The following is a 288,358-nucleotide window of genomic DNA, read 5'->3' as shown; positions in this document are numbered from 1 at the left end:
AAATTGGTTTAAAACTGTGCTTGGTGAATAGACAGTTACATTTAGTAGTTTCTGAAACTGTCAGGAAATACTTAGAACCTAGACACACTGGCTTTTTCCAAATAGGATAGCTGATAGATGAGAAAAACAAACATTTGGACGACTGAATTTTCCTACTTTTCTTCCTGATATGTGGCAGTGTGTAAACTGATCATTTTAATAGATGCTCACAAATTCTGGAACTCAACCAATCAAGTTCCAGCAAGAGTATTCTTTCTTTCTCCTTTTAAAAAATAGTGACTTTGCTGTCCTAATAATCAATTAACTGGAGTCCACTAAAACATTGCTAGCTCAAACGTCATTACAATTTTCAAATTCTAATCAAATACCTTTTATTGAGATATTCACTGTGGACATCTTTATACTCAAACACTTCCAATTTTATAACCATTGGTAAACTACAACAGTTGGTTGACTTAAACATAATGGAAAAGACATTTTGTTTGTGTTTTCACAACAGCAAAACAGATCAAATGGGCTATTTTAAAGTTGTGTCTTCACAAGCAAGCAGGTGAGTCATTTGGACTGTGACCAATTAAGTTACTGAGTATGATATCTCTTAGTCACCACTATCCGAATTTTCAATAATGTCTGAAATCTTTAGAAAATGGGATTTTCCCCGGGGAATGTGATTGCTGTAGTCTGATACTGTGTTTAAGTCAAGACATTAGGATCTTGCTTCAGAATGGTTACATTCCAAGAAAGTTCCCATGAACATTTCATATTGTTCACATCAGTCCAGTGCCATGTAGTGCCATATTGAAGCCTGAGGCAAAAGGAAAAATCAGTAATACTGATCCTGTCTTTATTTAAAACTCTGATGTTTTGTTCAAAGTGGATTTTTTGCATTAATTTTGATTTTTAAAAACACTACATTAAAATATTATTTATCTTGATTACTTAGTTTTTGGCACTCCCTTAAATTTTGTGCCAGAAGCAATTGCCTCATTCACCTGACCCTAGTCCTGGCCCTGCACCAGTCAATATAAATTTGAATCCCTAACCTGAGGCTGTCTGGACTCCGGAATACCTTTGGGGTATATGAACGCAGTTTGATTTGCAACCACTAGATGGAGACCTTTTCATTAGGTAACACAGACCCCCCCCCTCCCTTAATCTACAGAAGATGGCAGTTGTCAAAGAACACTCAGATTAAACAGAACTAAATTCTTGGTTAATTTTTTTTTAAATGTGTTAGGGAAAAAAATAGCAAGTAAGAAAGAAAGCTGGTATCGTCACTGGCAGAGTCTGAGATGACAAGTCCTGAGTATGACTCCAAATCTGCTGTGTTTAATACCAGCTGTGTAGCCTCTCTGAGTCTTAGTTTCCTTACCTGTAAAATACAAATAAGGTCCCAACTTTGTGAGGTTGCTTTACATGCATATGAAATCTCTTAAAAAAAATGACTGTTCATCAATAAATATGTTTCCTTTCTCCTTTGCTTCTCTGACAGAATATTTGAAATAGAAAAACAGTCTACTAGCACCAAAGGAACTGCACTCAACATCATGCCCCTTTCTGGTTACTGCTATTGTAAACCAGGTGTAGAGGGACACAGCTTCAGAAATCCCATGAAAGCTTAAAATCTGTATAACCTCAGTCCCAAGACCAGCTTCTATTCTTTTTCTAAGTCAACCTACTTGCTATGAAAATTGACAAGTTCATTTCCATCGAACAAATCCTTATTGAGCACCATCTAAATGCCCAGGACTCTGCCAGGTGTTGAGGCTATGAAAATAGTACAACACTGTTACTAGGAGCTCACGGTATCTAAATTAGGTGTGAGGTTAAATAATGTAGGCTTTACAAATTATGATTCAATTTTACAAATAAATGTTGAAATCGTACAGTATGCAAGCACCATATTGGGCACTGACATGGATGCCAATACCCAGCAAGTCAGAAAAACACAGCCCTGGTAGAGGTAGAGAGACTAGCAATCAAATCTACTTCTTCCTGGCTATGTGAGCATTTGCAAGCCCCCAACTCTTCTGAGCTTCATTTACTTTTATCAGTCAGTTTGAGTCACATGTGATCATTGTGAGGATAACATGATATACTGCATACTGCATAGGACAAGCTATGGCCCATGGTAAGAACTAAAACAGTATCACTCATTATTATTAGTACTAATAGAAATGTTGGAATACACGAATAAACTGTGTACTGTGAGGCTTCCCGTGTAGAGGAATTACTTTTTTTTTTAAAGATTTTATTTATTTATTTGACAAAGAGAGACACAGCGAGAGAGGGAACACAAGCGAGGGCAGTGGGAGAGGGAGAAGCAGGCTTCCCGCTGAGCAGGGAGCCCGATGCGGGGCTCGATCCCAGGACCCTGGGATCATGACCTGAGCTGAAGGCAGACGCTTAACGACTGAGCCACCCAGGCGCCCCTAGAGGAATTACTTTTATCTCATTTCCTCTTCTCCTGGCTCTTGGGAGAAATGAGATGAGATTGTTTTTTCTGATAAGCTTGTAGAAGATCCTCTAATGAGGAAGACTCCCAGGACAATTTTCTTCACAAGTGAGTATGCAGAAAGGAGTGGCATAGGAGTAAATAGGTTGAAGGCAGGTAGGTGGTAGTGGCGGCGGTGCCATTTTGTAGCCTTTGTGGATTTCTCTGCTGGATGTAAATACTACCACCATAGCAGATTCCAAGCTACCAGAGGTTTAATAACCAGTTTGCACAATTTTTGAAAATTCAATAATCAGTTCTCTTGCACCACTTTGAGCAAGTTCCAGCACATCACTGACAGAAAGCTATGGATACCAGTGGACGTGTTTAAGGCATTGAGGACTTCAGAAACATAAGCCTGAGAGTTTTTTCAGATTTATTATTAATTTTTTTATTACAGATTTTATTTTTAAGTAATCTCTATACCCGACGTGGGGCTCAAACCCACAACCCCCAGATCAAGAGTCACACACTCTACTGACTGAGCCATCCAGGTGCCCTATTTGTAATTTTTAAATAAAGATTCTGAATCTTATTACAGGACTTCCTGATACAAGGGCCTCTGTCCCTTGTATTTTAATACTGATACTAACACTATGCAATTTTCTCAGATGATTGTATGTTGAATAACGGATCCTGAACCCTTCGCTTGGAATAGTGTTTACCGCCTCCATATCTAGCTTGTTTGTGTAGTGAAAATGGTCTACATTCTTACTAAACCACCATCAGTAAAAAAGAGCAGGGATGGCACCATGTTGTTTTCCAAATTCCCCTAATCTCTCCAGTTCAGAAGCAAGCTCAAGTCTGGATGGTCCTTGCACTTAAAGCCTGGGGGGGTGCTGTAGTTGTGGAGGCAGCGGGGGCGGGGGGGGGGGGGGTAGCTACATTTTCAGAGGCAGGAAAGTGCAGCATCTGAATTTCTAATGCTGCTTCCCAAGTGCATAGGGGACTTTGGAATCAAATTTCTTACAATATGATTGAACAATTCTCCACAATTGAGGTATAAACACATGAGAAATTAGTTTGATGACTGTTACATTTATCATCATGCTGGCTTTTGCCAATAAATAATTAAAGGTAGAAAACAGTCCATTATGGACCTAATGAATACTACCATTTAGTCAAAGCCATATAGTGACTATTATCAGGTAATTATATATATATATATATATATATATATATATATATAATTTCATTTAACCCTGACACAACTCCACATGCTTTACAGAAATTCCTATCACCATTTTACACATAAGGAAAAGGAAATAGAGGTACAGAGGAACAAAATTACCAACAGAGGTCTTGCCACTAGGAAATAAAAATCAGGATGCAAATCCAGTCCATGTTCTCTGAAGTCAGGGTACTTTGCAAGGCTTTGAGTATATAAAGATAAAAAAGCCTTAAGCAGCTTACAGTCCAGCAGATCTTTATAAACACATCTTATATGCCCAGGACAACCAGGCATCTGTCAGCCAAACCACTAGCAACATCGTCTAGAAAAATGGTCCGAAATCACCACACCATAGCAGCCCCACCTGCACATTATCAATGCATCTGCCTTCCTCACAGATTCGAAAGATTCGAGTTTCTTAGGCTCAGTGCATGGGGGCAAGAGAAGGGCAGTTAGGAAATCAGCTGAACACTTTGGGGACTAATCCTCATAAATTGAGCCATCTCACATATGTACTTTTTGCAAATTAATGAGAAATTAAGTGAAGAATCCATACTGGCCATGACGCCAGGACTCTCAACCTAAAGGTCTAGAAACATAAGTGAACCAGACTGAAATGCCTCAAGTAGGGTTCTCACATTAAATACAGGACACTCAGTAAAATCTGAAATTATAATAAACAATGAGTATTTTAGGATGAATATGGTATATCTCAAATATTGCATGAGATACACTTAATGTTGAATATACTTATTTACATTTAGTACTTAGGCTAAAAAATTACCCATTTATCTGAAATTTAAATTTAACCGGGCATCTTGTACTTTTAAGTAGCTAAATCTGGCAACCCCAGACTCAAGGGAAAAATGGGTTGATAATTATACAACTGTATATTGCTCCCATCCTAATCTTTGCCCTTTGAATAGCCTCATCTACTGTATATGGAGCTACTGAGACACACATAAAAGCTAGCCACTGGCATCCCCCACGCAGAAAAAAATTAACATTTTCCCAGGATACCCTTTCACTTACCATTGACTTTACCTCTGTCCCTTTCAACCAGACCACCTTAATACCTGGTATGCCCCAGGAATGCTTACTTTTTAAAGTTGCATCTCGTAGCATACAAAACATATTTAAACGTATCCCCATTAACATCTTTGTCTCTATGTATAGGAGTTGAGTTCACTTGCAGGTGACTAGCTGACCCAATGTTAAGTAGTCATTTAATGAAGCACTTATTCATTTCAATTTAAAAAATTTTTACCCTAATTTGGAACCAATATTTTTTCCAAGTCTCAACCATTTTCATAGTCACATGCAAAACACCTAAGTCCTAGGTCCCATACATTGTGTACCAAATGGATAAAATGGGGTCTTCCTCATCTCCCTCCATCTGCAAGGGATGGCAAGGGCACAGGCAATTCAGAAATACATGATTTTATGCCTCTAAGTGCTCCTGGAAAAGACATTTTTTCAACTGAATCCTTGCCAAATGCACTGGCCAAGGAAGCATGACCCTCAACTAGGAGAAAGTGATGGACTCCCCCCTTGTCCTGGCTTAGTCATTTATGAAACCAATGACCCAGAGCCCTCCCTGAGCCTCGTACATAGAAAAAAAGAAAACAGATCTCACCCTGCTTCCTCACACAACTCCTATAAGGATCAAAGGAGATCAGGTTGGAGAAAGTGTTTGGGAAACTCTAAAGTGCCTAAAGATAGTTGCTAACCACCCTCTGGATCCTTATCAACAGACTTCTGGGGTGATTTGTGCAAACGGTCCTTCCGTAATAAAAAATATTCAAAACACAGACACCCCGGTTTGCTGAGCTATGAATCTGTATTTTTACACCAGGTTTCCTTAAAGCAAGATTTCTCTGTTTCCAACTACCGTAACAAAAAAGGGAAGGCTCTCTTAATCAGAAAAAACTGTCATTGTCACTATGTGGGTATCTATGTCAATTACTAGGGCACTTTGGTAGATTAGACTCATTTTGAAAGTTGTTTGTGAAATGTATTTAATTGGTTTGTCTGTTTTGATTTTGAGTGTGAGTCTCTGTAGCTGTCCATGTAATTATGGCAGTTTTGCAACACACCACAGAAAAAAAACAGTTGTTCCGTCTGAAGGCAAGACAGAGATTCTGTGTGTACATTGTATATAAAGCCTTCTGGCGGTGAGTATTAAATTCTGGTATAATGAAGACCTTGTATTTCTTGTACATGAGGCCAGAACTCTTCTTATAATGCCAGGGATCCGGCATCCTCTAAAGACTGGGAGTAGCTGCTGCCAAAAATGACTGAGTATCATGAAAGCCCTTGTACTGTACAGTATGATTGTGGAGGGGGTCCATAGGAAAGACCTGATTTTGTAAATAAAATATTTACAGTCCGAGTTAACTGAGTAGCTCCTATCAGCTGGATGTGTGTGTGTGTGTGTGTGTGTGTGCACGCACGTGCATGCTCATTTTGATACTGTGTAGATTCCAAATCCAACTGAAATGCAATAGTTGTACAATATATACTGATCAATTCCATGAGGAAATTGGGATGAGTAAAAGCTTTGAAGGCCTTGCTGCCTGAAAATAGTGTATGCTATTTTTTTAAGGATACTGTTTTATTTCAAATACACATCATTTGGCTGTTCATTTTCTGCTCTCTTGTGTCTTTAGGTTTTCAGGTAACTACTTAGAAAACATTCATGGCTTTAAATTTCCCCCCTCACTGAATGTAATTTTTCTTTGATTTTTTTCTCCCTAAGGATTCATATGCCATCTTGATTTTGCCAAATGAGATATTAAAAAAGGTATACTAAGGTTCCAGCTATGGTAAGACTAGTCACAGGGATGAAAGGTATAACACAGGGAATACAGTCAATGGCATTGTAATAGCATTGTATGGTAACAGATGGGAGCCACACTTGTGGTGAACACAGCATAATGTACAGAGTTGTCAAATCACTAAGTTGTACACCTGAAACTAATGTAACATCGTGTGTCACCTATACTCAAAAAAAGGTATACTAACGTATTGAATATTTACCACGTTGTAAGTAATTATACCCTAAGTGCCTTTTACGCACACTAGTTATATCCATCCAGGAGCATGTGAGGCAAAGACAATCAGTACTCTCAATTTACAGGTGACAAACTGAGACTCTGGTGCCAAAACAGGTGATTAGACATTCTTCATTATTAAGTAATTCATTTTTTAATTTTTGCTTTTTTAGAAAAATTACTCTTTTCCTCTCTTCTCATACCAGATGATGTTCTTATCCTTAAAAGCCATTATATTTTTGAAGGCATTATTAAAAGAAACTTTGAAAAAATGCCTTCTCTTGCAGTCTCCCAAATCAGCATACAGGCTCCTCGTTTAGTACAGATTTAAGTATGGCCCAACCAAAGACCAGAGAATGGATAAAATGTCATCCTTGGCAGACTTACAGTCCCTTCTCCAGACCACTGAGCCACCTGCATTCTTCAGCTCTGGCTTGCTCACTCCCTCACTCAGCACTAAGTATTTGCTGAGCTTGTTGTCTATGGAATTACTCTGGAGACACAAAGGAGAGTATGTAAAGAGCAGACAGACCTGCTTTCCTCATCTGTAAATGAGGCTACTGCTGCCCACTTCATAAGGTAGTTGTAATATCTAATTAGAAAACATATCTGAAATTATTAGTCTTATAAGTGTTGAAAAAATAAGAAAGGAAAGTCACTCATTTCAACCAGGCAGCTGTTTATTCAAAATGACCTATCTAACGGCCTCATCTTGACACTTTTTTTTTTTTTTTTAATGCCTCTGTTTTTTAAACAAATCTAAGATCTGGCTGACTTCTTATGGTAAATGTTGAAAATAACACCTTCATAATGAAGCAAAAGTAGATTTTATTCAGTTAAGCAGTTATTTACATTGATAGAGTACTCACTATGTGCCAAGTACTATTCTAAAAACTCTCTATTCATTATTTCACTTAATCCTCAAAACAACTTGCTAGGCACTGATTATTACCCTCATTTTCCAGATGAAAAGGAGGAGGTTTAGAGTAAGGTATTTTAGGCAAAAGTCACTCCACCAGTAGGTAGCAAATAGACCTAAATCCTATTCTATAAGATTCCAGAACCCATCAATTAACTACTAGACTACACTATTTTAGACTCACTTAAATTGATGAGCGGGCTCACCCATAATTTATAGCCCTTAAGTATCAAGTCCCTCACCTCTCAGGCAAGTCTTTGCTTTTGTCTATAAATTGAAGTAGAGGGGTTTACTAAAAATCAAATAAAATAACTTCTTTCCAGATATTTGTGGAAGAAATAAACTGAAGAGGCATGAATCCTTAATCAAGACAGTATGGAGGATATGTAGCCCATGGCAGAGATGCTGCTGAGGGAGATATGGGGTCCGTGGGAATACATGGCCCAAAAGAGAATATGTGGCCTGTGGGGGATATGTGGCCCAAGTGCCAAGAGCCAATCCAACCCCATGTCCATGGCTAACATTCTACTGTGAGCGTGAAATTTTTAACACTGAATCTGGACTTAACCTCAAAATCCTCCTAAACATAGTGTCACAAGTCAGAGCTATTGCTCATTTATTTACACATTACACCTAGGACTACCAAGTATAGAGCTCTCTCCTCAGAGTCAGCATGTGAGATAAACTGTTTGCCCATCCCTTACCAAAAAGATGGAAGTGGACAAGAGCAGGGTACCCATTTCTAATTTACAATGTTTTATTCCAGAGTTCTAAGGAAACTTGTACTTGATCCATGGAGATAGAACTGAAACATCTTTTAAAGGAGAAAGTGAATTTGTTCCTTTAAGTAATACTTGTTCCTAAGTTCTTGCTATCTCGCACAAAGCAAAGAATACATCTGTTTGATCAGTTTGGTCTCTAGATTTTGTCCCTTTTGGACATTGAAAACCCGCTTGTCAACAGTAGGTACATGTCTCTACTTCTGTAAGGGATTTGTGAGGTTTAAGAGGTAACTTCCTTGATGAAAGCTAAGCCCATAACAGTTCTACAGATGATATTGGAGGTGTGGTCCATAAATGTTCCAAAATTATGTTAAAATTTCTAAGGAGAGGCCCCATAGCTTCACCAAGAGCCGTGTAAGTTTTCTGGTTCAATCCCAAATGAAGCCCAACAATATTTGCTGAGTAGATATTGAATAATAGGCACCATAGCCGAATCCAGCTACAAAGATGACTACAAAACAACTGCCAGCGCAATGGAGTTCACAGATGTCCAACTCTCTGTGCTGCAGAATCTAATGTCCCACTAGCCATCAGTTGTTGAATGTAAGAGTATCCTGGAGTCATGTGGAGTCCCCTAGCCTAACTTCCTAGCCAGACATTCTGCTGAGAGCCACTCTACTGTATCTCTCTTTGAAATACACAGCCCTGGCTGCTTCACCTGGGAAATGGAAAAATGCCTTTCATCTCTTCCTGATGAGTTGCAGAAGGGGAAAACAAAGCACTAGGTAATTTCTCAATAGGTCACCCTGCTATATGAAATTCTCAATAAATCATGCTGTTACATTTATAAAGATCACAGTTTGAAAAATAGTTTGGAACAAGGAGAGATTTGAAGCACACAGACCAGTTAATACGCTATTGTAGTAATCCAGGGAAGAGATTATGAGGGCCCGAAATAGAGGAGTGGCACCAGGGACAGAGAGAAATAGAGGGATTCTAAGAGCTATTTTCGAAGGTAGAAAAGACAGGAGCTGTGAGAAATGAAGCTCAAGATGTAGGCCTGAAAGAGCATATAAAGGACTTTGGACACCACATTAAGGGAATCAGATATGATCCTAGAGGATAGAAGTTACAAAATGGTGATCTACAGTCCCACTAGCCTGCAGACCTATGTTGTTTTCCCCATCCTCAAAGGATTAAGATAATGAATTAGTTGCCAACATTTAAAAATCAAGAGATGTAACATAAAAATCTGGATTTATAATTTCTCTTGAGGAGAAAAACAAAGGAGATCAGGCAAAAGAGACCCACAATTCTGCATGACAACACCAGGCTGCAGCTAATCGACTAATAGGTTTCAGACTTTTCCTTGGGCTAGCTTCACTCATTTCTATTGTCTTTCTAGACAACTGATATTGTTCCTTTTGCTGTAGGTAATGAAAAGTTCCCTGAAATGTTTAAACTGGGAAGCTGAATTCATGAGCATTTTTAAGATAGAGCACACCGGTGACACCATTGAGTATGAACTGGAAAGAGACAAGATCAAAGACAATGAAGGGGTCCAGGACAGCGCTGCCCCCTCCCCCCCGGAATGAGTCACCTTGGCATTTGGATTATTTTGAGCTCGGGACACTTGAGACCCTGGGGGATCAAGAGAAACTTTTGTTCCTCCCTTAGCCACACAGAAGAATCTAAATTAGGGGTCTTTCCCAGAATAAGGGTTATTAAGCAGAGATAAATTTTATTGGAGTGACCCATCTGTATGGTAGGGCAAACATCTAATTACCAAACATCTACTCATCTTATTGCCCTGTGAAATGCATTCCTTTTCTCTGAAATCCCAGTCCCAGTCTCCTTAATTCAGAATGACTTATATACCTCATTTTGCCTGATTGTCTTTGGAATTTCCACATCTATGTGGATTCCCCATACGTACGCCCTATTAAATTTTATTTTCAGGGCACCTGCGTGGCTCAGTCGGTTAAGCGGCTGCCTTCAGCTCAGGTCATGATCCCAGGGTCCTGGGATCAAGCCCTGCATTGGGCTCCCTGCTCAGCGGGGAGTCTGCTTCTCTCTCCCTTTGCCGTTCCCCCTGCTTGTGCTCTCTCTCTCTCAAATCAATAATCTTAAAAAAATAAATTTTATTTTCTCCTGTTCATCTGTCTCATGTCCATTTGATTCTTAGTCCAGCTAGAAGGACCTTTGAGGGGGCAGGAATTCTTGCTCCCCAAGAACAGGAAGGCCAGTTCAGAGACTGTGGCAGTATTACATGTAAGAGAGGAGGAGACCTGAGCTAAGACTACGTTGGGTAATCCCAGTGGAAAGGAGAGGGCAGCTTCCAGATCTATTCCAGGAGCTGAACCAACAGGACTTAATGATTGACTGGGAGCAGGAGTGGCATGCAGAGGATGGGGTAGAGGTCAGGATGACTGACTCTCAGGGTTTCTGGCTATGAGTATCTGAGTTTAGGTTAAAACTACAGAAGAAAAAGCTAATTGCAAAATACAAATTCTTATCCTAAATTTCCATATATTCATTATTTTCTGAGGGAAAATGAAGAGCTGTTCAATGAGTCATGGACTATATGGAAAACCCAAGATGCTACTTGCCATTCCAGAAAATAAATGTCAGAAAACGAAAATTGACTTCAGGTACAATTGGATGCATAATCAATCCCTTCTCCTTATATGGCCATAAAATCCGCCCTACTGTGGCCAAGATGAACATATGGACTTCAAAAGCAAAGTGAAGGAGAACAAGATGAACAAGCATAAAGTGAGAACACAAATCCATCCCATTACTCCCATTATTCATAGTTCACTAAAGAAGCATCTCTATACTATCTATATGATGCCTGCGGAGGTTTATTAAAAGATTATTACAAAGACTTGACACATAAACTTAATTCCATTTTCTTCTATATTAGCTAAGTCTGCCAGTGATAATAAATGTTGTCCTGAGGGGAAGAGGAGAGATTAAGGCAAATGAAATTACCATTAAGCCATTTCTTCTTTTCACACACACAATAATATATAGTTCACTGAAAATGAGCATTCACAATGATTACAGAAATGTAACTATTTACCAATATAGCAATTTAAATGTTCTCAAATTAGATGTAAATAAAGAGCCTTCAATTCTCTATCAAAAGAAGATAACTCCTGATTTGCATTTTCATGGTTATTTACTATCAATTGTAAAGCTACTGTCAGGGGGAAAAGCATCCGTCTAAAACTGGGAGATTTTGCAAAGCTGACTTAAAGTAGAATAAAATACCCTCTTTATCATGACCTATTTTTCCCTTTTATTCACCTCTCAGAGGAGGAGATGAATGGAGGTAGACTTGAAAGAAATTAAACAGATGAAGACAACTTGTAGGCAAGTTGCTGACATCAACCCTTGATCATTTATATTAAAAACTAACACTTATCAAATTCTCTTTCCAAGTCAAATAAGCAACCAGAAAGAGGCATTGCTAATTTGTCAAGGATACTTCAGACTGAATTATGGTATGTAGCATGAACTGAGAATCTTATTATGGTAAATTTGCAACTCATGTCTCCAAATCAAATTTGCTTCTTTTCTACTAGAAATGATGTATTTTTATTTAATAGCTCTTTTTCCATATTATCTATGTCTAGATGCTATTCTTTCATTTATATGCTGTGTTGCATGTCAACAGCTTACATTCCCAGAAATCTAGCCCTTAATATCACCACCATGATCAACATGATTGTACTAATTATATTGCTGTTAGACTCCATGGCATCAGACTGAGGTGATGTAATTATGGCTTCCAAGCAATGACTTATATTTATAGTTTCCTTCTTCCTATATAGTGTATTTCAAAACAATATGCCCAAGTAAAATTAGACCTCACTACTAACCCTAATTTCACAGAGGGTCATTTAACTCCAACAAATTAAATATTCTCTGTGAATGTGCCATGACTGATTACATTATTTTCCAAAGTTAACTGACTTTGATCCACTTGTATGTGCTTGGAGCCCCCATACTATCCCTTAGTCCTCTTAACTAGAACGTTATCAAATGGTCCCACTTTAACTACAGTTTCACCTTTTGACAGCGCTACAAACCAATCTGCTAATGTTTTTTTGAATCATAACTGAAGTGCACCGATGTCCTCGTAGTTTTCCTGAATTTCAGATCTAACCCTAACGACAAACAAGATAGAATCAGTGTAATGAGGTTATGTGAACATAAATACACATGAAAATTTAGTTAGTTTTTTTTTTCTCTTGTTGCATTCGATACCACCCATCAAACCATCGCCAAAGTCTAAATAAATGTGGTTTGAGACATCTGGGGAAACTGTTCTATTGATGGTTTTCATTTTATCTGAAACAAACATATTTATCTTCTCCCAGGACGAGAGGAATCTGCTGGATGTCATTTAAAAGTTCAGCAAGTTGGATTATTTCTCTCTGACCAACACTTGTCCCTTGTTTCTAATTTATGAAGAACATTCCAAGGAGCTTTTCTCCATAAAGAGAACAGTTATATATAGATAGACTCAATGAATGCTTTTTTTTTTTTTCTTGGCGTTCCATTTACTAAGGACAACAGATGGACATTCTAAACCATTAATAAATGCAGACGAAAGATGATATGCTGGCTGGCTGGCTGGTATGTTAGCAGAGTTTTCCCAAGAAGAAACAATGACTTAAGCTAAGATGAATGCTCCCCAGTTGTTTAAATAGATGGTTCAACACTTGTTTTACTAGGTAGTAAACACATGCAGTGTTAACTGGCAATTTACAAGCATTTAATAATCATATAAATGTATCATACATTGATTTGAACATTGGACAGTTTATTGTTATCCTCAATAAAGGGTTTTGGAGGCAGAACACATAATTATTTTGTAATTCCATTTAAAAGGGTAGAGAGCTAATCAAGCATGTTGCTAATAAGAAACAATCAGATGAAGAGACCACACAGCTGCTAATTTCCATAATCTATACTGCATATTCCTGCTCAAATCCTAGACCACAACTCTATTCCGAAATCCTATATCACAGTGGTTTCACACAATCTTCCATTTTGGTCACCATTTCCCCAAAATATTGTTAAGGCAAAAATAGAATATACATACAGACATAGCCTTGGACCAATATGGATCATATAAAAAGAGTGACTGTCTAATCAAAGTCTATATAAGGTTAACAAATTTAGGCATGCCTACAGTCACTGGGTACTTGAATGCCAAATTAATGTAGCCATTTTCAAATAAACTTGAGAATTAGAATCTGAAGTGTTTGACAGTGCCTAATGAGCCATCATCATAAGCAATAGAGTGTTAAAATGGAAAGAGGAAAATACTGTTTGAGATGCAGTTTTCCTGATTATTTTTAGATTTTCCACAGTATTATTTCCCTAATGCAAATGGCATGGGAATGACTACTTCTTCCTGATTTAGATCTAAAACTGATGCACTGTGACCAAATAACCAGACATCACTTTTTATCCAAATTCCTTAATCCCAAATACACATAAGAATTTTAATACTTGTCTATATTTAATGGGACTGATCATCTGGCATGCATAAAGGCCATCCCAAGAAGCCCTATGGCCCTCTTATTTCGTACACGTAGGTAAATGCTGCAAGTTATGTGAAAGAGGTCTTTTCATGGAAGCTGATAGCAGTTATGAAGAATTTCACTGATACTTTTGCTCTGACCTGAATTATTCAAAATAATCCAAAAGAGTCTTTGCAGTCAAGAGCAGGATCTGGGAGGGGGGCTCAGTCTAGGCAAGGCTGCTGCAGTTGGAATTAGAACTTGCATCAGATGCCAAGGGCCTCACCCCAGAGACATGGTCACTGACTTACTGCCCTGCTGGAGGAGCCACTTCAGAGGCCTCCAAGGAAATCAGAAGCTGAGACTGTATCAGTACAGCCTGGCCTGGTAGAATAGGCAGTCCACAGTGAGGCAGGGTTATGGTCTCCACTTGGCTTGGCTTGGTATTTCCTGCAATAAGCTATGTCTTGGTGCTCTCCCCTTTTGCTCCTTGTTCCTAGAAATAGCCACTTCTCTGTCAGACTGGATTTCATGATATCTTTGTTTGTTTATTTGTTTGTTTGTTTGAAGCCATTTTCTTAGTCCCTAAAGACCATCAGTGTAAAAGACTATGTGACAGAGCTGCCCCAACATTAACTATATAAGGGATAATGCTGTCAGGTTCAGTAGCCTCAGACTTCTGACTTCTGCTGTTCTATTGTTTGGCCATCATACTTTTGCTCTCCCTCCTCCCCAAGACTGGCAGAATTCAACTTTGATTAGAATTCATTTTCTCTTGCACGTTCTTTCCCTTTTCTCTTTTCCTGTAAAAGACACTACTCTTCCCAGAGTTTTTAAAATGTCTGTTCACTTGATACTTTATTTTCTCTTTCCTTAGAACCCTGACAACATCTGCTTTGCCTCAAAATCACAATGGACTGGTTAGCAGGGTATTCTAAACCAAACAGGCTTCGGTTAGGTGAATATCCCATAGATAAACAAAATGTATTTTCCATGTTAATTCTTTTTGAATCCAACAAGAGAATACTCTGCAGAAGCATGTCAATCAATTAAAAAGGCAAATATCAGAGAACTACACAATGTCAGAGCTGGAAAGGGCACTTGGAGGTCATCTAAAACAACCCCCTCATTTTTTCATATGAAGAAACCAAGGCCCAGTGAGGGTGAGATGCCACAAGTTTCAATGAATTAAAAACAGAGCTGTATGTGAACTATGTAGCAGAAAGTGTAATGATGCCTGTAACTTAGTATGAAATGCACCCCAAAATAAGATGGATTGAGAAACAGATAGAGGGATAGATATGTTAAGTCAAGTGCAGTAAAATATTAATGATAGGATCTAGGTGGAAGGTTCATGATTGTTTGCTATAAGTACTTTCACCTCTTCTGAATATGCTTGAAAACTTTCATAATAAAATACTGGGCATTTGAGCATTGCAAAAGCCTTATGCAGCTAGTAAGTCACCAAGACTAGGGATAGATGCTTCATGACAGGTTTGACGTATGCCTGAGTGAATGCTGGTATCCACAGTCATGGCAGATAACCTAATGTAGACTCTTACTTAGAGAAGACACTTCTTTAAGATGAATTAGAGGGATTCAAAGAGTTAAAATAGTTTTGATTTAGTCAGGACTCCTGCAATTTCAGGTGAAAGAAAATCACCTCAGACTGGCTTAGTAAATAAAGGGACCATAGTCCTTTCCATAAATGAAAAGTCTAGGGGTAAACCTGGCTTAACCCCTCATCTCCTGGCTCTGCTTCCTTTTGCATCGGCTCCATACTCATTCAGGCTTTCCCTTCCTAGTTGCAAAAGTCTGTATACTCCCTGTTGATATCCTCATAGGCCCAAACTCAGAAAAAAAAATGAGAGCATGTCTCTTTCAACAGGAGACGCAAAAGTCTAAAGAGTGCATTTCATTTGCTCTGCCCGAATTATATGCCCATCCCTAAACCAAAAACTACTTGCCAGGACACTGCAATACTCTGACCGGACATGTCTAAACTGGCATGTGCATAGAGACTGTGAGGAAGGGAGGCTGATGTCCTAAAGGAAGTTCCAATTTGTGTTCCCAAAAGTCTAGGGATAGGTAACAAACCATTACAATGAAATGTCATACCATAGGTTTTCTGTCAGAATTATCTCTTAGATTGCTGAGGAAATCATCTTAAGGTCTATGATGGCAGCAAGGAGTAAAGGTCCTAGATATGATCCACCTTCCAGTAGATTCCATAGTATGTTTCTAATCTGAGGAATCTCTCCCCAAAGTATCACAAATGCAAAGAGCGCAAGTGGCCCATTTCAAGAATGCACACAACTGGGGGTGCCTGGCTGCACAGTCAGAAGAGCGTGAGACTCTTGATCTCGGGGTTGTGAGTTCAAGCCCCACATTGGGTGTAGAGATTACTTAAATAACAAATTAATAAACTTAAAAAAAAAAAAGAATGCACACAACTTCCTTTGGGACCATAAGAGTTCCTTGGAGAACATCTAGGAGTTGGCGAAAAAGGAGCTTGAACTCTTGGTATACATGGATTCCAGACACATGGGAGAAATGATCAATTTTAGGACCCTTAAGGACCCTCAGAGATACTCTTGAAGCCACATTCTCAGGAATCTTAGCTTTTTTGTAAGTCAAATTGGAAGGAAATCCAGTGACAGTTCTTATCGCTAATTTAAGTTAATTTCCAAATAAACTTAAGAGTAGTTGTGAAAAATTTCATTAAATTAGGTTACATTAACTGGGCTAGTTATTCTGATTTGGTGATTATATCAAATATACTGTTCAATCAAGACCATTTTTATCTTCATAATCATGAATTAAATTAAATAGAATTATAAATGCTCTAAAGTTAACCAGAGCTGTCTCTCCATGCCCCTTCCCAGGGTGGAACTGCTGGACCGACTAGTGTTGGTCAACAGCGCCAGGCTGCCACGAGCCGGAAAGAGTGTTGCCTACAGGTGGCATGCATGGAGCCAGAGGGCAGTGACCAACAGCCCCAGGCGAGCCTTCCCAGATTACCCCCGGGGGAATATGTCCCTAATGGGTCATGAGAACAAGCAAAGCTGAAAGCCAAAGTCAGAACCACAGTACGGAGCCAAAGGTTTTAGATAATCCAAGAAGATTAAAGCAAGAGACTGTGAGTCATGACTGGCAAAGGAAGATGCCCTGGACAAATCCTAGAGATAAGACTGCTAGCAATAGATTGAGTAAACTGGTTAAAATATCCAGGGTGGGGAAACATACTGACCAGTTCCCAGTAATGTCTGGCAGTGTGCTCACAAATCTAATTTGATCCATATAAAAATAACCTTCCAGTTCCAGGCTGACCTAGGCAGTTCTTTCTAAACGGAGAGTGCTACCTAGAAAATGCCTTGAAGAAATATTTAACGTGCACAATTAGGATTCTAAAAGGGTTTTGATCCAGATATTTTCACCTCCACAATATCTTTGTATAAATTGTGAAATTTGCTTTTCTCTACATTTTTTTTCGGCTATCAGGAATGCAGGGCCCATCTTTCATTCCAACATGACCACCAGGTTGACAGACATGGTAAATGCATAAATTGTAAAAAAAAAAAAAAAAGTATTTCATTCATTCAATAATTTTTTTATAGAGTATCTACTACATGCTAAGCCTCATGCTAGGCAGTGGGAATGCAATGATAAGTAAAAACAGACATAATGAAGAGAAATGTCTGGAGGTGGTGCTGACAGGTTAGCAAGGGCCAGAGCACCTAGGGCTTCATGGGTTACATTAAAGAATTTGGCCTTTATTCTAAGAGCAATAGAAAGCCTTTGGAAGATCTGGAATTGGGAAGGGAGTTGTTGTGATGACACCAAAGATCACTCTGGCTGCTGAGTGCAGGGTAACTAGAGGAGACAAGTGGGGACGCAGGAAGATCAACTAGAAAGGAGGTAGTCCAGGGAAGATAGGATGATGGTTTAAACGAAGGTGGTGACTGTGGAAAATGAAATAAGATTTTAGAGACAGAATTTGCAGGATTTCCTGATTAATTAGACATCAGGGTGTTGGTGAAGAAGAATATGGCGATAAGGACAGCATGCATGGAGTAATCTAGAACTTGACTTAACAGCAAATTCACTCCCTCTGTAGGGGATCCTGTATCAGACAAACAGAGCAGCCCAATATCAGTTTCCCCCACCTCTTACAGACTAGTTATATATTATGTGTTCTCATCACTTTATAGACCATTCAGCTTTAAAAGAAGGCCTTTTCATTTTGCAAGGACCAGAAAGGACATTCTGTACCGACCTAAGAGAAATAACAAATATGATATTGAAGAAGGTGTAGTACTTTCTTGACGTCATATTCAAAGGTTCTAATTAAAATGCAAGGAGCTCTAAGTTCTCCTTCATTAACCATTATGGATTAATTTAATCTCAATGCCTGTTAAACCTATTTCAGAAACCACAAAGCAGGGAATAAGAACTGCAGGATATTGGAACTCATGCAACATCTTCCCAGAGAGAAGTATTTCATTTTAGTTATTTAGGCATGGGGAAGGCAGCATGGTGTAGAGGAACAGCAATGTTAGAGTCAGGTAAAGCTAAGTGAAAATCTTGGTTCTGCCACCTAGTGGGCGTGTGACCTTGAAGCACATTATTTCTGCAAGTATTTTCTTTTGTTTAAAATTCATTTAGAAATCTTTGACTCACAGATTGGTCTAAGATGAATTAGATAACTAAACATGGTTTTCTCAAACACCCATAATGAGTACAATGGTACCTACCCTTCAGGAACATTGCTGGGTTGAAAGATAAAGTAACAGATGTAAAATGTATGGTACACAGAAGACAATAAATGAGAGCTATTAAGAGGAAGCGAAACCCTAGGCCCGTTCTACATAACAAAATAGGAAAAATATCATTGAGAAAAATTATTCATCTCATTATTGCCTCTCATTATTTAAATAAAGCTGATATGAAACTACTTACAGCCCCTTTGAGGAAATTCTATTCTTTTCAAACCAATATTGTGTGTAGTTTTAAAAATAATTTATTTTGGGGGGCACCTGGGTGGCTCCGTCGTTGGGCATCTGCCTTCGGCTCAGGTCATGGTCCCAGGGTCCTGGGATCGAGCCCCGCATCGGGCTCCCAGCTCAGTGGGGAGTCTGCTTTTCCCTCTCCCACTCCCCTTGCTTGTGTTCCCTCTCTCGCTGTCTCTCTCTCTGTCAAATAAATAAATAAAATCTTTAAAAAATAATAAAAATAAAAATAATTTATTTTTAAAATACATTTTAACTTATGATGCAGTCACCTGAAAAAAAAACAAAAACATTATTCTGGACTACATTAACGCCATGATGTAAAATTCTCAAATTTACCTTACTTCAAATGGTACTTTATCAGAGAGATCTTCTCAGATTATCCTACATAAACTAGTACCCTTTCCTCCATCCAACTCACAGACAATTCCATTACTGTGGTTCTTCTCACCCGCCTCTATGCTTTACTGCTCTCCATAAGCACCTATCACCAACATCTGACATACTGGGTAATTACAGACAGCCCCCAACTTATAATGGTTCCACTTAGGATTTTTTGACTTTACGATGGTACAGAAGTGATATGCATTCAAGAGAAACCACAGATGGAATTTTGGATTTTGATCCTTTCCTGGGCTAGTCATATGTGGTCGGATCCTCTCTTGTGAATGCTGGGCAGCAATGAGTGGCAGCTTCTGGTCAGCCACACAATCACAAGGGTAAACAACTATTCTGTACCTATATAGCCATTCTGCTTTTCACTTTCATTACAGTATTCAGTGTGAGAGAGCCAACACTTTATTATAAAGCAGGCTTTGTGTTAGCTGATTTTGCCCAAGTGTAGGCTCATGTAAGTGTTCTGAGCACCTTTAAGGTAGGTCAGGTGTATTAAGGGCATTTTCAATTTACAAAAATTTCAACTTACAATGGGTTTATCGGAACACAACCCCATAAGGCGAGGAGGATCTGCGCTCGTTTACTTGTTTATGTTAACTATCTTTCTCCACTAGAATGCAAGTTGAAGGGGAGTAGGACTGTTTTGTTGTGTTTTGTTCACTGATTCAGCCTTGGTACCTAGAACTACACCTGGCACATAGTGGGCACCAATAAATATGTGTTTTTAAATGAATAATCATATTTCCATACACTTATCAAATAAAGATACATCTACTAATATGAAATACTATAATAACGAAGCTTTTATGCATTCTACATGTACTTTACAGTTTAACCTTTTTTCAGCTCACATTTCCTGTAAGGAGTTAGAGAAGGCTTTAACTCTACTTCGCTGCCTGGCACCACATTGCTAATGCATGATTCCGTCAGTGAAGGCCAATTCTAGAAAAAGCAAGTACAGCTGCAGTGTCATAAATGCAGAAATCACTTTGAATATGCAAAATAACAGTGTTCAGTTTGTATCTGTCATTTAATGAATTGCTTACTTTCTAGTTGAATTTCAAGTTTCTTGTATTAATGAAAGTATGCAAATCGTGACTTTTTCCTCACCCTGAATTACAAAGGTTAAGGGTAAAGAATGAACACCTGCTGCGTGATATTGCTTTTGTACAGATAAAGCAAAGATTTGAAGCTCGATTTATAAACACCTGCATGATCAACAACAACAAAAAGCCTGGCTTCCTCCTGACAGAGAGTAACAGCAGCATACTATGTTTGATAGAGATCTGTATTTTCCCCTTCGCCACAAAAAATGTGCTTTGCTAATACAATGATTTGAGATGATTTCTGGCCTGGTTTTAATACAACGTGTGGCACATTGTATTTTCAAAGGATTATCACAGCTATCTCTCCAATGCCACATGCTCTTCTTCCTATGCAACTTTGACATGTTTAGAATGTAGAGGTGGGGTATATGTGCCCCCCTCCTTGAACTTGGGTCTTGGTGACTGCTTTTCCCACTAGAGATGCTATAGGACTTTCAAATCTAAGTCCTGAAAATGCCATGCAGTTCTGCCTAATTTGTGGGGGACACTCCTTCTAGAGGATGCCAGCCACCATGTAACAGCAGAACTGCCCTGAGGCTGCCATACTGTGAGGAAGCCCAAACTAGCCCATGTGGAGAGAACAAACATAGGGAGAGGCCCTAAGACTACATGATAAACGTTAAGTCAGAATGGCCCAGCTAAGCCCCTCCCAAATTCTGGAAGCTCAAAAACAGTGAGAAATAGTAAGATGGTTGTTCTTTTAAGCCACTAAGTTTTGGAGTGGTTTGTTATACAGTTTTAGATAAGAGATTCACTATGCCAGGTTTTATTGTGATTTATTACATGGAAAGATCTTTTATTATATCTTACTGTATGTGATTTGATACAATTATCTCATGAAAATAGATATTATCATCTCTTTTATGGCTAAGGAAATGGAAGATCTGAGAAGTTAAGTGATCTTCCAGAGGTCACACAGCAGAGAGCACTGGCAGAGCAGGTATGCAAACACAGATCCTCCAATTTCAAGCTAAAAAGCTGGTCTCTCCCTATCAACCATCTAAGAGTAAAGGACTTTGAGAACAATGATATCAAAACCGCTGATGATGCAGCTTTTTCTTGGCTTCACCAAACTCTTTATAAATAGAGATCGTATAGGCAGATGTGATTTACCTCAAATTTTGCCTGGTGTTTGACTGATGGATTTCCATAGTTTGTACCATAATTATGAGTTAGTGTTGTTTTTAACTACTTAAAATGAAAAACTGAAGCATGTTCAATATTTACATTTCATTTTAGTAGATCTTAGTCATTTTATTGTTATTCAATTTCATTGTAGTTTTATGATTTCTCACTTGCATGAATATTAATCGGAATGGGAAATGTACTCAGTGATTTAAACCCATGTTTTTAAAAAGTATTTTGGGGAAAAAATCTAATTAGGGCAATATGTCCTGAAAAAATAATCTTTCTACAACAGTGAAAATTACTGCCATGTCATTGTGTTCTCTAAAAATGCACAGTGAACAAAGATAGCCAATTAAAAAGCATGATAATTGCTCTCTTGAAATTCCTACAGGTAATTAAAAATGTCATGTTTTTATTTCATCGTGTATATTTTCAACATACAAATGCCTCTCTTTTCCTCCTGATAATTCTGACTACTGTTTGTTTCTGATTGGTCATGGTGACTGAAGGCTGTCTAAAGAGCACTGTGAAGTGAGCATCAAGAATCATCTCTCTTCCATACATTACCCTGTGTCATGAGCATTCTCTATGGTTCCAGACTGCAGTGCTTCAAGGTGAATGGAGCATGGAACCAAGGACTTCGTTTGGTTTCCCCTCCTAAAAGAGCCCCAATTCAGAATTCTATTACTCTGGTATCATGGATTTCTCTTCTTCAGTGATCATTGACAAAGAAATGTTTTTGAGGATAATATCAGTTGAGATTTTGATTTTATGGCTATTTTTAAAAATCTTTGACACGTCACTTCCTGTAAGTCAGATCAACATCACCAGCTTGCCTAGGATTATAGAATATCAGAGCCAATGGAGCCCCATGAGTTCATTTGGTCCAAACTCCTTGACAAATAGGCTAACCGAGGATCTAAGACAGGAAAGACCTTGTTCACAGTCAAACAGTAAACTGGTGGCTGCCTTCTCCTCTATCGAGAGCCCTCTTCTGCTGGATTTTCTTTGCTCAGTGGGCCCCCTCTGTCAACTTTTGCCACTGGGAAAGCTTTGCCCCTGTCGTCCCACCTCACTATATCATATATCAACATGACAAGAACCAAATATATGATCCCTGTTTCTTTCCCACAGTCCTTCAAACCCTTCACTAGCCACATTGCAACAAGCATCATAGGGCAGACAGCCATAAGACTCTGTGGAATTTACAGAGTGAACTCCTGGGTGATTGAACTCAAAGATGCGCTAGTCCTTCCTTATGCAAACACCTACTCACCCTCTGAAAACTCCTTGACCACATTGTGACAAGGCTGTGAGTACTATAATAAACTATTTTCTTCTAAGACTGAATGCATAAGAATGTCCCCAGACTCTGCCCCACCCTAGATAGCCCCACACTCAAGCAGATTCCTTTCCTATTTGCCCCTCAGGCTGTTCTCAGTTGAAAACCAAGAAGGAATGTCCATTTTCCCACTTCTGGGCTAATATTTCCTTTGATCTTTCTCTCCGGTTTCTGACCAGCCTCTTTTGTTTCTAAAGAACATCTAAATGGGAGAATTTCCTTGGCTCAACATACACTGTTGTGAGTGACCAGACCCACTCAGAAATGAGTGAGAATCCCAGGATCCTACTTGCTAGGGAAGGAAGTTTGGACACTTCTAAACAGAAGGAAAAAAGAATCAGTGTTTTATTTATTTTTTTAAAAGATTTTATTTATTTGAGACAGAGAGAGAGAGAGCATACACAGAGGGAGAGGCGGGGAGAAGCAGACTCCCCGCCGAGCAGAGAGACTGATGTGGGACTCGATCCCAGGATCCTGGGACCATGACCTGAGCCATAAGGCAGACGCTTAACTGACTGAGCCACCCAAGTGCCCCCAGTGTTTTATTTTTAATTAAAGCTATTAGCTTGATTTTTAAAAATATTTTAACATTAAAAATATAAATGAGTTATTCTCATACAAGTCAGCCTCACCTTTAGTATTATCTATATGGGACAGATGAATTTTGAAAAAGGAAATTAGGTAATTCAGGAAGCACAACTTTGATCTGGGAAGAAACAAATTTTTGTGGAGGCCTGAATTAGCCACATTTCCCCTCTGTCTAAACCAAATTTAGTAAATAGGCCTCATTTCTTCAATGTGCTTCAGAGTCATTATCCCAGGCCAAATGGAGTTTGCTCCATTCAGCAAAAGCATTAATGTGGCTCCAAGTGAGGTGTCAAGTTTCCCACCATGAACTCTAACACTGAGATAAACTGTCACAGCTGCAAGGGTAAGCGATGGTCCCAGGCCAGTCATCAGTGTAGACATGGCCACAAAGTGGGTATAAAGTGCCCTTGTAAAATGGAAAACACTTAATTAAGCAAACAATGAACCCCAGAGCTTTTCCCACAACACAGAAAAGTCCTCCAATGCAAAAACAACCCTATTATAAGTTTTTCCATGTGCCTGCCACATAATAGACACAATATATTTACATTGTGTTAAAAGCACAGAGAAAAGAAATAATCTTCTCAATTTGGCAATTAATATATTTCAGTTTTAATGAATACTCCATATTTAAGATTTGCACAAAAATTTTATAAATCAGTGTTCTCAAACTTTAAGGTATGCACGCAGGAATCACCTGGGAAGCTTGTAAAAATGCAGACTGAGATTCAGTGGGCCAGGAATTCCGCATTAGAAAAGAAGCTCCCAGGTGATGCCTATGCTTCTAGTCCATACACCATACTTTTAAGTAGCAAAGCTCTAGTCTAGAACTTCCCAACCAGTGTGATGCAGTATTACACTGACAACTGACATCCACATCCCTTGGGGCAGCTGGGCAGGATCTGAACCAGAGCCTTGGGCAGTGAAGTTTATCCTGGGTGTGGTGCAAATATTATCATTTCCTATGTGTACCATGGTAGAGGAAAGGTTTGGAGGCATATCTCTAAGCAATAATGGAGGTTTACCATAATTCCCATTAGGAAAAAATTATTCTTAAGAATACTCATAACAGTAATAATAATTGTCATTTATTACACCTTTATCATGTGCCAGGAACTGTGCCAAGTATTCTACATGGCTTACTCATATAATTCTTATAACAATCCTAAAAGATACCTGCTGTTATTAGCCCCTAGGTGACTTCAACTATTCCCATGACTTTGCACTTTAAATATTATCTATATATTGATGATTCTCAAATTTATAGCGACAGCTCTTGACTTGTCCCCTGCACTCCAAGGATGTTATACAACTGCTTACCTGATTTCTCCACTTGCTCCTCTCCCAAGCTGTTTCTATCCAATTGCTCCAGCTAAAAAGCGAAGGGTCATTTTTTTTTTTTTTTAAGTTCTCTTTCCCTCACCCTACGTACACACGTAATCCATTAGGAAATACTGTCAGCTTAACTTTCAAATGAAAATCTGAGTCAGTCTACTTCTCTCTATCTCCTTTGGCACCATCAGCTCTGGCTTGGATCACTGCAACAGCCCTCTGGCTCTATTCTGTCTCTCTGCTCTTCTCTGTGAGCACCTTCGGTTGTCTGGAGGGAGGTGCCATGTTTGCAAAGTGGCAGCTGGTGAGGCCAGACTAGTAGAGTAAGAGCCAGATAATAGCAAACACGTACACTGCACTATGTTCTAGACAACTTTTGAAGTACCTTGCACAGAATAGTATATTTAATATTCACAATAACTCCATGAATCATGTTCTATTATTATCCCCACTTTACAGATGAGGATACTAATGGATAGAGAAGCCAAGTAATTTGCCCAAGGACGCCCAGCTAGTGAACAATGGAACCAGGATTCAAACCAGGGCAGACTAACTCTAAAGTAAGTGATCTGAACTCCTCTGCTCTATTTTCTCTATGAAAGGTTTTGTGTGTCACACTAAGGAGTATGCAATGTGACCTGAAGGCCAGGAGAAGGAGTATTAAAATTGGCAAATCCAGGGTGCCCGGGTGGCTCAGTCAGTTAAGTGTCCGACTCTGGATTTCAGCTCAGGTCATGATCTCAGGTTCATGAGATTGAGCCCTCCACGGTCAGTGGGAAGTCTGTCTGAGACTCTCTCTCCCTTTCCCTCTTCCCCTCCCCCAGCCCACATGTGTTAGCTCTCTCTCTCTCAAATAAATAAATAAATCTTTAAAAAAACCTGGCAAATCCACTAAGTCAATTATGAGGTCTACAGACAAGTAAACAAAGTCAAACAAATGATTACTTTTTAACTGAATTGATAATGTGAGTGAATCGAATCAAAATAGTCAAGCTGCTTAAGCAAACAGGCAGCTTCCCTTGGAAGTTGTGTATATTGCTAAAACTACCAGTCTACTATATCCTTATGAAAGCGTCCTTAAGGAACCCCAATTGCTTTAGACAAAGAACATTTGTCTGATGCTTCCATACACTTAGATAAGTATATATTTTTATACTTTTTCTCAATGTATAATTCTAGTTTGAATAAGAAGTAGAAGAGTATGAATACCAATCTCTTTCATGACTGTAACAATACCTTGCCTATTCTGAAAAGTACCTCTCAAGAGACCTGGCTTATACTTAACTCACCTCTTAGAAAATAAAACCTGGAATGTCATTCAGTACATCTCTGGCAGCAATAAGTCAATGCTCTATGCTAATAAAAAATATCTATTCATGTCTATCACTTGTCTCTATGGGTTTGAGAAGAAAGCCACATAGTAGAGTAGGCACATATTCCCATGGTATCCTGTGCATGTGACTCTTTAAGCACTGACCACACTGCATCACCATGGTCTGCTTACTTGGCCATCTCCCCCCCTGGACTATAAGCTCCTCCAGGGCAAGAACCATATTTTGTTCAGCTTTGGATCCCAAGCACCTAGCACAATGCTTAGAAAAGAGTGAGCCCCAGGTAAATGATTATTGGATAAAGGAAGTGACATTTCACACAGCTGATTACTCCTTCCTTGTTAAATACCTTTCCAACTTGATATCTGGAGGCTACTCTCTTCTGGCTTCTCTCCTACATTTCCTGGCTATTCCTTTTTAGTCTTCCTAGGTTCTACACTCACCACTTTGTTGAATTTCCTGTCTCATGACTTTAAATGCCATCTATAAGTTGATGATTCAAATCTTTATCTTTACCCAGATCATTCACCCAAACTCTAAATTCATGTAGTCAACTGCCTAGTCCACATTTCCACTGAGGTGTCTAAACACAAACCTAATATATCCAACACCTAATCCTCGATTTCTATTTCTTAACCTTCTAATCTTACAGTCTTCCCCATCTTAGTAAGTGGCAACATCACTTTTCTAATAGCTCAAGGCAAGAAAGTAGAGTTTTACAGCAATGTCCAATCTGTCAAGCAAGTCCGGTTGTCTCTCCTTTCATACTCTATCACTAATTCAACCATTTTTCACAGCTCCATTGCAACCATCCTAGTTCAAGCCTGCAATATTGCAATTTATAGGAAATATATATTTGGTCATTCAGATGACCAAAATATCTCTCATATATATTTGGTCTTTTCCACGGTTCCTGGCTCACAGCTCCCCAAACCCATGGAATATTCTGAACAATAAGAGCAATGAGAGCATCTTTTCTTATATTTGTTGTCTTGTCCCTGTTCCCAAAAAGCGCTTCAGAGCCATAAAGTTGAAATGGGTGTAACCCAACTGGGTTTATGTTAATGAGGTGACTTTTAGAAAGCACCTAAGGATGGGGGCTGGTTGCCAGGGGCACCAACCATGATTAGAGGGTTGGGGTTTTCCGTTCCACCCCCTGATTTCCGGGGAGGGCTGGAGGTTGAATCGATCACCAATGGCCAATGATTTAATCAATTGTGCCTATGTAATGAAACCTCTACAAAAACCCAAAAGGAGGGAATTTTGAGAGTTTCCAGGTTAGGGAATCAGAATAGTTCCATGTGCTGCAGTGCCATGCTCCAAACTCTACGAGGACAGAACCTCCTTTACTCAAGACCTTACCCTATGTGTCTTCATCTAGCTGTTTGGTTCATATCCTCTAATATCCTTTGTGATGCACTGGCAATCTAGTGAGTAAATGGGTTTCCTAAGTTATGTGAGACACTCTAAAAAATTAATTGAACCCAAAGAAGGCGTTGTGGGAACTCCAATTAATTACCAGTCATTCAGAAGCATAGTTAACAACCTGGGCTTGCTATTGGCATCTGAAGTGGTGGGGGGGCAGTCTTGTGGGACTGAGCACTTAATTTGTGGAATATGATGCAGTCTCCGGGTGGTGTCAGAATTGAATTGAATCGTAGGACACCCAGCTGGTGTCTGGAGCATTGGTCTTTGGCAGGGAAGGAAATCCCACTCTACAAGTTGGAATTGGGTGCAAAACCCAAACAGGCCACCATCGATCTCTTGCCTCAATTATTGCAAACACCTCCCAACTGGTCTCCCTGTTTCAACCCTTGCCCTGCTACAACCATTCTCAACAGAGTATCTAGGGAAATCCCTTCAAAACCTAAAGCAGATCATATGACTTCTCTGCTCAAAAGCATCCAGTGGTTTCCAAGCATACTTTCAGAATAAAATCCAATTTCTGTACGATCCCTTACGGGCCCTTCATGGCCTGCCTGTTTCCACCCTTCTGACTTCCTCTCCAAAAACCACTCACTCTGCCCCTTGTTCTCTCTGTTGCACCTGCACTGGTCTCTCTGCTGTTTGGGGGGAATATACCAACCACATTTTTGTTGGTTAGAATGCTCTTACTTCATCTCACATTCCTTCAGGTCTCTTCTCAGGCGAAGCTTTCCCTGACCACCCAATAGAAAGTAGCCCACATGTCATCCCCATTAAGTTCTATCCCTGTTTACTCTAAATTATTTTATTTTCATAGTACTTATCACTATCTGACATGTGTATATGTGTGTGCTTTTTCTTACTGTCCTGCCTCTAGGCTGTAAGCACCATGAGGGCAGGGACTACTTGTATTTCCAGTCCTTAGAATAGCACCTGGAACAGAGTGGGAACCAAATGAATTTTTCTCGGAAAAAAAAAATGGATGGAAGAAAATCACAGATTCTAAAGAGCAAAAAAAAAAAAAAAAAAAAAAACCAAATTGTAATTATACTGTAGATGGTGAAACCAATTCCAAATCCCCAGAATCTGTGAGTTCAAATTACACTCCTCATCTAACTTTGTGTCAGCTAGACCACTGACTCTGTCTTCCACCACTTTGTATTTCTAATGCCTAACATAGACCATGGGACATGTAAGGTACTCAATAAAAGCTGAATGAATGAACATATTTTACCGTTAGAAAGAAAGCCTAGCTATTTCAGCTTGTGCCCCCAGGTTGATATTAGACAGGCTTGTTAAAGATGATTGTAAAATACTTTACAATTGTCGGGCACCAGGAGCATGCATGATAGCAGTTGGAATTTTATTTGAATGGGGAAGCCATTAGCACTGTGGTTAATTCAGTGATCTGATTTGTCCACAAGGGCCCCTTCATATAGCTCTAACAGTCCTTCTCTTATGAGGGAATTAACCTGCTTGCCTTTGCAGAAGAGGAAGATAGGGGCATTACAGATGAAATCACAGCACTGCTTAAGAGTTAAGTCCTGTAAAGCTTTATATTTACACCCAACTAGAATCATCTGGGAATGACCCAGAATCATGAAGCCTATTCTAAAAAAAAAAAAAGAAATTATGGCTGAGTATCAGGGAAATTCAGTTAACACACAAAAATGCCTATTTTAAAAAATTATTCATCAACATTGGAAAGTCTGTGCTTTTAAAGAGTACATAATACTCATTTATTAGATTTGTTTATTGCAATTTGTTTTTAATTCCTTGAATATCATTTTCTTAAACTTCAACATTTCCTCTATATAACAGTGACAATAAAATGTGATATTCAAACCGGAGCACTTTGAGAGTGAAAGGGGGCCCTAATAATAATTTTCATTTACCATAGGATCAAAATGAGACTGCCTCAGGCCACCTGCAACATGGGGTCTCTCTGTCCAAATGTATGTGGATAAGCTCTTCTGTAGATAAATTTCATTTAAAGAAATCCAGATTTCTGGTTGTGTGCCTTATGTTCAGGTTGTTAAAAAAAAAAAAAAGGACATAGCCGATACAATTAATCCAATAACCCATATCATATATATTTCAGGTTCTTTTTCTCCATGTCATTTCATTTACAACTCAGGAACACTTGCTTATCATTTTTGACTGAGGAGGAAACCTAGAATATGCAGCCAGCTCAAGGCCCCTGCTGCACAGTCAAGAGAACTAGGATTCAAACCCAAGGATCTGGACTCCCAGGGTTAAGATTAAAATACATATATGTCTTCCGAGTCCATGCTCTTTTCAACCCAGCCCACAGCAACTTTTACTAATCCTTTTTAAGTAGGTGGGGCATAGATAAAATAATGTTGTTCATGAGTTGATAAATATTGAAGCTGGGCAATGGGTAAGTGGAGGTTCATGGTACCATTCTCTGTAAATTTTATATTTGTCATTTTCCATAATAAGAAGTATGTTTTAAATCCCCTTTCTTCCTTATACTCCACTAACTCCAACTTTCCTTGAAAGCTAGGTTTAAGAGTTAGAGTACATACATTGCTGTTTCTTTAACTTTTTAGGATGACAAAATTAATACATGTTCATTTAAAAGATTCCTAAAGTAAAAAATTATAAAGCAGAAAATAAAATTTACAAACGACTCACTTCAAAATGAATATTTTCATGTACTGATGGCTCACTTTCTACTGTATCAGTGAGAACTAAACAAGCTAAATGGATGCAAGTGCTTAGACTCGTGCTTGTACTCAATAAACATTAAAAATTATTGTTTAGATCCGTAAAGGTATTGCTGTCTCTGACAACTTGATATTGGAATATCAAGTTCAGTCAATATTGTTCAGTCAATATTGAAAGAAACATAATTTCTGACTGAACTGACTAGATGTTTTCACATCAAAGAGTCAGTCATGCTCTCACTTTGTCAGCTATGTAAATACTTTCAATGTCCTAAATTACTCTAGTGAATATAAGACATCTGCTTTAAAATGGAAAACACTTCAGACAATCATCTGGTCTGCTTTTCCTAAGTCCCCTAACCATTCTTAGGGGCCCAACACTTGAAGGCCCTTATATGAATTTACCTAATGTGTAAGTTTGCAGAAGTTGAGAACTTCAGTCCTAGGCCTCTCGATCAACCCCAACCACCCTGCCTTTTGAGAAAGATGGAGAATTTTCATCTAGTTTCACAAAATAATGGTAAAGTCCCAAACTGTTCTGAAAATATCCAAAACAAAGCTTCAGAATTGCTCCTGGCAGTGTCTTCTTGTGAAAGCAACACACCACCAACCATACTTAAAATACAGTGATCATGGGGCACCTGGCTGGTTCAGTCAGAAGAGCATGCAACTGTTGATTCCGGGGTTGTGAGTTCAAGCCCCATGTTGGGTGTAGAGATTACTTAAACTTTAAAAAAATAAAATATAATGATCATATTTAAAAGTGGTAACACAAATGTATCCATACTCTGGTGATGGCAATGTAAAGTCATGGCATAATCTTTAAGAAAATAATCTGCAGTTTTTGTAAGCATCATCAAAAGGCTTTATTAATTGAGGTTTTACTGACCACTCCCTTTTTATCTTACCTCATACTGGGCACACATATCCTCTGAATCCAAAAGAGATTTATGATTGGCTTATATATAATAGTAAATGATACCTTTGCTCACCAATAGAAAAAGAGTTAAATAATTTATCTACCTAAGGGACTAGTATAAAACAATGAAAAATGCTTTCTATGGAGATTTTAGCAGCCTGAAAAAATGATTGTGGTATAATGGTAGGTGGCAAAAGTACTATGCAAACTATCTAAGCAATGTTTTCACTATGTAAAAAGGCACACATATTTTCAACAACTGGTGGTAGGTACAGAAGAGGGAAACAACTGATCTAGGTGATAGGAATGTAGATATATTTATTCCTATTGATTCTCATTAATAATTGCTGTGACACAGAAGCAGAATATATCATGCAAGCATATATCATGTCATGCAAGCATATCACAAAAGGGATTCCTACTTGTCAGCTTTTTCTTCTAAGCATATTTGTGTTTCCTACTTCTAATCTACAATGCCACCATTGAGTTTCAGAGATATTGAGTAAAATTAAAACTGAGCTACAAAGACCTGGCTACTTTATCCCTCCACTAGCAGAGTTCTCCCCATGATAAGGCTGTATACCGATGCACAGCTTCAATTCCCCTCTCTGGCCCACTGGATTATGACTACATAGCTTCTCTAACCTAGCATAGGAGGACTTCCATATTCAAGAATATCAGAATATTGCATAAAATTGTCTCCTGGCCTGTCAGCTTTTTTACACACATCTCAACTTTACTGTCACCCTGTGACAGAGGGAGGAATGCATTCAACCATGGTAGGGCATCCATTTCTCTAAGCTTTTCTTTCTCTCAAGGCTGTTTTTCAAAAGCATTTGCTCTGCTCTGTCTTCCATTCACACTTCCTTTGTTCTTCCAAATTCCCAGATCATTTTCTTATGACTCCCTGTATACATCCTTGTAAGCCATCATAACTCCGCAATGAACTCCAAGAGGAGTGTTTCTCAGTGACGTGATACAACTTGCAAAGCCATCCCATCCCTTCAGCAGTGCCAACCAGGTTATGTGCTTTGGTGGTCCTGAAAGGCTTGAGAAATTGTCAGCCCCTATGTCAGGTGCTCTAGAAGTTTGGTATAAGATGCACAGTTACAAGTTTTCACGTAATTACTACTCTGAGAAGGGCAATGTTATTGCTTACCTTGGTACAGAAAAAAAAAAAAGATGCTGACAGCCTCTCCCCTGCTGTCCTACCTGCTGCTCCCTTGTGATGTATTCAAGAAACTTCTATCTCCTTTAAAGAAAAAAAAACAAACAAATCAGGGGTGCCTGGGTGGCTCAGTCAGTTAAGCATCTGACTTGATTTCAGCTCAGGTCATGATCTCAGGGTTGTGGGATCCAGCCCTGCATGGAACTCTGTGCCCAGTGCAGAGTCGGCTTGTCCCTCTCTCTGCTCCTCCTCCTCCTCATACTCTCTCTCTCGCAAATAAATAAATTCTTTTAAAAAAATACACTTTAGGGGCATGGGGAGGAGCAAGATGGCGGAGGAGTAGGAGACCTGGATTTTGTCTGGTCCCAGGAATTCAGCTGGAGAGGGATCAAACCATTCTGAACACCTACGAACTCAACAGGAGATCGAAGATAAGAATAGCAGCAACTCTCTGAACAGAAAAGCGACCACTTTCTGGAAGGTAGGACGTGCGGAGAAGTGAATCCGAGGCGATATTTGGGAGGATAGACGGCGGGGGAGGGGGCCTCCTCGCGGGACAGTGTGGTCTCAGGACCCTCGGGGTCACAGAAAGACCGGGGGTGCCTGAGTGCGGCAGAGCTCCCAGGTATCGGAGCCGGGAAGCCGGCTGCAGAGACGGAACCAAGGCGCGGGCTCTCAGCTCGGGGTGGCCATAAACTGTGATCCGCGGCCCAGTCGGGCCACTGCTCCTCCAGCAGGGACCCAACAAGCGGCAGAGCCGGGGAGACTCCCCTTCCTCCCCCGGGAGGAGCGGCGCGGGAGCGCACTGCAGGGATCTGCTGGGTTTGGAGACTCCACACGGGGTCGGGAGCCAGAGATAGCAACGCTCGGTCACAGGCCGGGTGAGCACGCAGTGCGGCTGGAGACCGGGGAGACGGGAGTGACTGCTTTTCTCTGGGGGCCCACCGAGGAGCGGGGCCCGGAGTTCTCAGCTCCTCCGGGGCGGAGATTGGGAGGCCATCATTTTCACTCTCATCCTCCAAAGCTGTACGGAAAGCTTGGAGGGAACAAAAGCTCCCGAGAGCAAACCCGAGCAGATGACTTAGCCCAGACCGGCAAGGGCGGGGCAATTCCGCCTCCAGCAAAGACATTTGGGAACCACAGCAACAGGCCCCTCCCCCAGAAGATCAGCGAGAACCACCAGCCAAGACCAAGTTTACGGATCAATGAGAACAGCAGAACTCCAGCGCTAGGGGAATACTGCACATAGAATTCATGCCTTTTTTACCATGATTCTTTAGTTTTTCAAAGTTAATTTTTTTAATTTTCTTTTTCTTTTTTTTGAATTTTTCTTTTTCCCCTTTTAACCAACTTCTTATCAATCCCTTTTTTAAAAAATCTTTTTTATTTTTCATTTTTAAAGTCATATTCTATCCCTTCATAGTACTTAACCTTATTTTTGGTATATATATATATATATGTATATATATATATATATAACTTGTACTCTCTTTAAAATTTTGGGATACAGTTTCTTCTAACAGACCAAAATATACCCTAAATCTCTAGTGTATGACTTTGTTCTAGTCTCCTGCCTGATCACATTCTCTCACTTTTTTTTAAAATTCCTCTTCTTTCTTTTTTCAACCAACTTCTTATCAATTCCTTTTATAAAACCTTTTATAATTTTCATCTTTACAGTCATATTCCATCCCTTCATCGTATCTACCCTTATTTTTGTACATATATAAGCTTTTCTTTCTTTAAAATTTTGGGAGGCACTTTCTTCTAACAGACCAAAATACGCCCAAAATCTAGTGTGTGGCACTGATCTATGCACCAGCCTGATCATATTTGATCACATCATTTTCTTTTCTTTTTCTTTTTTCTTTCTTTCCCTTTATTTTCCCCCCGGTTTCAGGTCTTTTCTGATTTGTTTAGTGTATATTTCCTGGGGACGTTGTTACCCTATTAGCATTTTGTTCTCTCATTCATCTATTCTCTGGACAAAATGACAAATTGGAAAAAATCACCTCAACACAAAGAACAAGAGGCAGTACCGACTGCCAGGGACCTAATCAATACGGACATTAGTATGATGTCGGAACTAGAGTTCAGAGTGACGATTTTAAAGATACTAGCTGGGCTTGAAGAAAGCATGGGAGTTATTAGAGAAACCCTTTCTGGAGAAATAAAAGAACTAAAATCTAACCAAGTCAAAATCAAAAAGGCTATTAATGAGGTGCAATCAAAAATGGAGGCTCTAACTGCTAGGATAAATGAGACAGAAGAGAGAATTAGTGATATAGAAGACCAAATGATGGAAAATAAAGAAGCTGAGAAAAAGAGAGATAAACACGACTGGATCACGAGGGCAGACTTCGAGAGATAAGTGATACCATAAGACGAAACAACATTAGAATAATTGGGATCCCAGAAGAAGAAGAAAGAGAGACAGGGGCAGAAGATATACTGGAGCAAATTATAGCAGAGAACTTCCCTAATGTGGGCAAGGAAACAGGCATCAAAATCCAAGAGGCACAGAGAACCCCTCTCAAAATCAATAAAAATAGGTCAACACCCCGACATCTAATAGTAAAATGTACGAGTCTCACAGACAAAGAGAAAATCCTGAAAGCAGCTTGGGACAAGAGATCTGTAACATACAATGCTAGAAACATTAGAATGGCAACAGACCAATCCACAGAGACCTGGCAGGCCAGAAAGGACTGGCATGATATATTCAGAGCACTAAATGAGAAAAATATGCAGCCAAGAAGACTATATCCAGCTAGGCTGTCATTGAAAATTGAAGGAGAGATAAAAAGCTTCCAGGACAAACAAAAACTAAAGGAATTTGCAAACACGAAACCAGCCCTACAAGAAATCTTGAAAGGGGTCCTCTAAGCAAAGAGAGAGCCTAAAAGCAACATGCACCAGAAAGGAACACAGACAATATACAGTAATAGTCACCTTACAGGCAATACAATGGCACTAAATTCATATCTTTCAATAGTTACCCTGAATGTCAGTGGGCTAAATGCCCCAATCAAAAGACACAGGCTATTAGATTGGATAAAAAGACAAGACCCATCCATATGCTGTCTGCAAGAGACTCATTTTAGACCCAAAGACACCTCCAGATTGAAAGTGAGGGGGTGGAAAACCATTTACCATACTAATGGACACCAAAATAAAGCTGGGGTGGCAATCCTTCTATCAGACAAATTAGATTTTAAACCAAAGACTATACTAAGAGATGAGGAAGGACACTATATCCTACTTAAAGGGTCGATCCAACAAGAAGATCTAACAATTGTAAATATCTATGCCCCTAACATGGGAGCAGCCACTTATATAAGCCAATTAATAACAAAAGCAAAGAAACACATCAACAACAACACAATAATAGTGGGGGACTTTAACAGCCCCCTCACTGAAATGGACAGATCATCTAAGCAGAAGATCAACAAGGAAATAAAGACTTTATATGACACACTGGACCAAATGGACTTCACAGATATATTCAGAACATTCCATTCCAAAGAACAGAATACACATTCTTCTCTAGTGCCCATGGAACATTCTCCAGAATAGATCACATCCTAGGTCACAAATCAGGTCTCAACCGGTACCAAAAGATTGGGATCATTCCCTGTGTATTTTTGGACCACAATGCTTTGAAACTAGAACTCAATCACAAGAGGAAAGTCAGAAAGAACTCAAATACATGGAGGCTAAAAAGCATCCTACAAAAGAATGAATGGGTCAACCAGGAAATTAAAGAAGAATTTAAAAAATTCATGGAAACAAATGAAAATGAAAACACAACTGTTCAAAATCTCTGGGATGCAGCAAAGGCAGTCCTGAGAGGAAAGTATATAGCAATACAAGGCTTTCTCAAGAAACAAGAAAGGTCTCAAACACACAACCTAACCCTACACCTAAAGGAGCTGGAGAAAGAACAGCAACTAAAGCCTAAACCCAGCAGGAGAAGAGAAATAACAAAGATAGGAGCAGAAATCAATGAAATAGAAACCAAAAGAACAGTAGAACAGATCAACGAAACTAGGAACTGGTTTTTGAAAGAATTAACCAGATTGATAAACCCCTGGCCAGACTTATCAAAAAGAAAAGAGAAATGACCCAAATAAATAAAATCATGAATGAAGGAGCAGAGATCACAACCAACACCAAAGAAATACAAACAATTATAAAAACATAATATGAGTAACTATATGCCAGCAAACTAGATAATCTGGAAGAAATGGATGCATTCCTAGAGATGTATCAACTACCAAAACTGACCCAGGAAGAAAGAGAAAACCTGAACAGACCTAGAACCACTAAGGACATTGAAGCAGTCATCAAAAATCTCCCAACAAACAAAAGCCCAGGGCCAGATGGCTTTTCTACCAATTCTACCAAATTCTACCAAACATTTCAAGAAGAATTAATACCTATTCTTCTGAAAGTGTTCCAAAAATAGAAATGGAAGGAGAACTTCCAAACTCGTTTTATGAGGCCCCCATTACCTTGATCCCAAAAACAGACAAAGACCCCATCAAAAAGGAGAATTACAGACCCATATCCTTGATGAACATGGATGCAAAAATTCTCACCAAAATACTAGCCCATAGGATCCAACAGTACATTAAAAGGATTATCCACCACGACCAAGCAGGATTTATCCCTGGGCTGCAAGGTTGGTTGAACATCCGCAAATCAATCAATGTGATACAATAAATTAATAAAAGAAAGAACAAGAACCATATGATCCTCTCAATAGATGCAGAAAAAGCATTTGACAAAGTACAGCATCCTTTCTTGATCAAAACTCTTCAGAGTATAGGGATAGAGGGTACATACCTCAAGATCATAAAAGCCATCTATGAAAAACCCACAGCAAATATCGTTCTCAATGGGGAAAAACTGGGAGCTTTCCCCCTAAGGTCAGAAACATGGCAGGGATGTCCACTATCACCACTGCTATTCAACATTGTATTAGAAGTCCTAGTCACAGCAATCAGACAACAAAAATAAATAAAAGGTATCCGAATTGGCAAATAAGTCAAACTCTCACTCTTTGCAGATGATATGATACTTTATGTGGAAAACCCAAAAGACGCCACCCCAAAATGGCTTAAACTCATATAGGAATTCAGTAAAGTGGCAGAATATAAAAACAATGCACAGAAATCAGTGGCATTCCTATACACCCACAACAAGACAGAAGAAAGAGAAATTAAAGAGTCAATCGCATTTACAATCGCACCCAAAACCGGAAGATACCTAGGAATAAATCTAACCAAAGAGGCAAAGAATCTGTACTCAGAAAACTATAAAATATTCATGAAAGAAATTGAGGAAGATACAAAGAAATGGAAAAACGTTCCATGCTCATGGATTAGAAGAGCAAATATTGTGAAGATGTCAATGCTACCTAGAGCAATATACACATTCAATGCAATCCCCATCAAAATACCATCCACTTTTTTCAAAGACATGGAACAAATAATTCTAAAATTTGTTTGGAACCAGAAAAGACCCTGAATAGCCAGAGGAATGTTGAAAAAGAAAAGCAAAGCTGGCGGCATCACAATTCTGGACTTCCAGCTCTATTACAAAGCTGTCATCATCAAGACAGTATGGTAGTGGCACAAAAACAGACACATAGATCAATGGAACAGAATAGAGAGCCCAGAAATGGACCCTCAACTTTATGGTCAACTCATCTTCGACAAAGCAAGAAAGAATGTCCAATGGAAAAAAGAAAGTCTGTTCAACAAATGGTATTGGGAAAATTGGACAGCCACATGCAGAAGAATGAAACTGGACCATTTCCTTACACCACACACAAAAATAGACTCCAAATGGTTGGAAGACCTAAATGTGAGACGGGAGTCCATCAAAATCCTAAAGGAGAACACAGGCAGCAACCTCTTCAACCTCAGCCACAGCAACTTCTTCCTAGAAACATCGCCAAAGGCAAGGGAAGCAAGGACAAAATGAACTATTGGGACCTCATCAAGATAAAAAGCTTTTGCACAGCAAAAGAAACAGTCCACAAAACCAAAAGACAACTGACAGAATGGGAGAAGATATTTGCAAATGACATATCAGATAAAGGGCTAGTATCCAAAATCTATAACGAACTTATCAAACTCAACACCCAAAGAACAAATGATCCAATCAAGAAATGGCCAGAAGAAATGAAGAGACATTTTTCCAAAGAAGACATCCAAATGGCCAATAGACACATGAAAAAGTGCTCAACATCGCTCGGCATCAGGGAAAACCCAAATCAAAACCTGAATGAGATATCACCTCACACCAGTCAGAATGGCTAAAATTAACAAGTCAGGAAACGACAGATGTTGGCGGGGATGCGGAGAAAGGGGAACCCTCCTACACTGTTGGTGGGAATGCAAGCTGGTGCAGCCACTCTGGAAAATAGTATGGAGGTTCCTCAAAAAGTTGAATATAGAGCTACCATACGATCCAGCAATTGCACTACTGGGTATTTACCCTAAAGATACAAATGTAGGGATCTGTAGGGGTACAGGCACCCTGATGTTTATAGCAGCAATGTCCAAAATAGCCAAACTATGGAAAGAGCCAAGATGTCCAACGACAGATGAATGGATAAAGAAGAAGTGGTATATATATACAATGGAATATTATGCAACCATCAAAAGGAATGAAATCTTGCCATTTGCAATGACATGGATGGAACTGGAGGGTATTATGCTGAGCGAAATAAGTCAATCAGAGAAAGGCATGTATCATATGACCTCACTGATATGAGGAATTCTTAATCTCAGGAAACAAACTGAGGGTTGCTGGAGTGGTGGGGGGTGGGAGGGATGGGGTGCCTGGGTGATAGACAGTGGGGAGGGTATGTGCTATGGTGAGCGCTGTGAATTGTGTAAGACTGCTGAATCACAGACCTGTACCTCTGAAACAAATAATACATTATATGTTAAAAAAAGAAGAAGAAGAAGAAGAAGATAGCAGGAGGGGAAGAATGAAGGGGGGGAAATCGGAGGGGGAGACGAACCATGAGAGAGACTATGGACTCTGAAAAACAAACTGAGGGTTCTAGAGGGGAGGGGGGTTGGGGGATGGGTTAGCCTGGTGATGGGTATTAAGGTGGGTATGTTCTGCATGGAGCACTGGGTGTTATACGCAAACAATGAATCATGGAACACTACATCAAAAACTAATGATGTATGGTGATTAACATAACATAATAATAAAAAAAATACACTTTACATCAATGCTACTAAATATTTTCCAATTAATGCAATTTCCTTGAAACAACTTCATAAAAGTAACAAAGTTGCCCAAGGAAGAGAAAAGCAATGACTGTCCCATCTAATACAATTAAGATATGTATCAACATGACATGGCAATGCTATTTTCCCCCTACAATAGCACCTCATACAACAAACAAAGTCTTCGGCCAGTATATAAGTTCAAAACGAACTTATTTTCTTATTTGTTCCATAGTATAGTGATAGAAGGTGAAAGCTCAGGATTCAAGCTGGGTTGAAATAGCTTCACCAGGACAAATTACTTCCCTTTTCTCATCTGTAAAATGGGAAGAGTAATAGTGCGGAACTCAGGGTTGTTGTGAAAATTAAATGAAATAATGTGAAGTGCTTAGCATAATGCCTAGACTGTAGCAGATGTCCAATAAAGGCTGGTATTGTTAATATTAGTCCACACCTTTGTTGAAACTACTTAGTTGTAATGGATAGAATATGGCTTCCACGATTCAACATACAGAAAATAGGACAAGTAAAGGCTCAAACTTTTTTAAAAAAGAGAATACAATCTTATGAGAGAATAAAGAATTGATGATATAACACACCTGAAATAAGATAATTACAAGTAAATATTGATGTTAGCTCTAGTTTTTTGTTTGTTTGTTTGTTTGTTTGTGCCAAGGAAAGTATAAATATCATCACCTTGGTTTTCATAGTCTATGTTGTCTGATTGAACAACACATACACTCTTACCTTTAGAAGCTAAATTTTACAGGGCTGCCTGGGTGGCTCAGTCGGTTAAGTGTCCGACTCCTGGTTTCAGCTCAGGTCATGATCTCAGGGTTCTGAGATCAAGCCCCACGTTGGGCTCCCCACTCAGTGCTCACTGTGGAATCTGCTTGAGTTCCCCTCTCCCTCTCCCCCTCTTCCCCTCCCCCTGCTTGTGTGTGCACTCTGTCGCAAATAAATAAATAAATAAAATCTTTTTTAAAAAAGAAGCTAAATTTTACAGGACTAACCTCAATGAAGAATGTATGATATTAATATTTATACAGTGTCTTCAGTGTGGCACTTGCAACATACATGTATATGCAGTAAAGATAGTTTAGGCACTCTTCTTCCTGGTGATCTTACTTTCAAGAAAGCATTAAGGAGAATATCCCAACTTTCTTCATAGTTACAATTAAGATCAGAAGTTTTGAAAGTCATAATAAATAAAAGAGGAAATACTTTTTCTCAGAATGTAGGATTTTCATTTCCAGGGCTGCTATTAAAAAAAAAAAAAAAAAGAAAGGATATAGGACAGTTACCAGACCAAGACTCTAGAAAAATAAGGATGTTATCCCCCTAACCCAGGAGCTCCAATCTCAAATTACATTTTTCTGGAAGTGAATATTTGACCAAATATATTCCTCTGAAAACTGAAAGAAAAAGTTTATAGGAAAAAGGAAGCATGGCTGACTGTATTTTTCAAAGATGGCCAAACCAACATATCTATTTCATCTCACATGCCCTACTTACCAGTGTGAATGACCCCCCTCCCAGTGAGGCAGGCTCAATACTCCCTCCTGTTGTCTCTGAGTGGAAACTTGTGACTGCCCAAACAATAGTATGGCAGAAGAGATGCCATAACTCTGACACTAGGTTTCATATGCATGAAGCTTCTACTTGGCTCTCTCTCTGGGGACATGCACCCTGGGAACATAGCCACAGTGTTACCAGCAATCCTGGGTTACATGAAGAAACCACATGTAAGTGTTCTGGCAACAATTCCTGCAAAGATCTAAGCCTGCATGCAGCATCAATTGTCAGACAAGTGTGTGAGCGAGCTTTCAGATGATTCCAGTCTCTGTGTGAGCCTTCCAGCTGAGTGAGGGTCCAGACATGCAGCAGAGACAAGCTGTACCCACTGAGCCCTGTCTGAATTCCTGAACTGCAGATACTGTGAATATAACAAATGGTTGCTTTTCACCACTGAGTTTGGGGATAGTTTGTTATACAGCCATAGTATTGCAATAGGAAGATAAAGTAGGTTGCTGTGAAAAACTCGCGAATTATTTGATTACCCTCCTTTAAGTATATACCACCTATTGAAAGGTGCTCTTTTATTTTTTAAAGATTTTTTAAAAATTTATTTACTTGAGAGAGAGAGAGCAAGGGAGAGAAAGAGCACGAGTTGGGGGGAGGGGCAGAGGGAAAGGGAGAAGCAGACTCCCTGCTGAGCAAGGAGTCCAACGGCGGGACTCGATCTCAGGACCCTGGGATCATGACCTGAGCCGAAGGCAGACACTGCTTAACCAACTTAGCCACCCAGTTGCCCTGGAAGTGGCTCTTTTTAACAGCATATAAGCTGGACAAAGATTGGCTCAGAACACCGACAAGTAGCCTTCCTGACTCAAGAAGAGTTTTCCAGAAGAGTAAACTTGAAACTAACAGGCAAGGGAAGCACAACAAATATAAAAATAGGTTTTGATTCTCCTATAAACAACAATGTCAAAGTCCACTACCATGATCATTCCCAAAGCAGTACTATACAGATTTTTTTGTTAGGGACAAAATAGTTGAAAACAGATTTGGAGACCATCACTACCTCATGTTATATAGCAATGTTCATCTTCTCTTCAACATACTTAATCTCTCTTCATAACCCTCCATCCCACTCCTGGGCCCTTGATTGCTTGCTTAATTTCCCTGCCTCCATAATGAGGTTAAATTCATTTATACTGATGTATAAATTTGGCTGATAACTAAAAAATTGGTGCTTCTCGGCTATGGCTTGCCACCCAGATCGCCCTTCCAGAACCAACGCATTTCTTTCCCCCATTGCCACAGAGCTGGCTGCTGAGTTCAGAACTGAGTCCACCGTGAAGATTACTTTTCAAAGTCCAAGGTCACAACTCTTGCCTGCAAGTAGCCTAAATACAGTGACTGTTTCATGTGAGGATACAAAGCCTTTGCCTCATTTCAGGGAGATAGCAGCTCAGCTCCAGAGCTCTCACAGTTCAACTTCTCCTTCTGTCCAATCCTTCTTCCCTCCCTCCCTTATACATGTCATTCCTGAGAACACTCCCCATAAGACCTCCTGCACACAAATATGTCTTAGTCTGTTTTCTGGAAACCCAGCCTGCAACCCATCCCCAGTGGAATTTTTAACAAAGGTCAAAGACCGAAGCAAAAAGAGTGAAGCTTTAATCATGCAGTGTCAGGTATTAGCTAGCAGGTGAAGTGGGATTGAGGGTGAATATTGGGAAAGGCTGTCCTAGCAGAGAAGTTTCTTCCTCTTTTTTTGATAGTGACTTTCTGGAGTACTGTACTGAGAAGGATTTGAGGCAGTGCTTGGAGAAGGAAATATCCTGTGATCGGCCAATTATTGTGTACCTTGGACAAGAGATGGGGTGAGACATCACACATGCCAGGCAATTACCAATTTAGTGGTAATTATTCAATAAATAATATTTTTAAATGAATAATTTTGTTGCATCTCTTTTCTTATTCTTAGGGTAAAATTCACATAACATAAAATGAATTACTAACCTTTTAAAAGTAGGGCGCCTGGGTGGCTCAGTTGGTTAAGCGACTGCCTTCGGCTCAGGTCATGATCCTGGAGTCCTGGGATCGAGTCCCACATCGGGCTCCCTGCTCAGCAGGGAGTCTGCTTCTCCCTCTGACCCTCTTCCCTCTCGTGCTCTCTAGCTCTCATTCTCTCTCTCTCAAATAAATAAATAAAATCTTTAAAAAAGAAAAAAGAAAAAAGAAATTATTTAACCTTTTAAAAGTATAAAATTTGGTATAATGAAGTACATTTAGAATGTTCAACTATAACTTCTATCTAGTTCTAAGACATTTTGCCACTCTAAAAGGTAACTCAAAGGCATTAAACAGTCACTCCCAATCCCTTCCCCTGCCAGCTCCTGGCAACCACTAATCTGCTTTCTATCTCTATGGATTTGCTATGTCTTCTTGGATAACTGACCCTGTTATCATTAATACCTCTTTATCAGATAATTACTTTTGTTCTAAAGTCTGCTTTGTCTGAAATTAACTTACCTACTCCCAGCTTTCTTTTAACTAGTGTTAGCATGGTATATGTTTCTTCAGCCCTTCAGTCTTAATCTATACGTTGCTATATTTAAAGTGAGTTCTTGGTCAACAACATATAACTGGGTCTTATTTTTGATCCACTCCAGCAGTCTCTGTCTCTTGGTGTATTTAGACAATTAAGATTTAAGTGGTTATTGATAACGTTGGATTAATAACTACCATATTTGTTCCTATTTTCTATTCATTGCACTTGTTTCTATTTTTGGTCTTTCACTATTTTATGCCTCCTGTGGTTTTAACTGAGCATTTTATGTGATGCCATTTAGCTTATCAATTACACTTTTAAAAAACTTTTTTTTAGGGGTGCCTGGGTGGAGCAGTTAAGCGTCCAACTCTTGATTTCAGCTCAGGTCATGATCTCGGGGTCCTGGGATCAAGCCCTGCATCAGGCTCCTCACTTAGCAGGGAGTCGGCTAAAGATTCTCTCTCTCTGTCTCCCACTCCGCTGTCCCTGATCTCTCTCTCTCTCTCAGATAAATAAATAAAATAACTCTTTTATTAGCAGTTGTCTTAAGTTTTGCAATATACATTCATAGCTAACCCAAGCCCATTTTCAAATAATTCTGTACTGCTTTGTGAGTAAAGCAATCACTTTAAAGTATTCTTAATTCATCCTTCCTGCTCCTTGTATCCCTGTCATTCATTTCGCTTAGCCATAAACTGTAACAATCGAATTCATTGTTGCTATTATTTTAAATAAACTGCTATTAGATCAATTAAGAATACAAATAAAAGTTCTTTTGCCTTCATTTTCTCTTTTTTTATAATCCTCTTTCTGTTTTATGTAGGTCTGAGTTTCTGACCGATGTAATTTTCCTTCTCTTTGAAGAACTTGTTTCAACATTTCTTACAAGGTGGGTCTATTGGCAGCAAATTCCCTCAATTTTTGTTTATCTAAGAAAGTACTTCTTCACTTTTGAAGGATAATTTCACTGGACACAGAAGTCTAGACTGGTGGGTTTTTTTCTATCAACACTAAATATTTCACTTCACTCTCTTCTTTGCATGGTTTCTCAGGAGAACTCAAATGTAATTCTTATCTTTGCTCTTCTACAGGTAAGCTGTTTTTTCCCCCTCTGGCTTCTTTCAAGATTTTTTCTTTATCTTTGATTTTTGGCAGCTTTAATATGATATGCCTAGATGTAGTTTTTTTTGTTTGCTTGGTTTGGTTTGCTTTTTTTGTTTGTTTGTTTGTTTAGCTTTTATCTTCTTTGGTGTTCTCTGAGCTCCCTGGATCTGTGGTTTGGTGTGTCTGACATAAATTCAAGGAAATTCTTAGTCATTACTGCTCTAAATATTTCTTCTCCTTTCTCTCTTCAACTTCTGGTATTCCCATTATCCATATGGTACACCTTTTGTAGTTGCCCCATAGTTCTTGGATATTCTGTTCATTGCTTTTGCAATCTTTTTTTCTCTTTGTTTTTCACTTGTGGAAGTTTCTGTTGACATATCCTCAAACTCACTGATTCCTTCCCCAGCTATGTCCATTCTACTAATCAGCCCATCAAAGGCATTCTTCATTTGTTAGTGTTTTTGATTTCTAGAATTTCTTCTTTATTCTTTCTTAGAATTTCTATCTCCCTGATTACATTACGCATCTGTTCTTGCATGCTGTCTATTTTTCTACTAGAGCTCTTAACATATTTAGTTATTTTAAATCCCTCATCTGATAATTCCGGCATTGCTGCCATATATGTATCTGGTCCTGATGTTTGCTCTTCCTTTTCAAATTGTGTTTTTAAATTTCCCTTTAGTATGCCTTGTAATTTTTTGTTAAAAGCTGGACATGATGTATGGGATAAAAGGAACTGTGGTAAATAGGCCTTTAGTGGTGTGGTGGAGTGGGGGACGGTAAGCATTCTATAGCTCTATAATTAGGTCTCAGTCTTTAAGCCTGTCTCCTTACGCTGTGAACTTTAGAAGAGCTTCTCAGTCTCACACCCTTTAGGAAAGCTAAAAAAGGCTGAAGGGGAATGGAGATGGATATTTCCCATCCCCTGGGCCAGTTACACTTTCATAAAATTCCAGTATCTTAGACGCAGGTAAAACAATATTTTGAGGGCAGGCCTTGTTGACAAGAACGGAGTGCTCAGAGCATATTTCAAAATGGCTACTCCCCTTTCCCCGACCCACCCCACAGCCCAAAGCCGGAGATCTTTCTCCAGTCTTCCCTGAGAGAACCTCGTAGAGCTCCTGGAGGTAAAATTCACACAAAAAAGCCCTTTTCAACATTGTGCATGGCCAGAGTCTTTTTTACTCTCATACTTGTCCACACGGAGCCTCCAGGAATTCCTTAACTACAGTTTAGGCTTTCCTACCCTGGGGAAGAGATGCGTATTTTTATGGGCATTTATTCTTTTTTTTAAAAGATTTTACTTATTTATTTGAGATAGAGAGAGCTAGAGCAGGAGCAAGACAGAGAGAGCACAAGCAGGCGGAGTGGCATAGGGAGAGGGAGAAGCAGACTCCCCACTGAGCAGGGAAGCCCAATGCTGGCTTGATCCCAGGCCCCCAGGATCATGACCTAAGTGGCCAAAGGCAAACGCTTCACCAACTGAGCCACCCAGGTGTCCCTGTGGGCATTTATTCTTGCCCTTTGGTTTTGTGGGTGGGTAACTGTGGCTGGTATGAAATTCTTTATTGTCAGGAAAGTTAACTAGGGAGAGGTGGCTCCCCTCTCTAGCCATGAGTACCTCTGGGGGAAGGTCTTTAAATTTGTAGCAAGTGCCCCTGATTCCCTCGGTTGTAATTTCCTAAAGTGTCCTTTGCCCACAATAATTATTAATAGGACCCTGAACAACTTCCATTCTTCTTTGCAAAATTGATGTGCAAGAAAGAACCTCCTAGGGGCACCTGGCTGGCTAGTCAGTGGAGTGTGGGACTCGTGATCTTGGGGTTGTGGGTTTGAGCCCCATGTTGGCATAGTTTACTAAAAAAATAAGTAAATAAAAATAAAGAACCTCCTAGCCATTCCTGGCATACCAATTGTCACACATTAATCTAGGAGACTGACATATTCTCACTTAATCCTCGGGGAAGTGAAGACAATAAGTAGTAGCCCCATTTTACAGGTAAGAACACCAAGTCTCAGAGAGGTGAAATTATTTGCCCAAAGTCATGACCCCAGGTGTGCCAGGCTCCAAAACTTTAGTTGGCAAATAATGCACTATACTGTATGTAATATACAATGCAAAAAAAATTTACTTACTAAAGAGAATATTGTGGGATAAAAGAAACTTAAAGAAGAAGGCAACGTTCTTATGATTTTTCAGCATCCTTTCCTCTGTATGTGTCTGAAACCCAAAGGTTAGATAGGCTCCTCTGTGTCTAATTTGGTCTGCCTTGTGTTTTCTACTAACTTTATATAGTGGTAATACATTTGAGCCCTAAAATGTTATCACAGGTCATTAAAAATAAAACGATGAAATTTTACTATGATTATTATCATTATAAATTAAGAAATATCTGATTTGGGGGCACCTGGGTGGCTCAGTCAGTTAAGCATCTACCTTCGGCCCAGGTCGTGATTCCAGGGTCCTGGGATTAAGCCCCAAGTTGGGCTCCCCGCTCAGCGGGGAGCCTGCTTCTCCCTCTCCACCCTGCTCATGCTCTCTCTCGCCATCTCTCTCTCAAATAAATAAAATCTTTAAAAAAATCTGATTTAATACTAGTCCTTCAGATGTTAAAAGAGTGCTGACTGAATTCACTATTTTGCTTTCCTTCTGCTGGCTGGTTATTAGGATTGTGGAAAGCAAAAGAAAAATAGTATGATATAGAACAAAGGCCTAGGGGGCGGAGCAAGATGGCGGAGGAGTAGGAGACCTAGATTTTGTCTGGTCTCAGGAATTCAGCTGAATAGGGATCAAACCATTCTGAACACCTACGAACTCAACAGGAGATCGAACAGGAGAGTAGCAACAACTCTGTGAACAGACAAGCGACCACTTACTGGAAGGTAGGACGTGCGGAGAAGTGAATCCGAGGCGATATTCGGGAGGATAGACGGCGGGGGAGGGGCCTCCGCCGGCCGCTTCTGGCAAGTGCTAGAGCCGCGGAGCACAAAATCGGACCTTTTAAAAGTTGGCTCGGCGGAGGGACGTCGCTGCAGTGGCTAAGCGGGGGGTGGAATCCTTCCGGGACAGTGTGGTCTCAGGACCCTTGGGGTCACAGAGAGACCGGGGGTGCCTGAGTGCAGCAGAGCTCCCAGGTATCAGAGCAGGGAAGCCGGCTACAGAGACGGAGCAGAGTCGCGGGCTCTCAGCTCTGGGTTGCCACAAACTGTGATCTGCGGCCCAGTCAGGGCACGGCTCCCCCAGCAGGGACCCAACAAGCAGCAGATCCGGGGAGACTCCCCTTCCTTCCCGGGGAGGAGCGGTGCGGGAACGCACTGCAGGGATCTGCTGGGTTTGGAGACTCCGAGCGGGGTCAGGTGCCAGAGATAGCAACGCTCGATCACAGGCCGGGTGAGCACGGAGTGCGGCCGGAGACCGGGGACACGGGAGTGACTGCTTTTCTCTGGGGGCGCACTGAGGAGTGGGGCCCCGAGTTCTCGGCTCCTCCGGGCGGAGACTGGGAGGCCGCCATTTTCGCCCTGGGCCTCCAAAGCTGTACCGAGAGCTTGCAGGGAACAAAAGCTCCTGAGAGCAAACTGGAGCAGCTTCCTTAGCCCGGACCGACAAGGGCGGGGCAATTCCGCCTCCGGCAAAGACATTTGGAAACCACAGCAACAGGCCCCTCCCCCAGAAGATCAGCACAAACAGCCAGCAAGCCAAGACCAAGTTGATCGATCAAGGAGAATAGGAGAACTCCAGCGCTAGGGGAATACTGCACATAGATTCATGGCTTCTTTTTTTTTTTTTTTTTTTTTTACCATGATTCATTATTTCATCAAAGTTAATTTTTGTTGACTTTTTTTTATTTTTCTTTTTCCCTTTTTCAACCAACATCTTATAAATCCCTTTTTTTAAAAAAAAAAACATTTTTTATTTATTTATTTTTTTTTTCATTTTTAGAGTCATATTTTATCCCTTCATAGTAGTTATCCTTGTTTTTGGCATATATATATATAAGTTGTTCTCTCTTTAAAATTTTGAGGTACAGTTTCTTCTAACAGATCAAAATATACCCTAAACCACTAGTGTATGGCTTTGTTCTAGTCTCCTGCCTGATCACATTCTCTCCCTTTTTCCTTTTTTTTTTTTTTCCTTAAATCTTCTTTCTTTTTTCAAACAACTTATCTTACCAAGTCCTTTTATAAAATCTTTTATAATTTTCATCTTTACAGTCATCTTCCATCCCTTCATTGTATCAACCCTTATTTTGTACATATGTCTTTCTTCCTTTAAAATTTTAGGAGGCACTTTTTTCTAACAGACCAAAATACGCCCAAAATCTAGTGTGTGGCACTGATCTATGCACTAGCCTGATCATATTTGATCATATTCTGCCTTTTCTGAATTGTTTTGTTTTTGTTTTTATCTTTTTTTTTTTCTTTTTTTTTTTTTTTCTTTTTCTCTTTCTTTTTTCTTTCTTTCCCTTTCTTTTCCCCTGGTTTCAGGTCTTTTCTGATTTGTATACAGTATATTTGCTGGGGACGTTGTAAACCTGTTAGCCTTTTGTTCTCTCATTCATCTATTCTCCTCTGGACAAAATGACAAGACGAAAGAAATCACCTCAGCAAAAAGAACAAGAGGTAGTACCATCAGCCAGGGACCTACTCAATACGGACATTAGTACGATGTCGGGCTTAGAGTTCAGAATCATGACTTTAAAGATACTAGCTGGGCTTGAAAAAAGCGTGGAAGTTATTAGAGAAACCCTTTCTGGAGAAATAAAAGAACTAAAATCTAACCAAATCGAAATCAAAAAGGCTATTGATGAGGTGCAATCAAAAATGGGGGCACTAAATGCTAGGATAAATGAGGCAGAAGAGAGAATCAGCGATATAGAAGACAAAATGATGGAAAATAAAGAGGCTGAGAAAAAGAGAGAGAAACAACTACAGGATCACGAGGGCAGAATTCGAGAGATAAGTGATACGATAAGACGAAACAACATTAGAATAATTGGGATCCCAGAAGAAGAAGAGAGAGAGAGAGGGGCAGAAGGTATATTGGAGCAAATTATAGCAGAGAACTTCCCTAATGTGAGGAAGGAAACAGGCATTAAAATCCAGGAGGCACAGAGAACCCCTCTCAAAATCAATAAAAATAGGTCAACACCCCGACATCTAATAGTAAAACTTACGAGTCTCAGAGACAAAGAGAAAATCCTGAAAGCAGCTCGGGAGAAGAGATATGTAACCTACAATGGTAGAAACATTAGATTGGCAACAGACCTATCCACAGAGACCTGGCAGGCCAGAAAGGACTGGCAAGATATCTTCAGAGCACTAAACGAGAAAAATATGCAGCCAAGAATACTATATCCAGCTAGGCTATCATTGAAAATAGAAGGAGAGATAAAAAGCTTCCAGAACAAACAAAAACTAAAGGAATTTGCAAACACGAAACCAGCCCTCCAAGAAATATTGAGAGGGGTCCTCTAAGCAAAGAGAGAACCTAAAAACAGCAAAGAGCAGAAACGAACACAGACAACAGACAGTTAACAGTCACCTTACAGGTAATACAATGGCACTAAATTCATACCTTTCAATAGTTACCCTGAATGTAAATGGGCTAAATGCCCCAATCAAAAGACACAGGCTATCAGATTGGATTAAAAAACAAGACCCATCAATATGCTGTCTGCAAGAGACTCATTTTACACCCAAAGACACCCCCAGATTGAAAGTGAGGGGGTGGAAAACCATTTACCATGCTAATGGACACCAAAAGAAAGCTGGGGTGGCAATCCTTATATCAGACAAACTAGATTTTAAAACAAAGACTGTAATAAGAGATGAGGAAGGACACTATATCCTACTTAAAGGGTCTATCCAACAAGAAGATCTAACAATTGTAAATATCTATGCCCCGAACATGGGAGCAGCCAATTATATAAGGCAATTAATAACAAAAGCAAAGAAACACATTGACAACAATACAATAATAGTGGGGGACTTTAACACCCCCCTGACTGAAATGGACAGATCATCTAAGCAAAAGATCAACAAGGAAATAAAGACTTTAAATGACACACTGGACCAAATGGACTTCACAGACATATTCAGAACATTCCATCCCAAAGCAACAGAATACACATTCTTCTCTAGTGCCCATGGAACATTCTCCAGAATTGATCACATCCTAGGTCACAAATCAGGTCTCAATCGGTACCAAAAGATTGGGATCATTCCCTGCATATTTTCAGACCACAATGCTTTGAAACTAGAACTCAACCACAAGAGGAAAGTCGGAAAGAACTCAAATACATGGAGGCTAAAGAGCATCCTACTAAAGAATGAATGGGTCAACCAAGAAATTAAAGAAGAATTAAAAAAATTCATGGAAACCAATGAAAATGAAAACACAACTGTTCAAAATCTTTGGGATACAGCAAAGGCAGTCCTGAGAGGAAAGTATATAGCAATACAAGCCTTTCTCAAGAAACAAGAAAGGTCTCAAATACACAACCTAACCCTACACCTAAAGGAGCTGGAGAAAGAACAGCAAAGAAAGCCTAAACCCAGCAGGAGAAGAGAAATCATAAAGATCAGAGCAGAAATCAATGAACTAGAAACCAAAAGAACAGTAGAACAGATCAATGAAACTAGGAGCTGGTTCTTTGAAAGAATTAACAAGATCGATAAACCCCTGGCCAGACTGATCAAAAAGAAAAGAGAAATGACCCAAATCAACAAAATCATGAATGAAAGAGGAGAGATCACAAGCAACACCAAAGAAATACAAACAATTATAAGAACATATTATGAGCAACTCTATGCCAACAAATTAGATAACCTGGAAGAAATGGGTGCATTCCTAGAGATGTATCAACTACCAAAATTGAACCAGGAAGAAATAGAAAACCTGAACAGACCTATAACCACTAAGGAAATTGAAACAGTCATCAAAAATCTCCCAAGAAACAAAAGCCCAGGGCCAGATGGCTTCCCAGGGGAATTCTATCAGACATTTCAAGAAGAATTAATACCTATTCTCCTGAAACTGTTCCAAAAAATAGAAATGGAAGGGAAACTTCCAAACTCATTTTATGAGGCCAGCATTACCTTGATCCCAAAACCAGACAAAGACCCCATCAAAAAAGAGAATTACAGACCAATATCCTTGATGAACATGGATGCAAAAATTCTCACCAAAATACTAGCCAATAGGATCCAACAGTACATTAAAAGGATTATTCACCACGACCAAGTGGGATTTATTCCTGGGCTGCAAGGCTGGTTCAACATCCGCAAATCAATCAACGTGATACAATACATTAACAAAAGAAAGAACAAGAATCATATGATCCTCTCAATAGATGCAGAAAAAGCATTTGACAAAGTACAACATCCTTTCTTGATCAAAACTCTTCAGAGTATAGGGATAGAGGGTACATACCTCAATATCATAAAAGCCATCTATGAAAAACCTACAGCGAATATCATTCTCAATGGGGAAAGGCTGAGAGCTTTTCCCCTAAGGTCAGGAACGCGGCAGGGATGTCCACTCTCACCACTGCTATTCAACATAGTATTAGAAGTCCTAGCCACAGCAATCAGACAACAAAAAGAAATCAAAGGCATCCAAATCGGCAAAGAGGAAGTCAAACTCTCACTCTTTGCAGATGATATGATACTGTATGTGGAAAACCCAAAAGACTCCACCCCAAAACTGCTAGAACTCATACAGGAATTCAGTAAAGTAGCGGGATATAAAATCAATGCACAGAAATCAGTGGCATTCCTATACACCAACAACAAGACAGAAGAGAGACAAATCAAGGAGTCTATCCCATTTACAATTGCACCCAAAACCATTAGATACCTAGGAATAAATCTAACCAAAGAGGCAAAGGATCTGTACTCAGAAAACTATAAAATACTCAGGAAAGAAATTGAAGAAGACACAAAGAAGTGGAAAAACGTTCCATGCTCATGGATTGGGAGAATCAACATTGTGAAGATGTCAATGCTACCTAGAGCAATCTACACATTCAATGCAATCCCCATCAAAATACCATCCACTTTTTTCAAAGAAATGGAACAAATAATCCTAAAATTTGTATGGAACCAGAAGAGACCCAGAATAGCCAGAGGAATACTGAAAAAGAAAAGCAAAGCTGGCGGCATCACAATTCCGGACTTCCAGCTCTATTACAAAGCTGTCATCATCAAGACAGTATGGTACTGGCACAAAAACAGACACATAGATCAATGGAACAGAATCGAGAGCCCAGAAATGGACCCTCAACTCTATGGTCAACTTATTTTTGACAAAGCAGGAAAGAATGTCCAATGGCAAAAAGACAGTCTCTTCAACAAATGGTGTTGGGAAAATTGGACAGCCACATGCAGAAGAATGAAACTGGACCATTTCCTTACACCACACACAAAAATAGACTCCAAATGGTTGAAAGACCTAAACGTGAGACAGGAGTCCATCCAAATCCTAAAGGAGAACACAGGTAGCAACCTTTTTGACCTTAGCCGCAGCAACTTCTTCCTAGAAACATCGCCAAAGGCACGGGAAGCCAGGGCAAAAATGAACTATTGGGATTTCATCAAGATAAAAAGCTTCTGCACAGCAAAAGAAACAGTCCACAAAACCAAAAGAAAACCGACAGAATGGGAGAAAATATTCGCAAATGACATATCAGATAAAGGGCTAGTATCCAAAATCTATAAAGAACTTATCAAACTCAACACCCAAAGAACAAATAATCCAATCAAGAAATGGGCAGAAGACATGAACAGACATTTCTCCAAAGAAGACATCCAAATGGCCAACAGGCACATGAAAAAGTGCTCAACATCGCTTGGCATCAGGGAAATCCAAATCAAAACCTCAATGAGATACCACCTCACACCCGTCAGAATGGCTAAAATTAACAAGTCAGGGAACGACAGATGTTGGCGGGGATGTGGAGAAAGGGGAACCCTCCTACACTGTTGGTGGGAATGCAAGCTGGTGCAACCCCTCTGGAAAACAGTATGGAGATTCCTCAAACAGTTGAAATTAGAGCTACCGTTCGATCCAGCAATTGCACTACTGGGTATTTACCACAAAGATACAAATGTAGGGACCCGAAGGGGTACGTGTACCCCAATGTTTATAGCAGCAATGTCCACCATAGCCAAACTGTGGAAAGAGCCAAGATGCCCATCGACAGATGAATGGATAAAGAAGATGTGGTATATATACACAATGGAATATTATGCAGCCATCAAAAGGAATGAGATCTTGCCATTTGCAACGACGTGGATGGAACTGGAGGGTGTTATGCTGAGTGAAATAAGTCAATCAGAGAAAGACATGTATCACATGACCTCACTGATATGAGGAATTCTTAATCTCAGGAAAGAAACTGAGTGTTACTGGAGTGGTTGGGGGTGTGAGGGATGGGGTGGCTGGGTGATAGATATTGGGGAGGGTATGTGCTATGGTGAGCGCTGTGAATTGTGCAAGACTGTTGAATCACAGATCTGTACTTCGGAAACAAATAACGCAACATATTTTAAGAAAAAAGAAAAAGAAGAAGATAACAGGAGAGGAAGAAAAGGGGAGTATGTCAGAGGGGGAGACGAACCATGAGAGATGATGGACTCTGAAAAACAAACTGAGGGTTCTAGAGGGGAGGGGGGTAGGGGGATGGGTTAGCCTGGTGATGGGTATTGAGGAGGGCACGTTCTGCATGGAGCACTGGGTGTTATGAACAAACAATGAATCATGGAACACTGCACCAAAAACTAATGATGTAATATATGGTGATTAACATAACAATAAAAAATTAAAAAAAAAATCATGAAAAAAAAAAAAATGAAAGATCAACTATAAAAAAAAAAAAAAAAAAAAAAGAACAAAGGCCTAACTGAAAGTGGGTCCTACAAAACTCCACAATTTCCAAGTGCATAGAACAAGTGTGAGATTCCTTAAAAGAATCCCTTTTTCAGAGCAACAATCAGGAAGAGAGGAGTCCCACGTTTGAGACCACACAGGTTGGAAGACAGGCCCTGCGATGAATTAAGCACCTTGTAGGACATCATAAATTAGAGAGCATGCCACACGCTCACACAGGTACACACTGTTAGTTGACAGAGCTGGTGATAACTAGTTTAAATTTATTTCCATTGGTTCATGGTAATTGTTCTAATTTAACCCAGCTGCTGTGTTCTGAAAAAGAATTTTCCAAATGCACGTTTTTTTTTTCTTTTTAAAAGATTTTATTTATTTGAGAGGGAGAGAGAGAGCAAGAGCAGGGGGAGGGGCAGAGAGAAGCAGACTCCCCACTGAGCAGGGAGTCTTACCCGTGGCTCAATCCCAGGACCCTGAGATCATGACCTGAGCTGAAGTCAGACGCTCAGCTGAGGCACCCAGGCACCCCCATATGTTTTTTCTAAGTGATATCTGAAATGCATGAACTTAAGTGTGTTTAGATGTCAGTGCCATAAAAGGGAAAATTCCATAATGCAATCTCTAAAATGAAGTATGCAATCATAATATCTTTGAATTTGTATTGCAGAAAATATGCATGTTTTACCCTTATGTATCTGATGAAAAGTCAAGTGATGCTAATATTTATAATAAGTAGATAAAGAATTCAGACTCTTAAAACTGCCTGGGTTTGAATCACCATTTCACTCACATACCATTTGGCCTGTTCCTCATTTCCCAAGGATGGTGACAGCAATAATACTAGTCTCATAAGTTGGCCATAAGGGTTAAATTACATTATACATATGAAGTGCTTGATATTTAATAAGTGCTAAGCAATGCTGGACATACAGATATAATTATTTGAAAATGTTAGATGTTATTAGTATAAGTGTTCTTCACTGTTAGTGAAGCATTTCAATCCAAAGGAATTATTCTTAGTTTAAATGTGCATCGGTTTACAGTTCAATAAAGTGAAATAATTATTTGGGGTCTTTTTAATATTAAGCTGGCCTTATATAAAAACAATCTAAAATAAATTTAGTATATCTACTGTCTGTACCTAGAACTTTTCTTTGGGTACAGATCAGCCTCTCTGTTTACTGAAACCTAAGCTAAAGGGACTCAATCTATTATCTTGAATATTTCTGAACCCAGATTAATAAGCCACATAGTAGGGGCTAAAGACCCCAACTCTTACTGACTAAATCTACATTCAAAGAAATAGATGTCTGGAAACTACCTTCAAGGGAATTTATATAACTAGCCCAAGACTCTATATTTATAGAGTTATAACTAGAGCTGGGACTAGAACCACATATAACACGAGTAACTATCATCTTTCTCTACATTACTCTGCTATCCTCACTTCCCACGTCTGTACCATTTTTCAGCAAATATTTACTGGCTGTCTCTTGTGTCAGGCTCCATGCTAAGGTCCTGATGATGGCATAGCAAAAAAGACTGAGGAAATTGGTGGTCAAGCCACCCCACATCCTTGCTACTGTTCAGGTTTCTACATTTAGTAACTCTTCTTTTTCAAGTAATACCAAGTTTAAAAACACAACTTCATGTTTTCTGCCAGGGGAAATACAGTTGCAGTTGTTGGAGATTTTGGTGTAGAGAATGATTGGCATGGTAAGACATTTTAGCCCAAAAGAAAGAGCAAAATGTCCCTAAATTACAATTGAACATTTTGTAAATACCTTCCCAGGGCAAACTTATCCAGATCAACTGCCTGAGGGAGTTTATGTAACTCCCCCCTAAGTTCCTTACTGTGATACTACTCATCAGGGTGATGACACTCAGCAAGTCCAAGTCCAAGTCCAATCCTGACCCCACGTCAGAAAGCTGAAGAAAGATACTATTGGCTTCTCTGAGTTCAGTGTTCTTAGTATATCCTCCATTTGCACTGCCAGATCCATTTTCCACTCTTCCCTACCCTGCCCTGTGTGAATCACGGACTATATTAATGGGCTCTCTTGTCTCCTGACTTCTGCTTGTTTTTATCAATGGGAAACCCCTGAAGATGACTGGAAGGGAAGGAGGAGAATGAAGTCAGAGTACTTATTCCCCTGGCTCCTTCTGTGCAGGGTTTTCCTAGTCTTGTTTCATCCCTTTACGTAGACCATCACATTTGTTTCTGACAGTTCTTTCCACAGAGTTCTCTCATTATCCAGGTTCCAGTAACTATCTCCTCCTTCTCCCTATCTGATCTAGGGTTAGTAGCACTCACCCTGTTTCTAGCTCCAGCTTATGTCACTACTTCTTGTGGTTTCCCTACACTCTTTCCTTCCTTCGTAATCAAGGCTTCGTGAAACTCTTCTCTCATCATCCTATTTCAATTTGAGTTTAATCTATTTCCCATAAGGACCCTGCCTGCTATAGTTCCTTTCATTATTTGTCCTTCAAACAATTTCAAATCCCAACAGCATCTGCCTTGCTTTCCTCTAGTCACTATTTAATTCACCTCTCTTCTTCTTAAAAGTATGAGGCCCACAACTGGAAATAGTTCTCAAAGTGTGGTCTTATCAATACGGGAGAATGTCACCTCTTGCTTTAGGTGCTACATTTCCATGGAACTTAGTCAAAGTTACCAGTTGCATTTTGGCAGCCTTTTCACACCCTTGGCTCAGTTTATACTTACTGTCAATTGAAATCTCTAGGCTGACTTTTTTTTTTAAGATTTTATTTATTTGCAAGAGAGAGAATGAGAGACAGAGAGCATGAGAGGGAGGAGGGTCAGAGGGAGAAGCAGACTCCCCGCTGAGCCAGGAACCTGACGCGGGACTCGATCCCGGGACTCCAGGATCATGACCCTAGCCGAAGGCAGTCGCCTAACCAACTGAGCCACCCAGGCACCCCTCTAGGCTGACTTTTTAATACTACTGTTAAACCAAATGTTTCCTATCCTATTCACAAGATATTATGTTTGGGACACCAAGATGTGAACTTGTCATTTTTCCCTAGTAAATTTTCCTTGTTTGATTACTGTCATCATTCTAGTGGTCCCGAGTCTAGCCTACTGAAACCCTTATTGGATTTAGATTCTGTTATGAAACAAATCTTCCAATCCTTGTGTTATTTTCAGACTTGATCCATATATTGTCTATATCTTTGCTCTAAGCCATCATCATGCACCTCTCCAAAAAAGAGGGCTAAGAATATACAGACGGCAATTAAGCACATGAAAAGATCTCATAATTAGCTGTCAGGGACAAGTAAATTAAGACCACAGTAAGATATCATACATACCTATCAGAAAGGCTAAAATAAAAAATAGTGATAAAACCAAATGCTAGTGAGTATGTGGAAAAAATTAAACCTTATGTTCACATGAAATCTTGTATGTGAATGGTTATAGCAGCTTCTTAATAGCCAAACACTGGAAATAGCCCAGATGTCCTTCAACAGGTAGAATGATGAAACAAACTGTGTTCCATCTTATTTATGCCATGGAATACTATGCTAGGGATAAAAAGGAATGAATTATTGATACATGCAGCAAACTGAGGTGAATCCCCAGAGATTTATGTTGAGTGAAAAGAAGCTAATCCCAAAAGGTTACATAGTAAATGATTCTATTTATATAATACTCTTAAAATGACAAATTATAGAGGTAGATAATAGTGGCTGCTAGGAGTTATGAACTTGGGGTTTGGGGGGGAGGGATTAAAGGGCAACATGAGGGGCTGCTGTGTTGATGAAGGTCTTCTCTATCTTTACTGTGGTGATTGTCACAGTAATTTCCACATGGGATAAAACTGCATAAATACATACACATACACATGCAAATGAGCATGTATAAAACCGTTGAAATTTGAATAAGGTAGATGGATTACATCAATGTCAATTTTCTGGTTGTGATATTGTACAATGACATCAAAATGAAAAGTTTAATTTAAAATATCAGTCACAATTCTATATACCAACAAAGACCATGTGGAAACCAAAATTTAACACACAATATTGTTTACAAGTCACTTCAAAAAAAATGAAACACTGAGGTATAAATTAAACAAAACATGTACCAAGGGGTAGGTGCAAATATAAAAAATCTAAATATCTTTCTAAAATTTATAAAATTAAGAATTTATCTGACATATGCATTTACAAGGGATCAACAGACTAGACATACTCGTAGGAACACGGATGCTCTTAAAAACAGGGCTCAGTGAAACGTCCAGAAACGAAGTATAATATAAAAAAAAGAGAGATGTAACTTAAAAGCAAATGCCCAGGAAACAATAATACACATTTCATTAACACTAAAGAAAAGTATACACATCAAGGGGTGCATGGGTGGTACAGCTGGTTAGGCAGGCAACTCTTAGTTTCGGCTCAGATCACGATCCTAGGGCCGTGAGATTAAGTCCCCTGTGGGGCTCTGTGCTCAGTGGGGAGTCTGCTTGAGACTCTCCCTCCCTCTCCCTCTGCTCCCTCCCCCCCAACGTGCACTCGCTCGATCTCTCTCTCTCAAATAAATCTTAAAAAAAAGAGAGAAAAGTATACACATCAATGCATTGGACCAACTACCTATGAAAAAGGAAATAGGACTGGACGGTAGCAATAAGAGGAATGAATGAGTAAACAGAAGAGAGTCCTGAACAAGTCACTCAAGGAATGTAATTAATTCAACCTTTACATTTGATATCAAAACCACTCCATTATTACACACACACACACACACACACACACACAATTTTTTTTTTTTTCGGGGGAAGGCTACTTAATTACTGACATTGGACGTACTGAAGTATGCTGGTGATAACATAAAGATCAGCTTTTACTCAATTTTATTCTTGTATTAAAATTTTCTGTAGACAATGCTCCCCTTTATTGCCTGTGGGAATGGGGATAACCTCTCCCATGGTCCCACCCTTGGTAAGCCACTGCTCCACCCCAAGCTTCTTAACAAGAAAGTGCACGAATTAGTGTTGATATTGTGGCTTCCAAATATCATTGTTTTAGTGTGTGGGGGTGCTATCAGTGACTTTCTGGAGGTAAGTTTTTGAACCTGGGGGCTTCAGATCCTTATAGCCTAAGGTGGGTTACAAGTACATCACTACAAGGTAGGTGGCCTGAAGGCAATTTTGTTGTCTGCCTTTTTGTGAGAGTGCCAGTTACTCCGTATCCATTACAACTCTTCCCATCTATTGTCCCCCCCCAACCCCGACACACACACTTGAAGAAATACCAAGTCCTTTTACTCCTCACCTGTGAGATAAAATGTTAAGATGTAAATCTGTCTTCAGTTCTCAGTCCTGACTCAGTCTTTATTCCTGATGTCTGTCTAACTGATATTCTGGTCTCCCAACACTCCAGGGCCTGCCTCACCTCTTCCCTTCTCCAACACCTTCCTCTTCCCTTCCTTCCCTCCCCACCATCACAAAACTCACAGAAACACACATCTCTTGTTGATAACTTGATTTTACTGTCATCATCACCACCATTTTTCAGATGTGGTCTCTGTGTAGTGGCTATTTCTCCATTGCACCCTCATGAGACACAGGAGATAGGCCCAGATCTCTGGCCCCTGCCACTCACAGGCCATTACTTGGATTGTCAGAGCTCTCTGGGGTCTCTTGTTTATACTCCAGCTGATTCTGAGGGATTTTCTTGTTCGTGCTGTAGTAACAGACTAATATTGTTGGTTTTTTTGCTTTCTTCATTTTTTTCAAATTCTGTTGATGGCCTAACGTTACATTCATGATTGCCTTTTCCACCTGGTAGAAAAAGAGGATGAAGCCAGAAGGACATAAGTTTGGAGGAAGAGAATGGAGGGTGGATGGCTGAAAGGCTTTAAGAGAAGGGGTGCAAGTTGGGGAAAGGGTTTTTGCTAGACAAGGGCAGTGTAGGGGTTGTGGGATGGGAATCTAAAGAGGAGAAACATGAATAGAGACATGTTACCTTGTCATTTTTTTGTTGTTGGAGTGACAAGAAATCTTCTTCCTTCCTTTGTGCGTGGGGTTGGCCATTTCATTCTCATACTTGGTTGTTCTACATTTATGCTAGGCTCTTCTGGTGTGCAGATCCTATCACCATATTAAAGCTTTCCAGTGATCTATCTCAGGGCTCCAGACCTCAGTGTGTGTATATATACATACCCTCCCTTAGGCAATGAGGGGCCACACCCTTTGGCTTTGGTCATCAAGGCGCTGTTCCAGCCAATGGTAGCCCTGGGTGGCTTCAACATCACAAAGCACTACTTCTGACAACTCTGTGGGTGGGAGGATATAGGTTTAATGCTGTGGTTGTTTCCTTCACACCCCTAAAGATAGGTCCCAAAATGACCTGTCATGCTTCTTTATCTCCCATGTACAATTCTGATGGCAAACACAACATAAAGGAGTTTCTTCCATCCATGCTCCAGGGACACCCCTATTCCATGGTTTATTCCATTCTTTTCAACTCTTCACCATTGCCTAGTATTTTTAATCTCTTACCTAAAATTTCTCCAAACTAATGGGGCCATATTTAAGTCAATGAAGAGATTTGTTTTTTTTGATTTTTACTTTAATCACCTGGTGCTCATCACAACAAGTGCACTCCTAAATCCCCATCACCTATTTCACCCATCCCCCCACCCACCTCCCTTCTGGTAACCAGCAGTTTGTTCTCTATAGTTAAGAGTCTGTTTCTTGGTTTATCCATCTGTCTGTCTTTCTTTTTGCCTTTGCAGTCTCTGAGGAAATCTGAATCATCCCATTTCCCCACTACAAATCCCTCCTATGTACTTTGAAGACCAGTTACTTCTTGGCTACTGCCAGGCAACTTTACTTATTTTTTTTTAAAGATTTTATTTTATTTTTTTATTTATTTGAGAGAGAGAGAGAGAGAGAATGAACAAGCAGGAGGAGGAGCAGAAGGGGAGGGAGAGGGAGGAGAAAGACTCTCAAGCACATTCCATGCTAGGCGCACAGCCTGATACAGGGCTCCACCTCACAACCCTGAGATGATGACCTGAACCAAAACCAGGAGTCAGACACTTAACCAACTGAGCCACCCAGGCTCCCCAGTCCAGGCAACTTTTCTATCCACCTCCTTTTCCCTAACGTCCATGTATATTTCTTCAGTTTTTGGTTTCTAGTCTGAAATCACTGCCTTCAAGCTGTTAAGACTTCAGTGACTTTCTCTACTGGGTATCTTCATCTTGTTTTAAATCTGGAATGCATGTTCATGTTAGTAGATGTAGTATCCTGACATGGGTTTTACCAGTATAGAGGGAAAGGGGCAGGTATTCAAATTTTTTTAAAATACTTTTTTTATTTATTTGACAGAGAGAGAGCACAAGCTGGGTGAGGGGTGGAGGGAGAAGCAGACTCCCCGCTGAGCAGGAAGCCCAATGTGGGGCTCGATCCGGGGACTCCGAGATCATGACCTGAGCCCAAGATGGACACTTAACTGACTGAGCAACCCAGTGGCCCAAGGGGCAGGTATTCATGGGACAAAAGGTGTTCTGAGTGTTTAAATGCAAAACCCTATAAGCTAAAACTGACTTGTGCACCCAGAGTAGGGGTTACCCGACTTTATACTGGAGGTTCTTGTACTGCAACAAGAGAAGATATTCAGATTGGGAAAGGAGAAGTAAAAATGTCCTTCAAAGACTATGACAGTTTATGTACTAAATTCTATCAATGTGAAAAAAAGCTTCTACAACTAACAACTAAATTTATCGAGGTTGCAGGATACAGGATCAATACACAAAAATCAATTGTATGTTTACGTATTAATAATGAACAATTAGAACTGTTAATTAATAAGCAATTAGAATAGTTTATTAATAAATAAAATTTAAAACTTTAATTTAAAATATCACTAGAAAATATTAAATACTCAGGGATAAATTTGAGAAAAGGTATAAAAGACATACACACTAAAAGGTAGAAAACATTGTGGAGATAAATGAATGACATAATGAAATAAACAGAGATACATACTTTGTTTATGGGTAGGAAAACACAATATTATAAGATGTAAATTCTTCCCCAATTCATCAACCCGATACCAATCAAAATTCCAGAAAGGCTTTTTTTTTTTAAGATTTATTGATTTATGTTAGAGAGAGAAAGTGGATTGGGGCAGGGGGAGGACAGAGGGAGAGGAGAGAGTCCCAAGCGGACTCCATGCTGAGCGCAGAGCCTGATGTGGGGCTCGATCCCACAACCCTGAGACCATGACCTGAGCCGAAACCAAGAGTTGGATGCTTAACTGACTGCATCACCCAGGTGCCCCCCAGAAAATCTTTTTAACAGAAATTGTTAAAGTTATTCCAACAGTCACATAAAAATGCAAAAGACCTAGAATAGCCAAAACAACTTCTAAAATGTGATGAATTCTGAATAAACTCTGTGGATTCAATCAATGTTAATGTTCTAATTTTAATAATATACTGTGATTATGCAAGATATTATCACTGAGGGAGGCTAGGTTATACACAGGCCTCCCTTGTATGTAACTTTGAAACTTCTTTTTAATCTATAATTATTTCAAAATTAAAAATTAAAAAAATTAAAGAGAGCAAGAGAGAGCCAAGGGTAGAAACAGCATGCCCCTACAGTCCTCTAACAGGAATTCACACAACTTCATAATGAGAAAATAACTGGACTAGAGCCTTGATTCTTGATCCAGTTTTCATCCAGCACATACATCTTCATCTCATACACCAGAACATCAAGAAAGACCTAGCAAAATGCCCTGCTGACTTCCAGACACAACAAATTTATAGCATTCCCATGACCACAGACTAAATACTACTAAACAAAGAGAATGCTGTTACTAAGGTATACCATTTTCTTAGTGAACTCCAGATCATGTCTAGTGATTACCACTTCCATTTATTAAATGCACACAAGCCAATTTTTAAAGTTTTTCTTTAACTCTTGTCTGTAATTAATACTGAGAATACCACCCTGTCATGTGATGAGATATATATATATATATATATATATCCCATATAGAAGTCAAAATGATCAAAATTGTTGAAAATAACATCCTTCCATTTTCTTAACTGTTTTCTAAATTTGCTTACCAAATATATCTTGAAGGGTGTACTGCTACCCAATGAAAACTCATCAAAGCATTAGGAACATATTCAGTCCATACTTGGTACTGAAATATTGTGATTGACTTTATAAAATAATCCCTGTTGGGCTCTTTAGTGGTTCTCTTTTAAATGTTCCACCTAAATGAATGAGAAAAAAATTAAAGGCCATCAGTGTACACTAAGTTCATTTTTATTGAAACTTTCCATCTCTGATGTGTTCAGTTTTCAAGAATATTCTTCATCATACCGGGTTGAGGAACACATTTAAAGTGACTCTCCCATGTCACACTGCAAGTCAGAGACAGATCCAGGCCCCAAACCAGAGACTCTTATTTCCCTTTTTGCTTCTTGTTTTCTGGGCTTTTGTACAAGTGGTATTGTAGACTGACACTGATTTCACTATAATAATAACCTTCAACTACATTTGCAATTACTTTCTTTACACTGTTGTATTTTTTAACTACAGAAGTCAGGTTTAAAAACTACACAGAGCACCAGACAAGGGATGGAATCTGCTTGAGAGTGTGCTTCATTCTGGCCACAAAGGGCAAGGTGTCAGAAGCCAACCATCCATTTTCCTCTCCAGCATGGGCAGTTAAAGAGTAATAGATAGGGAAGAGTTGAGGGCAATGGAAGGGGAGTACTTCCTACAAGCTTTGCATGTGATTTGCTTTGGAAAATACCAACATCATCACCTGCATGACAACCCCTCCTATCACTTATGACATTACTACTACTATTAATAGCAACAGATTCCATGCACCAAGAACCTACTACATGACAAGCTCTGTTCTCAGCATATAGTATCAGTCATAGGCCAAACAGAAAACAGTGCACACAAATTGGAATAATTTGACAAAGAGGAGGGTACAGGGAGACCATCAGGGAGACTGCAATCACAGCAGCTGCCCTGTTACTACCTCAGACCTAAGGAAATAAGAAGAGGGAGTGGTTCCTGGAACCTGGAAAGGTCAATGATCATGAGAAATGAAGCCATCTTGAAAAGAGTCAGTGACCTCTATCAAGAGACTCAGCCAGCCCAAGGTGACGAGCAGAGAGGAAGACAGGAGATTAAGCACCCTGCCCTCACTGTTCTCCTTACCTCACATCACCTTGGGACACCCCAGTAGCCAAACCCAGTGGACTCCTGAGGGTCCAGGAATGATAGAATCCGTAGGAAACAGCTTCCCTGGACAGAGAGCAGGGTCAAGGAGAGTGGAGAGTGGATCTGGAAGGGCAAAGGGACCTTGTCCGGCAGCGATGCAAGATGCACAGCAATGCCAGGACGTCGGCACCCGTTATCATTCAGAAGGGCAGACGAGGGAAGGGAGGCCCCCGAGAATAATTTGTACAACATCGTGAAAGAGGATTTCTAACTCCCGTTCTTTAGGCCCCAAGTCACGCATGCTTTCTGGGGCTCTGGGTGAATTGTACATCCTCCCTCGTCTGCAATGCCCCATCTACAAAATGAGGAAATTGGAATAACTGACGCTAACTTTTAAAAATATGCTATCATTCCATAATTCTCACTTTCAATCATATTAGAATTCCTTTAAGCTTTTAATCCTATTAGGGTTCCAGTCAACCCGCTTACAACCCCAAAGTATAAAACTCTGTGTGGGGCTACCCTGGCTTGAACTACCCTCCAGCTCTTTCTGATTCGGTCATCACTGGAAGGGCAATGGACCCATGCGGGCACCTAAGAACAAAGCCCTTGGTTCAATCTGGAGGATTAGTCCAACAACGGGGTGCTTTAGACAGAAGGAAACCATAGAACAAAGACCACGAACTCACTCAATCACCCTTGAAGAAGCACATGCTCTGTGTTGAGCGCCGCACTAAGCACCGGGATATAGAAACTGATTAAGACAGGGTCCCCGTCACGCACTTTTTGAAAATTTCTACCCCATGCCTTCCCAATGTAGACTTCTGTATCTGGCAGAGTGAAAAGTCATTTCCATCCTATCAGAACATAAACCTCGACCCTTACAATCAAGCATTCCGAATTTTCATTTTCTACAATGCTCAACATTTTCAGGTTTTTTCCCTCTCAGATGCCTAAGGCTAAGGAGTGTGATCTTTATTACTATGCCAAATATGAAAAATGCTTTAATGCCACACGATAAATGGAAATATTAGTTTGCAATAAGAAATACCTTCAATTGTACACATCAAGGAAAGAGAAAAAAAGCATTGGGATATTTTTCTTTTTCTTTTTCTTTTTTTTTTTTTACCGCACAGCCTAACAACTTGAAAGAACAAAATTTTATTCCATAAAGGCTATTTGGGGAACCTTTTCCAGGAAACAATGCCAGGTATTGAGGTATTCTGAGGGAGAAAAGAAAACTGTGCTATTAAAAGTTTGCTGTGTGTCAACTATATTTCAATAAACATTATTCTAAGCACAGCAGTTTTTTGTCTGTATATAGTTAGCATATTTTACCTCTATTTTAATTTTGTCATGTTATCAGTGACAATGTAGAACCTAACATAGGATAAATTAGAAATCACTAGAATATAATTTGCCCCTACATTTTTCCTTACCCCCACACCCATCCTGATGAGAAGAGCTTCCTGTTTTACCCATGTTTTAGATTCAATTATGTTTCCCAGGTCTTCTGAACTCTAAATGGAAAGACACCATTCGAAGGTCAGTTCAAAGATAGAGAAACTGAGGCACACTGTCCACACTTTCTGTCCAGGGTGAACTCCTGAGGTGTCTTGTCCCTCGCACTGATGTGTATCCAACCAAACAAGTTTTTCTTTTTAACTATAAAGATCAAACTGTTTGACATTTAAAAAGTCATTCTATCAATTTCTCTAGCCTTAATTAAATTGTAAATTTCAGGGAATTATAATACCAAGCAGAAATGTCATAAAGCCAATAACGGCCAGGCTGGCATAAAAGATGATCCCCACCACTCCTCGCGTACCCCACATCGCTCTTGCGCTGTCCATCTTGAGCTTGAAAAACAGCTCTTCATACTGACTGTGGTTTACTTTCCTCCGCCCAACTAATGGCTATTTTGAATAGGTGTGCTTTGCAGATGTCAACACATTTGTCAGACATACTTAAAGACTGTTGAATTCACTACCTCAGTAACATTTTAAGATGCATCAGAAATTTTGCTTTAGAACTGCCTTTCCAATCATGACACAATATGCAGCTTTTTCCTGCTATTTGCTGACACATAAATATCATATTTTATTTTGTACAGTGCTTTCTATTTAGAGACCATTCGCACTTTATAAAGCATACCTTTCTAACACAGGCATATATAAGGATAGGAAGAACGAGGGTGGCGGTCTCTCTCACGTGGCCATTCAGCACAACGCCGTGCTGCACCGTGCAGCTGGGTGAACATACACAGACCTCCATTTCTAACAGAGCCGTTTTGTTCCTTCCACGGACGACACAATCCATCTTTCACGTGGGACTCACACACTCCCTCTGAAGCCCTTTCAGTTCGATCAATATCAAGAGTTCAGTCACTATCAAGAGCTATTGTGAAAGCTGCCAGGATGTCATACAGGGGAACGTGGATACCACATGCTCTGCTGGGGGCACTCCAGAAGAAGGAGGAAAGTCAAGGCAGAGAGAGTTCCAGATTTCCAAAAACTGGGCGTACAATCAGCAAAGTTCTCACCTGGCTAAGCTCAGCTCTGGGATGAACGACAATTAACCACTGGCGATGATAGTGGAAGATGTGATTTTCACGAATAATGACTTGTTTGAACAAAAGCCTGCAGTTAATTTATTCTGTCTTCCCATGAGAAGATGCTTACATTTTGCCAGGATCAACATGATCATCCGAAAAATTGTAGGTGAGGGGCGACTGGGTGGCTCAGTCAGTTAAGCGTCCAACTCTTGGTTTCAGCTCAGGTCGTGATCTCAGGGTCGTGAGATCAAACCCCACGTCGGACTCCAGAGTCAGGGCAGAGTCTGCTTGAGATTCTCTCCCTCTCCCTGCCCCGCCAGCTTATGCGCTTGCTCTCCCCTCTCTCTCGAATAAATAAATAAATCCTTTTTAAAAAAGTATTTAGAAAAATTGTGGGTGTATTTCCAAACAAGAACTAGGATTACAAATGGCAACAGCATCCCATGAGGTCAACACCAGAAGCAACTAATTTGAGTCATGAAGACATCTGTAACCCCATTACTGACTCCCATTACTGGCAACAAGAATTCACTCTAGCCCTAGCCAGCCCTGCACTGAATGCCCTCACCAGAGAACCTTATGGCAACGGCAGAGTCCGTTTCACAACCCTTTCCCAGTAGAAATCCCTGATTGTTTACTGAGCTCCTGTCCCGGGCCAGGCACTGAGCTGTGAGAGACACACCAATGGATCAGACATGGCGCCTGCATGGAAAATATGGTATACTATGGCATGAGCAAGGGAGAGCTGAGAGAGACAGGGATGGTGCGTCATAGAGGCTCAAAGAGAACCGATCACAGGGGCGCCTGGGTGGCTCAGTCAGTTAATCCTCTGACTCTTGATCTCAGCTCAGGTCTTGACCTCAGGGTCATGAGTCCAAGCCCGATGTTGGAGCCCAGCGTGGAGCCTACTTAAAAAAAAAAAAAAAAGAACAGATCATAGAACATAGATAGGGCCAATGAAAGAGATGGAAATTGGAAGGGCTTTTTAAGAAAGTATTCTATTTATTTGAGAGAGTGTGGGGGGGGGTTGGTGGGGCAGAGGGGGAGGGAGAGGGACAGGCAGACTCTGAGCTCAGCACAGAGCACCATCTCAGGACCCTGAGACCATGACCTGAGCAGAAAGCAAGAGTCGGACGCTCAACGGACTGAGCCACCAGGGCACCCCCCTGGAAAGGACTTTTGTGGGTGGAGGAGATATGCTTTAATGGGGAAGAATGAAGCCACTCAAGAAAGGGCAGCTTAGGGGAAGGAGGATACGGGTCCGGTTGACTCTCTCCCACACCGTCACAGCACTGCATGTTTTTTCACTTTTCACCCCCCTGTATCATCGTCCACTTGCTGGTCAGTCTCCCTCACAAGGCCGGGAATCCATGAGAATCGGGACACCATGTGTTCTTCGCCCCATCTCCATCTCCAGCATAAAGCAGCCTGTGGCAACTGTACGCAAGGTATTCACCAGTATTTGCTCCACCGATAGTTACACAGGTCAAGAAATGAAACCCCAAGAGATAAAGGGAGGTAAGAGATAAAGTAACAAGGAACTCACAGATACAGATAACAAATTGGTGGTTGCCTATGGTGGGGGGCAAAATGGGTGAAGGGTACAAAACTTCCAGTTTTGTACAAAAGGTACAAACTTCCAGTTATAAAATAAAGAAGTCATGGGGGCGCCATGCTACAAGAGTTAATAACACTATTATAGATTTGAAAGTTGCTAAGAGCATCATTCTTCAAAGTGCTCATCCCAAGAAAACAAACTTGTAGCTACGTGTGGTGACAGATGTTAACTAGACTTACTGCGGTGACCTCTCACTTTGCATTATATACAAAGAGCGAATGGTTACGTTGTCTACCCGAAACTAATACAATGTTACACATCAGTGATAGCGCAATAAAAAATTTGCACATTAAAAAAACCCAAGCCGGCCCTCCCGTCATCTGGTGCCCCAGCACAGAGGCACTCAGGAAATGCTGGGTGAACTGCACGCAGCTGAATGAGCCAGCTCTTCACCCAAACCCGAGCCTCGGCAGCACCCCGACTCCTTCGTCTCTCAGCCCCGTCTCTAACCAGTCAGGAGATGCAGTCACTTGTGCCAGAAAGCTATCTTTGGATTCTTGTGAGCCTTTTCGTTTTCATTGCTACAGCAGCCTTGTTCGAGGCTCTCACCGCTCACGTTTTCCCCCTGCCCTGGGTCGGCAGCACAGACGTAAGGAAATCTGAAATCCCCGGCACGACACTCGAAAGGGCTCCGCACTGGAGCTCCACGCTGTTTCCGGGGCGACTTCTCACCACTCCCCTCACACCCCATCCAGTCGGGGCTCCAGGCACAGGAGCCAGCCACTTCCTTTCTTGGAAACCTCACACATACTCATACTGCTTTTGCTCCCGCTGCTAACTCAACCTTCAACAGCCTCTGCACCTCCTCAACCCCGCCTCATCCCTCGCCAATCAAAGCCTCCTCAACCAACTGAGACCTTCTCTGGCCCCCGGGGAAAGGATTCATCAATTCCTCCTCCAAACTGCCGTAACGCTTTAATTTAATTTTATTTTTTTTCTCATGACATTACGAGGTAGTATACTTTGGGAGAGAAAGTGGTGGCGGGTAGGTTTTGTTTAAAATCCTACATTTACTACTTTTTAGGAGTCTGACTTTGGGCATGTCATCTAACCTCTCTGTGCCTTAATTTCCTTAGAACAAAAGGGACTGGTGTGATCTAAGTACTTAAAGATTATTTCCCTTGTTCATTCCTGGCATGTCCCACGTGCCAGTGTGCATGCACGCGCTCTCTCTCTACACACACACACACACACACACACACACACACACACACACACACGTGCATATATATTTTATATATATATTTATTGAGAACCTGTATTGTACCTATGTATTATATACCTATAATATAAATATTATATTATATTATATATGTATATATTTATTGTATCTATTATATATATTATATATGTGTATATATGTATAATATTATTAAATTACATATGTATATATATTTAATGAGTACCTGTACAGGAACTCAATAAATATTTGTGGGACAAATAGAAAATTAGTATATTCTTAATGACGGCTTCTCACTTGAACTGACGAGTTCCATTAGACCGTTGTACTCTGCTCCCAGGATGCAGCAAAGGTGTAGCAGTGAAAGACATGTAACCAGCTCTCACTTGCAGTCCAGCACTCACCAACTTGATCACTGTCATCATGGCCATCATTTTCTTCTTACTGCACTCTCCTTCCTATGCAACCTTGACTCCAAAGAGATGAAAGCACCTAATTACCCTTACAATCGTTCCATCTTATAATTAATCAAAACCAGCTGGGAAAGCAAGTGGAAAATTCCAATTTTTTCAGTTAAATTCCTTTCCTAAAATTGTCTGTGGAATGACTTCAGAAGAGGATCTATCATACTGAAGATGCAGATCCCTGACTCTAGAGATCAGAGCTGCCTGACTGAGGGGCTGATGGCTATGGACACTCAAGGATGAGGCCCATACTCTGTAAATGCTCAATATTATGAGAAAGAGTAAATAATACACAAGAGCCCATAGTTGATTCAATTCTGATGTTCCTCATGCAACACATATGTCAAATAATTAGCAGCCAAAGGCATCTTTACCTTTGCAAAATAATTGTATATTTCTTGGTTAATGTAAACAATCGCATGAAATAAAAACCAGAGCAGCACTTCATGAGTCACTGAAAAGCACATAACCTTTTTCTAAGTAATATGAATTCTCAGAATTTATTCTCACAAAATCATTTCAAAACTAAAAAAAAAGCCAACATTCACAGAAATATTTACCAAAATTTTTTTTAAATAATAGCGAACATAGGGGAACAATTCAAATGTCCAACAATAGGGAAATTTTTAAAGGATAAGTTATATTGCCTCTCTAGGTCTCAGTTTCCTTATCTATAAATTAGAAACAATATTTACTTAATTGTTTTAGGGGATTAAGTTAATTAATATAGGATTAAGAATGCACATACTAATTCTAAATTGGGTTCCATGTGCATTCTAAATGGGGTTCCATGAGATTCCCCTTATTAATAAATCCCCTTTTCACTTTGGTTCTTTTGAAAGGTTTCTGTTTCTTGTTCCTTGCAATCAAGTGATTCCCCAATTCAGATGCGGAAGAGTGGAAGACTGGGAGAGAGAAAGACACAGAGAAACACTGCCCTCTCTGTACCCTCCATGTAGTGTACGGAAAAATACAATGAATGTTTAATTATAGGTGACATAATTTACCAGATATAACACCTATAAAAATTTCATTCCAATATTATTTTTTACACAGAGATGCATGCTGACAATGGGCCACCCACTGTTAAGCACCATATGTGCAAGATCTCATTAAATACTTATTTCTATCATCTTAAAGATAAGGAAACTGAGGCTCAGAAAATTTATATATTGTTAGTTGAAAAGCTATAGAAGGCTTTATTTAGGACTGCAATCTCCTGCATGAGTATGTAAGTGTGTGTCTGTGTGTGTGTGTGTGTGTGTGTGTGTGTGTGAGAGAGAGAGAGAGAGAGAGAGAGAGAGAGAGAACACAAAAGTGAACAAGCAGAGTGTGGGAGTTGGCTAGGACTGACTTGTTTTGAAGCTAAATTTACCTAGAAGACTACTGTTTTTACCCAGTGGTTTTTTGTTTGGTTTTGGTTTTTAAATTTTTTTTTGCATTGTTTGTAGAAGTTACTCAAGATCAGAGTACTGGTCTTAAAGCTTCATTTGTATCCCATGGAATTCGTCTTTATTAATGCTTAGGTATGTGTTCCTTTGGGAGTAGGTTGTGTGAAGTACAGAGCTGTTGAACTATCACACCTGGAAGGCTGAAGTTCTTACAAATCTCTCTTCTCTCTGGCTCCCCCACTGATTAAAATCTAGTCCAGAATCACACAGATCTGCCAGACCCCAAAACCAGAATAATTAACCACAAAGGTGACCTCCCAGTAGACTTTACAGGGGCAATAATATCTGCTTTTAAATCTTACATTATTTAAGTATTGTGCAGTTCATAAAGAAATTTCTGATCTGTGATCTTATTTAAGTGTGACCCAACTTGCCAAGAAACAACACTCCTATTTTAATGAGACGGACTTAAAGATACCTTAACATAACACAGATATCCCAGACCTCACCAATCTGAAATGTTATTTTTATTTTTCATGACCAAAGCATGGAGCTTAAGCCTCCACCAAACTGGTTGCTGGAAATCCAACCTCTATTTCAAAAATGTTCCCTCTGTATATCTTGGGGTACTTTCCAAGGCCCCTCACAAGACTTTCAGTTGCAGGCATCACATAGAGTCTGCTTTGTACTTCTTTGCTTTATCTCTCCCGGGTGGCTGCCCTCCAAGCCAGTGGGAAAAGGCTTCACAATTATCACTACCCATCTTGCAAGACCCAAGGTCCACACCAAGGCTGCTATATGTAGGTGCTTTTCCAAGTTCCCATTAGAGCACTGCTGTAAGAAAAGCCTCCATGAACTTCAGTTCAGGGTCTCAACATGGCCCTGAAGCAGCGCAGCCTGCAGTCAGTCTCAATGCACACAACGAGTTTTGAAGACTTTGGCTGGAACCTCACTCCTTGCTTGCCCAGAATCTCATCGATTATCTCATAAAAATGCAATTCTAGGGGAGCCTGGGTGGCTCAGTCATTAGGTGTCTGCCTTTGGCTCAGACCCTGATTCCAGGGTCCTGGGATGGAGCAGGGAGTCCAAAGGCCTGCTTCTCCCTCTCCCGCTCCCCCTGCTTGTGTTCCCTCTCTCACTGTCTCTCTCTGTCAAATAAATAAATAAATAAATGCAATTCTATAGATTTCTGGTGCCCAAACTCTTTTAACCAGAGGAGCTCAAACCCATCCAAAGGGCCAGATGGCAGACTGTCTTTGAGTGGTTCTCTGGAAACAGATTCTGAGATAGAGAGTTGCTTACTGGAGGCTGACTGGGGAAAGCTCCTGAAAGTGACAGTGTTGAACTTTACCTGAGCCCTAGGTTCCCAGAAGGCAATGGCAGTTAGGAACCTGACCACTACCACCACCACTCTTTTTTTGCTCCTTTGCGGTCACCTCAGCCTGGCCTATTTGCATATACCCAGATGAAGCCGTCTCTACACTTCCTCTCAGCCTCTATAATACTCCTATATAAAGCAAATGATTCCCTTGTCTCCTGCCTTTATAAAACTCCAGTCCTTTCTTTTTCTTTGTTTCTCATTAATGAATATTCTACCTATTGTAATAGCCAGAATGAAGGCATCTCCTTAACTGCCATGTGTATTTTCTTTTTTTTTTAAGTGTGTGATTCCATTTATGTGAAATGTCCACAACAACCAAATCCACAGAGACAGAAAGAGAGGTTATGGTTGCCAGGGACTTGGGGAGGGGGCTGGAAAGTGACTATAATGGGGACAGAGCTTCTTTTTGGTGTGATGGAATGTTCTGGAATTAGATGGTGGTGATGGTTGCACAAGGAATGCACTTAATAGCACTGAGTTGTAAACCTTAAAATAGTTAAAATGGTTAAGGTTTATGTTACGTGCATTTTGCCACAATAGAAAAAAAAAAGAAATTTAACCACAAGAAGACTCAGAGAATGGTTGTCACTTACAGCTGTTGAACTTGGGGCTGTTCATCAGGTTTGGTGCCATGCTCATGAAGCCTGGGTTGTTCAGCAGGCTGGTGCTGTCAAAGCCGCCGACACCTCCCATGGGACTCGCTCTAAGCTTCAGCTCTGCCATCTTGAAGTTCAACTTGTGGGGTCCGTTGTGGGGATCCAGCTCCAAAGCCTACCTGTCCTAGGGGCTTGGCTGTGCTCTTTTGAACTGGAGAGCGCTAGGCCCGTCCCCCGCAGGCTTTGCTGTAGAACGGGTCTATGCAGTAGGCCCACTCACTGTCCTGCCCCGCCCCCGCGTAGCTCCTGGGTTTGCTGGAGGCCATGGCTCTGTTACAGAAACAGATGGCATTGGCTCGGTTCAGCTCAAAGGCTTTCCCGTAGAAGTGCACGGCAGCCTCAACGTTTTCTAAGTTTCCTTCGGTTTGGGGGCACTGTGTCTCAGCCTAGCATTCCTCTGAAGGCGGAGTTTGTTCCGGGGCACTTCACGTCCTGCAGCATCTCCTTGCGGGTGGCGGTAGCTTCAAATATCTCCGGAAGAGTCCGAGGGAGTGCGAGGCCCCTGCCATACACCGTCAGCCCCGAGGGAGTCTCCAGGCACTGGATTGCAACTTCCAAACTCTCCTGGGCATCAGTGGGAGTCCCCCAGGTCCCACAGCTGGCTGTGCAGGAACCTGACGTAGAGAGGTATAGGTCAAGCGCTTCCCGTTACCCACTTTGACACAGGAAGAGACCATGCCTAAGAGTTTTCGACATCTCTCAGGGCCCTGAAGCTGACCCACCCACGCGGCTGCGCCTGCGCACTGCGGTGCTGCCCCCTGCCCCCCCCCCCGCCCGCGCCCTGCCTTCCCAGCGCGCCCCCATGCCTGCATAGAAGGAGCCTTGCATTCTGTCTTTGACAGGTGGTAGGCCTGTGAGGAGGTGAGGGAGGTAGAGTTGAGCAGTGGAAGATGCCAACCTGCAATGTGGTTGTAAGTGGGGCCTCGGGTGATTCTATGAGGGCTCCAGAGTCGGGGTGGCCCTTTCAGAATTGTCCTGAATTCAGGCAAGGCTGTCCAGTTTTTGTATCCCTAATTAGCCAGTTACTCAGCCCCCAGGAGCGGGTATAACCCAGGGCAACTTCCAATGGGAAGAAGCAACTGCGAGCTTCCAGCAGCCTAACTCCAAGTATCTGAAGATGGTGCCTGCACAGGGGATCTGAGTCAAAGTATCCACTGCATTGATGGGAAACTAGCCATTGATTCTCCACGTCTCTGTAGACTCCCAGACACCAAGGAGAATGCCTCCCTCCTCAACTTAAAAATCAAAAGCCGCTATGAATATCAGTAAATGAAAAGGATGCAAACAAATCTGGGATGGAGCTAAGATACAAATGATAGTAAGGAACAACTGGAGAAAACGGATGGGCATGCCCTCTACATACATTTTAGAGCTCTCGAGGAGTGTTTCTCAAGCTGTGGTTCACAGATTTTCCTGGGCTAGTACCTTAATGCATTAAACTTGTGTTCAAAAAACAAAATTCAACTGAGTAATTGAAGATCTAATTCGCTTTACTCCACGACTAATGAATCGGGCAGCATCCCATCTAGCAAGTAGAAAGGAATTCCAAGGAGCTGTACAAAACGGAAGGATTTTATAGACAGATACAGGGTGGGAGAAGGAGAAGAGATTATTAGCAGAAGAAAAGAAAATTGTTTTGGGCAAGTTCACCTTCCCTTAAGGGGCACGGCATGGGGGTCTTACCTTGCCAATTACTTCACTAGTGCTGATCAGGAAATTCCAGATTGATTGGTTTGAAATTTCACTCTTGGGAGAGGCTGATACTGCAATTAGATTAGGTATTAAGTCTTGGTGGGGCTTAGGAAAGTGGCTCCATTTTAGGCCTTTTGCTCTTTTTAACACTTGATAAACCAGTCTATAGTTTTGTTTCTGAAATGAATTAGCAATATACTCATGAGTATTTAATGAAAATAAAATTTAAAAATTAAGTGACATCATTTGTTGCTACTTAATCAATGTCAGCCCAAGTTTCTCCATTCTTTCTAAGGAGAGGTTTTTCTTACTGAATTGCATATGAATTTGTACCAGCTTGAGCTCAAGACAAAAATATTATAAGTAACTCTTTTGTCATCACGAGCCTAATTCTTTGTACATCTTTTTTCCTTCTTCCCAGAAGCATTTACTGAGCTCTGTTCTGTGTCAGGTATTATTCTATACCCTGTGGAGGAGACAAAATCTTTTTTCTGTATTTTTCTCCTCTTGATTACTGCCACCATAAGGCACAGATGACTTTGTTAGGGCAATGTCAGTGGTAAGGGAGAAGCAAAATACAGTCCACAGTTAACTGAGGAGCTGATGCTAATGAAGACAACTTTGTGCAAACTGCTCTTTCTAAATTCTGCAAATCTGGAACCTAGAAACATTGCTGTTCTACGTTGGTAGCTCAGTGGAGATGCAGGGTGGTGGGAACATGTGTTTCATTCTCTTGTTTCACATTTTGTTCTATAGTGGGAGAAATGGAGCATGTTTAAATGCTGATGAGAAGGAACAAGGAAGCCAGTAGACTAGATTGAAGATATAGGAGATAGGATCATTTACCTGAAGAGGAGTAAGAAATGGGATTTGCCTCGTACTCAAGGAAAAGTACCTCTTCAGCTGTGACTGGGGAAGGGAGAGGTTAGAGCAGGAGGCCAGCCAGTTAAAGACAGTTGGACTGATGCAGGGTTATGGTTTTTTCCAGATACACAGGACAGTGAAGAATTAAAGGAGTTGGCCAGTGACTAATTGAGAAGATAGATCTAGCATCTAGATTAAAGTAGAAGAGGGGGGTGAAAACCAAAGAAAACTGGGAGAAAATGGAAGGGTCTGAAATTGGGAGATATCAAAAAAAATTTTTTTTTAAGATTTTATTTTTTATGGGACACCTGGGTGGCTCAGTTGGTTAAGCGTCTGCCTTTGGCTCAGGTCATGATCCCAGGGTCCTGGAATCGAGTCCCACATCGGGCTCCCTGCTCAGCAGGTAGTCTGCTTCTCCCCTCCCCATGCTGGTACTTGTGCTTGTGCTCTCTCTCTCTCAAATAAATAAGATCTTTTTTTTTTTTAAGATTTCATTTATTTATTTTTGAGAGAGAGAGAGCATGAGCACGAGCAGGGGGGAGGAGCAGAGGGAGAGGGAGAAACAGACTCCCCCGCTGAGCAGGGAGCCCAGTGCAGGGCTTGATCCCAGAACCCTGGGATCATGACCTGAGCTGAAGGCAGACGCTTAACTGACTTAACTGACTCAGCCACCTAGGCGCCCTCAAATAGGTTTTAAAAAGGAGGAAGAGAGAAGAAAAATTGTAGCAAGAGCTAGCATTTACTATATGCCAGGCATCATTCTAAGCAATCAATTCAAAAATAACCCCAAGAGGCATATTCTATTTCTTCCCATGTTTATATAAGAGGAAACTGAGGCAGTAAGGTTAAATCATGTGTGCAAGGTCACATAAGAAGTGGTACAGCTCTGGTCAGTCTGGTTTTTGGTTTTGGTCTGTGCTTTTCTCTGCTTCCCAACCAGAGAGGAGAGTACGACTTTGTGATTTCAAGTTGCCTTTTGGGTCATGATGAGCTCCAGTATGTGGTCTAGGGTGTGGCCTAGCAATGTGCTACTGAACTAGAACAGATGCTGGACCTAGACCCCAACAGCCCTCCTGCTCTCTCCTTCTGCTATGCAGACAGGACTGCAGCATCCCAAGGACCTTCTGCTCGTCACTGTAATTGCAGCCTCACTGGCCTCTGTGACCAGCTGGGCTGTGACTGGGTATGCAACAGAGAAGGTGACTGTGAAGCCAACCCAAGAGGAACTGCACCGAGGAAGTTCAAATTGAAAGATCCATCCATATTCAAGATATAAGAGAGCATGCCAAAATACATGGGTAAAGCATAGCTCTGACCTGTGCCACATTTGCAAAATCTTCACTGTGAGTTTTCTTTTGCTAAGTGTTCTCTGTGATTCCAGCTAAATGTTTGGCATTGCTCCAAGAATGTCAGTTTGGGGCACACAAAAAAAGCATCCCTGCATTATAGTTGCATCATTAGTGGAAACCTAAAAAGTCTTAGTCATCCTAGCAAATGTGTAGTGCCCTGGGTTCAAAGCCCCAGACTTGAAATACAGCTATTTGAGTTAGAAGGTTGCTTTATTATCTGTTTTATCTTCAGAGCCCTAGTGCTAAGAAAACTAAGTACACAGTATCTCCTCATCTGCAGAAGCTGTTAAAGAAATGCCTTGGAGCTTTCTAGCATTTCATTATGCTAGCATGGGGGTATGAAAAGAAATTGCAGTTTGTATGCCAGTTATGCCTCCTACTAACTGTAACCCTGCCCATGTTCCATAAGCCTCTTGAGACTCACCTTTCTTATCTGTAAGATGGAGATAGTAATCGTGTAAATGAGATCATCTCTGAGGAGTGCTTAATTGAGCCTGGCTCATAACAACACCACATTCACTATTTTCTGTCCCTGCCACTCCACTGAAAAAGTTCCCATCAAAGTCATTAACATCATCCCTCATGCTAAAGCTAATAAATACCTTGCAGTTCATATCCAACACGGCCTCTTGCCAGAGGTCCCAGAGCTAGTGAGTGATGGCCCCGAGATTCAGATTCAGACTCAGTGTTCCTCACATTACTGTCCTAGACCCTCTTCTCATCTCACGTTACACACTTGACCTGTGGAATCTTATCCATTTTCCTGACTTCAAAGGCCATTCTTAAGTGTTTATGATGTGCCAAGTAGCAAGTCTTATGTTAAACATATATGTGATGGATGGATGGATGGATGGATGGATTTTTTTAAAATCTCAGCAATAGCCTTATGAGATAGATATTATGATTCTATCGTTTTCTACATTTACATGGAGAAACTGAGGCTCAGAAAGATTAGTTACAAGGTCACCCTGCTAGTAAGTGACAGAGTCATGATTTGAACCCAAGCCTATCTAATTCTAAAACAACTGCTCTTGGCCATTACATGTGGTATGTATACTACAGCAGAGTTCCCAAAAAGTGCCCCCTCCAACTTCATGTAAGATTAAAATAAACCAGTCCTGAAGGGAACTCAGATATAAAGTTTCCTGAAATATCAAGGTATTCAGGTACACCTTTGCAAGAGTGGAGCTGGATATGCAGAACTGCTAGCCTCAAATGCTGGCTCTGAAATAATGAAGGCCATCCCCCAGCATCCTTCATGACTATAAGCCTCTTAAAGCCCAGGCGGAAACACCAAGGCTTCAACTGTGAGAGCTAGGGGCAGGCAGAAAACTGGGGGTTTGGCATTCATGCTGCAAATAAAATAAACTCTGGCCTCAGCTCTCTGGACATCAGGATACCCAATCATCTACTTCCTTCAGAAGGAGTGAGGAATGGGCCCTCCTCACCCGCTGTGTGGCCATAACTGTACCTACCACCCCCATATATCTACCGAGGCAGAAGTTAGGACCATGCAAGGGAATTTGGCAGTGATTGCTACTGCCATAAGTAATAGCTACCATTTTATGATTCAGCATTTCTCTCTGCATGATTCTTCTAAAGAGTATAAATAATTCACACTAAATTATAGTTAGTAGAAGGATATTTTAAGCCTAAAGTTGACGTTTATACAATTAGTGTCTAAAACCACCTTGAAGGGAGAAAGCAAACATTTTGACTATCTAAATAACACTTTATAAGGCTTTTAGGTAGCTTACTTAACATTCCTTAAATTAATAGTGATTTCTACATGAAAGTGAAATATGTATAATTTTTACATTAAAATGAAATATTATAAAATATAATTAAGAGGCTTATCAGCATTCTCACATTTTTGGGGTAGAATGCAAAAGGTATGAATTCAGAAGCTTATTAAGCTGGATGACTGATTACTATATTTGTTTCTTTATTATGAAATATGTATACCCCTGATGTCATAGACCATGCAGTATTTATGCCAGATGTGCAATGAAATCTATATTCAATATTTAGGCAATTTGACAGGGGAAAGAACCTATCCCCTAAATTGATTCTAAAATTATCTTCAATTTAAGGCATTATCTCAGAATTGCAGATAAAGCTCTAAATTCAAGAGAAAGTAAGATCATTTTTACTTGAATTACTATAGAATTTGCTTCAGGTCTTTAGTCACTTTGTCAATAGAGATAGCCAGAGTTTTATTAAGCACTTCTCCATCTGAATGATAATATTGCTATAGACCCTTTCCCATCCCTACCCCCACATGCCTATTTTTAGAAAGAAATCCATGTGTCTTTAAACATTAAAATACAACTGACTCTTTCATCACCAAGGTCAGGTTTGGAGGTCCTCCAACAGAGAACAGATTATAAACACGTGAAAAGACAGCTTTCTATAAGGAGCTTTGTTTCCTTTTAAGCATATAGGTGAAAATCAAGTGAAGTCCTAAGGCAGAGAGTTCTCAAACTATATCCTGCATAGAATTATCCACAAATTCTTTGACTCAACCTCCAGGTGCTAACTCAGGGAGTAGGTGCATGTTGGGACCAGGGAATCTGCATTTCAATGAGCTCCTTCCAATGTTTCTGATGTAAATTGTCCCTGGATTTCACTTAGTATAATTTTCCCTAAGGATTCTTCCCCTGACACTCAGGGATTATATATTTATATGACCCACAGGTCATGTATAAAAGAAAGAGTTTGGGTACTGGGGCAGATGGCCTGGGCTTAACTATAGATTTTGCCATTTACCAGCTCTATGGCTTTGGGCAAATCACTTCATCTCTCAGATTCTGTTCTCTCATCTCTAAACAGAATATTAATCCTTGTCATGTACCTTCCAGAGTTCTTAGGGGGATCAAATTAGATAATGGCCATGTGTGGCAGAGATGATGTGTTCATTAAATTCTTTTCACTTCCCTTGTGAGCACACAGCTAGACTGCTTTTCCTAGCCTCCCAGCAGCAGTTAGTGGGGCCCTGTAGTTGTGTTCTGGCCAGTGGAAGATGATGTATGTTACTTTGCTCCAGACTCTTCAACCACTGCCACCATCTTTTTCTTCTCACCATCTAGATGTCAATTCTCAGAACAATCTTGAGAGCCATGTGTGGAACATGGTTGGCCTTGGACTTGAAAGAATGCTTGGAGCTGAGCCTCCTCTCTGTATACCTGCATTGTACTGAAAGGTGCACAAGAAACACACTTTATTAGGTAAACCCACTGGACATTTTTGAGTCATTTGTTACTGCAGCTAATCTACTCTGTGAAACATAGTCATATATAGATAGAAGACATTAAGTCAAAGGACAAGAACTGGGGCAGTGAAGAAGGAGAACTGATAGGCCAGGTTGGCTTTTTTAGAGTAGGCATTGGATCTGAGGTAGACCTTCTGCCCACAAATGGCCTCTTCACTACATGTTCACATGTTCCATTGGGCCTTTTGCTGACAGTGGATCAGAGAGAAAGAATAGGAAGCAGGATGGGAGAACAAAGACATTGGCAGCAGTGAAAAATAGGGACCAGGTATGGGAGCATAGGTGCTTAGAGGGAGGGTGGCAGACAGGCTAGCACAGAAGCCTGAGATCCTCGAAGAGCACCTTGGACTCAGGAGTCAGGCAAACATCTAGGCATCAGGCAGCACACAGGTAATGAGTGTCAAGAAAGGGAACAAAGCAGAAATTAGGCACTTTGTCCTAAGCCAACAAATGTGCAGAAGTGAGTGGTCAATATAAGCTATGGGATTGGAGAGGACAGGTTCAAAGACCAAGAAGAAGAGTGTTCTTCCACACTACTTGAAATTCTAGCCATTCTTCAGAACTCACTTCAAATCCCACCTCTTTTATATAGACATTTTATTTTTACTACCTCTTTTATAAAAGCCTCCAGCTAAATCAGGAGTTTTTAATCTGGAGTCCTTAGACCCAAGGAATATAAAAATGAACTTTCCAAAGGTTCTTGAATCCTCTGAACTTGAATGTAAAATTGTGTGCTCATATTTTGGAGGGCAGAATCCTTACTTTGATAAGCTTATGAAGCAAAAACTAAGAATCACTTCACTGGTTTTGTGAACACAGAAATGCAGACGTTTGTTTTTATCCATCTCTTTACCCTCATGCTGAGCACAAAGTAGGTGCTCAGTAAATGATCACTGAAGGGATACATGTGTCTTTCTCTGATTCTCCAAGTTGAAATTGCTCTCTTGGTCTTTGTGTTTCCCAAACCACTTGGTTTGTAATTCCCTTGTGGCGTTCTTCACAGCCTGCATTGCATCTAAGTTCATTGTTTACTTGCTGTTTTTCCCAACCTATAATTACTTTAAAGGTAAGCAGAGTAAAATTCATCTTCATTTTCTCAAACATTGTCTAAGACAACAAATAGCATAATTCAAGATACCCATGACATCATTTGATTTTTATAGCAATCATGAAACATATGTAGTATCATTGTCCCCATTTTACAGATGGAAAACTGAAGCTTAGAAAGGTGAATAGGCTCATTTAAAGTCTATAAGATAGTAAGTTGAGAGCCCAGAGTCAAACTTTTGTCTATCTGATTCTAAAGCCTTGTACTCTGTTTATATTATATTATACTTTACTATATTACAATATGCTGCTGTAGCTGTCCCTCAAGATTGTTGGATTAAACTGAACTTGAAATAAATTTTATGGACATGAAATAGGGACGGACTCTGAGACAATCAGAAACTCTCAATCTAGTCCAGTCATCTCATTTTACAGGTGGGGAAATGGAAATTTAGAATAAGAGAGTGACCCAAAGTCAGGCAGCAAATAAGTGGTCAAGCTGAGTATCTTGCCTGGTGAATCAATGCTCTTTCTTCCATTATGTTCTGCTCCTCCCTTGTTTCCTTGGTTCATGCTGCTCTGGAGTGAGATCAAAGGGTCAAATCCAGGTAAATTTCTAATAAAAAGGTATGACATGTCTTTGTAGCTTAATTTATCTCATTAAATATTTTAAGATATCCTTTGACAGCTGGTAATGATCATGGTTCTTGATTAGACAATGCATTTTCATGCATCTAATTTTCTCCATTTTTTCTTTCAGATATTCTTTTTAAAATGGAAGCAGAAATGTGCCAGATCTTATGATAAATGCAGTCTACTTAATTCATAGCAATTGCAGTCCCTCATTAGTAATAAATTAAATATTGAAAAGACCAGATCATTTCAATGTGTCAAAAAGAGCCTTGTCACTTGGCATAATTTAAGAGGTCAAAGTGTGCATTTTATAATGATCATCCATATCCAGTATTTCTGATTCAACTCACGCAGCTTCTATGACTCATGGGACTTACCCAAGACACTTGTTGAGTTACAAACAGAGCCAAATATAAGGAGCAAAATAAAACCATAATTTGTGTCTAGGAATCATTGGACAGATATTCAGAATTGATGCACATCGTTGAACTAAGAGTTTCACCAGGAGAAACTGCATTTAATTTTTTCTATATGACTTCAACACATCTCTTCATATTAGACAATTTTAAAAAATCAAATTATTTTGGTACTGATTTTACCAAAAACAATTCCATTGAAAAGCAAATAAATATCTTCAAATCTTAAAATACCAATTCAAAGTATTAGCTTATTTTTTGTTTATTTTTTACCTAAATGCTTGATAATAGTACCATTTTTGTCACCCTTAACTAAGGTCAACCAACTGCAAAGCTAGTTCAACCAGTAGTGAAATCAGTCATAAAGGATGAGCTTTGATAAAGAGAAACAGTGAATTAGGGATCAAACATATATTGCTTTAGTTTAAACATCCCTCACATAATAAAAGACTCTGGATCACTGAGAAATTTACTAAATGCTTTTTTGATAATTTTGTTACCAAATTTAGAAAAGTAAGGAGTACTAAGCAGTTCTTTAGCAGAAAAGCTGGTAGGCTTAACTATTATAGTAGCATCTTTTAAATGATGAAACCATATCATCAAAGGGAAAGGGTGTGATAGAAATGCAATATAAGTAAAAATGTCTGTATATAAAATTCATTCATTCAATAAGCATTGATTGAGTGCCTTGCAACTGAGTGCAAGCTAACAGGCCCAGTGGTGCATAGGCTGGAGAATGGACTAAGGCAAGAGTCCTGCCCTCCCGGAGCTATCACCCAGTAGTGGTGTAGTAGTGGTGACAGCAGTGAAGAACTAACTATAATAAAAGTAAAAGAACTAAGGCAAGAGATAGATGAAACATAGTAGGAGTTCAGGGAAGGATGGCAGCAATTTCAGCAGGGGAAATATTTGAAACCACCTAGTAAGTATCTAGAGCTAACACTCCAGTGAAAAGCCAGCTTATCTCCTGGACATACTATTCTCTCTAATGCAGTATGATCATGTTATACTGGTGGTCTAAACGGAGTATTTACAGGAGCACAAGGAGGTCTGGGAAAGATCTCGAAGAAAGTCACATGTGAGCTGGGCTTAGAGAACAACAGAATAGGGGCACCTGGGTGGCTCAGTCGGTTAAGCATCTGACTCTTGATTTCAGCTCAGGTCATGATCTCAGGATTGTGAGATGGAGCCTCGCATTCAGCCCTGCCACGTTCAGCTCTGCTTTGAGCCCCATGATGGGCTCCATGCTGGCGCTGGGCATGGAGTTTGTTTAAGATTCTCTCAATCTCTTCCTCTGTATCACCCCCTAAGGAAAAAAAAAAAAAAGGAACAACAGAACATAAAGATGGAGAGGTCAGTGGAGACTTGATCATTTAAGGTCTTAAAGACCATATTAAGGTATCTGAATTTTGTCCTGTGGCCAATGGAGAGCCATCAAAGGATTTTTTTTTTTTAAAAAGATTTTATGTATTTGTCAGAAAGAGAGAGCACAAACACAAGCAGGGGGAGAAGCAGGTTCCCTGCTGAGCAAGGAGCCCCATGCAGGACTTGATCCCAGGACCCTGGGATCATGACCTGAGCCAAAGGGAGATGCTTAACCAACTGAGCCACCCAGGCATCCCCCATAAAAGATTTTAAGCAGAGGAGTGATGTGGTCCTATTTGCACTTGAGAAAGATCTCTTTGGCTACAATGTAGAAAATAGATTGGAGGGGAAGGGAGCAAGTGAGAAGGCAGGAAAATTCATTGAATTAGTTTTTAAGTTAAAGATGATGAGGACCTAAGAAGGTAGTAGTGGTGAGGCTGGAGGAAGTGAATATTATTTGACTGTAAAAATGGAACAGAAATGATAAATCTTAAAGATACTTAGGTAGAATTGACGAAACATGGTAAAGTGATTGGGTTTGGGGGTATAGGAAAAAAGGAAGAGTCAAAACTACTCCTCAGTTTTTACCTTGGCTGACTATATAGTGAATAATAACATTCTATTAAGATACAAAACACAGAAGGAACACATTTCAATAGGAGGGGTGGCAGGGGTGTAAAACTGGGAAAAAGAAAGTAGGATACTGATCAAACTCCAAGAAAGCTTGAATCACTTTATTTTTCGTCATTGTAGCCCCAGTATCTGGCTTAACAAATACTAGAATGAATGAGTGAATGAATGAATGAAATGAATTATTGCATTTGAAGTATCAATGAAAGTATTTCAATCTGTAGAGTAAAAAGAAAGCTCATTTCACTCATTGACCTAATAGTTACTGAGCACCTACTATATGCCAGGTAGAATTTTATGTACTGGGGATATATCGGTGAGCAGAACAGTGGTGGACCTGTTTTCATAAACTTATATTTTAGTTTAGATATAACAAACAAATAAATATATAATTTTTCAGTCGGTGATAAGCACTATGAAGAAAAATGAATCAGCATAATGGGGTTAGAGAGTGGCTGCATGCTTTACAATAAAGTGGCCTGGGGTAGTCTTTCTTAGAAGGTGATATTTGAACAGAGAATGGAACAAAATGGAGTAGGAAATGTGGCTATCTGGGAAAAGAATATTCCAGGCAGAGGGAATAGCAAGTGAAAAAATCCTAAGGAAGGAGCATGACTAACAATGTTCATATTCAAAGAATAGCAAGAAAGCAAGAGTGACTTGGGGAAAGTGAGCAGGAGGGAGAGGGGTAGAAGATGAGGTCGGAGAAACTAAGGATTGGATTATGAAGAGCTTTAAAAGCCGGTGTAAGGACTTTGGCTTTTTCTCTGAATGGTATGAGCTCCAGTGGATGATTTTTAGCAGAGAAGTGACATGGCCTGACATGTTTTGACAGGATCACTCTGCTGTGGAAAGAATAGTCTGTAGAGAGGCAAGAGTAGATAGAAGCCAGCAGACTGGCTAAGAGACTCTTGAAGCCATCTAAGCAAGAGATCATAATGGTTGGCACAAAAGTGAAAGCAATGGAAAAGGCATGGTAAGAAGGGGCTGGGTTCTGTTTTTGTTTAGATTTTGTTTGATTTTTATCTATTTTTTAAAAGGTAAAACTGGCAGGATTTACTAGAGTAAAAAAGGAGGCAAAGTGGATTCCAAAGCATTTGGTTTAGACAACTGAACAACAATAATATTGCCATTTACTGAAATGGTAAAGACTATAGGTGGAGCAAGTTTTAGGCTGGGGTATCAGTAGTTTGGTATTGCATGTGTTAAGTTTGAAATGCCTATTAGTGCAGATGTACAGTTGGCAGTTATGCATACAAATCTGTAGTTCAGGTAAGAATTCTGGGCAGGAGATAAAAACCAGGGAGTCATCAGTATATAGATGGTATATATAGCCACAGGACAGGATTGGATTGGATCACCTAGGAAATGAATATAAATAGAGAAAAATATAGATCCAAGACTAATCCTTAGGACATTTCAATGTTTAGTTGGCAGCAGGATGGGAAAGATCTAAGCAAAGAGCAAAAGAGATCAGTAAGTTAAAAGAAAAAATGAGAAATATCGGTGTCCTAGAATCAGATGAATTAGTATTTTACAAAGGAGAGGGCAATCAACTTTCCAAATATTGTGGACAGATCACGTAAGGGGAGGATTGAACACTGATCTTTATATTTGGCTGCTAGGAAGTCACTTGTAACCTTGACAACAGCTGTTCAGTGGAGTAGTGTGGTTTGGATGTAAACATGATTATCGTGAGTTCAAGAGAAAATGGGAAGAAAAAAAGTGGAGAAAATAAGTGGTAATTAATATTTCAAAGAGTACAGAGGTAAAGGGGAGGACAGAAATCGGCCACCTGGTCAGAAAGGGAGTGGGGGTACAAATCATGTAGGATCTTGTAGGCCAGAATTAGTACTTCAGGTTTTACTCTTAGATGGGGAACCATCATACTAGAACAGAATGCTGAGGAATCCAAATATTTAGAGGTCTAGGAGAGAAGAAGGAAACAGCATAGGAGACTGAGAAGCTGTTAATGAAGTAAGAAGGAAAACCAAGAAAGTATTTATGTAGAAGCCAAGACAGGAGAGGACAGAGTGGTCAACTATGTCAAACGCTGCTTTGCAGGCAAGTAGGATGAAGTCAGTCCATTGGGCTTGGAAAGATGGAAACTGTTGCTTTCCTTGCCAGAGGTGTTTCTATTGCTTCAGTGGAATAGGGGGGGATGATAATGATTTTATAGTGGGTTGAGGAAAGTTGAGAAGATCCAAGAATAACAGTAATCAGGCACATTGATCTAGGAAAGAGGAGATCTGCTCCAATGACATATACAGAAGGGGGAAAGTGTGTGCGTGTGTGCGTGCGTGCATGTGTGTGTGTGCGTGTGTGTGTGTGTGTTTGTACCATAAAATGCATAATAGTTCCTTTAAAAAAACTGCCACCAGGAATTGAGGATTTAAAGACTTAACACTGGAGGGCTCCTCAGTGTCGCAGTCAATTAAGCATCAGACTCTTGATTTGGTCTGGGCTCAGGTCTGATCTCAGGGTCATGAGATTGAGCCCCACCCCGGGCTCTGTGCTCAGTGGGGGGCATCTGCTTGGGATTCGCTCTTTCCCTCCCCCATTCCCTTCGCCTCTCTCAAATAAATAAATAAATCTTTGAAGACTTAAGCACTGGGCTTTAGAGAACTAAGGATGCTAACCATTAAAGAAGATTTGAACGAATGGCCAGTATAATTCTAAGTCTTATAAAGGTGTGAGATTGGTGATTAAAACCAGGAATGAAATGGCTGAACTTGAAAAGTAAGTGGAATTCAGATTTTAATGACTTCAAAGCTAAAATTAGTGCATATTAACAATAATTATATCTTCCCCTTTTCCTGGTACAATTATCTCCCCCATCTCTCTTTAGTTTTGAACTCTTCCTGATATTTATTTAAGTCACCCCTTGTGAATGTACTTTGAGTTTCTTCATAGTAAATCTCTTTTGGAAATATGCAACTACAAATAATACATACCTTAGGAACCAGTGCTGAGGTAGAAATCTTGAAGAGGAAGTAATTCTAACCCGTGTCTCTCCTATATAAGAATGTTTCTCAGAAACTCTTATAGAGAAGTATTTGGTAAATGGGGAGCTGGCCAGAAGGTCAATTAGTGCTGAAGAATTGTAACAGTATACTTCAACTTTGACAGATTATTGTGTTAGGGGCTGGCCTGTTAAGGAGAGAATTTTTGTGGACGCTGATCAAAGCAACCATTTACAAGGTAACTGGATAAATATAGAACATTACTGTTTTCAATTCTCCCCCTACTCCCCCCCCCCCACACACCGCCCCATTGAATTTCATACAGACTCTAGCCCTACTGTTAACATGTTTACTTCTGATTACAATTTAACTACTGCTTATTGAGCAATTACTCTGACTTAGGTATTGGTTAAGCTAAAATAATAGCTTATGCTTAGTGGAATGCTCACCGGAAGTACTTCAAGGCCATCTGATGCTCACAACAAACCTCTTTGGTAGGTACTATTATCCTTTCATTTTACAAATGAGAAAACAGAGGAAAAGTATGTTGAAATCACTTGCTCAACATCACACACATAGGTAGCTGTGGAGCCATGATTCAAACCCAGGTGGTGGGGTTCCAGCACCTATGCCCTTAACCACCAAGTTCTCCTGCCTTCCTAGGGCTAGCGTACCTTGCTTCACTCAACATTTGAATCTCCAAATCAAGGCTCAGAGCAAAGAATCAGTAAAGTGTTCAGGGTAACACAAGTAGAAAACAGAAAGAATTTCCATGTAAATCCTGTTACTCTTTCCTCACTCACAAAACACTTGATAGATATATTTAGAGCTTACTTTTTCCTTTAACTCAGTAATTGCCAAAATGAGTTCCATGGTCTGTTTCAATGGGCATTGTTAAAAAAAAAAAAAAAGGTTCCATTAGCAAATACTTTGGAGAATGCTGGGTTAAGCAAAACTAAAGAGGTATTTCTTTCCACAGGTCTTTTCAATACCTTTGATGTGGTAATGTACCTTTTGAAGCTTTGGGGGGTGGGTATTTAGCAACTTAAACGTGTAATTTTTTTAGTCAGAGCATCTCACTAGCAAGTGCATAGAACATACTTAGTCTAACTGCATAACTACATTCCTGAGCACACATATCTCTGATGACTTTAATTAGATTGAAAGGCAATCTGGTTTCTGGTTTCTGTATTCAATTAAGAGACACTGATCTTCATGGCTGAGATGCAGGATGTAGCTTTTTCTCAACAATACCAAATTTACATGCCATTCATTATCGTGAGTTATTTTGAAGATGTCCAATCGATATTTGTTGTTTTAGAGAGTGGTATTTTCAGATTTGGTCCCAAAGTTCTAGGGGGAAGTATTTTTTGCAGGCATTCCATGCCCTACATACTGACAACCATCTTTGAGGGTGCTGACAATAATTTGTGATATAATTTTGTGGTTTCTGTTTATGTAAAGCTAAGTGAATGCAATCCATTCACTTCTTCCAGAAGTGTCTCTGCAGTTGAATGAGTTACATGAGTAGTAACCAAGATAAGAAATAAGAATATTTAAAACGTGGGAGGATAAGAATCTGAGAAATATATGTATTGGTTTTCATCACATTTTAGTTCCAATAAAGTGACACCTAAAATATCTTCTTCAGTGACGACATAGAAGTGATGATAGTGATGAGGTTTCAAGGCAGAAACTATTCCACATCCCTATTATGACATCAAACAAAGAAGTGGTACTTTGGGATAGCACTACCCTTGGAGAATCTACAGGAAGGCGCAACCCCCCAAATTATAAATAAATGTAAAAATGCATTATGTGCCAGAAAAGAAAAAGCTAAAATGCAAATGCTTTTTTTCCTCAAGGAAGTCATTAGGAATAAAACCCAATAGTCAGGTCATTGTGACATGTTGCCAAATTTCATAGCTGTTTGGGAAAGAAGCAGAACCTCTGTTTTCCTAAAAGGTCCAATTGAGATGGGGTTGAGCAAGGTCCATATAAAGTAGATATATCTTAGGGCTAGAAAGAAAGAAAAGGGAAAATACACACACACACACACACACACACACACACACACACCACACACACACACACACACACACACACGTGCATGCGCGTGGGCGCGCACGTTAGTTTTGCCCTTGGATTCTTACAGCTTGTCACAGAATCAGGCAATCATGGAATACCAGAGGTGGAAGAGACCATTCACCTATCTGACTTATCAATCCCATCTATAATAGCTCCCACAAGTGATTATCAAATATTTGCTTGAATGAACTAATGAGATACTCTTTTTCATTGCTGTAGAACTTATACTGGCCATCTGGGAGGACTTCTATTACAAAAAAGAACACAGATTTTAGAAGTAGAATAGACTAGGTTCAACTCTGACTCTTCTACTTATAGTTGTATCAGCCAGGATGGGCTAAGTTATGTTACAGTAATAAAAAACTCCAAAGTCCCAGTGACAAAAAGGAATTTATACAACAGAACACCTACAGCTTAGACCAAGATCATAGAATAAGGATATAGCAGCCTTCTCTTGGGTCTTCATGGCCAGAAAGAAATGTTTATTTCTTACTTATGTTATATATCCAGTCCATATTGGCAGTCCCTCCCCTCTGACCTTGTTCCAGTTTGTCTCTGCTTCCTCTTAGAGTGATGGTCATATCTGAGCACAGCATCCTATCCAGTTCTCATCTCATCAACATGGCACCAAATTGAGATTATAACAGGCCTCATCCTGGACACCATGTTTCTCTTCATGTAGTAAGGACATGTCACATTCATAAAGTCAAAGGCTATCATTGCTGGTTAGAAGTCATTTAAACCAGTGGTCCCTAAGAACGCAGCAACATTAGATTCGTTTGTAGAATGTTTCATAACGAGATATTCACAAGCCCCACTCCTTTGGTTTCCAAGGTTTTGGGTAGAACTCTTGAAACTGGTACACGGACAAGCTTGATAACTTCTCTGTAGCATCCCCACAGCCTCTCTTCAGTATCTTAGGCTCTTTCCAAATGTTCACCATGGACCAAATATATACTTCAGACCAATTGGAGCACTTGTTAAAAATAGTTTCTACAGCCTTCCCCCAAAATATAGAACCAAAATTTCTGGGAATTAGGTCCAGAAATTTACATTTATAACAAATACCTTAGTTGAATCTGATGTGCAGTTAGATTTGGGAAACTGTGATCCATTTCAATCTTCTAGCTAATGTTTGAACTACCCATAATCCTGCCAAAAATTTTACAGAAAATATCACCTTGAGCTCAGGGAAGAATTTATACAGTACAACACTTAAAGATTAATTCAGCTAAGAACATAGGATAAGGATGCATATACATAGCAGCCTTCCCTTGGGTCTTCATGGCCACTAACAGAATCATGGGATCATACATATATTTGGAGTTAAAAAGGAACTTGAGATTCCAATTAGTCAAGATTTCCCAAAGTGTGTTCCATGGCACATGAGACCTTTAAAAAGGGAATCGCAAGTTAAGTTAGACTGGGAAACACAGAACACTCCATCACGTGTCTTGGAGTGTTAAAATGCACATTACTCCGAGAAGTACTGCAGCAAATAAACCTGTTTAACTTTAATAAAATCAACATTTTCCAAAACTATTTGATCATAGAACCTATTTTTAAAAAATGACCCCTTAACCTGAAGAATCAGTGTTCTACGGAACAATTTTGAAAAATAGTGATCTAGGGCATTATCTGATGCATGAATGTTCTATCCAACCCTCTAGCAGGAACTCACTAAAATTGGAGGCTAATAATTCCATTTCTGACATCTCTAATTGTTCACACATGGATCAACATCTTGTCTTCTATCTCTCTTATAACCTAACTTCAGGCCATATGTTTTATATCTGGAGACAACATAACACAATGAAACGCATGTGAAGTTTACTGTCAGAAGTCCTGGGCTTCAATCTTGGCTCTATTGACTACTGATTATTTGACCTCGGGTACTCTTTAGACTTCTTGAACATAATTTTTCTCATATACAAAATGATATTCATCTCACAGGGTGTGAGAATTAAATGAGATATGCCTGTGAAAAGCTTAGCACGGTGCCTAGAACACGGTAAGCACTCCAATAATAGCAGTATTCCTTCTACTTACAGATGAGAATGCAAAGTGCTTAGTCCCAATACTGAAGGAAGGAAATTGTCTTGTTCTCACCCCTATGCACCCTGCTCCATATACAAATCTCCTTTCCTCAGTGCTTTCCCTCCAGATTTACTTGACCTGTACAGATTCATATCAGTCTGAAATTAACATCCCAATAAATACCTTTTTAATAAAAACAATTCCATTGACCCTATTATTCCCTAATATGTTATTTTCAGAACACCAAGAAACGAAATACAATGTGAGCATATTAATCTCCCAAGAAGACATGATAGATGAAGAAACACTGAAACAAAATAAACTTTGTGGGACTAGTGGGGAGGTGCTGGAGGTGCTATTCTAAGAACCAGTGTGTTCTGTGAAAAGGCTTTTCTTAATATTTAGTGGTGACTGCAGTGGGATTACTTACTCATCAACACTACATGTTTATGGGAAAGCCAAGTCAATAGGACATTCCACATACTGAAGCATATGGTTGCCTTACAGTGAAGCAAAGAGTGTGGTAGGGAGACAATTATGGTTGTACTTATATATTAGCAAAGCAAAGATGAAAAGTGGTATTGTTTAAAAAGCAGTGCAGCTGCTCCCATTAGAAAAAAAAAGAAAAACAAGGAGGTGTTAAAATTCCAGCTCTGTCATTACCTAGCTCTAATATTATGTGCGTAATTTAAGTTCTTTGAGACTTGGTTTCCTCTGTAAAATGGGTAATGCAAGAGGTTTTTTTTTTTTAATTTGGCATCAAAATTCTAGAAACTTCCAAACAACAGGATTGATTTAAGATAATTTTTTAAATGGTAATCAGCTTTAAAAACCACTCAATTGTCAAGAACATAAACAGGCAGTTAATATAAAATGAAGTATAAATAGCTTATAAACATAGGAAAAGATGCTTAACTTTAATCATAATTAAAGATATACAAATTAAAACAGTAATGAGATACTATTTTTCACATATTGGAATGGTAAATATATGAGACAAAATTAATAGTTCATAAAGTTTTTGTTGGTGTGGGGAAACACTCTCATACAGTGTTGGTGGGAGAATAAATTGGTATAGCTTATTGGAAGTCAATTAGGCATTACAGATCAACATTTTAAGAGTATATCCACTTAAACCTAGCAATTCCTCTTCTCAAAAATTATCCTTACAATACATTCACATGTGTGCAAATGTAGTATGTGCAAAGAATTTCCCTGCCGTGATGTTTTTAACAGCAAAAACCTGGAAACTACCTCAGTGTTCATCAATAGATGACTGGTTATATAAATTTTCGTTCAAATAAATTTTGGTTCAAATAATATAAGGGCATTATAAAGAATGGTGGTAGATAGGGAAGCTGTTCATGGCACAAGATGCTCTATATACATTAGATGCAAAGAAATAAAGGAGGGGTAGACTAACTCGCATTTAATGATTACTTACTGAATGACTGGAACTGGCCCTTTTTTTTATTAATTCACTTAGTCTTTACATCAAACCCTATGAGGAAGGCTCTTTTATCACCCCAATATTACAGATAAGGAACTGGAGATACACAGAAGGTTAAGTGGCGTGGCCATGTTTGAACAGCTGGCATATGACAGAACCCTGCTGTAAACCCAGGTAAGTCTGGCTTCCCAAGACTACAATATATTAAGTGCTATGATTTTCTGCCTCTTCCTATATAGAGGCCTCTGTGTTCTTCCACTGGAAGAAAACATAAAAGAAAATATGTACATATGCCTGGATATGACTAAAAAAGTCTGGGAAAGAGATCCAAGAACCTGCTAGCGGCAGTTGACTGTGGGGTGGGGGGTGGGGGGTGAGGCTCTGGGTGGCAGGAAGAGTTGCTCTGGGTCATATATATCTCTTTGGTTTTGTTTGTCTTGTTTTGTCTTTGTTGCCTGAATTGCTTTTCATTGATTGATAACTACAAAAGCAACTGGCTTTTTAGGGTAAAAATAAAAGAAACTAATACCCTCATTAGAGGCTGAGAATGAAAAGGGCGACAGGACCCACTGAGTTCAAGGGGGTAATTAATAGATGAGTAAGAACCACAACCAAGTCAAAAAATGGGCAGAAGACATGAACAGACACTTCTCCGAAGAAGACATACAAATGGCTAACAGACACATGAAAAACTGTTCATCATCTTTAGCCATCAGGGAAATTCAAATCAAAACCACACTGAGATACCACCTTACACCAGTTAGAATGCAAAAATGGACAAAGCAAGAAACAACAAATGTTGGAGAGGTTGTGGAGAAAGGGGAACCCTCTTACACTGTTGGTGGGAATGCAAGTGGTACAGCCACTTTGGAAAATAGTGTGGAGTTCCCTCAAAAAGTTAAAAATAGAGCTACCCTATGACCCAGCAATTGCAGTCCTGGGTATTTACTCCAAAGACACAGATGTAGTGAAAAGAAGGGCCATATGCACCCCAGTGTTCATAGCAGCAATGTCCACAATAGACAAACTGTGGAAAGAGCTGAGATGCCCTTCAACAGATGAATGGATAAAGAAGATGTGGTCCATATCTACAATGGAATATTACTCAGCCATCAGAAAGGATGAATACCCAACTTTTACATCCACATGGATGGGACTGGAGGAGACGATGCTCAGTGAAATAAGTCAAGCAGAGAAAGTCAATTATCATACGGTTTCACTTATTTGTGGAACATGAGGAACAGCATGGAGGGCATTAGGAGAAGGAAGGGAAAAATGAAGGGGGTAATCAGAGGGAGAGAGGAACCATGAGAGACTGTGGACTCTGAGAAACAAACTGAGGGTTCCAGAGGGGAGGGGGGTGGGGGGATGGGTTAGCCCGGTGATGGGTATTAAGGAGGGCATGTACTGCATGGAGCACTGGGTGTTATACGCAAACAATGAATCATGGAACACTACATCAAAAACTAATGATGTATTGTATGGTGATTAACATAACATAATAAAATTAAATTAAATTAAAAAAAGAAAAAAACAAAAATAAAATTAAAAAAACAAAGAACCACAATCCTCATCTGTTTCTTTCAGCTTTCTCAGCCCTCTTATCCCTGACCCTCGGAGACTCTGTGGGTCAGAGATAAGAGAGAGACTTCAGTTTCATTGTTCATCTTTTTTTATATTTATTTTTTATTTTTTAAAAGATTTTTTATTTATTTGAGAGAGACAGAGAGAGAGAAAGAGAGGAGAGTGAGCACACGAGTTGGGGAGAGAGGCAGAGGGAGAAGAAGAAACAGGCTCCCTGCCCATGCGGGGCTTGATCCCAACACCCTGGGATCATGACCTGAGCCAAAGGCAGACACTTAACCAACGGAGCCACCCAGGCGCCCCTCATCTCTGTTTTTTTAAAAAGATTTATTTATTTATTTGAGAGAGGGGGCGCCTGGGTGGCCCAGTTGGTTAAGCAACTGCCTTCGGCTCAGGTCATGATCCTGAGGTCCCGGGATCGAGTCCCACATCGGGCTCCCTCCCTCTGACCCTCTTCCCTCTCATGCTCTCTATCTCTCACTCTCTCTCTCTCTCAAATAAATAAATAAAATCTTTAAAAAAACGATTTATTATTTATTTGAGAGAGAAAGAGAGAGAGAATGCATGTGCATGCTTGAGTGGGGGGAGGGGCAAAGGGAGAGGGAGAGAGAGACTCTCCAGCAGATTCCTTGCTGACTGCTGAACCAGATGACACGGGGCTGGATCCCATGACCCTGAGATGATGACCTGAGCTGAAACCAAGAGTTGGATGCTCAACTGATTGAGCCATCCAGGCATCCCTCATTCTTAATCTTTAATTTTTATAAACATTGTATATTTTTTAAATTAAACACTTTCTTTAAAATTCCTTTGTTGGCGGATGCCTGGGTGGCTCAGTTGGTTAAGCGGCTGCCTTCGGCTCAGGTCATGATCCCAGGGTCCTGGGATCGAGTCCCACATCGGGGGGGGGGGTCCCTGCTCAGCAGGGAGCCTGCTTCTCCCTCTGCCCGCCGCTCTCCCTGCTTGTGCTTTGTCTCTCTCTCTGACAAATAAATAAATAAAATCTTTAAAAAAAATAAAAAATATAATAAAATTCCTTTGTTGGGGCGTCTGGGTGGCTCAGTCAGTTAAGTGACTGCCTTCGGCTCAGGTCATGATCCCAGGGTCCTGGGATTGAGCCCTGCGTCAGGCTCCCCCCTCGGCAGGAAGCCTGCTTCTCCCTCTCCCACTCCCCCTGCTTGTGTTCCTGCTCTCACTATCTCTCTCTCTGTCAAATAAATAAATAAAAATCTTTAATAAAAACTCCTTTGTTAATACTAGCAAACTGAATTCAACAGCATGTTAAAAGGATCATATACACCGTGACCAAGTGGAATTTATTCCAAGGATGCAAAGATGGCTCAAAATATGAGAATCAATTAATGTGATAAACCACATTAAAAGAATGAAGGATAAAAAATCACATGATCATCTCAATAGACTGGAAAAAGCACTCAATTAAATTTAACAAACTTCCATGATAAAAACTCTCAGTAAAGTAGGAATAGAAGGAAATCACTTCAACATAATAAAACCATATATGACAGGTCCACAGCTAGTATCATATCCAATAGTGAAAAGCTGAAATTTCTCCACTAAGCTCAGGAACAAGGAAAGTATGCCCTCTTGTACTATGGCCACTTCCATTCTACATAGTACTGGACGTCCTAGCCAGAACAACTAAAAAAAAATAAAAGGCATCCAAATAGGAAAGGAAGAAGGAAAATTGTCTCTGTTTGCAGATTATATGATCTTATATATAGAAAACCCTTAAGACTCCACCAAAAAATGTTAGAACTAATCAACAAATTCAGTGTTTGCAGGATACAAAATCAACACACAAAAATCTGCATTTCTATATATTAATGATGAACTATTTGAAAAGGAAATTAGGAAAACAATCCCATCTATAATAGCATCAAAAAGAATAAAACACTTAGGAGTAAACTTAGCCAAGAAGATAAAAAGACTTAAATAAAAAAGAAGAAGAAGAAGATAAAAAGACTTGTATGATGAAAATGACAAAACACTGATGAAAAATTTTAAAAGACACAAAGAAATGGAAAGATATCTTGTGTTCATTGATCGGGAGAATTAATATTTTAAAACTGTCCATGCTATTCAGAGCAATCTACGAATTTAATGCAATCCCTGTCAAAATCTCAGTGGCATTTTCTACAGAAATAGAAAAACCAATCCTAAAATTCATATAGCACCACAAAGCACTCCAAATGCCAAAACAATCTTGAGAAAGGAGAACAAAGCTGGAAGCATCACAATTCCTTCTTCAAAATATATTCCAAAGCTACAACAATTAAAACAGTATGGTACTGGCATAAAGACAGACAGTTAGACAGAGCAGTGTCACTGAGTTTCTAGAATCCTTGGTGCCAGAGCTATATATGCTTTGCAGAGTATCCCAATAGACCAGACTTTTCTAAAGTTGCTGATATTTTTTTCCACCTTGAACCAGCAGTGCTGATAAAATTGTTTATTTTGCTCACACATGGGAACTTGCCAAGAAGTTATTAGCCTCTTTGATATGCTGGGATTCCCTTGAGTTGGACAGTTTAATACACTTAATCACTTGTTTTTAGCAGCACTCCTATGGAGAGACAGCAAGAAGGAAAAACAAAAACAAAAACAGATACATCACCAGATGGAGAAAAGCATTAGCCACACTTGACCTTTTGAGTGTTCTGTCATTGTCTTCTAGGCCCACATTTGGGGAGATCTCTGTTGGGCAGATGATTGGAGCCAGACTGCATGTGTTCAACAGTGAAACCTAAAAGAAAACTGAAACAAACAAGCAATGGTGTCTGAACATATTAGGTCACAAAGAAAAGCCTGAAGTGTTGTTGAGTGTATTTATATGGGAAGTTGAGGGCAGAAGTGGGGAAAGTGAGATGACAAAAAGTCCAGTGCCATTTTGTGAATGAAAACATAACACAGGAAAAGTCCTCTTTTAAAATTTTTATTCAACTTTTCCAGGATGATGAGTCCTTTGACTCTGTTTAATTCAATTCATTTATAGTCAGTCTCTTTCCAAATTAATTTTGCTCCTCTTTTCTGACCTTTCCCCTGTGAGGAAAAACCAAATTCAGTGCCCTGTAAAATGTCTCTATTTTTGCTGTGCAAGTGGGTAATGATGTTTAAGGCTGGAAAATGCTATTAGGTTTCATCTTTCTACCTGCTCCGAAAAGTTTGCAGCCCTATCTCGATTCTTGCCATTAGTGGCAGGCAAATGTACATCCCCAAGGAAGTTAAGAAGGGAGGACAGGCCTGGCTGACCATAACATGACACATGATGAGATCAAACTTAGACCTTCAGAAGAATGAAACCATGGAGATTCAACAAATTTATCCAGAGCCTCCTCCCCCCTTTGTCATTATAGTCTGAGATCCTCCTCTTGTGTTCAAGACTGGGGTTCCTGCCTTTCTTTGCTGTATCCCCGTGGAGTAAGGAATCATCTGTAGAGACTTCTCCCCAAATCCACTTCCCAGGGGACACAATCAACCACCCCTATGAACAGAAGCACCATGGGAAGAAGGGTGGGGTAGATAGTGAGTTTTCCTTAATAAGAATGGTTTGGGGCTTTTTTTTTTTCTTCCAGTTTTATTTTGGTACCATGGAGGCCGAAATGGAAACTCAGTTTCAAGTTAGAGAATAGGCTCCTTCTCTTCACTCTGTTAATATTTCATCCACAGGGTTCTAATTATTGAGAGCCAAGTGCAACTGACTAGACCACCCAGCCTGTTGTTTTATTTCTAAGATGAACAACAGAGGCACACTCCAAGTATGAGCTCTGTTCACAGAAAGGTGACAGCTCACCAAGACCCTCTTTCCTCAAATGCAGAGCAGACGCACACACAAAAGAAAATGAAAATGGACTCTTCCTTAGAGAGAAAGAGGAAAAACAGGAAAGGGAGGCAAAGAGAAAAATGAAATGACACCCTCTCTATCGCCTGAAAGCAGCGGTGAGGGCAAACTGGAAAACATAAAGACCTCATGTGGAAATTGCTAGGAGGGTGCAGAGACTTTGTCTGGAATGGAATAGTTGCAAGCTGGTTTTTTTTTTTTTTTTTTTAATCTGCAGTATTCAATTCTTTCATCCCTGAGATGCCTGAAAAGAATTACAACAACACAAGTCCCGGCAACAAAAGCTTCGTTTGAGCTCAGCAGCGTACACCCACCAATAGAAGTAGGAGTAATGCAACTGCCTGCCCAGCTTTCAAGGTTTCCAAAACAATAACCCCAAACTTCCTCAAGGGTTTTGCTGAGCTAGAAGGAAGTACAAACTCTTGTACTTGATTGAGAAAACACCTTAACTTCAGTCCTTTCTAATTCAGATTGGAGATAAACAGCCGGACATACAGGCCAGTGCATGGCAGAGTCTAATTCTGTGGTATCACTACAAACCGAGATCTTTGCCCAAACAACGCCAAACTTCTGTGTTAAGGGAAACGTTGCTGGAATGAACCGAGCTGCAAGATCTTTGGGGGAAGGAGGAGGTCTTGTTCTCCCTTGTCTTTCCAAGCAGATGCCTCAGCACCTGGCATGTAGTATTTGCTCATTCTTATGTTCATTTATTGGAGAATTGGGGGGAAATAATTATGGCATGTGGGGGGAAAAGGAGTAACTGCAATAAAGAGAGGGGAGCCTTTGCAAGAGAGAGAAGGCAAAGAGTAAACAAAGCTAGAAAGAAGTAGGTATGGGGAAGTGGTATGAGCAAGGGTGGCAGGTCAGCAGTTAGAGATAGCCCTCAGGAACCATCCAGTACCTTGAGAACATCAGGCTCTCCTGTCCCTCTCTGCCTTTACACAAACTGTGCTCTCAGCTGGGACTTCCCTCTCCATCTATCAAAATCCAATCCATCATCCAAAGGCAAGGTCAAATGATACCTTCTTTGCTCCTCATGGTTGAACACCTGTTCATGCACAGCATGTTGTCTTTATATTACAGCAGCGAGGATGTGGGGTTCTCGTCATTTTCACATCTGCCTCCTCTACTAGGGCTGTGGTCCCAGTGGGGGCTGGGACGGGGTCCCCCTATTCCACACCCTTCCGGCACAACCCAGGGAAGACACAGAGTAGGGACTCAGTGGAAGTGCATTAACTTGAATGTAAAGAATACACTGTACTGAGGAAATGCTGCCCTGGTGCGGGGGTTGGGGTGGAGTTTTCCTGCCCCAATTTGCTCCAGGTCAAAGCCCACAGCAAATAGCTGAAGGGCTAAGATTCCCCTATTTGTTCCTCATCCTTGGTGGGCAGCACCACTGGGCATAAAGTCTCTCAGAAATGCTGGGGTTTGGTGACCCTCCACGACCTTCCATGACAGCCCACCCCTGATCCCCTCTGGGGCTGACTCTAGGTACGCACTTTGACCTCCTGCCCTGAATGGGACCTGGCTGCTGGCCTTGTGGTTTCCATACACCTTTCCTCTGGAATCCTGAAGTCTTCTCTGCACTGATCTTTTGCTACCACTTCACCCAGTCTTCTGGTCCTGATTCTTGTCTCATTTCTCAGACCATCTCCATCTGTGGATTCTGTGTTCTGTTAGGGCATGGAGTCCCACAGCTGTTCTGACATCTGTCTTGGATGCAGTCCGAGTGGGACCGGTACCAGACAATACTGGTGGGATAGCACCGATGTCTCTCAGCAACACTGGACATGGTCAGTCACCCCTTCCTTCTTGAAACGTTCTTCTCTTTGCTCCCAGGCCCCCAGAGCCTCCTGGTTTTCCCTCTAGCTGTCTGGTCCCAATTTCTTTCTCCTGCAGGTGCTTTCTCTTCCAAGTTACTTCAACAGCAGAGATTCTCACAATTTAAGGTAAAGAAGAATAGCCTGGAAAGCTTAAAATGTACATTATTGGGCTCTGCCCACAGGTATTCTGGTTCAGAAGGGGTCTGAGGGTCTGAAGTTTAACAAGCACCTCAGGTGCTTTCGATACTGTTGATGCACTGAAAACCGAAGCTCGAACCAGCTGCAATCATTGGAGGGCCTTGTGTTTTCATTCTGTAACCTCCTTCTGTGACCTTCAGTGTCAGTTCTGTGTTTGGCCTTAGCTGCTCCTCAGAGCTCCTGTTCTGGACAAAGGCACCCACCTATCAGACAACTTGAAGGCTTCCAGCCATTTCCAACTCCCCTAGAGGTCCCGATCTCAGTGAGTGGCATTTTCTTCAACCCAGTTGCTCAGGGCAGAGGACTCTGAGAATTTTCCTTGGCTCCCCTGTCACCCTTGACTCACATAGCCAGTCTACGGGCAAGGCCCGCAGAGTCTTCATTCACAATAGTTCAGCCTCAATAAAGCAACCAGTGGTAGTCTGTCCTAGGTAAACCTAATCATGTCACCTCAGTGCTTTATAAACCTCCATTTACTTCCCAAAGCACCTGATAGACTCCTCCCAGGCCTTTCATAATTTACCCTGGGGGTTGGCACCCGTGGCTTGTGGGCCAATCCACCCACACCACCTGTTTCCTCAGTGAAATTTCACTGAGACACAGCCCCACCCGTTTGGTTTGTTTACTTATTATCTACAGCTACTTCTGTGCTACAACTGCAGAGTTGACTTGTTATAGCAAAGACCACGTGGCCCACAAAGCCTTTAGTATCTGCTATCTGGCCCTCTGCCCAATAAGTCAGCCAACCCCTGGTCTAGTCTCTGCCTACCTCACCGGCACCACATAATGAGATAATTCCCACACCGGGTCTTGGCCCATGTTGCTCCCTCAGTTTCAAATGCTCTGCCCCAACCCCACTCTTCAACAACTAATTAATTTGAACTCACCCTTTAGGTCTTTAATTTAAATGTCCTTTCCACAGGACAGCCTCGACTAACTGATCCCCCCGTCTCCCCACTCCAATATGAACAAGGTCAAATGAATGAAAGCCACTTTGGGGACATACATGGGTCTTTAGGAGAGTAGGTTTAAGTCAGTCCACCAGTTTCAATCGATCTGAGCTACACGAGCTTTACACGTGATACACTGAAGGATACAGAGGCCTCAGTCCACTGTTGGTCATAGGCCTGAAATGCCACCATTTGTCCTATCAGCATGATCTCCTCCTCTCTTCCTCCATATCCTCTCTTAAAATACCCCTGAGAGTATTAACATACACATGTACATGTGAATTAGCTGCAATGTGAATTTGGTATTTGAAAGTGAATCAGGGGGCGCCTGGGTGGCTCAGATGGTTAAGCGTCTGCCTTCGGCTCAGGTCATGATCCCAGGGTCCTGGGATCGAGTCCCGCATCGGGCTCCCTGCTCCTTGGGAGCCTGCTTCTCCCTCTGCCTCTCTCTCTCTCTCTCTCTCTCTGGCTCTCATGAATAAATAAATAAATAAAATATTTAAAAAAAAAAAAAAAGAAAGTGAATCAGGTAGAAAGAAAAACCTCAAACAGAACTGGAGTTTTAATGGGAGTGAGGAGCACTTGGTCACCGTCACAGAAGAGGATGTTTGAACAAGGAGCTATGGGGCTGCCCAGGCAGCAGGCAGGGTGATGGACAGGAAGAAAGAGGAGAGGCCAGAGGGTCAATGTGCTTTGTAACGTGTCAGCAACAAATCAAACGAAATATTTTTATTCCTTTCTATTCTTTTCTACTTAGACATTAATTAGGCAGAGGTTATTTATACATTTAACACCATGACTGTTTAGAAGTGAAGTATGATTCCAAAGTGTAAAACTGCTAATTCTGAATGAATTGTTAACTAGTACCTGAAGGAATACTCTTTGTGAATAAAGGGGTCAGCAAATGCACAGCAGCTACTTTGAAGGGGGCCCTAGTTAATAGCACTGAATGAAGACACACTCACAATTGCATTTCAGAGTGATTGCGGATGTATCCAGAATCTTTAAAAACAAACAGCACACCATAGACAACCAAAAACCCTCGAGGTTTGAAGGTTTTATTTTTTTCCCTTCTTTTCCTTTTTTTTTTTTTTAAGAAAACTTTGTCTCTATGGAGTGAAATTCAAATAAGTATTTCTGAGAGTATTTTTTTTTGTAATTCAGATAATTTGTGGTTGCTATTCTTAATATAGTCTGTTGAGCTATAACCTGAATTAAAATTCTTTGGAATAATTTTCAACTTTATCTAATTGAGGGTAAATAATAAAGAAAGAGACCCAACTCTAATTAGAGAAGATGATATAACAATAAACTAACCTTTGTGTTCCATTTGCCAAGCTCAAGAAATAACCTCAAAATTGAAAATGTAGGACTGAAATAATAAATATAAGCACATCTTATTGTTGCTAGCGTGAGGTTGTTACTAGAGTGCCATCTTCAGTGCAATGTACAAAGAGGTTGTTTTTTCCTTTGTGAGAAAATTAAACATCAGAGACTATTCTTTTTGGAATGCTGACACAAAATGAAAAAACTAAAAATTAGAAGGAAACTTATGTCTCTTCCAAAATGATGCTTCATGTCTAATTGGTATTTGGGGTTATTGATTTGTTATTCTAATATCCAGTGGGTATCATCTATTAGTAATTAAGCTATTATAGATTGAGGATTTGAATGTTTGGGACAAAAATAGGTATTTGAAAGTTTTGACTTGCTTGATCAATGACTTTATTGTATAAACCAGAGAATCCTGGAATCTTAGAAGTGTCCTCCAAGAGCAACTAGTCCACGCTTGCATTCAAATACATTTTCTTGAATAACATCTATCCTCCTTGTCAAAACCATTCTCACTTTGGATACTTGTACAGATAAAGAACTCTGTATTTTGAAATCGAGCTCATTCCAGTTATGGGCTGCTAGAAAACCTTATGGAAAATGTCCTTATGCTACATTGGAATGTCTCCCTGCAGCCTCACCCACAGATCCTCATTCTCCTCTTTGGAACTTCCAAATAGAACAGTGTAATGGAAATAGCATTATTCTGTGAGTCAGGAGAAACAGGTTGTAGACCAGATTGGTCTTAATATGTTACTTGGCTTAGGGCAAGTCACCTTCCCTCTCTAGCCCTAGTTGCTCTTCCAAAAGAAAAGGAATAGGGATGAAATGATCTGATTTGCAAATTCAAGGAGTATATATACTCCCATCTTCCTGTGATGGTTCTTAAACGTTGGAGGTGACTATTTACCAACAGGCTCTTGGTTTACCCCTGTTCCGATAACCTTTAAGATGGAATAAAGACCATTTAGTTCTATCGTAAGACCACTTTGTTAGGTCCAACTGGCCTTCTTCAATATGTTTATAGTCAAATGAGCAGCTGAAATCAGATACGCGTTTGAGATTAAATAACCCAGTTAGTGCTCACACATTCTACACTGCAGCCGCATCTAAGCAACCAGGATGACTGTGCAGAGAATGGAAATGCTGTTCCGGAACTGAGTCCTACTTCCCTCCTAACGCACATATCGAAGCCTACAAAAAAGCCGACATGTTCAAAGGAAGGTGATCTACCTTGATGTAAGCGTAATAAAATGCCTGTGTTTTGGTTCTCTGAAAAGCCCTCTTTTCCTAAGGACAGGCTAGTTCCCTTCTTAATCCTAATGGTTTTATCCAGTTTCCAATACACACTTCTGTGTGACTGCTTAGTTACATACAGTAAAAAAAAAAAAAAATGCTTTGTGAATTTTCACGGTGAGAATTGATACAGCAGCATTTCAGCAGCTGTGCCAAATCTGAGCAAATGACTATTTTCTGAAATAGTGCAAGGAGAAAATAACAGCCATGTTTATGGCAACACACGGCAAACCTGCCCACATGTCAGCAATAATAAACTTTAGTTATTGCAGGGGCTCCTGAGTGCAAGCTGATTTCTCAGAGTCCAGCTCAGGAGTTAAGGCGCTGCCCTTCGATTCCACTGCAAAGAGATCTAAGACACAAGAAATATCTTCCTAAAGTTGGCTCCCCCCCCACCCCGATAACTCACAATGTCATCTTTTAATTATTTTTGTGTCAGCAGGACTTCCTTTTAAATCAATCACTTACTGTACTAAATTTTCTATATTTCTGGAAGTTATAGAAGGAAATGAGCAGATAGAAGTGTGATGATTCTTTCTATAAATAAACTGTGAGTTTCCAGGATGGAATTACTTTCCACTTTGAAGGAGAGCTAGGCATAAAACAACTAGTAGCTGTTGTGGCCTGGAAGATAACTGGTAAATAAAAAACAAAAATGGCAATGTGGAAAACACATTTAATCGAAATGCTCTCTAGATGCGGTAATACTACAATGGCAAATATGTTTGGACATAGAAGCCTAGATTATTTCATGTGTCCCGTCACTAACGACCAAACAGCAGTGAAAAAAAAAAAATCTCCCTGAGCTAGCCTGTGCCATAGATGATGTTGGCTGTTCATAGCAGCAGAAGAGAAGAATTTCCAGCAGGGAGGACTTGGCAAATGTGACACATCCTGCTAATGGAACAAGGAGACCCATGGCAAAGACATGGCTTCCTGGGGGTTCTCGCAGGAAATGGCTTTTGAAATGTGCACTTGGTAATTTGTATTGAAATACAATTTCTGAAAACAAACCAAAAGGTTTAGCAGCTTTTTACCATGGGATTAGGAACCCAAATGTTTGTATCGATTTCTTTTGCTCCCTATCAAAATTCATTATATGTACTATGCATATTTCACTTCCTATTCTTATTAAGCACCAGTACTGCCTTTTTTTTTTTTTTTTTTTTTTACAGCTAGAGCTCTACCAGGAGGCCCTGACAGTCAGTTCGTGATGTCAGTCATCCCGGAAACGATTCCACGGGAGCTAAAAACGTAACCTGTTGTTTTAATTGACCAGTGAATTCCTTGAAAACATATGAATTACTAGCGTTGTGTTGCTACATCCCAGGTTTCATGTCTATTTACAAGAAATAAGTGGAGAGAGAGAATAAGGAGAAACAAGTCTATGATTTGACCTATGTTGCCATGATTCTTGTTTAGGAATCAGATTCTGAGTTCTTTTGATAAATAAACATTTTTCCCCCTCTGAATACTCCCTTGCCCTCCCTGCTCCTAGGTACAGAATTCTTTGATCAGTAATTTGCAACCTACTTGATCTTCTTCTTCTTTTTAACCTCTATGTTCTAATAATGTCTAATCAAATCCTTCCCTGGGCTTCATTTTTTTGGATCTAGATGTCGCTACATGGTTTTCTGAATAATAGTTGTGAAAGGTAGCTGCAGCATTGATTTGTACCTTGGTTGGCCACCTGGGAGTTCCATACTGCACTGTGCCTTAAATATGCTTACAGATGGAAGGATGATAATGATGATAAAGTTAATAAGGAAAATCAAAACCAAATATCAAGACAGTGGACATTACTGAAATCCAAGGAAGTCCTGAGAGGTAACTGGGCCAAATTTCTAGTATGTTTGAATATGGTGGTCAGGTTTCCATTTAAAGTGAAGAAAAAAGCGGGACATTTATCACTGGGGCCCCAATACCTACTTTGATTTGGAAAATCTAGGTAGTCAAGGCAGAAACATTTTGTTTATAACAACGAAGTAATTCCCTTTGTGCATAATTCACTATTTGTGTGTACGTGTGTGTCGGGGGGAGGCAGGTAGGTGGACCTGGCCTCCTCTTGTTCCGTTTTGTTTGGTTTCTCTTTTAGACCTGGCCTATTAAAAACAATTGCGTCGGCCCAAACCCAAATTATTTGCATTTCTTCTTGATGTTGAGTTTTACTAATTTCACACTAATAAACACACTAAATGGCTACAAATATGACCTATAAGAAAAGACTTTTATTAGTGAAAACAGCATTAAAATTACTGAATATCAACTCCAGAATTTTACCACAATGGTTCAGTTTACATGAAACAATAATGAAAATATACATTGCAATTCGTAGTCGGGAGAACTGAGCTTACTATGATTTTCAAAGACTTCCATGAGCAGTATCCATTGCACAACATGGCTTCCTCAGGTTGGTAACCAGCAACACAGGACATGATCTAGTATCTGTACGGTGCCAACTAAGAGAAATGTGTTGTTCAGAAACTTTAGAAGACTATTTCCTTCCTATAGCTAATTTGAAAGTGATGTTTTATATTTTTTCATTACATAGTCTTATAATTTCTCTGAAGACCTTATTCATGAGCTTTTTAAGTTAAACAAGTAATTTCTCATTTCTGACATATTAATGAAATCACTAGACTTTCTATCTAGCCAGGGTCTACAAAAGCAAACTAAGGTGGAGGGCTGAGTAATTCTTTCCTGGTTCTGGGGACTGTAGTCCATGGATCTGGTAATTATTAGGATTTAATGAAAAACCCGAATCTTTTTATTCTCAACAGCATTTATTTGGCTCAAGGTATTTAAGCAGTTGTCTCACAGCCCCATTTCATTTTCCCTCTGTAGACTTAGGAACAACAGGCTAAATGTAATCTTTACAAAATTTAAGAAGCCCTACTCTTTCATAGAAAATAGACAACACAGTTTGGCTTCCTGGATTTCCCCTTCTGAAATGCAATCTTATCAACCAGTGGAAACTAACACAAAACAAAATTCAAAATTAGATTAAGGGCAATTTTGTCCAAATACATTATTGAAAATTCATTTAACCTCCTGTTTGATTTTAATTTAACAAAGGACAGATAACCAGCAAATACAAAATTGAGGGTTAACAATTATCAGGTGAACTTGATATTTGTTGCCAGTTATTCCCTGTAAGTGAAGCCACAAACAGGATATTTTAGTTCCGCCCATCTGACCATAGTGACTAATAGAATGAGCACTGGAAATGAAGCCAAAACTTCATCTGATACCACTTGTCTACATAACTGGGTAGCCGAGGCCCAAAGCCCTCTGCTCAGTACTCACGAAGAACTAAAATGAGTCATACAATCACGGGATATAGATCCTGTGCTACGTAAAACATTTAGTCCAAAAGCACTGTTCACTTCTTCAGCATAACTAGGTATAGACCTAAGACCACAAAACTCTTCATTTGTATTCTCTCTCTGTTTCCCTCTCTCTTTACATCTCTTCCCATAAGGAAATGTGCAGAAGCATTTAAATAGATAAAGATTGAATATTAATATTTGCTTATCTGCAGTTATGTCAGATCCCAACTGATTAATGGGAATGGGCTGCCAGTGGAAAGGAACACAGATTGCAAAGATGTCTGAAAAGAAAGCATCTCTTAACAGAGATTTAGCAATTAACGTTTAATACAAACAGTATTCTAAAGCTCTGTATCTTACCCTCAAATCTAGGTGAAAAGATCAATTTGGTTACTACTTTATTTTTTCGGAAAGATAATGGAAAGATAAATATATTTAACAAACTGTGGCTTCAGAAATACCATTGTAGCAAACAATTTTATTAATACTTTCATAAAAATGGCATTTAATAAATTCTCTCTGATAGCTTGATGTTATTAAAAGCAAACAAAAGTCATTAAAACAGTTTCTTTCCATGATGTACATTAGCTTTCATAGCATGACTGGATTTTTATCTTATAAGCTAACCTAAAATACTAATAATTAAATCAGGGTAAAAACAATACAATGTGTTTTCTTTACTTTATTTCGAAATAGTGATTATAAATACATTCTTAATATATTTTCTCCCCAGCTCTTTGGATGCGACAACAATAACAGCAACAACAAAAAAAACTCACTGTGCTCATTTCATACAGTGTCAATGTACAAATCATGCAAAAGATTTTATAGATTACTATTACTGCCATACATTTCTAGATGTGTTTTGTTATTTCTGCAAAACCTGCTGACGTTACTCATGAGGCCATGCCCTGTATAATTTATGCATCCTTATGGCTTAAAGAAACAAAAATGCTTTAAAAAAGCAACAACAGAAAGCTGGTCTTAAATGATTTTCTAATTAATATATTTATTCAGTTTATTTTTCAGAATGGAAAACTAAATATAGAATATAAATGGCCTTATAGACTTGAATCACTGTATTTTAATAGCTGCTTTCTCATAAAATTACACAGATTTACTTTTAAAGAATTGAATCATTTTTTATTGATTTCATAGAAAAATAATTTAAAACTTGATTTATATTACATGGACATAATATATTATCTCAACCCCTTCACTAATTTCATACGATCTAATCTTCTTTGCAACCATTCTAACAGAGTCCAAGCACATGATACAATGCCAAGAAGCCCATGATGTGTCAGGCCACGTTAGAAGTGAGCTCTTCTTGGATTTTCTAGATTTGAATCAAATTCTACCAAAGATGATGCACTGACATATAGATCATTCCTCAAGGGGTTAAACTAACATCAAGGTTATAGTTGAAGCCAACAAAATGTACAGTATCCTAACTGCTCTTGTACTCAACTCAAAACTTAGGCCTAACTACATTATCATAAAATGTACAAGTAGAACTAATGAGAGATAGGTGCAAAACAGTATACACTGTTTAATGTAGGCACAATGACTTCAGTTAAGGAAAATGGATTGGCCTTAACCAAGGATTTGTTACTGTCATTCACTTACAGTTAAAACCTCCAGATAACCCCACGCATTGAAATTACTTTTTAAAAAATGTTGAACATTTATACCTTTCAGCAGAAGAGTATGAGACAGCCAATATGCTACAGCAAGCTTTGAGATGGTGGCAGGGACTCTTGCCATTGACAACTGCAGAAACCTTGAAACATCTTCAAAGCATCACCACACTGAATAAAGGCATCATCCCAAGGACCTATTATCCCCAGATCATGGATAGAGCTTTCTGGTTCCTCCCATAAGTGTCTACTTAAGATTCCTCAATCCATACTTTATTGACAGGATAAACTGAAACACTTTCTTTGAAGCCTTTGCATCTTTATCCTGTCAGTATGCATTAGGAGCCCTTTAATCCATGGATGAATGCAAGCATGGTAATGGCATATTAAAAGTCCTTATGAAATTGTAGATGAAAACACGCTGTTGGGCACACATCTTCGTGTCTTTTCTTTCAAGATCAGAAAGCAAGTATTTGTTTGTATTTTTTTAATATTCATATAAAGTTTTCACAGACATTGTCATGAAAATTAAAATTACACATTGAAGTTTTAAGAGCACCAGCACACACATATGGAGACATTTTTTTCTATTTAAAAAAAATCTCCAGATTATCTCTATGTATGCATATACACCCAAATACACACACACAGGCACACACACACGTACTCGCACACCCTCTAAGAATGCCAAGTTGTTTATTTGTTTTTTTTTATCCCGGAACAAACATATAAAGCCCTGAAATTAGTACTTAATAAAGGGACTACTGTTATAACTTTAGCCGCCATATCATTTTGGAAGCTGCACCAAAACATCTGCCACTTGAAGTTCATGAAGAATGTCTATGTTTACCTTCTTGGTCATCTCACTGATTAATAGAGTAATTATAAGAGATGGAGCACAAAGAAATATACATATGCAGGCAGGCCAAGAAGGTAATGTGTTTCAGGATGTCACTTTGCTAATTGGGAGCTCCTAAAAATCTTCAAATGTCTCCCATTATCAAGTCCTTCCTTTGACCAATTTTGACTTAGAAGTTAACAGCACAAGCAAACACAGTGGCATATCATTTGTAGTTGCGGACTGTGAACTAATCTGAGACCAACGAAAGCATTTTACAGTGTGGCTTTGATAGCCGAGATCACCATGATGTTCACTGCTCTACTGGATTATCTGATAGTAGCTGGAATGATGACAGAACAGGATACTGATGCATACGAGATATAACTATTAACCTTACTCATTAATTTTTTTTAAATATTTGTAGTGAAAACTACTTGAATTAAGCTCATAGAATCCTGAAAAGCAAGACAACTGATGGCAAGTAACAACCGCCCCAGACACAATACTATAAAACTAAGGAACTTATTTTAAAATGCACAGTTGGTAACAAATCTGAAGATAATATGCTAAATTCTCAAGAATAGCACAGAACTGTTTTTTTGTATTTTTGTGTTTTTGTGGTTTTTTTTTTTTGTCTGTTTCGCTTTTAAATTATACCTGATCACAATGTCCAGAATATTTCTGTACACAGAAGCTTCAGTTTCGGTTTGGTATATTTTTTTCTGTCTAAATTTATACCTATTGATAAATTCCCTGTGACCAGGAAAACAAGTCAGGCATATTAAATACATATTAAGGAGTACATATTTTCCTATTTAGTATACAAAGTACTTCATAAATATGAATTATGTTACAAAAATAGCTTTGGGTGCGCTCACATGGTAAGCACTTTGCTAATTTTGGACAACCTTTAAGGATTGTGGGTATTTCACGTAACTGAGAACAAACTCTAATGTTAGTTTAATTTGAGCCTTGTTTAATTCTGATAAACATCACGTATTTCTTCAGATCACCACAAATGCTATGTAACTCACGTTGACTTTTTTCTTTTAGGTTTTATGTATAGACAGGTAATGCTTAAAGTGTTCAAATTTATTTTATAGTTATGTAATGCATGGTATATTTTAAACAAATATTTGCACAATTTAACATTATAAATCCAGCGGTTTCAAGATGCAGGCCATAAAGTTTACCGATTTACAAATACTATCGAATGTTCTCTCTTTGCATGCTTTTTTTTTTTAACTTTTCAGATAATCTTTACACAGAGTTGTTACAATGCCACAAATCAAAAGGATTTATTCCAGTTCCACCGACTTAATCTACGTGCAAGATGAAGGACCCAGCTGAGGTACAAACACTGGTACCAGTTTTCTTGAGTTTGCTTTACAAAGCACAAAGAGACGAAGGTTTTGCATTGGGGTACAAAACAGATTTGCCTCTTGAGGTTAAATTCAGTGTATCATGTATATAAAGCATCCCTTTGGCAATAGAGTTTGCAGTATCCCCACAGGACTCCACAGTATAGGTTTTATGTAGTAAAATCTATTAAGGAAATTCTCTTCTACTGGACACATCTTTGCAGCTACAGTTAATGAGACAGCCTCGGAAACACCTGCCTCTATGCCTATTGATAATATAGTATTTGGAAGTTAGAAGTCAACAAAAGGCACTTTCATCATTAAATAAATGTCCTCTGTATGAAGTGAGATTGCATGACCTAGATCTTGTTCAAAGCTGTCTGCTCCTCAAGGACCTGTAGGTAGTCAGGGGAACTCTGGAGTTTTGCCTTCAGTTCAAAATACTCGCTGCTCTTCCGCTGCTCCACGACAATTTTACTGTGGTTGCCGCCTATCAGTGACTTCTTGTTTTTTTTGTCTTGTTGTTTTTCTGGATAGCGGATCTCAAAGCCACTGACACCTATGCTATTGTACTCCTTTTTGCTTTCCAGAAAATTCTGAATAAACACATTGGAATCCCTGCTCGGGAATAATTCATCCAGCTCATCAATTGTGCTCAGTCTCTTCCTGCTATCCACATGTAATAAATCTTTCTCCTTGTCGGCAACATTTCTCATAACGACTTTCTGTCCTGGAGGATCTGAAAACATGAAGCCGGTTTCTGACTCTTTCAAACCGCAGGTGTGGCTCTTGCTCATCTGCTCTATGGTTTGTGGAATGAAAGCTTCTGTGCTCAGTCCGTCCTTTTTATTGGTCTTGTGGTCATGCTTCCTCAGCTGCAGCTGCATGGAGCCACACTCAGGATTCCCCAGGCCCTCGTGCTTGACCGTGGGCTTCTTGTTTCGCCGCAGCACAAAAACAAGAAGACAGAAAGCAACGAACACAGTTAAGATGAGGACCACTAAGATACTGAGGATTAAAATAGACAGAGGCACCGGGCCACCGGGAGGACTTCGAATGGGACCCAGCGGGGTGGTGAACGTAATGGCAGGTGCAGGGCTCGTGAATGGCGCAGATGGCTTGTTTAAGAGTTTGGGACATAAGATTTCATTTTTGAGGGACTTCAGTTCAATGCTGGCAAACTGAACAGGTGTCTCACATTTCAGCTCCTTCACAACAATCCCGTCATTCAACTTCTCCAGCCACAGCTTTAACGCCACCAAGTCACAAGTGCAGTCCCAAGGGTTGCCCTCCAGGTCAATCTGTGTAAGAGACTGCAGCTGATCGAGGACCCCGCTGACAGGTAAGTACATGAACTTGTTGTTCCTCAGGTTCAGTCTAGCGAGGGGCGCTCCTGAAAAAACGTAGACAGGCAGGCTCTTTAAGAGATTATTGTTTAAATACAGTAACTGTAAATTTGGCATCGAGTCAAAGGTGCCTGCTAAGATCTCCTTAATCAAATTGTATTCCAAATACAGATACTGTAGGTTATGAAGGCCTGAGAATATCTCAGGATAGAGTCTTTCAATCTGATTGCCATTGAGATAGAGCCTGCGTAAATTAGTGAGATTATGGAATACATCTCCCTTGATAACTGTAATCTGATTGCTGCCTAAATGGAGCAAATCCAGTCCTTCAAACTCGGCAAAGTCTGCGATGTCCACGTCTTTGATGCTATTGCCATTGACATGCAGCTTCTTGGCATTTAAAGGTTTCGGTACCAGTTCAGACATGGACTGTATATTTTTCTCTTGGCAGTTGACACTCAGTCCCAAATCTGAAGGATGTGTTTTGCAAAAGCAAGGGGCCGGGCAAGGTGTCAGGGGAGGCACCCTTGTTTGGTAAGACACAATCTGACTGAGATTGCGGTTGGAGAGGGACTTGCCTGCCACGATTCCAGAGATCTTGGAAGGATTTGTGGTTTTCGGTGGTTTGGTCACTAATCTGTGTAAGGATGTTTGGGTCGTGTGACCATTGGGAGTGGTGAAGCCATTCTCCAGCTGAGACGGAGGCAGGATTCGTACATCAAAATCACTGCCCGTGCCCATGGGGCATAATTCTTGTTTGTTGGTTTCTTTTAAAAGCCTTCCGTATAAGTCACTGGGAGTTTCGCAGATAGCCTCTCCTATGTAAATGTTATATGGCATATTCTCCAGCCAAGCTTTTAAAGGCAACAAATCACAGCTACAGTTCCAAGGGTTGTCTTCCAGTTGCAGTTCAACAACACGGCCTATGTGTTCCAGAACTCCGATATAGGGGAGTTTCTGGATTCTGTTCCCTCGTATATCCAGATGGGTCAAAGATGCGAATCGGAAAATATTATCAGGAAGGAATGAAATCAGATTGTCATTAAGAATGAGAACTTTCAGTTTGTGGAGCTTATTGAAGGCTCCTCGTTCAATATACTTGATTAAATTGTAGTCAGCCTGGAGATACTCCAAGTTCTCGATGCCAAGGAAAGTGTCAGCTCGGAGAATCTTTAATTCATTGTTGTTCAAGTGCAACTGCTTTAATGCACTGAGCCCAAGAAAGGCTCCTCCCTCAATGTTCTGCAGCTTATTATTTCCCAGCTGCAGGGATACTGCGTGTGAAAAATTCAAGAATGTATTTGGATAGAGGATATTTAAAAAATTGTTTTGGAAATTGAGGTGATAAAAATTCGACCACGGCGGCTTCAGCTGAGTTGGTCTGTAGACCGAAACTTTCTCACAGTTGACATAGAGCACATTCTCGACTGACACGCAGGAGCACACGTTGCAAATTTCCACCGATGTGTCAGAATCTGCATTTGCCGAGGAAATCGGGGCTGACAAAATCAGAAAGAGCCAAAGAAACATCTTCTTGCAATCAGCAAACAACTTTATGCTTCTGAATAAAGAGAAATAATCTACAAAATAAAAAGAAAACATTTTTTCAATGATCATTACTTGAAAAAGTATTTGCGCTTACATCATACTGTAGTGAGCGCGTGGCTGTAATGGTTAGCTTTGTAGTGTTCTGCAAGGATTCTCACTCAGGTGAACAATAATCACCAGAAATGCCATCAGTTTTATTTCCATACCTGTAGTTTATACATTTTACACATGCATAACACCCAACAAACAACAGGAGAAAAAGGCTTGATTGTGCTTAAACCTTTACAATCAGAAAATATTTTCTCTACATGGGCTATCAAATTCCACCCTTGAACACAGACCTTTTGCAACTCTAATGACTGATCCCAGGCCATCAACTCGGCCTTTGTAGTTTGCACCACAAAGGCATTTCAATCTGTAGAAGTCGGCTCTCTGGGCTTCAGCTTGATAAGAGGTTGAACAGAGAAGATAGTAGAGCCCGGGATTCAACGGAGGGTGGCAATGGGAGGGACTGGGTTGCTGTAGAGGGGACAGTCAAAAGATCAAGGTAGAAGGAGCCCTGGGAAGAGATCTGCCTGAGCTTCAGCCCACAGGTAAGCACACTGCCACGAACCAGTTCACTCCTGTACATGGCTGCCTTAAAAAAAACACAGATGACCCAGTGAGGTTCTAGAAAAATAACTGAGTAGGAAATGGCCAAATTTTAATTTCAAGTAAATACACAGTACCTAATTTCCTGTCAGTCATCTCCCAAAGGAGGAGGGGGGAGCCTTTTGTTTCTGGGTCCCAGAAAGCAGGAGAGAAACCTGCTTGCTCCTCAATTGTCTAGCTGATGTCCAGACAGCTTTCCCACCCCCCAAGAACTGGCTCTCCTGCCTCCCTGGCCCACTTCTATTCCTTTACATGCCATTTTGAACCCAGGTCCGAGGACTGACACTTGGCTCAGATGCTTATCTCCTTCACTTGGAGCACAGACTAGCACTGCTGAGGAAGAGTTCACACACTACAATCCTTGAGTGGTTTTATCTGCAGCACCAGATACATTTAGTACAGTAAATGTCCTAAAATCATCACTTCCCAAACATCCCCTCCCAATATCACCACCCCATGTCTCTGTCTACAAACAAATCACGAATCACCTAGTGGAGTTTAATGCTTAGCAAATTAACCCCTTGTAGCTATTTCCTTAAATACAGCATGCATATACAAATATATGCAATGTTTCCCTGGAAAAGCCTAAAAGGAAAAACAAGCACTGTGCATTTTACTGTTGCAATTTTCGCCATGCGAGTCTTTTCCATCTTGAATGGGAAGCTCGCTGCAATTTCCATATGGTTACCACCAAACATTAATTAAATAAATAAATTACCCAGGAACACACGATGAGGGAAATGATACAAAGAAGTGTCACACAGAAACTCCTTTGTTTATTTTGCCCACGAGGAATCAGCTAGTGGTAAAACCAACCATGTCTCAAGGTAGACCATCCATTAGCCACGACCCAGAAAGATTTGCATTTTAAGTAGTTTGGTTCAGAATACAGCCAACACTGCCGAGAAGCTCCTTGCCTGCCATATAGACATGAATTTCCCCTATTCACCGTGATAGTTTGATTGGCAGTGCAAAAAGAAGTCATAAATTCTTAAGTATGACATCATCCAAGCCAACTTTCATTGTAAAATCAAAATTTCACATGATCATTTTGCCTTCCTATAGATGTGGTTTTCACAGCTATTCTGGTTCAGTTGAGTCATTTCTTGTTACTAACCCCCAGCCAAAAATCAACCAAACTAGAAACAAAACAAAACAAAACAAAAACCCCGAATAACCTGAATTCGGTACAAAAACAAGAACAAGGAGCATCAGCAGATCTGAAATTGCATAAGGAGCTGCCCTCCTCCTCGTAATTTGTACTTTAAATAGCAAGGGGGAAAAAAGCCACAAGGACAAGCTAGGAAGTTCCCAAATGCATCTCCTGTGTAACAGAGAAAGCCGCAGGCAGCTGGAGTGTCAAGCGAGGGAGAGGGGGAGTCGATCGCCAAGGAAGAGGGACCGAAAGGGCAAGAGACCATGGAGTAGTGGTGAGAGGAGGCAAGAGAGCTGGAAGGGAGCTAGAAAGAGGGCAAGGGGGCACTGAATGTAAGTAAAAGAAACCTCCCATTCACATGGTACCACTAAAACATGCACATTTTAAAATTGGGGAAAAAAGGAAAATAAGAAAAAAACCCACGAAGTATGAGTTGGGTACCAAAAGCCATCTCTCGGGCTGCCGAGAGCGGCGCGTCTGCCAAGAGCGGCCCGTCTCCCCATCTACCTCTCCGTCTCTCGATCTCTGTGCCCGGCAAGCCGCTCGGCTCCCACAGCCGGCCAGGACCGCACAAACCTAGCTAGCCTTACCACGTACCCGGCATCCAACCGAGTGCCGTTCCAGGCGCTCCGCGCCCGTGCGGAAGGAGCGGGCCTGCTGGGGGACAGATGCCTGCGCGGGGTGGGCCGAGGTGGCTCCCCTGGAGCTGGCAGGAGAAACCTCTGCCCGCCAGCCTAGGCGGGGGTGGGGGGCTCCGCCGAGAGACGCGGTCACTGCCGCCCCCTGTGCGCTACCTCGAGCCGGCGGCGACGCGGCTGGAGGGGCGCCGACGATGGCGCGTACCGCAATGTTTTGCCGCATCCCGGTGCCCGGAGTCGGCGCGCAGCCCCCTCCCGGGTCCCGGGCCCAAGCAGCGGCCTCGTGGGTCGGGCAGCAGAGGCGGGGACCGCTCGGGATGTCGCGGGGGCCTTCAGCTCCGCTGCGCACACATTTCTCCACGCGCTCCCGTCCCACAACGGGCAGCTGTTGGAGTTTCCATCGGCCTCTCTAGACCCGGGAGTGCGGTGGTTGAGGGGTAAGAGACGGCCAGCTCAGGCCACGAGGCCGAGGGCCACTGGGGCGTCACTGGCCCGCCTGTTACAGGCAGAGTGACCCAGTGGCTCTGTGGCCGAGAGTGGGGGTCCAGGCACCCCCCTATCCCCCCAATTCCACCCCCCCCGGCCAGCCACAGAGTGCTGCTCTCACCAAGCCAGAAATCAGCTCAACATTTGGGCATCTTGCAAAGTCGCGCTGCCAGCACTTGCCCGGCTTTGCAGGTCTTTTAGAGTTAGCCACCGGCTTCTCGCGTATTCCCTGTGTTGCTGGGTGCCAGTAATCTCCGACCAGCTCGGGGGCCACTGCCCTGACCCCAGATCCACGTCCGCCTAGAGTGCTTGCGAGGGGGGCGCAGAAAACAAAGCCAGCGCAGCGGCCCCGACAGCCCGAGTCGCCCTAGACCAGGACACTTTCCCCGCCGCCCCAGCTGCCCGGGGAGGCAGTGATGTTAAGGACACCGGATTCTTTTGGTCCTCAGGGACTTGCGACCGCGCCGTGGGTAGGCAAGCAGGGTGGTGGTGGGGTAGCCACTATGGTCGCTTTGGCCACTCGGCCGGCCCCAAACCAACACGACCCAAACTAAAAATAATAAGCTACCTGCCCCCCTCCGCGCGTGCGCGCCCGCGCGCGCGCGCGCGCGCACACACACACACACACACACACACACACACACACACACACACTCGTGCTGCTGAACCAAGCGGGGAAGAGGCAGCGAGTGTCGGTGCAGCTCGCGCAGCCCCGCTGAAAATTCACCCACCTCCGGTGCCCAGCAGCTCTCGCAGGGCCCGCCGCGCCGTGATCCGCTCTGCAGTTTCCACGATGGTCCCTACGTGATCCAGGATTGAGCTGCTCCGCGCCGGCTCGCCCGTCAAACCCACCAAGCAGCCCTCGCAGGCAAGCGGGCGGGCAGCGGCGCGCACGCGCGCACCCGGCCAGACACCGCGCGCGCACCCAGCCCCTCGCACACGGGCTGCACCTTTACATACACGCGTCGAATCCCCGCCCCCGCCCCCCCCCCCCACCCCGCGCACACGCAGCCTCCCTCCCGAAACTCAGGAACCTCGACCCCCGCACATTGCTGAGGCCCCCTGTCCCCCATCCAGACACCTCCACTTGATTCCTCTTCTACCCACACGCCAAGAAAGCGTACTTTCCTCCAGGCATCCGCCCCCTCTTTATGCCTAAAACACCCCCTAGGGAGGAGCGACCCCTTTCCTCACGCGTAGAGACCCCAGTCTCCAAACGCGAGCGCGCCAACCTCCATCCTCCCACCACATACACGCACACTCGAGTCCTTTCTCCTCCCTCAGTCCCCTAAGAACGAAGGCGCGCGCGCGCACACACACACACACACACACACACACACACACACACACACACACACACGGGGCGTTCCTTTGAGAGAACAACCAAGAACCCAGGCAAAGCCAACGAAACGTCGGAGGCGGGGGAGGGGGGCCAAGGGAGGTAGATAGGGTCGTCGAGTCTACGCGGGATTGAATAATTCCAGGATCAAGGGGGGTGAGTCAACAACGACATTCAAAGGCAACAATCGCACTTGGGCTTTGTATAACGGGTACAGTACCTTTGGCTAATTGTCACCCCGCAGATCAGAGGGCTCCGGGAATACTTCTTCGGCAGCGGGCGATCCTGGATGGAGCCTTCTTGGGACCAGTTTCCTGGGATCCAGTAGTATCCTCACTCCCCCTACCTGTCTGCGCGTAAGGGGCTGGGGGCTTTAAGGCAAAAGTGTGAAGCTTTAGCCCAGAGTGAGACTTATTTAGTGGGTTTAGGAGGAGACGGGTTAATTCTCCGCACCTTAGAACTCTGCGTGCCTTCGGTGTAGAACGGGTTAAGCAGGACGATTAAAGAGCTGGGGGTGGGGAGAGGGGGAGAGGGATAGAGGAAAGAGAGGTGTGGGACCGGGAGAGATGCCTCACTTGCGACCAAAAGAAGAAGAAGAAAAAAAAAAAATCTGCTTTGGCTACTGAGCATGCCCAGTTCCCAGCTCGAGCCCTATAAGGGAGGCATTGTGTGCGTTCCGCTTCTCCGGGCTTTGGTGGTGACCGGGAGGGGACTTTGGTTGGGGAGGGTGGTGGTGAATGAGAGGCTTTAGGGAAGGGGGACAAGGTTTGGAGCTTTGGGGGCTTTGCGGGAAGAGAGACCCACGGGATACCTTGGGGAGTCAGTAAAGGAGACAACGGAAGGGACTACGAAAAGTCACTTCAGTAGCCCCCTATCATGGCTATACCAAAGAGGCTTTAGCAATTGAATCTCAAATATCCAGAAGCTGCAAATCCAGCGTGTGGATTGTCTAGGCCCTTTTCTTCTACCCATTTGCTAGTGCTTCCACAAGAGAGTAGGAATATCCTGGGGAAAGGCTAATGTTCAAACGAGTTTCATGCAGACTGGGAATTTAATTAATAAGCTTGGCAAGAAAGCAAATGTACCTGTGGGGCGAGGGACATTGGCTCTCCTGTATGTATTTCAAATACCTGGCTTTCCTAACGAGGAAAGGCTAAAACGGTCGTTTTACTCCCCTCCCCCTCAACCTTGCTGTTTTTGTAGGTGCTTGGCTAAGAAAAACAACTCTCTCTCTTTACTTTGTGTCTGTGGGGATAAACTGGCTTTAGGTAAATAGAGCTAAGTTATAAAAGGCAAGTATTTTCCTAGCCCATTCTTTGCCACATTTCAGGTAAGACTGCAGGGCCCATTTCTTCAGGACCTATGTTCTGCCTAATCCACTTACTCAAATTCTAGTCGCTCTAGCCACAATAGGGTATAGTCAGTACCCAGAAATGCTTTTACTTAAAAATGAAAAACTTTAAAACTAGCAATAGCTTTGAAACCAGAATTTGGCTGTCTGCCTGAACTCCTACAGTTAAACATTTACCATAATTGGTTGATGTTTAAAGGCCTCAAATCTAGGCAAAAAATCCGATGAGGAAAGGATTTATTACATTATTTGTGGGTAGTGTCCTGTCTTCTATATTATCTGTGGTATGTATTCACATATAAGTTCATATTTTTTTCATTTTTGTCATTTCATGAGGCTGCCTTCAGGTTATATTCATGCAAATGTTTGCTGGGCACAGCATGTATATAGAGATGCATGTACAATGTTTAAATGAATATTTAAATAGATACGTGTATATAGGCATATTTTCTTATGAACTTGGTAAATATTACATCTTTCATAAAGAATCCTTTCTCTACCCTCACACTTTACTGTCCTCAAAAATTTCGTCTTCTTCTCTTTTAAAAACCTAGAGGCAGAAATTGAGTGGGCAGCAATGGTAAATTTTGCTATATTCCATGTGAAATCTGTTACGAAATAGCATAACTTAAGGAAACACTAAAGGATCCGTCCATAACAACATAGGCACTTGTGCAGCTCCTTAGTAAGGTGAAATTTGTTTTCTCCATAGGTAACAGCTGCAGTATGTTGAAAAATCCCTCTACTGTTGTACATTTGAACAAAACACATCCTGCTAATTAAGAACTCACATTTGCATTATATTGTATAATGCAATTTGAAAGTGGTAATGGATACCAAAACAAGTTGGCATTTATTCTAAATGCAAAAGATTCAGGAAGCTACAATATATTTTATCAGGATAGAGGAATTGTTTGTCCTTTACTATAAATGTTAACAAGATTCAATAGAATGAGCAAAAATTTTACCTGAAAATATAATGCACATTCCAAGCACTGTGAGAGCTGAAAAGGCCAGATCTGGACAGTAAATATCAGATGATTTAAATACCTACCTTTATTCAACTTTAGAAACTGTTCTGAGAGTTGACTATAATAACTGTGAAATGCTCTTTTTCATATGGGTATGGAGACAGAAGTCTGAAAACAAGTACAGCTAGAACATCAGTAAACTACAAGTAATAATAGTGCTAAAAACATTTCGGTGATTAGTATCTAAGTCATTAAAATGAATGCTTTCAAATAAAATATTTTGCTGCTTAAAAATGATAAAGTGGATACTCCTAAAAATAACATAGAAGTAACAGCTTCCATGCCTTCTGCTTCTTTTGCTTTTCAAATTTAAAAACCCAATCCTTTAGTCCTGCAGTCTCTTTTCTAGCTCCTAGAATGACACGTGATATCCATATAGAACAATAGTAAACTAAAGGAAATTGCTAGCTTAAAAAAAGGAAGGAACCATGAGAGACGATGGACTCTGAGAAACAAACTGAGGGTTCTAGAGGGGAGGGGGGTGGGGGATGGGTTAGCCCAGTGATGGGTATTAAGGAGGGCACGCACTGCACGGAGCACTGGGTGTTATACGCAAACAATGAATCATGGGACACTACATCAAAAACTAATGATGTAAAGTATGGTGATTAACATAACATAATAAAATAATTAAAAAAGGAAGTAAATATATAAATAAATAAAAGTGTTAAGAAAACTCCAGCACTATTTATGGCAATGGAAAGAAACACAAAGTTGATGTTCTTCCTAAAATATATGAATGCAAATACTGTGAGACAGATTTGCAATAGCCTCATTGTTTCTCTACAAATGTTCCATCGTACTTAATCTTGGCTTTGCCAGGAGTACAACTGGAACCGTAGGACTACACCGATTTGCTGTGTCTCCCGCTTTCAGGGCAAATAAACAACTTCGCCAGGAATTTCACCAAGCTCCTGGATATCCTTAATTCCAAAGGCAGTTTTAGTCGATCAAATGCTACCATTCACAAATGAGTAAAACACCAACAAAACTTGGCCCTTGTCAGTGGTCTTGCACTCTCATATTCCTCTTTTATCCTGCCTTGTTTTGCTGCTGGTTTTTGTTTTTGTTTTTTTATTTCCTTAAGTAATCTCTACACCTGATGTGGGGCTCAAACTCAGGAACATGAAATTGAGATCAGGATTCACGTGCTCTACCGACTGAGCCAGCCAAGCACCCCCTGTCCTGTTGTTGTTTAAAGTCGAATTAGCCTTAATTTTGGTATCCAGGTATCACACACAGATCTTTCAGTGTATCTTAATTTCGAAAATGTATTTGTACTCTGGCATTTAAAGAAATTACAAGTTTGGCATCTCTCGAATTGGAATACAAGAAAGTTCTGAGGATGTTAATATATCATCTGGGAAGAGACGTTTCTAAGATCAAGTAAGTTTAGAAGACTCTTGCTTCCATAAAGCTAAACAGTTTTTTTAAACTTTGGGATTTCTCAGGAAATTCAATTATATTAAAAATGAATTCTGACTTACAAGGGGAAAAGATAGTGTGTAACATTTCCCAAACTTATTTTTCTATGGAAGCCTTTTTTGTTTTAATCACATACACTTTGAGAAACCTTTAACTAATTGCTCATTTTTGCAAATTTTGTAGAAATCAGGAGCTGAAAAATAGCTTTCAGATCATAATCTAATCCATACCATAGAAGCTATTATCTATTGAGTGCCTCTTCTTGGCCATATTGCCTCCAAACATTATAGTTCTTTAGTTCTCTGAACAATACTGCAAGGGGGAGATTCTTCTTTAAAAATCAAGGTTCAGGGAAGTTGAATGATTTGCTCAGGGTCACACAGTAGTAAGTGACAGTCAAGATTTGACCCCAGGTCTTTGACATCTTCCCCAATACCCCACACTTCCTTGTCCACAGAGGAATTAGGGCACTTTTAATTTGGAAAGCATGATAGATTTTTTTCCTCAAAGATAAACACTTGGGACACAAATGTTTGCAAGTAGTAAAGTATTAATACGCAACACTAGATTAAACCAATAAAGGACAATGGAAAACAGTTTAGATCAATTACGTATGACAGGGTCTCTTAAATCAGCTACTTTCCCCCTTTGCCAATAGTGGGCTTGTTCCATTCATCTTGCTCTTTTAACCTACATACCTGAGTTGATTCGGAACCTGTGATGTCTCAATTGTCTCTTATTAGAGACAGTTGCCTTTGCTACTGCTAAATGGAGCCGGGTAAAGCAGTAGTAGTGTTCATCTCTAAACTGACTGCTATCCAGCAGGGCACTGAGTAATCGGAGAAGGTGAGATTAGTTGTTTGATTGATTAGATTATATCAACCCACGTAACCTTCCATTTTTCCGGGATACTACTTCATATTACAGCTGGTAACCTGCTTCCCCCCCTCCCCCAGAATCGAAGGTGTCAGCTATTAATGTATTGAAATCTGAGTACTCCAGGCATTGGCTGATTTTTCACAAATTATTTCTGGAGGATTAATAAAGAAGAATATTTTGTTTCAGAGGATCTTTGTAATTTTGGCTCCTAATGAGTACTTGTTCATACAGCTCACTCATCCCACCTATATTCTCTAGAATAACATTTTTCTAAGCCACAGATGCTGATATAATAGCGTGTGTTCTGTTTACCCGTTTTCTTTCTGAGTCTTCTCTAACTTGAAAAAATATGATCTTTCTCACTCACTGTCAAAGATTAGAGCCTGGAAACAAGCTCCACTGCCCTCAGACAACTCAAAGATAATAAAGATCGTGAAATAAAAAATAGGAAGTTAATAGCCAAACAATCTACTGTGAGAATTACTCCCATGGGCTGTACAAGTTCCAAAACACCAACCAAAGCTTTGTCAGAAAGACAGAAAGTTGATGAGAATCCTTCCATTTTTACCATGCTCCGTTCTGTCTAGGGAACCAGAGTACTATCCCCAGCCAGCAGAACATGTTTGTTTGTTTTTTTTAATTTTGCAAAAATATTGAGGGTCTCTGTCCAGTGCTTTTTATAAGAGTATGGTTTTGCTTTAGAAATTTTAAACTTAAAACTTTCCTTCAAAATTGATCTTGTTTCCAGCCCCTCCTCTTTTGTTTTAGAGATTCCCTTTGGACATTTCAAAACATGGGGCAAAGTCAGGGGCATGAAACAAGGCAGAAAAGGCATAATATGGAGATGTGAGTTATGGTGTGACTGTATCCCAATTACTATATCAGAAATAAAATTTATCTCTTTCTGAAGCTCAAAGCGTGAGTCAGAGGAAAGCAGAACATCTGTGTAAGCCAGAGTCATGTATCTGTGATTGACTACCTTCTTTTTCAGTTCCAAATGGGAGCTTCTGTTTCTCTGATCTGACTCAAATTGAGTAACATCTACCCACATAAGGTCTTCATGAGAAAACTGTCCCCAGTCTCGTGCCAAGGGATCACAGTATAGGAGAAACTGGCATCACAGAGAATGCCCATTGTATCCGCTGTGTGTGCATAGCATTCTTGTTAATCATAGAATTTCAGGGCTTAAAGGGACCTTAAAATTCTTACGGTTTAACCACTCCCAGTCAAAGCTGAAATCTTCATCAAATGGACACTCAGGGCTTTGAATACACTCAGTGATGGGGAGCTCACTGAGGGTAGAAGCTCTAGTAAGTCACCTAGAAAATTCATTACGGAATTTCTGCAATCTTTACTGATTTGTAAATGTGAAAGAAACGTAAAATGAAACGTGTGAGGATTTTAAAGAATACACGAAGTTTGGAACCAGATGGACTTGGGGTGAAATTCTTGCTTGACTATTTAATAGTTCTGTGATTTAGGGCAGTTAACTTTTCTCAGTGTTCATGGCCTCCTCTGTAAAATGGGTATGACAAGCTCAATCTCCCTGAGTTTTATGAGGATTAACTAAGATAAGGTTTACAAAACACCCAGAATGGTGTCTTTCTCGCACAGAGAATTACTTCTTTCTATTCATAAATAGAAGGAACTCCTAGATACATAAAAAACAAAGAATACTAATTACATATGCATTTTCTACCCTGAGTCTCTATAAGAATGATGAGTAGAAGAGGATGATGGGATTATTTGCTTGTTTTGCTTATTTTTAATTGTTTCAAAAGCTAGAAACCATTATGTTAAAATAAATACATGGATGCTTACACTTCCTGGTATCTTTTAGTTACTTTTCTATCTTCATCAATTATTAGTTTTTTAAACCATTAACTTCAACAACAACCTCTTTAGAGCTGAGCATCACAAACACCATCATTATTTTTTAAAAGAGTCTTCTTCCAGTCTTGCTTCCGGTCTAGAGTCTCATCTTCTGTGCTCCAGAGCCACAAGAAGTGGGAAATATCATTATTTCAATGAAGTTCCTCACAATGGCCCTGGAGAGAATATTAAAAATATGTTTTCCTGAAGGCTGTTACTGAATATCTTTTTGGGAAAACAGAAAGGGAGACAGAAAAGGGGGAAAAGGAACCACAGTATATATAGCTGTGCTGTGATTTGTAGCATTATTTGTACCATGTGTGCAAAAAAAGTTCTAGTGACTTAGGGGCACTAATTTTATCATTTTCTCTCTAGAAAACATGTATTTTTAGAAACTTAATGACCTAAAGAACTAACATTCTTCTATCCATAAGATTATTATTCTTTTTTTTAAAGATTTTATTTATTTATTTGACAGAGAGATAGAGAGCACAAGTAGGCAGAGCGACAGGCAGAGGGAGAGGGAGAAGCAGGCTCCCCACTGAGCAGGGAGCCCGATGCGGGGCTGGATCCCAGGACCCTGGGACCATGACCTGAGCTGAAGGCAGATGCTTAACCGGCTGAGCCACCCAGGTGTCCCTCCATAAGATGATTTTGTCATGAGCGTGGCATGTGTTGTTTTTAGAGAAAAGAAAGTCAGATTTGACAGGATGTGATACAATTATATCTAAGATCACCATCGAAGGATAAATTATGTATAAATTAATTCAATCTCAATCATCCAATAACTATTCAAACAGATATGATGACTACAGGCATGTGTCTGAGCTGCTGTTAATTGGCTTTACTTAGAATGCTCATTGTTGGAAATATTGAACTCTAACTTATATTATTTGGATTCTGTTTGTATTCCCCCATAGCAAAAATAGTCTAGTGTAAAAAAATGTTCAAGGTATGACCTCTAACCAAACTGTTTTTTACAGAGTAAAAGTTGTTGGGCATTTTACTTCTTATAGCTGAAGCTATTCAATAAAATTTCATTTTTATTACCTTTATGGATGAAAGAATATCCAGAAAACCAAAACTATAGGATCCAAGTACTCAGGGCAATGAGAAAAAAATTACAAATGGACCATATAATGATGACTCCTCTCATTTCTCTGCCTATGTTTCAAGAGATGTGAGTTTCCTGAACCTTGAAGGGAGAAGAGTCTCATTGATAGCCACTCTTACTTCTTGAGAATCTGTCCTATATGACAAGTGGCAGGGCATGCCTGTGTTGGAGCAGTGGTCTTGGGATCAGTGGTCTTCCTGATCTTCTCTTCCTGCCCCTTCATGTACACTTAAAGAGGGTTTCTGGTCAAAATGGTAGGAAATGCCATTCTTCAGTTTAAAATTTGATGACTGTTCAGACAAGTTGGCCAGTTATGTTGTGCAAACCAAAAGACCTGTGACATAGGTTGAATGTCTCTAAGCACTAACATTTCAACTTGAAATTAAATCGACTGACAAAAGCTTCTATTTTGTTAATAAGTGTTTGTAAAATGTCATAGGATTTTATAGAAGGCAAATTTCTAAAGGGGGTATGTCTTGCAATAAAATAAGTTGAATTTGGTAAATATACAGGAAACTATAAGGAAATAATTTCATATATTAATTCCATAGTAACAAAGGACTGGCAAGAACTGGTGATTAAGTGGATTTTAGCTCAAAAGGTAAATATTTTTGGCTCTCTTTCCCAGCTCATTATTAAATATTATTATATAAGATATCTCCAATTCATTAGAGATTCTGCTTTTATCATTTATTAAGACTAGTGGCAAGAACAGATTGGCCTAGAGGGGAAGAATGGATGAAGGAGAAACTAGCATAGCCATGCATATGATATATAAATTACACATAATTCAAATCATTACCCACTTCAAGTAATTACTTTCTTTTTAAGCATGCGTTTTCCCTTCTTTCCCACTGATTGTAAAACATTTGCACTCAGAGCTTGTCTGGAAAAAGGCAAGCTTAATCCTCAGAGTTCCTAGAGAGCCACATTGCATCTTAGGCCACATAGACATAAACTCTCCAAAATTAAAACACACCAGTACCACTCCCTCTTCCCATCCCCATCCCAACTGTTGGTTTGGTAGCTGCACATTGAAAGAGTCAAAATGTATACTGAAAATAAATTAGCATATTTCACTCTATCTGTTTTAGGAATAGAAAACTGCCTTTCCTTTCAGATTCCAAGAACTCGATGAATTCAAGAACATAGGAAGTTGTGTTAAGATAGCCTGACTGCAAATAATCTGCTCAACCATAACATTCAGTTCATTTTAAATCTTTATTGAATACCTATTACACATCAGGGCTCTGAATCCCAAGGTGAAAGGCACTGCCTCTGTCCTCCGAGATCTCTTCCTTTAGTGATAGAGCGGATGAGACCATGTTGTAATAAATAATATTCTATAATTTATCCAATAGAAATGCCCTTGAACCACCAAATGCTCATTTCTAAACTTTACCAAATTTCTCACTTTCATTAACACTGTGAAATCCTATAGTCGAAGACAGTAGTGGTAGGCTTTCATGGCACATATTCAAGGAAATTAAGAAAATCAGAACATTGCCTTCCATCAAATGGCAAGGTCAACAACTTGTATGTCCTTCTGGAGATGACAGAGTCCAAAACTTTGGTATTCCTCCAGAATACAGAGTCAAAATTTACAGTGTGCCAGACATATTTGGAGAGGACATTAACAGGAAATGTTCTATAAAATAAGAAATTAAATCATGTAGAAGGGCCAGAAATTGAACAACGAAGATAACCAAAAGACACAAAATGAAAGAAGACACCAAAACAGTTAAGAATCTTCTCAAATTTGATGTCCAAATGGTGAAAACTGCAAGAAGGGTGACATACAAAGGAAGAGAAGAGAAGCTCATGTTGTTTAGCTTTTCAAGTGGAACTGAGAGCAAAGTATAATAACATCTCCCCTAACCTACCATATATATATAGATATATCTACTGATCATGAAACAACAACCAAAAAACCCCAGCCTCTTCTCAGGAAATAAGAGCTGCTGGCAATAATATCCTAAATATAAGCATGTCTGGTTCCACATTATTACTTTTTTTTTTTTTACCGATATACACAAATTGCCACAATATTTAAATGGGTCATTTGAAAAAATATTTCAAGAAAGAGAAAAATCTTACTGAAATTGTTTTACCAAGACTGAAAAGTGGGTTCCTTTATATTTTTGACTGTTTTAGTAGGTCAGAACAGACTGTAAATTTACTTCTTAGAGCTGGTTAGCCTTAGGACTCCTACTGCAATCTGACAATGATGCCTTCTAATTGTTGTTTATGGATGTCAAGAGACTTTACACCCTTTTTTTTTTTTGGTCTTTAGTTTGTTCTGATTCTCTTTTTTAACGTGGTATTTAATTTGTGCTTTTGCCCAGTCCACCACCAATAAATAATTCTTGAGGAAATGTTGCATTTGAATTTGAGCCAATTCCCTTAGAATTTTGGTAGTCAGGATTTGCCATTACTCTTCTCATTTCCGATGCTTTACTGCATAAACAACCCCCCGCCCCACCCCTAATGCTCCCTCTTCCAAAAAGGAAGAAAGATAGAAAAGCAGCCATTGGCATCTTACACTGAAATCCTGTTTTGCTATCCAATCTATTAGAGATTGAATTTTTTTTTTTTTTACAAAATTATTGGAGAAGAAAAAAACATTTTCCCTGCTGTTGCTGCTGTATTATTATTTGACTGATTTTCAGTTTATTAGTCATTCATCTGGATTGGTGCCTGTATATTTTCCCAAAGGTTTAATATGGAAAATGATTTCTTTGGCCATATTGAATCTTAGCTCAAAATTGTATCGTTTTCCATATCTAAGAAGCTTCACAGGTATTTTCTCATTTATGTTCACAATATTCTTGTAGATTATAATAAAAGACACTACAGTAACATAGGTTATAATATAAGAAATAGACTAAAGCAAACTTGATTAAGGTGACAGTCGATAAGTGAGGAGGTAGGAAAGAACAGTCTGACACGCTATGATGTTCTATGTCTCTTGAAGGCAGGTAACTATAACGTCATCGTTGGTGAAGAGAAGGGTCTTGGGATGCTGAGAGAAACTGGAGCTGGACAAAGGAGAAAGGGAATTTGTGGAGTCCCAGGGCCAAGAGCACAGAGCAGTGTATAGAAGCGAGCATCTGGACCACTCACTCTTCGGTTACTTAGTGTCCATACCCATCTACACATATTTACCTTCCATACAACGCTCTATGCTTTCTGTCCTTCCTTGAATGAAGATGCTTCTTCCTTTCCTCCAGTGCGAAGTTCCAACAGCCATGTTGTCCATCTCTAGCTGCTACTAAATACTCTTCTAATTCCACATAAACATGATATAATCTAAAGACTAACTTGTAGTTAACATCCTTATATAAAATAACAAGGGGCAAAGAGGAGAGAGGAAAAAAACCGTGTGTGTGAATGTATATAAAAATGTTACTATGCAATGGATATTTGTGTGTGTGTACACGCACACACCCACACCCACACCCACACACACACACACCCAACAAGGTTGTTATGTATAGCTGCTACAGGACTTTTTTCTTTCATGAGGCTGGAAATGAAGTAAGAACTTTCCACACTACCCCTTCCGGGTTTCTTTTGCCCTAAGTTAGGACTCAACTAGTTGTTGTTCTTTCCCTGATATGGCGTCCCAAGCCTTCACTCTTTTTTTTTAATTTAATTTTATTATGTTATGTTAATCACCACACATTACATCATTAGTTTTTGATGCGGTGATCCCTGACTCATTGTTTGCTTAGAACACTCCCAAAAGCTCTGAATTCTTAGTCCTGTCCCTCAACCCTTCTTTTAAAGCATTAGTCTTCCATTAACCTTTTCTATTGGTCACGAGAGTCTTAAGACGCAGCATGGTAGTACTGAGAAGGCAGTTCCAACCATAATGCTTTCTACTTACATTGTGTAGCAGCAATCAAAATTATCCTTGGTAATCAGGATTAATATTCTGCAAGGGAAAAGGTATAGGTGTCAGGTGACTTTCATTGGCATATTGTTCAATAATATGGGTTAATTAAACTACAGCTGTTTTTGATGATGCCAGTCTCCCAGATCTCTTGGCCCTGTTATGGCCACAGGAGGCAACATGAGTTGTATCCTGAAGAATGGCGCAGTGGAAAGATTGGTAGCACACACTATCCTGGGAACCCTAGTGAAAAATGCAGAAAACTCAGCAGACTGATTTTAGTTAGACTTTTTGGATAAAGATTTAATGTGACTGTACTGATTTCCAAGACTGCATTCACCTTTCATTTGTGATAGTCTGAAACTAAGACTATGTCTAGTTGATTACAGGACAGCAGGTAGATTTGACAGTGAAATAATGGATTGGTTTAGTGAAACCACACTGGCTTTCCACAAGTTAAATACCTTTGGCCCATGCAGGCTCTCCGAACCTTCCTCTTTTTTCCTTTACAGAAGCTTCACACATTACCTTGTGTTTCTCTCATCTTTTTTACTTCTGCCCATACACTGTAGCCCATGAAGATCCTCTTCACTATAAGATTAGCTGCGGAATAGGATTTAGCAGTTTCTCTCTTTTTTGTCCTCTCAAATATTCTTCTTTGTGTTTTCCTGTTAATTACTGTGAGGCAAACAGAAGTACCATCGTAGGGGGCGCCTGGGTGGCTCAGTCGGTTGAATGTCTGACTCTTAATTTTGGTTCAGGTCATGATGTCAGGGTCGTGAGATAGAGCCCTGCATCAGGCTCTGCGCTCAGCGGGGAGTCTGCTGGGGATTCTCTCTCTCCCCCTCCCTCTGTCCCTCTCCCCCCTCTTTCAAATAAATATTTGAAACAAACAAACAAACAAACAAAAACAGAAGTACCACTGCTTCAGTTCATTTAACAAATCATTTTTAAACACTTAGCAGTTCAGGAACTGAACAGTGCCTGCCTTCATGGAGATTACAGCTTTAGGAAAACATATGATGATGGCTATATAGCTCTCAGATATCGTTCAGTTATTAGAGTGACTGTCCCTGCTGTATCATTTCTTACTCTCCTGCTAGATTAGGATACTATCAATGTTTTCTAAAACAGAAAAGTCACTGCCACCCAGCTTGATATTAAAAGATCATTTAAAATCAGAACGGTTTCAGAAAAAGTGCAACCTATGTCATTGATGTTAGGCTTAACTGCTTAGACTCCAATTCAAAGCAGTAGATTCAGGCTTGCACCATCATTATACTTGGGAAATTTGGTTATAATTTTGAGCTTGTAGAAATTTCTCTCTTCTTCCAGGATCACTTTCATAATCTCTGAGTATGTCCCTCTCTGCCACCTAAAGTTTACTTTTATGATCTCCTTGCCTAAGGCAAGTGGCTTGCTGCCTGCCTCCATTTCTTTCATCTCTCTGGGAAGTCTCCAAATCCAAGAAGTCTTACTCTCTTCCCTGTTTCTGGCCTCTACACTGAATGAATAATTTTCCTAAAAAACATTAAGTAACCATATTTCATGACTGGTTCTGTATTCAAGCAAACTGTGATTTTTTTTCACTTATTGTTCTAGGTTAAAGGACCTTCATCTGGGGACTTGATCTCTCTCTGCCTCTCATTCATTATCATTGAACTTGCTTTGTGTCAGGCACTGTTTTAGGTGGTTTTTATGTGTAATTCGACCCTATCCTCATAACAGCCCAATGAAGAAGGTGATTTTATTAACTCTATTTTATAGAAGAGGTAACTGAGGTCCAGAGAGGGTGAAATCAGTTGCTCCAGGCCACATGGAGTCTGTGTGATCCTAGTGGCTGGTGTAGTTCCCCCCCCCCCCCACCAAGGTCTTCCTCCTATCATCTTTTTTTTTTTTTTTGAGAGGGTGGGGGTGGTGAGGGAGAGAGAGAGAGCAAGCTTGGTGGAGAGGGAGAGGGAGAGAGAGAATATCAAGCAGGCTACATGCCCAGGGCAGAGCCTGACCCGGGGCTTGATCTCACAACCCTGAGATCACGATCTGAGCCAAAATCAAGAGTCAGATGTTTAACCAACTGAGCCACCCAGGCACCCCACTCTTACCATATTGTAAGATAACTCACAGCTGCAATATATGGGTTCTTTGTAAGATTTAACTGGGTTCAAGAGCAATGTGAGTCAATAGTACATGGGGTTGCCACAAATGCAAGTAGGCTCCATTCATGAAAATGCAGTGCTTGTAATAAAGAAAGTGATCATTTTGTCCCACATCAGATGAGAAGCCACTGCATCAGATGATGCAGCCCCTGCATCAGCAGGGACTGATGGATGGTGTCTCATCTGTAAAACTGGAAGCTTAGTTGTCTTGAGTCATTGAGAGGGCTATCTAAGAGGAAAGGGATTAAAATTTCTGTACATTTACAGAGGGCAGATCTTTGCAGAGGAAATGCATGTTAGAGAGAAGAATATATTTTAACTCACATTAAGGTAGAATCTTAGAATTGTCCACAAGTGGAATGAACGGGCTACTGCAGAAGAATGTTAGTTGCCTGTTTCTTGCAGGATTCAAAAGGCTGACAAATCACTTTTGGGGAATGTTGAAGAAGAGAGCCAGTACTGAATTAGTCACATCCAATGAAATGTATTGATATATGATAAATACCTAGCATATAGCCATGCAACAAATGTCACTGTTTATGCCCACTATTTCCAAAAGGGAGATTCTATACCTTACCAGTTCTCATCTTTAGTTTCTCACTGCGTGAACCTTTCTGACTCTTCAGCTAAACCTGACCACTTCCTATTATCTTTTTTTTTTTTCTGCATCTTTAGGTATTTGCCTCTGTGGCTCCCTTTGCCTGGAAGCCTTACCGAGTCCCATCCATGCCTTTGGAAGTCCTGAGAAAATGCTTCAAGCTGGATCCCAAATGTCATCCCCTCAACAGAGCCTTTAATTGAGCTTTTCAACCCATTGTGCTTCCTCAAAACGGTGTAAGTACGTCACTACCTTTTAGAGTCTGTTGTACATAAATCCTTCCCCCATTAAATTGTAAGACTTCTCATGGGACTGTTGTCTTAATCCATTTTTGTATTTGCTTCCTCTTATCCCCATTCAGCAGCATGTAGGTTATATATCCCAGTACCGGGCACAATCTGCCTGCTTAGTACATGTAAGGTTCATGGAATGGAATGGAATTATAGGTCGTTGTGTTAAAATGTTAATTAAGACAACATGTGGACCTGACTCAGGGGTAACTGGTCAGAAGTCCTAAGACTCTGAGCCTCATTTGGGGTGAGTAGCTAATAGATATGTGGGGACTTTTCTCTAGAAAACCCATCTCTAGATACATCCAGAAAGGTCCAGTAAAAGAACTGGAAAATAAAGAAAAACAAGTCAGAGCCAGCTTAGGGTTTCACACCTATAAGCAAGGGCTTATTTCTCTTCACTTGGATTCTTTTGCCAGTGGTGGGTGACCTGCAGGGAGTTTTTCTCATTCCCTTTGCCAGTTGGTGAATAATTACAGCTTCTATGCCCCATACTATATCAAGGTATCTCGCAAAGCAGCCTAAACCACTGTTTCCTAGATAACTTCTAATACTTATCAGCAAATTATGGTGATGACGGCATCAGAATTTTAAATGATTTGTGGTGCCCCTCAAAATAAATCCCATTGTAATTCTATGCAAATTATTGTAGAAGGTTTCTGGTGGTAAATTCAAAGTACTTGAATCATCTTTTCTTTAAATAATTTTTAATCAGCCAACATTATACAATCTTGCATGCAATTAAAAATGTCATGGATAGTGGTTGAGGAATCTTTATGTTTCAGCATTTTAAAAATCTATTTTTGGCTTAGAGTTTTCTGTTAAATCCCAGTGCTTTTGTTGTTTCATCTATTTCAGGCTTATGATAGGCATCAAGGCAAGACCAGTTTGGAAGATTAGCAGATGCTATAGGTAGGATAGTAGAGTTAAGGCTATGACTTATTATTGTCTATTCATTTGTATTTATTTTCATTTAGGCATATAAAATTACAGCTTAATTTAGCAAAGTTTTTTTTTTGCAATAATCAGTTCTATCAGAAAGCACTTTTTTTTTCGTATTTGCAACAGATCTCATTTCATTCTTTACTCTCTCTTTCTATTTTCCCTTATTTAGGCTTTTTTACATTAAATGTTTTTGGCTACCCTAGCCCATTAAAAACCCCTGAAGTTCCACAATGTCTTCAGAGTTTACCCAGATTGCTTATAGAAGAGCCAACCTTTTACTCTCCCAGCCCCATTTGGTCATAGAGCTTCTTCCCATGCTTCACAATCCATCTAACAATGTAGTTTCCTAAAATGCTATTGGATGACATTTTCTTTGTGACCATTTCGCTCTGTACATGTCTTGGTTTGATGGTTTGATTACAGTTTTGTGTTTTTAATTCTTTTTTTATTGTCTCATAAAGGTTGCTAGGTTCCAAGAAACCATCTGTGTGATTCGCTTTGTATAAGGCCATGTAAAATTTGGCTCCCAATAATTTTTTTAAAAATATTTTATTTATTTATTTGGGGGAGGGGAGGAGCAGAGGGAGAGGGACAAACAGACTGCACACTGAGTGCGGAGCCCAACGCAGGGCTCGAGTCACGACCCTGAGATCATGACATGAGCCGAAACCAAAAGTTGGACGCTTAACCAACAGAGCCACCCAGGCGCCCTGGCTCCCAGTAATTTTTAATGATGAATACTCCCTTTAAAGAGACAAACAGGAACTGTGCTTCTTTCAATTTAAAATCTATTGGTGGATAGAAGAGGTTTGCTTCATTGTGCTGCAAGGGATTTGACTGAATTAGTATTTGTCCTGTTATGACTTGTTACTATGTGTTTTCAGAAAAGAAAAGAAAAGAAGAATGTCTTCATAGATTTCTTGCATTATTTGTTCTATGGCTGACTGAATATTAGGAAGCTTGCCCTTTAGTCATATAACCAGATTCTGGTCCAAAGATCTATACATTCGGGTTGAAAAGCATGTTATCTTTGAGTAACTCTGCTTGGATGCTAGCTAAAGCTATGTACACCGATGTCATGACCACTCATGCTAATAGTGTTTGGTACAGGTGCACAGGTACATTTAGGGAATGTTATCAGACAGGTGTGTACTTACAAAAGAGTGCCCACCACATAACCCTTAAATACACTTAGATGGTTAAAATAAACCTAACGCCTCAATTTTGGTGTGTTGTCTTAATCCACACCAAGAAGGTAAACAAAGTTTATAAAAAGTTCCTTTTCATGTGTTCTGTTTGAAATCTGCTGGCACCTTCAATTTTGACTAACTATTTAAATACAGCTTCCTCTATCACAGCTGGTTGCCTGTGAATGAGAAATATTTAAATACCCTGCTAAATTTTCTAAATGGAATTTTTAGAAATTCCACATTATGCATCTGCATATGCAATTTCAGCTAAATCATAATACAGCATAGTAGTAATATATTTCTTACTTTGGTAATTACTTTATTAGCTAATTAGTATTAAAACAGATTGTCAGAATACCTAATATAATTTCTTAACTGCTGCTTAGTGTTAAAGAGTCAAACTGCTACCACTGGTAATTCACTGGGAGATTTTTAAATGTTCTCGTCGTAGTAATAATAGTTATAAATGAGTTGAAGTTAGATGCATGGTGGTGGTGGTATGCGTCTCACAACCTTTTTGAGAGAAATGAATGACTGTAATATTTAACCCCCTTAACAAGTTACCTGGGATGAATTTGAGGAGCCTAAGATAGCTAGGAAATTCTCAAGTAAGATCAATATGTCAGATAGTATAAAGAGGCCTTTTATTTTTATTTTATTTTATTATTTTTATCTTTGTATACCTCCCGTTGCACCTAGGGCAGTTCATTGCACATAACAGGTAGTCAAATAAGATCTGCTGAATGAGTGAATGGGTCTCTAGGAGTCCAAGATCTGTCCAGATCAGGGGTAGGGTACATAGATGCTAAGTGCTTACTTACCTTTATCTCTATGCCCTTGGGAAACATGAACTTTGGGGTGGCTTGCATACGTTTCTGTGTAAGTCAGAGATCAAGTCAGCTGTATATCAAGCATGGACCCTGCCCTTAAAAAGGTGTATTTGGCTAGAGCGACAAAAAATATATAGAGTGCTTAAAAAATGCAGAGTCCCTTAAATGACAGACCCATACATGCATATTCATGCTATAAGTTTTGTATATGCATATACTTATAATAAAAATATTCATGTTGGAAATCTTTAGCATATAGCTTCAAGAGACAAATTCTGAACACGTTCACCATCAGCTTTATACTGAATTCCTCAGTCATCTTGCAGCTACATGGATATCCCTGTGTCTTCTTCCCTGAAAGCTATCATGTAACCCTTGGTATTGTGCATACAGATCTGGGTTTTAATCTTGGTTCTTCCTTTTACTTGCTGTGTGGCCTCGGACACATAACTACACATAACCTCTTTGGGGTTCAATAGCTTCACATATGACGTAGGATAATAATACCATCCATACCCCAGGCTTATGGTGATAATTAAGGGAAGTCATATATGTAAAGCACCTCCCACATTATCATTTTTTGATGCACACTAGTTTCCTTGCATCTGCTTAACACCAAATGTCTACACGTGCAGCTGCGAGAGTCTCTTATTCAAGTCCATAAGTCTTTATCTCAGGAGCATTGTTTTGCTTTACAAAATCATCTTAAAAATCTATTTACATGCTTGATGGACATTGGGGAGGGTATGTGCTGTGGTGAGCGCTGTGAATTGTGTAAGACTGATGAATCACAGACCTGTGCCCCTGAAACAAATAATACATTATATGTTAATAATAAATAAATAAATAAATAAATAAATAAATAAATAAATAAAAATAAAAAAATCTACTTACATGCTTAAAAACTTGATGCAATTTTGTTCAGAATCTATTTTTTTTAAAAAAACAAATCAAAAAATTTTTAGGAGTGTCTGGGTGGCTCAGTTGGTTAAGCAACTGCCTTCGGCTCAGGTCATGATCCCAGGGTCCTGGGATGGAGCCCTGCATTCTGGCTCCCTGCTCAGTGGGGAGCCTGCTTCTCCCTCTCCCGCTCTCCTGCATGTGCTCTTTGTCTCTCTGTCAAATGAATAAATAAAATCTTAAAAAAATTTTTTTAGAAGTAAAAATTGTGTATATTTAAAGTGTACAACATGATGATTTGATATCCATATACACAGTGAAATGATTACTACAGCCAAGCTCATTAACATATTATCTCCTCACATAGTCACCATTATTTTTTTTTGTGATGAGAACACTTGAAATCTATTTTCTTTGTAAATTCCCAGTATTCAATACAGTGTTACTACCTATAGTCACCATGGTGCACATTAGATCTTCAGACTGATTCATCCTACATAAATGCAACTTTGTACCCTTTGGTCAGCATCTCCCTATTTTCTGCACCTCTCCACCCCTAGTAACCACCATTCTACTCTCTGCTTCTATGTATTTGACTTTTTTTATAGAGAACCTGTTTATTGTTAATCAGTGCGCTATTTGCCAGCTAGTGATCTTATCACCCGACAGTAAGCATTATCACGATTTATTTACTTTTGTAAACACATCATAACGTTTACGTTGTGAGTCTGTTTTATTAAGCTTTTCAAATATAATAGCACAACCAAGGGACACTCAACTAAGGTAAGTTTTCAGATAATATGGATAAGATGTCATTTCCACTATTCATGGGTTGGTCTCATAAGCCACAACAAATGGAACTTTCAGCCTTTTGATCACATTTGGAAGTCATTACATTGCTGTGTTTAGTAGATGCATCCTCTCAGGTAACCTCAGGTAATTCACCAATGAACACAGTTAAAGATAAAGACTCAGTCAGCCTTTGTATCTTGCTGCAGGCAGATGTAGGAGACTTGACTGAGTTGTGAGAAAGGGGCCAAGCTTCACTCAGTTCAGGTGACCATACATTTGAAGATTGCTCTGTGTAGTACAGTGACTCTCTCAGATATTATATTTGGTAGGAGTCTACTCTGTGACACTCTCAGGGAGGGAGAATGTCCAGGGTCTTAAGGCCAAAGCTGGGCGATTGAGGCATAATCCCCATGAAGGAAACTTTAGCAGGTTAGTGATTGGTTAGTTAGTGAAAGATTCATGATTGCCTAGGGGCATAGAAGATAATGTACAAGGCCAGACTGAGGAGAAAGAAATGGCTGGCTAATCAGAATAAAAGGCACAGATAGAAAATTTAATGGGACAGTGCTTCTAGGGTGTAAGCCACTGTAGGGAAATCCCATGGCTACAAATGGAATGATTAAGTTGCCCATGTTGGTATGAATGATCAGTGCTGGAGATCTCTTCAAAATGAGAGGTGAATCTGCTCTGATCAGGTAGGAGTGGGAGTGAGGAATGTAAGTAAAGAGGTTGAATCATGGCACAAAGTTACCAGCATCCTTGGATAGGATGAACCAGGAGTTTAAGAAAACACTTACTGCTACACATCAAAACCTAGATTTTTATGTCATATTGTTCTGGGTCCGTTGCAGGAATAGAAAAAAAATCCTAAAATTCATATGGAATCTCAAGGGACTTGAGAAACAAGATTGGTTGAATTGCCAAACAATCTTGAAAAAGAAGAATAAAGTTGGAGGCCTTACACTTCCTGATTTTAAAACATATTACAAAACTACAGTAATCAAAGCAGTGTGGTACTAACATAAAGACACACACATAGATCAGTGGAACAGAATAAAACACCTAAAAATAAACTCTCACATATATAATCAAATTATCTTCAACAAGGGAACTAAGAAGACACAAATGGGAAAAGAGCAGTCTCTTCAACAAATGGTGTGGGGAACACTGAATATTCACATACCAAAGAATGAAGTTGGATCCTTACTTTACACCATATATGAAAATTAACTCAAAATGAATTAAAGAGCTAAACATACAACCTAAAACTATAACACTCTTAGAAGACAACAGAGGAAGAAATCTTCATGAAATTGGTGTTGGCAATAGTTTCTTGGTTTCTTGTGATACCAAGAGCATAACAGATAAATGTTATCTGTTATGAAACAGATAAATGGGAGGGCCCCTGGGTGGCTCAGTCAGTTAAGCGGCCAACCCTTGATTTTGCCTCAGGTCACGATCTCTGGGTCCTGGGATTGAGCTCCGCATTGGGCTCTGCCCAGTGAGGAGTCTGCTTGAGAGTCTCTCTCTCCCTCTCCCTCTGTCACTTCCCCTGCTCTCTCTCTCTTAAACAAATAAATTCTTTAAAAAAAGATAAATGGGACTTCATTGGACTTAAAAAGTTCTGCACATTAAAGGAAACAACACAGTGAAAAGGTAACCTATGGGATCAGAGAAAAGAATGTATCTGGTAAGTGGTTAATATCCAGAATATATAAAGAACTCCCAAAATTCAACAACAAAAACCAAGTAACCTGATTTTAAAAATGGGCAAAGGACCAAAATAGACATTTCTCCAAAGAAAACATACAAATGGTCAACAAGCATATGAAAATATGGTCAACATCATAATTATTTGAGAAATGCAAATCAAAACCACAGTGAGATATTACCTCACACCCATTAGGATGGCCACTATGGACAAAACAGAAAATAACAAGTGTTGGCAAGGATGTGGAGAAAATGGAACCTTGTACGTTGCTGGTGGGAATGGAAAATGGTGCAGCCACAATGGAAAATAACATGGGAGTTTCTTAAAAAAAAAATTAAAAATAGAATTACCATATGATCCAGCGATCCCACATCTGTGGGATATATATCCACAGTATTGAAATCAAGATCTCAAATAGATAATAGATATTTGTACACCCATTTCACTACAGCATTATTCACAATATCCAAGAGGTAGAAGCAGTCCAAATGTCCATTCTCTGGTGTGAATGCATAAAGAAAATGTGGTATATCCATACAATGGAAAATTATTCAGCCTTTAAAAAGGAAGGAAATCCTGTCACATGCTACAACATGGATGAATCTTGAGGACATTTTGACAAGTGAAATAAACCAGTTGCAAAAAGACAAATACTATATAATTCCACTTATATGAGGTATCCAGAGTAGTCAAAACCATGGAAACAGAAAGTAGAATGGTGGGTTGTCAGGGGCTGGGGGAAGAAAAAAGTGAGGAATTGTTGTTTGACAGGGTCATTGTTCCAAGCTCCTAGGCTGCAATTAGGACCACAGCAAACAAAATCGATCCTAAAACCTTAAAAAGAAGGGCTTGCATATCTGACTTTTGTGAACCAGGTGGCTTAACACTTTCTAAAGGTCACACAACCAGTTGGCTGGGAGTTGGAAGGCAGACCTGATTGTCAATCCAAAGGGCTTTTCTCTGGAGTTTCCCCTCCCCCACATTACCCTCTGCTAGCACGGTCCCTGGCACACAGGGACTACTCTAGTACAAATTCTGGAAGAAATTAATGCCTCCCACATTACCTAATTATGTCCCTCCTTTGTTAGTTGAAAGAAAAGTAAATATTTTCCTCATGCTTCTAGGTATGAACCAGACCAAGAAATTCTGCATGTAAATAATTTGACCGCTGTTTAATAAAATGCACATGACATAATGGCACTAAAATATTTCAAAATACAAAACAATTCTGGAAAGAGGTAAAAAAATAACTAAAATGGAGCATCGTTATTAAATGTCTCCATTTGATACAGCTTTCACTGAATGTCTAAGTTTGAACCTGTAAGATTTCCTACTGTGGTGTGCCTTGCCCCCAAATATGTGTTTGCCACTGATTTAGAAACACATTCAAAGTGATAATTTTGGAACCTTTGGCTTTCCACAAAGTATTTTCAAAATCTATTATGTTATATATTTCTTTCAGCCACCAGGTGGCATGTGCTTTGTTGCTGAAATATACAATAAAAATGTATAATAAAAATGTATCCTGAAGAGAGAAATTATATCAAGTCTTACATATCTAACAAAAAAAATAATGATAGTGGATTTTATCATGAATTCAATCAACAAAAACCTCCATGCTAATAGATTTGACAGTTATGAGTACCTCACATAAAGACCTTAGGAGCCTTAGGGTAGACATTTATTCTAGCAAAGAGCTCACAAATAAAATTTATAACTGATTTAAAATAGTTGAGCATAATTATTTAAAATTATACTTTCTTAGCTTAAGGCATTAATTTCATTAGTGACCTGGTCTTGTAAGATGGAGGTTAAAAAAAAAAGCTATTTTCTCAATTCTATTTTAATTTGTAGCCCTGTTTATCAATGATAAAACCACACACTAGTCCTTAAGTATCAGGCCAAATAAAGGTAAAGATATGCTTCACATTAAGAAACCTGCCAAATATTAAGAAAAAACAGGAGGTAATTATTCATTTTCTTTTCAAAAGTCACTCTACAAAAGGATTCACAACAACATTGCTTAAGAGAGTGAATTTTTGAATTTAACTTTTCATCTGACATCCCAAAAAAAGGGAAAGAGGCCAACCAGGTGCTTATGAAGTTGTACCAGCCCTTAGGAGTCTTTGGGAATGTGGCAAGATAAAATCAACCATTTTTTCCCCTCTCAGTAGTTTAGTTTTCTTTCTACCTCCCATCCCAAATCCAAGTAGCTAAACCTTTTTTGTATTCACCATTCAGGAGAGCCATCTGACAAGGCACAAAGCAGAGGAAATGGTTTTCTTAGTTCTGGTTTCCAAAAACTTATACTCCTAGGGAATGCATATGACTACTGACATAGAAAAAAAGAAAAGATACATGAGGGGAAAATAGCATTGTATGAGCAAGGGAGCTGAGGAAACAGGGTTTTCTCAGAGGCTAAAATAGATCTCCATGGGTAGAGAGGATGGAGGCATTTGCAGCTCCCAGCGAAGAGTGTCAATACTTTGCTTCCCAGGTAGAGCCCTGGGGAGGTGCCAAACTCCAGAGAATGAATGGTTGTGTGGCATGTTTAGCCACATGGCACCCCAGAGACAGCTTCACAGAGATCTGTCTGCCTCAGAATAGCAGGGAGACAGAGGAAAGGGTCCTGTGTGCTAAGGACAAACAATCCTTTTCCATGACATAACCCATTTTCTAAAAGGGGATACAGTTGTGTCAATCAACGTGTACAGAACTTATTATAATTGAGTCTGTGAAATGCCCAGATAGAGGCTAGCACAAGATATTGCCAAAGTCTGTGAAGGCACAAGGAGAGCTATGTAACACCCCCTGACAGAAATAAGCCTCACCTAGATAGGCTTTTATTGTCTGTAGCTGTCAGTACTTGTGGGTGGGTGTGTTTTTGTGTACGTGGGGTAATTGACATAGTTCTGTGCTCTTTGGTACCAGATTCTTAGACGTAACCAGTAGGGTCTCTTCAACCCAGATATCTAACTATAATAATACTCAAGGGGTTCTTGACCTTGAGGCTTCATGAGAATGACAAGAATGCTTGTTGAGACTGTACCCACACTCTGGAATTAGAAATCTCACGTCTACACAATTATCTATAATAAACTCTGCAGGGACTGCAGAGGGCTCTGATCTTAGTTTCCACTATGGTGAAGAGTTGAGTTCTCATCCTTTCTAAGTCGATTCTTCAGTCCCATGAATCCTGGTTTGTGTTGGAATATCCATATCTTATGTGGGCCACCTTAATTATTAATCTTGGAGAGTTCTTAATCATTGCTCACCAACACCAGGGATGATGGCATAACGCTATGGCTCTTCATGTCTCTAACCTGAGTACCTCAGAATCGGTGGCCCTTTTCTCTGAAAGCTTCAATAGTAGAAAGAGTTGTCTATCATTTGTTGAGTATGAACTACGTGTGAGAATGTCTTCTAGGCATTATACACTTATAAATTACTTTAATATTCATCACACGCTACGTGTGGTTCTCTTACATGAAGAGTCTCCTTGAATTTCAACTGAAACTGAAAATAGATCCTGATTTTGCTGTCATGACATTTTATAATCAACACCAGTAAAATCTCCCACAAGCAAGCATTAGTTTAGGACTTGACTGTGTATACTCACTTCACGCTCAATGTCATAGGGATGATACTGGGATTAGCCATTCCTGGCGGTGTCAGAGAAGGTTTCATAAATAAAGTCATGCTTGAACCTTGCCTTAAAAGGTGACTAGCAATTTGATGTGAGGGGTGGGGATGAGAACAGCTCACCGGAGGGAGTGGTATATATAAGGAAAGGTTCCTATCACAAGAGTGTTTGGCTTATTTTAGGAATGGCAAAAATTTGGTTGATCACGTTTAGTGAAGGGGTGCTGCTGTGGAGACATGCACTTGACAGATGTACACCCCGAGACTGATGAGCCAAAGCAAATCACTTAGCCAGTGAGTGAGCCTAGGGGGCTGCCCAGCCTCTCCACCCCACTTCCCGTGGTTCCCTATTCATCATTACTTATATAGTAGCTCTCAGAGAGTGGTAAAAATAAAGTTTCTCTGTGGAAGAAAAAGGCTATAAAAGAAAGCCAAATGCTAGAGCTGGTGACAGAAATGCAGAATCCAGTAAAGTCATGTTCCTTAGTCCAAAAATAGAAATTGTGAGCAAAATAATTAATGGTATGTGGAATTTAGCAGCAATTTGAACTCATGGCATAAATAGGTCCACTAAATGCTCAAGATGGGAAAAGAAAAAGTAATTCAAAGAACTACTCATCATGCACTCCAGTAACAATTCAGTGAAATCTGAAAAAAATTGTATTTAACTTACAGTTAGATGTTTTAGTTATTCTTTACTGCATGTTAAAAGGGAAATTATTTACAATAATGGCTTGCAAAGTTGGAATGCTGTAAGTCTTAGACCCGATTTCTCAAAAATGTAAAGGGTCTATTATAATCCAATTTTGTGTCCCACTGTGTCTCACAGAATATTAACTTTAAGTTATTTTCCCAGCTTTTACATCATCCTCAGACGTATCCTTTATGATAACTGCTTAATATTATATCAATATAATTCTTGCAACATAATGAAATGTTTGGCTGAGCATTAAAGTTGTTTACAGTTTTTTTTCAGGAATAAATAAGATGACCATAGACATTTTAATAAAACAAACTTATAAAACCTTGTTTTTTTTGATTAGTCACTTAGAATAAATTTCCAGGTGTGGAATTGTTGGGCAAAAGAGTATAAGTATTTTATGTCTCTTGATAGGCATCACACATTCTCCACTCGGAGGGCTGCATTCACACCATGAAAGCCATACATGAGCAGACCTCTCACAGCCTCTCCAGCACTGGGATTTATTATTACATTTATTTTTACTTCTTTATTATATAAAAATGGAGTCTCATTTTGTAAAATTTTGCATTTCTTTAACTCTTTAAACAAGTTGGACTTATATTTCCTGTATATTTACTATTTGTATTTCTTGTGAGAACTGACACTTCAGGTCATTTGATAATTTATTGCCTGGGATTTGGGTGTCATGGCCTACCTTTCTTCATTCATATGGCTCTCATCTAGGGAGCTAGAGAGCTACCACGATTATCCATTATACTTGGCATTCACAGATGCAGTTTTAATGCATATCTATTCTCCACTGGCTACTTTACCCATTAAGCAAGTCATTTCTGAAATTGAAAAGTATGTAGAAGGGTGGGGACAAGCAGCATGTAGACTTTTAAAAAATGCCATGTTAAGGAAGTTAGTAAGTGATGAACAATAATTACCGACCTTTTATGATTCAGGAAAACAAAGGAATATTATGGCAACAGTGTAAATAATTATGACATTACTATGTAACTGTGATGGGCTACAGTAGAGTTGAATATTCAGATTTAGTTTCCATAAATATTCAAATATTCAATTACTTATTTGAGGCTTAGCTCAAATGAAGATTTCTTTGGACAGTTCGAAGCATGCTCTCTATAAGTGGTTTTAGAGTCACGTGGGTATAATTGAAAGCATGGGTGTTGGCTGTAAATATTTCATGAACAGATTTTCTAGGCTATTTTGGCAATTGTGGTTGGATGGGATCAGTTAAGATTTCAAATAATGTTAATATTCATGGGTTTTGTAGACTGACTTCAGGTTATTTTATAAAATGTGCAAGAATTGGGGATTTTTTTGTATAGAATATCCTATACTACTACTAATAGTTATAATATGTTGGAGGCATTGGGTCATGATTATGTTAACTAAAAAACCAGAATTCCATAGAAAATGTGTGCTCTAATGATAAATAAAGAAGTTAAGATGCTTAAAGATAATATTCAGTGTGATGAGCACTCTTTGTGCTCTTCTAAGCATTGTAACATGTATTAATTCTTTTAATGCTCATCATGACACTACAAAGTAGTATAAGGGAAGGCAAATAATTTTCCTTCTACCCTTCTGAGTTATTGGCTGAGATTCCCTGTAATAAAAGATAGATTAACAGAGAAAAACAAACAGAAGTTTATTAACATGTACACCTCAGGTATACAGGGCAGATACCCAGGAAAAATGAGTAGCTCACAGGGACAGCTCAGAATTCAGGATCAATACCATCTTAATAGGGAAAGGGGAGGAGAGAACATAGGCCTTTCGGGGGAGGGTAAATAATTTTTAGGAAAGTTGACTAGGCCCTTAGAAGAACAGATGGAAGGTATGATGGTTTGTGACAGTTTATCTGGGCATAGTGTTGACTTCTAGTCTCCTCTCCCGTGCTAAGAGCCAATCCTCCCTGGTTGATGAAACTCCGAGGGAGAGGGTCTATGACAATTGAGTTCCTTTTGGAGGATCTTGTCCTTAGGCAGGTAAGGAAAGGTCAGAGAAAGCCTCCTCCTGCATTTGCTGTTCTCAAGTGCCTGTAGCCCAAAATAATCAGGTGTCAAAGTGGCATATTTTGGGGTAGCATATTCTGCTACCCTTCAGTAGGTACTGTTATAACTCCATTTTATAGGTGAAGAATCAGAGGCATAGAAGGTGATAAGAGATGTATTTAGATGGTGGGGATACTCTCTCCTATTTTCCATTTTTCTATATTTTCAAATTTTTCTATTATAAACATGCATTCCTTTTGTACTGGTAAAAATAGAGTATGCTTTTAAAAGCTTTTGCATCTTTCATGCTGACTAGGACACACTTTCAGCTTCACACCTGCTCGTATAGAAGACAAGTGTCAGCTTTAGCCATCCAGATGGGCATTTGAGTAGTCACTATCTGTGCATTCAGTTTTACCCACAGGGCACAAAGACAGAACAGCCAACATCAGAAAAAGCTGTCCCTTCTCTTTATGAAATGATAAAGAATAAAAAAGATGTAAGACATGATTGATCTCACAAGAGGGGTGTGCAAACAAACAGCCTCCTGTTGAAACCAACAAGAAAATTGTGGTTAGGTAGAGTTTTCCTTGGAGAAGAAGAAAACAATACTTTTACTTCAAACTCCAACTGAAAATATAGGATGTCACAAGGATTTTTTTTAGACCTTATGATGATGTCAACTGCAGTGAAAATACGCCCCCTTCCATTCTCAAACATGAAGGCTTTGAAATCAAAGCCTTTCTTATAAGCAACACAGTTAAATGTAGCAAAGGAAAAATGCTCACCTAAAAAGGCACCCAAATAACGTGATAAAAAGCAGTTAAATTCCATTCATCCTGACAAGCATTTATCAAGTGCATGACATGTACTAAGGACAGATAGGGCTAGGCACTAAGAATACAAAAATAAATAGGGGCACCTGGGTGGTTCAGTCGCTTAAACGTCTGACTCTTGGTTTCAGCTCAGGTCATGATCTCGGGGTAGGGGGATCAAGCTCTGCTTCGGGTTCCGTGCTCAGTGCAGAGTCGGCTCACGATTCTCTCTCTCCCTCTGCCCCTCCCCCCACTCACGCTCTCACGCTCTCTCTCTCTCTCTCTCTCTCTCCAATCTTAAAATAAAGATAAGTAAAACATGCTTCTTGGCTCATCACAGGTTTTCACCTATTGCATATGCAGGCATGAGAACAGTTCACTTTAGTACAACGGGGTAGTATAAGAGATGCTTTCCAAGAGCTGCTGTATTTGTGACATGGAGGGAAGATGGGTTAAACGGATACCCTCAAGGCCCTGGAGTTGCTACTAGGTACAAGGACCTCCTTTATGTGCCAGGCATGTGCCTACTCTGTAAACTTTGTAAAGACAAGGGTCATGACTATTTTGCTCTCCGCTTTATAACCAGAACTTTAGCCAACTGCCTGGCCTTAAGTGAGAGCAAGAGCGATGTTGTAAATGGTTATATAACACCCACGTTTTACCTCTTAGCTTAGAAAACCTAACATATCACCTATCTGGCCCTTTACAGAAAGTTTGCCTAATACCCCCCCCACACTCCTTTTTTTGGCCACGTGTTCATCTTTATTGTCATGGACACCTGACTTTTATCTCCTGCCTTTCTTATGCAGCTTTCATAGAAACTGCTTTAGTCTGTCCAGTTTAATTCTGATTTTCTCAACTTGTCTTTGAGACCCGGACTTCCCATTTCAGCACTTACGATTTTCTTTCATTTTATATATATATATATATATATATATATATATATATATATATATGTATTTTTTTCTAAGAAAAGATACTTTTTAAGTTAACTGACTTAGAATATATTACCTATATTTCTAGGCCCTATTGAGATGTTATATATTGCAGGATCTGGATGTTATTTGAATGGATATTTTATTAGTTTTAATTTAAATTGACAAAAGGAAAATGTGCTCATTAATTTAACAAACTCAAGCAATTCACAAGTAGAATTAGCAGTTAAAGTGTCCTTTGACTGTCCTGGATTCCCAGCACCCCCAACATGTTCCCCCTTCCCCTCCCTTCCTCACAGAGGAAACTTTTTTTACTAACCAGGCATACCCTGCACAGTTTTAAATACATTTACACACACAAATACACACACAAAGGGTGTGTTGCCTTTTATTATGACTAAATGACATGAAAAGTCATAGTGTATATAGATTTTCAGCATATTTTCCCCCATGAACTTTTCTCCATACTAATATCTCATCCCATTTAATTTTCCACAGAATTCAATAGTATGCATGTACTATAATTTATTTAGTTAATTGATCTTTAAGACTGAATAATCATGTCATTTAGAGCACTATAGTCATTCATGTGGATTTTTTCATTTCCCCCCCATTCACTGGCCACTTATTTTATCTTTGTCCATTTCCCCTTTTATGCCTTAAATCATATAGGAACTCCAGGTAGGAGACTTCCTAAAATAGCATCAATTTCCTTGGAATGGAGTGCCTCATATATCTGTAAAACCAAGGCTCATTTTCTCCCAAGAGTATCTTTAAGATGTCTTAGAACTGCATGTAATGTGTCGATGATTTCTCAAATCATTTTCTGGACCTAGACTATATTCTTGACACTACTTCTAATGGGGGACTGTTGGTTCACCCTTTCTGTTTTCCTGAATTAAGTAAACAGTAAATAGGAGCAGAAGTAAATTCAAACAGTTTTTAGGCTGTGCACATGATATAAACAGCCAGAAGGAAATGAAACATGTCAGTACCCGGCTGAGAGCGGTGGCTCAGACAGCAGTATATCAAGTGCAGTAGTGGGGGGTATAACTGCGTGCTGCGCGTGTGCAGAGGAGGATGCCTTAAATTCTGCTCTGGGGGGTCAGGGAAGGCTTCAGAGAGGTTATAACTTAGCTGAACGTTCAAGAAGAGTTTTCCATGTGGGCAAGGGGAAAGAGGTATTTGAGGGAGGGGAGAGAGTTTTTATAAAGGCACAGAAGAATGACAATGTATGGTGCGTTCAGGCAAGTTCGAGGAGCTCAGGGTTCCGAGGCCAAGTTGGTAAGGGCTGAGTGACAGGCAGGGTCAGATGATGGAGTGAAGACTTGATCTTGAGAGTGATGGGGAACCACAGAAGGACTTTACAGTCCTTCAAGCAAAGGCTTGAAAAGATGACATCTGGGTTTTAGAACCGGGTCAGAAAACTTTTTTCTGTAAAGGGCCAGATGATAAACATTTTAGGCTTTGGGGGCCATATATGGTCTCTGCAGCATATTCTTTTTCTTTTTTTGTTTCTCCTCTCCTTCCTTCCTTTACAACCCTTTTAAAGAGGTAAAAACCATTCTTACCTCAAGAACCATACAAAAACAGGCCAAGGGCTGGCTTTTGACCTTGGGGCCTAGTTTGAGGACCTCCCTTTTCGAAGAGAGTAGCTTGAGGTAGGGGCTCAGTTGGTTAAGCATCTGCCTTCAGCTCGGGTCGTGGTCGCTCTCTCTCTGTCTCTCTCAAATAAATAAATAAAGTCTTAAAAAAAGAAGATTTAGAAGACAGTGATTTGAAAGTTTGGAGTCATTGCAGACATTGTTCAGTTTTTGTCCCCTTAGACTGCTGGGGGTGGGAGTGGCAGAGTGGGGAACAGTGAGGTGGTGGTTCTGACCGGCAGTGTTCTTCCTCAGAAGCCTGGGCAGGGTTGTGGGTTAGGGCACAGCAGCCTTCTTTTGAGGCATGCGCTGCTGGGCGGTTTGCAGGCCAGCTCCACTGTCCAGGATGCAGAGACAGGCTGAGACAGCACGGACTGGTTCAAAGAGGGCAGCTGGCAAAATGGGGCTGGAGGCTTGCAGGAATTCCACGAGGGATTCACGAAGCTTTTGATCTGAAACCCATGGCCTCGATGTGGGGGAGCTGGAAGCAGTTAAAAGGGCAGATGCAGAGCAGACACTTACTGAAGCAAATCATGTAATGCCCCATTCACTAGAATCACATAGGAAACCATGCTGAAGAAACAGTTTTTTAAAAAGAACTCGATCTTCTTGTGACTTAAAACTGATTTCATTCTAAATGTCATGAGAGGTGTTCCAACACTAATGACGATCACTTAGGTCGAGTGAATGTCCCCAGCGTGCCGGGCTGCCTGCTTTCTTGAAACCTCCTCATAGCCCTGTGAAGCAGGCATTCTTCTCTTCATCCCCATTTTACAGATGAAGACACTGAAGCAGAGAGGCACGGACTGATTTGTTCAAGGTGACGCCCCTGGGATTTGAATCCCGACACTCTTGACTCTTAAGCAACCACACAGACTGCTGATACAGAGGGAACGGAAGAGCTGACATCACAGTGGCTCGAATTCACCTGCTACAAACAAGCTCACCACGTGTCTGCTTCCAAATCTTTCCTCGGCAAGATGTCTTTAGATACCATTTTCATATCCACAGTAATTTGCGAGCCGACTTACAGCTAAAATGTGCTTAGAAAGTTTGTCCACTGCCTTTACCCTCGGGAAACAAATATCTTTTAAAGTTCAATTGCCACATTAAACATTTACCATTTACCTTTCATACTGCCTCCTCTGAACAGAGATTTCCCTACCAGTCTTCTGCTCTGAATTCTGAGTTTATATGTGGGATTCATTGCATTAACAATTTCTGAGACAGTCAAGAGCTCAGAAACCATGGCAAATTCTCGGAGGGGAAAAACATTCAAGTTTATAAATTTGGGTATTAAGCAAATTAGACCCTATTATGACAAAGAGACCTTTGGTTTTCATGCATGATGTGATCGAAAAAAGATAACAGAAGAATGTCATTCAATGTTAATCTGCACATTTCATTTTAATCCTAATTGTGTGCAAATGAAAAGGGTCTCTGAACATTCAAAAGGGCTTTTCACTACTCATTAACCACATATAAATGCATGGGCAGTGGTTTGCCCCAGAAAATTGCCTTGAAGGTGACTTGAATGTATAGCTTCTGGTTAAAGGGCAGACCTTTCCTCCTGGCCTCATCAATTCTTTGGCTCTCAGTAGTTAGAATTGCTAATAATTGTGGAATTTATTACCAGCTCTGATGGGGTTTGGGTCATAGTCCGTGCACCAGGGTCAAAGTAAAAAGAATACTGCCAATGTGATTCGCTGTGCGACCTCAAACCACATGTAAACGGTTACAGCCCTAGCTCTTCAGAGATCAGATTCTAGAGAGCTCAGATTCAGTCCCACACATGTACCTGTTGCCCCAGCTACATCAAACTACCTGAGGGCCCTCAAATGTTTCAACTCTTTGTTTTGCCTCCATCCATTGTAGAGCTTCTCTCCTTCGGAAGCACTCTTTTCCACTTAAAATCTACACAAATAATTTTTGAGATCTTTGCAGTTTTTAAAAATCCGTATTGATATATAAAAATAAATTACAAGAAAATAAAAAATAAAATAAAATAACATAAAAATAAATTACATATATGATACATGGAGAGTGTTTCTCTTTATGGTCTAATTTCCTATGTTTGCACTCCTAAATATATAGTTTAGTTTGGCCGGTTTTTGCACTTTATTTAAATGGAGTAGTATATAACATATCTTACTTTTTTCACCCTCCATTTGGTTTGTGAAATGATTCATTAACTTTGATGTGTGGCTGCAGTTTGTGTAGTATTTTACTCTGTGCACATGGGGACGAGGAGGGGCGGGAAGAGGGGAAGGGAAGAGGGAAGGATACAATTAATTTTTGAATATTTATTTTCTCCCCACAACCTTGCAACTCTCCCATTAATTCTAACAATTTATCTGTAGATCTGTATATGTTAAATGAGTGAAACTGACAAGATTTTTTTCTTTCTCCTCTCCTTATTAGGATTTGGTATCTATTCTATGCTAGTCACATAAAAAAAGAGTTGGGATGTGCTCCTCTTACTTTCTATTTTCTAGAACAGTTTGTGGAAGATTGGAATTATTTCTTCCTTTCCTATTTGGTAGATGGGTTAGGATTCTCTAAACACAAAAATGTAACAAACTTGTTCTTTTTTCTACACTCCTCATAAAATCCTTTGTTTTGATCGCTTTTTGCATTGGCTAGAACACCCAATACAGTGTTGAATATAGGTGCTAATACCATGCATGCATCCTTGTCTTAATCCTGTTCTCAGAGAGGAAACAGTTCAACTTTTCACTAACAAATATATGTTCACTTTGGTTGTTTGAAGTCTCTTTGTCAGACTAAGGGAATCTTCTTATATTTGTAATTTGCTGAGAAGTTTATTATTCTTCTTAAAATCACGAATGGATGCTAAATTTTATCAAACGTTATTTCTTCATCTATTGAAAGATCATAAGTTCATTTTTCATCTGCTCATGTGTTAACATGTTCCTTATGTGATGGGCACCTGGGTGGCTCAGTTGGTTAAGCGACTGCCTTCGGCTCAGGTCATGATCCTGGAGTCCCGGGATCGAGTCCCACATCGGGCTCCCTGCTCAGCGGGGAGTCTGCTTCTCCCTCTGACCCTCCCCCGTCTCATGCTCTCTCTCTCTCATTCTCTCTCTCAAATAAATAAATAAAATCTTTTAAAAAAAATGTTCCTTATGTGAATTTGTAATGATAGAGCAACCTTGCATTTCTGTGATAAATGCAACTTAGATGTGATGTATTATCCTTTGTAGATATTGCTTTATTCACTTTGTTAATGTTTTGCTTATGATTTTTACATTATGTTAAATGAGTGAAACTGACAAAATTTTTTTCTTTCTCCTCTCCTTATTAGGATTTGGTATCTATTCTATGCTAGTCACATAAAAAAAGAGTTGGGATGTGCTCCTCTTACTTTCTATTTTCTAGAACAGTTTCTGGAAGATTGGAATTATTTCTTCCTTTCCTATTTGGTAGACGGCAAATTCAGTATTTTTGATTATTTAAGACATATTCTTCTCTGAGCCCATATTATTTTTATGTTTTTCTAAGAATTTTTCATTTTATCTGTCGCCTTCTCATTCCTGACATTATTACTGACTTCTTTTCTTTAACAAATCTGTATTTTTTACTGCAGCTATGCTAGTGGGTATGAAGTGGTACGATACTGTGGTTTTGATTTGCATTTTCCTGATGACAATTTACATTGAACATTTTATTTCATTGAACATTTTTCATGTTCTTATTGGTCATTTATATATCATCTTTGGAGAAATATCTATTTAGATTCTTTGCCCAGTTTTAAAAATTGGGCTATTTTTCTTTTTATTATTGAGTTGTAAGAATTTTCTAATTATTCTAGATAATAGTCCCTTAGAAGACACATGATTTACCAAATATTTCTCCCATTCTTTGGGTTGTTTTTTCGCTTTCTTGATGTGTCCTTTAAAACACAAAATCTTTTAATTTTGATGAAGTCCCATTTAAGTTTTTGTTCTTTGGTTACTTGTGTTTTAGTTATCAAGGAACTCCTGCCTAACCCAAGGTCACATATATTTACAACTACATTTTCTTCTAAAAGTTTTATAGTTTTGGCTATTACTTTTAGATCTTTGATTCACTTTATGTTAACTTTGTATATGGAGAGAGGTAGGGGTCCAAATTCATCTTTTGTTCCATTAAAGCCATTACAAAGATCTGCCCAGATTTAAAAGCAGGGAACGCAGCCACAGTCTCTCAATGGCATAGTGTCAACTTCACAGTGGAAGAAGGGCATGTAGAATGTGATAAATCTTCAATGCTGCCATCTTTGTGGAATACAATCTGTCCTAACTGGGGTCACTGAATAATCTGGGAGCTGATTCATGAATTGCAACTGTAATCAAAATTGAACATATGTTCATTCTTTTGAGGAGAGGGTTTATAGTTTTAATCAGATCCATAATGGTATCCGTTTGCCAAAAAGTCAAAAAATGTAAAATTTTAAAGCTTTAAAATTGAAGTGACTGATAATTCTATGTCATCTCTTGGAAGGGTAGGGATTCTATAGTAAGGGAATTCAAATATTAATTTATAAGAATAAAGGTCTTCAAGTGGATTTTTAGGACTCAACTAATTGTGTGAAGATAGCTGATAAAGCAGAGCAGGTGGGGCCCTTGTTCTCTCCCTTCATAGCACCAAATAGGTGCATTAATAACAGTATATGACATTCATATTTCATGGCTCAACTTTTACCTAATTCACACTCGAACGCATTCTACTTTTAAGTCCCTAAACTGTCTATCATATATCAAATTTTGAGTTGTTATAAAACAGCCCAGAAATGAGTACTGTACTATACATTTTGTGCTATCGTGTAGCGGTGCTTCCAGCCAGACATCAGTTCAATTTGAGCAGTGTTGCAGTTCCCAGTGAACATCAGGGTTTATTGTATCGTTATTTGAATGTTTTACATTTATTTTATTTTGTCCTTATTAGCTAATAAAATGAGAGGAAAATAGAAAATCAAATATACTGATGCGTAGCTCTCCTAAACTTAATGTAAGTGAGAGAAAAGAAAACATGGTAGCCTCTCAAAGCTGTAAATCTTTAACTTCAATCAAACTTCAACCCAACAACTGTGTATTCAAATACGAAGGAAAAAGAACCAAATTAGAATACATGAAATGATACAGATGCATTGCAATCGTGTTTTTGTGAAGTCTGGACCCAGTGGGGTAGAAACATGAAACGGGTTTATTTTTTCTCCTGTCATTGCCTTCAACCACAATCTACTGAATCTCTTTTTCCTGTCCTTTAATAAAGTCTTGGACAGATTCCATAAGTATCTGGTCACTTTTGGTTATTAAAACTCAACACAGCTTACAGTTTCAGTATCAACCTCTATTTAACTTGCATTTTTCTTCCCTTCCCCTTTGGCATAGGCTTAAACTGGGACCCTGATAATTTAGGGGTGGCAAGACAGGGTCTGAAGGAGATACTTCTCTCTTCCTTGTTCAAGGTCTAACTCCGCCAGTGTGTTGAAGTGAACAGGAAGTGGGAGAAAATGGACACATGAACAAATTTCTCTTTACTTCCTGGCTGTGATTGTATTCCTTTTTTTGTTGTTGTTGTTATTGCTGCTTCTCTGTTATCTCCTCCTGGCCATCGAGATTCCCTGCAACAAAGGTATTGAATTGCTGGCTCCCCTGTGGGCCTCTGTTTTAGTTTTGCAAGAGTTCAGTGGATTTGTGATTGATTGATTTATTGATTGATTTTTAAGTAATCTCTACACCCAACGTGGGGCTCGAACTCATGACCCTGAGATCAAAAGTTGCATGCTCTGCCGCCTGAACCAGGCAGATGCTCCTGGATTTGTTTATTTACATAGTTCCCTAGTGTGGAGGACGAGGAAGTGGTTCTCAGCCTGTGTGGTACATTGCTTTCCTACCACCCAAAAAGTCTTTACAAATGTGTGAAGGCATTAGTGGTTGTCAGGGTAACTGAGACAACATTTAGTGTCCAGGGACCAGGGATATTAAATGTAATATGCAAAGATACTGGAGTCGAGAACAATGTGTGCCATGCATGAACAGTCCTTGGAGAATAGTGATACCTCAATGCCAATATCCTCCCCTCTTTAAGAAACACTGCTGAAATACTAAAATACTTTTTTATTCACTAGCAAATAACCACTAACCTGACATCTCCCCTGCCTCACCCCCTGCCCCACCAGTGGCCCTCTGCAGTGGCCAGCTCAGCCCCCAGCTCCATATTATCCATGATCTAGTGAATATAAGGACAATGTCTGGCACAGCAGGGTCCCCCTGGGACCCCGATTCCCCACCAAGGCCAGAGTCAATTCTAGATGATGGATGGTGGATGGATGGATGGTTGGATGATGCCTGCACATGAGCCCAATCATCCTTGCAACAAGTGTTCTTGACTCTGATTCCTTTGCTCTCCCTTTTCCAGTCCTCTTAAATATTCTGGGAAGCTACAGGAGAGGAAACACTTTGAGATGGTGGCTGGAGGTACCAGGACAAGGCATGCTACCACTTGGTAAGTTTAGTGAGCCCTTGCAGAGGTGTCTGGCCACTACTGTTGGCAGGTATCTTAAGAAGACAGGGTACTTAGTGCCTCATTGTCCTCAGCTCTAAGCTCCAGGTTGTCTTTCTGGGTAATAAGAAAAGTCTCACTCAACATCTTATAACATCATAATAAAAAAATCTAGTGTCAATGTGAGAGGTTATTAGGAACTTTTAACATTTTTTAATTGGCTCTCTGGGAATAGTGCCCTGTTTTCACAATTCTACTTTAGTACATATTCCCTTCCCTTCCCCTCCCCCTGGGATGCATTATGAACAAATACTGGTGACTAGAGAAAATGGGTCCAATAAGTTCAAATTCATGAAATGTTTGCTTATTAGATTCCAGGGTCTTTGTTACTCTGTGGAATAGTGATGTGATACCAGACTTGAAGTCAATATATTGGTTCAAATTGTGCCTCTGCCACTAATGGCCTGAAGGAAATAGAAGTATCAAGGATGAACCTTAGGTTTTTGACTATGCAAATGTATGGGTTGTGGTGTCATTTACTGAGATGGGGTTGCTAGAAGGGCAGGTTAGGGGAAAAAGATCATGAGTTTTGTTTGGGGCATGCTGAATTTGAAATACCTTTGAGGGTCCCAAGTAGAGATACTCAGGAAACAGATGGAGACTTCCCGGAGTTCAGAAGAAATATGCGAGCTGGAGTTACACCTGTGGACATTAGTTGTGTATGAATCATAATTGAAGCCACAGGAGTGGAATGAATGATCTAAGAAGAATGTAGAGTCAAAGAAAGGAGGATCTAGGAATGGGAATGAGGAACTTCAGCATTTAGTGTTTAGGTAGAAGAAAATGAATCAGTGCAGGAGCAGCGAGGGATATGAGGAAGCTCTAGGAGATGAGGAAGGTTAGTTTGCTGCTTATTTTTACATACTTTTCTTTTACTACATGTGTTGATGCATTACCTGACATCCTTATCTATCTTACGGCCTAGACTTAATACCAACCAGCAAGCTTGTCCTCTGTTTCAGATGGATATTGGTGCACTCATTGTTGTCCTTTTCATCTGCATTTTTCTTACTTGAAAACTCCGTATTCATTCCTCTGGAATGTCAAAAAGACATTTTTCTGAAGCATGTGGTACAATTGCCTTGCTGAGAGAAAAAAGGATCCCTGCAAATGGTTGAAACAGCATCTTCCACCCTATTCAACAGAAGGCATTGTTACTGTTATTTTCTTCTTACTTAAATTCTGCAGTTGTATACTTTCTCAGCAAGATGGTCTAACCCTGAGCACACTCTTGCATTCACTTTATGAGGATGGCAATTTGCATTTTCTTTTATTTAATTTAATGAACTGTGGCAGTGTGTAAAGTTAAAGAATGTTAGCATTTATGATTAAAGGAGGAAAGTCGCAAGCACCATCATCATTTGTCCAGTTTGTTGTAGATCTGTATGTGTGTGTATTCTCCCTTGACTCTCTTGAAGTAAGAATGTCATATTATTGCTGGGAGTAACAAATTGGTCTCTTCCTCCAAGCCTTCCTCCTCCCCCCACCACACAGATACACACACACACACACACACACACCCCACACATGCGCGTGCGCGCACGCGTGCACACACACACACACACACACACGGTTTTACTTTTTGAAAAAAAGGGTTTTCATATATTTATTTGGTTTGTTTGGAAAATTAAAATTCACACAAAGGTAAAACTAGAATGCTTAATAAATAGACTATCACTAAATGGCAAGTCACTAGTATTGTTTGTGATGAATTCTCTTAATTCTATTCCTCAATAATATTCTATAATTCATAGCAGCCTTGTCTGGTTCCATACATGGAGTTTGATGGCCATAGAGCCAATTGAACAACTCGTTAACTTTTATTTCTTTTTTATTTTAAGTTCATCGCAACTTAATTTAGCCCTGCAAAAAACACATGCTTAAACACTGCCAGAGATTGGCTAGCTAAATACCTTGGAGGTTAGCATTGTAGAAGCAGTCAAACCAGAGCAAAACTGTCCTTCAGTTTAAGCCTAAATTTAGCATGTCAGTAAGGGTGATAACCTAAAGCCAACAACTCTGAAAGATTGGTCTGCTGCCCCAGAGGGCAAAAAATGTTCCCGTTCAGAGTATTAGGCAAGAACATGACAGTCAAATTGTAAAATAAAAACTTTGATGAATATTGGCAATATGGTCTTTTACACAAGAACCTAGTCAGTTACTACTTAGTAGGTGAAGATACCAATAATGGTTTTCTCAAACCCAATCAACTGCATTCTAGGAGAACACATTTTAATTAACTCATGCCATAAATTTGTGTTTATGTGGCCTGAGTGGGAGTGTGGGAGTGTGGAGGAGGGCATTAAGGAAGAAAACAATCCATTACTTTTATCAGGAATATTATATTCTAACTGCAAGAGGGTCAGGGAAGAAGGGCTATTAGGTAGAGTTCTTGCTTGCAAGCAAACAAACCAACAACAAAACAAAACAAAACTTCAGACAAATCTAAGTTCCATAAGGGAATTGTTGATAGTGGGTAATTCCAAATATCAAAGGAAGACAATTTATACCTATGCTTTCTTCTAAGAGTTTTATAGTTTTACTTCTTTTACTTAGGTCTTTGATCCATTTTGAATTAATTTTTGTATAGTGTGTGAGATAGGGGTCCAACTTCATTCTTTTGTGTATGGCTATACAGTAGTCTCAACATCATATGTTGAAAAGACTATTCTTTCCCCAGTGAATTATCTTTTTTTTTTCTTTGACCGTTAGAGTTTTTTTTTTAAAGATTTATTTATTTATTTGATTTTTTTTTGTGCTTTTTTAAAAATTTTTTTATTGTTATGTTAATCACCATATATTACATCATTAGTTTTTGGTGCAGTGTTCCATGATTCATTGTTTGTTCATAACACCCAGTGCTCCATGCAGAACGTGCCCTCCTCAATACCCATCACCAGGCTAACCCATCCCCCTACCCCCCTCCCCTCTAGAACCCTCAGTTTGTTTCTCAGAGTCCATCATCTCTCATGGTTCGTCTCCCCCTCTGACATACTCCCCTTTTCTTCCTCTCCTGTTATCTTCTTCTTTTTCTTTTTTCTTAAAATATGTTGCATTATTTGTTTCAGAAGTATAGATCTGTGATTCAACAGTCTTGCACAATTCACAGCGCTCACCATAGCACATACCCTCCCCAATATCTATCACCCAGCCACCCCATCCCTCCCACCCCCAACCACTCCAGTAACACTCAGTTTCTTTCCTGAGATTAAGAATTCCTCATATCAGTGAGGTCATGTGATACATGTCTTTCTCTGATTGACTTATTTCACTCAGCATAACACCCTCCAGTTCCATCCACGTCATTGCAAATGGCAAGATCTCATTCCTTTTGATGGCTGCATAATATTCCATTGTGTATATATACCACATCTTCTTTATCCATTCATCTGTCGATGGGCATCTTGGCTCTTTCCACAGTTTGGCTATTTTGGACATTGCTGCTATAAACATTGGGGTACACGTACCCCTTCGGGTCCCTACATTTGTATCTTTGGGGTAAATACCCAGTAGTGCAATTGCTGGATCGAACGGTAGCTCTAATTTCAACTGTTTGAGGAACCTCCATACTGTTTTCCAGAGGGGTTGCACCAGCTTGCATTCCCACCAACAGTGTAGGAGGGTTCCCCTTTCTCCACATCCCCGCCAACATCTGTCGTTCCCTGACTTGTTAATTTTAGCCATTCTGACGGGTGTGAGGTGGTATCTCATTGAGGTTTTGATTTGGATTTCCCTGATGCCAAGCGATGTTGAGCACTTTTTCATGTGCCTGTTGGCCATTTGGATGTCTTCTTTGGAGAAATGTCTGTTCATGTCTTCTGCCCATTTCTTGATTGGATTATTTGTTCTTTGGGTGTGGAGTTTGATAAGTTCTTTATAGATTTTGGATACTAGCCCTTTATCTGATATGTCATTTGCAAATATTTTCTCCCATTCTGTCGGTTGTCTTTTGGTTTTGTGGACTGTTTCTTTTGCTGTGCAGAAGCTTTTTATCTTGATGAAATCCCAATAGTTCATTTTTGCCCTGGCTTCCCGTGCCTTTGGCGATGTTTCTAGGAAGAAGTTGCTGCGGCTAAGGTCGAAAAGGTTGCTACCTGTGTTCTCCTTTAGGATTTGGATGGACTCCTGTCTCACGTTTAGGTCTTTCAACCATTTGGAGTCTATTTTTGTGTGTGGTGTAAGGAAATGGTCCAGTTTCATTCTTCTGCATGTGGCTGTCCAATTTTCCCAACACCATTTGTTGAAGAGACTGTCTTTTTGCCATTGGACATTCTTTCCTGCTTTGTCAAAAATAAGTTGACCATAGAGTTGAGGGTCCATTTCTGGGCTCTCGATTCTGTTCCATTGATCTATGTGTCTGTTTTTGTGCCAGTACCATACTGTCTTGATGATGACAGCTTTGTAATAGAGCTGGAAGTCCGGAATTGTGATGCCGCCAGCTTTGCTTTTCTTTTTCAGTATTCCTCTGGCTATTCTGGGTCTCTTCTGGTTCCATACAAATTTTAGGATTATTTGTTCCATTTCTTTGAAAAAAGTGGATGGTATTTTGATGGGGATTGCATTGAATGTGTAGATTGCTCTAGGTAGCATTGACATCTTCACAATGTTGATTCTCCCAATCCATGAGCACGGAACGTTTTTCCATTTCTTTGTGTCTTCTTCAATTTCTTTCCTGAGTATTTTATAGTTTTCTGAGTACAGATCCTTTGCCTCTTTGGTTAGATTTATTCCTAGGTATCTAATGGTTTTGGGTGCAATTGTAAATGGGATCGACTCCTTGATTTGTCTCTCTTCTGTCTTGTTGTTGGTGTATAGGAATGCCACTGATTTCTGTGCATTGATTTTATATCCTGCTACTTGACTGAATTCCTGAATGAGTTCTAGCAGTTTTGGGGTGGAGTCTTTTGGGTTTTCCACATACAGTATCATATCATCTGCAAAGAGTGAGAGTTTGACTTCCTCTTTGCCGATTTGGATGCCTTTGATTTCTTTTTGTTGTCTGATTGCTGTGGCTAGGACTTCTAATACTATGTTGAATAGCAGTGGTGAGAGTGGACATCCCTGCCGCGTTCCTGACCTTAGGGGAAAAGCTCTCAGCCTTTCCCCATTGAGAATGATATTCGCTGTAGGTTTTTCATAGATGGCTTTTATGATATTGAGGTATGTACCCTCTATCCCTATACTCTGAAGAGTTTTGATCAAGAAAGGATGTTGTACTTTGTCAAATGCTTTTTCTGCATCTATTGAGAGGATCATATGATTCTTGTTCTTTCTTTTGTTAATGTATTGTATCACGTTGATTGATTTGCGGATGTTGAACCAGCCTTGCAGCCCAGGAATAAATCCCACTTGGTCGTGGTGAATAATCCTTTTAATGTACTGTTGGATCCTATTGGCTAGTATTTTGGTGAGAATTTTTGCATCCATGTTCATCAAGGATATTGGTCTGTAATTCTCTTTTTTGATGGGGTCTTTGGTTTTGGGATCAAGGTAATGCTGGCCTCATAAAATGAGTTTGGAAGTTTCCCTTCCATTTCTATTTTTTGGAACAGTTTCAGGAGAATAGGTATTAATTCTTCTTGAAATGTCTGATAGAATTCCCCTGGGAAGCCATCTGGCCCTGGGCTTTTGTTTCTTGGGAGATTTTTGATGACTGTTTCAATTTCCTTAGTGGTTATAGGTCTGTTCAGGTTTTCTCTTTCTTCCTGGTTCAATTTTGGTAGTTGATACATCTCTAGGAATGCACCCATTTCTTCCAGGTTATCTAATTTGCTGGCATAGAGTTGCTCATCCCCAGTGAATTATCTTGGCACCCTTGTCAAAAATCTTTAGAGACAGAAGGTAGATTAGTGGTTGTCAGATGCTGGGGAGAAGGAGTTTGGAGGAATGGGGAGTGACTGAAAAATGGTAGGGTGTTTCTTTGGGGAGGGGTAGCAAAAGTGTTCTAAAATTAGTGGTGATGGTTGCACAATTCTGTGAATATACTAAAAACCATTAATAGTATGCCTTTAATGGATGATTTGTACAGAATGACAATTATCTCAATAAAGCTGTTAAAAATTTTACAAAATAATCATCTGTTAAAAAATCAAAGGAAGGAGGGGAGGTTGGTGGGGGGATGGGCTAATTGTGTGATGGGCATTAAGAAGGGCACTTGTTGTGATGAGCACTGGGTGTTGTATGTAAGTGATGAATCACTAAATTCTATTCCTGAAACCAGTACTACACTATACGCTAACTTGAATTTAAATAAAAAAGAAAAAAAAATCAAAGGAAGACTGGATCAATCTGGAAGTATAGAACCAAGGCAGTTCCAGGGATGAGCTAGCAAGAAGTAATGGGCAATTTCTTAAGGATCTTGTTTTCAGAGTCAACAGTTTTTTAGCATCAACAGATTTTTTTTTTTTAAATCTTGTATCATTCAACACAGAATTCAACTTTTCAGGAGAAAAAGTCAGATTGGTCTAGCATGAGCTGCATGCCTACCCAGTGGGAGTGGAGGCAGTGGGTGGGTGCCCTGGTCGTTAGTACTAAACAGACTACATGTAATAATAATAATAATAATAATAATAATAATAATAATAATAATGATAGCGAAGCCTAGCACACAGGCTCGTTTGGTCTGTACCAGTCACTATGCTAAGTGCTTTACATTTATTGACTTACTTAATCTTTAAAATCACCCCATTAAGTGATTATAGTATTATACACCCTTTATATAGAAATGAGAACAGAGGATCATCAAGGTTAAGAAAATTGCCCAAGGTCACAGCTAGTAAATGAAAGAACTGGGATTCAGACCCTGGCAGTCTTGTCCTAAAGTCCATGCTTTTAATCACTATGCTACAGAATCTCTCTTTAAAAATGGATTTTTCAAATACTCATAATTTTTCACATTCTATCTCTTATCCTGGGGTTAGTGTGTTTCCCAAAGGAGCAACGAGTTACTCAGGAGAGAGAAGCAACACTGAGCTGGCAAAAACAACACAAGACCACCAGAGGGGAAAAAAAATAAATTAGTAATTATTAAGCCCATGCTGCATGCTAAGCATTTTCACATACATCATCCATCCTATTATGTTATCAGTGTGCCCTACAAATCCATTCTTCACTCTTCTCTACCTGGTACCCCAGGCATCTGTCCTGAATGGACTACAACAACTTGAGTCCCTTGACCTCTGGCTTCTGTTGCGTTCAGTGAATGAGACTGGAGCAAGGGAGCAGTGAAAGGGCAGGTGATTTATTCCCTGGCTTCCTCCCATATGGTCACCAAGAACTGGTGGTGTCCACCAACTAAAGCTTCCAGCTCCTCTCAGGTAGCCTTATCCTACCTGCAATGACAGATACTTCTTTTGGTTCCTATAACTCCTTCTCCTTGAACCTTCAGGCCTAAGAGTGATAATGGCTATCCACCATTGCTAGAAACCCCTGCTGGTTCCCCTTAACTCTGCCCACAACTTGTAAATAGTCTGTTTATTAAACCTCTCCAATCTCCTTTTGAGGGTGAATCATAGCAGGACTCTGAATGTTACACAGGAATTCTGTAAGATCAATAAAATTATATTGGTTTTGTTGTTGAAGAATTGAATCTTGACCAAGATTCCAATTAGCAAGTGACAGAGCCAAAAATCAAACCAAAGTATGTTTTAAAACTTTCAAGCACTGGCTCTTTTAGTCCGAGCTGGTTACATAAGCTACAGCCTGTTAGCTATATCCACAGAAAAACTAGAAATCTGACTGAAGAGGGGATATATTTCAGAATGGATTTAAATGAGCATGACTCATTTCGAAATTCAATCGAATCTCCCTTCAACTGTACTATAGCTATAGCAAAGGGTTTCGGGTGGGGTGTGATGGTTAAGAATGTGAAAGCTGAAGTCACTGTCTGACTCTCTCCATCTCTTACCACTGTGTGACTTTGGGTAAGTTACTTGGATTCTTTTTGCCTCAATTTCCTCAATAGTAAAATTAGATTAGTAATGGTGCCAGCTTCATAGAATCATGGAAAGGATAAAATGAGCTAATATATGTAAAGTCCTTAGAACAGTGTATGACTCATGGTAAGAGGTCAATAAATGCAGCTATTATTATTATTGACTTCAATGTAGCCACTTCTGTTGCTTCAAAACCTATGGAGCTGATTCTCACAAAGAGAATCCTTCTGCTTTCTAGAGATCAGAATCAAAATGAGCAGCTTCTCTTGTGGTTTCTTTATTTAACATGTTAGAAGGAAGGTAACCATTATGAGCAACAAGTTACATCTCTTCTTTGGGCCTTTTAGGGTTCTTATTGCTAAAAGGTCTCTTTTAGTGTAATTGTTAGGTAGGTAGAGATGGTTCCATGGTAAAGATAGCTTCACCTGACCTATACTCATCTCTATGAATATAGAGCTTCTTTTTATTTTTATTTTTTTTAAGTAGGCTCCATACTAGGCATGGAGTCCAACACCGTGAGGTGTCAGCATTCGGGGTCCTTACAACCTCAGCAGAGGAGAGCAGAGGGGAGCAGGGCAAAGGGCCAGGGCCACAACACTGAGAAGTTACTTAATACTGAATAACCTCAATTTCCTCATTTTATGAAGGTAAGATATACTTCAAAGCATTATTATAAGATGATTCATGTCAATTTCCTAGTAAACCATATCATAGCTCTACTAAAAGTCAAACAACTTACCATCTCATTGAGGAGATTAAGAAAGATCTCATAAGGGAACTACTAGAGCATGGGAACTTGTGACTGTCTTTTTTCAAACCACAAATCAGGAGATAGTATATGAGAAAAGACTTTTTTTTCAGATTTGTGAGTTTATTTATGGGAAAATTCATATGGCTGAATAAAAATTAGATTCTATTGTGCATTTACAGAATTCTCTGAATTAAAATAATTGAAAGTGTATGACATTGAGAGAGTACTGGGAAATTTCTGATGGCCATACATGTCAACTAAATGCCATGCATGACATATACAAATGAATATACATGACAGGGATTCAGAGATGAATGGGCTCATAAACATTTGCTTGTACTTCATTGTTACTGTGGCTCTAACTGACCACTCTGTCAGCCCTGACAACTGTTCCTAGAACGGTTCTACAGGAGTCAATGGCACCACTTACAAAGCTGCTGCGAGTCTCTGAACCACAGTACAGGATATTCTTTCAGAATCCTTTCTGTCTGCTCTAAATCCCATAAAACTTTGTCCCTTTACATCCCAGCTCTTTAATTTTCTCATTCTGATTTGCTTTTTATTTCCTTTTAAAAAAAACTTAGTTTTATTGAGGTATAGTTTACCTACAGTAAAATTCAGCTCATTTAATGTATATAGTTAGATGAGTTCTTGACAAATGTCATGTAATCACCACAATTATGATAAAGAATATTTCCACCACCGCCCCCCGCCCCAAATCCCCTCATGTCCCGTTGAAGTCAATTTCCATCCTTTCACCTGCTGGATCCTGGCAAGCACTGATCTACTTTCTATCAACTATTGTTTTGTCTTTTCTAGACTTTCATATACATGAAATAATACATTATATAGTCTTTTGTGTTTGGCTTCTTTCACTTAGCATAATGCTTTCGAGATTCATCCATGTTCTTAAGTACATCAGTAGTGTATTATTTCAATGTTGAATATTTTTTCATTGTATGAATATACCATATTTTGCTAATCCTTTCCCCAATTGATGGACATCTTGATTGCTTCCAGTTTTTTGCAATTATGAATAAAGCTACTATAACCCAGTCATATGGAGGCTTTCATGTCAATGTTTTTCACTTCCCTTACCTGGGAGTGGGATTGCTGGGTCATATGATAATAATATATTTCACTTTATCAGAAGAAAGCCTAACTGTTCTCTAAAGTAGCTGTACCATTTTGCATTCTCACCAGCAATCTATGAGAGATCTGTTCACTTTGCATCAGCAGCATTTGACATGTAAGGCCTTTTATTTATAGCCTTTCCAGTAGGTATGTAGTGATATCTAATTGTGGTTTTAACTTGCATTTCCTTAATGAGACAATAGAGTATTTATGCCCAGAAATGTGCATGCTGCTTCTGTCAGGCTGTTAGTGTGTGGGTAAATCAATCTAGTCAGGGGTTGAGCTGGGTTTAGGTTTCACTGTTGTGCTAGTTACCTTTAGTGCATACATATGCCTACAGGAACTGACATATTTCTTCAGTGATGGGTTGCTTCTTTGTGGGGCCAGAGGACTGGAAGTCTTTTCTCAGTGTTCTTGCCCCACTGCCAGCATTTGGCAGGACCTATGTACCTGTACAACAGAGGAGTCTCCTTGTTACTCAGTGAGAGCTGGTGCTGTGGGCTGGGGGTTCTTAATTCTCCAATTCCAGCCTCAGTCTCCAGCAGACACTGTGCACCTGAGCCTCAGAGGTAGGGATTTCACGACGTTCCTCCTCCTCCTCCTGGTGACAGTCAAGGTCTGTCATGTATCTGCTTGGATGGAAGAGAGCTTTCAGCCACTCCTATAGTGATAGCTGGTCTTCTAGGCCTGAGAGTTTCCTAGTCTTCCTCCAAAGGCAGATGGGATTTGGGTCTCCCACTCCTCCAGAAGTAGTATGACTTCGCCTGGGTCCTGAGAGCAGGAGGGTTCCTCTCCTTCCTCCTGGGGCAGATGGCCTGTGTTTGGGATGAGAGAAGAATCTAGGGAAGTAGGCAGAGTTTCCTGCTTGTCCGCAGCCCATCACCAGCTACATGCCGGCAGTCCAACAAAGCTCTCAGTGCTTCTAGTCTCTCTAGTGCACGGCTGCGGGTGCCCTGGGAAAAGAGCTTGCAATGAAAAGCAGACTCCTCTCTTGTCTGGGTCTTTCAAGCATTATAAATTAATCACTAGCCCAAAGTAGACCTTTAAGAATTCATTAAAATTTCACTTCTTTTCTTCTTACCTACTTTTTTTTTGGCTACCTCTTTCTGTCATGCTCTCCTAAAGATAAAAATGTTTGTGTATCCTGTCTCTTTTCAAAGGGGCTTGTCACTCTGAAATTTGGTTCAGCAGGTTGCTTTGTGACCTCAGTGATGTGACCAACTCAGGAATAGCTGTAGGTTTGTAGATTATCTGCCTTTTTTTTATTGTTAGGATGGAAGTAGAACTTCTTTCGACTCATGCTTTTTTTGATTTGGTCACTCAGTCTACACTATTTACCTTGGAACAGACCATGCCACCTTGTAAGTCACTGTTACGGCAACTGTAATGCTGGGCAAAAGGCACTTTACACAAAGGTTAAGCCCTTGAAATACTGCCAGTTCCCTCCCCTAACCCAACATGCCAGTTCTGGGAAGGCGGTGAGAAACCCGGAGGAGGTAGGGCTTAATCTGCACCTTGAAAAAAGCAGAGGCTTAACAAGAGGAGATGCAGTCCAAAGAGTGCTATGTGAGTAAAAATGTATGTTTTCTTTCTAGCTCCCTTCCCTCGTTATGTCTGAGGCGAGTCAGTTAACATTGATCTAACCATGTGACAGCCTCTTTAGGGCACTTCTATCTGATTGAGCTACTTTTCTCTCCAAAAGATCGTGATCCTTCTCCATTCCATGACTTGGCCTTCATCCAGAAGAACTGGCTGTGTAACAATTCCCATGAGGTAACGCGCATGTGTCTAAAAGTAAATGTTGCCAGAGAACTGCCCTTTGGCAAAGCCTCAGCTTATATAAATCATAGATTTGTAACCTGCCAAATGTTAGCTTGCTTCAGCAATGAGCTTGAGAAGATGGTGTTTCCCTACAATTTCCAGTCTATGATTTCTACTAGCATAAGAACCTTTTCCACTTTAAACAATTCTTTCTCCTCTCCCAGTTGACCTGTTGACTGATGATTCTATAGTTATAAAGTCTGTTCTGTTGCCTCCTATTAATACATAGATATGTCTCTAAGAACTGACTCTAAGGCCTTATCAAATGAAAATATCTCACTGTGAATGAGTATATTTTGACCCTTCCTGAGATTCAGGTGAGAGAAGAGGTACAGGAGAGAACGTGTGTTTACTGGTATTCTATTTGGGTGGGGGTAGGGGCAGGTATTAATAGGCACAGAATAAGGAAAGGAGAACAGAAAGTAGAAGCTAAAGTCATTGAAATTGAACTTGAGTTTGATCATATGCCCAACCGAGCTGGCAGTGAATTACTCTGAGGAAGAAATGTCCTAAGCAGACAAATATCTTAACAAGGGAAATAATAGTCCACTCATTACCTTTTTGAGGGTCAGAAAGTTCCTATTTACCCCACTGGTCTAAAAGTAACTCAAGAAAAGAACTGGATGTGGGACACTGATCAGATAGATCTCTCCTGCTCTCCACTTCTCAATTTCCCCATCTAAGGAGTGATAACAATGGATTTGAATATCTCTAAGGATCCTTCCATATGTATTTGCATGTTTTTAACTTGTGGTGATAATATTTCATTTTGGTGATGTAAAAGTTACTATTATGAATAAATAAGATGAAACAGACATTTTAGGCTGTTTTCCTGGCTTTGTGTTAGACAGAAAACCACGTATCAGAGGCATTGATTTGGCGTTTCAGTGCCTTTCCTTCATTGATTGTTGATCATATTCCAAGCAAAATTCATTTTAAAAAATTGAAGCAGTAGTCTTGGAAATGAAATGACAGTGATTTGTAATCCTTTATGAAAAAGATGGAGTTGATTTTCAGACCTGGTGTCTCATGCCTGTTTTGGCACAGGCTGCAAGGCACTGTGAAGAAAAACTCATAGCCTGGGTTAGGAAACATCTCATATCTTTTTGCATCAACCTCCTTGCCAACAATAAGAAATACACTGATGTGATACAGATGCGATCCTGCACTTTTCACAATAATTTTTAATTATGAAGCCTTGGTAAACAGGTGGCAATCTGGATGCCGAAAACATACAAAGTATATATTTCCAGACCCAGTTTGGGGGCATGGGCAGGAAGAGGGACGGAGAGAGGAAGGGAGAGGGAGGAGGGACGAGAAGAAGACGAGAGAGACATATCCTATTGACTCTCTTTACTCACATGATCAATATCGGGAATTATTCGGTACAAAATGTACCATAAAATCAATATTCAATCTTCCAGTTTTGGAGAGCCGTATGTCAGAAGCTTTGCCAGTGACATTACAGACTTTATCCCACTTAGTCTTCAGAACAACCAAATGAATTAGTTACTGTTATAGTCACTTGTTAAATAAGTTATTCAAAGTACAGATAGGTAAGTGAATGAACCATGATTTGAAAATGGCTTGATCTGATTTCAAGGCACCAATCTAGATACTGCTGTGAAAGGATTTTGCACATCTAATTAAAGTGCTGAATAAACTGACCTTAAAAAATATGAAGATTATCTGGGTGGGCCCGGCCAAATCAGGTGAGCCCCTTAAAAGCAGTGAGTTTCTCTGGCTGGTAGCAGAAGTGCAGAGAGATTTGAAGCCTAAAGGAGATTCAATGTGAGGAATCCTACTGCTCACGGTGATGCTGTGGGAGAGCCTGTGGGAAGGCCTGAAGACAGGAACTGCAAGAAACCTCTAGGAGATCAGAATGATCCCCCAGCTAACAACCAGGAAATGGGGCCTTGGGTCCTACAACTGTAACAAACTCATGTAATATAAGCCACATCTGAGCAGAAGGTTTCAGTGCAATTGTATGGTTCAGATACAGCTCATGGTTCATGCTCTTCCTCTTTGGCACAAAAATGGGAATGCCTGACACAGGGGCCACTCCTTTGTCAGGATCCCAGAATCAGACAGTACATGGAACTGAGTCAAGCAGAGTCACAGCAGCCGTAGCTGCCCTGTAACCACCAACATGGAATGCAACTTAAAAAGAGTGCTTTTCTGTAAGCTACTGAATTTGGGGGGGGCTGTTATGCAGCAAAGCTGGGTGACATGTACAATATGTAGAATTTTTTTCCTGCTTTTTTAATTTGATATTTTCATAGTGTATTAGTTATCTACAGCCAAATGACAACATCACCACAAACTTCATGGTTAACTTAAAACAACACATAGTTACCACACAGCTTCTGTGGCCTGTTTCAGAGTCTCACAAAGTCACAGTCAAGATGTTGGCCAGCATATGGGTTTATCTTAGGCTCATCTGGGGAAGAATGTGCCTTCCAGCTCAAGTGGCCATTAGTAGCATTCGCTTTTGTGCAGGCTGCTACACTGAGGGTCAAAATTTCTCACTGGCCATCTGCTGGAACCCCCTTTCACTTCCTTGCCATGTGGTTCTCTCCATAGGGAAATCTCAAACTATGCCAGCTTGCTTCTTCAAAACCAGAAAGGGAGAGAGTGTCTCCCAGCAAGACTGTGCTACAAACTGTAACATTATGAAAGAAGTGATATCCCATCACCTATGCTGTATTATTGGATAGATGAAAGTCATATGTTCTGCCCATACTCAAGGGGAGGGGATTATACAAAGGTGTTAACCCCAGGAGAAAGGAATCGAGGAGGGCTACCTTAGAGTTTGTCCATCATAGACAGAACTTCTTATGTTACTAAATATTCTTCAAAAATATAATTTTTATGTTTGCACAATACGTCATAGAAATAGATACTAATTTAATTCATCATGATGTAATAAATGTCCCATCGTGTCCAAATTGGCTTCTAAGGTTTCTTTCATTAAATACTAAATTCTTATATATACAAAGGCTTACTTCAAGAAAGCTTATTTTTCTATTATTCTTTTGTTGATTCTCAAGCCAGTGCCACTAATTTTAATTACTCTACTTTTAGAATATGTTTTAAAATATATTAAAATTAGCCTCTAACTTAAGGGCTGGGTGATATAGTTATATATTTTGCTTTCCACAGTCAATATATCCATGCAATATCTTTTTTTAAAAGATTTTGTTTATTTGAGAGAGAGTGCAAGAGAGCACAAGCAGGGAGGAGGGGCAGAGGGAGAGAGAGAGGCAGACACGCCGCTGAGCAGGGAGCCTGATGTAGGACTCGATGCCAGGACCCTGAGATCATGATCTGAGCCAAAGGCAGACACTTAACTGAGCCACCCAGGCACCCTATCCGTGGAATATCTTATCATATTGATCTTAATACATAGCTCTATCTGAAATAATTCAAGAAAACCCACTAAAGTGATTCTATGTAGACTCTTTTTAGTAATCATCTCAAAGCATATTTACAACAATTTAATTTTTGTGAACCATATTGGCATTTTATTAAATGAAATCACACATGAGCTCTCTAGAGACAGTCTACATAATTGGGGAAAAAGAGATACTTGAGAGCGAAAGTTCTTTCAATATTTTGTCCACTGATGAGCATCTTAACTCTATTTAGGTATTCATGAAATAAGTGAAGCAGAGATAAACATATGCAGGAATGATAAGTATGAGGAAGCCAAGAAGCAGTTATGTAGTAAGCACTAGAATGCAAATTGTTTATGTTCATTTTCATTACATATGTGTGAGTATATACATTTACACTTAGTTTTAATGGTATTATTGGATATCTTTAAAATATATAAGATTATATACATTTTGAAAATCTAGAAGCAAGAAAGGACGAAGTCTTTTGTCTATTTCTAGATTTGCCCATCCAGTTTTCTTTATATCTACTAGCTAATGAGCAATATTCTGCCTAGAGGCAAATGTACCGTATAACTCAATCCTTCCCTTATGCTAACATATTCAAAAGGATATGCAAATTATGTAACAATAGTAAAGTCATCACAGTTCTCAGGGAAAATAATTTCCATTTCCACCAGGAGGTTTACATAGATAAATGAGCATAATAAATAGAAGTGAGGTCCTTGATGCTTGACCAACTCCTGCCACTTCTAATGCCTTCTCAGTCATATATTCACAAATTGGAGTGATAAATAGTTTCATAGTTTCTTATTATTTGGATGACTTACATTTCACTGTTTATCTAGGGAAAGGTAAATGTCCATGCATTTCTACTTCATGCCCTCATTGAACTTTCCTGAACTCTTCTTGTGTACTCAGATTTTGAAACCAAAATATACTTTTCACTTCTGTACAAAAGCAGAATTTGCATAATCCATGTTCTCTCTACCCTGTGGAAAGGTATATAAAAAGACCATGATGGTGATTAGAGAGGATTTCTGCGGATTCCTTCTGCATAGGTACTGCAGCTGGGCTGGTCCTAGGAACCTGAATCAGCCGGAGAGGTAGGGCTCGGAACATGCCATGATGGGGACTCCCTGAACTGACAAGAGTTATGACATTTCTACTGCTTTGCAGCCAGACTGAAGAGTGCTCCTCCTTGAGGGATACTGTACATTTATTTTCAAATATAGAGTCTGAATGGCGGAAGAACCTGATAAAATAGAGAGACTAACATTTATTGAATAAATGATGTGCCAGGTGCTATGTTATTCACTAAATGGTGTTTCATTTAATTATCACAGCAACACTATGAAGTAGGCACCATGATAATTAGAATGCCCATTCAATTTATTTTCCATATTAGAACACAGTGGAGAATAAAATGACAGCTATTAATGATTAAGCTCAGACAACAGGCATAACATGGAACCTTTCTAGGAAAACTTTAAATATGGTCACTCTTTTATAATCCCTATAATACAAATAAGGAAACTGAGGTTCAGAAAGATCAAGTAATATCCCCAATCTCCATGGATAGATGATGGCAGATCTAGGAGTCCAACATTCTCGAACTTACATTTCATGAGTAAGCAGTTAATTAGTAGCAGTAGATTCAGGAGACTTTTGTTACAAAATGACAGATTAATAACATTTCCACTCTATTCCTTTCAATAAAATCCTCCACAAAATAGTAAAAAGAATAAGAGACAGAAGAAGAGCCTCCATCTTTAATGAAACTAAGAAATGATCACAATCTCAAACCACAATATATGTAGAAATTCCGTCAGAAGAGTAGCGCTCATCAATCCCGTTTGCAAAAATGTACTTAACACAGAAATCCAGTCAACCCAAACAGTAAAGGAAAATAAAGAGCCAAAAAAATGGAGAAGCCCTGGTATGAAAGAGCTGGGATCAAGTATTGATTCCATTAATATTTGGAATTTAAAATGAAAAATGGTAGGAATTATAGAACAGAAGGCAAACGTTATGAACACTGACAATGTAACAATTATAATAGAGGTCTAAAGGAGGAGGAGAATGGGAAGAAGTTTAAGAATATCTTCCTTATCCATGGAGAGACACCAAGAGATATCATTTAACTTGATAAGTCAATGAGTAGATGTTTAATCATATTATTTAAATTTAGAAAGCTAAAGAGAAGTATAAAAACAAAGAATATAAACCTTCAATATTACCAAAAGGAGAAAAAAACCCAAAACTGAATTAAACCTAGAATTTCATAACCTTATAAAGAGTATAAGCAATTCCTCCAGAGCACCAAAACAGTAATAACGTGAATAAAACAGAAAGAAAAATTGCCTGTTGATGAACAAGGCAAAGCTAAGACTATCGCGGTAACATACATTTCTAGATGTACTAGCCAACACAACTAGTCAAATGAAAGAAATGAAAAGAAGTGACATAATTATCCACATTTGCTAATCATGTGGTTATTCATCTGGAAAACCCAAGAGGATAAATTGAAACCCTATTAGAAACAATAAGAGAATTCAGTGAGGTTCTGATTACAAAATCAATAAAATCAATCAATGGCTTTTCTGTATATAAAAGCTAACCAAGTATAAAATAAAACAAAAGAAAAATCTCAGTCATCTGTAGCTATATGATCTAAAACATCTAGGCATATTATTCAGGCTTAAAAAAGAAAGAGAGCCTAACATTTGCAGCAACATAGATGAACCTGCAGGCTATCATGCTAAGTGAAATAAGCCACACACAAAAAGGAAAAAACTGTATGATCTCACTTATATGTGGAATCTTAAAAAGTCACATACATAGAAGCAGAGATTAGAACAGTGGTTACCAGGGGTGGAGAGATGGGGGAAATTGGGGATATATTTGTCAAAAGGTACAAAGTTGCAGTTATGTAGGATGAATGAGTTTAGAGATCTGATGTGCAGCATGGTGACTATAGTAATAATACTGTATTAAATACTGGAAATTTGCTAAAGGAGTAGATTTGAGGTGCTCTCATACACAAAATATGGTAACTATGTGAGGAGATGATATGTGAATTAGGTTGGCTGTAGTAATCATTTCACTGTGTGTGCATATATATACATATATGTATATATGTATCAAGTCATCAGTGTTGTACACCTTAAATATATACATTTTTATTGAAAATAAAATTTAGGGGTGCCTGGGTGGCTCAGTCAGTTGAGCGTCTGCCTTCGGCTCAGGTCATGATCCCAGGGTCCTGAGATCAAGCCCCATGTTGGGCTCCCCGCTCAGTGGGGAGCCTGCTTCTCCCTCTCCCTCTGCCTGCCACTCCCCCAGCTTGTATCCTCTTTCTCTCTGTCAAATAAATAAATAAATAAATAAATAAAATCTTTTTTAAAAAAAGAAAAATTTAAAAAAATCTTCACATAAATATTATAAGAAATACACAGCACTTATATCAACTTGAAACTATAAAAATTTACTGAGGTTCTTAAAATTAGCTTTATTTTTTTAATTTAATTTAATTTTATTATGTTAGTCACCATACAGTCCATCATTAGTTTTTGATGTGCTGATCCATGATTCATTGTTTTTGTATAACACCCAGTACTCCGTGCAGTACATGCCCTCCCTAATACCCATCACCGGGCTAACCCATCCCCCCACCCCCTCCCCTCTAGAACCCTCAGTTTGTTTCTCAGAGTCCATAGTCTCTCATGGTTCGTCTCTCTCTCCGATTTCCCCCCCTTCACTTTCCCTTCCTTCTCCTAATGTCCTCCACGCTATTCCTCATGTTCCACAAATATGTGAAACCGTATGATAATTGACTTTCTCTGCCTGACTGATTTCACTTAGCTTTAAACAAGTGCAAAGCAAACATACATCAAATTGTTGGGTAGTGAGCTTCAATATTCAAAATTATTGATTCTGTTTAAATTAATATATTATAGGCAATTCTAATAAAAACTAACATAATTTTAGATATAACTTGACAAAATGATTCTAAAGTTCATGTGAATAAGAAAATATGAGAACAGCAAGGAATCCTCTGAAAAAGAAGAGCAACGAAGGGGAGCTAGGATTACTATATACTACAACATTGTATAAAGCAACAATAATCATAAATGATTCTGGGACATGAACTGACTGATGAGCAGAACAGAGAGTCCAGCTAGATCCAAACACTTCTGGAATTTAGTATTTGGTAAAGTAGCATCTTTAATAGTGGGGGAAATAAATTATTCAATGTATACACAATGAAATAGTATTCCACCAGAAAAAAGAAAGAAATCTTGCCATCTATGACAACGAGGATGAACCTAGAGGACATTATGCTAAGTGAAATAAGCTAGGCAGAGAGAGACAAATATTGTATGATCTCACTTATATGTGGAATCTAAAAAAAAAAAGCTGAACTCATAGAAATAGAGAGGAGATTGGTAGTTGTCAGGAGCTAGGGGGTGAGGGAAATGAGATACTGGTCAAAAGGTACCAACTTCCAGTTATAAGAGGAATAAGTTCTGGGGATGTAATGTACAACATGGTGACTATAGTTAACAATACTGTATTGTATACTTGAAAGTGGCTAAGAGTAAATCTTAAATATCCTCACCACCACCACAAAAAATTATATGAGATGATTATTATAAGAGATGTAATTATTTGACTAATTATATGAGATGAAGGATGTGTTAACTAACCATATTGTGGCAATCATTTCACAATATATTTGTGCACCAAATCATCACATTGTACACCTCACACTTATGCAGTGTTAAATGTCAATTATATCTCAATATCTGGAAAAAATAAATGATATTGGGGCAACTGGCTAGCTGTCTTTGTACATAGTTGTAAATCTCATTTCCTACTTCCCTCCTTACTCTGAGGTGTACAGCAGATAGATCAAATATTTAAATGGAAAAAAGCAGAAATACACCAGATGGAAACATGGGAAAATCTATGTGTACACTTGGAGAGAAGACCTTTCTAACACGAAAAAAAAAAAATCTGTAAGTGAAAAAAGAAAAGAATGGCAATTTGATCATATAAGTCTTAAAAATTTCTGCATGACCAAAATATTATAATAGTCTAAAGAAAAATGACATATTTGGAAAGAAAGATTTTATTTTATTTTATTTATTTGAGAGAAAGCCGAGCATGAGTGGGGGGAAGGGCAGAGGGAGAGGGAAAAGCAGACTGCCCGCTGAGCTCAAAGCTTGATCCCAGGACCCTGGAATCACAACCTGAGCCAAACGCTTAACTGACTGAGCCACCCAGGTGCCTTGGAAAGAAATATTTCTAACATCCAGCCCAGATAAGACACCAGTTTTCTTAATCATTGAAATAGCTCATACACATGAATAAATAAGAACGAGAAAATCAACCTGATAATAATAGCCAAAAGAAGGGAGTGAAACAGATCATATAAAAAGAATTTAACAAATGTTAAAAAATGCATGTGGTCACTGACAATTTAGGCAATACAAAATAAAATGAAAAAATATTATTTTTAAACTGTCAGATTGGACAAGACAAAAAGTAGCTTTGAGAGGATACAATAGAAAAGGGTGAGAAGAAGCAAGCACTCATACACTGTTAACAGAATTGCAAATTGAGGTAAAGTATTTTGAAGGACAAATTGGCATTATTAGAATTTTAAGTGTATATAACTTGACTTAGTGATTCATCCTTTAGGCATTTACTATACAGATAAATTTGCACGTGATCATAAAACTATCTCTGTTGCAGCGTCCATGTTAGATGGGAAAAAATGAAAAAATTTTCAATGTCATGTTGGTTATTATGTACATCATGGTACATCTGCAACATAATACTATGTAGCTATTTATAATATTCAGGGAAATGTATAAGAAAGATTTCTAACATATACTGTGAAGTGAAAAAGAAAAGTTGCAGAAGAGTATGTGCGGTATGATACCATTTTATATGTAAGTTCAACTTCCTATCTGTATACATTATTTCTGGACAAATTACACACAAAAAACAACAGTTATTTCTGGCACTAGGATTAGCATTTCTGGTGGGGGGAAGGAATTAGACTACTTATGCTGTTTTATACATCTTAAGGCAACTTGATTATTTTTCCAGGACCATTTCTTCTATAACAAAGGTAGCTTGTATTTTATTAAGTATCTATTGAAGGTCCATTAGTTACAAATCTTATTTGTAGACATTATTGACTGTTCTAAGTATGCTTCCCCAGCCAGAGCCTTCCTGAAGTAGAAACTCCAGTAGTTCAAAGAATATTTAGTGAGAACCTACTCTAGGCTGTTGGTATATACTGAGGAAATATAAAATTGCTCATGGGAAAAAAGAAAACTAGAATTAGGGTTTTTTCCTGAACATGTAGCTCTATTTTGATCACTTGGGTTACCCTTTGGCAATCCCATTGTTAAAATAAAAAACAGAGTCCAGCCTTGAAAATTCCCTGAGCAGACAAAACCAGTTTGCTCATACACAAAAAGCTTAATTTAGTTTATTCTTTAAGACTGAGTTGACCTGGGTCATTTCTTGCTTATGCCTCTGGAAATCATAAGCAAAACTTAAACTGTTTCTCAAGGTTAATGTGAGATAACCACTGACCAATTAAGTGATTTATCTATCATTTAAGAAAATTCTAATATTATAACCAATCACTGTAAAGAATAAATAGTCACTGCCTTCTCACTATATAAGCTGCTTTATAACAACGCACCCCTGAGCCTCATTCCATGTTTGGGGTTGAGCTCTCCTGGTTGGCAAACTGTCTTGTCGGTGTGTGCACAATAAACTTTTACGAAGTACTACTTCAGTGACTCATTCATTTTACTTCTGTGATTTATAAACTTTTGACAACACTTTATCTTAACATGCTAGGCATTCCTAACAAGAACATAATACATGGTTACTTACAAAAGGGATACCTTAAGTACAAATAATCATGATTAAAACTGCAAATAAATTAACTATAAGATCCATGAGAGGGCATCTAAGTATTTCTGTTCCAGGACTACACATGTAAGGCACATGTATTTAAAAAAATAATCATGTCCCTTGATCTATATTAGAACCTGTAAAATATACTCCCATCATAGCAACAGTGCATTGTAATGTAGAGTCATATAACACTAACATAGTGCCAACTGGGCACAGAACATGCAAAATTCCCCAAATCCCCCTCCTGGCTTTCTAGAATCTTCAGAATCACTGTCCCTTTTATTTCTTGATCATCCTTTGATTCCTTTCCATTGCTCCACTAAAGTCAAAAGTCTCCAAGCCTTTCGTGGACTAATGACTGTTCCTCCTATGCTTGATTCCTTTGCACCCCAGCTCACCCTAACACACACCTTATAAAAACATAGCCAGAGGGAGAAACAGCATAGCACACTGCAGTTAAGAGCACGGAACTATGGAACAACTTTCTAGTTTCTTAACTTAGGACAAATTACTTAACCCATGTGTGCTTTATTTTCCCCACTTCATGGAGTTATTGGGAGAAGTAAATGAATTAAATTAAATTAAAAGAGTAATAGCTCATTTGTAAAGTGCTTAGAACAATTCCCCTGGCACATAGCAGGCATTATATAAGAACTTGTTAAATCGATAAATAAGTGCTACAAGGCTCAGCATAGACGTTACCATCACCAGGAAACTTGCCTCACTTTTCCTTCCCCAAAACTGGGTTAAGTGCCCCTCCTCTTTGGTTACCTCCTCCCTGTGCTCTGGCTTGTCATTGCACTCACTGCACTGCATTTTAATTGCCAATTGTTTTTAGGGCTCCCCTAGTGAAGTGAGGCACAGTGAAGATGTTCCTCATTTGGCCAATGTAAGCTTTTTTAAGGCAGGAATTTTGTCTTTTTTGCCTTCTGCCAAATCCTCAGTGCCTACAAGAGTACCCAGTGCAGATGTAGATGACCAAAAAAAAAAAAAAAAAAAAAAGTTGAATGACTTTTCTAAGTGTTTCAACTGCTAGGGCTCTCATTCCTTTTATACACCCACCTATTATAGTACTATAGTACTATAGTATAGTAACAATAAAACTCATGATAATAATAATCACAATATACCTGCCATGGACTGAGTGCTAAGCATGTGGCAGAAAGTATTAAGTGCTCCATGTACAGAATCTAAGTTAATCCTCATGAGAGTCCAGTGATGGAGGGGCCAGTATCATCCCCACGTTACAAATGAAGAGACTGAGGCTAAGCAAGACTTACCATCTTATATAGGCCAAACAGTTAGTAAGTCACAGCTTGAAACCCTGGCATTCTGACTTCAGCGTCTGCACTCTTAACAAAATTGACAAACTGTTGTTGAAGGCATTCACTGTATGAAGGAAATGTGCAGTTAGGTAGATGAAGATACACAGAAGCAGAGACTTCCTTCCTTTCTGGGACATCCCCTATTAAAATGAAATGGTATAAAAAACAAGGTAGAGAGTGCCAGAAACTGCTCCACCCTTTGTGTGGACTATGTCACAGAATTCTCATGTTAACCCATTGATGTAGGTACTATCACCACCGTGCTACTGATGAGCAAACCAATTGCGGGGAGGTTCATTCAGTTAGCTTGGCCCATGTCAAATGTCAAGATTCAAATACACCCTGGTATGACTTCATACTAGTTTCTTGTGACCCATAACACAGCTATTTACAAAAAGGTTAATTAAAAATAATAGTGTTGGTGATAGCAGTTTAGAGACTATGCCATCTGGGTAAGGGAAATACAGCAACAGGATCCTCCAAATGTGTAACATCAGTTTTTCAGCAAACAGAGATGAACCCTAGAGAACATGATAGAGGAGGCAAATGAAGTCCAGTGGTGGTCATGCCACATCCTTTCCCCCTTTACCTACTTATAATTTCAGAATGGCCCTGGTGAATGCATTTTTCTTCTTGCATTTTTGAGGTTCTTGGTTTTAAGAGATGTATGCTTCCCAAATCAATTAATGTTCTGGAATCTTTCCACAAATGTACATTTCACTCTATAACTTTATCCTTATTAAACTAGCATTTATTTTTGCCAACTTTTTAAAGCATCTCTTACAAAATTTTTTTTAAACTACAGTTATATTGGTAGATTTTAGCTTATTATTTTGGAGAGCACTTTCTGGACCTAAATTATGACAATTGAGACCACATGGTATTCAGTCTATGACTTCAAAACTGTACAGTAGCTGAAAGTTCTGCAGTACGTTTATTCAAGTACAATCAAATTTCATTATGTAATCCATCCCCTCCCTAATTTTCACTGTCTTGCTATCCCTGAGAAGATTTTATTATAAGTTCCACACTGCCTCGCAGGTGCATCACCGTCTAATTTACATGACTTACTGTAAATTTATATGCCCTAGCATATAATTCATTTGACTTCTGGCTTGTTTTTGCCAGAGTCCACACAAGATTGCTTTTCTTTGGAGAGTAAGCCCTTTCCAGATATGCTTACCTGAGCAAAATGCGTAACAACAAAGAAGCTAAGCCAAGCAGTAACAAAACACAGAGTTCTAGCTTTTTAATGTTTATCTTTTGTCAAGCTGTATTATGTTGATTAATTTATGAAGCTGAACCCTTTAAAATTCTTAGACTTTTCAGTGTTAGCACCCTTAGCCACAAAGTCAGGAATTCCAATTCGATAGCTTTGTGGAACATGTCATCGTGATTACACTGAGACCAGATGTCTAGCGTCAAATCATGCCACTGCACTTGGTTTTTTGAGCTTTTGGTCAGGAAAGCATAATACAAGTCTAACACTTAAATAAATGTCATGTTCAATGTGCCAGAAAACTCCCAAGATCAAATTGGATAGCAGATGTTGAGAGCAAGTCTTCTACCATCCACACATGATACTGAAGTGACTTTGAGGCAATGTTCAAAACAAGTCCATGTTGTTGGTCTTCAATAATGTTTTTCATGTGAATCTCTGTGCAAATACGGACAGGACTGAACCTATTAGAATGGAAGGCTAACTATATATAGAGAGAGTCCTCTAAAGTGCAACAGTGTCTACCTTATTTTAGAATAACCAAATACTCCAACTGTCCAGGACACATTCCTTGTCTCTTGTGTCTTACTAGGAGAGACAGAGAGATATTTGCAAGTGATCTGAAGAAAATGGAAACTTTCATTCAAATCAATTACTACTCACTAATAAAAATGGTCCCATGAACAAAAGGACAAAGAGTCAAAGATTTGTCCTTTTGGTATAGACGTGTAGACTAAATTGGAAGTAGGTTAAGTAGAAACTTCTGAGTATCTCAATAAAAGTAAATGTATGCACATATCTATATAGAAAAGTCCCAAGTATTCTGAAGATAAAAACTTGCAATGCACAAAATCAATAAAGAACACGTTATTTCCTCAAAATTACCTTTCTTCGACATTGTAAAGCACTAAGTCAGACTCATTAGAGAGATGGCCAGTCTGAATTTGTGAAATGCCTTCAGTATTTAGAATTCACTTTATCTGTATAAATTGTATTGCTCTAAACTAATTTCAATAATATCAGTAAAGCATAGTCTAATAGAACATTGAATGAAGTTTATTTTAATTAATAGATAAGGATAATTTGTAACTGACTCATTGTTTAGATTCCAGTTGATTTTGCTAATGTCCTTGGAAGCATTTGTTTCTCTAAGCAGTTTACTATCCTTCAACATTTTTCATTAACATTTTGAATAGGTGTGCCAAACCTTTTCTCATAGATAGCACAAAATGGGAGTTAAGTCCACAATTCTTTAAGTTATCTTAGGATTCAATAATTAAGATTTGAGTGACTTACTGAAAAATTCTTCCGGGGTGCCTGCATGGCTCAGTTGGTTGAACGTCTGACTCCTGGTTTTGGCTCAGGTCATGATCTCGGGGTCCTGAGATCAAGCCCCTGAGTCAGTGGGGAGTCTGCTTGAGATTCTCTCTCCCTCCCTCTGTCCCTCCCCCTGCTCATGCACCGTCTCTAAAATAAATAAATAAATCTTAAAAAAAAGAAAAATTCTTCATAGTGCATTGATTATATGCAAGACAAAACTTCACAAGTATTGGAAAAAAAATTTAAAAAAAACTAGAAATCTAGCAGAATTCTATTTTACTCTCTCCAGACAGTACCAAAATAATTGATCAGATCAAAGGAGAATATTCTGTTAAAACAAAATAAAACAAACAGAAACTCCTCAGTTTGTTTAACAGAACTGACTAGTCTTTTTTTTTTTTTCAAACTGGCTAATCCCATACCCTCAAAAAAACCCAAATTTTTTTGGTTTCTTAAAATACATATTTATTTGAACCAACAGATTTTTTTAAAAAGGAATAATGTGGTTCTCTTTAGAGGGGTGTTTTGAATGCTGAAATTATTCATCAGTCTTCAAGAAACTATTGAGATTATTCTATGTTAAGGGTAAAATTTTTGAGACCTTACCCCTGCTTACAGGTTGCTAGCAACATAATTATAATATTATATACACATATTGTAATATTATGTATATACTTACATAGATAATATATAGATACATATGTACTATTATATATATATATATATATATAAAATGAAACTGTGTATATATAGATAGCCAGATAGATAGATACAGGGTAGGCTTTATTCATTCCTCTCTTCCTACTTTCAACTAAACTAACATGGTTTGAGTACCTGCTGTGCCTGGTTCTAAAGTTTAAATATGCAGATCATTTTTGCCATCTAAGATACAGTATAGGATATGCTACAATTAACCTAAGTATATTAGGATATGTTTAGTAACAAATTAACTTAGAATATCAGCAATTTATGATAATAAAAATTTCTCATTCAAGCAAAGTCCTATGTAGGTCAGATGGCTGTCCTCCATCTTACGACTATGTCATTTGGAACATGTAATCCCCAAGGTTTCCAAGGCAGGGGAAAAGTGGATTGGAATACTGTACAGGATGTTTTTAACAGGTTAAATTACTTCTGTTGACATTCCACAGTTCAGAATTGTGTCATAGGGACCCTAGCATTACTTCAAGGAGGCTAGTGAATGCTGTTTTCATTTGCACTCAGGAAGGGGAAACTGTGATGAACACAGAACAATTTCTTTATCACACTATCTTATTTAGGTTCTCCTGAATGTAGAGCTGAAGACAGAGATCCAAGTACAGGTAATTTATTTGGGAGTTAATTCCAGGAGCAGGAGTAAGGGAGCAGAGAGGGGAAGTCAGGTTAGGAGGAAAAACCAGTATGTTGATTGGGAACACCACTGTGGGCAATAGGGGCTCAATTGTGTTGAGATCTCCTGAAAGGTGTACAGAATTCCTGTCAGAATTGTCCACCTGACAAAGGCAGGATAACATATCCACTGGTTTTTGTCTCTCATTGGTTTAGGATTTTTCTTAGGAATAATAATCTCACATCTCTCGTATGTGGAAAGAATATTCTTATCCCCTTACCATTGGGGAAGGCCCTGAGAAGAAAGCAGAAAGACAACATGGCAAGCTTTTGGGGTAGGATGCTGCCAGCATGAGATGACTCTGAGTTCACATGAAAGTGTCCATTGCCAATGCAGGAGAAATCAGATGTGTTCTGACCATGTGACACGGAGAATCAGAGGCATCTGCCACATACAAAAACTATACTTTAACAAAAATAAAGGAAACAAATACCTTTTCTTCAAAGATGTCCCAGATAGGAGCCATGGTCTGGAATAATCTGGATAATTTTTTTAATATTGCATTTGGCTTTCCCATGAGAACCCAGTAGGGGTTGTATTTTAGGACTATGAAATCAATTGGAAAGTAAAATGGGGAGGTGAACATTTGCTCAAGCAATGTAATCATTGGAGACAACTTATCCAGGTGACCCAGCCCAAGTTCCTTCTGATTTTCTAGAAGTCTCCATCCCCAGGTCCTATTAATTATCTCAGTGCTCTACTTCTGTAGACATTATTGAAATGTTAAGTTCTCATTCCTTTCTTTATCTGACAAACTTAAAAGAGAAATGTATTTAGTAGTTATTAAAAATGAGGTTGGGGAAGATCTACAGAAATTCCCCACAGTTCTTCTCTTGAGGCACCCTATACTTTCCTTCCATATTTTAAGATTTGAAGTTGACAGGAACAATTAATCATACAAAAAGGCAACGTACTCAAAAAAGCAAACATAATGTATAGTTCTCTTTGTGGTTTTAATGAATGCATCCTTAGTGCACCTTTCAAAGTGCATATTCAGTGTGGTTCTGTGATAGTGCAGCCATACTCTCTTTTCTCTCTTCTTGTCATAGCTTCTGGTTAGTACATTCTAGTTTGTTTATGGTTGATACTTTCAAATAAACATGATTTATTGACTCCAGTGAGCCTGCTGAATATTCACATTAGCCTTACTTTATATGTATTTCCATTTAAATGTCTGTAAAATAAAAGCTACCTCTTCACCATTTTGGCTATAAATTTTCAAAACAGAAATTTATAAGCCAGTGGTATATTTCAAAAAACTCTCCTAAATTTTATCTAATTAGAAAATCTCCCAACTTTTGCTCCTTTTCTGTTCTTTAGGGCCTGTATCCTTATTATAGCCTTTGTTTTCTTATACTATAATTTTGTTTTCTTATTTGTTCCTTCATTGTACTTGGAGCTCTCTACCCTAATGGCACTTAGTAGGGTCTTAGTAATATTTGCTCGATGAGCAAATGGTTAAATAATGTGTGATTTGAATACCTGGATTGTGTTAATTTCTTATTTAGAATACTATGCTTCTCTTGGGATGTTGCCCATGAATAAATGCATACTGAATCCCAAAAAGGACTGCAGAAGTATAAAGACAGTGAACAAAGCATACAAGTGATATCCACATGAGAAGATAGAAATATAATCCAGCAAACTGTGGACTGAAATTGGACCTTATGGATGTTCATTTTATACATGAGGGAATTGAGGACCATAGGAAAATGATTTCCCAGGGTCATCAAACCATTTAGTGGCAGAGCTAGTTTGTCAATCCCAATCCACTATACAGTATGAAAGAGAGAAGCTAAAAAGGGCTATGAAAATAATTTAAAGGTTTAAGGATGTGGTTCAAAGATAAATGTTATTTAGACTAAGATTGGTTGGGGATTGATCATACCCACAGGGTCAGTGGTGACCCCTATCTCACCAAAAATAATTACAAAAGGATGAAGGTATTGAGTAGAATACATGAGCTGGGGAAGAGGGAGAGAGGAAAAGTAGACCAATCACTGTATTTCTGAGATTCGCAATTTAACATTTCCTGAAATAAGAATATATTTTGTAGTTGAAAGGATCTATGTAGGTCTTAAGCCTGGCCAGTTACTTTTGGACTGAATTATGTTACTCCCTCCTTGACCCCTCCCACCCAACAAAAAGATGATCCATCTACAAAGGGAAGCAAATTGATGAAATTTATATGTGTTTGTGCTGAGCTGAAGTCATTCTGTAGCACTGCTTAAGTATTTATTTTTCTGAAAGGGCTCTTTTTATTAAACACTTCTCCATTCTATTATTTCCGGCTAGTGGAAATCCATCATGAGTATTTAAATCTCAAAGATGAGCTAGATTCTAAATCTGCACCTCATGTTTCTCAGCTGAGTCTCTTCTTCAAATTATATATGCATTTTCTGTATCTGTATTCCGATTCATTTTTCACACTTTCACAGTCTGAGATGGGAACCATACATTTGGTAGTTCTTGACCTATTTTTAAATTTTGTTATTTTTTTTCAACTTTTGCCTTTGCCCGGGAGGAACAACCACTTTAGATTGAACTGCATTACACTTATTTTTGTAAACTGAATCCAAATTGGGTCACAGTGCTATTTTTGTCTCTAATCAACTTAAAAGCATTTTTCCCACTATTTCTGCTTTATGGTTTTCTTTCTAGATATGTTTGCTCTTATTCTAAGGACTTTGCTAGCTTTAATTCTGGGATATAGATAACTGTACAGTGTCATGATCAACAACTATTTCTAGCTTGTTCTTGAATAAAATCTTTTGAAAACATTTGCTCTCATGTTTCCAGCACTCTGTGGCCTCAAACTATCATGCTGAAATGACTTCCAACCATTATAGTTTACTAATTTTAAGTGATTTTACTTTCCACCATCCAAATCACTAGTGTTCCATAAGACTGAAGGGATCATCCAATCCAATATTCTTATATCATGACCAAGAAAACTGATGCCCAAAGAAATTAAACAATTTTTCCAAAATCATACAGCTTGATAGCAGCCTAGTCTAAATTAGAACTCAAGGCTCTTGACTTTTGCCACAAGGCTCTTTCCACCCTACCATAGTATATTTATGTATATGACTAATGTCTAGTTCATATGCCTTATTTTAAGTTCAAAAATATTTGTAATACTCTGATTATTTTAACCTTTGACTTGAGTTTTTGTGAAAATAAAGATAACATAATCTACTCTTATCCTTATCATCCCAAATTATCTCTACTGTCAATAAAAGATGTCTTCATTTCCATGTATGGTAGGAAGCACACTGACATAGCGTTTTAATCTGAATTAATGGTAACACTTAGAAAGGAAGGCCAGATCAAATACTATAATTGATCTTCATTATAGAATTCCAGTAAAGGCCAGCAGCTGTATAGTTATAGCCATGTTGTGTTATGAATGTTTTGAAAAAGTAATTAAATGAGTGGCTCTGGACAAGACATTAGAACCATAGAACCAAGGTGATAAAGTCAATGATGCAGATCCAAAAAAAAAAAAAAAAAAGACAAAAAACAAAAAACAGCAAACTCAAACAAACCCACCAGAATAAAAAACAAAAAACCACCCAAAAAACACAAGCCACAAAGTACTTCCTGTATTTAAATATTGTTACCCATGATTTTAAGTCTTAAAATTGTTATTTTCAGAAATAGGGTACCCCTAGGGATTCCAAATGTTGGCATGAATTTTTTAAATGTTTTATGAATTAAAACAAAGATTACATGTTGTTATAATGACATTTAGAGGCATTCAGCAACAGGGTAGCGTATGGCTATAGAATAGAGAAACCTCATTTTCAAAGAAAATGTGTAACCAAATACAAAAGTGAGAATGGTTATGTACTTGTGGGTGCTAAAGAAAACACCCTCTGTTTCTGTTACAGGTGCTTATGTTCTAAGAGAATGATACATTCTAAAGTAAAGCGAAGTATTAATTCATAGCTCCTGTGTAGTCCATCTAATACTTTTAAAATCTACATGTAATTCTTGAGGTGAATGCAAAGGCAAAGTCAACTGAGATAAGTAAAAACTGTTCAGAAAAGCAATGGTAGGGGTGCCCGGGTGGCTCAGTCAGTTAAGCGTCTGACTCTTGATTTTGGCTCAGGTCATGATCTCAAGGTTGTGAGACTGAGCCCCATCTTGGGCTCCGTGCTGGGCGTGGAGCCTGCTTAAGATTCTCTCTCCCTCTCCCTCTGCCCCTCTACCCCCTGCACCCAAGCACCTTCCCCTCCTGCTCTCTCTCTTAAAAAAAGAAAAGAAAAGGAAAGAAAAAAAAGAAAAGAAAAGAAAATAGTATATCTTTTGACACACTAAGTTGCCATTCTGCCAATAAATTCCAAATTTGCAGCCGGCTTTGAAATCATTAAGGAGTGGTTCTATCTCATGTGGCAATAAGCAAAGATTTGCACAGAAGAGTCACAGGAAGCCCATACCTCTGATTTTGTTATTTCAATTTAAGAATAGCTGTACATATTCAAAAGGAAGAATTGGAAAAATTATCGGTAAAAATCAATGATTAGAGCACCTGTCCTTCAATTATGTAGATGGGCCATCATAGAAAATACTCCAAGAGGAAGGGAAGCTAAATTACTGAGATAATTTCTCCCATTTCCCCACTCATTTTTCATGTGTAAGTACAATATCTTGCATTCTATATTAAAAACCTTTTTTGGCCATTTGTTGATGTTACTGATAAATTCTGGCTTCTCTTCATGGTCATTACTCAAATCAGAGAGCATATGTTTTAAAGTCAAAGGAATACAAACTTGTAAACTAAAACAAAATGTTTTCAAGAGGGGACTTAGGGTTAAAAACTGCAATCAATAGACTGGAATTATCTGGGGAGCTTGTAAAAAAAATGTAGATTCCCTGGGCTCACCACAGACCCTCTTGTTATGGGGTACAGGGATATGTATTTGTAACCAGCTCCCCAGATGATTCTGATACACCTAGGCTGGCCAGAACCAGTGATTTGGGGGAACATTTAGGTGTTAGGGTTCTCTGGGACACTTATTTCATAGTCTGAAATCATGCTTTTTACCTGAATTATTTTCTGAATCTATTTATAAGCCATGGAAAGTTGTAGGGAGAGAACCATTCCCATTAAAATTCCTGATCAGAGCAGTCCCCATCTGGTATTTTCATAGCAGCACAACAGGAGAAATGGATACTTTAAGATCTGTGCAAACTTTTAGCTGGTTCTACACCTGAAACTAATTTTGCACTGTATGTTAATTAGCTGGAATTTAAATAAAAACTTGGGAAATAACCTTCTATCTCGTAGAAGGCCTATTGGCCGGAAACTTTTATTTGGAGGATGTTTCAGAAATAGCTGGTTGGGTACAGACTCATTGCTTTTTGTTAGATCTAAACGAATGTATTTTCCCATTTGTCATAAATGCTACCACTTACCAAAAAACACACTAATATTTATGGAATTTCTGCACAACTAATCTGATACAGTTATTAAGATGATAAAATTAACAAAATCGACATAGTTACTATACAGAGAATCCTCAATTACTCAGATTTTTAGGCAATCATTACTGAAGAAAACTACAAATCCTTAAACCAGTCATGAAGCTGTCACTGGGGAAGTATCAAATTTTAAATGACAAAAGAGTTATTTTTGTTTTTCAAATCCTGATGTATAATTATCTAACTTGCTTGAATTTGTGGTATATTTGCACCATTTGCCACTTTACCAAAGTAGACCTAAATGTTTTGCAGCGATGTGATGGTGAATGGAAACAACCACATGTCGAGAAGAAAAAATAAATATGATTTGTACCATTTAGCAATTTTTTGTGGCATTTTCAGGTACCCTAGCTAATTTCAAACCACCAAATTGATGTCACTATCTGAAGGGTTGGGAAGAATTGTACACAGTTGGCTCTCACAAACTGGTTTGATCTGGTTCCAGCACACCACTGGCTGTGTGTTTTATGGCTACAGCTACCAAATGGTAAGCAAGCCACAATTTCATCTTCCTTCCTCATTCTATCACACCCAGGATCACTGCTTGGAACTGGGAGAAACACAGAGAAGAGGCAAGGGTTCCTGCTCTCAAAGAGCTCCCAGCCTTTATGGAGAAAATAGACAAGGAGAAAGACAGTTGTTCTGCACTAAGTGCTGGAAAGGGAATGAACACCAAAGAGGGGCATCCAATCCTATTTGGGGATTTGGAGAAGGCTTCCCCGAGGTGGTGACATCTAAGCCAAATCTCATAGGGCAAATCTGTGGATCACACTTTGATAAGTCTCACATGGAGTATTTTGTTGGAGGAAGGAGAATAGCTGAGTCTGAGGGGTAGCCAGAGGAACTTGAATAGCATGATTAAGAGCTTGGACATTACACCTGTTGTTAATGGAGGACCATTGAGGGGTTGGAGATTACTGGATCCAGGGCAGAGAATGCTTTGGTGAGATGCGGATGAGCTGGGAGTAGATACAAATACTGGGAAAAACTCAAGGAGCTCATACATTCCTCGTGTAGAGAGACCTGTAAGCATAGGATTTACTCTGATACAAGCAATAAGGCTTTAATAAAGGTCTGAGCTTGGCTGTGGATTGCTTTCTAGTTTCCTGTCATGTATACACAACTAGTTTGTAAGTTTCCTGAGTCAAATATGAAGGCTTAGAATGTTATGAATTACACAGATGTCTCTGAACAGTCATGTGGTGGTATGGAGAAGCAAACTATGCCAGTATTTTATTGAATGTTTCCATTTCCACCTGGAGTTTGATTTCATGTAGCTATATTCCCCATCTGATACTTAAGACAAATAATAATAAAAGGAAAAGAACTTCCTTTTTAAGTCATTTTTCACTTATAAATGCATGCAAAATCAACATGAACGTGTAAGTGTATTTTAAAACTTATTATATCACTTATTCATATATAGAAATGCTGAATAATTCTAACTTCATCTAACATATACCAATTATTTATACACTTATGTCTCTTTATTTGCAAAAGAGTAGTCAATGATTTTGAATACAGATCTTTCTCGACTTACAGTGTCTCAATAAACCTACTATAAGTTGAAAGTATTAAGTCAATAATGCATTTAACACACCTAACCTACTGAACATCATAGCTTAGCTTAGCCTACCTTAAATGTGCTCAGAACACATGAGCCTATGATTGGGCAAAATTATCAAACACAAAGCCTATTTGATAACAAAGTGTTCACTATCCCATGTAATTGATTGAATACTGTACTGAAAATGAAAAGCAGAAGGGTTGTATGGGTACAGAAGGGTTTTAAGTGTCTCAGTTGTTGACCCTTGTGATTGTGTGGCTGATTGAAAGTTGCAGTTTGCTGCCCCTGCTCAGCTTCACAAGACAGGATCAGACTGCATATTGCTAGTCAAAGTTGAACCACTGTAAGTTGGGGACCATCTGCACTCAGAAATTTTCTAATTATGAAAGAGTAATTGTGCTATTTTAACAATACTAGGAAATCAGTTGCAGTGGTTTATAATAATACATGTATACTATGGAGAAAATGACCTTCGATTTGATTGTGCTCTAGGATTTGTGACATTGTGTTATACTCTCAAATCAACCTATCATAATGAAGCCCTATATTATCAACACTGGTTATTTCTCAACTCTAAAACTCAGTAAAATAGCATTTTCTTTGGAAAGGATTTGAAGAATTGGATTTATTTATCACAACACAAAATGTACCTTTAGTATTAAATATACTAAAAATAATTCACCCAATTTACTAGCATTAACAAATAAGCTAAGCAATTATATAAAAGCACTGCCATGTAAAAAATATACAGAGGATGAAAACATATTTGGTAACAGGACTGAAATTTTCTTGCTGTTTTAGCCTGTGCCCCATATCGCACAAGTGATGTTTTAAATATTCCCCAACCTCAAACATTTGGTTAAAAGAAGAGAAGGTAGTTAATATGCATAGATGAATGTATGCTCTGTCTGTGACTGGAAACCTTTATTTAAAATTAAAAAAATGGGGTGCCTGGCTGACGCAGTTGGTAAAGTGTGTGACTCTTGATCTCAGGGTTGTGAGTTTGACCTCTACGTTGTGTGTAGAGATTGCTTAAAAAATAAAATCTTTTTAAAAATTAAAATAAAATAGTGTAATCTGCACTATGCTGTAGTAAGAGTGTTAAAAATCTCTGTGATTTAACACAAGAAGGCCTTATATTTTGCTCACTCTACCTTTCCCACACAAATAGGCAGTGATATGGGGTATGGTAGGTTCAGAGATCAATGGATGGTCTACCTTGTGATGCTACCATTTCAACTGGGGGCTTCTAAAGCACCAATGTCAAGGAAAGAGAAAGCATGGAGACTTTCACCTAATCTTAACTGCCTCCGAGGGTAGTGACTCATAATCATTTCCACTCATATGTCATTGGCTAGACTTAATCACATGTTCCCACCTAGCTGCAAGGGAGAGTGGGAACGCAGTTGTCTGTGTGCTCAGAAAGGAGAGAGGAAGTAGATGTTTGTGAATGCGGTAATACTGACCATAAAGAATAAAGGGCTAATTGTTAAATATATGGAATCAGGGCAGGAAAAATTCAAACATTCCAGTAGAATTTGTCTTTCAGATTCTATGCTCTTTAGGTCCAAGAGCCATGGCTTATATGATTCTGTATCTTTAGCGGATATGACAATGCCTGACACATAGGCATTCAAAAAATTGTTTTTGAATGCCTGATTTTCCCAGAGTCTATAGAAGAGTGAGAGTTTGAGTTGTTTGAATTGGAAGTGATATCTGCACCCAAATTGCAAAAAAAAATACTAGATTTATTAGACAGATAAAATAGATATAACCAGTTAATAATAAGTCTACTGATATACATCAGTTTGGTGTAAAGTTAACCTACAAGTTCAACATAATCACCTGTTTTTTACCTCCTGGTTTTAACTGTTTCTTGAGTAGGGAGACATGCCTAGTTAAAAGAATTCCAAAAGCTGGCTGAACTGAATTGAAGTAGCCAATCAAGGAAAGCTGTCAACATCCCACTTATGCCTACCATAAATTCCATCATACATGCCGCTAAGGTGGCTAAACCTCAATCTCTGCTGTTTTGGTATCCACAGAAACAGAACTTGAGAGCTGGAAAGCACCTTAGAAAGTATTTTGTCTCAGGATGTTAACTGGTAGAGCACCACTCCCCAATCCTCTGCCCGTGGCAGATATTTTGCTATATATTTATATGGGCTTGTAAGTGAGCTCAGGGCCATACAGATAATTTGCTATATGTACTATTGGCTTACACTATAAGGTATTGTGCTATAAACTTTATATGAATTGTCTAATGCATTCCTTACAGTACTCTGTAAGGCAGGTAATATTATTCTCATTTTACAGGTGGGTAACAGAGGCTTAGAGAGGTTGAGTATCATGCTAATGGTTACACAGTTGGTAAGTGGGTCCCGGAAATTTCGATTCCAAATCCAGTACTCTTCACCACTGCTCTTAGTCATTATGAAATAATGCAGTGACAACAGAGTGCAGTGAAAATATTGAACCGGGACACTTAGAATCTTTCTGAACACAGTGACCCAAGCAACCATTTCCAATCCGTACTGATTGTCAAGGTAACTGAAACTTATTTTCCTTTTTTGTCAACTGCCTTAATACACATGAGAAAACCGAAGTCCAGAGGGAAGAGACTGTCTAAGGCTACCCTCAGGGAGCTAGCATCATAAGTAGGAGAACTCCACATCTGGACGTGGAATCCCAGGCTCGTACATGGGGATGTCTACTGAGATCTCTGCTCCAGCAACGGTGGCAGCTCAGAAATCAGGGTCACTTCATTCCCATTTGACAATGGTCCCACCAGAGGGCCCAGTCTCAGGGCATGGAGGATTTGAGCATTTCTAGAAGACCCAGTGAACACTTCTTCAATGTTTTTCCATTAAGCATTTAGTCAGACAAATTAGGTGTGCCAAAGGTAATGCCGAATTTCAGGGAAGGGAAGAATTCCAGTGACTGCTTTAGTTTGATTACCCCCAACTAGGCTAAATCATGTCTGGTGCCTCTGGTCACCGAGGAGGCTGACTCACAAAGAAGGAAATCCAGAAAGTCACAGAAAGGAAAATGCTACAGAGAGGAAGAGAGGATAAGAAATAGAAGGTGGAAAAATGGAAAAGAGATAAAATTATAAAATATTTGTTATGCTGATTAGTAGAGAGGGGCTTAGCAAAAATTCTCATTGCTATTCCTGTGAAGTTCAAGCTCAGTCATTTGGGCCCTCAAATTTAGCACACAGACAAAATATCTCACTTCAGCGTGAAGGCTGTGGCTTCTTCAGTGTTTGTTGGTACAAGATCTTCTTTTTCCTCCCTTAATTTCTCATTTTTACGGTCTGGATTTCACCTTTTTCCACTGAGCCAGTCTCCAGTTGCCTTCGTCACTGTCTTTGGGGCCCTGAAGTGTACCAAGGGCCCTCAAAGGCAGGCTGAGTGCCTGCTATTTATCTCAGCCCAAAGTTGCAGTGAATCTCCTTGTCTGAGGATTTTAGGTGCACCCTCCCTCCCGCTCAGAGATGAGAGCTAGTTTTGGATGAAGGGTTTCAGGTTTGTAGAAGCACTTGACCATTTTCAAGAAAACTCTTTCAATTTCTAAAACATGAAGGGTTACAACAAATGAGGGCTCTGGATGTCTTCACAGTAACTTTCCTTAGAATTCATTTTCTGTTCATGCATTGCATGCACTGTGCTCTTCACATTGCTAAGAAAGCAACAAGAAAGGAACCTCATTTTACTGCATCTCATTGTGTTAGCAGAAGAGAAATGTTGAATGAAATATGGAAATTATTGAGGGAAATTCTACATTAACCTTAAGAGCATCTGACAGAACATCATATTCTGTGTAATTTAAACACCCGAATAGAGCAAGCAGAGTTTAATTAAAGGAAAACTATGAGCTACAAACTTCAGACAATGATTCTAAAGGGTGCCTAACAATATCTGCACTTAATTCATTTTGATTATTTCCAAGGCCCCAGCACTATTATTCTGAATATCTAACATCACCAAGTGAAGAGAGTTGTAGATGTCAGCCTTGGTAAACGACAGTCCAATGTGCAAGTTTAAAAACTACTATTTGGGACCCATTGTTGATAAAGTATACTGCTCTTATGTCAGATAAGGTTGTCAGGTAGGGGTGGGTGGGTGGGTGTGTGTGTGTGTGTGTGTGTGTGTGTGTGTGTGTGTGTGTGAATGGAAAGCACAACCTGATATTTTGGTGTTGCTAAGATAAATCCTGCTGATAGTCATAACTTCAGTGAATTCACTACCAGTCTCATGTCTGACCTTCAACCTCAGTGTCAGAGATTCTTTTCTGCACTTGCCTGAGGGGACAACTGCCTTTGTATATGCATTACTGTTGCCTTTCATAGGAGCAACTGCATTCCCACTCTCCCGTGCAGTTAGGTGGAAACATGTAAATCTGGCCAATGAAATATGAGTGGAAGTGGTTATGTCACTTCTCCTCCAAGGCAGTGAAGATATCCAATCTGCAGTCTAAGGACCCGGGAGTTAGAGTCACTTGAAGATGACTTGGTATATCTCTATGGACTAATTTTATTGTCTCATGGCCCCACTCTCTGAGAACAGTCCTATTTTGTTCACTCACAAGTTTCCTGGGGTGGCGGCTAACTTTCCCTTTGATAAGTTGTTTGAAAATCACTTTTTTAGCTACTATTGGTGGAAAAACGAGGAGGCTTAAACTAAGGTGTGTGTGGAGATCTTGACTTACATGAATTGTAATCACATATATTCTGGAAAAAGGAAGAAAAACATAGAAAATGCCTTCTAAATTAAATCTAGTAATTAGGTCTGAACTTCAGGAATAGCAGGAATGGAATCATATTACCCTGACTTCTGAGGCTGACCCTTCAAGATTAATGTCTGTTTATGACTGGATCCTTCTGGCACATTTCCATTCCCGAAAGGGCACTTTTTCTTGTTTACTAACACTGGAACTCTGTGAGGCTGCCTGCTTACCCTGGTCCTCACACTGTTATTTTGCACAGCAGTTTCAGTAACTAGGTCCATATTTTATATCCCTGTTTATGTATTTCCAATTTGTTTCCTTTCCCACTAGTCTCACAGGGCTTAGGGTTAGGGATCAGGGTTCTGCTTTGTCCCCACTCAATCCCTCCAGGAGCGCAGTTGCTGCAACTCAGTTCCACGGTTCAGACTGGTTGCCTAGTGGTAGACCTCCCTAATGCTGATTGTTTGTCTTGACTAGAACCCTGCTTATAGTTGATGACTAGACCATCTTGGTGCATCTGCATTCCTTAGAGGGAGGGGCATACATTTGACCTCTAGACAGAATTAACAATAGTAACCCTGGGGCTCCTGGTGAGATTTTATAAATTTCATGGGAAAAAAAATCTTATAAGCTTCTAGAGAGAAATAATAGGTAACTTAAAGAAGAAAGTGACTCAGATCGTTGTAAGATAATCCAATCTGCAACAGTGGAAGCTATGTGAGTAGCATTTTGTTTACATATTCATAAGAATAAAGGACTCTGATTTTACGATTTGATCCTCATATATATCTTTCATGTGTGAGAAAGGAAAAAAGGCATTTTTGATATGCAAGAGCTTAGAAAACATAACATAATTTTAAGGAACCACTCCAGCTGAGGGAAAAATGAATCAGAAAAAAAAAAAAAAACCTCAAGTTGGGAGAAGATTAAATATACAAGGAGGAATAGTGACAATAAAACATAGATAGAATTGAATAATTGTTGCTAATATACACGTGAATTATCATGAAAATGTTACGAGTAGTTTCTGGACAGAGAAAATAAATTAACTCTGTAAAAAATAATAACTGAGAACCTACATTTCAAATCTATGACACCAAAGATAGGAAGTAGGGAAAGAATAAAAATATGCAAAGGGTCTCAACTCAGTACACTGTGGATATGTAGTCATTCTTCAGTTTTTGCACATTAATATATCAATATTCTTTTCAAGTAGGTGTTTTACAATGTTTAGGGAACAAAAGAATTATGTAGTGCCTCTTTGAAACTGGTAGCAGGGGGAAAAAGAATGCAAAAGGAAAAAAAATCAGAAAAAGATAACAAAAAGCTAATTAAATAGAAAATTAAAAAATGGGGTGCCTGGGTGGCTCAGAAGTTAAGCGTCTGCTTTTGGCTCAGGTTATGATCCCAGGGTCCTGGGATCGAGCCCCGCATCGGGCTCCCTACTCTGCGGGAAGCCTGCTTCTCCCTCCCCCACTCCTCCTGCTTGTGTTCCCTCTCTTGCTGTGTCTCTCTCTCTGTCAAATAAATAAAAATCTTAAAAAAAGAAAGAAAATTAAAAAATAAAATTTTAGAAATAAGACCAGACATATTGGTAATTATAATAAATGTGAATGGGTGGAATTTACCTGCTAAAAAAAAGTTGTGATTAAATATACTGCTCACAAGGAAAACACCTAAATTAAATTATATAGAAAGATTAAAAATAAAGAAGTGATTAAACATATATTAGGAAAATGCAAATCAGAAAGTAGGGCAAGCAATATTAATATCAGATACAATGAAATTTTAAGCCAATAGTATTATGCTCGAAACAATATATGAGCAAAACCCATAAGGTAAAATGCTTTAAGAATCAAGAATTTGATGAAAAACACAATTGCATTGAAAGACATTAACACAGAATAAGTAGGACAAAAAAGAAGTACACAACATCACTTCTTTAATACTTCAGCAAAGAAAAAACTTCATAACCTGGTTATAATCAGCAACCCTCAGTTTGTTCTCTATAGTTAAGAGTCTCTTATGGTTTGCCTCCCTCTCTTTTTTCCCCCCTTCCCCTATGTTCATCTGTTTTGTTTCTTAAATTCCAAAAATGAGTGAAATCATATGGTATTTGTCTTGCTCTGGCTGACTTGTTTGGAGACACCTCTTTTAGAGCCCTCTGCAGTCTCCTTTTGCTTCATACTGGACCAATTTTTCTTTAACCCTACTACTGCTTCTATCACTACTACTACTACACACAGTGACCCATCCACACATGCACACACACACACACACACACACACACACACCCCACATATGTGTGCGGGTGCACAGAGGTTTTTCTTGTTTGCTCTTGATTGTTAGTATTGCATTATGGTCTGAAATTGAAGCCTATAAAATTTGGACTTTTTTGAATCTGTTAAAGTCTTCTCTTAGTTCAACAACATGATTCATTTTTTTTTAAAAGTCCTACAGGTGTGTCAACCATATACTTCAATTAAAAAAAAGGTTTAATTTAAAAAATAAAAAATAAAAGTCCCATAGACATGTGGGGAAAATATATATTCTTTGTTTTTAGAAAACAAAGGGGAGGTGTAACTGGGTGATGGGCATTAAGGAGGGAATGTGATATAATGAGCACTGGGTGTTATATGCAACTGATGAATCACTAAATTCTACTCCTGAAACCAATATTACACTATATGTTAACTAACTAGAACTTAAATAAAAACTTGAAACAACAAACAGAAAAAGAGAGATGTCTCCAGAAAAAAAAAAAAAAAAGACCACTATGTGAAACAAACTGTAAGAAGGAGAAAACAGAAAGTGTTATAGAATATGAGGAACTTTATTATTTTGACAACAACAACAAAAGGACAGTTAGAAGCCCTGGGAAACAACACAAACAAAATCCTGTATAACAAAGTCATAGTCACAAATGTAAAGCAAATGGAAACGGAGAAAGGTTTTCAGTAATCAGTACAGTGTAAAAAAGGAGAATCCGTTTGATTTACATGGGAGAAACTTGTCTTTAAAATTACTTATTATTTATTTATTTATTGAGAGAGAGAGAGCGGGAGAGTATGCGAGGGAACCAGGGGAGGGGCAGAGGGCGAGGGAGAGAGTGAGAATCTCAAGCACACTCTGCGCTGAGTGCAGAGCCCGAAGCAGGCTCTCAGGACCCTGAGATCTCAGGACCCTGAGATCATGACCTGAGTGGAAACCAAAAGTCAGAAGCTTAAGTGACTGAGCCACCCAGGTGTCCCACTTTTTTTGTTTTTATGTATTTTCAAACTTACAGAAAATTTTGCATGAAAAGTGAAATTTTACATACTGTCTTCAGACTGGCCAACTGTTTATCTTATATATTTCTTCTTTTCTTCTGGTTACTTTGGGTTTATTTTGATCTTCTTTTTCTAATTCCTTAACATGACAGTTGATGTCATTGAATTGAAAACTTCCTTCCTAACATAGGTGTTTAGAGTTATAAATTTTACTGTATGTACTGCTTTACAAACATCCCACATATATTGTGTTTTCATTCCATTTAAAATGCTTTCTAATTTTTTAAAAAGGATTTTATTTATTTATTCATCAGAGAGAGAGAGAGAGAAAGAGCACAAGCAGGGGGAGTGGCAGGCAGAGACAGAGGGAGAAGCAGGCTCCCCACTGAGCAAGGAGCCTGATGCGGGACTTGATCCCAGGGCCCTGGGATCATGACCTGAGCTGAAGGCAGAAGCTTAACCAACTGAGCTACCCAGGCATCCCTCTAATTTTTCTTTTGATCTCTTCTTTGACCCCTGGCTTATTTAGAAGTATGTTATTTAATATTCAAATATTATGGATTTTCCAGATATTTTTCTGTTACTGATTTATAATTCAACTATAGCCAGAATACATACTTCTCATGCTTTGAATGCTTTTAAATGTATTGATATTTGTTTTATAGCCCCAAACATGGTCTGCCTTGATAAATGTTTCATTATTTTTTAAAAGAATGTATATTTTTCTATTGTTGGGTAGATGTTCTAAATTGTCGCTTAGGTCAAGTCAATTGATAGTGTTGTTCAAGTATTCTATTTCCTTCATAATTTTCTGTTTACTTATTGTATGAATTGGAAGAGGGTTCTTGAAATCTCTAATTGTAACTGTGGATTTGTTTGTTATTCCTTTCTGTTGTATCAAGTTTTGCTCCATGTATTTGGAAACTCTGTCTTCTTGATGAATTGACTATTTTATTTCTCCTTCAATTATGGAGGATAATTTTGCTTGAATACAGATTTCTAGGTTGTGTTTTTTCCCCCAACACATTAAATACTGTACTTCACTCTCTTATTGCTTGCATAGTTTGGGAAGAGAAGTTGGATGTAATTCTTATCCTTGTTTTGCTGTAGGTAAATTATTTTTGCTTGCTTCCCCTCCAGGGCTTCTTTAAAGATTTTATCTTTGGTTTTCTGTAATTTGAATGTGAATAACTAGATGAGATTTTTTTTTTTTAATTTATTCTGCTTAGTGTTCTCCAAGAGTCCTGGATCTGTGGTCTGGTGTCTTTCATTAATTTTGGACAATTTTCGGTCCTCCTTATCTTTTGTGTATCTACTATCTTTTTTCCTATAGTAATGCAGTGGTGAGGTGTTGGGGAATGGAGGTGTTCTATATTCCTATGATTAGTTCTCAGCCTTCTAGTGAGCTTATGCTCTGGACTGTGAACTTCCCATGAGTTTCTTACATTTCCTCCCCCCTTAGATGGGGCAGGTTAATTAGAATGAATTGGAGTTGGTTATTTCCCTTCCCCTAGGTGATACAGGTTCTGATAATACTCCAGCAGCAGGTTAGGCTCTGGTTAACTAGTTTCCTCTGAGGGCAAAACTTTACACAAATAACAGAATGCTCTGGTGTATTTCTTATTTTCCTGTCCCCCTGCAAGAAGCACAAGGGGATTTTTCTCTGATATTTATAGTGGGTACCTGTTCTAGCTCCTGGGGGTAAATCTCAGTATCATGAAGGTCCCTACACAGATGGTGCTGGTGGCAGGACCAAGGCCAAAAGGGGCTGTAGATGAATCCACAGGGGGATGGAAGGATCTGTGTCTGAGTCTGTAGCTGGGACCATGGTTGGTATTCTGCCACCAGAGCATGGGCCTGCCTTCTCAAAATGGCCTTGCTTTGGTCTTTGGCTCCACCAGGGTTTCACAATCACCTACCTGAACACCAAAGTTCCTACAAATGCACTTTTGTCTGTGGATGGCTGCCAAACTATTGTTCCTGTGGGAAGATTTAAGTGGGGGACCTCCTATTCTGCCATCCTGCTTTCAGATATGTTTTAAAGAGATTAAAATTGGGAAACAATTTGTTTACCCCAAAAGTTAGTGTTTCTGGTGCTTTTAATCCTGTTTCATATTTTCATCTGCTATGATTTTCCTCCTGTTTACAGAATACCTTCCACATTTTTTGTAGTGCCAGTCTGATGGTGATGAATTGTTTCAGTGTTTTCTTTCTTTTCTTTTTTTAGTGTTCCATGATTCATTGTTTGCATATAACACCCAGAGCTCCATGCAGAACATGCCCTCTTTAATACCCATCACCAGGCTAACCCATCCTCCCACCACCCTCACCTCTAGAACCCTCACTTTGTTTTTCAGAGTCCATCATCTCTCATGGTTCGTCTCCCCCTCTGATTTCCCCCACTTCATTCTTCCCCTCCTGCTATCATCATCATCATCTTCTTCTTCTTTCTTCTTCTTCTTCTTCTTTTTAACATATAATGTATTATTTGTTTCAGAGGTACAGATCTGTGATTCAACAGTCTTGCACAATTCACAGCGCTCACCATAGCACATACCCTCCCCAGTGTCTATCACTCAGCCACCCCATCCCTCCCACACCACACCACTCAGCAAACCCCTGAGATTAAGAATTCCTCATATCAGTGAGGTCACACGATACATGTCTTTCTCTGATTGAATTATTTAGCTCAGCATAACACCCCCAGTTCCATCCACGTCATTGCAAATGGCAAGATTTCACTCCTTTTGATGGCTGCATAATATTCCATTGTATATATATACCACTTCTTCTTTATCCATTCATCTGTCGATGGACATCTTGGCTCTTTCCATAGTTTGGCTATTGTGGACATTGCAGCTATAAACATCGGGGTGCACGTACCCCTTCGGATCCCTACATTTGTATCTTTGGGGTAAATACCCAGTAGTACAATTGCTGGATCGTATGGTAGCTCTATTTTCAACTTTTTGAGGAACTTCCATACTGTTTTTCAGAGTGGCCGCACCAGGTTGCATTCCCACCAACAGTGTAGGAGGGTTCCCCTTTCTCTGCATCCTCGCCAACAACTATCATTTCCTGACTTGTTAATTTTACCCATTCTGACTGGTGTGAGGTGGTATCTCATTGAGGTTTTGATTTGGATTTCCCTGATGCCAAGCAATGTTGAGCACTCTTTCATGGGTGTGTTGGCCATGTGGATGTCTTCTTTGGAAAAATGTCTGTACATGTCTTCTGCCCATTTCTTCATTGGATCATTTGTTCTTTGGGTGTTGAGTTTAAGAAGTTCTTTATAGATTTTGGAAACTAGCCCTTTATCTGATATGTCATTTGCAAATATTTTCTCCCATTCTGTCAGTTGTCTTTTGGTTTTGTGGACTGTTTCTTTTGCTGTGCAAAAGCTTTTTATCTTGATGAAGTCCCAATAGTTCATTTTTGCCCTTGCTTCCCTTGCATTTGGTGATGTTTCCAGGAAGAGGTTGCTGTGGCTGAAGTCGAAGAGCTTGCTGCCTGTGTCCTCCTTTAGGATTTTGACGGACTCCCGTTTCGCATTTAGGTCTTTCAACCACTTGGAGTCTATTTTTGTGTGTGGTGTAAGGAAATGGTCCAGTTTCCTTCTTCTGCATGTGGCTGTCCAGTTTTCACAACACCATTTGTTGAAGAGACCGTCTTTTTACCATTGGACATTCTTTCCTGCTTTGTTGAAGATGAGTTGACCATAGAGTTGAAGGTCCATTTCTGGGATCTCTATTCTGTTCCATTGATCTATGTGTCTGTTTTTGTGCCAGTACCATACTGTCTCGATGATGACAGCTTTGTAATAGAGCTGGAAGTCTGGAATTGTGATGCCATCAGCTTTGCTTTTCTTTTTCAACATTCCTCTGGCTATTCGGGGTCTTTTCTGGTTCCATACAAAATTTAGGATTATTTGTTCCATTTCTTTGAAAAAAGTGGATGGTATATTGATAAGGTTTGCATTGAATGTGTACATTGCTCTAGGTAGCATTGACATCTTCACTATATTTGTCCTTCAAATCCATGAGCATGGAACGTTTTTCCATTTCTTTGTGTCTTCCTCAATTTCTTTCAGGAGTATTCTATAGTTTTCTGAGTACAGATTCTTTGCCTCTTTGGTTAGATTTATTCCTAGGTATCTTATGGTTTTGGGTGAGATTGTAAATGTGATCGACTCTTTAATTTCTCTTTCTTCTGTCTTGTTGTGGGTGTATAGGAATGCCACTGATTTCTGTGCATTGATTTTATATCCTGCCACTTTACTGAATTCCTGTATGAGTTCTAGCGGTTTTGGGGTGGAGTCTTTTGGGTTTTCCACATAAAGTATCATATCATCTGCAAAGAGTGAGAATTTGACTTCTTCGTTGCCAATTTGGATGCCTTTTATTTCTTTTTGTTGTCTGATTGCTGTGACTAGGACATCTAATACTATGTTGAATAGCAGTGGTGATAGTGGACATCCCTGCCGTGTTCCTGACCTTAGGGGGAAAGCTCTCAGTTTTTCCCCATTGAGAATGATATTCGTTGTGGGTTGTTCATAGATGGCTTTTATGACATTGAGGTATGTACCCTCTATCCCTATACTCTGAAGAGTTTTGATCAAGAAAGGATGCTGTACTTTGTCAAATGCTTTTTCTGCATCTATTGAGAGGATCATATGATTCTTGTTCTTTCTTTTGTTAATGTATTGTATCACATTGATTGATTTGCGGATGTTGAACCAACCTTGCAGCCCAGGGATAAATCCCGCTTGGTCGTGGTGGATAATCCTTTTAATGTACTGTTGGATCCTATGGGCTAGTATTTTGGTGAGAATTTTTGCATCCATGTTCATCAAGGATATTGGTCCGTAATTCTCCTTTTTGATGAGGTCTTTGTCTGGTTTTGGGATCAAGGTAATGGTGGCCTCATAAAACGAGTTTGGAAATTTTCCTTCCATTTCTATTTTTTGGGACACTTTCAGAAGAATAGGTATTAATTCTTCTTGAAATGTTTGGTAGAATTGCCCTGGGAAGCCATCTGGCCCTGGGATTTTGTTTGGTGGGAGATTTTTGATGACTGCTTCAATTTCCTTAGTGGTTCTAGGTCTGTTCAGGTTTTCTATTTCTTCCTGGTTCAGTTTTGGTAGTTGATACATCTCTAGGAATGCATCCATTTCTTCCAGATTATCTAATTTGCTGGTAGCATATAGTTGCTCATAATATGTTCTTATAATTGTTTGTATTTCTTTGGTGTTGGTTGTGATCTCTCCTCTTTCATTCATGATTTTGTTGATTTGGGTCATTTCTCTTTTCTTTTTGATAAGTCTGGCCAGGGGTTTATCAATCTTGTTAATTCTTTCAAAGAACCACCTCCTAGAGTCGTTGATCTGTTCTACTGTTCTTTTGGTTTCTATTTTATTGATTTCTGCTCTGATCTTTATTATTTCTCTTCTCCTGCTGGGTTTAGGCTTTAGTTGCTGTTCGTTCTCCAGCTCCTTTAGGTGTAGGGTTACGTTGTGTATTTGAGACCTTTCTTGTTTCTTGAGACAGGTTTGTATTGCTCTGCACCTTCCTCTTAGGACTGCCTTTGCTGCATCCCAAAGATTTTGAACAGTTGTGTTTTCATTTTCATTGGTTTCCATGAATTTTTTTAATTCTTCTTTAATTTCCTGGTTGACCCATTCATTCTTTAGTAGGATGCTCTTTAGCCTCCATGTATTTGAGTTCTTTCCAACTTTCCTCTTGTGATTGAGTTCTAGTTTCAAGCATTGTGGTCTGAAAATATGCAGGGAACGATCCTAAACTTTCGGTACCACTTGAGACCTGATTTGTGACCTAGGTTGTGATCTATTCTGGAGAATGTTCCATGGGCACTAGAGAAGAATGTGTATTCTGTGGCTTTGGGATGGAATGGTCTCAATATATCTGTGAAGTCCATTTGGTCCAGTGTGTCATTTAAAGTCTTTATTTCCTTGTTGATCTTTTGCTTAGATGATCTGTCCATTTCAGTGAGGGGGGGTGTTAAAGTCCGGGGACTATTACTGTATTGTTGTCAATGTGTTTCTTTGCTTTTGTTATTAATTGCCTTATATAATTGGCTGCTCCCATGTTAGGGGCATAGATATTTACAATTGTTAGATCTTGTTGGATAGATCATTTAAGTATGATTTAGTTCCTTCCTCATCTCTTATTATAGTCTTTGGTTTAAAATCTAATTTGTCTGATATAAGACTTGCCACCCCAGCTTTCCTCTGGTGTCCATTAGCATGGTAAATGGTTTTCCACCCCCTCACTTTCAACCTGGGGGTGTCTTTGGGCCTAAAAGGAGTCTCTTGCAGACAGCATATGGATGGGTCTTGTTTTTTTTATCCAATCTCATAGCCTGTGTCTTTTGATTGGGGCACTTAGCCCATTGACATTCAGGGTAACTATTGAAAGGTATGAATATAGTGCCATTGTATTGCCTGTAAGGTGACTATTACTGTATATTGTCTGTGTTCCTTTCTGGTCTATGTTGCTTTTAGGCTCTCTCTTTGCTTAGAGGACCCCTTTCAATATTTCTTGTAGGGCTGGTTTTGTGTTTGCAAATTCCTTTAGTTTTTGTTTGTCCTGGAAGCTTTTTATCTCTCCTTCTATTTTCAATGACAGCCTAGCTGGATATAGTCTTCTTGGCTGCATATTTTTCTCATTTAGTGCTCTGAATATATCATGCCAGTCCTTTCTGGCCTGCCAGGTCTCTGTGGATAGGTCTGTTGCCAATCTAATGTTTCTAGCATTGTAGGTTACAGATCTCTTGTCCCGAGCTGCTTTCAGGATTTTCTCTTTGTCTGTGAGACTCGTACATTTTACTATTAGATGTTGGGGTGTTGACCTATTTTTATTGATTTTGAGAGGGGTTCTCTGTGCCTCCTGGATTTTGATGCCTGTTTCCTTCCCCACATTAGGGAAGTTCTCTGCTATAATTTGCTCCAATATACCTTCTGCCCCTCTCTCTCTTTCTTCTTCTTCTGGGATCTCAATTATTCTAATGTTGTTTCGTCTTATGGTATCACTTATCTCTCGAAGTCTGCCCTCGTGATCCAGTCGTGTTTATCTCTCTTTTTCTCAGCTTCTTTATTTTCCATCATTTGGTCTTCTATATCACTAATTCTCTCTTCTCCCTCATTTATCCTAGCAGTTAGAGCCTCCATTTTTGATTGCACCTCATTAATAGCCTTTTTGATTTTGACTTGGTTAGATTTTAGTTGTTTTATTTCTCCAGAAAGGGTTTCTCTAATAACTTCCATGCTTTCTTCAAGCCCAGCTAGTATCTTTAAAATCGTCATTCTGAACTCTAGTGCCAACATCATACTAATGTCCGTATTGATTAGGTCCCTGGCAGTCGGTACTGCCTCCTGTTCTTTTTGTTGAGGTGATTTTTTCCATCTTGTCATTTTGTCCAGAGGAGAATAGATGAATGAATGAACAAAATGCTAAGAGGGTAACAACGTCCCCAGGAAATATACACTAAACAAATCAGAAAAGACCTGAAACCGGGGGAAAAGAAAAGGAAAGAAAGAAAAAAGTAAAAGAAAAGAAAAAGATATGATCAGATATGATCAGGCTGGTGCATAGATCAGTGCCACACACTAGATTTTGGGTGTATTTTGGTCTGTTAGAAGAAAGTGCCTCCCGAAATTTTAAAGAAAGAAAAGCTTATATATGTACAAAAATAAGGGTAGATACGATGAAGGGATGGAATATGACTGTAAAGATGAAAATTATAAAAGGTTTTATAAAAGGAATTGATAAGTTGGTTGAAAAAAGAAAGAAGAGGAATTTAAAAAAAAAGGGAGAGAATGTGATCAGGCAGGAGACTAGAACAAAGCCATACACTAGAGATTTAGGGTATATTTTGGTCTGTTGGAAGAAACTGTACCCCAAAATTTTAAAGAGAGAACAACTTATATATATATATATATATATATATATATATATATATATATATACCAAAAATAAGGTTAAGTACTATGAAGGGATAGAATATGACTCTAAAAATGAAAAATAAAAAAAAGATTTTTTAAAAAAGGTATTGATAAGAAGTTGGTTGAAAAAGGGAAAAAGAAAAATTCAAAAAAAAAGAAAGAAAATTAAAAAAATTAACTTTGAAGGACTAAAGAATCATGGTAAAAAAGCCATGAATTCTATGTGCAGTATTCCCCTAGCACTGGAGTTCTGCCATTCTCATTGATTGATAAACTTGGTCTTGACTGGTGGTTCTCGCTGATCTTCTGGGGGAGGGGCCTGTTGCTGTGGTTCCCAAATATCTTTGCTGGAGGACCTGCACCCGGCTTCCCTGCTCTGATACCTTGGAGCTCTGCCGCACTCAGGCACCCCCGGTCTTTCTGTGACCCCGAGGGTCCTGAGACCACACTGTCCCACAAGGGTTCCATTCCCCGCTTAGCCACTGGAGTGACGTCCCTAAGTGGAGCAGACTTCTAAAAGTTCCAATTTTGTGCTCCGCTGCTCTATCACTTGCCAGTAGCGGCTGATGGAGGCCCCCTCCCCCACCATCTATCTTCCCGAATGTCACCTCGGATTCCTAACTTCCAGAAGGTGGTCGCTTTTCTGTTCAGAGAGTTGCTGCTATTCTTTTCTTCGATCTCCTATTGAGTCTGTAGGTGTTCGGAATGGTTTGATCCCTATCCAGCTGAATTCCTGGGACCAGACGAAATTTAGGTCTCCTACTCCTCTGCCATCTTGCTCCTCCCCTCAGTGTTTTTTTCTGAAATAGTCTTTATTTTGTTATCATTTTTGAAAAATATTTTTCACTGGGTATAAAATTCTAGGTTGAGAGGATTTTGTGCTTTTAATACTTTAAAGATGTCACTCCAGTGTTTCTATTTTGCATTGATTCCAAGAAGTCTGTTATCATTTTTAACCTTTATTTTATTATACCTAAAACAGTTTTTTCTTCTGGTTATCTTAAAAGATTTTACCTTTATCACTGATTTTCAACAATCTGATTATGATGTGCTTTGGTCTGTCTGTTTTCTTCATGATCTTGTTTATGTTTGGAGCTTCTTGGATCTCAGGGATTATAATTTTCATCAACTCTGGGAATATTTTGGCTTTAATTTTTCAAACCCTGTATTATTTTATTCTGGAACTTCAAGTTCACATATGTTAGGCTACTTTTTGTTGTCACAGGTCACTGACAATGTGGGTTTTTTTCCATTTCCTTTTCCCTATGTATTTTCTTTTGAAAAGTTTCTGTTGCCATATTATAAAGTTCATTAATTTTTTCTTTTGCAGTGTTTTCACTGAAGTCTCTGTCAGCATTTTGTGAAATCCAAATTCTCCTTCGACTCTGATACTCCCAGAAGCTCTTTTCACTAAGCCAGGGTAGTGTAAGTGAGCTATATTCTTATTTTTTTTTAACTCTGGGTGTCAATAGATAAAGGTGATAAATCATGAAATAATGATACAATCTATCTGCTTCTCCTGCTCCTAGAAAAATATCTGACACATATTAGGTGATTAATACATTTAATACATTAATGGATGAAAATCGGATTGGAGGTGTGAAGGGTCAGTTAAAGTGGATGCTTTTCTTCACAAGGTCTTCTTTATTATTTGCCTTTTAATTATTTTTTTAAAGATTTTATGTATTCATTTGAGACACAGAGATACAGAGAGAGAGAGAGAGAGCATGAGCAGAGGGAGGGGCAGAGGGAGAAGGAGAAGCAGGCTCCCCGGTGAGCAAGGACCCCGATGTGGGGCTTGATCCCAGGACCCTGGGATCATGACCTGAGCCGAAGGCAGACACTTAAGCATCTGAGCCACCCAGGCACCCCTATTATTTGCCTTTTAAAATGTGACCATATTCATATATTTCTTTTAAATATTATATAGAAAAAGTTAAATCGTTTAACTCTCAGTTTAACTCTAAACAAATTATAACTGCATAACTAATATCTGTCAGAAATTTTAATTGGAATATAATACTGAATATACCCTTCAGAAATAAGCATTCTTTCTATTGGTTAAGAAACATGGTTGATTACTTTATTCAAATCCTATTGCTGCATTAGACAAAATTAGCAGAAAGCAAAGTATCTGAAACCCGTTCTCTAAATCAGAATTCTTCAATGTATGGTCCCTGGAACACTGGTTGCTCTGTATATATATTAACTATTCCATAAGTGGTTTAATGGGTTTTTAAAAAAGATTTTATTTATTTATTTGAGAGCGAGAGAGAGAGCAGAGCTAGACAGAACATGAGCTGGGGGAGGGGCCAGGCAGAAGGAGAAGCAAGTTCCCTGCTAAGCAAGGGGCCCGATGTAAGACTCAATCTCGGGACCCTGGGATCGTGACCTGAGCCAAAGGCAGACACTTAACCGACTGAGCCACCCAGGCACCCCTGGTTTAGTGGTTTTAAAGGAATAATAAATGAAGTAAAAATCTTAAAGTAAGATTAATTTCACAGACAATCTCTTTCAAATTCATTATTATATTTTTAAAGTTTTCACATGTATAAGGTTGCATTGATCATTTAATCTTAATGGCCCTTCATTTAACAGCCATAGTTCATCTCAGTTAACATACTTGAATGTCATTAACAAAACATCTTTGCAATCTGTAACATGCACGCAATAAAAAGAACGAATACTAAATTTACTTGAACAGTTTAGTGAAATTTTACTAAGTAAACACATCCACATAACTAGCACCCATATTGAGATACATATTACCACCAGCATCCCATTAACCTCACTGGTGCTCTTCCAACTCATTATCCCTAAAAAGGTAATTGTTTACTCACATGCATCAGCATAGATTTTTAACCTTTATGTAAATAGAAATATACTGCCATGTCATTTTAATACTATTTTTAATGTCTGCAATATATGCCTTTTTCATTTTAATTAATCCATTAAGCTATATCCCCAATTCACAAAAAAATGGATCAATGGCTGCAAATAGTGTACTAACATGTAAATGTGGCTATGAAAATGATAATATAAATAGTATAATCCAGAATAACATCATAAACATAATTAGAAAATAGGACTCCAGTAAGAATATGGAATATGTATCTATGAGTTTAAGAAAGAAAAAAATAAATCTGTGAATGTAGTGGTTTCACTAAAGCATGCAGAAAGGGAAATTGGATTTAAAAAATAATGAAAAGGAATATTTAAAAAATTAGATTTTATTGAACTAGTGGTAAAATTTCCCCTAGTTATATTTGCTGTTACAAATTTTGCTAAACTGCAGCCTAAAGCCATCAACAATTTTGTACTGTTTTCAAAGGAAACATAATGACGTCACTGGTAAAACAATCTCTTCCCAACCAAATTTGATGTAAATGTATCCATAATGATATGGATAAATTTGTTACTTAAATCAGAGGAAACACAAAGAATACATGGGCATCTTTCAACATCATACTTATCATGGCAAAATAGGTACAATGAGATGCAGTTAACACTCTGAAGAAAGTTGTTACAATCAGCTACAGGTGTCTCTCATGAAAGAATAACTGGTAGGGGAATTGTGTTTCTGCTATAAATGACTAGAGAAGTGGCAATAAATAGTATATGAAATAACTGTTTTCAAACAGTAGGTAAGAAGCAGCACAGGAGTTTGAGCCCAGAGAGAAAGGAAACAGACAAGTGAAATCCTACTTTTTCCATGAATTTCTATCTGGAGGCAATTTCTAGTCTATTGCACAGGTATGGGGAGCCCAAGAAATACTTAGAAGCCTTGCTCAGTTGAGGAGACAGATATAGTTGCTCAAGGAAACTGGGGTGGCTGGAACTGTGGGAGATTACCAGAGAATAAGGAGCTATGCAAGAAAGAGGGCTAGAAAGGTATTTGGATGAATACTAATCTGAGCATGTTTAGGGTGAAAGTCTTTGAGGAGCAAAGGAAAAACCAACTTCCAGGGAGATACAAGCTGAACAAATTTCAGAGATTACAAAGCTCCCAAAGACATTTTAATTCCTACCACTTATGGAGAAGAGACCCAGGGTATGTAGTAGAGAACCAAGAATGGTCAGCCTTAACAGCAGGGCCAATCTAGCCCTAGAAAAAGTCCCTTCTAGATCTGTTCTAGCAATTCTTAAGAACAAGGCTCAAAAGGATTATGATTATCTACAAGTAACTTGACTGCTTTCCAAAACAGATTCCAACACTATTTAAAAGAAGGGGAAAAAAACCTAAATAACTAAAAATGAAATATTACAATGGCTAGCATTCAATTAAAAATTATTAGATATGGGACAAAACAGGAAAATGTGAATCATAATTATAAAGAAATATATAAGAAATATAGATAGAAATATATACAGAGAGAAATATATATTATATATATATATATAAAGAAATATATACTTTAAATTCCTACATTATATGGGAAACTGTGTAAGGTTATTTGAAGGGAGAAAGTGATAACTTACAAAAAATTAAATCTTTAGCAATGAATTTTAAAAAATAAACCAAGAAGGTACAGCTTATAAGCTACAACGAATCTGCAAAGTTAATGATAAGAATTATACCTGGTGAAAAAGCAGAAGGCCAGGTGGGCAAAATATGACAAAGAACATAGGAGATCACATGATATCAATGACACACAAAGTGGAAGAGTAAATATCTATCAAACATGAAGACATTTTTTTTAAACATTTGCTTTACTGCTATGTAAAGTATGAATCAGTCCCCTGCATATGTATCATGTGTACATCTGGAAGGAATGCTAGATCACATTTTGTTTCATTTACCACTGAAAACCCATAGTACGGAAGAAGAAAATTTTAAATTCTCATTTGGTCAGTGATTATGTTGTAACCCATGACTAAGACTAGAAAAGCTGCATTGGGTGTCTACCTAAAGGAGCTCCAGCTCTGTGTGCAGCAAGTCACAGTTTATTTAGAAAATACAGAACTGGCACCTGAATGTTATTCTACAAATTGCTACAATAATAGAAAAAGTTATACCTCCTGAAGTGAACTTAATGAATGTTGTGAAAGTGGTCAAACAGTGGACACTGAATGCATGTTTTCTGCATGCTGTGTATGGAAGCGGTAAAAAATAACACATATAGTTAAGTATGATTTCTCTTGAGGAAGAATAAGTACATATGAGTTTTTAAGGGAAAGATGAAATAAAATCTTATCTTCACAGCAGACACAGTATTTTGAGCAGCCTAAGCCTATGATTTCATGGACAAAACATCGTTATGTATAATACTGTGGATAACTTATAAAAATGTAACTTATGAAACTTATGAAATATAACTTATGAAATGTCCTAAGTGCAAATGGTTTCCAAAAGGATTGACAAGAATTTGGCTCTTTTCCCAAATCTAAAGATCTTCCTAAACTCATGGGAGAAAGAAACTGATGATATATCATTAGGCATAGTTAAAACTTACACTTAAATGCTTTACTCGAACGTGTCGAATATTTTTGAGAGCCAAATGAAACCAGAAATTAGAATAGGAATCTATTCTCTGACAAGTTGAAATATCCAATGTTCCAGCTGTTGAGTGCAGTGTGCTTGTCAGCTTTGAATCTGATGGTGCACTGATAATAGTTTTTATTGAGACATGTCTCCATAATTTCTGGGTCCTCATTTTGTCTTAATATCCCAATCTGAAAGGATCATGAAATACTTGGTGTAGTCACCAATACCCTATAATTGTGAGTTAGGATTTTCTGACTTTAAATAAGAGTAAGAAAAGAAACTGACCATCTAGCTCAGTCTACGTATAAGTCAGATATAAATTTCTGGTTAAAAAATCATATTTGTAGACTAGAGACTGAAATAGTGTTACTTTATAAAAACATATATGATCAGAATTAATTTGTTAAATGTCATTACACATGGCATGCATAAAAGGGACACAAGGGAGGCAAGAATGGTTGTATAGAGACAAGGTTGGAGATTTTTCAGTAATTCATGAGAAACATGACAATTGTTTGGGTAAGAATGTTGCAATGGAGATTTAGTATATTGGGTGGATACAAGGGGTAGGTGCTAAATCTATGGGACATGATAAAGATAAAGTGAGGAGAGGAATCAAGATAAGGCCCATGTTTTTGGCTTTTGTAGAACACTTTATCTTTTTTTTTTAAGAATTTTATTTATTTATTTGACAGAGAGAGACAAAGAGAGAGAAGGAACACAGCAGGGGGAGTGGGAGAGGGAGAAGCAAGCTTCCCGCTGAGCAGGGAGCCCAATGCGGGGCTCGATCCCAGGACCCTGGGATCATGACCTGAGCCGAAGGCAGACGCTTAACGACTGAGCCACCCAGGCGCCCCGAACATTTTATTGTAAGTAAGAGTACAGGAAAAAGAACAAGTTTCAGATGACAGAAGGAACATTCTATTTTATCATGTTGAGTCTAAGGACTGTGAAAACTCAATAGGAAAATGTCCAAAAGGAAGTCATTTATATGAGCCTCGTATATAGGAGAGTGATTTTGATTGGACATGAACATTTTGAAGTCATCAGAATACTTATAATAATTAAAACCATAAATTTGATAACATCATCCAAGAAGCATGTGAGTGAAAAAAGTATAGGGCAGCTCTATGAGGAACTACACATTCAAGGGGAAGATTGAAGAAGGATATCCGGAGAGTACAGTGTCAAAGAAGTCTAAGGAAGAGAATCTTCCAAGATGGAAGTGGGGGAATCAACTGATGAAGGTGTGACTGAGAAATGGAGTGGCATGAGGACTAAAAGTATCTACTGTATTTCCTGAAATAGAGTTCATTTAGCAGCCATATTTTCAGTAGTATCATTTTAGTGATTAGGGTGGAATTCAGACTGGATTCAGTTAAAGAGTGAATGTCAGGTGTATTGAAACAGTGAGTATAGACAACTCTTTAGAGAAGTTTGTACAAAAACGTGAGAGAATTAGGGCTGACTCAGGCAGTGAAGTTAAGAGGAAAAATTTAAAAACAAGACAGGTAAAAATTAAGAATATGTAATTGTTGGGGTGTCTTGGTGGCTAAGTTGGTTAAACATCTGACTCTTGATTTTGGCTCAGGTCATGATCTTGGGGTCCTGGGACCGAGCCCTGCATTGGGCTCTGTACTCAGTGGGGAGTCCGCTTGAGGATTCTTTTTCTCCCACTCCCTCTGCTTGCTCTTGCTCATTCTCCCTCTCCTGCAAATAAATAAATAAATAAATCTTGAAAAAAAAGAATATGTAATTGTTGATGGTAACAGTTCAGTAGAGAAGGAAAGGTTGAAAGATAGGAACAATGAAAAGGTGGGAGAGTGTGACATCCCAAGCACAATGTGAGTGATATAATTTAGATGAGAGGAGGCACATCTCAATTCCAACTGGAAGGAATAAAGAAAAAGTGGATATGTATATAGGTAGGTTTGTAGAAGGTGAATTCAACTGCTTGGAAATATACGGGATAGGTTTGGGATATTGGAAGTTTCGGGAAATTGCAAAAGATCTGAGGTAGTCTTGTAGAGAAAGACGATTAAACTGATGAGAGAAACCTTAGTAGGACTGCTACTTAGTGGGTGGATCCAGTTGAGGCTAGTAACCACTAATTTTTGTGTTCTCATCAGCCAAGTTTTGTTGCTTCTTAAAGTTTGGTGGTAAGAGCAGAGGTGAAACTTAAGCTTATCCAAGGTTAAGATTCTGTCAGTTGTATGTGAAGAAAGGGAGATTAGAAGAGTAGTTGAAGTTAATGGCAATATAAAGCCTATCAGGTAAGGGTGGGGTTGACAGGGAGAAAGTTGAGAGGTTACTAAGAATTTGAAGTGCCTATAAGTTTAAAGAATGATAGTAGAAAGAATAAATGAATGAGTAAGCTGGAGGTTATGGTAAAAAAAGCTGGAAGGAATTGGAGGTGGAATATTACTGAATGATTGTCCTGGTATGTGATTGTACAAGTTGGCTGAAGTAGAGTGTAGAAGGATACATTTGATGTCAAGAAAATGAGAGACCAGTGTGTTGAACAGCTCATCTCCGTGGATATAGAAGGATGATAGCAAGGCTTGAGATAAACAGTAGGCTTGTTGTCCAGATGCCTTTGCCTTGTTGAATAACTGGAGGAGACTTTTGGGTACAGTGACAAGAAATGGGAGAAGATGGTCTAGCTGGAAGGCATGAGTCTTAAAAAAAGTAGAACTTAAAAAAAAGCAGGAGTAATAATGTTTGAAAACAGTATCGTAGAGCTAGGAGGACATTGATCTCAATTCTAATATGTGAATGGTGGGAGTTGCGAAAGATTCAACAGCTTCCACTAGAGAAGAAAGACGGTGTGCATATAGCAGAACTGGATTTACATTGAGGCAGAAATTTATGTTTAATGAGTAGGTGTTTGAACTGATGGCTTTAGAAATGAAGTATATTCAGGTCATGACAACACTCAGATTATGACCTTAAATTGAATGGCTAAAGGAAAAAAATGTTTCTGTAGAACAAGGATATCAGGGAACTGAGAAACTAAATGCAGGGTAGGTTCTAGATAAGAAGGAACCCTTTTCCAGAATGCAGGAAAAGTTCTGAGTAGAGAGGAATAGAGTGAACCAAGTCAGTAGGTAACAGTGACAAAATGAGGTATGTAGTTGGATGTATACCTCAAAGTAGCAAGAGTATTTCATATTATGGGAAGAATAAAGATCTGGTTATAGTAATGGGGAGCGAGGATGATGCTGGTCTGATCTCGTTACTCTGAAATAGGTGTGGAAGAGCCTTCACTTGAAAGGGGATATGCCAACTCCAAGGGTTTAGTTTTAATTAAGGTTTTTACTCAAGGGTTTAGGTTTTAGTTAAGTCTGTTTCAGTTAAGATTGTTAGTTAAAGGTTCAGGTTTTAGTTAAGTCTGTGGAGGAAATTATGATTAATGAGGTAGTAGAAATAACAGAGGACCTGGTGGAATGATTTGGGATTAAAGAGATCTTTTCTTTGAACTCTAAAACTATTCCTGACTACCATCTCCATTTGGATATATATATAAAAAAATATTGGCCTAAACACATCAAAGAATTAACATATGATTTCCCCTCCACATTCCCCCTGACAAAAAAACAAATAAACAGAAAACCCTAATACTTCTTGTAGAGTGTTCTGTATCTACCATCATCTTTCAGCTGAACTTCTCCAATAGCCCCTTATTCATACTACTCTCCCCTCAAGCTTTTCTTCACATTGTAGTCAGTGTGGTAATCTTTAAAACTCAAGTATCTTGCCATCGCTCTTAGGATAGAGGTAAAAATTCTTTAACATGCTATACAAGGGCCTGCATCATCAAGGCCCTCATTTCCTGTGCTTTGTTTAGTTCATACTTTGGCTCACTCTGCACCTTAGCCAAACCGACCTTGTTGTGATTCACTGAATACATTGTATTCCTCTTACCATAGGTTGGCTGTTACCTGTGGTTGTGTCCACGTACAATGTTATGTTATTTCTTCCTTACTCACCCTTTTGCCATGTTAACTCGGCTAGATCCTTTGGATCCCAGCATAAGCATCAGAGACAGATTCATTCAGGTTCCTTTGTTGAATATTCTTAGATCCTAAATATGAAAGAGCAAACAATAAAATTTCTTTGAAAAAACATAGGACAATATCTTTATGGCCTTGATAACAGAGGTGGCATTGCAGATAACTGGGGGGGAAATTATGAACTATTCAATTAATGGCCCTGGGATAACTGTGTACCCATTTGGGGAAAAAGTAAAAATAAACCCCTACCTCACATGATACATATAAAGAAGTTTCAGGTGAATTAAAAATACGCATTATCTTTTAGGAACATAGAAGAATACTTTCATGTCAATGAGACAACTCAATAAAAAATGTACAGAATCCCTGAATAGGCACTTCACAAAAAAGAATATCCAAATGGTAAGTACATGAAAATAGGTTCAACATTACTGCTTATTACAAAAATGCAAATTAAAACCACAATGAGCTACTACATATCTACTGGAATGGCTAAAATTAGAATGACTAACAATAACAAGAGTTGGTGAGAATGTTGAATAACTGGAAATCTCACATATTACTGGTGGGACTGCAAATGGTAAAGCTACTTTAGAAAACAGATTGGCAATAAACATACATCTACCCTATGACTTGGTGATTATATTTTGAGTATATACCCAAGATAAATGACTGCAGAGTCCCCAAAAGGACATGGACAAGCATATTTGTGGTATCATTCTTAATAGCTATAAACTGGAAATAGTCCAAGTGTCTATCAACAGTAGATGTGTAAATAGTGTTAGATTCATACAACGAAAAACAACAATAAAAAATAATAAATTATTGCTACCTATTATGACATAGGCAAAATTCACAAAGTCCAGGAAAAAAAAAAAGCCCTATCTAAAAGGAGAAATATTGTGTAATATAGTTATACAAGTAATACTAGTCTATTGTGATGAAACAAGCAAAAGTAATCTATGACAAAAGTCAGAATAGTGGTTGTCTTTATAGGATAGGGGAGATGGTACTGACTGGAAAGTGGCATGAGAAAAACTTCTAGAGTTCTAGGAGTGTTTTACCTCTTGATTTTGTTGTTGGTTACATGGGTGTATTAATATGTAAAAATTCATCAAACTATACCTTAAGATTTGTTCATTTTACTGTTTGTATTTTATGTCTCTATAAAAATATTAAGAGAACTCTCAAGAACTTGTCCCTGTGTATCACTGGAATTTCACTGGAATGTAAGATCCATGAACTTGTCAGTCTTATTAACAAATGAATGGATGAATATAAAGAGAATTTGAAGGCTGGATCAAGAGAGAGGAAGCCCAGGATATGATGTTGAGAGGGTTTGCTAGTATAGATGGTCTCTAAACTTTTATTTGTAAACTACAGAGTATAGCAGAATTCCTTTGGGAGATGATTGGATATCCCAAGAAATTTTGAGGTAGTAGTTCTGGGAGTGGGGCCCAAGAATCTGAGGTTTTAACAAGTGCCCCAAATAACTCTAATGTAGGTAGTCCCAGGTTCATACATTGAGAACAATTTTTCTGAACATTTATATTGTGGAAAGAATCAAAAGAAATCATGGAGGAATGACTGCATAAAAGGAAGGTCAAACTTTATAATAGAGTTGGTCACTCCTTTCTCTGCAGACCTTCAGTAGTGACCTACACCATGAACCTTGAGATTAGCACTGGTAGTGGAGAGATCTGGTGGCTGTAGTGAACACTGGCAGAAAGGCAAGCATGAGTATCTGGGGCCACCACACAAAAGTATGGGCTATAGGAGGTGGTTAGTAAAAAAATATGGGTTGACTCGATTGGAACAGGTGTGACGGGGGAAGATCTGGCTGATCCCACTGAATCACTGAGTTCTCAAAGCTGCTTTGATACTACTTCAATTCTACTTAAACTTTTTTTTTTTTTGCACTTCTCATTTTTAACCGTGTTACTCTTGTTTGTTTACATGGCTAACTTGGCCTCTAAACTGTGAAATTCTTTTTTTTTTTAAGATTTTATTTATTTATTTGAGAGAGAGAGAGAGAGCACATGGGGGCGGGAGGGTCAGAGGGAGAAGCAGACTCCCCGCCGAGCAGGGAGCCTGATGCGGGACTCGATCCTGGGACTCTGGGATCGTGACCTGAGCTGAAGGCAGTCTCTTAACCAACTGAGCCACCGAGGCTCCCTAAACTGTGAAATTCTTTTTTTTTTTTTTTAAAGATTTTATTTATTTGACAGAGAGAGACACAGCGAGAAAGGGAACACAAGCAGGGGGAGTGGGAGAGGAAGGGGGGGGCCCGATGTGGGGCTCGATCCCAGGACCCTGGGATCATGACCTGAGCTGAAGGCAGATGCTTAATGACTGTGCCACCCAGGCACCCCTAAACTGTGAAATTCTTGATGGCAGTGGCTATGTCATATTTTTCTCAGTAGTCTACATACTTAGTATGGTTTTTCTTTAATGAACAAATGTCTGGATTTCATTGAGGTCAAAATTCAGGGGAAATGGGATACTGAACATAAGTTTCAGGGAACAGTGTATACACACAAGCATGCATGTGAACATAGGAATGATGGGACAAGATGACCTTGGCAAGCTGGGAGACTGAAGTTTTCATGGTCAAGCATGCTGATACATGTCATATCAATGAAAGTCATCTTTGCATGTGTCGATAAGATCTTCTATAAAGATGTGGAATTATGATAGAGGCCACATTTTGGTTTGTTACACTTTGGCATTGAGCATAATAACAATCTCAGGGCAAAATGCTTATTTCCTATGAGTGATTAATTAGGCATTACACACTGTGTGTTGTCAGCATCAAGTGTTTTCTATCATCAGATTTCAAAAGAACTTTTTATCTTGTTTCTGCATGGGAATAAGGAAATTCAATAACCATGAATATTTCAAAGTGCTTATAATTAAAACTTCATGTGCTTGGCACAAAAACATGTTTCAAAGATTGAGCCAATTGTTTGCTGATTCTGCTGGCAGTCTGCACCCGTGCATGCTAACAGCTGGCTAGTAAACACTGCATGGCATTGCTTCTCAGCCACTATGGAAGGAATGAAATCTCTCTTTTTTCGGATAGCATCATTAATATTCAAAACAGAGTCAAATGCTCATGTGGTATTTTCTGTTAAGCTTTCCATCTGGGGCAAAATAAGCCCACCCAAAGGTGGAAATAGACAAACTTTTACCATGTCAAGCCATTGAAATAGAACATAGCCTACTAGTGCTAAAGGGGAATGTGGTGGTCTTATTCCTTTCCAGCTGAACCTAAGGGAATGCCAGGCTGTAAAGAGTCCTTAGAGATGGGGTGGGTGTCCTTGTGCAAGGTTGGGGTAGGATGGTGGTGAGCAATTAGTGGTATGTTCAGCCAAACTAATAAATGCCAGAGGTTTTGTACTAAAACTCAACAGTGTCAAAGTCAAGGTAAACAGGCCCAAACTGTCTCCAATATGAGCATCCTGCACTAACAGCCAACTGAAGCCTAGACCCTAAATAGGGCAGAGAGAAGAATAAGAAAAGCAATGAGAAAGTGGTATAGATGCAGATAGATCTGGAATATGACCAGGTGGGATGCAAGCATCCACGATTGCTCTTTGTGCCATTGTGAAATGTCATGTTTGAATCATTTAAAGGAGAGAACTGAGGCAGACAGGGATCTCCTACCTTCTGCCATGCAATGCAAAGAAAGACTAGATTCAGAGATAATTATCAAAGTGCCTTGTTAGAAGCTTGCATCTCTTCTTACAGAACCCCACTAAGTTGTTCAAAATGTTGACCACAGAGAGTAGGGAAGCTACTGAGCTTCCTTTATTTTATAATCAAAATGTTCAAGAAACACAGACCTGAGCTATTACAATTGTCATTAAGCAGATGGGAAAACTGATGCTTGGGAGGAAGTGGGAGCAATGGGACCCTTTCCATGCTTCCCTTTTCCTTGTAAGTTTGCAACTTTGGCTCGGTTTTCTGCTTTCTCTGAGTCGGCCTCTATGATCTTATTCATTACACCCTTACTGTCAAGTGACCGATTTAAAAGTATTTCTTTTCTATCTCTGCTCTTGGTTGATTACAAAGCTCCATGTCTGGAGACCAGCTTTCAGTAAATCATTCCTAATAACAGTGAGCCAAGGTTCATTCAATTTACAGTGTGATACACAGTTACTTTATTGTTTCTTCTACAATTTGTAATTATTTTCTTTGGGGAGTGAAGGTTAAGAGTAAAGGGCAATAGTCTATGCAATTTTCTCTAATTCTCAATATAGTAAGGTCTAGGTATATGCTGATTTTGTAGCAAATCAATTTTCATAATTATGTTACATATTATTTTGCTTTTGTAAAATCAGTGTCAAGCCTTGACTTCCCAGACTTACTCAGCTACAGGTACTATTTCATCAAACTGCAGGCTTTGTGCCACCCAGGTCATGGGCCAATATTGCCATATTAAGCCAAACTGGCAGAATATTAGGAACCCTATTCACATCAGTGGGTGGAGTTTGGAACTGGTCTTGCTATTCTGAGCACCCAAATATCCACCTCACCATAAATACTGGGCATCTGCCTCAGTTCCTTTATAGCTAGTTTAGTCCCTTTTTGGAGCCATGCCTCAACCCCTTTTCCACTTGGATGGAGCCCTAGTTCTCTACTTAGTCCTTGCCAATCCCTCATCTAGTAGCTAGGCCCTTTCTTTTGTTCCCAGGTCCTAGCTTGGATACTATGCCAAACAAGATACACTACCCAGCCCTAAGAATTTCCTTCTATTTGAATGCAGACTATCTACTGGGGGATCATGTTCTTGTGCCCTACCCACTATATTAGAATCACTGTCAATACCATGACTGGCTCACATTACCCCTGAGTTTACCACATTCACTGAATGCTACATTCCTCAGAGCCCAGCATTAAAGCTGGATTAATCTCCTTAACCGTAGCACAGAGCATCTATAACAGCTTCTTCTCCTTTCAAGCTAGCATGTCAGCAGTTGGAATATGTCTTGGGGGTTGTATCAGACTTTCATAAGAAAAGTCCAATGATTTCAAAGAAAAAAATAGAATCAGAGAATCCTGTTTGCACCAACAGGACAAAGATAACATTTTTACCAAGGTGAACAACAAGAACAAATTCAAAGTCATTCTCTAACTTTCCCAGCTTCAGCCGCAGCCCCATTTAGTTGCTCCCCTAATACTTCTAACCCATAAGTTAGCCCCACTTACTATATGAGTCTGTAGTGAACTAGCCTGGCAAGATGTCAGGCATGTCATCTTTACAAATTGGTAAGATCTAGACTGAGTGCTGCCATCTGGTACCTCACATGCCTGGATGTCGGTCTTGGGTATGTAAGTACTCACTTCTTCACAGCCATTCCCCCATTCTTCTTTTATGCTCAGCCTATATCACAGTGTTCCTTCTTTGTTTTCTTAATTTGTACACTGAATCCACAGAAACCTGTGTAGAACCCTAGGATACTTCCTCAAAACCCTGATGCTCTACTAATCTCACGTAAGCCAACTTCCCTGAAGAGTTGGATCTAGTTTCCTTTATGCCTAAATTCTCAACCAGATGGACCCTCCCATCCCCAGGATACATGCTGGTCTGATTCAGCATCATTACACCTCAAAATGCCTACTTCCATGTCCTACCCATCATACCAGGCCTTATTGATTCTCAACCCTGATCACTCCCAACTGAGTAAATCATGTCCCCTGAATATTGTGATTTGGATGCTATAAGCATATAAGTGGCCAGCTCTGGCACCAAATACATGTTGTTAGCCCTGTTCTGGTCCTAGCTTCACCCCAGCACCATTCACGTTCAGCTTTCTTTCCTTCTCCACTGGCCTGTCATGTTTCATGCCTACGATTTTTTATACTTAATCCCCTTGTCAAGATAGGATAGTCTCTGGTTGTAGCAGAGACACTATCCATGCCATGAAAATCCCTATTCCATATAATCATTAAAGCACTGTGAAAAATTAGGAATTTGCCAGCAAATATATTTTGATTCTGCTTGAACAATGTTTTAATTTTCTTGCTTTCTCTTTCTCTTTTTAAATGTCATTCAATAAGGCTTGTCTTCCCTTTTCCCCTTTCACTAGAGGCATCACCACTCCATATTGTCTTATACGTGGTCTGCTTTGCTCATTTAGCATATCTGCCTAGACCATGAATGCATTTAGGTTTGTGACAAAACATAGCTAAAGTAAGTTTAAGGAAGAGTAAAAGGCTAAAATAAGCATCTGAAAAAAAGCAATTGCAAAGGAAAGAGAATCAAACTTTAGTATTCATACATTTTTTTCAAGTATCTATGATTGCAGACTGGCTTAATGTAATAAAATATGCTGGCAATAACATGTTCAACATTAAGTGAATTGGCAAACAATGCATTTGAATTGTAAGAATCTATAACAGAGGAAAAGCCTCCCTGATAAAGTACAAGAAAAATAAGAATTATAAGAGAGAATTTTTGAGAGAGTAAAATGATCTGTTCAGGATCTGGTAGATGATTCTGTTCAGGAAATATAATTTAAAATACTACCTGAATCCAAACAAATTTCATTTCTGTTAAGAGGAACTGATAATCAAAAGAGGGGTTTGAAGAACTTGGTAGTCATATGTAGTATTGCTTTTATTTTATGGAAACTTTAAGCTATGTGTCTCAGCAGTGGTAAAAAAAATGGGTGTATCTAGTATAATTATACTATATATATAATATAGTTATAGTTTCTATACATATACAGTTTATATGTGTAAAGTATAATTAAAATTATATATATATTTACATATTTATATTGTGAGTTTCTTTAGATTGCTTTCCATGTCACATAGCATCCTCTTCTATGCACATTGCGCTCCATCCCTCAGAGTTTTTAACATTTTGGGGGGCCCTAGAAAGAGTCTGTTCCATTTGCCTTAATGTGTTTTCTGCTCTTATATACTCAGTGCACTCCTAATCAGAATACTACTTCATTTGCAAATCTTCCCATAACACCTTAAGTAAGAGTCAGTAGCTCCCCTCTTTTTGCTCCTAGTATGGAACAGGCATGATACTAAGAGCTGATGATCCCAAGATGAACTGAATAGATTTCCTGAAAAGAACTCATGATGTAGTGGGGAAAACAGATGGTATTAACTATGATTGACTATACTGGAATAATTCCTTATGAAAGGAATGTGCAGGGACTAGGGTAGTATCAAGGACAAACAAAGAAGTCAACCTGGCAAGGATATTAAAAACTTCTCTGAGGTGGGGGTCTCTGTGATTGCATGCATTACATTGTAGTATAGATGTCTGGATGTGTGTATATGTAAGTATGTGCAAGAGTACAGAACACAACAATCTATCAACGTCGTACTGAAACTGGAACACAGCCATACACACTGGGTTCACTATGATGTTGCTAAGGGAGAATTGGAAGATTCTAGAAAAGGTGCTTCTACTGATAGACTACGTGGGTTCACATCTTGATTTTCATCTCTTAATAGATGTATGACATTCAGCAAAAAACATAACTTCACCAAGCTTCATTGTCCACATTTGTGAATTACAGCAAAATGACAGTGCCTGTCTCATTGAGTTATTGTGAAGGTTAAGTGATTTAATATACGAAAACCTCTTAGCACATTGCCAGGTTTATAGTGGCATTCCAAAAACCATAGTTAGTGGCGCCTGGGTGGCTCAGTCATTAAGCATCTGCCTTCGGCTCAGGTCCTGATCCCGGGGTCCTGAGATTGAGCCCTGCATCGGGCTCCCTGCTCCGCGAGAAGCCTGCTTCTCCCTCTCCCACTCCCCCTGCTTGTGTTCCCTCTCTCGCTGTGTCTCTCTCTGTCAAATAAATAAAATCTTTAAAAAAACATAGCTATTATTAGTGTTGTTTTTGTTGATAATGTTCTTATGGCTACTATTGATACGACGGCTACTCAGATTTTTATATGACACTCCTCAAAATTTGAACTATGTTTCACCTAGACTCCTCTCTGAGCCAAACTGGGATATGGAACATGTTCTGGGCTTGATGGGTTTTAGCCCATTGGACAGGAATATGGCCAAAGTATCATAGTACCAGAATTAAACCGAACTGCGTAGATTAATTGATCAAGATAAAGCAGGACTACCTGAAACTAATGTTTGGAGGATTTAGCATAATCCCAAGTTTGAATATTAATCAAGATGCAAAATATGAGACCTGCGTCAGCATGACTAAACTGTTCCCTTCAAACTTAACCTAAAATAGAGTCATAAAGATGAGCAAGACAGTCATAAAGACAGCACGAAATGAAAGGCAGGTGGGGAATGAAGATAGAAAGGGAGGCCGGAGGTGAGGAGATGGAGGAATGAGGTGAGACAGAAGGAGGGATAGAAGAAATGCAAAAGGAGGAAGAGAAAAAAACTCTAAAAGGAAGAAAATTAAAAATAATTTATGTGACAAAATGTGATATGACCCAGTTGCCTTAAAAGCCATATATTTTGGGTGGGGATGATATTCAAAATACTTGACGACCAAGAGGGTGTAGAAACTGACCAGTTAGAATGGGCATACCGTATTCCCCGAGTATGTCTCTACCAGTTAACCAGGAATTTTGACCTTAGGCCACATTTCAACTCAGATGTCTTATCTTACTGCTTGAAAAGCCCCCGGGAGAATAATGCTCACCCTCTTGGAGAGTTAATTTTACTCAGTTAAAAAATTGATGGGGACATTACTCTTAAACTAAGAAAAACATGGCATATTATTGACTTGAATGCCAAATTCACAAATATTTCTAGGAATAAAACTTGGAAATCCAAAAGGATATTGAGCTTCCTCGGCCACTTAAGACTACATCTTTAGTTCTTCTGGAGAATGTGTTCACTCTTCGTAACTTGACAGGAATTTAAAAAATATTTCTTAGGTGTCTGGGGAAGGAATTTATTAACCCTACAGTGCTTGGCTCTAACAAGAAAGAGTAGAAGCTTCCTCTTCCCATTTGTGCCTGTGTGATTACCTATATCCCATGCTTGATTAGAACATTTACATAAATCCTGGGAAGGGGAGGGCTTGGAATGCCAGGGAAAAGTGCCTGCCTGAGGAAATTATGCAATGAGAAAGGAGGATATGGTGGGATTTGTCGTAGGTTGAATTCTCCGGTAAGCTAACACAAATAGAGATGTGCATGCAGAATGTTTATTAAGAAGTGTCTCTGGAAAAAAAAAAAAAAAAAAGAAGTGTCTCTGGGACCAACACTGGTGGAAGGGAAGGGAAAGAAGCAGGATTGGATAAAGGGAGAAGTTGGTCTGGTGACAGTCTCAAAAAGGCCTCAAGCGACACTGTCAGGTGTTTTGAAGCCAGGGTGGCCCTTTAGACTTGTCTGAGCGTGGGCAAGGGGACTGGCTTTTATACCACCTCAGTGATTGTTCACTGGATATGGGCTGCTCCAGGGAGGGGGTGTGACTTTGGGCAAAGTGGATCTCTTCAGCAGAGGCAATTTCTGTTGAGAGCGAACAACTGAGGGCGACACTATGGCCAACACTCCCGGCAGTTGGAGGAATAGGTCTTTCAGTTCTGAAAGAGGGAGATCTGGGTGGAGCATCAGAACTTCCACTGTAGGAAAATTCTACCTCTGCTGGAGTATTACTCAGCTGGGATTTGCAGCAATCTACTCCCCAAAGGTTAAGTGACATAGGCCTTGGGTTGCTTCTGGAGCTCTCAGATAGCTGATCCTTCACTGTGAAGGAGTCAAGGTCAGAAGTTTAAATCTCATGTTCCTTTTACGAGGATTTCAAATTTGCATTCATCTAAGAAATTTGTATTGAATATCTAAAATGTTCTAAGCATTTCTCTAGACACTGGGGATTACAGAACTAAGCAAGGCAGACATGGTTCTCACCTTCTAGGAACATACAGAGCATAAAGGGATCACATTTTCTTATTAAATAGCTAATCCTAGTAATTTGGTAAATATTAGCTATTCTTATCCTTGACAGCTAAACAGGCTAACACAAGAAAGTTATAAATGGGACACTGCTTAAGTATTTTTTGAGGATTTGAGAGACTACAGTTTAATGTGTCACTGATTCAGCACAAAGACTGGTTAACTGGTAGGGAGGGCCAGTTGACTTGTTCCTCCTTCATACATTTATTAGTTATATGAGTTTGGATAAGTTACTTGGCCTCTCTGTGACTCAGTTCCCTCAACTATGTGTGGTGCAAGTAGGTAGTCTTGCAATGTTAGTCCATATTACGTTAAAACTCAAATTTGATGCTTGAAAGAAAATCCCAAGGATACATTTCTACTTTCCATCTCTTTGTAAACAGCATCCTTCCGCCCCTCCCCGCCATGTCTTCATAACCACATTATGGTGTGACTTTCTTGTCCCATACTTGGAGGGCTTTTGTCAGGAGTCCAAAGATTTACCTCAAATTAGTATCTGTATTAGCAGGCATGTAGGACAAGAAGGTGAAATCGAGTATTAGCCTAGTTGGGGTGGGAATGCCCAATCGACTCAGTTCAGTGTTAAACTAAAGCTTAGTAGCCTCTGGGCATAAACTTTAAAATTGAATAATTAAAATTCAATCATTTTCCTGTTAGATGTATTAAGAAAGGCAGTACATAACTGAAAGAAATCATAATCATCTGTGTGTATACACAGGGCTATTGGATCATCATTTAAGGCTTAATTAACCAGTCAATTCTTATTTTTCTATATATGTGGTTGTTCTGAGTTACTGGGTTCGCTATGACAGTCAAAACCAATAGTCAAGTCACAATCCAGCAGTTGCTATTTTTCCCCATGTAGTGCACTGGCTATTTTGAAGACAAAGCCTCAGAGCCATTTAATATAAATGAAAAGGAAGTTAAAAAATTATAGCAACTGCCATTTTCTGAGCGCTTGCCATGTGCCAGGTTCTTGACGTGCAACCTCTTTAGTGCTCAGATCAATCCTGAGGCAGGCCTTATTTGTATCTAATTTTGACAGATGAGGAATATGAGGCACAGAGAAGGACAATAATTTCCCTGAGGTCACCACAACTGCGAAGTAGTAGATTCAAAATTGAAACCCAAGTCTGCCTGACTCACACGTGTGCCAAGCTTCCTCTCAGTGGAAGCCAGTTGTGTGTCACTTGTTACATACCTTAACTCCACAAAGTTTGTTACTAGCTTATCGTGTACTCACTTGTATTTGTTGGTGTGTTTTACCTCTGAATATGTTTGTCCCTTGATAGATGAACACATGTAGTGCATTAAAACCACCACCACCACCACTGTTGCCTCCATCAGTAATATTTATTGAGTGCCATCTGTCAGTCTTAGTTCTAACTTGTATACATAAATTATTTAATCCTCACCACAACACAGCCCTCCAAAGGAAGCACAAGTATGTCCATGTTACAGATGGAAGCTGAAGAGTACTTGCTTTATTTTTTAAAAACATTTATTTATTTATTTGAGAGAGAGAGAGAGAGAGAGAGAGAGAGGGAGAGCACAAGCAGAGGGAGGGGTAGAGGAAGAGGGAGAGAGAGAATCCTCAAGCAGACTCCCCACTGAGCACGGAGCCCGAAGTGGGGCTCAATCCCAGGACCCTGAGATCATGACCTGAGCTGAAATCAGCTCAATTGACCGAGCCACCCAGGTGCCCCAAGTGTAGTTGCTTTGAGTTAGGGGTTGGCAAACCTGCCACTGGGCTTTTTTGTACCACGTGAGAGCTAAGAATGGTTTTGGCATGTTTACAGGGTTGGATAAAATAAAACAAAGAAAAGTATGTGACAAAAAAAGAACTATGTTCCCCACAGAGCCTAAAATACTTACTTTCCTTTAGAGAGAAATTCTTCCCAATCCCTGATATAGAGTCCAAATCATGGGGATAGTAAGTAATAAAATCAAGGTATATTCATTTTGAATTCCAGCCATCCAACCATGGCTCCTATTAGAGTGTTTCACCTTAGAGTTTAATAATAATAGCAACAACAACAGCAGTGATATCAGTAGCTTTTAGTGTTTACTTTGTGTCAGACACATAAGGATGGACTTCACATAATATATGGTTTCATTTACTACTCAGAACACTCCATGAAGGTGCTTCCCAGTCACTGTCCCACTCAGCTTCCATTTCTTTCTTTCTTTACAAAAAGTACTGTTAGTTCAGATCTCTAGCCCCCAAGGCCCATGTAACGTGGTAGAAGATGGCCAATCCCATCGTCTGCTCATCAGTAGATCCTGATGGTCTAAAGCTCCCAGGGAAATCCTAGTTCCCAAGTCAGCGAGCATCAGAAGTGGACATGTGATCCAATGCTGGCCAATGAAACTTGAGGGACTTCTTTTGTGAGACTTTCCCTCGTTAAAAGGAGATACCAGGAGAAATGGTCCCTTTTCTTCCTCTGATATTGACTTGTCTGGATGTGATGCCTTGATACACTGCAGACACTCTGCTCTGACCCTGAGGGAAGCAAAGCCAATATAGGAGAGAAACCAGAGAGAATTGCAAAAATGTCAAGCTTGGAGGCTGCCCTACCTCATGGTTTTTTGTGATGAGAAGTAATGCATTTCCTTATGATTAAGCCAGTTTCAGAGTCACGGTTTTCTGACACAACTGATCTCTGCACTTAATATTGTTCCTATTTTAGAGGTGGTGAAATTGAGCACAGCTTGTCCTGGCAGAGCTGGGACCGGAACGCAGGCCTTTTCTACTATAAAGTCTGTGACTTTTTTCCCACAATAGTATTCTGACTTGATAAGAGGAAGAGAAAGAATAAGTTTGACATACAAAATGATACATTTTATACTGTTAAGTAACAGGAAAATTTATGAGGTAGGCAACAGTGCCTACCCAGTTGTCTTTCAGGCATTATAACACTTTTTCTCTGCCAGGCATGTATATTACAAAACACTCCTGGCATGTCATATACACACACATCAGTGAAGAAGCTGCCAGACTGCATGTATTCCATGGATACATATGAATAATTTGAAAAGATATAAAGGGCAATCTGTCCTCATTCTGTGACAGAACTCCCATTAATGTGCAGTGGCTCACGTGGCTGGGTTGGTTTAATACAGTTAGGCCTGTCCTTTTGCAACTTGGGGCTACTTGCCTCATGTTCTGAAGTTGAATGCCATTTTATTCAATTACACCATTAAAATGATGTTATCCTATATAGGAAGATGCTGACATCCCTAAGATTCTCAGATTTTGTGTCTTTGGCAGTATTACCTGACACAATGCTGAAATGGGAACTGTGACTTCCTGCCCTATAAAAACTCAGAGCATCTGTAATACTCAAGATTTATGATTGCATCCAATGAAATGTAAAATAATACACATAAATCTATCCTTAAAGATATATGACTGGTATTTAAGTATATCCTGTCCAATTACTTGAGTTGAAAATCATAACTAAAAATTCTCATTGCAGTTAGTACAATTTACAAGTTCTTTTTATATACACACATGTGCACACATGTACTTTGTAGTTTGTGTATATATACACATAATATAAGTATGTATGTATGTAGAAATATATGCATATACTTTCATGTGTCTTTGCAAACAGTTTATATTTGGAAAACTGAAGGTCAAGTATATGCCACCAAAGATGGAATTCCAATATTTATTCATTATTCCAATCTAGATATTTAGAAAGTATAGATTTGCTGGATGTTAAAAAATTATTTTTGACATTGAGTTGAGTTTTACATACTGTTCTAGTTTGTGAATTTCCATTTGTAGGAGTTTATAATGACTTTAAAATTTAATTTGTATCAAATTACAGTTTTTTAAATTTTAACACTGGAAAAAATTAGCCTGTAATTTCTTTCAAGACTGTAAGTTTATATGAATGATTTCCCACCACAAATTAGTCCCAGATTTTTCTTGATTTCAGTTGCATCATTTAAAATTTTCTTTGATTTGAAAAGTTTCATTCCTGGGTAGTGATGACATGAACTATTAACCAAAGACATGATGCTTGCTTCCCAGAAGCATGAAAAACAGCTTTCGGCACACCATAATGCAGATGAATGGAGAGGAGTGGGAGAAATCTGTGATTGTTTACCACAATTTAATGATTTCTTGAGAACTATCCCTTTTTTTTGCCTCAACCATCAGCCAGTATGTTCAGAGAGTGAGAAAGTGTGGAAGCACACACAGTGCTCTCTAAAAGACAATATTTAAAATGAGCCCAGGATCTTCCATGGCTGTTTCCCGCCCCCTCCTCCAGTTTAATACTAAGCCAATGTTGTTTGATAGGATTCCTGAAATAGACACAGACTGCTTATCAGAAAGATATCTATTGGAAGAACATAAAAATTTTGAAAGGTGAGAGCTTGGTTTTAGACACTATTCTTCTCATATTATCCTGAAAGTATCAAGACACATGAGCACTGAGTACTTCTAGGAATAGAACCAAAGATACAGATGCATTAAAATTTTTTATTTGGAAAATTTGTTAGGAGAATTTTCTTTTCATTCACAGGATCTTCTGAGGGCGAGCAAGCACAGATGAGAAATTTATTAACTGGTACGCATGCTAGGCTAATTTTAATTTCTGGCTTCCTATTATTGCTCGCAGGTATATGTAAGCATAATGAACCACCTTCAGTTAGTTGAGCGCACATTAGAGTCTCGGGTGCCCCTGCTATGAGCCCCCACATACCTTGTACTTCCCCTCTTGGAAAGCTTGCCCAGCTACACAGTACATTATCTTGCTCGGTGCTGTGCTGCACATCCTACAGTGTGTCATGAAGTTTTCCAAAAACAAATTAGCAAGTAGGATGGAGGCTTCTGGAATTGAATAAATAAAAAGGTGTCATTACACCAAGGGGGAGATCTTATAAATCACTTCAAAAAGCCAAGCCCCTCAGAATTAGGGTTTCATTTTCTTCTCTTTGTTTTCTTAGCATTTGTTCATTCATCATTTCAGGTAACTTACAGCCGGGCGGGAAAGATAGACGTTGAAGAAGTAATTGCAATATAGCATGATGAATATAATGACAGGAGAATCTGGGGCCACCAACCACTGTAAAAGCAGAAAGGGGGGGATTTTGTCCAGACTTAAAAGGTCAGGAAGGCTTCTCTGAAAAAGTTAAATCATGAATATAACATTTTTCTTAACCATGTTCAGTAACCATGTTCAGTAACATGTTTTACACACATGGGACTCTTGAAAATATTTATCAGGGCAAGTATATAACACATGGCAGTATAATTGTTGGCCTAAGCATTAGATTACTATTTAAAAAGTTATAAATGTAACAAATATCCCCACCCACATGCACAGATCGAGAATTCACTAATTATATGTGCCTACTCATCTCTGGCATCTCTAGCTACCTGAAATCGCTTCTTCAAACAGCCTTGTTGTTGGTCCTTGACTTTTGATTTTAAGTTAGCTGTTCCCCTTCACTGAGCAGAAAGGGCTCTTTTGCATGTGTGTGCACATGTGTGCATGTATGTACACCGTGTACATGTTTGGGATGCCTGGGTGGCTCAGTTGGTTAAGCGTCTGCCTTCGGCTCAAGTCATGATCCCAGGGTCCTGGGACTGAGTCCCGCATCAGGCTCCTTGCTCAGTGGGGAGCCTGCTTCTCCCTCTGCCTGCCTCTCACTGACAAATAAAAACATTAAAAAAAAATAAAGTAAAAAAAAAACCCAAGTGTACATGTTTGTCATTTGTATCCATTTTCACTAAGTGCATGAATGCATGTTTCTTTTTCGCACCCATTCTTCTGAGACTAGATTTCAAATGGCCTGCGCTTTGCAGCATCACATTTAAGCTCCTTTCAATGCAAAACTGACGTCCCGAGGTATAGAAGACGAATACTTCTGAACTGCTCAGGAAATTCACTGAAGATGATTTTTGAAATTGTTCTTGAGGCAGCAAAGACTCAGAGGTTCATTTAAATCTATCGCTATACCTTAAGCAGCACTTTAGGAGGGGTCACTGTTTTGGAGCACTGTTCTTTTTGAGCTAAAAGAGGCTTACGAATACTGTCCAAAGGCACCTTATCTGATAGAGAATTGAAGCCAGGGAGCCAGAACACATCGTCTAAGTGCATGAACAAACAAGGAAGCTGATGTCAAGAAACAGGAATCAATAAATTGAGATATATGGCACATTTAGGAACCAGATAAATTTGGGGCATCAGGGTGGTTCAGTTGGTTAAGCATCTGACTCTTTTGGCTCCAGTCATGATCTCAGGGTCGTGAGATCCTGAGTCAGGCTTCAAGCTGAGCATGGAGACTGTTTGAGGTTCTCTCTCTCCCTCTTCCTCGGCAACCACCCCCCCGCTCACGCTCTCTCTCTAAAATAAATAAATAAAATCTAAAAAAAAGATAAATCTGTGGTATTATTATGATTACGTTATTATTACAACTATTACTTCAGTTCCTTAAATAAACCAAACTCTTTCCTACGTCGAGGCCATCTCTTCATCTGTCTAGCTCCTACTTTCATTTATATGTCAGGCTAAGTGCCTAATACTCTAAAAAAACCTTAGTGTCAAAGAAATATACAGAGATTAAAAAAAACTCATATTAAAAAATATTTTTAAAAAATGCATATTTTTAAAAAAAACTTCCCCTGACTCCCAGTTCTAAACTACCTAATGATTGTTATGCATTTTCTTTCCTAAAGGACAGAAATTTTAATTATATCTTTACTAATATAATTAATGTCTTTTTCTTTCACTGGGTTGTAAGGTCTAATAGTGTAGAGATTATGGCTGTCTGGTTTACTGTTGTATTCTCAACACTGCACAGTGCCTGGTAAATAGTAAGTGCTCAATAAATTCTTTTTTTTTTTTAAGATTTTATTTATTTATTTGTCAGAGAGAGGGGGAGAGTGGGAGAGGGAGAAGCAGACTCTCTGCTGAGCAGGGAGCCCCACACGGGGCTTGATCCCAGGATCCTGGGATCATGACCTGAGCCGGAGGCAGACACTTAACCGTCTGAGCCACTCAGGTGCCCAGTGCTCAATAAATTCTTGATGAATGAATAGATTCATGAGCCTATCACTGGAACCATTGATTTCATGAACCAGTAAGAGAGTGATTTGGGGCAGCCTATTACTGGAACCATTGATTTCATGAACCAGTAAGAGAGTGATTTGGTTTTATATGCTGGGACTAGTGCTATTGACTGCCAATCTCTTTAATGTCCTCACTACCTAAGAGAACCTGTTGTATTTAACAACCATTAATGGAGGTATAGGGTTTCTTTTTGGGGGTAATGAAGAGGTTCTGAAATTAGATGGTGGTAAGTTGTACTTTAGTGGTCATGTACAACTTTGTGAATATACTGAAAACCACTGGGTTGTGCACATCCACCCACGTCAGTGATGTGGGAGTGGTCTGACTTTAAAATTCTATAGTCATCTAGAAGATGGTTATATGCTTTCAACATTTACACTAAAAATTAAAATGAAGTCAATTTCACTGAATACCAGGTAATTTGCTATTAGGGGTATGATGCCTTGGCTCTAGGGTTCACATCACTCAGTCTAGGCCTTGCCAAATCTCTGCGGTTGTGTGATATTGCTCAGAATATTAATGTGGCAATTTTTAAGCTCCCATGATATAAAGGACACATGAAGCAAAGGATGTCACAAAGGATTCAAGTGTCAATTCACTGATTACCTCTCCTCCAGCCCTACTTTTCCACTAGGAGAAAATTCTACAAGCAGGAAATCATTGGCTGACTGAAATTTCTGCACCAGATCCTTCCATCCCTGTCCTCAGGAGGATTTACTACTATGACTTTTCTTTCTGCCTAATCAGCTTTTCTCATTGCCATTCAGGCTGATTGCTGAAACGTTTTCAAGTTGAAGGCCTTTCAAAAGAGGCAAGCTCAACCAGAGGCTTTGCTTGCCTATTGGAAGGCACAGTCCTGATGTTAAACCCTTACTGTTTACAGTAGTATCTTAGTATAAGCCAATAGCTTCAAAGCCACATGTCAGGGACTGGGAAAAAGAGCACAGAACACAGGGCTGCAGTCATTAAAAAAGTTCCACCTGTCTTTTGGAAAGTAACAGGCATTTTGGCACCAATAAACAACTGAACCTCAAGATCATAACCAAAAATCTTCGTTGGACTATGAGCCTCTAGACAGCAGGGCCCTGTCTTTGATTTCTCTATGTGCCATTTAAATATTACCTACTACACCTGTGTAAATGTTATTAGTGCCTCCTTTCACTCTCAAAAGTGTCCTTGTTTAGATGATAATTTATACAGTCACCTTAACTAAGAACCATGCCTGATATATAACACAAAAGTGAGAGCTATTAACATTATTATTAATATTACTATTGTTCCAAGGACACCTCATTCTCTTATTGTTACCTCTGAACAACTTTGAGCTGTTATCTCTTTTAAATTTAAAAACTATAATTCGTATTATCTCTACTGTTTACATAAATATTTTAACTTTTTTATTCCATGCAAATATACAAGGAGACAACACAGTAATGGTTAAATTAAAAACAAACAAACAAACCAGAATAGGGCCATAGCATAATTTTCTCAAGACTCTGTGCTGCTTAAACTATTTCCTCTCTCTCTGGAGACTCTTAAACAATTTGTAAGTTATTTCCTTCCTTTGTAGCACATGGTAATCCTAATTTGTAATGTCACTTTAGTCACATTCTTAGGGATTTAACGTACTAATTTACAGGAAGTTTCTTAGAGAAATACAACACATGGAGTTTATTATCACAGTTTTGCTTTTATTGGCTTACAAAAAAACCTAAGTAAGCAGGAAAAAATAATAATAATACTGATTCTTTCCAGGAGTAGGTAGTCCTGGAAATCTCTAAAACTCAAGTCAGACTGTGTTACATCCCTTTTCCAAACAAATGTCTCTCAATATCTTTCAGAACAAACCTGCAGTTCATAGCTGGGCAACACGGTCCTCCTTACTCTGAACTAAGCCTAACCTTCCAGCTTCTTCTCTTGCTATCCCCCATCAACTTGTGCTCGTCACCTTCCTACCGCACAATGGGACAGTCATCAGCATTCCTTCGTGCTTCTGGCATGCCTTCTGAGTGCTCTTTCCTCTGCCAGGATTGAACTATTCTTGATGAAGACCAATTTAAAATACCAGTGCATTCAGAACCCTTGCCTATCCCTCTGTGCTTTTGTTTTCGGATATGAACTTTAAGTCAGGTGGGTAGTTGGAAGGAAGAATGATATTACAGGAGCTGGGAGTTATGGATTTCCATGATGCCTTCACATTCCCAGTGGAGGATTGGCCACAATGTTTGCTCAAGGGCAGGGTTCAAACTCCTGTTCATATTTCCATTCTCTTTCTCCCCTCAACTAGCACAGGGCTTCCTCCAGAGTAGCTGTTTCATATATATATATTTGCTAAATGAGGGAATAACAGATAATTCATTGTGACAACTACTGTCCTTGTTATTTATGGCTAATTCCTCCACTGGTATTTTTACGATAGTTGTAATATATGGCTAACTCCTCCACTGGTATTTTTACTATAGTTGTAATATATAATCAGTATAAGAACTTTAGAACATACAGAAAAATACAAAAATAAAAATCATAAAATAGCACCTCCCAGAAATAAACGCACTTCATATTTGGATGTTTTTCCTTTCTTATTCTTGGTCAGTCTAGCTAAAAGTTAATCAATTTTGTTTAAATTCGCTAATAACTTTTGCTTTTGTTGATTGTCTGTATTCTTTTATTCTCTATTTAATTAATTTCTGCTTTTCTTTACCAGACTCGTAAGGTATATCAGGTTATTTTTAAAAATATATTTCTTTTTTAAATGTAGGTGTTTATACCTATAAATTTCCCTCTAAGCAGTTTTAGCTATATCCAATGTTTTATTTTGTTGTGTCTTCTTTTACTTTCATCTCAAAGTATTTACTAATTTAACTTCCCTTGTGTTATCTTTTTTGATCATCGATAATTTAGTAATGTACTATCTAACTTTCATATATAATAATCACCCAAATTCCTTTTTAATTTTTAATTTTACCCCATGGTGATCAGAGAACATACTATGCACAATTTCAAACTTTTTAAATGTATTGAAGTTTGTCTTATGGCTTAGCCTATGTCCTGTCCTGGATGATGTTCCATCTGTGCTTGAGAAGATTGTGCATTCTTCTATTGTCTGGTAGAGTTTTCTATAGATGTCTAGTTGGTTGTAGCATTATTCAAGTTTCCTATCTATTTATTGATCTTCTGCTTCGTTGTTCTATCCATTATTGACGGTGGAGAACTGAAATTTTTATTACCATTGAATTGTCCATTTCTCCCCTCAATTCTGTAAGTTTTTGCTTTTTAAACTTTGGGTATGTATAATATGTTTATAACTGTTACATATTTCTAAATAGTTGACCCTTTCATGATAATAAAATATCCACTTTACCTCTAGTAACTTTAAAAAATTTTGTTTTGTCAGTAATTGGTATAGACACTCCTGCTCTCTTAAGGTTGCATGGTATATATTCCCAAATTTTTCTTTAAAAATTTTGTATCTTGGGGAAGCCTGGGTGGCTCAATTGGTTAGGTGTCTGACTCTTGATTTTGGCTCAGGTCATGATCTCAGGATCATGAGATCACGTCCCGCGTGGGGCTCCCTGTTCAGCGGGGACTTTGCTTAAGATTCTCTTTCTGCCCCTCCCCCCTTTCTTTCTCTCTCTCCAATAAACAAATCTTTAAAAAAATTCTAAAAAAAATGTACCTTTGAATCTAAAGTGTGTCTCCTATATACAACATATGGTTGCATCTTGTTGTTTATCCATTTTGATAATCTCTGAATTTTGATTTGAAGGATAAATCCATTCACATTTAATGTTTTTATTGGTACCTTTGCATTTATATCTGTCATTTTGCTATTTATTTTCTATATGCCTCAAGTCTTTTTTGTTTCTCTTTTCCTTATTTATTGTCTTTTTATGCATTATGTGAATATTATCTAGGACAACATCTTAATTTATTAATGGTATTTTTATGATATGTATTTTTTCCCAGAAGTTGCTTTAGGGCTTACCCATCTGGTCAGAATCAACTTCAGATTTATAGTAACTAAATTCCAGGGTGATATAGAAAAGTTATTACTCCTATACAGCTCTGTTCTCTTCTTCTCCTACTTGGTGCTGTTATCTATATACACATTACATCTGTATATGCTAAAAACTCAACAATACATTTTTATAATGTTATATAATTTTGTATCTTAAAGGAACTAAGAGAAGAAAAAAGATCTAGCATTTATTTACATTGGTTCTCTTCTTATTTACATTTCTGGTTCTCTTAATTTCTACCTATGGGTTTATTACCATCTCTTGCCATTTCCTTTCTCTATTGCAGATTTATTCCCACAAACTGCCCTCATACCATTATTGTCAAATACGGTACGGTTTTATGTGCTGTAGACCCAATAGTACCATTAAATTTGTAATATTTTATTCAATTGTATAATTCCCTGAATAATTACTTTTAGTAGTGTTCTTTGTTTTGTGTGAATTTTCATCTGGGTTCACGTGCTTTCAGCCTGAAGAACTTCCTTTAATATTTTTTGTAGACAGGGTCTGCTAGCCAAAATTCTTACGGGTTTTTGTTTATCTAGGAACGTTCCCCCCCACCCTTTTTTGCTTTTGTTTCTAGTTTTTCTGGCTATAAGATTCTTGTTTGTTTCTTTTTTTCATTACTTTGCATATGTCCCTCCTCTGCTTCCTGGTCTCCATAGCTTCTTGTGAGAAGTCAAATATGATTCTTGTTGGGGTCCCCTTGCACGTGATGAGTCACGTTTTTCTTCATGCTTTCAAAATTTTCTTTTTGTCGTTGAATTTTAACATTTGACAATGATGTATCAGCGTATAGATTTCTACCTTTATCCTACTTAGAGCGTGTTAAGCTTTTTAGATTTGTTTTTCTTCTAATTGGGGACATTTTCAGGCATTATTTCTTCTCCTCTTTTGTCTTTATCCTTTTCTTCTGGTACTCCGTTACATGTACATTGGTGTGCCTAATGCTGTCCCACGCTTCTCTGATGTACTGTTCATTTTCATCCATTCCCTTCCTTTTTATTTTTTAGACTGCATCTCTATTGACAGATCTTTGAGTTCACTGATTCTTTCTCATACCAGCTACTCTAGTAAAATTTTCATTTTGGTTAGTGTGCTTTTCAACTCCAGAATTTCTATTTGGGTCTTTGTATGTTTTCTGTCTATTGGTATTCTCTATTTGATGAGACACTGTCATCACACCTTTATTTCATTCTTCAGATTTAGATTTAGATTTTAGATTTAGATTTAAGGTCTTATTTTCTTTATTTTTTCTTTATTTTTATTTTTTTTAAAGATTTTATTTATTTGACAGAGCACAAGCAGAGGGAGAGAGAGGGAGAAGCAGGCTCCCTGCTGAGCAAGGAGCCTGATGTGGGACTTGATCCCAGGACCCTGGGATCATGACCCGGGCCGAAGGCAGCTGCTTAACCTACTGAGGCACCCAGGCGTCCCACGGTCTTATTTTTTTAAAACATACTTATAATAGATGCTTTGAAATCTCTGTCCACTTAGTTCAAAATCTGTGTCCAATCAGAGGCAATTCCTTCTGTTTCCCTTCCCCCCCCCCCGAATATGGCTCACATTTCCATATTGTTTTGCAAGTTTTCTTTAAATAGTGGATATTTTATATATTTAGCAAGTTTGGATTTTGATTTTGTTTTTTTCTTCTAACAGTTGTTGATGTTTTATTCATTTTCCTTTTTAAGTGGCTTTCCTGGACGTCATCTGTCCAGGATGAAGAGATACCTCTTTTCCCCTGCACTCTGTGGTCACTGGTATTTATGCTCAGTTTTTATTTTGCTTTATTGAAAAATTATTTCATTTCATCTTGTTTAATTTTAATTTTATTACCTATATTATATAATTATATATAATATATTTATAATTATATATTATAAATATATATTTATATTTATATTAATTTATCTTCCTGACTTCCCATAGGTAGCTTTTATTTGTACATGGCTTAATGGTTTGGCAACAATTGGTCAGAGTTTTCATCAAACACCTTGAGTCAGTAAGTTTTCCATCCTTTGCCAGTAGATTTGTGTGTGGCTTGGGGGATGTATTTTAAAGTTCAGGAAGTTTTCAAGTTTTTAGTTTTTACTTTCCTGAGGGCCCTCTTAGTTTTCTTGTTACATTTGCATAGTCTCTCAGTCAGTTAGGAATATGTGGAGACTTTGTGTTCTCAAGTCTTCCCTATACAAGCATACAGTCTCTCAACTGGCCTGGGTTATTTAGATACCCTGGGTATTCTTGGGCCTCTCTTGTGTATTTGGACGAGTCAGCCAAGTATGTGTGGAGTGCTTATTGAGCTTTTCCATGGCTTGCTTGTTTCCAGGATTTCCCTGTTAAATTTCTAGCAGGCCTTCCAATCTGATGCCCACCCCAACAGGGACTACAACCTCTGGTTAGCAAAGCTGCGGATCTTTCCTATTTATCCCTGAGTATGTGTTTTCCATCCTCTGCTATAAATCAAGTAGGCCCCCAGTACCAAAATAGCTGCTATAGCATTCTCACAGCCAGCCCCATCCTGCTATCACTACTGTTCTGACTGAGCTCACAGGTGATGGGGACAACCTCAGGCCAGAACACCAAAGACTCCTACAATTCTTAATTGAATTGCAGTGAATTTTTGTGAATAAACTCTTCTCAATATGTTGTTTGCATTAGGTCAATTTCCATAACCCTTACAAAGTTGTTATCAATCATTTGTCCAATTTTGTAGTTGTTTTGGGGAAAGAATTTTTCAACTTCTTCACTCCTCCATAGTAAAAAGCACCCTCTCTCATATGAGTATATTTCTTACATAATTGATAACTGTATGGTAGTTCTTTGTATTAAGGTATCATTATTTAAGTATCTACTTTTGGCAATTTAGGTTCCTTTTTTTTTTTTTTTTGCCTTTGAAATGCCATGAATATTTTTGCATGTGAATCTCTCTTTCCTTAAGATAGTTCTATAATTGGAGTTATTGAGTCAAAAATATAAGCTTTTAAAGGTTAGAAATACATCTTGCCAAAATCTTTCAAGATCATAACAATTTATGCCTTCCCCAGCACTGTAGGAGAGTGTTTGTCATACTATACCCTCATCCAGTTTGGGAATTAATATTAAAAATATATGCACTGAATCGTGGATCACTACATCAAAAACTAATGATGTATTGTATGGTGACTAACATAACATAATAAAATAAAATAAAATTTTAAAAAATATATATGCACTAGATAATTGAAAAGATCCAGCACTTTTTGAGTTGCTTTTCCAAATGTCTCTATTCAGCTCAACTCTCTGTAATTCTTTATTTAGGATTAATGGATTCTTTCCCTTTTCCCTGGATACTTCATTTGCTACCTTTTCTTGCAGTAGAATAACATATCATTTCACGTCATCACATACAACATCAACCCCCTTTATCTTTCTAATGAAACCATTTTTAGAAGCAGCATTCTCATTATCAGTTCTTCATGACTGTAAATTGATTCATCCAATTCTTAAGTTTTAAAATTTAATTAGGTCACGGGAATATCTTTTGACTTTCAAGGAGTACAAACTCAAAGTTCCTTTGCAAAGTAGTAATCCAACTTTTATAAAATTTAAGGAGAAAAGCACTGGACAATAAATTGCATTTTAAACATTTTGCTTTTATTAGAATACTTTCTTAATAGTGACTAAAACACATTTGACTTTCTCCACTGTAGATATATATTGTGTGAACTCATTGATTACATTTTTGAGGTTATGATTCTGAACATTTTCTTTTAAAGCCCTATTCCAATAGAGATTTATCATTGTTCATTCTTCTTTAGCTATGATAGATTGAATCCAGAAAGATAACCAGCCTAGATTATATTACAGCACCTTGTCTATTTTTGTAACAATGTCCCTGATAGTGTTCACTCAGAAATATCTAGTACTATTTATTAAAAATTTTTAAGAAATTGGTCTTTCTTTTGGAACTAATCTTTCCCCCTGATGTTATGCCCCAGTAAAATCCATTCACCTCACAATAGCCAGAATGAGCTTTTAAAAATTCAAAATCCATGATTCCCCTTCTTAAGATGATTTAGTATGTGGTAGATTAAGGGCCACAAATTTCTCACATCCCGGTATGTATATCCCTATTCAACGGCTTTGTTACTCCTTTTATTAAGAGGTAAAATCTATTTACCTACACCCTTGAATCTGGAATAGCTTTCTGCCTTGCTTTGTGCCCAAGAATGTGGTAGGAATGATGTAATACAAGTTCAGGAGCCATGACTTACAGCTTCTATTTTCAAACTCTTGGAATGCTCCTGAGTTTGTCATGTAAAGAAGATGGTCTAGCTTACTGAACAATAACAGACCATGTTGTGTAACAGAGCCTTCATAGCCAACAACCCTCAGAAACTGCTAGGTGTGTAAGTGAGGCCATCTTGGAACTTGCAGCCCATCAGATCCTAGAGCTGAATGCTTCTACATGAATTAGCTATGGAAAAAACAGCAAAGGACCTGACCAGTTAACTTACAGAATCATGAGGAATAATGTATTATTATAGTTTTAAGACACCAAGTTTTGGGGCAGTTTGTTTGGTAGCAGTAGCTAACATATACGTGCCTTCTCATTCCATTTTGCATTTTACTCGAATTTGTTACCTTTGCCTATAATACCCTTCATTATCTAGCATTTCTGCCTCCAGAATAACTCTTTTTTAAAAAAAGATTTTATTTATTTATTTGACAGAAAGAGAGATAGCGAGAGAGGGAACACAAGCAGGGGGAGTGGGAGAGGGAGAAGCAGGCTTCCTGCTGAGCAGGGAGCCCAATGTGGGGCTTGCTCCCAGGTTCCTGGGATCATGACCTGAGCCAAAGGCAGACGATTAACCGACTGAGCCACCCACGTGCCCCAAGAATAACTCTTTTTTAATACCATCCTTCCTATCCTTATCACAGTCCACCTAGTTGCAAAATCCTGAAACCTACAATTGCCTTGACAACCCCCTCTTCATCAACATCTTTATTAGCAAGCATGTCTTCTTGCCTCAAGTATTATCATGGTCAGAGACCAAAAAATGAACCATGGTCTCACAAATAAAAATAGGCACGAAAGTTAGGCCTCAAATCATCCCCACTGGCAAATACTTCCTGATGGTTGATGAGCATAGATAATCTAAAGTTTGAAAAAAACTTATGATGATGAAAATACTTAGTTTTATGAGAGCATGAGTAAACATGCATTTTCATAACATTTATGGAGGGCAATTTAGTAATAGCTATTAAAGTTTAATATATGTATATTTCTCAGAAATAATATGACTTCAGGAAATAAATGAAAAGAGGAGCAAAGATATATGTACACCAGGACTTTTGTATTAACAATGCATTTGAAATGATCTATTAACAGGCATTTATTAGATAAATTATTAACATCAATACAGTGGAAAAGGGGGTAGTCATTAAAAATCTTGACATGGAACAATTCCCATGATAGGTTGTTAAGAAAATAGAAAATAGTAGAGTATGAAGTGTTTGTTATTATTTTTTTACACATATAGTACATATAGCAATCTGCCATCACGAGATGAAATTACATTTCAGAAGAAAATTACAGCAAAGCAGGTCTGGTAGGTAGGAAGAGCAACTTGTTTTTTTCTTATCATGGGCATTTTAGAGGAGTTGAAGGGGTCTGGGATCAGATAGTGGAGATATCAAAGGTATTTCTATTCATTGGTGGGAGGTGAGCTGGCGCGTTTCATAATGGCAGACTGGAGACCTGTGAGGGGTCCCTTGTGGAGGACCATGAGCCACTGACTATAGGTGCAGTGATATCTAATAGCTGGTTTTAAGTGTTTATCTGCATTGGATTTCAACTCAGTGAAGTTTTACCAATTTTAACACCCTGATGAGAGTTGTCCTTTGGAGAAAGGCAGGAAAAGGCACACGGTCATGCCTATGAGAAAGGCTTTGGGAAAGCCAGTTAAGAGGGGATAGGAGGTGAAATGCAGGGTGTGGAGCAAAAGTTCATAGCAAGGCAGCTGACTGATCTGCTGTACAGGAAAGATGAGTCATTCATACTCTGTCAGTCTCAAAAATATTGGGTGAGGAGAAGCTTTAAAATATATTGGACTTGCTAAACTCAAGCAAAATGGTGCTTAAATTTTCCTGGGTAATAAAGTATAAATCCTGAAGATTGGAAAATTTGGAGACAAGACTAAAAACAAGAACAAAAAAGAAAGAAAAGGTGACTCCTTCTCAATGTCTATAATCATAAAAACAAAATGACTTTTTAAAAAACTTTTTATGCATGGGCATGTGGATAAGATAACACATTGGAAGAGGAATAGACCATTCTCACTGAATGTGTACTCTGAGATAGGAGCTGTAATTTATTTGAGCTTTCTGAGAAAGATGTTAGTAGCCCACACTTATTAGACACGTCCCCTCAAAAGCATTACTCAGCTATCAGGAGGGAAAATAAAAAATAATTTTGTATGCATTTGCTTGGAAAGGCATGAGCCCTCCTCTGCATTTACAACATCAAAGAATTGCAGAAAAATGTATTATAAATAACACTGTCATTGGGAATCTTGTATTAAGAGTCTATACAGGGGCGCCTGGGTGGCTCAGTTGGTTAAGCGACTGCCTTCGGCTCAGGTCATGATCCTGGAGTCCTGGGATCGAGTCCCACATCGGGCTTCCTGCTCAGCAGGGAGTCTGCTTCTCCCTCTGACCCTCTTCCCTCTTGTGCTTTCTATCTCTCATTCTCTCTCTCTCTCAAATCAATAAATAAAATATTTAAAAATAAAGAGTCTATACAGTTTGATGTCTCCCTATGAGTTCCTGTCTAATCCTCCCATCCCTCCTCAACATTGCCTATCATGCAGTTTCTCAGCAGATGCAGACGTAAAATCAGCTGCTCACCAGCTAAATGGCAGCATCATAAGTAAGAAGAGGGATTGGTACTTCAGTATGGGGAAGAGCAGCAGGAACACCTTCTACTGAGTTTCTAAGCATGGACTCCTGGCTTGGCAGACAGCCATAGGCTGAGAAGATATAGAGAAGGAAATAAGAAGAAAGGCATGAAATATTGTATCATGTTAAAATATTAATAAAAAGATGGAAGACAAATTTCATACACATCCATGTATGTATATATAAAGAAAAGAGATCTAGGAATTAGAAGTAATATTAGGTAACACCTTCTACTTACCAAGCACCATGCTTGGTAGATGATGGATATTATTTTGTTTCAATTTCTCAATAAACCTGAGAGGTTAGATTCAGTTGTCCTATTTTATACATAAAGAAATTGAAGCTGAGGGAAAAGAAACATCTTACCCAAGGCCCCATACTTCACTAAATTCTTTGAGGCAGTATTGACAATCAAGTATCTCTAATTCCATTATTTTTCATTCTGCTGTACAATGTTGCTTTGGTAGTTCAAGGCCAAAGGCAGGCAAAAACAAGATTTAAATGGACTTATAGTCATGGAACACTACATCAAAAACTAATGATGTCCTGTATGGTGACTAACATAGCATAATAAAAAAAATTATAATTAAAAAATGGACTTACACTCAGGATCACAATGTGAACATATGTATTTGTCACCCTGCCTTCCAGATTCCCACTGAAATTACCAAAGAAGTATAAAAATATGAGGAACTAATTTATGAAGGAAGTATATGGGTGCTCATGGTTCTCCCTGATGTAGGGACCTTTTAATTTTTTTCAACTTTGATTAAATCAGGAAACCACATTTACCCTATTAAAATGAGCAATATTCATCATCAAGAATATATTTATTAAGAACTCAGCATCTAGAGCCAGAATGCCTGGCTTCAAATTCCATCTCCTTTAATTATAAATGGTATAACTAAAAAAGAATTGTATAACTTTTGTTAAGTTTCTTACCCTCCCCTTGCCTTGTTTTCTGCATATGTAAAATGGAGCTGTTATGAGACCTAAATCAGTTGATATTTGTGAAGAGCTCAGAATGGTACCTGGTGCATAGTAAACCTAAATAAATATATACTAAACAAAAAATAATTTACAAGAATGATTTTTTTTTTGTATGAGGGACTTCTAAGCAAGAAGGTAACTTTAGCACTAAAATCTAATACTTGCTTTTCTGAATTTCCATCTAAATGACTGCAATATGCTGAATAATGGCCCCCAAATATATCCAGCTACTCCTTCCTGGAACCTGTGAACATTACCCTATTTGGCAAAAAAGGACTTTGCTCATGTGATTGAATTAAGGATCTTGAGATGGGGAGATTCTCTGAGTTACCTGAATGAGCCCTAAATGAAACCACAGTTGTCCTTAGAAGAGTGAGGCAGAAAGATTTTAAGATAGAAGAGGAAAGAGTCTGTGTGATGATGGAAGCAGGGGGAGGAAGTGCAATATAATATGGAGGTATGAGCCCAGGAAGGACAGCCTCTAGTAGCTAGAAAAGACAACGATTGGATCTGCCCACAGAGCCTTCAATGTGAGCAGAGCCTAGCTGACACCTTGATTATGTCTCCTGAAACCCAAGTCAAATTTCTGGCCCTCACGACTGTAGGAGAATCAAGTTGTGTTGAATTAGCCACCCAGTTTTTGATAATTTGTTAGAGCAGCCATAGAAAGTTAACACTATGACTAAAGGTACATATGAATGGAGAAAAATTATATTAATGCTAGAGACTAGGGAAGAGTAAATGTCAGTTTCTACTCCATATAGTACAAATGTGATGTATTTAAAGAAAGACATGGGGCTGACTTTTGAAGCACTTCTAATAGAAGAGCAGTATATCCAGAAAGAAACAATACACCATTTATTTCAAGTAGCTCACATCTGCAGATGAAAGCGTGCTTTGGCGATCAGAGCATACTACCTGGACTTCCCCTTAACAATGAGGCCAAACCAACACAACCTGCAGTCCAATAGTGTTACCTGTTGCACCTACAATTATTCCTAGCAAAAGCTCCTTTGCTAAACAACAATCTCTGTGAAAGTAACAGCAAGGCTGGGCTGAGAGTTGAACATTGATTCCAGACATGAAAATCCTTGGCAAAAAATAGAGGTTTTTCTGTACAGACAAGAAAGTCCCTGCTGGGCACACTCTTGTTTTTGATTCTCTCCATACTTCTGTCAATGAACTAGATCTCCAAGTTAGAAGGAGAAATATTTAGTGAATATATTTTCCCCCATTTTCCCTTGCTTTAAAATTTGGCAGAGACCCGGTCTACTTTCTAAGAGATCCACCTTAAATGAACTTCATTGATAATAAAGTTTTGCACACTTAGACACTTCTTTGTAAGGATACATAATTAGAGGAAAATCAATAGATCCAAGGAAGTGTATTGAAATTCAAAAGCTCCTGTCAAATATTAAAACAAATATTTTAATCTAAAAGAGATTTACTGTAAGAAACAAAAGAAAATCAAGAAAACATGAAATCTATTAAGCTAGACCAAACAATCATGACGAAAGAATAATCAATGAACATGAAACACCGAAGGAAGTTGAAGAATATTATTGTCAAATAAAAAAATGTTATGGAGACACAGAAGCCATAGCTAAAGTCTTTTGGTAAGACTCCTGATATAATGGTTGTTGGCCTCTACTTATTTTTCTCTCACATTCCAAAACACAGCTCAATGAAATGTTGAGATTTTTCTCATAAATATTATTGACTGAATGCATAAGCATCATTCTTGATGACACTGTAAGCATGTACAGGAATTTCATTTCCTGGTTTCATGTTGCGTTTTGCTCGGTTTATGTGTTTCCAGTGTGTTTAACCATGTGACTGACACTCACATTTAAAAATAGCATTGTATTAACAGCTCCTGACACAACCTAGAACAATAAAATGTAAAACATTTAAAAACTGACAATGTTATTGAAATATAATCCTTTTGGAAAACCATTTTGACAAATGTGAGAGGAGTTTCCAGTTACTATAAAGCTGATAGGAATCTGTTGAGAAAAAATTACCTGGCATGCACTTCATAAGCTGCTTAAGACTTTTCTTCATGAAATACAGTCTCATTCTAAAATAGCTGAAAAGATGACTTTTGGGTAGAAAAAAATACATTGAAAGAAATAAAAATGAAAACACAATAGTACAAAACCTTTGGGATGCAGCAAAAATGGTCCTAAGAGGGAAATATACAGCAATACAGGCCTACCTCAAGAAGAAAGAAAAATCTCAAATAAACAACCTAACCTTACAACTAAAGAAGCTAGAAAAGAAAAACAAAAGAAGCCTAAAGCCAGCAGAAGGAAGGAAATAATAAAGATTAGAGCATAAATAAATAATATAAAAACTTAAATGACAATAGAACAGATCAAGGAAACCAGGAGCTGATTTTTTGAAAAAATTAATAAAATTGATAAACCTCTAGCTAGACTTATCAAAAGGAAAAGAAAAAGGACCCAAATAAATAAAATCACAAATGAGAGAGGAGATATCAGAGCCCACACCACAGAAATACAAACAATTATAAGAGAATATTATGAAAAACTATATGCCAACAAACTGGACAACCTGGAAGAAATGGATAAATTCCTAGAAACGTATAAACTAGCAAAACAGAAACAAGAAGAAATAGAAAACTTGAACAGACTGATAACCAGCAAAGAAAATGAATCAGTAATCAAAACTCTCCCAACAAACAAAAGTCAGGGCCAGATGGCTTTGAAGGCGAATTCTACTAAATATTTAAAGAAGAGTTAATACTGTTTTTCTTGAGCTATTCCAAAAAAACAGAAAAGGAAAGAAAACTTCCAAATTCATTCTATGAGGCCAGCATTACCCTAATACCATATAGAGACTCCACTAAAAAGGGGAACTAAAGGCGATTATCCCTGATGAAAATGGGTGCAAAGTGGGTTTAAAGAGAACATAATAAAGGCCATATATGAAAACTCCACAGCTAATATCATCCTCAATGGGGAAAAACTGAGAGCTTTTCCTCTATTGTCAGTAACAATGCTGGGATGTCCACTATCACCAATTCTATTTAACAGAGTACTGGAAGCCCTAGCCTCAATAATCAGACAACAAAAAGAAATAAACACTATCCAAATTGGCAAGGAAGAAGTAAAACTTCCCCTATTTGCAGATGACATGATACTCTTTATAGAAAACCCAAAAGAATCCACCAAAAAACTGCTAGAACCGATACACAAATTCAGTAATGTCACAGGATATTGTATCAATGTACAGAAATCTGTTGCATTTCTATACACCAATAATGAAGCAGCAGAAAGAGAAATTAAGGACTCAGTCACATTTACAATTGCACCAGAAATAATAAGATACCTGGGAATAAACCTAACCAAACAGGGGAAAGACTTGTACTCTGAAAACTATAAAAACTATAAAACACTGATGAAAGAAATTAAAGATGACACAAATGGAAAGACATTTCATGTTCATGGATTGGAAGAACAAATATTGTTAAAATGTCTATACTATCCAAAGCAATCTACACATTTAGTGCAATCCCCATCAAAATACCAATAGCATTTTTCACAGAACTAGAATAAACAGTACTAAAATTTGTGTGGAACCACAAAAGACCCTGAGTAGCTAAACTTGAAAAAGAAAAGGAAATCGGGAGGTATCACAGTTCTGGACTTCAAGTTATATTACAAAGCTGTAGTAATCAAAACACAGTACTGGCACAAAAATGGACACATAGATCAATATAACATAATAGAAAACCCAGAAATGAACCCACATCTATATAGTCAATTAATCTTTGACAAAGCAGGAAATAATATCCAATGGGGAAGAATCTCTTCAACAAATGGTGTTGGGAAAACTGGACAGCAACATGTAGAAGAATGAAACTGGACCACTTTCTTACACCATACACAAAAATAAATTCAAAATGGATGTAAGGGGGCACCTGGGTGGCTCAGATGGTTAAGCGTCTGCCTTCGGCTCAGGTCATGATCCCAGGGTCCTGGGATCCAGCCCTGCAATGGGCTCCCTGCTCAGCGGGAAGCCTGCTTCTCCCTCTCTCACTTCCCCTGCTTGTGTTCCCTCTCTTGCTGTGTCTCTCTCTCTCAAATAAATAAATAAGATCTTAAAAAAAAGAAGATATACAGATTGCCAGCAGACACATGAGAAGATGTTCAGTATCACTCATCATCAGGGAAATGCAAATCAAAACTACAATGAGATATCACCTCACACCTTTCAGAATGGCTAAAATCAAGAACACAAGATAAACAACAGGTATTGTCAAGGATGTGGAAAAAGGGGAAACTTCTTGCACTGTTGGTGAGAATCTAAACTGGTATAGCCACTCTGGAAAAACAGTATGGAGGTTCCTCAAACAGTTAAAAATAGAACTACCTTATGATCCAGCAACTGCATTACTAGGTATTTACTCAAAGAATACAAAAAAACTAATTCAAAGGGATACATGCACCCCGATGTTTACTACAGCATTATTTACAATAGCCATACTCAGCCATAAAAAATGAAATCTTGCTGTTTGCAAAGACATGGATGGAGCTACAAAGTATTATGCTAGGCAAAGTCAGAGAAAGACAAATACCATATGATTTCACTTGTATGTGGAATTTAAGAAATGAAAAAAAATGAGCAAAGGGGAAAAAAAGAGGCAAACCAAGAAACAGTCTCTTTAACTGTAGAGAACAAACTGATGGTTACCAGGGAGGAATGGGTAGGGGGATGGATGAAATAGGTGATGGGGATTAAGGAGCGCACGTGTCGTGATGAGCACTGGTGATGTGTAGAAGTGTTGAATCACTGTATTGTACACCTGAAACTCGTATTACACTGTATGTTAACTGACTGGAATTTAAATAAAAACTTTTTTAAAAACCTAAAGCAGGCAGAAGAAAGAAAATAATCTAGATTAGAATGGAAATTTATATAATAGAGATTAATTAGAAAGTAGAGGAAATCAACAAAACTAAATGTTTGTTATCTGGAAAGATCAATAAAAGTGATGAACTTTCAGATACACTGGCTAAGAAAAATATAGAGGTAAATCAAATTACTAGACTCAGGAATATAGTAGAGTCAATGCTCCTGACTTTACAAAAATGCAAAGGAGTGTAAGAGAATATTATGAACAACTATGTGTAAAAAAATTGGATAACCTGTATTGAAGGTACAGATTTGAGAAAGACACACTACCAAACTGACTTAGGAAGAACCATCAAATGTGAATAAACCTATAATGAGCATGAGACTGAAATAGTAATAATAATAATAATAAAAACTTCCTACAAAGAAAAGTGCAGGAAAAAAATGGTTTCAGTGGTGAATTATCAAATATTTAAATATGAATTAATACCAGTTCCTCACAAACTTTCAAAAAGTACAAGAGAACAATTCCCAACTCATTCTGAGACTAGTACTACCCTGATATTAAATTCAGAAGAAAAATCACGAAAAGAATATTATAGATCAATATATTTTGTGAATATAAGTGCAAAACGTCAACAAAATACAAATGAAAGCCAATTTTATAGGGATGGCATTTACTGTGTTTCGGATAGTACTGTGACCTCAATATTAAGTTTTCTAATCCATAAACATGGAATGTTTTTCCATTTATTTACGTTTTCCTTAACTTTAAGCAATGTATTGTTTTCAGTGCACAAATCTTTCAACTCCTTAATTTTTTTCAAGGTATTTTATTATTTTGGATGCTATATTTTTATTATTTTTAAAAAGATTTACTTATTTATTTGAGAGAGAGAGAGCACGATTGGGAGGGGCAGAAGGAGAGGGAGAGAGAATCTCAAGCTGACTATACACTGTATATGGAGCCTGATATGGGACTCAGTCTCACAACCCTGAGATCACAACCTGAACTGGATGCTCGACTGCGCCACCGAGGCGCCCTGATTTTGGATGCTATTTTAAATGGAGATTTGGGTTTTTAAAAAAATTTCCCTTTTGGTTGTTCATTGCTAATGTATAGGAAGACAATTTTTTTGTGTGGTCATCTTGTATCCTACAACTTTGCTGAAATGACTTATTAGCTCCATTTTTTTTTTTTTAAGGAATTCTTTGTATTTTGTATATATATATATAGGATCATGTTATCCACAAATACAGGTAGTTTTACCTCTTCCTTTCCCTCAGATGGCTTTTATTTCTTTGTGTTACCGAATTGCTCTGGTTAGAACTTCCAACACAAAGTTGAACAGCACGGGTAAAGCAGGCTTTCAATCTTTCACCATTGAGTAAGATATTAACTGTGGGTTTTTCATAAATGGCCTTTATCATGTTGAGGAAGTTCTATTCCTAGTTTTATGAGTGCTTTTTTAAATCATGACAGGATTTTGGATTTTATCAAATACTTTTTCAGCATCAATTGAGCTTATCCTGTGGGTTTTTTTTCTTGGTTCTATTAATGTGGTATATTGCATATACTGCTTTTCCTGTGTTGAACCACCTTTACATTCCTGAGATAGATTTCCCTTGTTTGTTGCATATAATGCTTTTAATATGCTGTTTGATTCAGTGTGCTAGTATTTTGTTGAGGATTTTTTCTTTTTTTTAAAAAGCTTATTTATATTCAAAATGTAATTTATCAAATTAAGTATTAAAATATAGATTTTTTTGAAAATTAGAAAGTGTTAAAAAGATTATAACGGCAATAACAAAAAAAGTCAGGCTTCTGCCTTACCGCTCATGCCCCCAGTCCCAGAACCATGTTAAATCCTTTTGCTATTTCTTCTGGTCTATTTTGTCATTTGGCTAGGTAATATGCTTGTGTTGCTAATTTATTCTTTTTTAATTTAAATTGAAGTATAATTAACATACAGTGTTTTATTAGTTTCAGGTATACAATATAATGATTCAACTATTCTATACATTTCTCAGTGCTCACCACAATAGGTGTAGTCCCCATCTTCACTAAACAACATTATAAGATGGTAATAATGTCGGGGCGCCTGGGTGGCTCAGTCGTTAAGCGTCTGCCTTCGGCTCAGGTCATGATCCCAGGGTCTTGGGATCGAGCCCCACATCGGGCTCCCTGCTCTGCGGGAAGCCTGCTTCGCTTCTCCCTCTCCCACTCCTCCTGCTTGTGTTCCCTCTCTCACTGTGTCTCTCTCTGTCAAATAAAAAAAAAAAAAAAAAAAAAAGATGGTAATAATGTCAACGATTTCTGTATCTGTATTCCTAAGGGATACTGGTCTGTAGTTCTGGTTTCTCATGGGGTTTTTGTCTTATTTTGTTATCAGGGTAATGCTGACCTCATAGAAGGAGTCAGGAAGTGTCTTCTCTTACATTTTTTGGAAGAGTTTGAGGAAGATGGGTGATAATTCTTTAAATGTTTGGTAGGATTCACCAATGAAGAAATACAGTTCTGAACTTTTTTTGTTGAGTTTTGCTTACTAAATCATTCTCTTTACTAAACTATAAACCTATGGGTCTATTTAGATTTTTTATTTCTTTTTGAGTCAATACTAGTAATTTATATGTTTCTAGGAATTAATCCATTTCATCTATGTTATCTGAATTTCTGTTGTACAATTGTTGGTAGTATTCTCCATTTATGTAAAAGTATAATCTTTTAATTTCTCTAAGGTTAATAATAATGTTTCTACTTTCATTCTTGATTTTATTACTTTGACTCTTCTCTCTCTTTTCCTTGTCAGTCTAGCTAAAGATTTCTCAAATTTGTTGATCTTTTCAAAGAAGCAACTTTTGGTGTCCTAGACCCTCTTTTCTTTTTCTATTCTCTTTTTCATTTCTCTCCACTCTAAACTTTGTTATGTTCTTCCTTCTGTTAGTTTTGGGTTTAATTTACTCTTCTTTTAGTTACTCAAAGTGAAAGATTTGGTTGAGATCTCTTTCATTTTTAATATAGGCATTATTTTAAAAGATTTATTTATTTGAGAGAGAGAGAGAGAGAGAGAGAGAGAGAGAGAGAGAGAGAGACAGCGAGTGGGGGAAGGGCAGAGGGAGAGGGACAAGCAGACTCTGCACTGAGCTTGGAGCCCAATGCAGGGCCTCCATCTCATGACCCTGAGATCATGACCTGAGCTGAAATCAAGAGTAGGACGCTTAACCGACTGAGCCACCCAGGTGCCCCAAATTAGGAATTTTTAATGTATGAACTTCCCTCTGAACATCTTCACATAGCTTTTGGTAAGTTGTGGTTTTGTTTCCAGTTGTCTCTAAGTATTTTCTAACTTCCTTGTGATTTATTCTTTGACCTATTGCTTGTTTAAAACTTACTTTTTTTCCAGTTTTCTTGTTATTACTTTAATTTCATTTCATTGTAGTCACAGAAAATATTTTATATGATTTTAATCTTTTAAAAATTCATCGAAGCTTGTTTTGTGGCCTAACATATTGCCTATCAGGCAGAATGTTCCATGTGCACTTGAGAAGAATGTGTATCCTACTGTTGTTGGGTGGAGGGTTCTCTATATAGTTTTGTGAGGTCTTGTAGGTTTATATGTTGTTCAAGTCCTCCATTTCTTTAGTGATCTTCTGTATATATGTTCTATCTACTAATGAAAGTGGGGGTATTTAAGTCTCTAACAATTATTTTAAAACTATTTCTTCTTCCAATTCTGTCAATGTCTGCTTCATATATTTTGGGATTTTACTGTATGGTGTGTATATGTTTATGGTTGTTATATCTTCTTTATGACTTGACCTTTTTATCAATATATAATGACCTTTTTATCTCTTGTAACAATTTGACTTAAAGTCTATTTTATCTGTTATTAGCATAGCCACCCATACTCTTTGGTTACTATTTGCATGAAATCTTTTTCCATCCATGCACATTCAAGTTATTCGTACTTTGGATGCAAAGTGAGTCTGTTTAGACAGACTGTATTAGGACCACGGTTTTTATCTTTTCTACCAGACTCTGTTTCTTAAGTGGTTTATATTTAAGTGATTACTGATAAAGAAGGACATATTCCCACCATTTTTCCATCTTTGCTATTTGTTTCTATATGTCATATATTTTTGTTCCTTATTTCCTCTAATACTGCCTTCTTTTTCATTTGACTGATTTTTTTTAGCCTACTGTTTTCATTCTCACTTCATTTCCTATTCTGTGTATAATTTCAGTTATTTTCTTGTGTTACCATGAGGATTGCAATTAACATCCTAAATTAATAACAACCAATGTTGGAGTGATACCAAGTTAGCTTCAATAGTATATAAAAACTCTGCTCCTATACACCTCCACCTCCCCTTATGTTGTTGTTGTTACAAAAATATACCTTTATGAATAATGTGCCTATTAACATAAATTCATAACTGATGTATGGTTTGTCTTTTATTTTTAATCTTTATCTTTTATCTTTAATCAAATAGGGAACAAAAAGAAAACAAACAAAAAACACAATAATACTGGCTTTTATATTTACCTATATCAGAGTTTTTTATTTCTTTGTATGGCTTTAAGTAATTGTCTACTCTCTACTCCACCATTTCCATGACATTACTGCTCAGGGGAAGTTTTAAAAAAAGAAAATAAATACGCCAATTGAAATCAAATAATGAGAGAAAGAAATAAAAAGTAACAAAAATTATGTAATTAGGAATATTAACTATAAAGGTGCCTGGCTGGCTGGCTCAGTAGAGCACATAACTCTTGATCTCAGGGTCATGAGTTCAAGCCCCACATTGGGCATGGAGCCTTCTTAAAAAATAAAAAAGAATACCAACCATATACATGGAATTAAGAAAATACAAAAGGCTACTATATATAAGTTTATATTAATAAATTCAAAACTCTCAAGTGGGAAATTTTCTGGAAAATATACATAATATACGTAGACTCAATAAAAATTAATTGCCTATATACACCAATTATAGTGGAAAAAAATGCACACCTCATAAAATTAAAGGCCCTGAACTTGAATAATTTGCTCACTGAATTTTACCAAGCTTCAAATTATATATAATTCCCAATACCTATAATGTCCTCTAGAATAAAAAGAGAAATGGATATTTTCCAATGCACTTGTAAAAGTAACAACCTTAAAAAGATATCATGCAAATAAAGCCATAGATCAATACCACCCATATATATTAGATACAAAAATAATAAATTAAATATTAAGAAAATGAATAAAGAAATAGAATAAAAAAATTTACCATGTTGAACTTTTTATTTTAAAATTATATTCTAATATGAGTGGATTTAGTAATAAAAATACATGAGTCATAAAGGCTTAAAAATTTTATGAATAAATCAACCAAGATGTATTTAATAAATGTCAGTACTACTTCCTGAATAAAAGTACTCATAAAATAGAAGACAATTTTTCAACATAATCAAGGATATCTGTCTTAAAACTATGGTGAATACCTTTCTTACCAGAGAAAATAAAGAAATTTTATCCTGAAAATCAAAGATACAGATTCTGATAATTACCTCTATTATTTTACATTGTCTGGGAAGTTCCAATCAATATAATAAAATAAGAAGGAAAATAACAAATTGGAAAGGAGAAGATGATATCTTTATTTGCATAAGCAGTACTTTCTACCTAGAAAACTCAAGAACATCAACTGAAAATCTCTTAGAACTACTACAAAGGTATGTACTATGGATACACACACAAAAATCACTTAAAAACATACTAGGAACAACAAAAATTATAAGATGTTTAGTGACACATTTAAGAAAATAAGTGAAGTATCATATACATAATGTGAAGTATCATGTGTGTGGGGGTGTATCTTTATTTGGATAATTTGAATGTAAAGTCAAGGTATGGTCCTGACATGGGAAGACTGTTTTAAAAACTTTCAATTCTCTAATTAATGTATAAGTGAAGAAATGCCAATAAAAATCTCAATACCAACTGAGAATTAACAAAAAGTTTCTAGTTTATCTGGAAAAAATATTTCACCACAGCCAAGAATAAATCAAAAGTTAATCAGACAGTACTTGCCCTACAAGATATTAATATAAAAATGTTGCTGTAAGTTAGAATACAGTTGTATTCAAATAATAAATAGAGGTAGAAGTCAGAAAGAACATATATGAAATATGCCATACTTAAATACTAATAATAGAAGTACAAATTAGAACAGCATAAACTGTACTTTTTAACTGGAGAAATAGCCAAAAACAGTTTTAAAGACAATACTAAATGTTGGTGAAGACTAGAGCAACCAGGCTGTTCATACACCATAATTGTAGAGAGACATGGTAGTATATATTAAAAGTCTTAAATATGGCAGATCCTTTGGCAGAACCACCTCCTATTACGTTCCTCCACATTTGGTCATAATAAACAGATGACTGAATGAAGGACCTGAGAACTATTAAATTTCAAGGGAAGAAATATGCCAGCTTGTGGGCATCACTTTCTTTTTGCTGATGATGCACGGAATATCAGTGAAAAAAGAAATCAGTTTTCCACCTTGGGACTTGTTCTCTTTGGTCTTATATTGTCATAAATGTTTAAACTTGCAATTTTAATAAAATTGAAACCACAATCATGTCAGTAGTCACTTTGTATTCCATTTCCTTTAAAAAAATGCAATTAAGCAAACACTGAAAGAATTAAAGGGACAAAATGATTAGTGCATCTTGACATTAATCAGGTGAATTTAATCATCAATTATAATATGATAACTTTTTGATAGACTTGGTTTTTTACATTTCATTCCTTGTTTAACACAAATAAACCACTCTGTACACTCCTCAGAAGGGTATATTTTCATAACCTTTTAACTCCTGAAGGAAATAAAATGTTAAGCAACTAAAAAATGTAAGATCACAGTAGCAGAAAGTTACCAATACAGAAATTAACTGCAATTAGATTTGCATAATGACATTTTCATACAGACATGTAGAGGTTCCTTACTTTCTTATCATCTCATTATTCATCAATTTTTGAACACAGCAATTTCTTAGAAGTAGAGCTAGAAATGTGTTTGTTTTTAAAGAACACCTTCTATTTTATAAGGCCACAAGCTTCCTAAATAACATTAGACAAATGCAATCAACATCTAGAAAAATGATTAACTAAAAATGTGTATCCATAGTTATCGCTATGATACATGGAAAACTGTTTAACATTAGTAGTCCAAAATGTTTTGAATACTGAAGATAATGTTTGAATTACTGAATGGATTTAATAAATTTCCAATTGAAACTACCCTCTCTATTCCTGTGGATAAGGTCCCCTAACCAAACAAAAGTCCTATCAAGGGAACCAGGTACAATTCCTGCTTATCCTTCAGTTGCACATTTCTGTTTCCTCACAGCTCATAGCATTATTCAAACAAGCCAATCACATCCTCCTGCTGGAGCATCCCACCCTCTTGATACTACAAAACCTGCTCTCCACAGTCGCTGGTTATTAATTCTGTTCCTGAATGGAACCCCCATGTGTTCCTGCATGGCATGTGGTGTCCTCCTTTCTTGGGCTGTGAATATATGTGACTAATAAGCTGCTATTATCCAGTGTCAGGTGTTGTGTATTCAGCTCTCTCAATAACGAGGGTGGGAATCTCTCCTTCATTAATGGGATAAAAAGCAAACAAAATAATGGAAAAAACTCATAAGGAGTGTTAAAGGTAGAAAGTAAGATAGTAGTTTATAATATATAGGCACAAATTATATACATGTTAGATACTGATACTGGGTAAGCAAGTAACTTGTGAGACATAGAATGTAATAGTTGTTAAATACCAATAGCATGTAAGTTAGTTACATATAATACACATTAACAATATGATACAAATATATCTTTGTGATGGAACAAAAAAAACTAGTTATAGATAGAAAGGGATCAAAGGACCAAGTCATAATTTATAATCATATCACCCCTAAGGCAACAGCTATGCCATCTTTAAATTGGCCACCCACTGGTGACACCCAGTTTGATTCCATCATGATCCTATATGTATTCTACTAAAGAAATGTATACCAAATTCATAGCTGCTCAGCAGGTTAATTGGCAAGCTACAGCTGTGGCCAGGCATATCCACTCCCACCCCATCATGTCTCCCAGATAGAGCATTTTATAGTACCAGGAAGCTTTTGCCAGTTGTTCTTCCTTAATCATACCAAATCCCTGTTATTCTTTTTTTTTTTTTTTTAATGAGAACCCCAAACAGAGCCTCCTCCGAGCATGAAGTTCAATGTGGCGCCTGATCCCACAACCCTGAGATCATGACCCCAGCCAAAACCAAGAGTCCGATGCCCAACTGACTGTGCCATCCAGGTGACCCAATGTTCCATGATTTCTGAGATGACCTACTTGGTAGTAAACTTGAAAACCACCTTTGCATCAATTTAATTTCCTACATAGCACTTTTCCCTATACCTTTCCTTTCAGGATTCCCTATCCTACTTTACAAAAGAAAGGCATGCCTCTTTCCCAACCCTATTTTACTATGGTTCATTGCCCCATAGTAAATGGCACTAAATGGAGAGACAACGTGAAATACTGGTGGTAGTGTTGAGAAACTGATGAATGAGAAGTCTGAGTAGCTAATTCTTTTGTAAACTAGGTGGTTTTCATTTCCTTACTTAAAACAAAATTGAAAGAGACACATTGGAGTGTTCAGCTGACAAATTACTTGCTTATTACTCAGAAGAACTTTAAATAATTGGGTGTTCAAGTTTTCTTAGAAAACATATCTATGGGCACCTGGGTGGCTCAGATGGTTAAGTGTCTGCCTTCGGCTCAGGTCATGATCCCAGGGTCCTGGGATCGAGTCCCGCATCGGGCTCCCTGCTCCTTGGGAGCCTGCTTTTCTCTCTCTCTCTCTCTCTCTCTCTCTCTCATGAATAAATAAATAAAATCTTAAAAAAAAGAAAACATATCTATAAAAAACAAACAATGGCACAAAAAAATAGATGCAGAGCCCTATTTCATTGAGGGTTCAAAAATGGCATTCATTTGATAAGTGACTTCTTTCTTTTACAGATAAAAGAATTACTTGAAAAAATGTTCCATACATCTCATTAAGAGATATATTTCCAATTAAATTGTCCTTTTCATGTTTAATTGTAACTTATCAAATTTGTACTTTAATTTTGTTATTTTGATCAACTGTGCACTAAAAATTGTAATGACAACTTATGCCCCATGCGATTTTTAAAACTTAAGAGTTTAGTCATAGGGTATTTTTTTGTGTGTGTGTGTGTTTATTTTGTTATGTTAATCACCATACATTACATCATTAATTTTTGATGTAATGTTCCATGATTCCTTGTTTGTGTATAACACCCAGTGCTCCATTCAGTACATGCCCTCTTTAATAACCATCACCAGGCTAACCCATCCCCCTACCCCCCTCCCCTCTACAACCCTCAGTTTGTTTCTCAGAGTCCATAGTCTCTCATGGTTCATCTCCCCCTCCGATTTCCCGCCGCTTCATTTCTCTCTTCCTACTATTTTTTTTTAACATATAATGTATTATTTGTTTCAGAGGTACAGGTCTGTGATTCAACAGTCTTACACAATTCACAGTGTTCACCATAGCACATACCCTCCCCAATGTCTATCACCCAGCCACCCCATCCCTACCCACCCCCAACCCCTCCAGCAACCCGCAGTTTGTTTCCTGAGATTAAGAATTCCTCATATCAGTGAGATCATATGATACATGTCTTTCCCTGATTGACTTATTTCACTCAGCATAATACCCTCCAGTTCCATCCACATCATTGCAAATGGCAAGCATTCCTTTTGATGGCTGCATAATATTCCATTGTATATATATACACCACTTCTTCTTTATCCATTCATCTGTCGATGGACATCTTGGCTCTTTCCATAGTTTGGCTATTGTGGACATTGCTGCTATAAACATTGGGGTGCACGTACCCCTTCGGATCCTTACATTTGTATCTTTGAGGTAAATACCATGGTGCAATTGCTGGGTCATAGGGCAGCTCTATTTTCAACTTTTTGAGGAACTTCCATACTGTTTTCCAGAGTGGCTGCACCAGCTTGCATTCCCACCGACAGTGTAGGAGGGTTCCCCCTTCTCCGCATCCTCACCAACATCTGTCATTTCCTGACTTGTTAATTTTAGCCACTCTGACTGTTGTGAGGTGGTATCTCATTGAAGTTTTGATTTGGATTTCCCTGAGGCCGAGTGATGTTGAGCACTTTTTCATGTGTCTGTTGGCCATGTGGATGTCTTCTTTGGAAAAATGTCTGTTCATGTCTTCTGCCCATTTCTTCATTGGATCATTTGTTCTTTGGGTGTTGAGTTTAAGAAGTTCTTTATAGAGTTTGGATACTAGCCCTTTATCTGATATGTCATTTGCAAATATCTTCTCCCACTCTGTCAGTTGTCTGTTGGTTTTGTTGACTGTTTCTTTTGCTGTGCAAAAGCTTTTTATCTTGATGAAGTCCCAATAGTTCATTTTTGCCCTTGCTTCCCTTGCCTTTGGTGATCGTTCTAGGAAGAAGTTGCTGCGGCTGAGGTCGAAGAGGTTGCTGCCTGTGTTTTCCTTTAGGATTTTGATGGACTCCTATCTCACATTGAGATCTTTCAACCATTTTGAGTCTATTTTTGTGTGTGGTGTAAGGAAATGGTCCAGTTTCATTCTTCTGCATGTGGCTGTCCAATTTTCCCAACACCATTTGTGGAAGAGACCGTCTTTTTTCCATTGGACATTCTTTCCTGCTTTGTCGAAGATGAGTTGACCATAGAGTTGAGAGTCCATTTCTGGGCTCTCTATTCTGTTCCATTGATCTATGTGTCTGTTTTTATGCCAGTACCATACTGTCTTGATGATAGCTTTGTAATAGAGCTTGAAGTACGGAATTGTGATGCCACCAGCTTTGCTTTTCTTTTTCAACATTCCTCTGGCTATTCGGGGTCTTTTCTGGTTCCATACAAATCTTAAGATTATTTGTTCCATTTCTTTAAAAAAAGTTGATAGTATTTTGATAGGGATTGCATTAAATGTGTAGATTGCTCTAGGTAGCATTGACATCTTCACAATATTTGTTCTTCCAGTCCATGAGCATGGAACGTTTTTCCATTTCTTTCATGAGTATTTTATAGTTTTCTGAGTACACATTCTTTGCCTCTTTGGTTAGATTTATTTCTAGGTATCTTACGGTTTTGGGTGCAATTGTAAATGAGATCAACTCCTTAATTTCTCTTTCTTCTGTCTTGTTGTGGGTGTATAGGAGTGCCACTGATTTCTGTGCATTGATTTTATATCCTGCCACTTTACTGAATTCCTGTATGAGTTCTAGCAGTTTTGGGGTGGCATCTTTTGGGTTTTCCACATAAAGTATCATATCATCTGCAGAGAGTAAGAGTTTGACTTCTTCTTTGCCGATTCAGATGCCTTTTATTTCTTTTTGTTGTCTGATTGCTGTGGCTAGGACTTCTAGTACTATGTTGAATAGCAATGGTGATAGTGGACATCCCTGCCATGTTCCTGACCTTAGGGGGAAAGCTCTCAGTTTTTCCCCATTGAGTCATAGGGTATTAAAAAATCAAAGGAGTATGACTTTCAAACATAAAATATATTTAATTAGGATAAAATCTCATGACAGAAATGGAATGATAACATTATATTCAGGAGAAAAAGTAAAGATACATATATCTTGCTTATACAAAATAGTTGTTCATATATGTTTAAATGGATGATGGCTCACTTCAAATCAACATAGTGTCTAGAATTTACTGGATATTTTTGAAATAGCAGTGAAACCATTTTGTTAATAAGGACCTATGAATGAAGGTTACAAGTTGGAATGGCCCCTCTCATCAACACAGCTAATAACACAAGAGTGGAATTTTTACTTCCTATTCTGGCAACTCTAAGTTCTATTGATTTGGAGGTCTTAATCTCCAAGGGATGAATGCTTCTAGTAGTAGACACAATGATTTCATTGAATTGGAAGATGAGACTGCCACCTGACTATATTTGGTTCCTAATGACATTGAATTGACAGATATAGGAGGGGTTAACTTCCTTGCTGGAGTGACTGATTCAGAGTATCAATGTCTCTTAGTACTTCCATGTCCAATAGTAAAAATTAGTAAAAGGCAATAATGGCCCATTAAAAACTCCAATCAGCAGAGGGGCTGGTTAAACATGAAGGGAACACAGAATAGGTGGGGGACAAATGGAGTTTTAAATATCAGTTATGGCCTCATGACTGTTACGGAAAGAAGAGATATAGTAGCTAGACATATGAGTTTCCTTACTTGTTATATAAATATTTTCTTTCTCTATTTTCCCTATTATTTTACTTCAGACATAATGGTAGTGGTTAATTTTACAATTTAAATTTTAGATTAAATATGTAGGTGGGATTATTACTGAGCTAGAAGAGGAATTAACATCTTCTGTATTGGTATGGGGATTCCGTGTCTTTGTTTTAATGGGGAAGAGTGTATGTGAGAGCATCTTTTTCTCCATGAAGAATAGTTACTAGAAAGAAGCATGATGTTCTTGTTAGTTCTGTTTTATTTAACTTCAAATATGGGAATAAAGATGAGAATGGATGCTAAGCAAACAAATGTGTAGACTGTGCTAGACAGTTTCATTTGCTTTCAGCTTCATTTCCCATGGATTTCCATGTATCGCACAATGTTGGACACTTAAAAACTAATTCTCAGGTTTTCTTGCCGGTTAGCTTCCATTTAGGTTGAGTTTATGGAAGGCACAGGGGAGACTGGATGGCAAAAGAAAGAGAGAATGCATTTTTTTTTTCTTTCTTAGGTTTCTGGTAGTACCTCTGAGAAAGTCTCAAGCAGACCGGATGACCTAGGCTTCTGCGTTCTGTTTGACAGTGCAGTTCCAGGGGTCATATGTCAGCTTATGCTCCAGTAACCTTGGCCACACAGTGCTCATGGGCACTGGATCTAACAGCAGCAGCAACAGTGTTGGGTGACCCCAAATTCTCTGTATTTTTCAGGGTCAGTAGAAAATGGATGGCTTAAGGTATTTAGATTCCACTGAACAAATTTACAAGTTGATGTAATTATTTTAAAACATCAACATTTGAAACATGCCAGAAATTAAATCTCTTCCTTACTTACATTTTTTTTTTTTTTACTTAAAATTTGAAAAAAATTAGATGGCATTGCAAAAATGTGCAAACACTTTTAGAGGTTATAAGAGCAAAAAAGAAGACCTTATCCTGCAAGGTCAAGACTGGCTCATAATCATATCTCTAATCCAGTTCATGGGAAAAGCAAAAAGCAGCAGCTCAGAGCAAGTAATTTCCTTTTTTTTTTTTAAATTAACATAATGTATTATTTGTTTCAGGGGTACAGGTCTGTGATTCATCAGTCTTACACAATTCACGGCGCTCACCATAGCACATACCCTCCCCAGTGTCCATCACCCAGCTACCCCATCCCTCCCAGGCCCCTCCACTCCAGCAACCCTCAGATTGTTTCCTGAGATTAAGAGTCTCTTATGGTTTGTCTCCCCCTCTGGTTTCATGTTGTTTCATTTTTCCCTCCCTTCCCCCATGATCCTCTGTCTTGTTTCTCAAATTCCTCATATCAGTGAGATCATATGATAATTATCTTTCTCTGATTGACTTATTTTGCTTAGCGTAATACCTTTTAGCTCCATCCACGTCGTTGCAAATGGCAAGATTTCATTTTTTGATGGCTGCATAATATTCCATTGTATATATAGACCACATCTTCTTTATCCATTCATCTGTTGGTGGACATCTAGGCTCTTTACATAGTTTGGCTATTGTGGACATTGCTGCTATAAACATTGGGGTGCATGTGCCCCTTCGGATCACTACATTTGTATCTTTGGGGTAAATACCCAGTAGCGCAATAAGCAATTTCTTTTTTTTTTTTTTTTTTTTTTAAGTAAGTCAGAGCTTACACTAATTGTTTCCACTCCTCTTTCTTTGGTGGTAACTTGATGACACGGCCACACCTAATTCAGAGTGAGAGTGGGAAATTTAATCTTTAGCTGTGTGTCCATACGCTCAGGTAAATTCACTGATTTTAAGAAAGATAAGGTTTTTACTCACAAATAGCAATCATTGTCACTGTATGTCCAAAAGCCAATTTCACAGTCTTAGATTTATATTGGAAATACCTAATGAGGTTCCTTTTTCCTAGCCTCCAAGGCCTTCCTAGCCTCCAGAACCAACTGCCTATGACTCAAAATTTCTACTTCTAGGAATATGCATTCATTTAATAAGTATTGATCAAACTCCCACTATATGCCAAGAATTCTTCCAGTAGCTAAGAATACAGTTTTCAGTAAGACAAATATGATTTCTGCCTTCATGGAGCTTATGTTGTGCTGGGGGTATCTGATAACAATGTTAAAAAAAGATACTACAAAATAGGGATAAATGTTAGCAAGAGTAGAAAAAGACAGTCCCCCTCTTTAAATATTTCAGACCCAAGGCAAAATTGCAAACACATGATTATTAGATACCTAATTATATACCCTTTACAAGTATTCATGGAATAATCACAAAATGAAGAGTATATAATGCTGCAAATTGAGTCTCTTTAATTCCAAAAACTAAAACTAGAAATAGATGATATTCTCTGATTACAGAAAATACAAGGAAACTTATGTCTCAAATTTAAGTAAAACGATAAAAATTTTTAAGAAACTCTTTTAAGAAACCTGTAGGGTACAGCTTAAGTAGTGATCAGAGGAAAATTCATAATATTAAAAATATATGTTGGTAAAAAAGCAAGAATAAAAGATAATTGAAATAAGTATCTGACTGAATTAGATAAAGAACAATAAACAAAAGGAAAATAGAAGGTATTAACAGAGATAAGAGCAAAAATGAATGAATTAGAAAAATAACAATAGGGTTTATTATGATTATAAAATGTAAATTATAAAAATTCTAAATTATGATCTGTTGATTTAAAAGTAATAGGCAAATATTTAGCTAACCTAATGAGAAGAAAAAGAGAGAAAGCATTCATGTGAATGAAATGAAAAGTGAGGGGCACCTGGGTGGCTCAGTCATTAAGCATCTGCCTTCGGCTCAGGTTATGGTCCTGGGGTCCTGGAATCAAGCCCTGCGTCGGGCTCCCTGCTCAGCGGGGAGCCTGCTTCTCCCTTTGCCCTCCCCCTGCTTGTGTTCCCTCTCTCACTGTGTCTCTGTCAAATAAATAAATAAAATCTTTAAAAAAATGAAAAGTGATAATTGGAAAATAATCATATGAGCAGATAAAACTATAATAAACTATTTTTTCAACTTTATGCCAATAAATATGAAAACTTGGATAAAATAGATAATTTTCTAGAAAAACATACTTTACCAAAACTGACCACACAATTGATAGAAAACTGCAACAGACTAATTTCCATAGAATATGAGAAAACTATGATTATGCCAATAGACAAAAAACACAAAAATATATCCAGTTCAGATGATTTCACTGTCAAATTCTATCTAGCTTTTTTTATTATGTTATGTTAATCACCATACACTACATCATTAGTTTTTGATGTAGTGTTCCATGATTCATTGTTTGCGTATAACACCCAGTGCTCCATGCAGTACATGCCCTCTTTAATACCCATCACCAGGCAAACCCATCCCCCCACCCCCCTCCCCTCTAGAACCCTCAGTTTGTTTCTCAGAGTCCATCGTCTCTCATGGTTCGTCTCCCCCTCCAATTTCAAAGAGCAACTATTTTAGTTCCGAACATAGACAATGAACAGAGCCAAAAGCTACTTACTTTCCATGAAATTATTTTAACACTGATATCAAAATTACAAAAACTGGCATATAAAATAAAACTATAGACCAAGATAATTTAGGAAAATTGATGCAAAAATCAACATACAATATTAACAATCCAATAGGACATTAAAAGAACAGATCCTATAGGGAGTGAGTAGTTTGAGGAATGAAAGGATGATACAGTAATAGGAAATCTAATATACCTCATCATCACAGTAGATCTAAGGAAAAAAAGCTTTTATTGACTCTGAAATTGCTGGAAGACACACAGCAAACTTCAATAAACTCTTAATTTAAAAAACAGTTAATAAAATATGAATATGTGCCTATGCTTTTAACATAATATAACAGAGTATATATAATCTCACCCCAAAAGGCAGCATCATGTTTAATGGGGAAATACCAGATGAATTCCCACTAAAGTAAGGAACTAGATACAAATATCTACTATTACTATTATTATTTAATGTTATTTTGGAAATACTGACTAAAACAATTGACAAATAAAATAAATCAGCTGTAAATGAAAAGGGAGGAGGCAAAGCTATCCCTATTTGCAAATGATATGATTGTATTCATAGAAAACTCAACGAAAACAATTGAAAAACAAAAAGTACCGTAAATCAGTAAATTAGTAAGGTACAAAGTAATATACAGAAATCAGTAACTTTCATAAGTATACACAAGTACCAGTAAGGTTGTTGTTTTAATGGAATGAATGACATAATGAAAGAAGTCACATATTTAAAATAGTAACAAAAAAAGATAAGACATTTAGGATAAGTATTAAAAATAATAGGTAAGTTTTATATAAAGAGAACACATTAAAATCACTCTTGAAGGACACAAAAGAGGGTAGACAATAACAGCTGTCCTGAATAGGGACTGTCAAAAAAAAAAAGCATGTTATTATTTCTCCCTAAATAAATCTATAAGTGTAATAGGAACTCCTCAAAACACACAAGATTACACAGTTATTAAGTGGCAGAGCTGTGAGAGGAACTCAGAAGAGCTATTTCAATGTCAGTGTCTTAACATACTGCACTAAACTGTCTAGAGAGCATCTTCATTTTTTTTTTTAATTTAAATTCAAGTTAGTTAACATATAGTGTAGTATTGGTTCCAGGATTAGAACTTAGTGATTCATCACTTAGATATAACATCCAGTGCTTATCACAACAAGTGCCCTGGTCCATTAGCCCATATCCACACCCACTTCCCCTCCAGAAATCCTCAGTTTGTTCTCTGTCGCCAAGCATCTCTTATGGTTTGCCTCCCTCTTTTTACCTTATTTTTTCCTTTCTTTCCCCATGTTTATCTGTTTTGTTTCTTAAATTTCACATATGAGTGGTACCATATAATATTTGCCTTTCTGTGACTGACTTATTTTGCTTAGCAAAATACGCTCTAGTTCCATCCACATTGTTGCAAATGACAAGTTTCATTCTTTTTGATGGCTGAGTAATATTCCATTGTTTGTATATGTGTATATATATAAATATATAAATCTCACATCTTCTTTATCCATTCATCAGTTGGACATTTGGGCTTCTTTCATAATTTGGCTATTGTTGATAGTGCCACTAAAACATTGGGATGCATGTGTCCCTTTGAACCAGCACTTTTGTATCCTTTGGGTAAATACCTGGTAGTACAATTGGTAGTCATAGGGTAGTTGTATTTTTAACTTTTTGAGAAAACTCCATACTGTTTTCCAGAGTAGGTGTACCAGTTAAGAGGGTTCCCCTTTCTCTGTATCCTCTCAACATCTGTTGTTTCCTGAGTTGTTAATTTTAGCTATTCTGACAGGAGTGAGGTGGTATCTCATCATGGTTTTGATTTGTATTTCCCTGATGATGAGAGATGTTGAGCATTTTTTCATGTGTCTGTTAGCCATTTGTATGTCTTCATTGGAGAAATGTCTCTTCATGTCTTCTGCCCATTTCTTAACTGGATTATTTATTTTTGGAGTGTTAATTTTGATGAGTTCTTTATATATTTTGGATACTAAGCCTTTATCAGATATGTCATTTGCAAATATCGTCTCCCATTCCACTGGTTGCCTTTTAGTTTTGTTGATTGTTTTCTTCACTGTACAGAAGCTTTTTATCTTGATGAAGTCCCAATAGTTCACTTTTGCTTTTGTTTCCCTTGCCTCCAGAGACATGTCTAGTAAGAAGCTGCTGAGGCTAAGGTCAAAGAGGTTGCTGTCTGCTTTATCCTCTAGGATTTTGATGGTTCCCTATCTCACATTTAGGTCTTTCATCCATTTTGAGTCTATTTTTGGGTATGGTGAGAGAAAGTGGTTCAGTTTCATTCTTCTGTATGTGGCTGTCCAATTTTCCCAACACCATTTGTTGAAGAGACTGTCTTTTTTCCATTGGATATTCTTTCCTGCTTTGTCAAAAATTAGTTGGCCATACAGTTTTGGGTCCATTTCCAGATTCTCTATTCTGTTCCATTGATCTATATGTCTGCTTTTGTGCCAGTACCACACTGTCTTGATGATTACAGCTTTGTAATACAGCTTAAAGTCTTGAATTGTGATGCCTCCCACTTTGCTTATCTTTTTCAACATTACTTTGGCTATTCGGGGTCTTTTCTGGTTCCGTACAAATTTCAGAATTGCGTGTTCCAGCTCTGTGAAAAATGCTGTTGGTTTTCTGATAGGGATTGCATTGAATGTGCAGATTGCATTGGGTAGTATAGCCATTTTAAATATTTTATTTAATTATTTGTGAGAAAGAGAGCATGCACAAAAGAGCATAATCAGGGGGAGGGGCAGAGGGGGAGGGAGAAGCAGACTTCCTGCTGAACAGGGAGCCCAATGCAGGGCTGGATCCCAGGACCCTGGATCGTGACCTGAGCCGAAGACAGACGCTTAACCAACTGAGCCTCCCAGGAGCCCTGGTAGTATAGCCATTTTATCAATATTTGTTATTCCAATCCAGGAACATGGAATGTCTTTTCCATTTCTTTGTGTCTTCTTCAATTTCTCTCAGAAGTGTTCTGTTGTTTTTAGAGCACAGATCTTTTGGTTAGGTTTATTCCTAAGTATCTTATGGTTTTGGGTACAATTGTAAATGGGATCGATTCCCTGATTTCTCTTTCTGCTGCTTTGTTATTGGTGTATAGAAATGCAACGGATTTCTGTACATTGATTTTATATCCTGCGATTTTGCTGAATTCATGTATCAGTTCTAGCAATTTTTCAGTAGAGTCTTTCAGGTTTTGTACATAGAGAATCATGCAAAGAGTTAAAGTTTGACTTCTTCCTTCTCGATTTGGATTCCTTTTATTTCTTTTTGTTGTCTGATTGCTGAGGCTAGGACTTCCAGCAGTATGTTGAACAACAGTGGTGAGAGTGGACATCCCTGTTGTGCTCCTGACCTTAGGGGAAAACTCTCAGTTTTTCCCCATGGAGGATAATATTAGCTGTGGGTCTTCTGTATATGGACTTGATGTTGAGCTATGCTCCTTCTTTTCCTACTTTCTTGAGGGTTTTTATGAAGAAAAGATGCTGTAGTTTGTCAAATGCTTTTTCTGCATCTGTTTGGAGTATCATATGATTCTTATCCTTTCTTTTATTAACGTGGTGTGTCACGCTGATTGATTTGCAGATACTGAACCACCCCTGCAGCCCAGGAATAAATCCCACTTGGTCATGGTGAATAATCCTTTTAATGTACTATTGGATCCTATTGGCTAGTATTTTGGTGAGAAGTTTTGCATCCATGTTCATCAGGGATATTGGCCTGGAATTCTCCTTCTTAGTGGGGTCTTTGTCTGGTTTTGGAATCAAGGTAATGCTGGTCTCATAGAATTGAGTTTGGAAGTTTTCCTTCCATTTCTATTTCTTGAAACAGCTTCAGAAGAATAAGTATTAATTCTTTAAATGTTTGGTAGAGTTCCCTTGGAAAGCCATCTGGCCCTGGACTCTTGTTTGTTGGTGATTCCATTTCTTTACTGGTTATAAGTCTGTTCAAATTTTCTATTTCTTTCTGCTTCAGTTTTGGTAGTTTATATGTTTCTAGGAATTCATCCATTTCTTCCAGATTGCCTAATTTGTTGGTACATAGTTGCTCATAATATGCTCTTATACTTGTTTGTATTTCTGCAGCGTTGGTTGTGATCTCTCTTCTTTCACTTGTGATTTTATTTGGGTCCTTTTTCTTTTCTTTCTGGTAAGGCTGGCTAGGGGTTTATCAATTTTGTTAATTCTTTCAAAGAACCAGCTCCTAGTTTTGTTGATCAGCTCTACTGTTCTTTTGATTTCTATGTCATTTATTTCTGCTCTAATCTTTATTATTTCCCTTTTTAGGCTTTGTTGTTCTTTTTCCAAATCCTTTAAGTACAAATTTAGGTTGTGTATTTGAGACTTCTTGTTTCTTAAAGAAGGCCTGTATTGCTATATACTTCCCTGTTATGATGGCCTTTGCTGTGTCCCAAAGGTTTTGGCCTGTCATGTGTTCAGTTTCATTTGCTTCCATGTATTTTTTTAATTTCTTCTTTAATTTCCTGGTTAACCCATTCATTCTTTAGTAGGATGTTCTTTAACCTCCATGTATTTGTGGTCTTTCCAAATTTTTTTTTTTGTGGTTGACTTCAAGTTTCATAGCATTGTGGTCTGAAAATATGCATGATATGATCTCAGTCTTTTTTTACTGATTGAGGCCTGATTTGTGACCCAGTAGGTGATCTATTCTGGAAAATGTTCCATGTGCACTTGAAAAGAATGTGTATTCTGCTGCCTTAGGATGAAATGCTCTGAATATATCTGTTGAGTCCATCTGGTCCAGCATGTCATTCAGAGCCATTGTTTCCTTGTTGACCTTCTGCGTGGATGATCTGTCCATTGCTGGAGTAGGGTATTAAAGTCCCCTATATTTTTGTATTATTATCAGTTTCTTTATGTTTTTATTAATGGATTTATATATTTGGCTCCTCCCAAGTTGGGGCATAAATATTTAAAATTGTTAGATCTTCTTGTTGGATAGACCCCTTTATTATGATATAGTATCCTTTTTCATCTCTTATTACAATTTTTGATTTAAAATCTAGTTTTCTGATATAAGTATGGCTACTCCAGCTTTCTTTTCATGTCCATTAGCCTGATAGATGGTTCTCCATCCCCTCACTTTCAATTTGGAGGTGTCTTTGGATCTAAAATGAGTCTCTTGTAAGCAGCATATCAATGGGTCTTGTTTTTTTATCCATTCTGATACCGTATGTCTTTTGATTGGAGCATTGAGTCTATTTACATTCAGAGTAGTGATTGATAGATATGAATTTAGTGCGGTTGTATTACATGTAAAGTTGCTGTTCCTATAGATTGGCCCTGTTGCTTTCTGGTCTTTTTTGCTTTTGGTACTCATTCTTTTTTTGTGCAAGATTGTGTTCCACTGTATGGATGTAGCAAAATTTACTTACTCATTTTCCTATCGATTCCCATTTAGATTCTTAGCAACATTTGGTTTTACAAATAATTCACATGTATATATCATTTCACGCATGCACACAAACATCTATGGGTTCAATTCCCAAAATGGAATTGTTCAAAGGATATATGCATTTGAAATTTTGATAGCTATTGCTAAATTTCCCTTGAATATGTACTACTCCCAGCAACAATTTAAAATGCCTGTTTACGTAAATCTTTGGCAATGAGTGTATTATCAAGCCTTTTGATTTTAGCCAATGTGATAATTGAAAAACTGGAACTTGAAGTAGTTTTAACTTGCTTTTCTCTTATTAGGAGTCAAGATGTCTATCTTTTCCATTCATAAGAGCTACATCTATCTATCTATAATAAAATTTCTGGTAAACTAGAATGAGTTCCTAATTTCTATATAAGAAACAGTAATTACATTTGGAGGTAGGGTAGAAATTGGGCAAATAAGGCACAGGAGTGAAAGAGGTACTTTCACTGGACTATATATATATATATATATATATATATATATATATATATATATATATATATAAAATTCTGAACCACATGAAGGGCGTTGAATTGTGTCCTCTCAAAGAGATATGTTTAAGTCCTAACCCCAAGTACTTCAAAATGTGACCTTATTTGAAACTAAAGTCATTGTGGATGTAATTATTTATATTAGGATGCAGTCATACTGGAGGAGGATGGACCCAATATGTAATCCAATATGACTGGTGTCCTTCTAAGAAGAGAAGAAACACAGACTCTGAGACACACAGGGAGAAGGCCATGTGATGCTCAAGGCAGAGACTGGAGTGATACTGCCAGAAACCAAGGAACACTTGGGGCCACCAGAAGCTGGAAGATGCAAGGAAGGATCCTCCCATAAAAACTTCAGAGGGAGCATGGCCCGGGCAACACTTTGATTTTGGACTTCTAGACTCCAGAACTCAGACCTGTGAGACAATAATTTAATAATAATAATTTCTTCTAAGTCACCCAGTTTGTGGCAATTTGTTGCAATAGCCTAGGAAACTGATAGAAACACCTGACAACTAAAAATATGTATTTAAGTATATTGTCTTGAAAGTTATTTAATGGCAACAGTTTGAGTAGGTAATGAATCTAGAAGGGACTTCTCACATCATACTGGATCTCTTGCTTCATGTTAGGGTTTATAGACAACTGAGCTGAACTGTATTAGGCCAATAAGAGAGAAGTATTTGCTTTTGAAACTTAGAGAATTAATAATAATTTAGCAAAAACCATTAAGGCCACTCTCTTACAGATTATGCCTTGCTCATTTCTTTTTCTGTATGTATAATTTTGTATCAATTACCGTAAACCTTTGCAGGATATTATGTTAAAGTCAGGAGCTCCTTATAGAATAGAACCTCTTTAAAGCCGTCTACTATTAAGGCTTAAAATATTGAATAGAAGTAGCAGGCTTTTGGGGGGAATTACAGGTTTCACATACTTATGAGAATCTGTGGTGTTCTGGGGTGAGGGAGAATCCATTAAGAGTTATTATTTTCCATTAAAAGCAAAAAGCATACCCAAGGAGACTGTTGTTAAAAACTGACTTGATTTAAGGAGGAAAGAAGTTGCAGAAACAAATGAATCACCAGGAGATGGTTAATCAGCTTTGTGTGACTCATTACAAGAATCCTTTAACACCTGCTAATAACGTGCATTTGATATCATATTTATAATGCTGAATAGAATAAAAACACTATAAGCTGCATTAAAGTGTCACTTGTTGAAAATTACTTTAGATGTCTGTTTAAACTAATATAAAAAATCTTAACTAAATGTGTTCTCATATTTGAAAACTGCCCTACATTTAGCCCCAGAAATGAATCTACCTGTGCTTGGTGGTCAACTTTCTTGATAAGGATTGCTGAATCCCAAAATTCTGAAAAGTAGGGCAGCTGAGACATTGGGGAGGGAACATAGTCCTCATTCTTTTTCTTTTTTTAAGATTTTATTTATTTATTTGAGAGAGAGAATGAGATGGCGAGAGCATGAGAGAGGGGAGGGTCAGAGGGAGAAGCAGACTCCCTGCCGAGCAGGGAGCCCGATGCGGGACTCGATCCCGGGACTCCAGGATCATGACCTGAGCCGAACTGAGCCACCCAGGCGCCCCACAGTCCTCATTCTGATCTGACACTGGATATTAACTCAAGCTGTACTCTTATGGGACAAAGAGCACTGAACAAGGAAAGCAGAGACCTGGGTCCTAGACCCAGTCACTTCACCTTCCACACCACCATTGTCTTATCTGTAAAAGAGACATAACGGTACCAAGATACTTTGTGTTGAATGGTTTTTTCCAATGTGCAAGGTTATTTTGGGATCAGTGTGAGAGTGGATGTGAAAGCACTTTGCAGTTTGTGAAATTACATACATGGAATATTATCTTTTTATTTTATGAAGAAGTAGTTTTGTTCTAATAGCTGAATATATTTTTTGAATGAATAAAAGAGGAAACAAATGCAAGTCAAGTTATGTTGCATTGTGTGCTCAGTTAAATCAAGCCCATAGAAACATTTTTTTTTTAGTATACTCAACCCAGTGTTACATTAGTTTCATTGTACAACATAGTGGTTCAACCTTATGCTGTGCTCACCACGAATGTAGCTACCTTCTGTCCCCACACAACACTACTACAGTATTACTGACTATATCTCTTCTGCCGTGCCTTTTATCCCCATGACTTACTCATTCCATAACTGGAAGCCTGTATCTCCTACTCCCCTTCACCCATTTTCCCAACACTCCACCCCTGCCCCTCTGGCAACCATTAGTTTGTTCTCTGTATTTATAGGTCTGATTCTGCTTTTTGTTTATTCATTTGTTTACAAAAATGTATTTTTAAGATGACTGTATAACATTGCATTTATTTGCTTTCCCATGAATTTATGCAAACTTCTATTTTGCATAATTATATTTTAAAATATATCTGTTGATATTAGCCAGAGCACTTTGAAAAATGTGCCAGCATTTAATACAGCAATATTTAAGAAGTGGAAATAAAATAAGTATAGATTACACATAAGGCAATTGGCACTTAAAATTCTAAGTATACCATTTTTTAAAATGAATCTTTGAAGTATAATACATTGTATGTTAAGAAGAAAAAGAAGATAGCAGGAAGGGAAAAATGAAGGGGGGGAAATCGGAGGGGGAGACGAACCACGAGAGACTGTGGACTCTGAGAAACAAACTGAGGGTTCTAGAGGGGAGGGGGGTGGGGGGATGGGTTAGCCTGGTGATAGGTATTAAAGAGGGCATGTTCTGCATGGAGCACTGGGTGTTATACGCAAACAGTGAATCATGGAACACTACACCAAAAACTAATGATGTAGTGTGTGGTGATTAACATAATAATAATTACAAAAAGACAAGCACAGAAAAAAAATAAAAATAAAATGAATCTTGATTTCATTAATACCTTATAGCAGCATAACATTTCGTAGTTCAAAAAACTATTTCCATTTACATTACTCTTGGATTTTCACACTCACAAGTAGTTATTTATTTCAGTGTACTGGTGAGAAAATGGAGATTTTGAGAGGTTATCAAGGCTATCACTTCTGGTAAATGGTAGAATTGAACTAAAAGTCAGTTTTCTTCCTCCCCAAATCATTGGACTAAGCATCATGATTAATTTATTAAAGACATATGTATTGGGGCATAGTCTATGCCAGCTTTTCCATATTTTAAGTAGAAATTTTCTTTCGCTTACCCAATTTTTAATTATTTATTTCAATGCTGTGTTTTTTTAATATGGCAAAGCAAATGGCAGTATTTGTACAGAGCTGGGTGTATTCCTGCTACCATGGTTTGGCCTGCTATCTTTTCAACACTGCAAATTTTAAAAGGTATCTACATGTACTAAATGAGTAGATATTTAAATCAGGGTAACTATAAGGAGTTATTTCTCTGCAGGAATCTGAGAATGAAGGGCACACACTTGACGAAATGGCTGGGAAGAAACCTCTTGCTGTGCATGTCTGTGTTCTTCCCACCACTCTACAGTGATAAATATGCATCAGAATATGGGGCTGTTTATCCAGTCTGGATTTAAAATGCAAGGATCTAAATAAGTAAAAAGGGATGAGGTTGGGAATGGAGTATTCCAGAAATTCTAAATGTCGTGACATTTTCTATTTGCACAGAGGCAGCGTGGACAGAGAAGAACACTTAATTGAGAGCTACTGGCTCTACTTCGTGAGACTGGGCAGGTCAAATCTCCCTTCCAGTCTGCACACACTGCATCTGTGATATAAGAATATCAGGACTCTCTAGAGACCACCTAGGACTCTAAGGTGTTTTTTGTGTAGGAGCCCTTGTACATCATCATCCTCTGATTTAACATTTTTCCTCTTCCTTTCTAACTTTCCTCAGTCTGGCAAAGTCATATATATCCTTTAAGATACAGCCGTCGCTCAAATGCAGCCTCTCCTATAACATTTCCCTGACTTTCCCAGAAACGAGTTCCTAAGAGCTTCTATATTCAAATGTACTGACCTGCAGTGTTATGTCATAATGTACTGTTTTGAGTTTAAGAAGGCTGTCTCTCCTGTCAAATTGAGTTTCCTGATAACGGTTCTGTCTGATCACTTTTGTGACCATAGGCCCAATGCAGATTAAATGCTCATTGCCAACTAACTTTGGTTTAAAACAGACACTAAATAAATGTCTGTTGAAATATTAGGCTGATCTTCAGTGGAGTGCTGTCACTGAGAGTATGGTCAATATATGCTAAGGGGTTGACCTTGTGCTGAATGGAGAGGCCTACAAGACACATGGTAATGTACATTCTCTTCTAATATCCTTTCAAGCGGAATGAGCACAAGAAAGATATAGAGAGGTGTTCCCTTAACATTAAAAGCAAACGTGCAGGGCAAGTGGAAGGTAGACTTTTTCATCTATAAAGCAGTTAGTGCCTTCATCCAGTAAGATCCTCCCCCAGGCTTTAAGAAATGAAAAATTAATGCACACATCTCCCATTGGCTACAGTAGACATTGTGCATAAAAATTCCCATGCTTTATATAATAAGTCAACCTCAAAGTATATTGGCTAAAAATAAACAATTTTAAAAATTTATTCTTTGAGCTTTCCCTTTATTGATTATAGAAATGTTTTAACAGGTGACTCAAAGCCATTGTTATTTCAAACTGAAAACTCTTTCATTATTTCTACCATTTGGCCATACAGATATCCCAATAGGCACACCATTTTAACTAGTCCTCAGGAGTATCTGAAAGTCATACTATCTGAAATATCAATTCATAGATATAAATTTCTCCTGTACAAATAATGGAAACTTTGACCTCAATAAAAGAAGAATATAGGGTTTAGATAATTCATTGAGAAGATGCTTACTTCCTGGCTTTTTAATAGAACACATTTTCTTTCCTTTTGTTTATAAATCTCTCAGCACCTTGTGAATCTTAATTGCCTGAAGTTATAATTCAGAGGCAGACATATAATAGCAGGCTTTGTGGCAGGTAAGTGCATACACTGAAATGGGGAAAAAGGAAGACAGAGCATTGAGAGAATGAATTTTAAAGCCCACAGATAGTAGCTGTCTTGAAACCACACCTGCACATTCATGCCCAGTTCACACCCCTCTCCTGTACTTCCCAGTTAACCTCTCCTTGAAGCCTGAAATATAGACACAACACAGTTATGTTCACACACTGTGCAGATATTTGTTTCAGAAAATAAGGATAAGGTCTGCTACTTCACTGCTCTGGGTACAGATTGAATTCACTAAAACTTGGATCAGTTTGACGGAGAACCTGAAGTATGACTCTGACTTAAGTTTCCACATCAAAAAGAATATTAACTCATTCAGGTCATGAGCAACTTCATCTATCTGCCCTAGGTCATAATTTAGAGAGGTGCTTGCTTCAAATTATCCTTCTCCATTTGTGGGCACTTATATGGGGGAAAGCTAGTAGGCAGGGGCTGGTGAGGGCAAGGAAGCCTAGCTGAGTTGGCTGGCTTAGGCCAATGAGCTCAGTGCACAATTAGCTCTGGTCACAGTGATTGGTTTAGAGGTAGGCGGACAGCTTATAGTTGTCTAATGTAGGTGAATGGCAGGACTTTGATGTGGCTTACCTCAGACCTTAAAATTAACTCAGAGGTGATAAATTTCAGGAAAATAAGACCAAGATTAGAACTAAATGAGTTCTAAGGTTTAATGCTTTGTAACCCCCACCAAGCATCCAGAAGTTTCTAAACTAAAAGACATCTAATATCTTGCAAATTTAGTCACTGGCACCATTTCCTCAGGGGTCCAAAATAATTTACAGGTTGTTTTCTTAAAGTACTTTCAACAAGTGTATATCATAGGGAATGGCTTAAAGCACACTTCAAAGCACTTGATGTACCAAAAAACCTTTACTGTTAGGGAAGGAAAGTGAATGCACAAAACCCAGCATATAAAGAAATAAGACAATTAAAAAAGAAGGTTTCACTATATATTTTGATATATTTAGTTTGGAAAAAATTCCCCAAATATGGGAAAGTGACTAAAGATAATTATGATATTTGAAAAAGAAGAAAGACACGACATGAGAGATTGTTTGCTTTTACTTATAAACTAGAAACAGCTTAAATTGTATAAGATCAGATATGGAGTCAAACCTAGAAACCAAAGTTTTAACTAAGCAAAGCTCATATACAGTTCTGTGTCAAGCATCTTATTAAACTACTCCTCTGGTTATTAACAGACATAAGCTATTGTTCTGGAACCTGCCTCTCTTATATTCCATTTATGAAAGAAGTAGTATGTGATAGAAGGAGGAATATGAGATGAGGAATCGGAAATGGACTGTAATACTAGCTCTACAAATTACAGGTACTGTGACCTTGGATAACCCATTTAATTGCTCTGCATCTCTGTGTTTTCATCTATCAAGTGGGAATAATGTTAATTCTCCTTAAACCTGGTTTTTAGTCAAATGTAATAGCATCAAATTGCTTATTATTTTTATTATTAGTTTGAAATATTACAATTACATGATATCAATAAATATGGAACACTATAGTGACAAAACAGAAAGTCTTCTATATGCATACAACCTTGAGATAACTGCTATTGATATTAATGCATTTCTCTCTTTTGGTGTATTTTTTTAATATAATTGAGATCACCCTAAATATAAAATTGTCTCTTCTTTACTTTGATTTAATGTGCTATGATAATAATTTCCAAAGGACTTTAGAAATATTTTTAACATAATTTTAAATGCTACATATTTATGGTGTTAATTTCTTTGTTTAAATAATATTTGGTTATTTGGTCCTTTCTATATATATTTTTATTTTTCTATATAATGATTTGGTGGAAATCTTTATATATAAGTCTTTTATTGAATTTTGGTTTATTTCTGTAGGCCAATTCCCAGAAGTGGAATTATTGGGTGACTATGAACATTTTTTAAACAATCATGAACTCTGCCAAATTGTCCACAGAAAGTTTAAACCACTTGATTCATCCACTAGGTCATTATGAGAGTATCTGTCTTACAGCAACTTTGCTGAAATTTTGCCCTTAAAATTTTCATTAAAAATTATTTAATTTTGCAAATCTTTGATTATTTTGCAAATCTTTGATTACTCATAAAATGAAACATTTTGAAAAGGCCTCAGGAATAGTAAAATGTTACATAAACATTATTCTTTTTTGAAGCCATTTGTTATCACTACTCTGCTGTCACCTCTGGGCTCAGAGGTGCCTGCCCATGCCCTGGGTCTTGTCTGTGAACTATAATCCTGCCACACCATGAAACATGTTTCAGAATTCTCTGATTCCTCAAGCCCTGTAATAAGCATCAGGTTTACTTGCCTTGGATATCTGACTTGATTACTGATCTATGAGAATGTATTTATTCACTCTACCACACTTCACTTATTGACCTCTCTAAGGATACTTACCACCCTGAAGGGGCATCCTACAAATATTATGAAGTTGCTATTATTGGGGCCAATTAAATTCTGTGAAGATATTAGAGATGTTACTTGTTCAACTGTGCGGTGGCTAAGGGCAAAATGAGATCAGTATAAGGGAGCTCATTTCATATTCTTATTTCCCATGGGAAATCATATCAAGTTTAATTTTGCTTACATGAATTATTTGAATGATGATATTGAAAACATAATTTTCAGATGTGTAGAACCTATTAGTCGTAGAAAATCAAGACAAGCAACAAATTAAGATTTACACTGTGAACTAAACTGTGCTGGTATGAAATTCAGGCAAATGTAACATTCAGCCAAATCCATCAGCTCATGGAAAATATCAGTCCAACCAGCTTTTTAACTAAAGCAATAGGTAAGTGGACAAAGTTGGCTAAACTGGTAGTATCCAGTTTGTCAGGCCTTAGTTTAAATAAAACAGCTAGTAGGATACAGTTTAATTTCTGGTCCTTGTTTGGCTCTTTCTTAGATATTTGCTTTTCCTCCTGGACTGCCATTGAGGTGCTCCCCGATGGAGGCTAACTAATGTTGCTTAAACTCATTTTTTGCCCTTTCCACCTAGAATAGATTTCTTATTTCTCTGCCCTATCTCATGAAAATGTAGACATGATTTTATAATTTTCTTCTAGCAAGCTACCACTGTTCAGATTAATTCCTGATGATTCTAGCAAAGACTATAGAGCAATTTTATTGCTCAAATGGAAATGAATTCTAATTCATTCCAATTTTTATTTTAATAAGACTGTAGGTACCTGCATAACACTGAACACCACCAATGAACTAACAATGAAGCCATTCAAGAAAGCTTTGTGATTAACCTTTGGTGATTTTAAACAATGCCTCTCTGGACACATGCACGAAATGAACAAAGTTTGATTACGTGCCTGGCCTTTCCCACCATTCTCCACACTGCTTCTTTCCTTCCCCATGAATGCAGTGCTCCCACAATCTCCTTTCTCTTCTGACAAACAAATACTTCTCCTAGGATAAGATTGCATTGACTTCCTCACAGAATGAGGTGAAAGAACTGATGAGGCTGAATGTAGGCCTCCTCCCAAGGAGCTGGACTATTAACAGCTGAAGCTAACTTCACTTAAATCAAGGTAACATATGTCTAATTCCATAATGGGAGAAACTTGGCACTTATGCCACCACTCTTCCCTCCCACATCCATAGGAGTCATCACTGATTGATCATAAGACTCTCCTGCTGAGGCAGGAAGCACCCTCCTCAGAATCTTTCTCAACACACTGATTCAGGCAGTGACTGGTAACTAATCAGAACTGGTGTTTAAAATGAAACTTATTTGCCACGAATGGTTTTAATGGAACATTTTTTAGGCTTGGGAAGTCCAGCTGATAAAGGTGCTTGGAATCACATTCATTCCCTCTGAACTTATACCACATGGATAATTGTTCATACTCCATTTTTTAATTTTTTTATTTAAATTCAATTAATTAACATATAGCGTATTAGTTTCAGAGGTATAGGTCTGTGATTCATCAATCTTATATAATACCCAGTGCTCATTACATCACATGCCATCCTTAATATCCATCACCCAGTTACCCCATCCCCCTACTCCCTCCCCTCCAGTAACCCTCAGTTTGTTTCCTATGATTAAGAGTCTCTTATGTTTTGTCTCAATCTCTGATTTCATCTTGTTTTATTTTTTCCTCTCTTCCCTTACGACCCTGTTTTGTTTCTTAAATTCCACATATGAGTGAGATCATGTGATAATTGTCTTTCTCTGCCTGACTTATTTCACTTAGCATAATACCCTCTAGTTCCAACCACATCATTGCAAATGGCAAGATTTCATTTTTTGATGGCTGAGTAGTATTCCATTGTATATATATATACCACATCTTCTTTATTCATTCATCTGTTGATGGACATCTGGGCTCTTTCCATAGTTTGGCTATTGTGGACATTGCTGCTATAAACATTGGGGTGCAGGTGCCCCTTTGGGTCACTACATTTCTATCTTTGGGGTAAATACCCAGGAGTGCAATTGCGGGGTCATATGGTAGCTCCATTTTCAACTTTTTGAGGAAGCTCCAAACTGTTTTCCAGAGTGGCTGCACCAGCTTGCATTCCCATCAGCAGAATAAGGGGGTTCCCCTTTCTCCTCATCCTCACCAACATTTCTTGTTTCCTGACTTGTTAATTTTAGCCATTCTGACTGCTGTGAGGTGGTATCTCATTATGGTTTTGATTTGTATTTCCCTGATGCTGAGTGATATGGAGCATTTTTTCACGTGTCTGTTGGCCATTTGTATGTCTTTTTTGGAGAAATGTCTCTTCATGTCTTCTGCCCATTTCTTGATTCGATTATTTGTTCTTTGGGTGTTGACTTTGATCAGTCCTTTATAGATTTTGGATACTAGCCCTTTATGTGATATGTCATTTGCAAATATCTTCTCCCATTTGTTTGGTTGTCTTCTGGTTTTGCCGACTGTTTCCTTTGCTGTGCAGAAGCTTTTTATCTTGATGAAGGCCCAATAGTTCATTTTCGCCTTTGTTTCCCTTGCCTTTGGAGATGTGTCTAGCAAGAAGTTGCTGCGGTCGAGGTCACAGAGGTTGCTGCCTGTGTTCTCCTTTAGGATTTTGATGGGCTCCTGTCTCACATTTAGGTCTTTCATCCATTTTGAGTCTATTTTTGTGTATGGTGTAAGGAAATGATCCAGTTTCCTTCTTCTGCATGTGGCTGTCCAATTTTCCCAACACCATTTGTTGAAGAGATTGTCTTTTTTCCATTGGACATTCCTTCCTGCTTTGTCGAAGATTAGTTGACCATAGAGTTGAGAGTCCATTTCTGGGCTCTCTATTCTGTTCCATTGATCTATGTGTCTGTTTTCATGCCAGTACTATACTGTCTTAATGATGACAGCTTTGTAATACAGCTTGGAGTCTTGAATTGTGATGCCTCCTGCTTTGCTTTTCCTTTTCAACATTCCTTTGGTTATTCAGGGTCTTCTCTGGTTCCATACAAATTTTAAGATTATTTGTTCCAGCTCTGTGAATAAAGTTGATGGTATTTTGATAGGGATTGCATTGAATGTATAAACTGCTCTAGGTAGCACAGGCATTTTAACAATATTCGTTCTTCCAATCCATGAGTATGGGAGCATTTTTCCATTTCTTTGTATCTTCCTCAATTTCTTTCATGAGTGCTCTATAGTTTTCTGAGCACAGATCCTTTGCTTCTTTGGTTAGGTTTATTCCTAGGTATTTTATGGCTTTTGGTGCAATTGTAAATGGGATTGACTCCTTAATTTCTCTTTCTTTTGTCTTGTTGTTGGTGTATAGAAATGCCACTGATTTCTGTGCAATGATTTTATATTCTGCCACTTTGCTGAATTCCTGTATGAGTTCTAGCAATTTTGGGGTGGAGTCTTTTGGGTTTTCCACATAGAGTATCATGTCATCTACGAAGAGTGAGAGTTTGACTTCTTCTTTGCCAATTTAGATGCCTTTTATTTGTTTCTGTTGTCCGATTGCTGAGGCTAGGACTTCTAGTACTATGGTAAACAACAGTGGTAATAGTGGACATCCCTGCTGTATCCCTGACGTTAGGGGCAAAGCTCTCAGTTTTTCCCTATTGAAAATGATATTCGCTGTGGGTTTTTTGTAGATGGCTTTATGATATTGAGGTATGTACCCACTATCCCTACAATGAAAAGTTTTAATCAAGAAAGGATGCTGTACTTTGTCAAATGCCTTTTCTGCATCTATTGAGAGGATCATATGGTTCTTGTCCTTTCTTTTATTAATGTACTGTATCACATTGATTGATTTGCAGATGTTGAACCACCCTTGTAGCTCAGGAATAAATCGCACTTGGTCTTGGTGAATAATCCTTTTAATGTACTATTGAATCCTATTGGCTAGTATCTTGTTGATATCCATGTTCATCAGGGATATTGGTCTGTAATTCTCCTTTTTGGTGGGGTGTTTGGTTTTGGGATCAAGGTAATGCTAGCCTCATAGAATGAGTTTGGAAGTTTTCCTTCCATTTCTGTTTCTTGAAACAGCTTCAGAAGAATAAGTATTAATTCTTCTTTAAATGTTTGGCAGAATTCCCCTGGGAAGCCATGTGGCCCTGGGCTCGTGTTTGTTGGGAGATTTTTGATGACTGCTTCAATTTCCTTGCTGGTGATGTGTCTGTTCAGGTTTTCTATTTTTCTGTTTCAGTTTTGGAAGTTTATATATCTCTAGGAATGCATCCATTTCTTCCAGATTGCCTAATTTGTTGGCATATAGTTGCTGATAATATATTCTTATGATTGTATTTCTTTGGTGTTGGTTGTGACCTCTCCTCTTTCATTCATGATTTTGTGGATTTGGGTCCTTCCTATTTTCGTTTAGATAAGTCCGGCTAGGGGTTTATCTATCTTATTAATTCTTTCAAAGAACAAGCTCCTAGTTTTGTTGATCTGTTCTACTGTTCTTTGGGTTTCTATTTCATTGATTTCTGCTGTAATCTTTATTAATTCTCTTCTGCTGGGTTTAGGCTTTCTTTGCTGTTCTTTCTCCAGCTCCTTTAGGTGTAAGGTTAGGTTGTGTATTTGAGACCATTCTTGTTTCTTGAAAAAGGCTTCCTTTTCTATACTTCCCTCCTAGGACTGCCTTTGCTGCCTCCCAGAGGTTTTGAACAGTTGTGTTTTCATTTTCATTGGTTTCCATGAATTTTTAAATTCCTTTTTAATTTCCTGGTTGACCCATTCATCCTTTAGTAGGATGCTCTTTAGCCTCCATGTATTTGAGTTCTTTCCAAATTTCCTCTTGTGACTGAGTTCCAATTTTAAAGCACTGTGGTCTGAAAATATGCAGGGAATGATCCCAATCTTTTGGTACCAGTTGAGACCTGATTTGTGATCCAGTATGTGATCTATTCTGGAGAATGTTCCATGTGCCCTCAAGAAGAATGTGTATTCTGTTGCTTCAGGATGGAATGCTCTGAATATATCTGTGAAGTCCATCTAGTCCGATGTGTCATTCAGAGCCCTTGTTTCCTAGTTGATCTTCTGCTTAGATAATCTGTCCATTGCTGTGAGTAGGTTGTTAAAGTCCCCTACTATTGTATTATTATCAATGAGTTTCTTAAGTTTGTTATTAATTGATTTATATATTTGGCTGCTCCCATTATAGGGGCATAAATATTTACAACTGTTAGATCTTCTTGTTGGATAAACCCTTTAATTATGATATAGGGTCCTTCTTTATCTCTTATTATAGTCTTTGGTTTAAAATCTAATTTGTTGGGATGCCTGGGTGGGTCAGTTGGTTAAGTGTCTGCCTTGGGCTCAGGTCATGATCCCAGGGTCCTGGGATTGAATCATGTGTCAGGCTCCTTGCTCAGCAGGGAGCCTGCTTCTCCCTCTGCTTGCTGCTTCCCGTGCTTGTGCTCTCTCTCTGACAAAGAAATGAAATCTTTAAAAAATAAATCAATAAAATCTAATATGTCTTATGTAAGGATTGCCACTCCAGCCTTCTTTTGATGTCCATTAGCATGGTAAATGGTATCCCACCCCCTCCCTTTAAATTTGGAGGTATCTTTGGGTCTAAAACAGGTCTCTTGCAGAGAGCGTATCAATGGGTCTTGCTTTTTTATCCAATCTGATACCCTGGGTCTTTTGATTGAGGAATTTAGCCTATTTGCATTCAGAGTAACTATTGAAAGATATGAATTTAGTGCCATTACATTATCTGTAAAATCACTGTAGTTTCTGTATATTGTTGCTGTTCCTTTCTGGTCTATGTCACTTTTGGGCTCTCTCTTCACTTAAAGGATCCCTTTTAATATTTCTTGTAGGGCTGGTTTAGTGATCACAAATTCTTTAATTTCTGTTTGTCCTGGAAGCTTTTTATCTCTCTTTCTATTTTGAATGACATCCTAGCTGGATAAAGTATTCTTGACTGCATATTTCTCCTATTCAGCACCTTGAATATATCATACCCGTCCTTTCTGGCCTGCCAGGTCTCTGTGGATAGGTATGTTGCCAGTCTGATGTTTCTACCTTTGTAGGTTATGGACCTTTTTTCCCAAGCTGCTTTCAGGATTTTCTCTTTGTCTCTGAGATTTGCAAGTTTTACTATTATACGTCAGGGTGTTGACCTATTTTTATTGATTTTGAGCGGGCCTTCTCTGTGCCTCCTGGATGTGAATGCCTGTTCCTTCTCCAGATTAGGGAAGTTCTCCCCTATAATTTGCCCCAATATACCTTCTGCCTCCCCTTTCCTCTTCTTCTGGGATGCAAATTATTCTGTTTCACTTTATGGTTATCACTTATGTCTCCAATTCTCCCCTCATGATACAGAAGTTGTTTCTCTTTTTCTCAGCTTCTTTATTCTCCATCATTTGGTCTTCTATATCACTAATTCTCTCTTCTGTCTCATTTACCCTAGCAGTTAGAGCCTCCATTTTTTATTGCATCTCATTAATAGCCTTTTTGATTTTGACTTGTTTAGATTTTAGTTCTTTTATTTCTCCAGAAAGGGATTCTCTAGTGTCTTCTATGTTTTTTTCAAGCCCAGCTAGTATCTTTATAATCATTATTCTGAACTCTAGTTCTGACATCTTACTTATATCCATACAGATTAGGTCCCTGGCAGTCAGTATTCCCCCTTGTTCTCTTTTTGGAGGTGAGTTTTTCCATCTTGTCATTCTGTCCAGAGAAGAACAGATGAACAAGAGAACAAAATACTAAAATGGCAACAACAACCCCAGAGAAATATACACTAAACAAATCAGAAGAGACCTGAAACTGAAAAAAATACATATAAATTTAAAAAAAGAATATAATCAGACAGGTGAACAGAACAGAGTAATACACTGGATCCTGTGTGTATTTTGGTCTGTTTGTTAGAAAACTAGATCCCAGAATTGTAAAGAAAGAAAAACATATATGTACAAAATAAAATTAAATACAGTGAAAGGATATAATGTAACTGTAAAAATGAAAATGAAAAGACAAAGAAAAGAAAAAAAAGAAGGAATATAAACAGACAGGTAACAGAACAGAGCAATACACTAAATCCTGAGTGTATTTTGGTCAGTTTTTTAGAAGAAACTACATCTCAAAATTGTAAAGAAAGAAAAACTGATACACACACACACACACACACACACACACACACACACACGAAATTAAATACATTGAAAGGATAGAATGTAACTGTGAACATGAAAATTTAAAAAAGACTAACAAAAAGAAAAAAGAAGAAGTAAAAAGAGAGAATATGATCAGACAGGTGAAGAGAACAGAGTCATACACTAGATTCTGGGTGTATTTTGGTCTGTTTGCTAGAAGAAACTGCATCCCAAAATTGTAAAGAAAGAAAAACATATATATACCAAAATAAAATTAAATACAATGAAAAGATAAAATGTAACTGTAAAAATGAAAATTACAAAAGATTTTTAAAAAAGCATTGATAAAATAAGAACTTGGTTGAGAAAGGAAAAAGAAAAACAATTAAAATTGAAAGACTAAAGAATCACGGGGAAAAAAACATGAATTGTATATACGGTTTTCCCCCAGCACTAGCATTTTGCAGTTCTCTATGACTGGTAAACTTGGTCTTAGCTGGATGTTCTTGCTGATCTTCTGGGGGAGGGGCTTGTTGCATTCATTCTTAAGTGTCTTTGCCCTGGGCAGAATTGCACAGCCCTTGCCAGGGGGCCAGATTAAGTAAGCAGTTTGGGATTGCTCTATGTGGCTTTTGTTCCCTGAAGGCTTTCCAGGCTGCTTTAGAGGAAGAGAATGAACATGGTGGTCTCCCAATCTCTGGCCCTGGAACCAAGAGCTCAGGCCCTACTCCTCAGTGCGCCCTCAGGGAAAAGTAGTCAACCACTCCTGTCTCCCTGGTCTCCATCCACAGTCTGCACTCACCCAGCCTGTGACTGAGCGTTTCTATCTCAGGCACATGACACCATTTCAAGTCTCCAAACCCTGTAGACTCCTGTGGTGCATACCTGCACTGCTCTCCCCGTGGTTCTGCCACTGCTCAGAGAGTGGTTGCCTGACCATGCCCTGGTTCATGGTATATGGCAACCCCGAGCTGAGAGCCCACTCCTGGGCTTGCTGATTGCAGCCAGCTTCTCTGCTCTGATGCCTGGGAGCTCTGCCACACTCAGGCACCCCCGGTCTTCCTGTGACCCCGGGGATCCTGAGACTGCCACCTGAGCACCTTTTAGGCAGGTATGTCCCTCACTGAGCAGACTTCTGAAAGTTCTGATTTTGTGCTCTGCTGCTATATCACTTTCTGGTGCCAGCTTACAGGGGCTCCTTCCCCCCATAGTTTATCTCCCGATATATCTCCTCAGATACACTTCTCTGCACCTCCTACCTTCCAGAACGTGGTCGCTTTTCTATTTGTAGAGGTGCAGCTATTCTTATATCTCTGGTTGAGTTCACAGGTGTTCAGAATGATTTGATGATTACCTAGCTGAATTCCTGGGACCAGACAAAACTAAGGTCTCTACTCCTCCACCATCTTGGACTATCTGCCCTTCATCTTCCATTTTTATAATACATAAACATCCTAGAAGAATTCCTCTTCATTCTACCGAGGTCTCTCAATTGCACAATGAAGAGCTTTTTTCATCAGATAGACGTGGGTTTAAATTTCAGCACTGTAACTTAATATATGACCCTGGTAAAGTTATTGAACTCTGCTGACCCTCAGCTTCCTTACAGGTTAAAATGAGAATAAGAATGACTGATAGGGATGTCCAGAAGATTAAATGATACTGTGGGTGATGATCTTTCTCACTGTCTGGTGATAGCCAGTACTAAATTTATGTACCTTCTATTCCTAAACCCTCCTCAAAAATAAGAGTAAACTTTGGTGCATTTAACCCTATTGTGAAAAGTGAAAAAAAAATGGTATAAGAAATGCACACTAGGAGAAAAACCTTATAACTCATTTAA

The 288,358-nt window shown here is 38.6% G+C and overlaps 1 protein-coding gene, 2 long non-coding RNA genes and 1 pseudogene across 5 annotated transcripts; 2 read left to right on the top strand and 2 right to left on the bottom strand.

Moving 5' to 3' along the window:
- Positions 1-74,044: 74,044 nt before the first annotated feature.
- LOC113930531 lies at positions 74,045-74,919 on the bottom strand (annotated as a pseudogene).
- Positions 74,920-107,180: 32,261 nt separating this feature from the next.
- On the bottom strand, positions 107,181-119,862 carry SLITRK4 (SLIT and NTRK like family member 4). 3 transcript variants are annotated; one of them, XM_027609112.2, is made up of 2 exons: positions 119,518-119,862; positions 107,181-115,059 (listed from the first exon to the last, which is right to left on the bottom strand). In XM_027609112.2, exon 2 carries the CDS (start codon positions 115,007-115,009, stop codon positions 112,493-112,495), a length of 2,517 nt encoding a protein of 838 aa, XP_027464913.1. In that variant the 5' UTR covers positions 115,010-115,059; positions 119,518-119,862; the 3' UTR covers positions 107,181-112,492. The 3 variants fall into 3 exon arrangements, with proteins under 3 accessions (XP_027464913.1, XP_027464912.2, XP_027464914.1); XM_027609111.2 differs by lacking the exon at positions 119,518-119,862 and adding an exon at positions 118,690-118,912; XM_027609113.2 differs by lacking the exon at positions 119,518-119,862 and adding an exon at positions 118,080-118,190.
- On the top strand, positions 119,366-156,529 carry LOC113931288. Its single transcript, XR_003522714.1, has 3 exons — positions 119,366-119,453; positions 133,696-133,854; positions 156,441-156,529. It is a non-coding gene; the product is annotated as an uncharacterized LOC113931288 (long non-coding RNA).
- Positions 156,530-167,885: 11,356 nt separating this feature from the next.
- On the top strand, positions 167,886-208,240 carry LOC113931287. The gene is made up of 3 exons (XR_003522713.1): positions 167,886-167,969; positions 168,106-168,176; positions 208,163-208,240. It is a non-coding gene; the product is annotated as an uncharacterized LOC113931287 (long non-coding RNA).
- Positions 208,241-288,358: the final 80,118 nt, after the last annotated feature.

This window comes from Zalophus californianus, chromosome X (genome assembly GCF_009762305.2).
Source record: "Zalophus californianus isolate mZalCal1 chromosome X, mZalCal1.pri.v2, whole genome shotgun sequence".
Lineage (NCBI taxonomy): Eukaryota > Metazoa > Chordata > Mammalia > Carnivora > Otariidae > Zalophus > Zalophus californianus.
The sequence above is the reverse complement of the archived record's forward strand: the minus strand, read 5'-3'. Positions and strand labels throughout refer to the sequence as shown.

Bases quoted from the DNA above. Each gene is read 5' to 3' on its own strand.
- SLITRK4 (XM_027609112.2), bottom strand. From the start codon at position 115,009: ATGTTTCTTTGGCTCTTTCTGATTTTGTCAGCCCCGATTTCCTCGGCA.